The sequence below is a fragment of the Platalea leucorodia genome, assembly GCF_965183815.1.
Source record: "Platalea leucorodia genome assembly, chromosome: 11".
NCBI classification, from domain to species: Eukaryota; Metazoa; Chordata; class Aves; order Pelecaniformes; family Threskiornithidae; genus Platalea; species Platalea leucorodia.
In genome coordinates this window covers 5,219,056-5,507,413 of record NC_138833.1, presented here as the reverse complement: position 1 = coordinate 5,507,413, position 288,358 = coordinate 5,219,056, and the positions used below count along the sequence as shown (strand labels likewise).

Sequence of the window (288,358 nt, the reverse complement as noted above, 5' to 3'; positions counted from 1 at the left end):
AATGTGCATCTTTAATAAAATTCACTATACATGCAAAGCTGGATTTGACAGACTTTATGATAAATTACATTAACTCTCTATTACATTCATATAGACTCCTTTACCCAAGCAGAAAATTATTTGATTGATCCTTTTCCACTGTAAACAACCAAAACACCAGCTCTCATGATTTCACCACTTATATCAACAGGGTCTACTCAGCAGCAGCTGTTCAAACATTTGTTAAATCAATTCACAGCAAATAACAACATGGCACAGCATGCCTGTTCCTCATTTCAGCTTAACCATAGCAATATTTAACATGTACTAAAAAACATATGCTTCACACACAAGTATTCACAAAAAAATATTTCATCTTAATCAACAACATCCTGCAAGTCTCAGAAGTACTGGAAAATTCCATAGGTAAGTAGCGTCTAAAAGGCTGTGAGAGATGAATAGACTCATTCATCCTGAAACCTAATTCCTGCACACAGGAGTCCAAACAATCTGACTTTACACTTTAGCGCCCAAAGGCTGGGCCTGATTCTGTATTTATTAATCTATTTTGTATATATTGTAGCAGAACCCACTAACCATCAAAAATACCAGGATCCTGTTGCCATAAGAACAGTGAAGAGAATGCCCAGCTCTAACAATTTAATGTGAGAAACCAGAGACATGAAGTGACTTGCTGAAAGAAAAACATCTATGAAGTCAGGGAGCAAAAGTCAAACTTTCTGACTTTTCTGTTAATGCCCACAACACCTGGGACCCTTCTGGCTTCCCAAATGTGTCCTGATCACCTGGAATTTCTTAGTACTGCACCCCTGAAATTTAGACAAGCAAATTTGAAAATTTTGTCTTAACTACTGAGCTCTGAGTAAGGAAATCTCTCTTTTCCTGCATCTCTCCCTTTCCTACAGGAAGATTAGCAAGAACTTTATTAATTAAACAAGAAACGAGATCATCACCTTAACTTGCTGATGCCTATTTCTGTGCTCCTGCTCCAGGACTCCAGAGCCATACTATACCTCCTGGAAGTTGCTAAGAGTCAGCAGCCAACCCTACTCAAAGCTGAGACTGCAAACACACATTGTTCCTTCTAGACACAGTTTTCAGATGGGCTGCTGCTTGGCGAAAGGTCAGGAACCACGTTACAATTTTACACGCAGGTGAAAGCTGAAGAATCCACACAGCCTGTTTTCTTGCAACGCTGTGTTCAGTCTCATTGATAAAGACCTAATGCAACCTGTTACCAATATAAGGAAAAAGTATAGATGCCTTCACCCAGTAGCACGGGACTACAGCTCCTTTCTCAGGCCTGCTTTGGCTGCCCACCTGGTGTCTTTGGAGAGTCCATCCCTACTTGTTTCCCCCTTTGGAGAACTCTGTCTTCTTATACCCTTACTATCAAATGATAGAAATTTCCAAATCTTTCCACCTTTCTGTTTTCCTCTCTGAGAAAAGCACAATGCACTGTACTAATAAATTTTAACACTGCAATAAATGCCCTAATACAAGGCTTTATTTACTACTTACATCAAATGTATTTGTTTTCATCAGTGGCTCTCTTTCAGCTACTATGGCTTACAACCATCAAACAAAACTGTCACTTAGGCAGTAATAAAATAATAAGAACCACCTCTAAAACAAGAAACCAAATTCCCATAATTCACCTAAGCCCCCTCCTCTCAAAAAGTCTTTAACTGGCATGGAATCAGCAGCCAGTTGTTTTATTTTAGTATGATGCATAGTGACATAAAACATGTTATGTCAGTATTGGTGCAGACACAATAATGTGTGCCTTGTGTTCTACGCGTTCTCATATGACAAGATATAGAAACCAAAAGTATTAATAAAATATAAGTATTGTTAATATTTTCTTTTTTATAAAGCATTTGCAAAAAAGCGTACATCTTGCAAGACAACTTAGTGTTCCGAATCATAGGACCTGTCTTATTTTTTTTGGACGTCCCACTGAACACAGGGAGATCCCTCTTTTAAGTGAGATTGCTCCATAGAGCAAGGGCTGGAGGAACAAGCCCCTTGAGGTATCATAAAAATGTATGAAAATTAATATATAACAATTAAAAAAAGCAATACCCTTAAGTGTTTTAAACAGTGACTTGGACAATACAAATATCACACATTTATTAATAAAGTTGCTCTTCTACAAGATCAGACCATAATAAAGGAGATTTTCTACAGCTTGTCCTCCTTCAAAAAAACCCACACAGAACACACAGCTGGAAAACTAGGCCTCACTGGACTGTAAGATTACCCAGGAATTGGTTGCAAAAATACAGAGCGCGCTAACTTGAGTTTGAAAGGCTGAACCCCCACTCCAAGCAGTTTGAACGAATAGCTTCTTTATAAAGTTCTAGGTCTTACGCCACTGAGGCACCAGGCAGGCCCTGTAAAGTGACTGGAGGAATATTCCCTTTGGTCAGAATGAAGACTTAGGATTAAGTTTTGACCTCTGCTGCTAAATCTCAGGGAAATGTTAAATGATGTACAATAACCAGTCCTGCAACTAGAGAGGCCCTATGAAAAATTTTACTGATTCTAGTGGGATTAGGGTGCAACCATCAAGCTCTCTGTTTCAGTGCTAAATTGAGATATTAACAGTCTAGGGGGAAAAAAAAAATTAAGATCTTCAAGTAACAGATTGTGTTGAATCCTAACGCACTATTAATGCACCAGTCCAAAAGGAAAAATTACATGTGAGAGGAGAGTTTTCAGCAGCTTAATCATGACTTTGAATCCCAGTGAAGGAAAAAATAGTTTAAGTGCTACTGACAAATGGATGACAGAAAACCATATTCGTACGTAAGTTACCTTCTCAACATTTAATAGCTCTTTAACATTGCTGATTGATTGGTAACTCTTGCTCTCAAAATCTGCAAGAAAAGTAGATGACAAGAAAAGCCAAGCATCCAGAGCAGACTTGACTCAGAGAAGACAAGGAAGCCCAGGAAGCCAGCCTAGCTGTTACGTAAACTTGGGTTCAATTTGGCTTCCGCGGCTTTACATAGAATCTATAAACTAACAAAACCCCTAAAATCAAAAGGAGCTCAAGCCCATGTGGTTTATATCAGGGTTTACTCATTGTATGCTTTCTGGCTGCTTCACCATACCCATCTTGATCGTCCAAGTGCCGATGTCATGGAACCTTGGAGATTTTTTTCAGCCTTTCTCATAAAAAGATGACTTCTGTAAAATCTCTTGAGGTTAAATCATGTTCAAAGATAAACGGCAAAAGTATAAACGAAAGCATCAACCCCACTAAGCCAAGCATCATTCTCGCAGGTATCTGTGCTGTGTTTACAGACATGATATTGGAAAGTTCTTAGCAAAGCTTGCTGGCACTTTCAGGAGAAAAGCAGTTGTACCTGTTCTGCATGCTACAACCATATTTAGTGAGCCAAATGCCACAGGAGTTCCTTTCCTTTTTTTTTCTTAGTCTAATTAGATATACCTATGCTGGCTTTTCCTGTCATAACGTTCTATCCTTGAGCTGAAAAATTCAGCGCATTGTTCAGCACTCCCTGGATAGTATCATTACTGTCTCAACTTGTGCAAAAACTTACGGCTTTTGCAGAGGTTTTCTGATGAAAGCACAGTATTCCTAAAGCGTAGGCTTCTCAAAATAGATAGCACAACTATTGTATATGCAACCAGAAATCATATATAAGACAATGCAAACAGGGGGTTAACAGCCTTTGAAACGCACTCATTCCCTGAGAGATGGACATGACAAGGAAGTAGAATTACTGGGTTAATTAGAGGCTTTCAGGAAGTAGATCTGCTAAACTAGGAGCTCTGTCCAAAACAAAACAATACAAAAACCCTCAGAGAAATAGAGGTGGCGAAGAGGTTAGTGAAAAGTCTGTGTGTCAGCAAAGGGAAGCTTTCCCAAGCAGGCTTGTGGGAATAACTCGCTGAAAGTCTGAACGTGTTGGGTTTGTTTTGTGCTCTAAAACAGGAGATATTAATGTAATAGTAAGAGAGTATTTTATACTGTGTTGAAAGAGGGCTATGCCAATCAAATAATTGCTCCTTTGTTTTGCTGAGCTAATGCTTTACAAACAGTCACTCTCCAACACTTGTAGTTGTAGTTCTAGTCTAACAGTTATTAAGAATAAAAAAAGAGAGCACTTTGATTTTTTTTTTTTTTGTTGTTAAATATGTAGTGGTTCTACCAAGGAGTGGTAAGAGTCCCTTCTCTTGAGGAGTACTCTGAGAATATCTGCTTATGAGAATGGAGGCTGATATCAAAGAAAAGACTAATCTTTTAACTGGAATGTTTTTTAACCAGCAGTGAATGTATGAATTATTCTGTTCAGCACTCCGAGTGTCTTTAATCTAAAAGCATGTTTCAAATTTTGTCCACAAAAATTTAGACTATTTCAATAAGGTTATGTACTGGTTTATTTTTCAGTTGAAGACCAAGAATCAGATTTTAAAGGTATTCTGTTTTCACCAATTGCTATGGGTTTTAAATGCTTAATGTATCTAAAAATCCCAGTTTGGCAAATCAGTTACAGCCTTAGTTCAGAAAATGAAGAATGCAGCCATAGCACAGGGACTAACTTGATTTAGGCATACAAAAGAGCAGGATTTATTTGGCTATAGGGTTAAAAGAATAGTCTTTTTATTAAAATAATTGGGTTTGTACCTGTAGTTAATGTTCCTATACAGATGCTAATTAACACATTGTTGAGTTTTAATAATTTTGTAATTTCAGTGCTTTTGTAACCGCAAATATTTAAGGAAATAGGGGAGATGAGGTTGGCAGTAGGAGGGCAGATTGCTTATTAGATTTAAATGTGTAGGTGGGGAGACATAAACAAGCCAAACAAGGCTTTAGACACATAGGTTCAACTTGTTGCTGTATTTTCCCTCTTTTAATTTTCTCTTTATGCTACTTTTCCTAATAGAAAGTCACAGCATTTTTCAAGTATCAAATTTAATTTTAGAAGTCTGTTTGTAGGACTGGATTCCAACATGAACACATTACAGAGACTTCCAGCACAATTGTTACAAATAGCACTGCAGGGGAAAAATGTAACTGTGTGGAATGGGTATTTTTAAGCATTTAGGCTGTTATCTCTCACTGGAATTCGCTGTGACTAAATTCTTTTGAACCGTCTTGAAATTATAAACTGTAGACGATAGTATTTATCTATTAAAATAAAAAAGTGTAGACATGGCCCCTTTTAAGACCACAGTGCCATCTGTGACCACTTACAGTTTGTTATAGAGCTATTTATTCAGTTTACAGTGTGTATTTTTAGTGTATACATAACATAAGAGCTAGATCTCATGAGTGATACAAGTTCGTTTCTGAGGACTAAGGGAATGTAATACTGGAAGTTCCCTATGAACTGTCTGAAAAGGTTTTCTGAAGGGATTACAAAAGCTTGGGGGGGGAAGCTAAACAGAGACATGTGCAAATGCAATTTGGATGTCAGCAAAGACCAAGTCTATATCACCTTTTATATTTCAAGATCTCTATCTATTTAGAAACTTTATTTCTCAACCTCTAGTTTGCATGTCTTTGACAACCTTCATTCAAATCTTATGCAAATACTAAATGTGTTACTGTTAGGGGTAACATGAGATAATTTCTTATTCATTTGATCAGATTAATCTGTTAATTCCAGAAGACTGTAGTTTTGAATTATATCAATATTTGCATTACCAGGAAATGGGAGTCAGCTAAGCATGTGGTCCATTCAGCTTTATTATTAAAACCCCTATTAGAGGGGCTTGAGTATTTTGCATATTGAATGTAGACTCCTTTAGGATATCTAAGGAGACTGCTGACTTTCTACTCTTCCCTCGGCCGCTTATAGCCACTGTTAAAGGCAGGATACTGAGCTAGATGGACCACCAGTCTGAGTCAGTGTAACTTATTATACATGTATTTCATGGATAAAGACCATATATAGTATTTACACTCTGTAGTAACAGGTCTCTGCTTCACACTGAATATCCTCCATTCACAAAAAGACGACTGGATTCATACAAGTATTGTTAAGTAGCTAAGTTAGTTGAAAATATGAAGTGAATCACTGTTGCTTCTCCAAGCACAGCACTTTTATGCTGGCTTACAAGTATCTTTTACTTATTTGTTTGATAAACTCACAAAAGCATGAAGTAGTTCTAGCCAAGATAATCCCATAAAAAGTACTCTCGGATCAGGCGGAGAGTGTGTACAAGGAGCTGCACAGCTGTTACAAAGCTTGGAGTAATGCTGGTTGCAGCATATTCACAACCTGAGAAGATGGGCTACACCCCTGAATGCGCCACTGCATTTCCATAACCATTCATTGTGTTCTTTCAATTAACAATGTATTTTAAAGTTGAAAACCATGAACATGTATGCTTGGAACATTCAATTTGGGAAATTGGGAAAGTGTGTTCATCTCCCGTGGCTCCTTTTTCTCTATGTTCTTCCTTATTAAGGCCTCACCGTTTCACGGCCACTGAAGAATTCAAAGAATGCCATTAACCAAGATACCACCCTGCTAATTAAAACTAAATACTTGTTCTGAAAGAATTCCACAGCAAATCTCAAGTCTTACACACAGAAACTCCTTTTAAAGCCATAATATTAAAGCTTTCTCTTTTCCAGGTGATGTCTTGGCCTTTCTTTTGCCTTTGCATTCTTTTTCCAATAATTACTCCATCACAATCATGAAAGTGCAGTCTCCTGTCTTATTATTCTTTCATAACTTAAAAACCCCACTTTTCAAGTTTTGGTCTCAAGAGTTTGTTCTCTGCTTGCTTTTAGAGCGTGGCTATACCTGTCTTTATCACAGGGGAGAGAAAAGGAGAAGGGAAGAAAGGATTAAAGGGCACGGGGGATGAAATAAATTGCTGGAACTTACATTCACTTGGGGCAAGGAAAGATGTGTTAATGGCTGAAAAAGAGGAAAAACCATCAAGAGTAGCCCCCAAATGCTTCACCTTCTTGAAATTTACATATTTTCTATAATCTTCTATTTTTCTGGACAGACAGATGAAAACTGCAGCTCAGATTTGTTTTCTGTGAGTTGTCATACGTAAAGACTCTGAACTGGAAGTCTGCTTAGAGCCCCAGGACTGGCAGGAAATCTAAAAAGTCTTTTGGCTACCAGCAGTGAAAATGCTGCTGCATTTGCCCTGAGAAACAAACGTGGGCACAACATCTGCATGCAAATATTTCAGGAACCCTGTCTCCTCACTTCAAAAATCTAAGCCATGCCTTATTGTTAACTTTAGGAGGAAAAACTTACTATACATATCATAAAACCCCATTTCCCTGAATACAGGAGAACCAAAGAACTCAGAAGTTGAGCACGAGCTGCTCGGCAGCAGTTGCTTTTCTCACAGTCTACTGTTTCTTCCATCACAGACAGATGTAGCTATAAGCAGTAAAATTCAAGGCAACCCCTCGAGATCAAGCAAATTTCTTGCAGAGTTTTGCCATGCACCTCTGTGCTTTTGGACAGCAGTGTCTCATTATCTCCATAACACTTCTTCAAAATACTATTTAATGACTCTTGCTTTTACACCTAAAGGAAAGGAGCTCACCACCCTGAGCAGCTGTAACTTGGTTTGTAATTGAAAAAGCCTACTTCACAGCAGCTGTGAACATGCATAGCCTGCTCTGCCTCTGTTCAGCATTATGGCAGCGACGTTACATGCCCGGTCTCTGAATGCAGGGAGGTTGGCAGAAGAGGTAGGTATGACTTGACGTACATAAAACATTTTCATGTCACTTCCAATATGCATGCACATTCCACTTTCCCTCATCTCCCCACCCAAATGAGATTAAATCACTATTACAGTCGTTGATCTCTATTTACATGAAACAAATGTATCCTATGGTATTGTTTGATATATATATCACGGCTTTTTGGCACAATGCACAAATTTTATGCCTATCTGAATATAAAGGGTGACTTGTAGAGAAAAATAACTTGATAAATACAGCCATATTTGAATTCTTCAGTTCTGTGGATTGCCACAGAAGTTCCAGTTCTCAAGGCTTCTCCAAGCTTGTTTAGCTTTAAGACTTTAGAGAAGGAAAAGAGTTTGTGAAATAACTAAGCCTGGAGCTCAGAAACTGCACCTCATTTCAAAAATGTTCGAAATGTTCTCATTTAGCAGTTTCTGAAATGAAATATAGCAGACTTCCAGGTCTGCAACATCTTGTCCTAATTTGCAATGCAAAGTTTTACAAAAGCTTAATGGAATTTAAAGGTTTGGGGTTTTTTTTTTTGGTTTTTTTGTTTTGTTTTGTTTTTTTAAAAATATCCAGAGAATCATCCTTCCAGAGTCTCAGAGACTGGACCCAGCAACAAATAAGGATGCTGAAGTACTTCATTCATGTTAGATACCATATCTCGGGGCAGTTTAAGACACAGAGGAACACATTGATACTTGCTGCTTATTGTCACAGTAGAAAATGATTTGCAGCACTGCCCTTATACAAACACTGACATGATCCTTCATATATAACAAATCGCTCTACACTGCGGTAACATGGCATTTCAAAACATGTCACTTTGGTTTCTTGCATCAAAATGAGAAATGTCTAGTGTACCATACTAAACTTTATGCCTTTCTAGTAGGTATATTAAGATCTAATCACATAGCTGAGATAATGACTCTTATTTGCATGATAGCAATTAATGTTGAAACAGGCAAACTATACAAAAGAGGGAAATATGGCTTATTTTTTCCATATTATGAAATACAGAACTCTCTCTTCCAATCTTACCCTTACCACAGTGCTGTAGGTGACACTGCTGTAAAATATGAGGAATTAGGGGGGGGCGGGTGTTTGGGGTTTTTTTGTTCTGTTTTGTTTTTTTCCAGGGCAGCAAACATTCCTTACTAATATCTACAGTGTTTCAAAGTCCTTAGGTGCAGTCAGATAACCAACACCAAGTTTTCAAAATGGCTGGCTTGCGCAAACTGAGAGCCCTGGATTCCTGTATAACAAGGGTTCAATTATTTCTGGTTCCTCAGCCTTGCGAGCTGTCTCTGCAGCCTATGAAGCTGGTTGATACCGTCACAAGATTTTCAATCTAAATTCAAACCAGGAGCTCTAAAAAGCAGAGATACGCAGTCGCTGCACTTTTGTTTAAAAAGAATTTAACAGCAGTAACTGCACTTGAAAAGCACTACTCAACTCCACTTAAACCCTATTAGAGTAAAGCCCAGGTTTTGCTCACATTTGCTCTATGAAAGTGAGCAGTGAATAATCCAAATGTTTCATTAATTTTGTAGGAGCAGCACAATGTTAAAACGGTGCAAGTCTATACCCCAGAGCGGACGATGCAGGCGCAGGACTGAGGCTTGCCCGAGGTTGAAATCGGCCTCTTGGGAGCAGGGGAGCGCTGAGGTGCCAGCGGAGGGGCCTGTGAGGGGAGCGGGGCAGCGCCTGGGGGAAGCTTCCCCCACCTGGGAGGAAACAACTGCAGCGACGGCGCGGCTTAGGGATATTCAGAACAATCTGCCCAGTGTTGTCCCACTCATCACCCAGCCAGCGGCACAAATTTCTTCTTTTCCCCTCTCCAACTTGCTCTTTTTCCCCTCCAGCCAGGAACTGCCACATTAAATAACCGCGCTATTGTTTGAGACATTCTACGCACAAGGTGTGTTTTTAGAGGTGGAGGTTTCAGGGGCACTACAAGGCTCCCCCGGTGAAAGGCAGGGCTGGCTCTGTACCTCAGTACGCGCAGGTGGGCTCGGAGAATTAGAGCCGGTTCCTCTCTGCTGCAAAACCGGGGCCGGGGGCGCTGGGGGCCGGGGGCGCTGGGGGCCGGGGGCGCTGGGGGCGCGGCGGCAGCTGCCCGCCTTGCTGACAGGAACCGCCGCAGGCCGGCAGCGGGGGCGAGGGGACGCCGGGAGGGGGCGCGCGGCGGCCTTTGGCGGGAAGGCAGGGCGCGGGCGGCAGGCGGCCCGGGCTGAGCGGAGCCGGGGGCCGAGGCCGATGGCGGCTGTGGTGAGGGCCCGGCCAGGCGCACGGCTGGCACCCCTGTGCCGCGGGGCATTAGCAATCGCCTGTTCGTTTTCCTCGGAAGCCTCCTGTGGCTGCGGGGGCCGCGGGGGACGGGACCCGAGACCCCCCTCGGGGGCACCAGTAAACCTCCACAGCTCAGGGCGGCACTGACAGTACCCGTGTCCCTGCTAACAGCGCTGGGTCTAACTTTTCTTTGAAACTACAGTGACAGAGATACCAGAACCTTCCTGGCAATCTATTCCAGGTGCTTGCTACTCTCGTTATTTTATTTTTATATATATATGAGGGGAGGCATGGGTTATATATATTCTGAGTGTTCAGCATCTCTTTAACACTGCTCTCTGCAGAATAATGCCTAAATATTGACACTGTTTCAGGTGAGATCTTACCTCTCTGCCCTCATTTCCATCTGGCCAAGTTTGAAGTCCGTCTCCCAAAGGACCTGTAGTCCCCAAGCCTTGCTGCAGTCCAGTTCTGGGACAGTTACTGCTGTTTCTGTTACGATGGTAGTGGTGCCCTGTCAAAAAGAAGGCAGTTAGACTGGTTTGGCATGACTTTTTTTCCTGACAATTCAGGTTAGCTGCTACTTTTGCTTTAAAGTTTGTTGGCATTTGAAAGAGATGTATTTGCTAGCATGGTCAAAGGATTTTTCTTGGAATTCAGTTTAGCTGGCTGACTTATGAAAGATTTCTTCTTTCCCTCTCTTAAAAAAAAGGAAAAAAGTGTGTATTTTCCAGCCTTTGCAATGCTTCAGCCATTTTCTGTCATAACCTAGAATGAATTGTGTCAGGCTTTATTAATTTAATAATCCGTCTTAGTACAACCTAAGTTGCTCTTTCTTCAGTTTAGCCAGAGTTTTCGTATTTGATCTTCATATTTTCTACTGATAAAAAATTGCTAAGCTTTTGATAACGAAACATAAGATAACCAAAGGCCAGATTGGAAGGCTTTGAAGAAGAGAACCTCTTCCAAGGTGATAATTTTTTCCTGTGTGAGGAAGAGTTTCTTACAGCTGCAATCTGTGGTAAACCATAGCAACTCCCATAACCTTCAAGTCTTAGTCTTACACTGCCATTGTCATGGCATCCATTTCATAAATAAATGCCCACTAATTTTGTCATCCCAATGTTCTTTACCACAACCTCAGCATTTTGGCTTCATGCAAACAAAAGTAACTAACTCAGCAGCTGTAATCCAGCTTGCTGGAAGAGGGCTGTAGTCAAAATACTGACTGGAGAACCAACTGGTTAAAAATGAATCAGGGATCCTAATGGAAAAGTGAGGTTTGCAAGGGAGGATACTGTGAAGGACATAAACTGTGATCTAGGCTAGAAAGGAGGGACTGGACTTTCTTCATCACATAATGTCAGATGCAGAAAAATACTTTATAAGCAGACTCAAAACGTAAAATTATGTGAACTGTTTGCAGTATTGAAATGAAGGAAATCTGAGTTGCTGGAAAAAATGGTGTTGTGGAGACTCTGAAAGTGGAGGCTGGGTAGGCTGAATCAATTCCTAGACCAGAGCTGTTTGGAAACAGGGGAAAAGTTGAAATTTTACTTCTATTCGCATATAGTGATTATATTCAAAAACATGATTTGCGAGAACGCTTCAGTATTTACTGCCTATCTCCAACTGAGCTTTACAGATCCTGTTCAGAATATCATAATATGTAACATTTTGCTCCTGTACAATAAACACTAAGTAGGGAGCAATTTTAATTTAAAGCCAGCTCCAGTCTTGCTGGTTTTAATAGTTAACAGACAATGACTGAGTATACAGTATCTGTGAATGAGAAATTAAAAATAATAATAATGAAGCATTAATAAAAAGATTGCTTTTCATTACATCACAGACTCAGCGTGAATGAACACATCCTTATATAGGTTTTACTGGTTTAACTACGTATTTCAGTTCCTAAGCGAGCACTTAGCACTTGAAGTGACATATAAAAATATAAGAAATAAGATTTGTGTGTGTTTAAAAGCAAGTCAGCTTAGATCTTCCACAAATTTGCACATCTTTTGATTTTGAAGTGATGTCAGTGCATAGGAGACTAGCAGGACTGATGAAAATACTTATAACTATCTGCACAAGAAATACAGATTACATCTAGAAAAAACATTTGCACTCTTGGAATTCCAGTGTCTATGCATATACAAACCAATTATGATTGACTGGAATTTTCAGGATCTGATTTTCCTCAAAAATAACAAGTGTTTCATTTCCCGGCTATATCAGTAACAGAATTTATGATCTTCTTATAAGATCACTCCCTTACTTACGTGCATATGCTTGATGTCGGCCCCCTTCTGCCCTGTGTTGTTGATTACAAGGTCTCTCCTATCCACATCACCCTGCATCCTTTGCTTGCCACCCCAGTCCATCACCTCATCACTTGATTTTTGGTCATTATCTTGCTCCCCTGTCATTCCTAGTTTATTTAATTTTATGAATTTTTTTTTAAACTATGGGGCATAACATATCTATTCTCTACTGAAGACCTGATGACAATCTATTGCAAGCTTACAGGTGTCTTGAATAAGAACCTATTGTTGAAATATTACTATTTCTAATACTTTATTGTCCTTACCCCACTGCTCTCTGTAAATGATCCAAACTCATTACTGAGGCAAAGTCAGTTTTTGAGGTCTCATGAGTTGTTCCTGTGCATGGCAGAAAGAAGAAAAGCTTATTTTGTAGTAATCTGGCTAAAAGAAGATTAAAGGTGGCATCTCTTTGTAATAACTCCCTGGATATGTTTCCATCAAAGTCATATGTAGAAAAGACAGAAAGGAGAGACTCTGTGTTGGGTTGGTTCTAGCTTACGGTTCCAGATTTGTGATGCAGATTTGTCTTCTGAGTATGTGGTTTGCCTCAGTGTGGAAGTGTAGCAATCTACTTTCAAATCTTCAGAATGGGAAGTGGGGAATCTCCTTTGTTCAGGAGACAACTGTATTTTGTTTATGGACTGATAATATCAGTAGTAGAATTATAAACACGGAATATAACCTATTTTTGAAGGGAGAAATGAGAGTTAAAATAAAAATAGCAAGACACTTGAGTTTATAGCATAGCAGTGGAAAGGGTCAGGAGGAAGTCACCAACTAGTAATTTTTCTTCTTATGCCTGGTTTGCAGCAGCCTCACCATCTGTTGTTTAGGTCTAAACAGTTCAAAGTCAGACTTGTACTTTTCCTGAAATACCGATTTATTTATCTTTTAAATGAATGTCTTCCTTCAGGTTTCCCACATAGAACTCAAACATTTGCAGAGAGACAAACCTGTCTCTGCCCTAAGTTGAATAATGTATTAGAAAAAAATAACTGCTTTCAGTTTAGCAGTTGCCGACATGTATGTCATTTCTATGGTGCAGTAAAATTTGTATTGACTTTAGCTTTAGGTTTGTCGCTCTGTGCCTTGCTGTAACTGGTGGTGGAGGAAAGGGAGTTCCAAAGACTGGCTGGGCTAAAACAAATTGGAGGGGAGTCATCAATACTTTGGAAACTTGGACTTGTATTGAGCCAGTTTTGATTTGCCTTGAAGAAGTCAGCACTACAGCCACACAGTACATCAACTACAAAACTGTGCGTGCTGAACAAGAGCAGAAAAATCAATCCTACAAACAAAACCCCAATAAAAAAAAGCACTTGTCGTTTCACTTAAGACTTAATTTTATGGTATGGAACTGACATCATGACCTCATTTTAAGTAAAGCCACTGCCTTAGACAATGAGCCTCCCAAACTTGTTTGTAAATACAATTCATGACCCGTTTCTCCACTTTAGTCCTGGTTTTGAGTAAAGGTTCCTTCTGGTACTATTGGAAAAAAAGCTTTCAGAGCTAAAGATGGTGTGTCCTTTATGTTGCTACATCTAGGATGTCAGCCATACCAGGTAAAAAAAAAAACCAAACCAACCACCACCAACAACAAAACCACCAAAAAAACCCCACCCCAAACCCAACCAAAAAAACCCTTGAAGTTTTACCACAGAATAAAATTGTCTCTTGCTTTATAGGACACGAATGTACCTTGTTGTATGGGCACCATGTATCTTAGATACATAATGACTCAAGTAGCTCCTTTTTTATAGCAGTGAAGACAGGCTTGCGGTGCCTCATGCAACAAATTACTATTTTGGTTAAGGCCTAGATTACCTTGGCCTGTCTGATAACTTCTACCAAAGGGCTAATTTTCACAATAAATATGGGCTTTTAATCAGAAGTTTTCTACAGCCCCTACAAAAACTTCTCATACAAGCTTTACGAGGCTCGACCAGCTGCCTCCTCCTGTGTGCAGGGTAAGGCCGTAAGCCACTTTGATCGGCACAGGAAGGAAGTCCACTCTGCAGAAAGGATGCAACTTCATAGTTCTCTGTTGTCGTCCTGTCCCCTAGTGACATTTTGTCATTTCCTTACAGCTTGCTGTGTAGCAAAATTGATACCTGACCAACACCAATCTCAAAATTCATAGCAGAAAGACAGCCTTCTCTCTAGTAAAGACAAACTCAGACTGCTGAGAGCCTGTCAAGCTTTCACAAACTGGCTTTCAAGGAATTAACATTCATTTGACTCAGTTTCCTCTGGACCAGATGAGCCATATCAAGAACAACTTCCTGACTGCCAGTAAATCTTTAATTTAAATTTCATTATCAAACTCACTAGCTGTGACTGGAAGAGGCAACTGGAAACATTATCTATTACATTTAAAAATGCACTTCGAGGATGCTATGTGTAGTATAAATTGTGTTTCACGTTTATTGAATGACCTGAAACAACTTTCCAGAAAAGTATGAGAAACACAGAACCTTCTACGACCTTCACCTCTTTATATTGCTTGGGAGATCCCAGAGAGAGTATCTGCTAGATTAGAGTAGCACGCCTGAAGAGGCTTACCCTCTCCACACTACTGGAAAGTGGCACAAAGAAGTCACCGACAGTAGCGAGACCCTGGAGGAAGGCATATGGGACAAATGTTGTTCTGCATTGACACTGTGGCAGCAGGCTGTGCCAGCGCCATGCAGCTCTCCTGAATAGGAGTTCCCATGGCGATGATTTGGGCAAGCTCAGATTTCTGCTTTACTCGTTCACTTGGCTTTGATCTACGCCTAGTCAACAGTCTGTTTATATATGTGAACTTTAGCTTTGACTGGAACTTCACCTTGCATTGCCTCTAGGTAGTTTAGACAAATTAACTTTCTCCTGTGCCGGCTGGTTTCTCTAAAACCAATGCTATCTCACTGGAGCTCTGTGTGCTATAACATTACAATGCCCTAAGGCAGGATTAGGCCATTTGTTTACATATAAACATGTGGCACGCTCCACCTGTACAAGTGTTTGTTTTTGCATACCTGGCAGATAACAGGGCTGTAAATTTTATTGCTGAATATTATAAACATAGATCTATGAATTTTTTCACCCAAGAATTGTGGTTTGGGCCTGATTCTGATCTCACTTTTACCAATTTTAGGTGGATATAGCAGGAACCTGTGACTTACACGTGCATGAAGTTAGGGTAAAACGCTGTCTTGCTTTTCAATAGCACCGATACTACTTGTGGGCGTTGTTTTTCATATAATATAAACAATTTAAAAAAAAATTATTAGGTCATTTTTCAGCAAGATGCAAATGTAAACAATTAACATTTTTCTGACAGTGTTACAAGAATGACTATTTCTGTTTTTCTCTATTCTGTACATTACTGGGTTGTGTCTTTCTCCTGAAAACGTCTCTCTCTGAATGACTATTAACACAGATATTTTTCCTCATTGTTTTTCCTTCTACAGATTCAGAATCGTCACCACAGAGAGCTGCTATTGCTGCATGGGTCCTTCTCCACATTGTCTCAAACTGCCCAGGATTTTACAAGGTAATTTCAGTACTGTCACTTCACACTCGAAACAGAATATCTAAAATACGTGATTGTGTTTTCTTATTCATAGCATTAACATTTTGTACTATTTACATAATTTCCTAGGTTCCTGTCAAATTAAATAAATCATACACTAGCAGCTCTTTTTTTGCAAGGATACTCAAAAGTCTTGGGGGAAAAATCTGAACTACTTATTCCTAGAAAACACACATCTATTTTAACGTAACATTTGTTGATTTAGTTGCTCCAAAAACTTCAATTGGAATGTCTTTGTGGGCTTCCTACAGGGAAAAAAGCATATGCAGACAAATGAGAAAGGCAAGTTTATGAGACATATTTGCATTTGATTTCAACCTTAAATTGCACAAGAATCAGAATCATTACTGCACTGTTGAGTTTCCTCTCTGTCCTGAGTGGCTTTCAAATTTTGTTTCCAGTTTAGCTGCAAAAGCTAACAGCAGTATTGCAGTTGCAGTGGTGTGCAAGGGTTTGCTCTTCTGTTTGTATCTCTGGACACTACGAAACCCCTTTTCAGACATGTTTCCTTTTCATTAACAGTACATAGGGGGATGGGATATCATGTGCTTCTTTGCATACTATTATAAGTAGAAGGTCAAAGGCCTTCAGTAATTACCTACAGTAATTTTAATTCAAATATGTATTCTGAAGAATCCATTTCAAGAAAGGAAACAAAAAGTAAAAGTGAATGCAACAAATATTAACTTCATAATGGTTTTAGGTTGTTCAGTCAATATTAAACTGATAAAAACAATCTAAACAGAAGTAAATTACTTCAGAACACAACTTTACAGATTTATAAAGAGATTTTCATGATGAAAATAATGCATAACTAAAGTAGTGTTTATTCTTGCATGCTTCACTGTAATTCTCTACATTCTAAGATGATTAATATGCATGATCATATCTTTTTGTGCTTGGCTTCTTAGGTTTCATGTGCTGTTTATGTTTGTAGTGGCGTAAAAGGTTATTTTATTTGAATGTACAGTGTCTTCACTTGTTATTACTTAAGTGATCTTCTACTACAGAAGTGCTGCAAATCGCATGGTAACAGGATTAATGCAGTCACAAACTATGTGCCATAGACACTGGGAAATTGCAAATGCAGTTATGTTTGTATCGTCAACTCAGCCAGTGGAAAGCCTCTTTATAAATGTGCCTCATCAACATGTGAGGAATGTCCTAACAGGATTCAGCTATTCTATAGCCCTTCTGCTTTTATCTTACAACTATTATGTGAAAGATGTTGCATTACGGACTATGTGTCTTGCAAAGTGCACCTGTTATACCATGGTAGGTGTAGGGTGCACCTGTTTACCAGCACAAATCAGAAGTAACTGCAGAATGATCAGTGCTATTTAAATTCTGGTCCATTATAAGACTGCTTTCTAACTAAATAACGACAGATGCCAAAGGTGGTAAAGAAGATGGCTCCTGCTGAATCTAAAAATCTGTATAATGAGGTTAAAATATATATATATATATATAGTAATTAAAAGTCTGATGATGGAATTCTTTAAAGAGCCATTACAATTCAGTTTAAGTAGGTCTGTTCACTGGAAATGCATGTTAACTACTTTCTGCAGAAAAGGTAAGGAGGGGATTATTGTTTCTTTAGGGAGCTGCACCAAGGATATAATTAGATGCTGTAAGATATAATCACACAGATACAATAAGGAATCTAGGGCCAAGCGGGATGATGATGTTCCTACTAGTACCTTTGATTGCAGTATAGGGAACTGCATTGTGTTACAATTTTTAACCAAGCACATAATAACCCAGGTATGCTATGTCCTTCTTGTCCTCTCTGTTACTGTCAGCTGTCATGGTAACAACATTGCTGTACAGACTAAAAAGGAAGGGGTTTTAAAGACTCTTAAATGGGAGAAATAAACGGGCAAGCCTTGGGGAATATGTTTTGGGATAATGGGGCCCCACAATCCGAAGTGGGCATGGCAATTTTGAAATTTTTTCAAGATTTCTAGCACAGCCTTGATAATTGGAAAAGTCATTGAGAATTGTTCTTACTTTTAGATTGTTGGTCTGCAAAGCATTTAGATACTGGGTTCATAATAAAGTTAAAAGGCTTAAATGAATTAATGAATTTTGAATTTTTCAGAAGAATGGTATTGTATAAGTGAACATGTACCCACTCTTAAGCAGAACCCATAGCATTAGTGAATGGTTTTTTTGTGATATCTTTTGAAATTGAGGTAATCCTTCAGAGGAGCGTTAGTCAAATCATAAAGTCTTTGCCTTTCCCAGAAGGAACACTTACTGTTCAGAATGACTGCTAGCATTACATGTCAAATTGAGAGATCTCAGCTGTAAATTTCTTTCAGTCTCATTTCTATTTAACAACATACATAGAGTCAAATAACGAGTGAAGCAGACACAGTACTTTAATATTAGCAGATCATTCTCTTGCAATCCTGCTACTCCCAGTGATGCCATATAAACCCTGATGTACCAAACTTATGGACCACACTGTTATGTCCTGCTAATAGAAAGTTAATCTGACCCAGAACTATTCTGTTTAATTCTGAGAAATTCAGAACACAATCTCGCTCCTCTAAGTTTTTTATTGTATCTAGTTGAACACTACTGTGAAGTGCAATGGTTCCTACAACTCAGGCTGATGGCTGGAAAACCTTAGTCTTCTGCTGTTGATGACCCTGAATCCTTCTAGACAGTAAGCAGCAGAAAATTGATGGATTTCCCTGTACTTTCCCAAGCTGCTCTACTGAACAGGCAAGAGAAGCCCAATCTGGGCCTTTAAAAAGACGCCCTGTTAAATCTTACATTAAATGTCAAACTTCATTCATGCAGGCTGTGCCAACCTACTGCCTCACCTCAGATAAGTCCATTCATTCTAACCTCAGTTTTCAAATCAACAAAATGCAAATAAATGCATAATTTGCAGGAAACTGATATTTTACAGGGAAGCCTAACGAAGACAATTTTATAAAGCATTTTCCTTTCCTTGGAAGCAAAACATACACTGGACACAAAAGAAAATATTAGACTGCATTTAATACAGACACAATTATTCTCTGTCACATATTAGCAGTGTTCAAATGTAGGTATAAAGCAGACAAAGCACCAGGTTTGTAAAGCCAATCCACGTAATTATGTAATTGCTGTGAGAGATTAATTGTTCTCACTGCAGTTTACCGGGCAAATGGACTTTTGTGGATCCCTTTACCTTAATTGAGCTGTGCTGCCAAGTTCAGGCCATCTCTTGCTTCAGTCCCCTTCAATAGAAGCCAGGCAGGTTCCTCTAAAGAAAGAAATACAAATAATTTTGTAAGAAAGATATTCGTGAAAAGCTTGTGTATCCGGGTAAAAGACTGGACTGTTGGGCTTTATTAAAAGGACTTTTTTTTTTTTTCACAGTATGGGGAACACTGATTCAGTCTTCCCCTCAAGTTACTGGCGTTTGTTTACTCATTGATTCAAATTGATTCCATAAGCTTTTAAACTTGGGCAAGACAGGTAGGATGCATAAAGCGTCTCTCTTCTGTTGTGGTCGGGATGGCCAAGTTGGTGTTTTCAATTTCTAATGAAAGATTTCATGGGAATAGTTGTACTGCCTAGCAACTAGCTGCCTGCATGAACCAGGAAAGCTCACTGAACTATCAACATAGAGTTCTGTTTGGGCATTGTGTGAGCATGGTGAATGGTCGTAATGGTTTCATGATACCTCCTGCCTACTCTCTTCTAACAAAAAAACTACAGACTCACAATAGATTTCAGAGGTGAATAGTGGCTTTTTTAGAAATGAAATAGACTCTAAAACCTGGAACTTCTGGCAGATTTTTCAGTAGGTCACTCTCTACAGTATCAGACAAATTACTCCTATGACTCTAAGTGCGGACAAATTTGGGAAAAGTAGTCCAAAAGCTCTGCGGGCAAAACCTGTTTGGTTTCCAGGTGCATTTTCTTTTTAGGGAGTAATTTAAAGGAGGATTTTTTTTTTTTCTTTTCAACTGTGGAAGTAAATGAACCATGTTATTGACTGAAGAGGGTGACTTCAATTAGGTGCTGTAGTTACTACAATGAATCTCCATCTGGAGACACATCTGAGTGCCGTTTGAACTGGAATCCATAGTATTATTGCAGCAGGAGCAGACCTAGTCCACCTAGATTTAGTCTACAACAAATATCAATTAGTGAAATACTGCAGGTTCCCAGGCTCTAGAACTCTGCAGGAACTCTAGGCAACAGAAGCAGATGTCAATGTATTTCACTGTGTGGAGTACAAGCAGATACACTCACTTTAGTTCACAAGTCTACCTTAAATTTGTAATTCAGCTTCAGCTACACTGAGAGATAATAACCAGCGATTGGCAAAAGCCTGCTTCCAGGAGTAACTTCTGGCCCTTTTCACCAACTCTGATGCAGTTTTATAAGCAAGCTTTAAAACTAGGCTGTTCCGTTATTTGTATTTAATTACGCATGTATTTAATTTTCATTTTTAATTTGTACGTGGTTCATTTTCTCTATTCTATCAATGTAATTATCCCATTCTCTTAAAAATAACTGCAAGTCCAAACTGCCAGCAACTCCTTTTCAACCCAAGTGTGCATCTACATTACATGGTTAAAGCTTGCAAAAGACCCAGAGGACAGAGTGAATCTAGAGTACAGGCTGTTCTGATATCACGTAAGAATCCTGATTCAGTGTAAATCGCAATCCTTTGTTCGTCAGCTTTGGGAAAAAGTAGTGAGCAAGGTAGACCATGTTGAAAGTTATATAATGCAGCCCTTCTCCCTCGCCCCAAAACACATCTATTTTTAAAACATTTGAGAATTTGAAACAGCTTAAAATTTTCATATATTCTGTCTTAGAATATATGATGAAAATGTACCATAGAGCAGTTTAGCTAAATACAGAATTTGCCTGGAATTATGTGAGACCATGGATGAAACTTTGTGACTTGGTGGCAATGTTAGTTTAAGGAGTTCCTGAGTTATTTCGCAGCCCCTGCCTATTCAGTCTCACCCTTGCTCCACAAAGCACTGCTCCTGCCATTAAATCCTCCAGCTTATTACAGGAATGTGCAAAACAGTGAATGGAGACAGGGTAAAATACATACCACTCTTGTTTTTTGTTTTGGGTTGGTTTTTTTCCTTAGCAGGAAACCACTAAGTTCAACAAGCACAACTTGGAGACAGTATACTGGGGCTTAAACTTAATTTTCATAGAACTTCAAGAGTACTTAAAGCTTAGCACTTGCTTAACTGCTTTACTTGATATGATTCAAATCCAGCCTGCACATATTTGCACAATTCTTTGCACACAGTACACAGACCTGTGTGTTTTGTACATATAACTGTCCACTGAAATCTGATATCAAACCTTTTCATAAATTTTAGGTTAAAAATGTCCTTTCCAAATATAATCTGCAAACCCAAACTAGTTAGCGGATGAATAATCTCAATAAATATATCGTAAAAATGTAGTAATACAGTGGACAACTTTACTATTGGATCACACAGATAAGAATAATGACACCCCAGCCACCCAAGGAACTCTCAAAGAAGTCATGCAGAAACCACTGTAACATTCATGTTCACAGATTACAGGAGGTAGTTGTATACTTCTGCTGTCACTCATGTCTAAAACAAAAACTTGGGAAATTATCAAGTTACAGACTTTTTGTTTGGTCACTGGTACTCTAAATTCACACTCCAGGGTTTAGGTTAGCCCTTTCTCTGTCATGTTTATTGATGTTATTCCCTCTCTAAGCGGTTATTTGGGATAACAGGCATTCCAGCCATCACCTGTCCCACATGGCAACAAGGAAATAACAGCAGTATTAAAGGATTAATCTGACCCCAACTGATGGCTTCTGTTTCACTCCTGTTCCAGAATTTTCATGTTTCTATCGCTGCATTTCTAGCTTCACTTTTGTTTAAGTAGTCCTGGCCTATGCTATCCACAGCCTGCTTGACTGCTTCATTTTCATATTATTAGTTATCATCAACAGGTTTTTCCACAGCTATGAACTTATTTTTCCCCTTCTGTGCAGAGTTAGGAATGTTAAATACACTTCGATGGAGGAATAAAAAAAAGTCCCAATTGACAGTAGTCTGAGGGCTTTCAACATTGAAGGGCTACCTGACTAACTTGCCAGGGGATAAAAGGTCATGCCTCTTTGCATGCTTATTTGCATAAATACTAACATCCAAAATTGCATAAATTCACAGTATTTGCTTTAAATAAAATTCTATACGGAGACAAGAAACAACATATTGCAAGCGAACCTGCAGGTGACTTACATTGTCCTGTCCTTGCTTGTGGGGAGAAGATTACAGGTTGTCATGTTCTTTGGCTGCATCCATTTTATACCAAAGTGGCTTAAAAATACTGAAGGATACACACAGTATACCAGGAAAACAATGACTGCTCTGCATGCTTGCTTATCACGTATCTTCTTAAGGTGCATGGAGACAGGATTAGATAAATCCAGATTTGAAGAGTATCTTGCTCCATAACTAGCCAGAGTTAGCTCCTACTTGCCACCTCCAAGCAGAACAGGAGATGATTTTGTGGCCCTGGAAAAACGTTCAGGTTTTGTAAGCTTTGCATTTTTCCTTAGAGCAAACCTGGAACCAATAAAACTTAATGCTTAGACCAAATAAGTGAACGTCACCTCTTTACTAATGAGGGTGTATGTGAGATGACATATAAGTGAAAATAGTCTGAGTATGTAACATCTTTTAGAGCTGTAACTCTGTACGCTGGCTGCCAGGGTACTATGAATGAGATGGCTTTCGGTGCAAAGTGAGACACCGTTTCAGAGAAACAATGAAATAGGCATGCTAGTCTTATCAAAGAACCTGGGATTTTGGAACACACAAGACTAAACCTGTGGCAACCCAGTAAGTTTTCTATAGGTGACAAGAAAAGCATATCAGATAAATTTTGCTCTAAAGTTTTCCTGTTATAAAGAGGCAGAGAGATTAAATATTTGATGGAAAATAGTAAGAATCATGTAGCATCCCAGGAACTGGTAGTTTTCAATATTTGCATTTGCGTGGAGGATGCATGTTTGTTCACCATCTTTTATAAGTGTGATTCAGTCCACATAAAGAGACACATTTCTCATTTAGCATGCATGTTTGTATTGTCAACCTGATAGAATTGCATAGGAATTAACCCAATAAAGTGAAATGAAAAATAATGCTTATTTTCTTGCTCATTAAAGTAGGTCTACCCAATTTAACTCAAAGTAAGATCTGTGATAAAGCCAGCCTATTAGTATTAATTTTAACTCATCCTGTAGCATTTTGTAGTTATATGATTTTCTATTAAATTATGTAATATAATCTAAACAAAAAAAAAGATCCTAAAAACCTTGCGTTTGTGGAAATGTTACCTATTTCACTACATGAGGGAAATCATCATGCAAGTTCAAGGGTCATCCCGAAGACGTCGCCAGTCTGGCCTAGGAACACTTGGTTCCAGTGCCAAAATTAAAGAGCAGGTCCAGGGAATTCCTCAGACCTGGGCTAAACAGGGCTGCTCACAGTTGTGGTAGGGTCTAGGGTAGGGAAGGATCTCAGAATACCCTCATTTGCCACTGAAGCCACACTGTCCCCTACAGAAGCCTGCAAAGCAACAGACAGGGAGACTGAGTAAATATCAAACCCTGCATCCTTTCTCCTTCCATGCAAGAATTGTGCTAAACTTTTATTTTTTTTAAATAAGAGTAAGATCTGTAACTAGAGATCTGCCCACCGGTGATACAGTGAAATGCAGGTATGTCTTACGGGCGTGATGGTTTAAGTCAAGTTAGATGATGGCATTATCAGCGTTAAATAACCAGGTTCCCAGCTGACAAGGAAAAAAAAAGATACCTCTCCACCTTCTTTGAACTTCTGGCATTCTTAGCATTCTTTCCATAAATCATTTAATGGCATCCCTATTCATAGGAAAATGTTTTGCTGAAGCTGAAAGGTGTTTGTTTTATTCCCTCTGCTCTCATTGGAGGGAAACATAATAAATTAAGCCTGATTTGCATGCAAGTTTGCATACACAAAACTTGTCATGAACTAGCAAACAATAGGCTGCTCATGTCAGAAGACATTGTTCGAACAACAGCATAAAAAATAGCTACTGAGCTGTAAGGCACATCAGTATTACCTTACTGATCTCTATTACTGATACTTTGCCACAACAAATCTACGCCTCTAGAAAGGCAACAAAAAGAAATAAACTCGGCAGCTTTGTCTCTCTCATTGTGCTGCAGTCTAAATAACCACCATTGCTTTGTGGGACGTCCTGACAAGAGGGAAATTTTGAGTCCTAGATGAACCTGTATGCAGAATATATAGAAAGCTTTCCCTGATGACACGAATGTTATCCCTCGCAGTCTGCTGCCTGGAAGCATATATCAGTTCATTTATTGGGCAATGTATAATTCGCTACTCTCTGTGTAATGTTGCCATGAAACTTTTGGCATTCCATTGTTGAGCAGATTGCTTCTGCAACTGGTGGCATTGCAGGAGTAAAAGCATGTTACTAGTCCAGCTGGACATGCTGATACCAGAGGTCACCTACACAATTTCAAACATGGGGAAAAACTTTCCTGACATGGCATGTACTTACATCAGAGCTTCTGACAGCTCTTCATGGAAAGTATTGGCATGCCAAGGTTTAGCTCTGTTTACCTCTTGGAACTACACATACAGAGTTTGATGCTAACTCCCGCGTAGTGCCTGCTTACCTTACTTATCTTCTGGAATCTGTCAGAAGAACAGAAGCAAGGGGAAGCTATTACTGTAACTCATTACTAGTAACTAGGAGGCATCGGGAGATTTTTGGCTGGAGAGGATTGAATGAGAGCAGTAGTAACAGTTCACGGCAGTTACCTAACCAAAGCATGCCTAATATTTGAAGAATATTGCTGGTAGTCTGTGTCACATAGTAAAAGAATATTAAAAAAATTAAAAAGACATTAAGTGCAGAAAGCTTCTGTCCTCCTAGGGGTAGGGTGCTCCCTTTAGATTGGCTCTGAAACGTTTAGCAGAAATGAAGGACCACTTCCAACATTAAGAAACTGTGCAGCAGACAGACTTCACTATTTGTTTTGGCAATGATTTCCATTTAAAATGCACTCAGCTTGCACTGCATAACCTGTTCATTTTCCTATGAGCAAAATGCACGCATACAGAATTTCCTAGCCTCCTGGTTCTATGATTGTATGAACTGAGGTAGCAGATTTTGCACTGCCTCCTGTACTTGCCCTTGTGGCTTTTGACTCTGGCTGTTGTGGGAATGTGCTGCCCTATGAACTATAGGTCTGATCTGTTTCCGTCTACTATGACAATCCTACATGCCCACTATAATTTTTAAATCATTTACATTCCCTACTTCATCTGCCACTGAACTACGGTTGCAGCTGGTATGAAATGGACATTTAATAGGTGAAAGCAATGGCATGTTACATTTTAAGGACATGATGTTAATAAGCACAGCTCCTAAACTTGAATCTGGAAACCCATCCAGGGAGCTAGAACACTGTTAGGTAGGTTATGGCAAGGACAGTATAGGCAATTCAATTATATGGATCACAAACTTTTAACTGGGACCAAAGCGATTAGGAGCTGAGTTACATGGTATTCTGTTAGTTTTGGATTGCATCACTACCTGTTCACATCATTGATTTTTTTGACTCAGAGAAGAATATATACCTATAATACCTCCTTTTCTATGGTTGTCAGAGATGTGATTCCATGGGATTACAAGTAACATGGGTACATCTGTTCACTGCAAAAAGGTTATAGTTGTGCAGCATAGAAAGCACTCATTTCCTAAGCACCACCTAAGAGCCTATGTACTAGCAACTGCTTTGCTGCTTTGAATTAAGAGGAGCAGGTTACCAACTGTCATCCATCCTATGCTAAACCTGAGACTAAAAATCAACAGTAAGAGAATGAGAACAATTAGAGGGACAGATGGGAGGCAGATAGATAGAAATAATTTCAGAAAAATGTAAGGATCGTGGCATGAACCAAAAAGATTCTGGTGTAATTTAGCATGTCCTCAACAATTTTTTTTTTCCTTGGCCTGTTTATGTTTACTCATATGCTGATCTTAAAAATTGACTCAGGCTTGTGCTATTCAGCTGTTCTGTTGATTGTTCCAGTGATGATAATAGGTTAAAAAAAATGGAGTTTATTAAGTTAAAAAAGGAATAAAAGATCAGATCAACTCTGGCTTGTTTTTTGTGCTACTAATTTAAATCAAAGCAGTCAGATGGCCTGCTTGATTCGTGGGCATGCTAAGAATATCAGATGCCTAACGTCAACTGGAGACAAAATTGTAAATTAAAAAGCTGGTGGCTGTAAAATTGCTGGAACAAGAACAGAAGAAGGAAGAGCAAAAGAAGTTGAAAATAAGATCTTATTAATGTAAAACAGGATTATGAATATGCTCTCCTACACACACCCACACCCTACAAGTGCTTTAGAGACCTGTAAAGATTCTTCAGCTCTCCATTCATTTAGTTTCTGCTACTGCAAATAGAAGATTAAGTAAGTATCTGATTTCCATGTACCATTTCCAACACGAGATTCTGGTAAGGACTTAGCAGGCAAAAGGTCCAGTTTTTTCTCATCTCATGGTCATTTCTGACAAAAGACAGCAGTTATCTCTCTGAACAGAGAAAAAATTCACTGAGTGGGGAAGCATTTTAGAGTGGTATATACAAATACCATTGTAAAAGAAAAATCAGGAAAAACAATCCATCAGTTAATCACTGCCTTAGGCCCCAATCCAGCAAACTACTGTGTACTTGCAGAGGCCTTCTGAGGCCGAAGAGTGTTAGGAGGGGTTCTGATGCCCACATGGTGGTGGTGTACTTTGCAGGGTGAGATGCATCAGTCAGTCAGCGTTGGCTTAACCAGGCAAGGAGCTGAGCTTTCCAGTTTCAGTTTAAATAGAGAGGAGTTGGGGTTCTTGGTGCTTTGCAAGACTACACTATGAGAGAAGATTTTTATCAGGAATCTTTGTCAAAGGAACAATTAATAGTTTTTTACTAATTAAATTAAATAGAAAATGAGTAGCATGCAGGTTAGAAATTAGGATTAGCTACTTCTAAAGTTGGCTGGACTTGCCGCCTTGCTTCTTAAAGAGCAATGGATATCATATGCCACACAAGACTAAAACCATAGTTTGCTGCAGAGAGATTTGGAGAGGGATGCTTTTAAGGTTTAAAAAGAATCAAAACCAAGCTAAGGTAAGGCATAATTTGTATAGCAATTTATCCAGCACACGACACACAAAAAGTAGTTTGAGAGAGGTGTTCTGCAAATCAATTTGCACAGGATATCAGGAGGCAGAATACTGTGCCAAGTCCACTCAGGAAGGGTTGTTTGGGTAGATGAAAGTCCTCACCACCTTACGACTAGATCTGCAACGTAAATAAGAAAAACTTAAGTGTCTTTCTGTCCAGGTACCGACAGCCCTGCAGGTTTCTAGCACGTGGCAGGTACCAACTAAAATGTACTTAACAGCAATACCTCCAGGACAGCAATACAGATTCTTGCAGCTGTCAGCACTTAAAGCAGGGAAAGCTAGAGGTTACAAGAAGTGTACAGCAGGCTCTTGGTTCATAATTTACAGATCTTGAAGTGTGGGTACTTAGGCAAAAAAAAAAAAAAAAAAATCACATAGGTCTGGGTCAGCTGTTTCCAAGATCCATTGTAAGGATTGCTGTAATGTGCCATAAATTGGCAATTATGAATTGGCAAACCTACTGGGAAGAAGTTCATTATTTTCTTCACCTGGGAATGTTTTCACATGAAGCAACAAAGAAACTATTGACACTACTAAACAGTGAAGAATTTCATAATGCATCCCATCCTGAGAGAAAGGTTAGTGCATTGTAATTCAGAATGCATCTGGCAAAGTCCCCGTTGCTATTTGCTGGAGAAGTAAATACTGGCAGGACTGGAATGTGATTTTCCTCTACAGATACCTGCACCACGCCTCTTGGTGTCATCTTTGAACAAGGAGTACATTTAAGCTCTCATCAGTTTATCATCTGGAAGGTCAGGCATTCCAGAATCTTACAGTTAAATTCAAATCTTTAAGCCTTGCAGTCTAGCTTTACTCTTCTTCCACTTTGTAAGAATATTACAGTCTTAGAGGTTTGCTTTATAAAGCAGGTATGAATGAAACCTAAGGTAGTTGCAGACTCTTTTTACGATATTTTGCACAGTGTCCTGCAGTTTCTTTTTCTGATATTTTTTCATACATGATCAAAGAACTAAGAAGGTCATGCTACATTTGGAAAACTAGGTAAACAATAACCAGACATTTATATCGCTAATTGCTCACTGAGCATTGAAAGAGTATTCATGACTGCATCAAGAGGCAACAGCATTTTACATTTTTTTGGTGTGTGATTTAGAAGTCTCCCATTGTTTACAGAAAGCAACCATGGTTTGCAGTAGCCACACCAAATTTTTCCTGTCTCTTACAAAATGGTTTCACAGGGCGGTGTGTGCCGGCTGTCACTTGCCACTGATGAAATGGGGAAGGTTCTGTCCCCAGCCCTGCAGTCTGTCACAAAGTATGATGCATCTGCACACTGAAGTCTCTCATCATAATCACCCTCACCCCAAAACTGATTCAGCACAAACTATTTAGGTTAATGCTAGCAAGTCTTAGTATCATTTTTCTTGAGCCTCATTCACTCTGACTGAATCAAAGTAAGAAATGATTACTTAAGTGTTTGTGCAGGTAGAGTTATCAGGATGCGAAAGGCACTTACCAGCTACAGGAGGGGATGATGAGTGGCAGAAAGTTCACATGCAGCCAGAACAGTCAAACAGCAGCTTCAAAGTGAATATTAAACCCTACGTTCATAATCTATGCAAACCATTACCATTGATAAAATAAATACCAACACAGAATGATCTTTGACTACTTTGCCTAATCCAGTAAAAAGCTCCACAACAAGCTTGGCCCTTAAAATCAATATGAAGCACAGAGTAAATTGCCATGCAGATTAATTACATTTCCCGCATATTGACTGTAACAAGAGATTTAGCAGATCTTACTGCTAATAGCTCTCCGTTGTATCCTCATCATCAGTGCAAACTTTGTATCTAATGATATCACTCCTCTGTACTCTTCTCCTAAGCTGCCTGCAATTATCTGGTCAACGAAGTGGTTTGGATTTGGCGGATGAGCGAGTCTCACAGTTCTGTTCCCTTGTTGTGGCTTCATTTTTCTTAAATCTAGTGGATTTTTGTGGTTGGTTGGTTTTCCTTGTAAATAAAGATTGTTGATTACAAAACATTTTGTTCACAGCGTAACAGCTATAGCAAAATTTCTTGAGTTGTAGGTGGGGCTCTACCTGGACTGCTGGGGCACAAAGGACCCTGAAAGCTCCTTGTTCTCAGCTAAAGCAGCACCTTGTATGGCAGGACTCCAGGGCTTGCGACTGATCCCAAGACTAACTAGGTGGAACAACCCTGAGGCTGTAGAACAAGGGATCCCAGGCTGCCCAGATCTCTGCTGTGAACCCCCAAATTGCTAACATGATTTGGGTTTCAACACCCTCCCTGGTACTAGAGCCAGGGCTGAAGAGTCACAGACTCCACGGCTGCAGACCCAGGACACCGTAGAATAAGAACCCAGGGAAGGTGTTTCTAACGAGGTCCATGTCAGTGAAGCTGCCCCAGTGATTCAGCAGCAGTATACCTCAGAAATATGTAGGAACTCATTTATCATTTATCATTTATCATTTATCATTAGTCAAGACACACTGCCTGCCAATGAAGGCTTCTAATATTTGCAGTTTTACTATGGCAGAAGGAAAGCAGGTAGTAACCTATTCTGACCACTTCAGGGCTGGATGTGTTTGTGGTAAGATGGGAGCAACCTTTAAGAGTTAACTCGACATTTAAACCAGGAACAAATACTTGCAGAGTCATGGAACACAGTGTCCACAGCGGTATGTGAAGATAGCTGCATCTCAACACAAAGCACACTCCAAGAAAGAAATAATCAATCAAGAATCTTTACAGACAAAACTACTCAGAGTTCTTGTAGCCCAAATTCTTTTCAAGCAGTATCAATCAGTAAATATGTTTGTAACTCAGAGTATAGGTCAGTAAAGATCAGCAGCATTTTAAATATATTTTAGTTACAGGTCCTAGTTTAATGGCTTCTTTAATAGCATACTTTAAAACAACAACAAAAGCCAAAAAAACACCTGTAAAAACCAGATGCTTTTCCCTCCAAAAGCCATCTGTTTCCTATATTGGTAAAATACACGAACAGGAGCATTACCTTCGACAGAGCAGTGCTGCTGCTCATATAAGAACAGTAGTTAAGTTTCCCTGCAGGTGCTGGACTGATGTGCAGTAGCTCCAGGAACGTATCAATATGGCTGGTTATCAAAGGCAATTCTCTCTGAAAAAACACATAAATAGAGATGAAGAAGAGTGCTCCTAACTTTTTTTGTTACAAAGTAGTTCTAGTTAGAGGAGAAATACGATTACCTCCCATGCAAACATCTTTCCACTCCTCCTTGCAGAGCAGCTTCAACTAAGCCGATGTGTCAAGCCAGCTGAGTGGTCGCAGGGGACCTAATTAATCTCTGTGGTCAGGGGACCCACTGCAAAACGTACCTTTGGCTGGGAAGAACTGGCGAGTCGGCAGCACTTCCTCGTCCCGCCTAAGCCAAAAGTGTTATTTGGTTGACAGCATCTGGGAAGCAATGAGGCACAAACTCTTGTCCTTCTGCATACCTATATGGATTTCCTTTTATTATTTGGGACTGGGAACTAGGAGAGTCAAACAAAATGCTGAGTGACAAAGGAGTTGCTTTTTGCTGTCTGCTGTTGTTTAGCAACATCGTCATTCTTAGTATAATTTGCACCTTATTTTTCCCCACACTTTTGCTCTGTAAGTCCATAAAAGAACATTTTCCATTTCAGCACTAAAGGAATCAATTTCCTCTCAGTTTTGTGCACTATATACTCCACAAGAACTGTATTTCTGAGCAATTTGTTGTATGCTGACTCCAAGACATAACACCGACTGACTGAATGCATTTTTCGGTTGTCACATTAGCAAGTCTCTCTGTAACAAATGCTGCCAGCTGCTGAGTTGCAGGGTATGCTATGGCCCACCTCCTGGGCTGAGATTCTTGGAAGGGCTGTAAAATTCTGAGGGCGGGAGTTACAGCTCAGGCCTCAGCCCACGCCTGACTTCAGAGAAACTTATAGCCATGGCAGAAGGACACCACCAGAAGGGCAGTTTATTTTTTCTGAAGCAACAGTGTTAGCAGCGTAGGTAAGTTTCAACTTCCAAGTGGGAACTTACCATAGCAGGTACAAAACTATGAATAGTCAGGGCAGCCTTGATAGTGAAAAAATAAAATAATAAATAAGAATGCAGAAAAGATTGCAGTCACATTGGCCAATGACTGAATTAGCATGTGAAAATATAGTCTGGTTTCTGAAATTTTAAATGATCGGCACCACTTAGCTCCAGCAGGGAAACTCTAAGGATAGTTTTTATTTAGTGATAGTATTTTGCATAATAGCAGCCAATTATATTCCTCAGGCATGCAAATTTTGATTGCCTAGACATACGCATTCTCAGTCTCTTACCTTCTGTGACTATTATGCTGCTCTTTCCTCAGGCAAATTACTCAAGTCAAACTATTAAGGAGACTTTTAAAGACATAAGTAGTATAGTACACACACACGCAGGTACACACTCTTCTATACAAATGCTTTATTAAAAATGCTTCTGGGGTGACCCATAACAAAACTATACCCATGTAGAGTTAAAAAAAAAAAAATCAGGACAAAATGATATCTATTACAATGCATTAATATGTTTGCTATCATTCCAAAAGTCTGGTCAGTGCCTAGATGTGAACAGTTAAACTTGCTGTCTATGTGTGCTGCAGGCTATCCCGTTTGAGATATTACTCTACATAAACATGGAGCTTGATTCAAGTCTTGCTTTGAAAAAACTTCATATATATTTTGAAATTTTGTTTGTGGCTACAGTAGACTGTAGGAAAAATAAGCATTATTTCTAATATTTACACAAGGACAAACGGCATGGACTTTTACAAAATGAAAAAAAAATACAGTACAGGGACTTTTTACAATATCTGCAATTGATGCTTTGAAAGATCCAGCCTTTGGAATTGAAACTCAGAGGCAGTTAAACTTTCTACCTCCCCGTTCTTCCCCTCCCACACTCCTCAGTACTCAAATTCTTTACTCAGTAGAAACGATTCATGTAGGATGTTAAGATAGAACAAGTGTATTTGCTTTTTAGAAAACACATGTATTAAATATATATATATATATTCAGGACAGATCCTGTTTTCCTTACGTGAACAGATTTGCATGTGTAAGGCAAAAAAAAAAAAAAAAATGACCCTTGAATTATAATTGAAAACATTAAGATCTAACTGCACCATCAGAAGGCAATTCCATTATATTTTCTTTTGCTTCCCTGCAGTTTCAAAATGACTGTTGTGTCCATGATGATGCCAGCTTGCTTCACAGCCGTATTTCCCTTGGGGTTGAAAGGGGATCAAATTTAGACAATGCATGCACTAGTATTAGAGAAAACCGAAGACAGCACTCACCATTCAAATGTTGGTTGTTACTCACTATACAGTAGTTTTTATTATAGATCCTTCAATGTCTCAGAATAGTTTTGGCCATAAAAGAGCTTGCTAAGCATGTCTAGTACAGGCAGCCTATATCAGCAAGAGAGGGTATTTAGAGATAGAACCACATTTCTATTAGCACTTTATAAGCATAGCAACGTTAATACCATGCCAGAAAAAGCTTCATGCCTAAGGCAAACAGTAACTTCTCAAGGATGTCTGTAGAGAACCGTGGTTGGCAGCAATACAAGCACAGTGTCTCAGGAGAACTCTTCACTACTCTTGCTGGTACGATTCCTGATTTTTTACGTGGAGCTGCCAAATGTGGAGTATTTGTGATTTCAATAAGTATAATGGGTAACAAGTTTGCGGCTGTCAGAAGGTAGGATGCACTGTGGGTCCCAGAGACAACAGGCTAATGCTAATCATCTGCCCACAGATCCTTTCCTCTCATAAACAGCTATACTTTGGTGTCTTAGAATCCTTCATTTAAACTTCCGTTCCTTCCCTGGAATATGGAGTGTTATTTGTGCTGATACTGCTGTAAAAATGGGTGTTAAACTGGTTGAGCACAGAGTTGCTGTAGCCAAGGTGGCTAGAAGGCATAGAATTGGACCACTCTCCCACACCATGACTGGGGATATTAGAGAGTGGAGAGTAGGAATTAAAGCCTACCATATTCTGTCCCATTTTGTCAATGGGTTCAGAATTGAGTCCCAAAGGCACTGAGCGGCTCACTGAGTTGGAGCCGTTAACGTATGCAGTCATACTGGAGAGGAAATTACTGAGGCAAGGGCTACTGGAAGATGGAGGTGGAGACCCTTTCTCAGGTGAGTTGTCAGTCCCAGGTGACGAGCTTTCCAAGATATCCTGATGCTCTGCAGCTTTGGGGCTGCCAGTCAGGGCACTGTCCTCTGATTTCTCAGAGGCGAGAGTGGCAGCACTGCCCCCCATGTCAGACTTCCTTTTCCTCTTCCTGCGAAAGTTTCCGTTGTCAAACATCTTCTCACAGTTCGGGTCCAGAGTCCAGTAATTCCCTTTTCCTGTCAAAGGGGACAAAAGCACATTTTTAGTTTAAAAATATGCACACAGACAGCAGTCTTCTAGGGCTTCACAATGTTTCTCTCATTTCACAGAAACAGAACAATTGCATGAGCAAAAACCATATGTATTTTTTAATCACACAAAAGTAGAAGTCTGTCGAATTCAGAAAAAAGTGTAGAGTTTTTGGCTGTATCCTTTAGCCCTGACTCTTCACACAGGTAACACTGCAAGTAGAGCCACTGGGAGAGCTTTTTGGTTTTGGCCTTTTTGGGTTTTGTTTTGTTTTCTTGGTGAGGGAAGAGGGTTTTCAGTATATAGCCGGTCCCCCAAATTTACAGCAGAGAGTAATCAAATCCCATACTGGGCTGCTCCCCCAGGTTCAGTGGAGCAGGATAGGTTTCTAACAAGAGAGAACCAGATTTTTGGCCCTCTGTGGCAGCATAATTGAATGGCTTTTAAATGTTCCCAATGGTTCTCAACAGCTATTGATAGAAAACAATAAATAAAGGAACAATCTGACAACGTATCAGCCAGGGGGTTGGAAAGAGCCGAGGTGTGATTCCAAGCAAAACGCTATTTGAAACAAACAAAATAAAAGCAGCCTGCTCTCCTCTGGACAATTACTGTTGACTCCCTAAAGCTACCGGATTTCTTTGACAAATCTGAGTTTGCCTTATCCCCTTTCCATTAATTCCCAGTTAAGTTTGACATAAATCGTATGCATTACACCAAATGGGTTTTGAATGTGACTTGCTCTGCTAGACTGCTCCCGTGCTCGCTGAGCCTCATGCTCAGCACATTGATCAGTTCTCAGGAAGACCTAGAGCAGTCAAGAATCCCCTTCCCCGCAGGGATTTAATAGCAACACTGATTCAGACCTCAACTATGCATAGTTGCCTTCTAGCTCAGACCTAGGAAAACAGAAGAGCTACTGTGTGTATGTCCTGGATCTGGGCTATCATGTCTCTTTACAATGTATTAGGCATTTTTAAATTAATCAAGTTTAATTAGAGGGGGGAAAAAAGAGGGGGAGAGTGCTATACCTGGATCATCTTCGTCTCGGGGCACCTTCTTGAAGCAGTCGTTGAGAGACAAGTTGTGCCGGATGGAGTTCTGCCAGCCAGCTTTGCTTTTGTTATAAAATGGGAAGTTGTCAGCCACATACTGGTAGATCTGACTGAGAGTCAGCCTCTTTTCGGGCGCTCCATGGATAGCCATGGCAATAAGTGCAGAGTAGGAGTAAGGCGGTCTAACCAACTTCATAAGCTCTTCTTGGGATGGCAGAGGAAGCCAGCCAAGGTCAGTTCCTCCCAAGCCGTGCATGTTAGGCAAGAGCTGCCTTTGCATCCCGTAAGACTGAGGAATGAAGGGACTGGCATTGGATCCTGGGAGATACGGTGGTGGGGTAATGGAAGGTCCATTGAGCCAGAGGTAAGGATTGGGAGTGGCGTTGTAATCCGTCGTCTCAAAGGTGCTTGGTCGCTGTGGACTAGGGATGTTCTGTGGATGGAAAAAGTTCTCGTAATAGATACTCATCTCTGGAGGTTCTTGACCAATATTTGGAAATTGTGGGCTGCAGCGTGGTGGAGAGTGCGTTTGTGGGTCAAAGGAGCTCATGCTCTAACGCAGGCAGCTGATAAGTCGTGACACACCTGTGCTAGTGCTCCTTTCCCGAGACAGGTGCATCACCTGTGCCCTTCCCTACCTACTTATGCACCTGTAAGTGTTTCAGCTTGTGCTGCAGGCTCCACCCCACAGCCCTGAGTGGCTGCAGATGAGGACGATATCCTTTTCGGAATGCTGGCAGTCCCGGCCAGTCACTGATGTCACATCAACCAAACCTGAAAGTTACAACTGTTTATCTTCTTAAATGAATGAAGGAATTTTCCACTAATGTGATGCACATAAAGAAAGCCTAAGGTGCCTTGAAGTTAAAACCCCTCATCAGAGATCCTCCTCTTTCCACTTTTCATAATGAAACTTTAGCATTTAGTATTTCTTTCTTTTTAAGGAAAAGCCATTTTGTGCTGCCACTAGTAACACCTCAGCATGCAAAAGCCATTGTCGCTTGTCAATGAAAAAGTAGGTGCATATATATACTTTAAAAAAAAAAAAAAAAAAAGAAGAAAGAAAAGGTCAGACCTCCTTTTCTTTCTGTTATTTTAATTGCAGAGTTGCTTGTACTTCCCCCTAGGCAATCACAGTACTACAGGCAAATTCTGTAGCTGGTTACTCACGTGAGTAATCTTACTGATAGAAATGGAATTACTCCCTAAAGTAAGGATTAATCTTGTGAGAAAAAAATTTCAAGCTTAATCATCAAACCTTTCTTTAGAGCTCAAATTGGTGAACTGAGATGGGAAATCATTATTTGCTGCTTCCTCTTTCTGCAGGATTGGTGCAGAGAGCTCATAAAGCTCCTTAGCAGGATTTCCAAACAGGAAAGAGGCAGTGTTCAGCACAGCTCTTTTCAGCTAAGTTCCAATAACTTCATTTGTATATATACAGACAAAAGTTGATTCCTGAAAATTAAGTAACAAGAAAAAACCTCTAGCCCCTTTATGACTTGGAAAGACACTTACTGCCTTGCATGGCACCCTGCACTTTTGAAGGAGGAAAAGGCAGAGCTGCAATCTCACCAACACCTGTCTCAGAATGAGGACAGCTCTTACAGCTGTGTCACTGCATGAAGGACTGCACTGCAGTTAAAAGCGGAGTTGCAGTTCCCTTCAGAAGCAATATTTGCATTTTTTTTATGTTTAAGGCACATACGTACACTTGGAACTTGACTAAGCCTTAATAACCCATGCAATTAAAGAAAGTCCTGGTATGACAAGGCCTTTACGATGGCTCTAGTCCTATAATTTCTGCAGAAACACGAGTTTTGGCCTGTAGATTTGAATTCCTGGCTGTACCAAAGACTTTTTTGCTTTGTCACACATCCATCAATTCACTTAATCTTTTGTGCAGCAGCAGCACCAAGATTTGCCCCCCTGCTACGCATTAGTGATTCACCAATGGGATGTTCAGATTGTTGTTGCTTTGAAAGGTACGAAAAACATTTCACTGGAAATACAACTGAAATATTGAGTACAGCGTGACAAAGCTAGCCAATTTGCCAGCTCAGAAATGCGTCTCTACAGCTGTTACTTAAAAAAATATGTGCTTTCACTGCACATAAAATCATTTGTACTGCAACTATGGACAAACAAGCTGCTATTTTAATTTGAATGAGGGAGAGTTCAGAGTTTGTAAATGCTAACTAGCCTATGCAGAGATACACATTAAACAGACAAAAGTTAAGTGGAACATAGTGGGGCTGGCTTATTTTCTAAGTGACAACTGCTGTGCAAAAGGTGACCTGGACAAAAAAAAGAATGGTGATTCATTTTTCAGGAAATAATAATGCAAGTACTTCCCTCCTCAAGATAGCTATCTGAAATAATTCTTTTCTCCATAAGAATCTGGGTTACAAACATGCAAAAAGCTGTTTGAGCAACATGGCCTACACCTTCCTAATTAACTTACTAGCATATAGATATATTTTTAAATTATATCTGTAGTCCTGCAAATATTAATGTTACAAATATTGCTAATAAAACCCCCCATTATTTACAGAAGAGTCAATGGAACAAAATGCTTAAGAGATGCTCAAATGAGTAAAAACAGTTTTACAATGAACTAAGACCCAGAATATAGCGTGAAAAGTAAACATAATGAATTTTTGATCCTCCCGCCAAATGACATTTTTGCCAAAAAACACCCCTTGAAAACAAGAAAAACTTGCAAATTCATTACTGCTCAGGGATCGTTTATTCCAAGAAGTAAAAATTCACCTAACTGCATCAGGGACTTTCATGAGTGGCATCTAAATACTTATTCCCCGAGGTGCTCTGCATGCATAATTACAGTTAAAATACACTGAAGTGGGTGCTGAGTGAATACATGCTTTGAAAATATGCCAGGCTTTACAGAGGAAGAAAAAAATTACTTCTGCAATCAGAGACTGATGAAGGTTGTAAAACTTCCTCCACAAATTAATCTTTATGAAGTTTTGGTGCAGTGCATTTTAGCAAGGTCAGCCCCTAGCTGTGCTCTGCAGCTGCCTGGGAATGCGTGTTACTACCAGACCTGCCTTGGCGTGACATCCGAGCAAGGTATCACACAGGACTAAGTAAAGCAAGGACTGAGGTGAAGAACGGCAAGTACTGCTTTTAGGGCAATGAAGTACAAAGACAACTGTAACCTTCTGCCTATGGAGCTCTGAAAGAGTGCAAAGGTCTGATCCCGCCCTGGCACGTGTGTGCTGGCACAGCTTCTAGCATAGACACGATCCGATCACCAGCATTTTTCTTCCAACTGACTGTGCCCGATTTACTCAGATCGGAGTATAAACAATGCCAGTAAAAACGGTACTTCGTCAGTACTCTGGGCACACCTTACTGCTCCAGAATCACTGCAATACATGTTCCTGTGGAGCACTCCGGGTGCAGATGCTCACATGCAGACAAAAGGCAGCAAGGAAAGAATAAACTTTGCTCAAGCTGTGATTGCTGAGCAGGGCTGGTCAGGACTGGAGTTAATTGAGTCTAGCCAGGAATAGTGCCCGGGGTCCTCACCACTGGGACTCCTGTTCTTGGCAGGATTGGAAGGAGAAGGTGGCAATCCCAGAAGTGGAGAAAGCAGAAGAAAAAATGGTGAGGCTTCCATATGAAGAGGCTGGGAAAAGGTGATATGCTGACCAAGCTATGCTAACAGATCATGGTTAGGGCTGAAAAACTCTAGAAATAAAACGGAGGCTGATGCTGGAGTCATAGTTTAGCGATCATTACTTCCAAGTGCATTGGGTTTGGTGAGGTCTTTGTAGGCAGGATGCATCATGTTTTTAGGATTTCTTTTTACTCCAGCACTGTACAGCCCTGAGTGCCCATCTCTACCAGTTGGAAGCCTGATCAACCACAGATTGTTATCAAAGATTGTTGTCAACTCTCATGTTACGTGAAGGTTTGCTCCCCTCAATTTCTTAAGCGAAGCTCCAAAATCTGCAAGGTTGGAGCCGAGCCTCTGCAGAACTGTCGTTCTCCATAGGTTCTTTAGGTCGGCTCCTATGTACCCCTCTACTCCTGCCAACGCTAATATTTCTTCACACTGATTGCCCTTTTACAAGGGAAACCATAATTGTCTGAAATCTTGGGTTATGAAAAGTTCAAACTAATTTCATTAAAACAAGGATTCCTTAGCGTTTTCACTTATCCTCCAGAGTAACCTATACATTCACTGTTGCTGAAACGCAGTGACTTGGGAGAAGTGCGTACACACCAGCACGCAGTAAGAAGCAAAAGCACAGGGGTCAAAAGGCAGAGAATAATATGGGGAACTCTTTGTACACTTTTGTAATGTTTTGGCTGAGGGATTTCTAGTTATCTTCTTAACTGGATCTTTTGCAACGATAAAGCAAAATGAAGCATCATACCTGCTAGTCTCACAAGCACCTTTAGGTCATCGTGCTGTTCAGTGTGACAGTTTTAGAGAACTTGGATCAAAAGCACCATGTCTGCATGATGCAAAATACAACATAGTGCAAACCCACTCTAACCACTCAGACAGGTTCAAAATCTTGTAGTAGTAACTTCATCCTGGCAAACCTTATAACATACTGCGTATCATTTGTCCCTCATATAGCCAACATAAAGCACTCTGCATTGTGTATTTTAGCTAATTAGGCAGAAATCAAATTGATTGTTTACACTTGATCCAGATCATGATACATATTGCCAGCCAATCCCATGGTGCAGAGATCTGTTTTTAAGGAACACACAGCTTCAGGCTGTACTGTTAACTTTGTGTATAACCCCAAACCTGGTGTATTAGCACAATTTAATACCTTGCTGAAGAAAAGTTCATACAAGCTATTCATGTGGTCACAAAGAAGAGGGAAAAATTGTTTTTAAAAGGAAAGAGTTCATCTACAATTCAGTATACCAAGCAACCCACCTTGTTTCAAACAATTCACACACTGAATTCAGAAACAATTCAGTATCCATTGATAAGACATTTTCACATCATGACAAATTATCTGTGTTCACGGTTGTCTACAGATTGTAACTGTAGAATTCTAATTGCAGAAGTCTTCAAGCCTTACTCCAATAATCATCTGCCCAGTGTATGCACAAAATAAACCACACCATCGGAAGAAACAAGGTGTAGCAGGCAGGACAAGGTCATCTCAAGGTCATTACAAAAGCATAGGAAATGTAAAATACAGTATTGCAAAACAAGGGAACTGAGCTTTATTTCTAGAAATGCAGGTTGAACATTAAATTAATGGAAAAGGCAATATCATTTGGATCTGTGCCATAAACACTGCAACGCTAGAATGCCCTTAGACTTTTTAAGTCTTTCAGAACAAAACCCCTGTGGATTTTTAAAGCAACTTTATAACTGGGGTTTTAGAAGACTGTAAAACCTTATAAGGGCTAGTAGCTGCTTTCTGACCATCAGAACTATGATAATAAAAGTAGTCACAACTCCTGCTTCAACAAAGGCCTTCCACCATCTTGCCAACATATAATATGGGAGAGGGGATTAGGTGTCCCCCGACTCCTGTATTAGTCATGACAGGCTGTAGGCAGGCAAGAAATCTATAGCTTCCATTTGGCTGCCTATGGCTCCCGTGGGACCTGCGGCATTTAGATACCCAGACGTGCTCAGCCCTGCAACGGAGGGACACCTCAAGTCTAAACCAGACGTGGAGAGATTCTGCAACAAATTCCTCTCATGTTAGAATCTGAGGAATCTCTGAATTATGGGAAATTAGTCCAAATATAGATACTTCAATCAATCATACTTTGGCAACCTCACTGCTGCTACCGGCTTCCGAACAGCTGAAATGCTTGCCTCTTCCAGATTATCTGCTTATTCTTATATGCCTGCCACTAAATGTGTGTTTATACTAGAAATAAACAGTGCTAAAATCAAATGAGGTGTTGTATGAACATCAGTTGTGTTTACCAAGGAAATTAATCTATACACCTCTCCAAAACCCTTCAGAGTTTCGATTCTTGTGCATTTCAATGAGAGGCACAACAGGATTTATACAAAGAAAAAACAGTAACATGCTGATAGTTCTGTTTCAGTCAGATTTCAGCATCAAGGTGTTTGCTTGTATGGATAAATCAGCTCCTCCCACTCCACAATTTAAATGGAAATCTCATTGAAAAGACTTTTTAGAACCAAGGATTTTTCAGAAAACATAACTTCCTTTTTTTTTTTTTTTTTTTTATGCGTTGTTCACAGTGTTCTACACCCTTTGGTACTTGCACAAGACAAACACTTGGGGAAAATTAATTAGCAACTAAAACTGATAAGTGAATCGGTACAATTGTAAGTGCAGTGAACTACTCTATGGACACACCCAGGCATAGATAAACTTAAGGTTGTTTTAATGGAACCAGGGTTTAACTGCAGTAAACTAAGATCATCCAACTTGTGAGTACGATGATTTACAGTGTTAATAATCCTTGAGCTTCCAGTTGCTCCACTTTGGTTTTCCCCGTATCTGGGTAGACAGATCAGTAGTTTGAGTTCTGTTACATGGGCAAAGTATTGCAACTACTTATCTCCCCCTGGTGACAATTTTTGAAAATGTATCGAATTAGTCGGGATCTGCCCTAGAGAGAACTTAGTAACAAGTTTTTGTACTGGCGTGATCGCTGTCCCCTTAAGCAATAGTATATAGCTCTAGATTGGTAATTCGGGGATCTCTAAAAATAACCAATGGTATATGCAAACATTTTTAATTTTTTCATATTAGAATCCTTTGTTTGCTTTGAAATTCTGTGCAGAAATTCTGGTAAGTTTAGAGACTTAAGTCTTTCTTTTAGGTTTGTTTCTTTTTCTCCTTTCTTTTCCAGTACTGCTCTCCAATAGTACTGTTTTCCTGTCTTGTGAAAGAAGTCTAAATGCAGTTGTTAAGAAAGATTCTACAAATTCAGGCCTTGTGCATTAGTACTATCGAGCGTGTCAAAGCACTACTGAAGCATTGCTGAGTGCATCAAAGCAACTGAAGTCATGTAGTAAAGACTTCACGTTGCTCAGTATTTGTAGAATCCAGGTATCCGACCATAACATGCTTTTTGTATGATAAAATACAATATTCCTGGCTAAAAGAGCTGCATCTAAAGCAATCCAGGGCTGTTTTCTTATGTATAAAAACGTATGAGCAAACATTCAGGGGAAAAATCTTCCCTCAAAATATTAGTCAAACATGGAATTTTTTTATACTTTGTCTAGTTACAACAGCAGTGCAAGATTCCTGCTACTTCACCTAGATAAGTCTTTTTTTTTTTGCTGCTGGCCTGCCAACTCAGGGCACAGGTACCTTAAATGACTGTTTTCTGCTCCTTATCACCTTTCCTCTGCCTTTTGAATCAATCACCACTTAAACCCATTGTAACACCATCAACAGCCACCCACCACCAGCTGAACTAATTCAAGTTAATGGGAAGGCCTATGAAGTGTTAACTGTGCATGAGAGATCGTTCATGCTCTCACATTAACCTGTTAGTAAACGCAGGCTGAATACCCACATGCATAATGGGGCAGATGGAGCTGCAGCACAGGCTAATACTCATGAAAAAATCATTAACACAGCAACTATATTTGTTGAAGCACAGACAGAGTGGCTGTCTAATTCTAGGGTCAGCCATATGAAAGATCACTCATGGCACAGTGGAGTTTTCTGCTATCCTGAAAGACAAAAAACTCCATTGAAAAAGGGATAATTCTATCCAAAACCCAATCAGATCAAAGTGTCCTCACTCTAAAACCATGATTAAATTTATCTAACATTTTAAAGTTTATGAAATCCATGGCCTACCTGAGGTTTGTTTGCAGAGCAATTATTCGTTTACAGTGTTAATCTTTAGCACACACTGCATCATGATAGCAAATCAGAATAGAAAATTACAGACTGAGTCAATAGAGAGCAACTACTGTCCTCACCCCATAGCAGTAAATATTGCCAATGCTGAAGTCCTTACAACTGAGGGCAGCCCCTGGAATGTTGCTCAATGTTCCCTCTCAAAAGGACCTTGAATGCCAAACAGCAAGCAGGGACTCAGTTCTGGGAGGGAAATACAAGTAAATACTATAATGCTAGTGACTACTCCAAGGCATCCAGGATAGGAGGTGGCTGCAAGCTTTTTCTATGGAGGCTTCCATATTCCTCGGAAAAAAAGATTTATGTAACAAGATGGACATATCCGCCTCCAAAAATTAATGAGGGAAAGGATCCTTAAATTGTTTATTTTCCCTCCCTCCTCAGAAATGGTTTTAAAAAAAAGAGATGATGCAAATGACAATTTGGCTTTAAATTGGCTGAATTCTCTTGATTTCTACATGAGAAGGATCCTGTGTTTGGCTAAGTTATTCCTTTTATTTTCCTAAACTCCAGAGAATTGACCTGTGCTATTGTTTTAAACAGAATGCCCTAGGTCTAGATGATTCCCATTGAGGTCTGCATATACAGAACCAGGTTCTGGGATCAATGTTTCACCTGTTAAATAGTGTTGCGCTGAAGCTGGAACAAAAAGGGGTCTTTTGGTCTCTTCATGATAGTTAAGCTAAAATCCTTTAAAATGGAAAAGCAAGTTAGCATAGAGAATTATGCGATTAGATGGCTTTAAACACAACTCCTGGACCTCAGCTGACTTAAACAGAAACCAGATTTAGTAACAAACAAAACCACCTTCTTCTGTCCTAAGTTGCTATTTTAAAAACACATTTAAGAGGTTTTCTTGTTTAAAAGTGCCCTCATCCCATGACCAGGGTGGAGCAGACCTACTTGGGAGCTTGACTAGCTTTTAGTGATTTAAGTTATATCATTATTTCAAAGATGCTTCCATTGCTTTTACTTGGGTTGAAATAAAAATCCCTTGATAACCAGCCAGACATGATACAGCTGCTGCAATATTGTGACATTAGTCAGCAGCTTTGATTCAGAATCTGTACAGATGTAAGCACAATAAAATACCTATGCATTTATCCTAGTTGAAAGCAGAAATCTATGCTCATTAGTGCAATCAATGTAAAATCTCATTATGGCTCTGGGTATAGATTTTACTGTGTGATTTACCAGCCATCAGTTGTTGAATTACTAAGAGACTTCATATTCAACCTGATCAAGTCAAATCATCTAATTCCACTTCACTTCCTCAGCAGTTTCCCATCATCATTCCAGTTTTTTTTCTTGCAGGATTCCTTGCACATACCTTCAACTCATTTTGAATGAAAGAGTCTGCTCCATCGTTGCCACTAGCAATGAAGCAAGCAGCAAAACAGCCAAACAACAAAAGCTGTGAATATCAAATGGGTGAGAGGGAGCAACTTAACCTCTGAATCCATTTTGTCGTTGACATTTCAGCAACTTTAGTCACATGACACAAAAGCATTAACCTGTCTGCCCATTCCCTGCTCTTCTAAGAACTGCGAACAAGTGCCTGGCACAGGGTTACGGCTTTTTGCCAGTTGGGGTTAGGAACTGCTCTTCAGCCAGTTTTTACAGTAAAAGAGCTGCTGCCTGAAAACACCGAGTAGAATGTAGTAGCTGGTGCTAAAAACTCCTCATCACCACTCTGGCTACTTGATGTCCTCCAAACTGAGGAAAATTTTCCATTGTTATTCCATTGCAGCTTCCTTGTATCAGCAATTGTGGGAGTAAACTGCCTCTGCATCTCAGATCTCACCTGGAAAGCAGAATAGTCCACCACGTCGATTATATGCATTGTTTTCTTCACAGACCAGGGTGGCACAAGGTTCCTTCAATTTAAACGCGATGAAATTGGACACATTCCAGACTCTCAGAATCTTACACCACTAAGGCTATCGTTCACGTGATGCACTAGTAACACATCCAGGAAAATCTACTTACACAGTGTTGTACTGCCTTTACTTTAACATATTGGTCTGAGTTAATTTGTTTGTTGCGACCGTCCATTAACTACGAACAGGCTAGAAAAGGAGAAAATTGTTAAGTTAAAATTCTGCATGTTTGAAATTATGAGGAAATCCAATCCTCTTTCTCTCCCATACAAGACTGAGGTGTCCCAAGCCAGCGATTGAGAATCCTGCCTTAATAAGCCTTTAAAGAAAGGTCAGAGACTTGATGAAGCAAATTTGAGAACTAGAGAAAGTCAAAAGCCAGACCAAGCAATATCAACATGGAAAATGAAAGCAGAGATCCAGTAATCATAGGATCATAGAATCGTTAAGGTTGGAAAGGACCTCTGAGATCATCAAGCCCAACCTATTAACCTAACTGCCCGGTCCACCTCTAAACCATGTCCCTAAGCACCACATCCACACATTTTTTGAACGCTTCCAGGGACTGTGATTGCACCACTTCCCTGGACAGGCTGTTCCAATGCCTGACCACTCTCTCCGTGAAGAAATTTTTCCTAATATCTAATCTAAATCTCCCCTGGCACAACTTGAGGCCATTATGATGCCTGGGGTGTCTGTAGCCTGCATACAGAATAACCAGTATGGCACCCATTACCCGCATTGGGGGCTGGAACTAGATGATCTTTAAGGTCTCTTCCAACCAAACCATTCTATGATTCTACTCACCCAAAATTTCCATTGTCTAATAAAAAAAGATTACAGACTGCATGTGATACAGATAAAAAGTTCAATGTCAAGCAGTACCTGCAACAAATGCACAGGTCTATCACACGTAATTCTCAGTTCAAGAACACAATGCGTTCCTGAGGTCTGTAAAATCTTTAATAGAACTCTTCTTCCTGCTCAGAAACTTGATCCTTACTGACTTACACTCTGAACACCTTCCTATAGCTCACCCCAACTAATTTTTATTGACATTTTAAGAGCATTAAATTCCTCCCCCGCAAATGAATAATTAAGCCGTAATTTCATAATGAGGACTTGGACAGTATCATCATAGCACAAACAAGGGCAGGCTGGGTACCCAAGTTAGTTAAAGAATACTTGAGAATAACTTGATGTAACAGAATGCTAACATTTGCTATCTGTGATCAGACCTTACGCTGCACGGATGCAGCAGCTCTTCTAGAGCTAGACCATTACTACTAATGTAGCATTGCACTCCATGAGAGAGAAAGCCCAGGTGCCTGTGTCTAAAATTCAGACACCTAGCTAACTGAACATACACGGCACGCAGCTTAAATGCATCTTACATTGTTGCAGTGTAACAGCTTTCTACAGGTCAGCGCATAAAACCTTAGCTGCACAGGCAGTCTTCCCTACCCCACGCTAGACACCATTTATTACAGACTCACACTACCCAATCATTATCTTAGTGCCACGCAATCCAGAAAGCCAGACTGTTACTGTCCAGGCTACCTGAAATGTCCGAGAGAAGTGAAATAAACTCTGATACAGAAAGCACATGAAAACACTGTTGTGTCCAGAAATGCTTTTCTGACCTTGCATGGCGAGAGGTGGTAGGGCTATACAGATTACAGCTGAAGCTACCCCTGCTTCGTTAATTCCCTGGGACAGCAGCCAAAGCCTCACCCTGTCCCGGAGTAAATTTCTGCCGCCCTCTGTGCTTCACCTCAACGAATGTCAAATATGTAGGCTCTGTGCTGCCTGAGTAGATCTTCCTCCACGTACGTGAACTAAAGGCCTAATGAGCTTGTGACAGAAATGACAGTAATCACTGCTGATTTACATTCTTAAACAGATGTTGCCAGGTTGCCATACTTGCACTTTATTATCCCAGGGCATCACTTGTTGTTCATGCTCTGTGATTCATTTGGACTAAATGTTGGTGTCCACAGTTTCTGGAAACTTGTGAATGGCTGGAGCTTGTAGCCCAAACATCCTTAAAATTCCAGTTCCATGTATGCCCTGTTCTTGGCAGTTATTTTTTCTTAGTTAATTTTGCTTTTCTGCTCAGAGTTGATTTACATGATTTCAGGCTTGAAACAGATCCAAAACTGGGCTGGCAAGAAGAGGACAATCTGTGATGTGGGACAACTAATACAATTTTTGCTGATACTTGGTTAATGAAGTGTGAATCTAAACTCTTCATCAAAAATTATACTAAAACCTGAGAAAAACACAAGCATGAATCTTGAACCACTAGCTAAACACTCAACACCAAACTTCCTTTCGACATTGTGCTCCTGCCTTCCTGGTATTGGTTTCTGGGCTCTTCCTTCCCTTCTATTCTTTGTACTTTTTTTTATTTTGAATCACAGTACTTACTTAAATTATAATTTATAACAACAGCTTGAGCTAAAACTCTTTTATTCCACTCTCACATGAAAACATAACTGCAAGATACAATAAGCAAAAGATAACCTTTAACAGGTATCTTTACAAAGATTAAACAGCTGATAAATCATCCTTTTCTTACTCGTTCCCAGTAGAATCAAGCCTTTTCTTTTAACATACTTTTTATTTTGTGATATCAATGTTTCTTCAATGTATCTGCAAATAATATTGAAGGACAACCTGGGTACTCCCTCTTCTCCCCCCAGGTTAGCAAGATGTAAAACATGCACCCCTCAACCTTTCCCTTTCCCCCACTCACAGATACCCTACTCTATTAAACTGAGGGTTTTTTTCTAGAAAAGCCTTGTTCTTCCTCTGTGCTTCCTCCGAAGGAGTATCATTGGCAGTGAAAAGCAAACGAAACAAAAAGTCTATCAGTATCCATACCAACAAACACTGTAGTTAGTGTTAAAACTGGACCCATTTTGTTTTGCTGTCTATGGTTATTCTACTGAAAAGTATTTCTTGGCGCAGGATTAGTTCCAATGGTAAATATTTCAAACTTCTCACAGAAAACAATCGCTAATTATTTCTGTAGAAAACAGCTTCACACTGACAACTTGCAAAGAGAGTCTAAATTCATTAAATAAACTATTCATGCTGAACGTGAAAGTGCTTACAGAAATAGTTAGGCTTCGAACAAACTGAAGATGTCTTTCCATTGATTCAGCCACTCAGCAAGGAATAATTTTAACCTCGGTCTTTCTCATATCCATATAAGCGGCAACAAGGCCAGTCTCTCCCATCCACAACGCTATACACAGTTGTATTTTATTTAATGAATATAAACCTATCTAGGTGTCTGAAACACAAAGGGATGAGTGAAGGAAATCAATTATTCGCCTTTTAGAAACCTTTATATTTGGATAACATACTTGCCTTTAGAAAGAACTGACAGGTTATAAACCACACCCCCCCGCCCCCGATGCTGACCTGCCGTGCTGTCCAGCTTCATGCCAATAAGGCATTATCTTCCAACTCAGACACAGAAAATCAATTTGGAAAGCAGAAGCCTTGGACTTGTAGAATTCCATTTGCCATCAGTAAGAAACTATTACCTGATATACAATGATACCTAGAGATTTCAGAGAAAAAGGTTCAAAGCAAATAAAATAAATTTTTGACATTTATTGATGAACAACAGAAAATGCAACTTTTGTTTATCATATTGTGGGATGTAATATCAATTTGTACATGTGTAAATAAACTTTTGCACATGTTTTCAACATAACGGCCGCTGTTCTGAGAATGACTGAGGCGTATGGTGTCACAGTCATGGACATCACCCTGAGAAAGACTGAGGACACAGAGCAGTGAGGTGGGAGCAGCCGAGGGATCCGCGGACTGTAAATCCAACTACAGCCACAGAGTAAATGGTCAGTGGCTATTTTATGCTGAGCCATCTGTTGCCTTGACTACACTGCCAGCACTAGTTTAAAGAAAGCTGGAGTGCATCTATACAAGCTACACAAAATGATAACTTCTATGGCCTTTGAAAAGGACAGAACTCGACTTACGTTATATAGTAAGCATTGCAGATGGCCTTTTAATACATCTTTCTTCCCAGGAACAAGTTTTGTCACCAGGGAACACACAATGCCACCTGTATAACCAGAGGCTCAATAAACTTCTGTTCCATATCCTGGCGGGCACGTCCTGCAGTATTTTCTTGAAATGGTATTCCTATGTCTGTACTGCAGGTAACTTATCAGAGCACATGAATATTGTTGTTCACATTCTCTATGAGCCATCTATGTTATCAGAGACTTTCTTTAGAGTAGATGGTGCTCTAAAATAGGATATATATGTATATATAATTATTTTCGGTTGAGAGGTGGTCTTCTAACGGAATGAATTACAAATCTGTTGATGAAGATTTTAAATGGTGCTCCACAGACTGCTTTCCATCTTCTAGAACTTTGGAAATGCGCTGCAAAAAAAGAGGAACAGAGCGCCATATGTTAAAGTGACTACTGCATTGGATTCAGTAATATGTATATTCATTACTAGCTTGTGGCCTTAAGCTGTTGCTAGAGAAAAAAGACGTCGACCAAATCCTGGGTATTTTTAATTAATTTATCTGTCCTGCAAAACCAGAAACCTGCATTCAAACCTGTCCACATGATTCCAGTCATGCTGTGAAGCACTATACAAGTGGATTTTTAGCTTTATTCAGTCCTTTTTCAGACTTGTAAAAAGTGACATTTTGTCCTCTTTATTTTATATGCTATTTATGTTTAAATGCGAGTGGATGAGATCATGCTGAAAAGCTGTTACTCCCGGGTCTGAAAAGAACAAGTATGTGATTAACTGAATATAAGTGAAATCCTACAGACTCCAAATTAATAGGTTGTTATTGTTCCTACCAGAAAAATATGATTATGAACACATCGAAATGCAGATTTTCCTAAATGTTGCTTTATGGTCCCTGAAGGCACTAGCTATATTTTTTTAAAAGACTGCAGAAACTAACGGATGAAAATGAAACCTATTCACCAGAAAAAAAAATATTTTTTTTTTAAAAAATCAACCTTTGTTTTGAAAGATCAGCAAAGAGTTGACATCTAAAATATTACGTGTGTCACAGAATGCTTATGCAGTATGCATAAGTAGCTACCGGCATCTGCATTAAATGTCACCCTCCCACTGCCTGGAAAAAGAGGAAAACTTTAAAACTTTTGAATCTTAATATCTGCACTGAATATACATTTTTTTTCTTTCAAACACTACATTAAATTCATCAGGTTTAATTTTGTGAAATCTCCACAGAAATCGGTGAAAGGTTTCCTACTTTAAAGGAAGGCAACCTGTTTTAAGCAACATTCATGGCTCCAGTGGAAGCCCATTTCTACTTTCAAATAAGCATCTTTGACATCAGAAACTGACTCACACGGTGAGTTTTGCCCTATATGCTATGCTTCCCTTCCTCTGATGCTAGTGCTAACTGCCCCATGTAATTGTAATCGAACACCAAAGAATTGCTTCCCTCTTTTGCTAAAGTTACAGAAAGCCAGAGAAAATCAGTGGGTCGAATGAGACCTCTCGTGGTACGGATGCAGAACTGCGCATCTGAGCCTGCCTTTCAAACACACCCAAAGATGTACACCATCCTCCAGAAAGCGCAGCCGGAGGCCAGTTTTTGCTTCCCCATAGAGCTTCCACTCCTCTCTCTGACGAGAGAAGCAAATAAAAAACGAAGTAAGAGCTTGACTTATGATCTTATTGTATTTTAAAATTACTTAATTTTCAGAGCATAGAATTTTTGAAGAGGTAACGTTTTCTTTTTTCCCCATAAACACACAGAACTTACCATTGTTTTAAACAACTGGTTCACTTTCTTTTTCTTGAAGGTTTTCTTGTCACCATCGGAGGTGGAAGGAAACACTGGCTGACTCAGCCTATGTGATGCAATGGTTTCATCAGGTGCCACAGGGCTGACGGACAGAGTTAATCCTTAGAAGAGAAACATATTGGTTGCACAAAACAAAACCAAAAAAGGAGAGTCGGAGTGTAAGATAAAGCAGAATTCAAAATATTGAACTACTGCAATTACTAGAAAGAAATGAGACATTTTTTAATCTAACTATATCCTTAGAATACAAAAATAAGTAATGGGGAAGCACTAAACTTCATTACATTGGAACTGTATAGTGAAAAAAATGAACCAATCTGGTCAAAGAAGAAAAAATAAGTAAGTACGTGAAAAAAGCGGCCCATGACAGTCTGTTGTGTTGGGCTAAACACAACTGTTACAGGCACCTGGAAAGGCAGGGACAATGAGAGGGACAGATGAAGTGCAGGCTAAGAAATGGGATGTGCTGTGGAAGAAGTAGGGGGTAAAGGATATTGAAATAGGGCACATTTTCTCTGTACACCCTGGCCTAGAAATTAGTTCCACCTTCGCAGTTACACTTTCCCTTCTCTATCGTGCGCCGGTCAGTCTTTCTAGTAGGCAGTTATGTTATCTTGTTTCCCCTTCCTCTTGCTGTGAGGGAGGCTTATGAGATTCCTCTCTAACGTCAAAAGCAGAAGCTGAAACCCTGCTATGGGGCAACCTTTGGGGATATTCATCTGCCAAAGCAAAGTACAGAGCAGTCCTTCCTCTTTCTGACGCTGCCCTCAGCTGTGAGGGCAGACTGCAGAAGCCCTTGCTTCTGCAAGTGAGACCCTACAAAGCAAGGAAAATGAATAAATCTTGCCTCTTTCAAGGCAGGGGGAATGCCCACACCATGCAAGGCAGCAACATTCGGAGCTCCAGAAGTAACACTTTCAGGATGTGTGTGTTAGCACTAGGCAGCACAGTGTTACCAAGCAGTAGTAGCAGTCCAGCCTCACAAGCACAATACATACTTAAAATGTAATCTTTGTCTCAGAGACCTAGAGAGAGCTACCTGCTCTGCTTGGAGCAAACCCTTTATTGCTATGCTTTCTTAACATCGCAATACAGAAGTGCAGAACTCTCATCTTACTGTAAGCAGCTTACCAGGGATGGTTGGCATAGAACGACTGACAGAACTCATCTGCTTGAGGACAGACGTTTTCTGAGGTGCCACTACATGTTCTGAGAGGTTGGTGTCACTCATGAACTCGTATTTCCTTGACAGCTGTTTAATTTAAAAAAAAAAAAAACATTAATGATGAACTGAGATATGAGCAAAAAAGATCTAAGCAAAATAGTATTTTGTGAAAAGCATAAAAGAAAATAATTAATAAACAAACTATCATGCCTAACCCAAGTTCTTTATGGGATTGTTTGCTGAGTAAACAATAAAAGTAGCTAGAAGCAGTAGAATTGGGTCCACATATAATATTATACACTAGCTAAAAACGTGTAACATTTTGCAGATGATTTATAGTTAGATAAATACTTCTCATTCCACATAGAAAAAACATTACACTAAAAAAGCTAGCTAGAAGCGATTCTGCAATCTGGAACTGTAGGATGGTACTCCTACCCTATCTTTGGAATAATACCATCAGCCAGCTCTGACTGTGAGCTGCAAAGTAAAATGAAGTTTTGAAAACATTTTTTCCTATTGCATTAACATAGCCAGCGAGGCTTGTCACTGTTTTATGAAGCAAAAGAAAATCCCGTAACTCAATACGTAGTGAGATGCCCACAGTTAGGTGTATGTGTTACCTAGTTTCATCAAAAGACAAAACTGTTGCTTGTTTTTGTATATTAATGCTTCTCAAAGCATGACTGTGCTTTATATCTCTCTTTTGTATGAGGACATGTAGTGTAAGACAATCATAATCCTTCAGAAGTTTCTTGTTTCCCAAAAGAATCTTAGCTTTCTACTGAATTCACTTTGCTTTGATGATTCCTCCAAAAATTTTAGATCAAATGACTTATGCTCTCTCCATGTAATTCAACAATCCGTTAATGTGTATCAAGTGACATCTTTCAAATTTTTTAAAAAATTATTTCTTTTTATACTAAAAGAAGAAAAGTCTTCTGAGAATCAAACTACCCAAAAAAAAAAAAAAAAAAAGCACAATGTAAGTTATAGAAGTCATTCTAACGATCTAGCAGTGCAATAAAAGCACTCGGATGATCTATGGAGCGAGAGAAGCCAGTGCTTCCAAACTTCAGTCTGGCACCATTTAAGGAACACTGTTTGCAATCTTGCAATTTCCTAACAGCTGCATGCTCCATAACGAGGTACAAAACCTACAGGGCTCATCACTTTTGAAATAGCCCTGACTGCAAGGAGCTGCCACAAAATGTCAGCACAGCCAATTGCCTCTCCACAGGAAAGCTAGCTTAACCCTCCCAATATAGTACTCCATTTTAAGCTAACCAAGCTTCAGAATTTGCAACTTCAGGGCTATATTATCTGTCATCATAAGCAAGCAGAGATGGTCTGATTTTTCCATTGATTTGTTTCCTCAGCATCTTGCAGGTTTCATTCATGGCAGGGCAGATCATCTCTGCATCCTGCATATTTCCCTTTGGGACAGCTGGAGTTGTGTGTGATGTATCTTTCTTTTCCTAAGCAAAGGAATAATGTCCTCTTTTTTATGGATTATAAAATACTACTCTAGATCAGTAACGTACACATTTCGTGTCGGACATAGAAATATCAGGTGCTGTCTTCTCATCAGCAAACACCACACTGCTTCTTTTTGTTCTTTTTTTGGACCTTCTCATCTTTACTTCAGGGTGAGGATTAATTTGCAGAGCAGTCTCCTCTGATTCTGCTTTTACTTGCTTTGGTAGCACTACTTCCAGATCAAAGCTGCAGAAGCAAAAGAAAAAAGTACAAGTTGCTGAGTGATATTTTAAAAGCCACTGGTATTCTGATGTCATTTCCCCATGAAATATAAATGCAGGTCATCTTTTCCTTTGGCTTTCTAAGCAGCCTTGCAAACTGTTGGCAAAAAGTAAATCATGTGCTTCAGCTGGCAACTGCAGATACAAACAAGATGCCTTCAGGAAGCATGATGTCATCTTAGAATGTTGCAAAGAATGTAAAATATTAGCATGAGTGCAAATCCCTTTTTACAGACTTGTGCATTAGCTTAGCAGCTCCTAAACTAAACACAGTTAGAGCTCATATGGCAAGTTTGTGCACGGTGATGATGGTGCTGAAAGCAAGACACGCTGTTTTGGTTTTTGAAAACAGTGGAACAGAGTATTACTATTTATTGTCATGTTTTAAATGCATCCTCCTATTTATTTTACCATATTGGACAACAACGCACATAGCCAGTGATAAAAAAAAAAAAAATCTCCCTCCTCTCTTCCTCTAATTTTTCTAGTTTAAAAATTGGGCTATTTTTCATCTAAAAAAATGCAAATATGAAATTGGTGCTGGCTTTACTCCCTTCTCTGCTGATGTAATTTGCCTATTGAACATAGGGCTGAACTTATTTTACAACACAAAAATTGATAAATCGAGTAGTGTGGTGAATTTGTTGACCCATGCTTCCTAGAAACAAATTAGCAGCTTAAGAATTAAAAATAGGTGCACGATTCAGCTGCTTAAGTGTAGTTGTCTGGTTCCACAGGTGTCCTGCTTTATTAGAGACATGGGACTGGCAGATATGACACTAATCATGTTTGTGTGCTCCATCCTTCTTGACTGGGAGCTGAAGGGCAGGAAGAGCAGCCTGGGGCATCTCATAACGTATGATACGACACACCTTTGTTAGACAACCCAAAAAATTTAAGTAAGTAGTGTTTGACAATGAACCGGCAGTCAAACATGCAAGAATAGAGGCGTATCTTAAGAAGAAACACTTCCAAGTTAGGGTCATACACCTTTTTACTTTTTAAAAGTACACTACTCAAAAAGGGAGATCAGCTGTTTAAAAAAAAATCACAATCAAACACTGCTCAGCAAGATCAGTTGTATGTGTACTTTGTTTGGGAAGAAGTTCTGTGTGCCCAAAGGATAATTTATAAAGCGATCAAAACAATTTGTGGGCAAAAAACCTAATCAATACATCAATAACGCTTCTGTCAAAAGTCTTTATGTTTCCCAGTGCTTCAGTTAAGAAAGCATATTAGGTAAAGCATTTTACAGTACTACAGGCTTTACTAAAATGTTCCGCCTCCTTACTTGTAAGTTTGTAAAGGTTGTCCTCTTCCTTTTTACAAGCAAAAAGATGCTAATTAAATTAAAAACTGTATGAAGAGAAACTTGCAAAAACCCTGGATTTTTGTATTTTTTTGAAATGTCAGTTAAATTTTAAAATACTTGCTTCCTGAAAATGAAATGACACTTTTCTCAGTGAGAATTGAGTATACTTTGTCTGTTAAGGTTGAAATGCTGTAGCTTTAAGCCTGGAGGAAGCGATAGCAACAGTTACAAATAATTTTAGCATAGTCTGAAGAGACTGCTAGTGGTCTTTATCGTTGAATGCCTTTTTTTAAAATCTTCTACTTTCATCCCATAAAACTAATTAAAAAACAGGACTGAAAGAACATTTGTATTGTATTGATAACCAACCTTTCTGAAGCAATTTTGTTTGGAGTACTGCAGTCTGAATTCATGGAACTCAGTGAAATAACTGATAACTGACGATAGGATCTCAGCATTGATCTTGGCCGTCCTACTCTCTTGTCATCAAAATCTGGCTACAGGATGGAAAAGAGAAACATTTGTTATCAAGCAACTTTGTGTGAACCTCATTTCATCCCTTTTCACTAGGTCTTGAAGATAGCACAAGTGTTTTAACATTTGGCGTGAAAGAAGTTATTTGCTACCATCAGTTACTGTGATTGTTTCTTCTGTCTGGATACACTCTAAGACCTCTCAAACTCAATGACACAGTGAGTAGCTAAAGAAACTACAACTGACATAATGAACTGTATGTTTGAAAAAGAAATTAAGAGAGACAGTGTCCGCTGATCTTATTTTGAACAGACCTGGGGCACACCATCAAAGTACTTGCTTGGGCAAATAGATTTAGTTAGTCCTTGCTCCGAGACACTAATCATGCTCCGTTTTCAATACAACAGGTTCTGCCATCTCTATATGTTAATATAGCCTTTTTTAAGTATATGTTTGCAAATGTTGGACAAAATTAATCTTTCCCTAATAGCCAGACAGGAAGAACAGGAGGATTCTCCACGTCATCATATATCTATATTGCAAAAAGCCATATATGCTGCACCATCTCTCTCTGGAAAGCTTGAAGTTGGTATGTTCTGCAGTGGAAGGAGAAAAAGGAGATAGCACTCCAAATCTTCTTGAAGAAGATTTAGCTATCATATTGGAAATATTCAGCTTAATGCTGATGGTTATTTAGGCTTTGCAGCCTGGTACAAAGTTAACTGAAACAATTTGACTTATTTCTAAATGCTTTCCTGTTACTCTTGTTAAGAAGGTAGGGATGAGGATCACATTTCTTGGCTAATTCTAGAACCGTTTTCTTTCTTCAGGGGTGACTTCTGGGATCTAAAATTGTGGCGTGCACTCAGCTCTTCTCTCTTTTTCTGTTCAAGTTATTTCCTGGGATGAGCATGCCTTCCCCTAGTTAGCTCTCACAGTGTCATGAGATGAGGCAGGTTTTTGAGAATTTCCCAGTACGTGCATGCCATAAACTACTTTTCCAGCCTGCTTCAATTTCTATCCTATAAACAGGATATGAACAACTTTAAAAAATCATTTCGTATTAAAGCACAGGGTGTTGTTGTGATTATCCAGAAAATATTAAAAATGTATGCATAATTTCCTATGCCAAATTCCCAAATACTTTGCTTCTGATGTCATTTCTCATTTCTGATGTCTAGCAGAAGACTTGGAAACATTTGTACGTTCCAGAACTATTTTCAAGTGTTTCGCAGAGTTTACATGCTGCTCGTCCTTTGAACGGCCAGAATCTTGTGATAAAGGCACAACAGCTGCACAACTTTTTTCATTTCTTTTAATAAAAAAAGCTCAGGCCAGCCACCAGAGAGAGTCAGACGTGGTGAATTGGCAGTAGTGCCATTCACAAAGTACATTTTCTGCTCTTGCAAAATTTTAAATAGGTTGCTTTTTTAAGTGCTGATCTGTAAGAGTGCTGAGGGGTTCAAGCATTAGGCAAGATGGCTAAATGTGGATTACAGCCTCTTTATTATTGCAAGGATGGTGGCATGGGACTGAAAATAAGAAAAAGATACTGAGATAAATATATAGCATTTTCATCATACAGGTGTGTAACACAGCACAATATCCAAAATTTAGGTTAGAAACTTGCTACTTTTTCCCCTACAACAGAAGAAATAAAACCTTTTATAAAATCATCAAGGCTGAAAGCAACAACATAAAATAATTTCAAAAGCAACTGGTGTTTAATCAGAAAAACTAGCCAACATCATTCTTGCTAGCCTGCACAAGCTCAGACTATTTTATTCAAGAATTGTCTGGAGAGTTTGTGTTTAGAAGTTATCCTTCAATTCCCATATATTTCAGTTTGGTCTCAACTAGTATTTATAGTATTATACACATGATAGGTTTTACTTCACCACACAGCTGGAAGTGGCTAGCACAGAGAGACATCAATTGCAGATCAAAGCCCTAAACCACTACGAAACATTACAAAGTGGAGAAACATGAGAATTTGCTTTTACTTCCTTAATGAGGCAGAAAAGAATTGCAATTTTAATAGTCATAATAAAATACTCCAAATCTTCCAGAATGAGGGATATTTGACATGTCAGAAAATTGAATCAACTCTTTGACTATAAAACTCAGGTCCTACTACCTTTAGATCACAAGAAAACCCACAAGCAACAATAGCATGCGTTTTTGTTTGGAAGAACAAGATGTGTATTAAGTAACGAGAAATTGCAGGAGAGGTTAAAAGGAGAGCAATACCAATTCTCTGGCTCCATATTGTTTTTCCACTTTAACTTTTAAATGCTTGAAACATTCCTCCATACGGTCATGGAAAGGACGAAGATTATCAGAAACTCTTCTTTCATGAATTTTAATTCCAGCCCCAAGGAAAGGTATCTGGAAGAGGGGAAAAAAAAAGAAGAAAAAAGGTGAGAATATTAAACGGGGTCTGACAACCCCTCTAGCTCCATTTAAAGTGTCTGCTAAGTCAGCTGCAAAACTCTTACTGTGACTGGCAGATAGATTTGTCAGTTGATCTCAGCTTTTAGCAGCAACTACAAGATGAAAAGGGCTCTTGAAAACCGGGCTTGCTCAGTACAATTTTGAAGAATGTTGGCTGCCTCATAGTGACTATTTTCTCTCTTCTATGTATTTTAATGTTAATCCCTTATGAGATTAAACACACCATGTGAGAGTTTAAGAAAATCCTTAGACTACTAGCCCACCTGCTTATAAAGGTGCCTGCCATAGTTTACAAGAAAGAAGGCAGGGATGAAAAAATATCCAAGTGGATTCCAGGCAGGTCGTTTCAAACTCTTCTCTTTCAAACGGAGGATTAAGTGACTGGGAAAGGTTTAATCAATCTACTGGGGGCTTAATCATGTGATTACTTTGACAATTGCTGCAGCAATTCGATATGTTAATGCCTGGTTACTGAAGGTGACCTCTTCCTTTCTCCCTGATTTTACTCTGCAGACTTCCTCTGTACTCCCCACATCTCAAGACAAATTCAGTAAGATAATGCTTCAATACAAAAATGAACAACTCAGGCCATGAACAGAAGCAGCTTGCACTAACCAGGCTGACTTTGCTCAGTTTTACCCCTGTGCTTTTCTTTTTTGCTGCTCATCTTTTAGGCTGAGGTCAGTGACAAGTAAACAAAAGGGTTAAAATCTCCGATTCTTCCTGCTAGATTTGAAAGAAGGTACATAACAATAGCTTTTAAAAACTGGGGGGGAAGTACAGATACCTACTCCCTTAAAGTAGAACACCTGATAAAAAGGTTAGGAAAAGATCTATCCATTCATTAAATACCCCCCTCCACTTGAATTTCTTAAAAAAATCCTTCTCCTTTGTCAGAAGGAATGGCTTGCCTACCAAAAAAAAAAAAAAAATCTTATAATGAAGCAAATATGATAGTAATACTACCTTTCTAATGCCTCTTCCCTACAATGCCTTTGCTATTATATTGCTACTATCATCTTTGCTGTTGTAGTAGTGTAATAATATCCAGTTAAAAGCAAACAAAACAAATGTTATCTTCAAGGATAATGGACAGCACACTTTGGCATGCTGTTTAATTAATAATAAATGTATTCACAAGGAGAAAATTTGTAGTGCTTTTCTTTAAAATATAAAGACATTTCATTACTCTTCAGTCTTTGAAGATGGCGATTTATGAGATTTGTGCAACATACTTTTAGCTACCCTTCAGCCAGTAGCCTTTGCTAACTGCTTTACCATTGACTTTTAGCTATTTTGCATTAATGTTTGGGGCTTTTTTGTAAAATCCACTTAGATTCCACGCTTCCTTTTTGTGTTCTGACCCTATAAATAATATTAATATTGTATACATCGGTCCACCCATTGGCTTGATCATATTTTATGGAAGTTCAATTTCAATATAACTTTTAAAAACATGGTACCAAAGCCCATCTATTACAGACAGATCTGTTTGTCCTCTTTAGAGGGATTTACAGGGATAGATATAAATTACCACTTTATTTCCTAATGCCAGATGGTATTATGGTCGATTTATACCACGACATCCACTGAGTACTTCTGATGGTCAGAAAGCAACCATATACAGAGCCTGTGGTGGGCAACGATACAGGAGAAAGCTGTAAAGGTTGGTGACTCACACTAATAACCACAGAGATGAATCATAACGAAACAGGAAGAAACTTAAAAAGCATTAAGAAAATAGTACCAAAAAATCCATTAAAACTATTTGGAAGATTCATTTCAAGGCTGAGAGCGGAATAAATGGTTAATTCTTGCTGTTTCTCATCTACAAAACAGAGATAGGATCATAGAATCATCGAACAGTTTGGGTTGGAAGGTACCTTTAAAGGCCATCTGGTCCAACCTCCCCCTGCAATCGGCAGGGACATCTTCAACCAGATCAGGTTGCTCAGAGCCCCGTCCAACCTGACCTTGAGTGCTTCCAGGGATGGGGCATCTACCGCCTCTCTGGGCAACCTGTGCCAGTGCTTCACCACCCTCATCGTAAAAAATTTCTTCCTTATATCTAGTCTCAGTCTCCCATCTTTTAGTTTAAAACCATTCCCCCTTGTCCTATTGCAACAGGCCCTGCTAAAAAGTCCGTCCCCATCTTTCTTATAAGCCCTCTTTAAGAATTGAAAGGCCGCAATAAGGTCGCCCCGGAGCCTTCTCTTCTCCAGGCTGAACACCCCCAGCTCTCTCAGCCTGTCCTCACAGCAGAGGTCTTCCATCCCTCTGATCATTTTTGTGGCCCTCCTCTGGCCCCGCTCCAACAGCTCCATGTCTGTCTTGTGCTGAGGGCTCCAGAGCTGGAGGCAGGGCTCCAGGGGGTCTCCCCAGAGCGGAGCAGAGGGGCAGAATCCCCTCCCTCGACCTGCTGCCCGCGCTGCTTTTGATGCAGCCCAGAATACCCTAGCCCTCTCACAAGGATGGCATAAGATTAAATCAATGAGGAAGAATTTTTTAATGAGTTAGTACAAAAAATGAGACATGGAACATGATGAGAAATTGTCTTCAGCCAGTCACTTCTGATAGTAAAATTCCAGATTAACTCACACTATTTCATACCATCCCTCTTGAAAGGGGGATCACTAGGATGCCTTGATACAGCAATTACTATGCCCATTCATTTACAGAGCAAACAGTTCTTTCTCACTTAAATCATCTACATTTCGGAGGACTTAGTGGTTTCTCAACAAACTGCCTATGTGCAAAAACGTAAGTCCCTTCTCTCATAGTCATTCATTTTGCCATATATTGATGGCAATAATTTCTATTTGGACTAGGTAATGCAAACAGAACTGATAATTTCTGAGGTCATGTTTTTCTTCCCTCCATTATCATAACAAATGCTTAGGTTAATGAAAAGAGCCATCTTCCCTTGAATTTCAGCAAAAATAGAGTTTTTCAGCTACCACCTCCCATAGGTGCTTTTTCCTCTTTGAGGAAAAAAGGGTTCTGCACGTTGGTTGGCTTATCATATGTATACCATATATAAAATAATAATAAATAAAACCCCAGATAACCTCAGTGCTGCTACTAGAGGCAGAATATTCGGTTTTCCTCTGGAGATACAGCTTCAAAATATTTACTAACCGTCTTCCATGCTATGTGTCACACAAAAGACATGTAGCAGCAATCTTGAAGGGTCATTGATGTGAAAATAACTCCTGCGAGTAACTAGCATGCCATTAAGGTTTCTAATGCAAAAAACCTCCCCACAAACAAACAGCAACAAGGAACACCCACCTCTAGGAAAGAGTTATTTCCCAAGAGAATCTGACATTTGCAAATGCTTGTTTTCCCAGCAATTTGTGAACTCCTTATGACTTTTGTCATGCCCTCAGTTTTATCTCCAGGAATACAACCTGAGTTTGAAATCCTGGCCCTTTTTAACCATACATGGAGCCCACTACATGTGGATTTTGAATAAACCATTCCAAATGATGTGTTCTGCAAAGTACTTTTCTGGCCTACTGCTTTCCCTAGGACATCAGGATATATATGGGTAATTCCCCTGATTCTGGTAGCATTTCATCTAACTCTTAATGGACACTATAATGATGATACTCCTCAGGAAATATGATGTAGTTTTTGTAATTAAGCCATTTCTCCAGTTTAGGCACAGATTTTAAAAAACGTGAAGGACAGGATTGCTTAGATCCCCAAGAACGTTCTATCAATCGCATGCCACATCAGAGGGTAAGGAATTATTGCTATGCTGTCTCGTCAGTGATCTTAGTGGGTTAGTAATGAATACATCCTTCCTGTTAGGGCCATTAAAATGGAAGGAGTTGAAGTCCTTTTTCCTACTTAAGGGAAACTATTAATATCTAAATAGGATAATAAATAGATAGTCCTTTTACAGCTATGCATACTCTGAAACAGAAGGTTTAGTCTAAGAGAGAATATTTTACTATGAGTCCCTTTTCAAAAAAATACTACGAATTCGTCACAGAACTAGGCAGGACGTTTGTAACAAGAATCTTCTCATTCTTCTACCACTCCCTGCTTTGGGGAAATAGTAAAAAAAACCCAAAAAACCAAAACAAACTGGTAAAAATGACACAATCATCTAAATGCTATGTTCTCCTGCTAGGAAGGAATAGAAAAAAGAAATAGCTGATGAAGCCTCAGATGACTGCTGTCTATAAGAAGTTACCTGCCAAGCAATTAGATCTTTGAGTCTATTCAGCTTTTCTTGATCCTCTGGATGGTCTCTGATATATTCTTCTGTAAAGAAAGCCTTAAACAAAAAAAAAAAGTTCAGCCATCATTTCCACAGGTAAAGAAATCAGTGATTACTCCATTGACTCCAGCTGGTGACCATAATATTGGTCATCAAATACACATGCTCCTTAACCAATGCTGCTAGTGATAATTCCTCATTGTATCAGTTGAGAACTGAGGTGCTTTTTTTATTTATTTTTTTTTTTAAATGTATTCAGTCTTTATCCAACGCTTCTGAGTTTGAGACCCCTACTATGAAACCCAATTATTGTTTGTTTTATTAAGCTTGGACTGAAACTAAAAGGCACAAATTTGGAGTATCATGATACTTACATTGATAAATGATCATTTTATTCAAGTACCCTACTTACTGGCATTAGCCAGTGTTATACAATAAAGAAATCGAACGCTTTCATAGATAAGCAGAGCCAGATACTGCACACACACTGCCTTTTGCCGCCCAAAGGTTTGATCCCCCAGATACACAAGAAGATTGTAGCTATTTATCCATGACTGCCAAGTATCTAAACAAATTATACATTAGGCCTAACGTAGCATAAGTCATACTCCACCAGAATATGCCACGCTTACCGCATGCAGCCTATGTCTATACATATATCCACATATGGCATCTCTTCAGCACTATCCGAGTCTGTCCGACATGCTGAGCCTACTGAGCATGGCGCATGCTTTTTGTCAGGAAATGGCAGGCGCAAATAATAGAGCTCTACGGATGTGGGGTAACCCCACATTCATTTTTATCCAAAACTTTAATAATTAATAATTTAGAATTTAAATTTATATGAGTTTTTAACATTCCTGTTTTCTCTCCTGCCCCGCCATCACAAGGTGGCCTTAGGGACAAGTTTTCTACAGTTCAGTTCCTCCAGACATTCCATTTTCCGTGCATTGCCAGAACAGCTTTTATTTGTATTCCCGTTTTTTAACAACAAAACCTCCTATGCAGAATGGCTGCAGTTACTGAGAAAACCTGATGACAGTTTAATTGATAACCTACACCTAAATACTCCAGACCTACTGCAGGATAAACTTGATTCATTTACTCCAGACCGAATCTTTTGATGTGTGAGAGCCTATTTCATTACAAAAGGGGTACCTCGTCTCACATGTACATGAAAACCCTCTGAGCTTCAGTTACTCTAGTTTGCTAGTTTCTGCTTTCAAATACAGATGTGATCAGGATATGAGGATCTCAATCGGTGGAGTTAGGGCTTTCCTATTCCCAGCCCACATTCTACTGCCACTTTGAACAAAGGACGTAGGAGGAATATGTTCTTTGCATTGACTTAAAAGCTCTTACCTTCTCGTATTTAGCAAAGCCACCCATAACAGCTGGATCAACAATTCCATTCAGGAGCATAGAAAGTGGGTTAATGGGAAGGTTCTCATCACTCTGGTATTGGTTAATCATCATCAAAATTTTTTCGTTTGTCGTGGACATAGTCTCAATAGCGTTCTCTAAAGGACTAATTGTAGTCTATAAAGAAACAAAAGACTTCTAAGGTTTATAAAGCGATAAAAAGGTCTTTCTGGTTTTATAAAACATCACGTATACGAACAACGTTCTTACAGTTCAGCATACCAACACAGATCTGTTCAATTCTCTCAGGACTTGGTCCTGAAACTATAAATCGGATGCAAGATATATTGATCCCAGCAGGAGAAAGATAAAACATAGGTAATAACAGTTTTGTATGTATAAAAATAAGTAAATAACAACAGCCTTCTGTGATAAATTTGCAAACTATTTTGTACATGAGGATTCATATAGATGCATGTTTTATGGGTTCTTAGCATATTAATACACACCTGTGACATGGAGACAACCTCAAACCATCGTAAAATTCCAGGCAGTTTGTATGCTGTAACAAATGATGTTCTCTCAATCCACATAGACTATGAGAAAAACATAGCAGGGAGAAAATGATACTTCAGGATTTAAACTTTAATCTTTTTCTGCCTTCTGAAATGTCAGAGTGAAAAGACTTTAGATGGAAAACACATGCACATTTTTGCATAAAAGGACACTGCAAAATGAATCTAGCACAGCAATTTGCACAGATCATTTTTCTGATTTCAGATTAGGTCATCTTCAGGCACTAAGCCTGCACAAAGCAGAGGAAAAAGAAAATTACCCTTGAATCTTTTAGTATCTATTCCCATTTTTGCCATTACCGATCGAATGACTGTGACTAAATGACCTGCTCTCACCTCTACCCAGATTATACCTCCTCCCTCCACTTTCAACATGTATTTCTGCAATTAAAAGCAGTAATAGCCCCATAACAGCTTTCCAGCATTCTTACCTGGTTTTTTTGCCTTTCATTTTTCCTCTTCTGAACAAGACTAGCTGTTGCTATTTTAAAACGCCACTAGTTCATTTACCCTGCTGCTCCGTATTTTACCAATATCAGCTTATCTAAACTGCCAGTACTGGGAAACATAATAATGAATGCAATGAAGACATACTGCAACTATCCCAATTTTCACCTATCTGAAGTACTCGTATTATCTACTGTCAAACATTAATGATTTCATTTTTGTAAAACCGTTTCAAGGGATACTCATAAATGGTTTCACAACTCTCCAGTTTGCAAAGGAAGCCAACGTGCATCAGGAAGCTTGATAATAGAGTGCAAAGCTGGGATGTCAAGGGAGACTTTGCATCTGAAGCATTTAATTTGAAGGCAGGTAAGACGCTCCTTACAAGAAACTGTTGGCAGTACTAATCAGCACGCACATAACTGAAATTGTACATTTTTGAAATAAATGGCTTTTCCCATCAGTATCCCAAGAGCAGAGCTTTAGCTATAAATATTGGATGGTATGGTTTTCACGACAAACTATAAAACATCAGATATCTGTAAAATTAAAATATAGAAACTTAACAAATTTTTATGCATGACACTGAAAAATAATTTATGGTGTTGCAGATCTCCTAGAATATTTGAACAACGAAGCCTATTTCTTAGCATTGCTCCATTATGCATGGGAATAAAAATGACATAGGTAGTACTCCAGTCTGTCAAGATTTCACAGGACTGATGAAAGCAGACAACAGACACCTCTCATTGCCCAGCTGGCAGCTGACAAAAGTGTTGCAAACTACAAGAGGCAAACCATTTGATATTTACATGGCATCTTGTTTCATAATGCAAATCTATACCAGAAAATGTTACTGCTTAACACAAATGTGTTGAACATACTTAACGACATGTTTACCTGCAATTGAAACAGTGATGTATCATTGAGTAAGTACACAGGAGCAGCGCTGAAATCAAGAAATCTTGCGTTTATTTTTTTGAAGCAGATCCTAAAGTTAGGGTGTCTGTAACGAGTAATCTGAGACTAAGAAAGGATCTAGAGCAAAATTCAGTCACAGCTACCAGAACTGCATCCATCACCCTGTCGTTCATTTACTTACAGCAAATTCATTTTCGGGGTCAACAGATCCTTTTCTGACTGGTCTTGAATAGTGGAATCGGTGCACGTTGTTGGACTTATAAAAACTGAAAGATTTAAAATAGACTATTGTAAAATACAGAATTCAGAAACTTATAGATCTTGCAGTCACAGTGAAATATGTCATTTTGAGTCAGTGGAGTTTTTAATTAAAAGCAAATTTACTGCTCAGAAAAAAAAGCACTTTACTGAAAACTCAGGAGACAACTACTTTATCTATAAATCAGGGTCAACACACAATGTTTTACAAGCAGTAAGCTTCAGCTTGTGACTGGGTGTAATTTCCAGGTATAAAAATTCCAGAACTTCCAGATTAATGTTAAAACCTACAGAAGAAGGTCTAGAAAAGATTTTTCCTTTCCTGTATTCTTGCTGTGGCACACACACTGCTTGCCTGCTTTATAATGGCATACAAAAGGAGTATATTTTGTTAAAACTAACTGACTGAACAGAGCGGATATATTCACCTGGACTGAAATACACGTGTTTTTTCATCCACAGCACATGCCAAATCAGTTTAATCACATCTAACAATTTTGCTCACAATGCAGAACAATAGTTATTCAATAAACTAAACATTTGAAGCCATTAATAACAATTGCTTTTGATAGATAAGAAAATGTATACGCATATTTGTAGAAGGGTACATCAGTGTAAAGAATCTGTTGCAAATTCACGTTATGGTCTATTCTATTGAGCTAATTAGTTGTTCTCAATCACTCTGAGCACATATTGCCACCAAACTCGTAACCACGCGGCTTTTAGCACTGGCTAATTTGAAAGAACAGAGATTGCACAGTTCTGGCAAAATATTTTGCTGTCCACAGAAAAAATCTCTCCTTTTGATTTGTAGTTTTTGTTTTAATGATTAATTCAATTTAAAGCCATGTTAAGTAAAAGCTAATTTTGCGGAGAGAGAAAAAAAAAAATCTCAGAAATATCTTACAGTAAAACCAAGCCATGTTTTGGAAGCCTAGAGAAACAAATAAATCTACAGACCCCAACCAGTTGAGCTAAGCAAACTTCTGGTATGTTAGTTCATAGCAACATATGACTTCTGATCCAAACTACTAAGATTATCTTCATCAATAAAGAAAAGAAAGTGCAAAATACTGCCATACCGAGTCAGATCGCTTTATACCGTTCCATCTGAAAGGACAGATATTTTGAAGCTCTTTAATAGAATAAATGCATTGCCGTCAACTAATGTTACTAACAATTAAATGCCCAATAAAGTACGCTCATAAAAATAAATCTCTAAGACCAGATGAAATTAGCAGTTTGGTTGAATTCTGCAGCTGAGACAAACAATTACAAAATCTCCCATATGACAAGAGATTGTACTTTATGTGGAGCACTTCGCTAAATAAAACTGTTACAAGTTCAAAACGTGGCTGGCACTACACCGAAATCTAGTCAAACAGGACCAGACTTATAAGATGTCTTTAGTTACTGATTTTAAAATGTATTCAAGTTGAAACTGGAACCACGGTTAATTTTTTTAATTTTTTTTTTTTTTAATCTTGTAGTAGAAGACCTGTGCTTGTATCTGCTTTACGTATTTTGGTGTATGTGGGGAGGTGATTCTTATTTTTCCACTCTGAATCAATTGCAATTTCGGTAAAGATTCTATAGAGAAGGCTGCAGATGAAGGCGACATCTGGTTTGAATCCAGCTGCGGAACAGTTAGAAATTAACTCAGCTGATAAAAAGAAGCCTTCTACCTTCAGTCTCTTTTTGCGAAGTCATAATACAAGTGGTAGTAAAGGGTTTAGTTTGAGGGTTTTGTTTGTTTAAGTGTGGAGGCATTGCAAAGCCTCTCGTGCATTAAAAATGCAGGTGCCTCAGTTTACCTGGAGAAATTCTAGCTTAAGATGCCTGTTTTAACCAGTTTCAATTAGGCAGATACAGTCATACCTTCTGCTTTCACAAGGCGTTGACAACAATAGGGAGAAAATATGGCCTGCCTTAACTGACAGTGCTTGTACTTTTTGCTGTCCTTCCGTTACAAGCTAACAAATACTATCTTGAAATTTTTCATTCAGGTGTTAGTGATAAGCAACAGCTTTTATTGAGCATGTTTGCAACCATATAAATCATAGAACGGTTTGAGTTGGAAGGGACCTTAAAGATCATCTGGTTCCAACCCCGCTGCCGTGGGCAGAGACACCTTCCACTAGACCAGGTTGCTCAAAGCCCCGTCCAGCCTGGCCTTGAACACTGCCAGGGATGGGGCAGCCATAGCTTCTCTGGGCAACCTGCCCCAGTGCCTCACCACCCTCAGAGTGAAGAGCTTCTTCCATTATACCCTACATCTAAATCTAGCCTCTTTCAGTTTAAAACCATTGCCCCCCATCCTGTCACTACAGGCCTTGGTAAAAAGTCTCTCTCCATCTTTCTTATAATCCCCCCTTATATATTGATGGATTTGGAGCCAAAAATCGCACAAGCCTGAAAGTCAGCCAATATTTCAATAGGTACTGTATGCAGTTTTGGTATCAGCTGTTAGAATGAACCATCGCTTTTCACGCAGGTAGTCAGAACACTTAATTAGGAGCATGTAATAAGTTCAACCTGTTCTACATTGGGTCAGGAGTTTGGAAACATTAGCCAGTCTGTTCTCAAAATACTTTGGACAATTCATTTCCTCTATTCCTTTACAAAATCTTGACCATAGTACCAATGGAAACCATTTTGCCACCGTGTCTTTTGCACTTGGCAAGATAAGTCATACCAAGATTGTGTTGCACAAGAGCCTCCAACTCAACCATTCTCATACTGCCAGTCACCTCTAAGATCCCTCTCTCCATCACTTGTCTAAGAACCTGTGTTGAAAACTCAATAACTTGGACCCAAAGCATGGATTCCACCTCCCCACCCTGTAACCATATGCTGTTCCTTAAGTGGTAGATGGGTAGATGTTCTTCCGTGAAGTTCCCCGGGAATACATAAGTAAGTGAACTAAGATAATAAAAGCTCTATGATTCTTTGGCAAATGACTGAGTTCACAAAATAATGGCTGTCAGTTTGGGAATATGGACTGACTTTCATTATATTATCTATTACAGAAATTCACTTACTTTATAATTTGATCAGGTACTGCCTTATTTTTGAATCTAGGTTGTTCCTCCAGGACTGGTTGCACTGTAAAACACTGGATATCTGAAATCGTGAAAGTTAAGGGCATGGCATTAACTACCAGTATGAAATACTGTAGGCTGTGGGGGAAATAAGAATGATAATAATAAAAAAGACATTTTCTGATGAAAAATCTGCAGGGTTCAGGCTTTCAGTTGTGGAGCTTTCTTGGCCAAAAAAGGAAATATCTGCCAGTAGCAGCCAGTGAATATATATTAATATTAATTTTGAACTGCATATTTTTATTATTTACTGAGCTTGAATATCTGTAGCTGAATTTATCACACTGAATCATTCATTAAATTTTAAAGCCCAACCAACTTGCAAAAATAACATCAACAACACCTGATGTTAACAGTTTCACTATTTAGCTTTAGGTATGCATAAATGTCATGATGTTTAGCATTTCATCTGTGAAATCTGTAACTGAGCAGCCCTTTTACTTGAGATTTCCTTTTTTCCATGGAAGTGTTATTTTTTAATCTGAATATGGTATTTGTAGGTAAATATATCATATTCTTACATATTTCAGTATATTTGAAACTCACACCCTCTGGTTAGATTCCGTAGCTTTTTCTTAAGTGCTTAACTAGTGCGTAGCTCCTGTTAGTTGCAAATAGACTTGAGCAAATTCGACTTTAAGAAGGGACTGAAGCATCTGATCTCAAAAAAAAAAAAAAAAAAGTTAAGACACAAGACAGACTGAGGAGAGCTTGGCTCTCAAGCTTAATGTACTATTTTAGACAAGCCTGTAATACTCTCTGCTTCAGTCCCAACAGTGTGAAAAGAAAGCAGTATTCCTTTTCTCCTCCAGCAGGTTCCACCAGAATAGACTCAAGAGAGCATGTGAAGGGTTACAACATTACCTTGAAAATTAATAAAGGATAATCAACACGTTAAAAAAAATGTCTGATACGATGAGGTGACCTCATATCTGCTCAGCCAGTAATGATTTAAATCAGAACATGAAGAAAAAGATAATGTGTGCAAGCAACTGTTAGAGTACTTCTAAACAAGAATAATTTAGGGTATTCTAAAAGGTGGTAAACGATGTTTATGAGTTCATTTTCCTAGGAAAATTTCTGAGAGCGACATAAGGTGTATTTGCGTTGCCAAGAAATACAGGGGATACCCAAGTGCAGTGCCAGTCAGAACAATGTTCAAGGAAGACACGAATTTAATATTAAGACACAACAGCTAGGAATGTGAGGTAATAGACAATTTGCTGCTTTAAACTTGGCCAATTCAAGTGTTTATCACTGTTTCTGCCATTTGAAGAAACTAAAGGTAAATCATGTATGAACTTGAATGAATTTTCTTCACTGAAATGGCTATCCAGCACGGACCAGGTTGCCCAGGGAAGTGGCCAAGTCCCCACCCCTGGAGGTATTTAAAAGACATGCAGACGTGGCACTTAGGGACATGGTTTAGGGGTGGACTAGGTTTATGGTTGGACTCTATCTTAAGGGTCTTTCCCAACCTAAGCGATTCTATGATTCTGTGATGACTGAAAGGGACAGACTCCTTAGAATTGTGAGAAAAACAGGAGCAAACACCTTAGGAACAAACTGTGAAAGACATGCAGGACATATAAGTAAAACTGCAAACTGAGATGCCGTATTAATAAACTTCCTTCCTTTTTAGGAAATGATTGTTCCACACAGATAAAATCTTGCTAAAAACAAGGTTTCCCCAACCCGCCTTCGTTCTGTAATCTCCCACGTGTTCAAGGATACATTGACCAGGAGAGTTTTTCACATCCTCTCCAGGTGCTGAGGTGGTGTTCATCTTCTCTGCATTGGGAAACTGGCTCATCAGCTGTGCCTGGAAATCCTCCCTCCTCTCGTATTCCTTCCCGCGATAGATGAATACTTTGTTCTGCAAGGAATAAATAGCTGATTTCTTGGTCTATATGATGCCGAGGCAGAAGTTATAGATGCATGTTTATCAGTAGAAAGGCACATTAGCATCTCCAAATTTTGGAATAAATGTTACTGTTTTCTGAATATTAACTAACTATAAAACAAGACACCGTTTTGACCAGGTGCTGGAGTGCAGCACTGACTCTCCAGAAACTCGACTCTGTGCTGTTAGACAGAATGAAGATAAACTGGCCTCACTGAGGATGCTCCTTTAGAGCAGAATAAAATCAGAATAGGAGGCGAGAAAAGTACTGACATTCCTTTTCTTCTTGTCTGTCAAGTAGAAGGATTTGCTTTCAAATGCATCCTGGCTCCAGGTTTCACAGCTTTCTAAGACCAATAGATAGGTTTCCTCTGCCTGCTCCTTCTCCTTGGTATGACAAACTGTCCTCATTTACAATACAGTCTAACCCCAAATGTGCTCGTTTGTGGTTCAGTTTGCTTCATTTAACAGGATACTTCTGGAATACCAGAAACAAAAGGTGCCTGCTTCCTTTGGTGTAATCTTAGCATATCATTTCACTATTTTTCCAATGTTTTCATGGCACCTTTGGCTTTAAAGCTAGGAAAAAGAGGTCTTTCATTGCTTTTCAAGTGTGAGGAAAGCTACCGCATTCATTGTAGTATGTAAGAAAAGACTTTTTTTTTCTACAAGAAAACATCAATATTCAGGTTAGTTTTATGCTCTGAAGGCATGCACTACTGTGGTGAAAAGAAAGCAATGATCTTTTAAAAAACTAAAGGAAAAGCCAGTTGTGCATGACTTCCTGTGTTTGGCAGGTTTGTTGGAAAAACAGACCCTTTGGATTCTTGATTTCTCACATGGTAGTCAAAAATGGAGAAAAGTAATGAAAACAGAGAGCAGATTCAGTGTATCAAGGTCTGTTTAATAAAAACAGTTCAAACTCACCATAATTGTCCTAAGATACCACCTAGCTGTTACCATTCAGGAAAAAACTTAAGAGTAATACAAGACAGTTGCTATGAACATGTCGGCTCAATGCATGTTAGAGATCCAAAAAGCAACCTGAACTTCAGTCATTACAAGGAAAACAAAAGAAGAAACCTCAGTATCGCACTGAACAAATTCACAGTGTATCCACATTTCAAATACTATGTACACTTCTTGTCCTACCATCTCACGAACTAGAAAATGGACAGCAAGGGAAGCAGGATCTTAAAACATATGGAATGGCTGCTGTGGAAGCAATGTTTAAATAAACCAAGACTATAAGGAACAACATGTCATGAACGGCACGAGGAAGGTGATTAAAGAACAACCGCTCAGTCTCTCTGTAAGAACTAGTGTAGCGAAATCATCTGATGACAACAAAAAGGCAACAGGTAACCTCCAACACGCACAGTTGTGTGCTGTGAGGCCACAGCATGTTCTGGAAGGCATCAGTTCAGAAGGCAACTGGGCAAATTCACCACATAACAATCCATGAAGGGCTAGAAAACAAAACTGTCACCTCCAACCCAGGAGGCTGTTTATCAGGTACGTAGGGAATACACACCAGGCCAATATCACTACGCACCTGCTCTATATTATACTCTTCCCTACCCTACTTATCTACTACTTCCCACTGTTAAAGACACAATATTTGGCTATAGAGTGCACTGGTCTGAAAAATACGCTGTTTCTACATTCGTCATGTATTTCCGTTGTAGCTGAGAGGCAATATAAATCTGAAACGCTTGTCAGTTCATTATAAGGTCCACTAAAAACCAACCTCATGCGAAACAGAATTTTGGATTTAATTCGAACACAAGTTAGTTAATGACATTCTGCTAGTTATCAATAACCTGTGTGGGGACTCGTCTGAGAAATATGTACCATAAGAGCTGCCCATACCGAATTACATCAGATTGCTGCATTTAGCTCTCATGTATCACCTTCACTACCTGATGTATCTTCTAGTTCCCACAATCAATCTAAGAGAAAGAACCAACTTAAACGCATCTGAAAACATTTCATGCATATTCTTACAAGTAATAATGCAGATTTTGACTACAGTCCTGCATCCAAGCAAAACTAAATCCATGGCAAATATCCCCAGAGACTCTCTTGCATTGGCAGAGTACACTCGTGTTTTTAGAAGCGTATGAAAATAGATGAAAAATGTAAGAATTTAAACAGGTTTACCCTTAGAAATGTGGGGAATCCTTGGCCATAATACCCAACAGCAAAATAGTCTGGTTTAGGTCTCAGAATTTTCATGATGTTTTCATAGAACTTTGCTTGTTGAATCTGAAAGCAAAACCAACCACAATTACTTCTGTTTGCTTTTTTTTCCATTTATTTTTTAACCTCTACAGTAGTACTACAGCTATCGGTAGGTATGCAAGAGCTATCAGTTATCAGTTGGTAAGCTGTAGCAATAATCAGCATGCAGATGCACATGACACTGCTGTGGTACGTTAAATATTGTTTACATTTATATGCAAATATAATACATAGCTAAATGTGTATGGCTTCAACTTTAATTATTTGACCTCAGAATCAGGCTTACCCTTAATTTACTAGCGTGAAAAGAAAAAAGCAAACACATAAGTCATACTTGGCACTTCACACTTTAAACACTGAACTGATAACATTACTGAAATTATCCATTTGGACAAACTCCCTGCCTCAAATGTTTTCTGAGGTATGGATCAACTCAAACTTCGGCCCTAGCACCATGCTAAGGACACACACGCATAAAGGGCTTCGAACCATGTCTTCCATAAAACACTAGGTGTCATTTGGATTTACTGTTTTTATTTCCTGCGCTGTATCTATGAGCCGTGCAACACTGCAACTTAAAGGGAATTGGAAAAAAATATTGTCTTTATCTTTTAGTTTACGATAAAAGCAGAATTGATTGGGAGGAAAAGACGCTTTCTTTATACACAAGGCTGTTCAAGAACATCAGGTTTTGATTCCCATGGTTTCTTTGTGGGAGATTCAGGCATATCTATTGAATGAGCCCTAAACATTTGTTAAAGACCATGCAAGTGTGGAATTTTGGGGGTGGAAAAAAAGAAGGTATGTGGGGTAGGGGATTCTTTTTAGATTAATTCAGTTCTAATGAAAACAAATAATTGAACATTTAATCTTCCTTTAAAATCTTCCTTCTAGCCTTTGGACCTAGTTCTAATTCCTTGTGATGTATTAGTCCCCAGTCCCTGATTAGGACAGAATTCTTTAGGCTTGTCAAGATTCGACTTCCTAAAGCTTAAAGCAAAATTTCATGGAAAAAATGCATCGAGCTGCTGCTTCTACCCTAAAGCAGTACAAAGGCCTCAAAACCCTGTTACCTCTCGTTTATACATGGCCTTTAAATTGCGCTAAGTGAGAACACATTTATTTCATCTACAGAAGTTTCAAAATATCTCAAGAAGCAGATGTCCGTGCAACTTTAATTTAATCAACAGTTCTTTATGAATCTCTACTTTACCACTGGATTGTTACAATAAAACATAGCGACTCTTTGACAAATGAATTAAAAATCAGCTGTAGACAACAAGCTCATAAGCAGCTCTATCATTTGATAGCTCAAAAGTACTAATTTCTGTGACTGAAATAATTTGAAGACCTGCATATAATCTTACCAGGTTTTGACTTAGAAGTTCATAGTCAAAAACTTCCTTTTCATATTGCTCTGCAAGTTCTTTGCATAAAGATATGGCTTCTTCCCACATCTGCAACGCAACCACATAGTCAAAAAGTAAATCCAGTATCAACAAACAAGTTTTTAGTGCATCGCTGTTTAACTACAGTTTTATTGATTATGCTGTCTTTAAACTGCAGTCATTTATGAACTGCACATTTAGAATGGAAGACTCAAGGCAATCATAAACTTTAGGAAAGCAGATTAATGTAAGAAATAAAAGCGGTTTATAGTTCCTTAAAGGAAGGAATAAGTAAACCTACTTTATTCTTACAATAAGATAATAAAAAAATCATCTAACCTCTCAGATACATTAAAAAAAAAAAGAAGAGTAAATCACTAAGGTGCATAACATCCAGAATACAGGCCAAGCATAGGAGCAGTGTGCAAGGGGGCTGACACCTGCCTCTCCTTAAAGCAAACACACGTATTTCACAAGAAATTCTGAAGCATCCGTAATCATAGGTAGCCTCGCACATGACGGCTCTCCTAGTCGGCTAAAAAATTACAAGACTTAAATTGCCCCTTGCCTGGAATAGCAGCTTGTTTCTTTGCACACAACTGAATAGCTACCTCTGAAAATGACGGTGAGGAATTACAGAGCTGCGCTGGAAAGACTGGGACAGTTTTTCTCATCTGCTATAGGCACTTAATGTACACAGCACAAAAGTGGGCTTAAAGCAGATAGAAACTCCCTCCCCCTCTGGAGGATATTTCTCAAATTCTGTCAGTCTTCTCATCTATTCAGAATGAAGGAGACAAAAGGGCTTTTCTGAGCATAATTCTCTGCTGATGCAAGGACACTGGCGGCCACAGGCATTGCGACCATTTTTACACGGTGCCCCGTACTCCTAGGCTTGGTGGCCCCGAACCTGGCAGCTGCATTCAGCTGCCTGCAAACCCCCTCCGATGTATCGAGGGGAACCTGAATGCCAGGGAGGTCAGAACTCGTGAGGATTTCGTTATTCTGATACAGTGGGAGGGGACTGCTACACCGGAGTTATTTCAGATGCCAACAAAAACCCAGAGAAGTTATAAATAGCACTGCATTTTCCTGCACAGTGCTGAAGCACCAAGAACTTTCTACCTTCTGAATTACAGGAGGGAGTTTCCTGGGGGAGTTATGCCTTTATTTTGCAAGAAGCAGAAATGAAATGCCTTCCCCCTTCCTACCTTTGGCTACAGCTGAACAAGAAATAATGACTTAAAGGCCTTATTGGGTCATGAGATTCATTAGCCGGCACTGCAGAATTTTCCCCTGCTTTCTAGTCCTTTGCTTTATTTCCAAAAATCTCAGCTCTACTGTCATTGTATTGACAATTTTATTAACAGATTTTTTTTTTTCTAAAGCTGAACTCAACCCAGGTACTGAACATCAAACTACTACATTTTAAGTCTAGGATACAATTCTCAGACTTTTTCTGAAACAAATACGTCCATTTTGAACTGTCTGGTTTTTTGGGAGATAACGACCGAATGGTTTAGAAATGCAATCTGCGTAGTCCGCATTCTTTTCCTAGCAAAGGAAAGTACATTCAACATTTTTTATTATTTTATTACTGCCTGACGGAGATGCTTGCGGCCAGTATAAACATTAGCCCTCTTTCTTTGTGAATGTGGTTACCGAAAGGATATGTTCACACAGAGCAGGTATACTCTGCGAATAAGCCTTCAGGACACATTTTTCACTTGACCCACATTTCAGAGAGGATTTCCTACACAAACGCTTTACAGAGAGCATATTCATTAAATACTACTATACAAAGGAACACAGTAAAGAGAGATGCGGCAGGGGGAAGAACTCTACAGACCTACCTTTCCTTTGTCAAAGTATTCTATGATCTTCTCGTACAGATTCTCTTTCAAGTGTCGATAGGTCTGTGAACACTGGAACTCTGTTGACATGACTTGGGGTGCACACTGTTCATCTGACCACTGAGAATAACACCACATCAAAAAAAACCCACATGATTTTAGAGTTCAATATTTCACACACACGTCAGTCCGTCCCTCCCCCGGTCTCGTCCCTTGGCTCTTCTACGTGGATTTTTCCCAGTCTTTTTTACCCTTTCACAAAGAAACCGGGAAAGGCACTGGGAATGTTGTCATTACCTCTTCAAGTGCTGGATTTCCTGTGATAACCAGGATCAGACATAACATTTTAAAAACCTGTGTTCCTTCCTGCCCCCCACCCAAAAATTTAGGATAAAAATCTATGTGAGAAAATGAGTTCATTTTATTTCAGTGGTGCCATCTTGACTGATTTGGTTTTGATTTTTTTGTATTAAAATATTTGCATATAATATTATCTTTGTCTATTCCGATACATAAAATATACCTCATATTTTTGTATGATCAGAAAAGTCAAAATGAAGTTTAAGCAAAATAGCACTGTGAAAAGCCAGATTTATATGGTTCTACACTAAAATAAATTCCATAAGAAATCTCAAATTTTTGCTGAAGAATATTTAACTTTTGAATTTTTCCTTGAAATGGAAATGCATCTTACTGATCATTTCTATTGATAACATCAGTCACAATGAGAAGAAAAATAATTACCAGCTACAAAAGAAAGCAAACATAATTTGGCAGAGTGATCCATATTATTTAAAATGAAAAGTCAGATGTCCCTCTGTGATAGCTGGAAAAAATTACATTTAATTTTCATCATCGTTATGTTTGGGATAGTAAGAAATTAGCAAAATGAAAACCACATGGGAGTTAAATGGCTTCAGAATTTGCACACAATGTTCTCACTATAAAATGAAACTATTTTTGCTACAATATTTTATTTTACCAATATGTGGCTTTTAATCCCCTATTGAAAATAAAATTTCAGCAATTAATATTAATTTTGTATGAACTACTGCAGTATTTTTAAGTAGAAACTCGAATACCCCTACAGAAAATAACTAATACGCAGTAAATCCGAGATTAAGACAATCGCTTTTTAATTTATAAATTTGAAAATTGCAAAAGCTTATTTATATATTGCGTTTAGAAAATCTAACCTTCAAGAGCCACGTATGGAGTAGAAGGGTATACGCTGCTTCCGTGTAATTCTCGCAATCTAAATGAAGATCTCGCAATTTATACAAGTATCTGTTAGAGGAGAGAACAAGAATTAGACCAGATATTGACGTGACTGGAATACTACGTGTCAAACAAGTTCTAGGTAAACTCTGTGATGGAAACTTCATAGATGCCTCGCAGTCACTACCCAAAGAGTCTTTAAGGACTCTCTGAGAAGGGTTAAAGCTCTGTGCGTTTCTTCAGACTTTTCTGTGTTCTCTTTGTACGCTGAAACATTGTGCACAAAGGGAGGAGAGCGCTAACCTCCTCCTGTGAGCTGCTGTCAGCTCCACCTCGAAGAGGAAGAGGAAGAACGATGAGACTCAAGGTCTAAGTCAGGCCTCCGAGGCCATTATTTCTGGACCGTTACTAAAGACAGCTGCCTTTCTCTGTAGCACTTTGCAATTGCATGTAGACATTTTCCATGCAAATACATGCAAGCACAACAGATAACACAAGGTAAAGGAAAAAACAGAAGACACCATCCCAGAAAGACAAAGCAAGTCCCTGTACAACTTGGAAGGTGGCAGGGGCAGAAGAGGTGTTCTATGTTGCCAGTGTTCTCCTTGGTTCCCAGGGCAGCACTGCTGCTACCAGCACAACCGTTGCCCATCGTGTGACTTAAGCCACATCTTTTCCAGCAGCCAAAAAGACAAAATGAATCCCATCTTACACACAACAGGAGTTTTGACACAGGAACTCTGACTCCTTGCTGGAGCAGTTCAAGGCATTTCAGCAGGGCCAGCAGCGATAAGACAAGGGGGAATGGTTTTAAACTGAAAGAGGGGAGATTCAGACTGGATATAAGGAAGAAATTTTTTACAATGAGGGTAGTGAAACACTGGCACAGGTTGCCCAGAGAGGCGGTAGATGCCTCATCCTTGGAAACATTCAAGGCCAGGCTGGACGGGGCTCTGAGCAACCTGATCTGGTTGAAGATGTCCCTGCCCATTGCAAGGAGGATGGACTGGATGGCCTTTAAAGGTCCCTTCTGTCCCAAAGCATTCCATGATTCTATGATTACCATTCCCAGCTGTCAACCCAACCGAAAACGTGTCCCCCTCAGCAATGCCCACAGAGGGAGCCTTGTTCTCCCTGGCCACTCCAGCTCATCGTTCCAGGTTTCGCTCTGAATCACCTTCAGCGCTCATTTCAGCTGAGATTCTGGGCTTTGTACTGCCGTGGCTGAGGCACAGGTTGTTCTGCAGATTTTGCAGAATGAGAGGAGAGGCAGGAATTAGTGATCTTTTCAACAGCAAGATTTGCTGCAGCTCATAGGCAAAACCGGTGGACACGGTAAGAGGCCATGTCACATCTGGAAGAATTTGCCAGTACAGCTGTAGCTCTTACAGAGAAACGCTGTACTGGTAATTCTGCGTTGCATGTAGTGTTGCATATTTAAAGAGACTTGGCAGACTGCACAATTCTACAAAAGCTGAATGTTTCTTCTGCCATTCTAAATGTACGACACACCTTCCATCAAACCTCAAATCTAGCTGCATTTTCTTTATTTAAAACAATAGACAACGAATGTTGAGTGATTTGATCTTCGTCTAAGTTGATTCTTCGGGGAAAAAAGTGCTGCTGCTGAATACGTACGATAGATTCCAAATTGCTGAAAGCTAAGCAAACAACGGAGTAAGGATATAAAGGAGGCCAAGGTTACAACAGAGTCATTCTGGACGATAAACTAACATTAAGTAACAGAAATTCAAGTACAATGATAAAAACAGAATTCGTAAGAGAATATTATTGCCCCTCCAAACCGGATCCAACAGAACAACTGCCATACCTGATATACATCTCTTCACGGTTAATGTCCTTGTAGAAATTCTAGGGACAAAAACATTTAAAAGTTATCTCCTAATGTCTTTTAGTAAAACACAAGATAAAAATATATATGCTGAAGTTTTGTTTTTCTTGCTAGTTGGACAGCACAAGAAATACATTATTTACAGACTTTCTTAAGTTTAAACCTGGCACTACTGCTTCAATTAATATTTTAATTAGTGATTAGTATATGTTATTATTATACATACACGTGTATACTTCTCCTAGTTCACTAATAAAATCATTAGTGAAAGTTCTTCTTTTGCGGAAGAGGAAAATAGGGTTATCCAAATGCATTAACATAGTAAACTACATGCTCTGGCTACACTTGATGGCCAGAGAAGCTGGTATTTATTGAAGTTGAGATGTAACGCTGTGGATATGCAACACTGCTGTGCGATACCTCTACAGAGGCTAATCCCAGGACTAAAGCCCATTTTTGTCACCCTAACATTTTTGCAGATATATGAGTTGCTAGGGCTGTGCAAAATGTATGACAAGAATTGCCTCCTGAGGAGCTGCAGAAATTGCACATTGCACAGTGATTGTGGAGAAACAGAGTATGTGAGTGCAACCCATATTAACCGTGTTCTCTTTCCAGCCTTCAAAGTTGATGAAGGTTCCTCTTCAGCTTAGAGGCACGTCCTGGTGGAGCAATCTCTATATGCGATATCCTCATTACACAATAGGAATAGCAAAAAAGACAGGGTGGCCTAGAACCAGATCAGAGACTCAAACCTTCTCGGCACCCTACTGCAAGCATATCTTGCAGCTTTCTTCCCCAGATTTAAAAATGATAGTTGTTGAGTTGCCAAAGCAGCAAGTGGGTTAGTTCCTCATGCAAAACTTGACTGGCAAAAGCCCACTGCTACATTAAGCCTATCAAAAGGTCAAGGTATCTGAAGAGTAGACTTCCTTATTGACCCACTGAATTGAAGTGGATAAAACATACAAGCAAAACCAAAGAACTGAGTGGATGTTGCTTTCAGGTTTGTGCGTACATCCATGCAAATAGCTATAAAAATCTTTTGATTCAGATTTTAAATCACTACTGAGCATTGTCAACCACTCCTATCCCCAGGAAGCTTTACCTTCATGTTAAGTAAATGGATTCTAAAGCTCTTCCCCATTCTCACACAAGAATTACAGGAGAGAACATACCAGCAAGTTCACAGTGCAGCTCATGCGATTGTCCTTGCTTTCATCGTTCATCACAGTTCGGTAATCCAGCAGTTTCTCCAAGAGGCCTTTAACTAGGCTGACAAAACTTTCAACCATGTTAAAAATGCCGGGATACTGACACGCACACTCTGTAAGACTGCAAACAAAAAAAACCAACACGTTTTTACAATTCTGTGAAAATTAGTGGCCCATCAGCTGAAAACCTGTTTGGACCTGAAGGCAAATACTGAACTAGGGCAAAAGCAACTGCAGAATGCACTGGAAATTCTCTTTGTGCGTTGGTAACTTAGATTTCTAGAAGACAGATGGGATATAAATCAAAAGAAAAAAAAACGAAACCTTTTACTTTTCCTGTCTGAAAATGACTTCAAATTCAAGGGTATACCCACAATTTCAGCACGGAGCAACCTTGCTCTGCGGTATAACAAACTCAAGTCTCTGGAATGCCACACTATTGCAATAGACGTTAGACCTTCCTTTCCTCTGTTATCGTGCAACATAAAACACAACAATTATTTTCTTCTCTTTGTACAGTTATGTGTGAGTAGAAACTTCAAACTAACATAAATTACAATTTTAAGTCAAAAAAGACATTCACTAACAAGACCTCACCAGAGCAATTTCCCCTTGAGAAATAAGCAAAACCAAACAATAAACTTTCTGCAGATTAAAAAAAGCAATTAGTTCTCTTTTGATAAAAATTTAGGAAAGTGAGTTTTATACATCATCATCATCAGATTCCAATTTACATTAACAAAATATTAGCATATGCTCTTTCGATAAAGTGCTGAAGTGACTTAGGAGTAGATATTTCACATTACTATCATAGCTTTGTTTTCAAAGCTTAACTGTTTGAACATTACGAAATGATTACCAGCACGTCAGTAAAGATTTTTTTCTTTTGTTGCTTAAGAGCTTGTTTCCCGCATTTTTAAAAATATATATATGTATTCATATATATATATTCATATATGCATGCATTGGGTTTGGCTGAGGTGGAGTTAACTTTCCCCAAACTAGCAATTGCAAAATTGTCCCTGAAACTACGCTGGGTGCTTAAGCTGAGCAGTTGCAATGACATTTTATTATTGATTTCCGACCTCTTAGTCTTTCACTAACAGCGCTAAATTTATAGGCAAATACATTTAATAATTTATTATTAATCTTTAAGTACACCATTATTTTTTAAACTTTCATTATAAAGCATTACCTTTTAATTAATTGTGAAAATCATTTTTTACTCCTCAGAATTATTTAAACTTCCTTCAGAAAATACCTATTCATATTAACTTCAACTGCAAAGACATCCTTGAAGCTTTGGCCTAGAGTGGGACCTCAGCAAAGTACCCAGTCACAAAGCTCTAACTCAAGCAAAGCAAACCCAGCACCTAATGTTTATTCCTTTGATTGTACAGCTCCAGCGGAGTCATTTTGCCGAGCCAGAGGGAGCGCGTACACGCACGTCTGAAAGAACGGCTATATTGTACAAGATGTGACAGACAGAGGCTAATAGGTAAACCCAGAATACTTTAAATGCTGTTCTCTGACTCGTCTGAAACAATAACTGAAATATTTAAATAAATTATTGAAACATAGCTTATGATATTAAACATATTACAAATGGAATGTTAAATACTAAAGGTCTGAAGAGTTGACAACTGACAGAACAGGCTGAAGCACGTTAGATGATATTTGTGGAAAAGAAAGAAAGAAAGCCTCAGGATCATACAGGAGACTGGAATACTACACAGGGAAAATGGGGTTATTTTACATATGCAAGTATCAGAAACAGGATACGATGCTAACAAAGGAAAGTACAGTCACCATTTAAGTGACTACTATGAATTTTTGCCATACGTTCACCTGGAGCGACAGCAAACAAGGCCAACCTAGGAACGTTACTTGACTCTGAAACGAACATGAGTCACCAAGGCATCACATTTCTTTCCAACACAAGGAGAAAAACATTGACATAAAACACAAGCTATTGCTAGATCTCACCCAGGACATAGTACCTAACTCCAGGTGCTACAGAAAGATGAACTGGAGTACACATAGAGGAGAACTACAAAGGGAACAGGAGAGAGGAATACCTGTCTCATGAGGGAAGATTTAAAAAGCTGTCTTGCTCAGCTTTATAAAATAATCCCAATAAAAAGGACCCATACAATTTTAGAAGATTTTTTTTCTCCCCAGTAGGGAGCAAGCAGCCTTTCAATTTTTAAACAGAGCTTGAAAAAAAAAAAATAGAAGTTTTAAAATAAAAAATATTTTCAATAAAGCTCGAGAAAACAACCGCATAACACGGGCCACTACAATGATGGGGAACTGGAATGCTTCCAAATGCTCTTTTCTGTTGTGCCTGTATTAGTAACTAAAACATGCCAGAATACATTTTCTGAGCCTGAGGAAAAGTGGCATAGCACAACTTTTATTCATATAGCTAGATTCAACTCCATTTCCCAAAACACGGTAGCCTTGTCTATTCCGCCTATTGAGAACAGCCTCCCATCTGCTCCGTGTTATCCCAGCGCTTCCTTGGCGCTGGCTGGGACAGTGCTCATTAGCGCAGGTCATAACCCCACCACGGCGCATGCTAACATTTAGGGCTGTGGACAACTGCAAGGCAGTGATTAAACTTCTGCGGATCCTATTTAGTTACTGGGCACGGGGAAGTTCCCAGCAACCAACCAGTGTCGGTTACAGAGGTGAGCATCAACACACAAAACAGTCATTGCCTACTGCTAAATATCTGCATTCAAGCAGCAACTGGAACTGTGCAGGGATGCAGACAGTTACAGTACATTAGTTGACAGAACTATGACCAAATGAATAAATCTGGAGCCCACTTTAACTAGGTCTCTATCCAGCTGGAACAGGGAGCTGTGGATAGAGGCTTGAAATCCCTGCTTTGAAAGGTGTGAAGGTAGGAAGACTTAAAACAAACCAAACAAATAAAAACAGCAGAGAGAAGAGAACAGGGTCCTACCACAGACAAGTCACCAGCCTCTGCTTCAACTGTCCTCTACAGGCATCATTAAACAACTTCAAGGATGGAACAGAAAATGTTATCTGGAGGCAATATGAAGTGACATCTTTAGAAATATGGAAACCTTGAACTTGAAGTCTTGTGGAACACAGGGGAGTATCAAGGGGAAAAAAACAGATACATCGAAGAAAGAAGGGCACCTTGGAAAGGCAGGAAGATCAAATGCTATGTAGTATGTTTGATAAGACTACTGAACCACACTACTGAAAGATGGGGTTTAACTGGGTAGGTACCAGTTCCCCAGCAAAGTATTTGAATGCAAGAGTAAACTGCAAACAAGACAAGCGAACAATGTTACACAGATCAGAAAAAGTAAACCTCGAAGAGTCTCATACACAAGATCTGAAGGAAGGTGAAGGAATGCCCAGAAAACAATGCATATCATCAGCTGAAATATTGGGGTTGTTTACGCTAAAGAGAAGACCAAAGGAAACTTGACAGCAACTTTCAAATTTGTTTAAAGCTGCTGCAAAGAGAAACAGAATAAATGATTCTTTATGTCCCCTGGGGGTAAAACAAGAAATAAGTGGCTTAAACTGAGGCAAGGAAGATTTAGTATGGATATTTGGAAAAAAAAACTTACTAGCAGCAAGGAAAGTTTAGCACTGCAATAAAAGTCCACTGTGTCAGCTGAATCCCCAGTACTGGAGATGATGAACTGTAGCGACAGTGCAGGCAGGCATCGTGGCCCAGGCTTTGCAGCAGGGTGATTAAGAAAACCGTGTGCTTGCAGGCCTGGTTTCGGTCACAGCAAGAGCTAGTCTGAACGGCTCTGCATCACCTCTTAGCTATCCTACGCTTGAAGTCAAACAGTAAACATTCAAAATTGAAAAATTACTTTATTGCGCTCAGTTTACACAGACATTGCATGGTAGGAAGCGACAGAGACTTTATTAAAACTTCATCTGTCCTTGGCAGTGTATCAGTTTGAAAGAATAGCTTTCTATTGCTTAAAAAGTGTCAGTACTTTTACTTCTTTCAAGTCTGCCTCTATATTTGATCTGCCTCCTCACAGGACAGAAATTAAACTAACATCGCAAACATTTAAATTAGGTTTGATTTAAATGGTGTTTCTTTTAAATTGTACTACTTCATTAGAATAGAAGTACATATTGTTTACATAAGATAACATTTACGTATTACTATTTAATTGTATAATTCAGTATTTTTTACAAAATTATGTTTTCACTGAAAGTAGACTTTTTTTCCACTGTGGTATACACAAAGATTTCATGCTTCGTCTGGAGTGCATCTTTGCAAAGATTGCTACTCCCTACACAAAAATACAATATATACCAGGTCCCAGGCTTTGACAAAGTGAAAACACACACTCAACGTCACAACACGTATATTAATTTTGTCACGTAGCCAAAATGCTACATCATTTTTCTGCTTAATAACTACGAGGTTATCAATGCTTGAGAAAGCGTATGATGAGTGATGTACTTTCTCCCCGTGACAGTCTAAGGCACAAAGCTAGGAACAAATTCTCAGAGGTAGGCGCGAGGATTCCACCGCTCCCAATACATCACACGCGCAACCTGCCACAAGTGAAGACACAGCGATTAAAGCTGAGAATAAAGCTGAATGTGGGCAGTCACGAAGAGAAGGAGATGCTATATCAGGCTTTGGGCTTGTTAGAAACATAGAAATAGAAATATTTTTATTAAGCTGTAGGACTTTACAATATTCTCATTCCAGGAGAGTCACTTTATGTAAATTCAGAGAATAATCTCTTGGATTCCAATCTAGACATTGAGAAAAGCAAGTAAGACATTTTAAAATAACTCCTCCTTATTAGTGTGAAGTAAAAACAAGGAAGGTTATAAGGAAAAATGGGGAAAGACTAAAGAGTGGGGTGAATATTTGATTATCTTGGCTTGGAAGTTGGATAGAGGGTTAGGTATCATTTCTTCAGGTTAGGTATAATTTCTTAAGTTAGCTGGAGCACAGAATACTGAGAAGCAACCAGGAAAACAGTTTCAATGAGCAAAACTACAATTCAAACCAGGTTTACTGAAACAGTATGCTATTTCCAGTCCCGTCATAAAAAAAGCTGCTAAGATTCCATTTTAGTTTTAAGTGAGGTTACCAACTTGAGAAGTGGGAACAGTAAGATAAAAACACATCCTGAAGGCATTTATTCTCATACACCACTTACATGGACTCAAACAACTGCATGTAGTGTTCATCCCCACGTCCTCCTTCCACTTCATGGTCCAACTTCAAAATGATTTCATTTTCAAACTAATAAAGAAAGAAAAATCCAAACACTGAGCAGGTATCCAGAGGTCAAACACATTTCAATATGGCATTAAAGAAGAAAAAAAAAAAAAAATCTTTGTATAGTTATATCACATATTCCCTAGGGTTAAATGCTTGAATACATTCCAGTTGCAGAACGCACATCTGCTGATCTCCAGATACCTGTTTCTTAGTACAAACTGATAAAATAACCTGAGGAGCCAGGCTTACAGTGTCTGTGTTACGAGTTTTCATAGAACATCTCTGATTTGAAATGCAAGATTTCAGAGTAAGTAAAATCACTTCCACCCAGATAAAATATGAACAATCCTACAGTATGCAACACCTTATTTAATTGCTATTTGTTAAGTCTAGACCCTAATTAGAAAACAGTGACATACAAAGACAGCAAACAAGCCATTTTTGTAGTTAAACACAATTATTTCCCCTCTACCGCATCATTGTTTTCAGTTTTACTTTACAGTTATGACACCGCTTCATTTGGAGCCATCAGCAGCCTTCTTTCTCTACTTGTAAGGTCAAAAAGTACCTTTGTCCCCTCTCTGAATTGAAAAAGCAGCTATGCAGCCTGTGTGCATACACAGAGAGAAAACCTGTTAATATTTCTCCACCGGTCACACCTTGTTAGCTATTGCTCATCAGCCAACTCTTAAAACTCCAAGGCTTCTAGAAGCAGCCTTTTATCCCAAATTCAGCTTACAGAGAAGCACTACATCCCAGTCTGCACAGTTGCCCTTGAAACTTCAACCTAACTACTGGGCTCAGCCATTCCTATAATAAATTTTTTGACGCTGGGTACCTGAAGATGTTACCTATATTACTCACTTGCCGTTCCTGTTACACCCTGTAACAATCTCTTATATACTCGTCAGGTAGTTTTACATAATTAAGCAAGGGAACAATATCTCACAATATTCAGAAAAAGATAAAACCTATTTTCAAAGTTTGTCGCACAGGTAAAGAAAAAGTTACCTGGGAAACTAATGCTAACCCACGAAACTGTTGTTACCAATATGCACGCCAATTGCCGATGACGACAGCTTGACATCTCTAACGTGGCAGAAAGTCTGGCAACATCTCTGGAGAATTCCTAGGTAACATACCGTAGTAATATAGCATTGCTTTTAAAGAAATAGTAGTATATGTTGGATTATATTTTAACCCAGCACTTTGCAGGATCATACCTTAATTATATAAAGCCTCTTTAAAATGTTATTGTGTTATTGCCATATAAATATACAATTGTAATTTGTCGTTTCAAAGCCTTTGCAATCTAACATGTTTAGATCAGAATTTGTAATTAGTTTGCAATGCCTTTACCATATACCGTGCAAACTGCATTCAGGTCTGGGAAATTAAAACCGTGGAAACTACAATACATGCATACGGTTTGGTTGGGGTTCCCCCCTGCTTCCGAGCACCTTAAAGCATTAAGATTTGCATGTTCAAAAAATATCCTCAAGTAGTTAATATTTATGTATCATACTCATAACAGTAACACTAACAAAAGGTGAGGGGTTTTCTTTGTGGGTTTTTTTGGTCAATAAAAAAAATGAAAACTAGCAGTGGAAAATTAAAAAAAAAAAAAAAAAAAGTAACTTAAGTCAGTTGGAAATTTACTGGGAGAAGGTTCCACAGAAAATATACCCCCATTAATACTGTCCAGTGTAGACCCAGGCATTTTGAACCAAATTACTGGGTGTACTAGCCTATTGTTTTCCCTCAGACTTGATCTGAGACAATTAATAAAAAATAAAGTGTTCAAAAAATACAGTGGTTTAAAATAACCTAACTGATATATCAAACTTGGAAAACAGAAAACTAATTAATATTAATGTAATATAAAAATACTGCATGGCAGAAAATAATTTAATTCAATAAGCTTAGCAGAAATAAATATTAAAATGCTGCAGGTTTTAAGATGTTAAAAAAAAAAAAAAAAATCACTAAAAGGCAGCCAGTCCATTAGCATAATTTTTCCCAAGCTTCTCATATTATGCTGTGAAGAAGCAGGTATCTTTTTGCGCCTGCAGGTTGGAAACTCGGCACAAACAGAAGTCCACCACCAATGGAAATCCTCTCCAAGGCAGAGTCATTCTTTTGTGAACCGGCCTCTCGCTCCGACTGCAGTGGGAATACTGTTTATGCTCTCTGGTTACCTACGTCAGTTTGACCCTGCTCTGTGCTTAGCCTTTCCTCAGTACCTTCATTGCTTCTAAGCCTCTTGCCTGATAATTTTCTTTGATTCTTCATTCTTTGACATCTCTTTTTGGCTTGTTGTAGGAAAACCCTAGAATTTATAAAAGCATTCCAAGAGTCATTCCAAGCTGGATTCACAGCCTGGGCTTTTAGCACTGCTGAAAGCCTGGACACCCACGTTCACTAAGCTTCCGTTTCATTTGGGTATGCCCTCTGAAAGGACGTGCGAGACATGAATCTCAACGTCTTAATGCAGCTAGAGTCATCCTTTGTTCTAACAATCCAACTAATTGTATCATCTTCAGATATCACCATATGAGAAAACAACTTGATATAGCTTTGTAAAGAATCTGCACAGTTAGAGAATTACAAGTTTTTAATGCCAACACTTTTTTAAACTTTTCTAATGTGGCTGTCAATGTTCTCTTTATGCAGTCACAACACGTCTCAATCCTCTCATCCCAAGATTTCCACTAAAATCTTTGAGTATCATATGAATAAATTACCCAGGTGTGGCAAAATTTGTATTCAGGTTTTGTTTCTAATATTTCATTTAGGTACTGAATGTTTCACATTGTTCCGTACAGCGTGGCGAGGCAGCAGAAAGGAAAGACTGCTTCTTTGTCTTTGTTGCCCTACGAGTCAACTGGAGACACACTACAAATGGTAGATTGTGCGTGCTCTGAGAGTAAGCACAAACCTAGTGAGAGAAGCATGCAGAAGAGTGCGGATAAGAAGGCATTTGAGAAGAGCAGGAAGCAAGTCTAGAAGGGTCTTTGCCAGGTAGTAAAGAAAAATGTGTGTCCTAGTAAGATCTAGCTTCAAGACAGAAGAAACCTTCGGCATAGTAATTTCAAGAAGAGGTGGGAAAGATCTGCCACAAGGTTCTAGACAAGCCATTAACCTGTCAAGAGGCACACAGAAAGCATTAGAAAACTAGGAGATCTACACTGAAATAAAGATCTATTACATCGATATAATAAAGCTTTACACAGATATAATTATTAAAAGCACCATAAAAATGTCAGAGAATTCACCACTGTACTAACTCAGAAAATGTTCATGTTTTTCTTTCACACAAAATTTCACACAACTTTCAGCATATGAATAATTCTGTTTTCTCCCTGGAGTGTTTCTGTGCAATTGAGAGCTTTGGCAGACTGGGATCCAGATCATCCCCTCGGAGAACTGGAAGCCTCTCTTGACAGAAGGAATTACTATAGTATTTTACACGCGGTACTATCAGATAACTGCAATGCAAGATATTTTTCCTTACTTAAAATATATCCTCATCCAAAATTTCAGTCCTGAGCTGAAGAAGCCAAGCCCAAGGCTACGTATAACAAAAGAGTTCTTCCCCTTCGGAACACCAGGCAGGTCATGCGTAGCCTCAGACTTAGGTCTGGGAAGGGACAACTCCTTCAGTCGCAGAGAACATGACATTCCAACCGAAAACATGTTACTACCTGTACTTCCTTCAAGCAGCTCATGATTAAAACTCTCCACCCAGAAAAATTACTCAGTGTTTTTTAAGATCAAAGGCCAAGCATTTCCTATTTTTCTCCAGAATATTTGATATCCTTCATTTTTGTCCTGAGATTCAGCGAAACGGGACCAGCAAATCTCAAAGATCAAATTTATTCCAGAATATAAGCCAATCAAATGATTTTGCCCCTAAAATCAAGAAGTGCAATTATGTTAGAACAGCTTCTTGAAGAAACAGATTTATAAGTTACATAACACATAAAAATCTCTATTTAAACATCCTTAGATCTATCCCAGAGAGCAACCTAAAAAAAGAAATCCACATTCTATTCAAATTTAGAGTATGAAGATAACTGACAGGTGTTACGTGCTCGCTACTCATTCGCTGTAGAATTTCTCAGGTTTCACCTTCTCACAGCAACGAGTCCAATGCCACACGGAGACAGAAGAACTAGCAGGGTGTCGTGGTTTCACCCCAGCCAGCAACTCGGCCCCACCCAGCCGCTCGCTCACTCCCCCCCACCAGTGGGATGAGGGAGAGAATCGGAAAGGTAAAAGGGAGAAAACTCGTGGGTTGAGATAAGAACAGTTTAATAATTGAAGTAAAATAAAATAGAATAGTAGTGATAGTAGTAGTAATAATTACTCAACCAGTATTCAGCAAAGACAGCAGGACGCCATGCATCCAACCCCAGATCTACTGGGTCATCCCGATGCTGCAAACTGCTTTTCAGCAGAAGACTGAAGTGGGCTGTTGCTTCTTTCAAGCAGCTTTGAAACACTGTCTTGAGTGGCCTAACTTCTACACTCATCACATAAAAAGCAAAAAACTAGGTGCAAAAACTTAGGCAATACAGAGACTCCTCTTTTCTCCAGAAGGGGCAGGGAGGAAGGAGCGATTTCAAACACTTCATGGTTCTCAGACCAAGTCAAAACAACAAAATCACAGCTGTAAATGTGAGAAACCAAAATTGTTCATATGATTATAATGCAGCACCAGACAGATGTGCTTCAAACGGAAATATTTAAACACATCACAGGGGGTTGATGTGATACACAAGAACTTGGATGCGAGTTGTGTACACACTATCCAACGGCATAGACAGGCGGATTGTTCAGCTCAGCACCAGGTGTATTTTAAGATGACTGAGTAGGAAAGTCATCCTCATGAAAACATGAATAGCAGTGTTTTAAATGGACATAGAATGGTTAAAATATTCTGCTGTCTGGACGAAGGGGAAAATTGAGAAAGTACGTTGCTATTTATCATCAGTGAGATGCCCGCATATGAAAGGCCACTGCGGAATGTGAATTTGCAAACCTGTACAGTGTCCGTATGAGAAACGTGACTAGCAGTATGGGACTAACCCCAGCAGAACTGAGCAGCGCATCGTCATCCAGCATTTCAACAGAAGCTGGCAGTAAACGTTTCACCTCTGGCCGTACTGAATAGGCTCTACACTGCTCCTCAAAGTACTGAATGACTTCAGATCTCAGTCTTCATTTGAGACACTTCCCATAATGTTCTCAGAGAAAACTGTGAATTGTTCAGTAGAAACAGCAATCCCATCTTCTGAGTTGAGTAGAAGGAAAGGACTACTACATTAGTACTATTTCTTAATTATTTTTAAATAGGTGTGTCAAATAAGAGGGAACCTTATTTTTTGTTAGAGGCCACAAAGAATTTTGGTTTGTTAGGAGCACCAATACTCTGTGATCCAGAACAATTCTTTGTCCTGTTACTTGCAGGTATTGCTGCACTAATATTAGCTCTTTCTCTGTAATTAGAATACAAATTAAAGATTGCCAGTGGAACAGTACATACCATACCAATACTAGAGAATAAAGAGCTATCGTTGAAAACCAGAGAAACAGGAAAAAAAAATTCTCTGGCTGGTCCAGGCTGAAAAGGAAGTTTAAAGGGCTCAGAATTAATTTCTATCTGTAAGTAGTATGTCTATTAGTGTATATGTGTGTATTAGTAACATGGGTAACGTAGGTACACGGCAGTTTCAGGACAGGGCAGACTTACAGGACTGCAGTAAGACAGAAATCTGTGAATACAGTGCAAGCCAAGCACCAGTTCAAAATCATCCACCTCTTAAATCCTTCCTAGCACTTATTCAGCAGGTAGAGAATTGATTACTTCTCTAAGAGGCAATAATTTCACAGATGCTGGATCTGAACAAAAAACCTCTTCCTAAGCATCTTTCCTGCAGTTTCTCAACAAGCTGGAAAAAAAAAAAAAAAAGCCAGTTCCTTGAACCAAAATAAATAAGAAAGCTGGCAGAAATATAGAAAAAAGTTTTAATGTGTCTGTGCCAAAATTAAGGCCTGGACAGGGTATTCCTCCTCTAACTTAAACAGAGTGTGCCTAATTGTCATTGGAGACTGAGAGTAAGAAATACAGGTATTTATAGCAATCATAAATCACATGCGCCAGAGGAGCTTGCTGAGAGCACCTATATTCACTTGTTTAGTAACCTTTTACAGCTGTTAGCTCAGAAAGATATGAGACTCCGATAGGTTCACTAAGAATAAACATCTATCCTCTAACTCTATCAATAACTATGTAAGCCCAAGAACATACCAGAAATGTAGAAAACATGTTAGGAATGTCAGTTCTTCACAGTGGTTATTTTTCTCACAATAAATATTTAGAAAAGTTAGAGTTTCCTGAGAAATCTGATAATATATAATTAACTATTCACTGCTACTTCTGTCAGATATTCTGTATCAAAAATTGGTAGTTTTGGCTTATCACCGTCTGTGTCACAAGGAAGGGGTATAATGAAAACTTCAGATTGGCAAGGACCCCAAGAATTCATTTAATTCTACCTCCCACTTAACTGAGGGCTGACTTCAATGTCATGTCTTGTTGCTCAGAACCTTTTTCAGTAAAATTTTGAAAATTTTGCTAAAGATCCTGCAACCTCTCTGGGCCCCTATTCCAGCGCTGTACTGCTGTCACTGTGACAAAAGTTTTACTTAAGTCCAACTAAATCACTCTGGAGAGCCTGTACTCACTCGCACAAGAGCTATTCCTTTTGTTCTTAATATTTTGGATATTACTTTCTGCAATTAGAAAAGCCCACACAACACACATTTACCAGAAATAAACTGACCACATTACATTTTAATGAATTTTCACACAGAGTGTTTTTAATTACCTTTTTGAATTCTCCTGTCCTTTGATATTCACACAGCATCATGTCAAAGAAAATTGGGATCGTGGCTTTTCGTAGTTCAACTTCTGGAATAAGAGTCATTTCCAAGATGGGTCCAACCATCCCCGGAATAAAGCAAATTTTATTCTGGCCTGAAACAGAAGCACAAATTGGGTATTTCAGAGGAGTGGAAAAAAATTTTCTTTTTAAGGAAAACATTTAGGACATGCAATCATTTAAAGCAGTGTTTTAAACTATCTATGTTGGTAAAGTCTTACAACTTGGTCACTCATCTCTATTCCTTCTCAAAAGCTGAAAGCATATTGATGGATATAGTCTTATTCTAAGATGCCAGAATTCCATGCCAGAAATAAGCATGTACACTAGCTGAGTTGACATTTTCAGTGAACATTTCAGTTTTTCAGCTTTTGACATCTCCTTTTAAATACTCAGAGTAGAAAGTAATAAAACCCCCTAAGAATCCCGCAAATTCTATCAGTAGGAAAGTGCCACATGATAGTGCCACATGGTGTAACCTTTCTAGCTTACGAAGGAGAAAAACATTACTTGCTTTCATTTCTGAATAACATCAAACATTGCAACCCATAAATCAAACCAACTAATGTATCAAACATTGCAAGCAATAATAGGAACACTATCTACCCAACTCAACTCCTAAAATCAAAAAAATATTGATACTACTGGAAAAAAAAAGCTCTTTTATTGCAGGTACTGAGAAGATTCCACACCATTCTTAAAATACAACCTTCTGATACATCAGATTACACAATTGTTCCTGCTGAAATGACTGCGTTTTAGCTGAGCCAGAACAATGAGGACCTCAGGAAAAAAGGAAAAATGCTACTAGCTTATGCTCAGCACTCCGCTGAAGTGGCACATAGGAACAAAAGACCAGAACTGGCTCGTGGCCGAGAGATCTCAGACAGACAGAATGGTTGTAAAGCCTTTTCCTCTGTCTTCTCTCTGTTAATAAACTGATGAAATTTAGTCTTTTTATGATTAACTGCCTGAAATTTGACATTCAGCTAGCATTTCAAAGTATAATCATAGGTATCATCATAATTGTCATCATTGCATGTTTCAAAAAACCTCTATAATACATATTTTCATGGAACAATACATTGTTGTTCCCTTTATTATGAACTCTCAAAGGAGCAGTAACAGAACATGGCTGTACAACAAACATAAAAACATTTTGGAATTTTAATCCAAACAGGCTCCACATCTGAGCCTACTGATTTCTGGAACTGTAGATTCAGACTGAGCAGTAACCTTCTCAGGGAAAATATGTATCTGGTTCTCAGTTTCAGCAAACTAAGGTTTCTGAAATCTTCTGATTTCAGCCATCTTTCAAATCTGAGAGAAGGTTGAGAGTTCTTTTAGGAATAAAAAAACAGGCAGTAGTCAAACAGTATCTCATGTCAGTTCCAAGCTTAATCACAGGATTGAAAACATGTTTTTAAGTTCAAATAGCAGAAATATTTAGAAAAGCACTTCAGGTCAGACATTTTTCAATGAAACAAGCAATATGCTATGGATTTAGTTGCGATTAAGTTCATTTGCCTGCTCACCAAGTTTGTACCACATGTCACGGATAGCAAAGCCAATTAAACGTCTCATATCTCCATATCTAGAAAAAAAAAAAGAAATATGAAAGGTATTTTTGTCATTATTGTAATTTTACTACAAAACTAAAGACATAAGCTAAAGTATACATTTTTGCTTACTTGTTCTGGATTTTGTTGTATTTTGCATGGGAAAAGTTTTCTAGCTGTAGTGAATCTTGGGTAATAAAAGCCACGGCCAAATGAAAATAGTTGTTCCACAGCTGTAAATTGAATATAAGGAAATTGTAATAGTTTTGACAAAAGCAGGAATAACATTAAACTATGCATAATGCTGAATAATTTATGAAACCAAATGATGCAAGCAATATGAGATTTTCATGTTACACAAAGATGTACATCATTAGTATTATGCAATTAGCAGAAAAGCAAGAAAGATTAATTTTAACAACCACTACTACACATTTGCTCTTAATAACACAGTAGCTGAATAAATACTGCTAAAAAAAGATTCATGTGAGACTCATTAGCTAACAACATTAAACCAGGAACCATCGCAGGACCAGTGAAATACATCACATGCCAGTGAATCTTAACAACTCGGAGCTAAAGGCATCCAGTGTAATTACACTGTATTTGAGAACTACTCCAAAAGGCATCTACTGTCTTCTCTTTGGATTCTAATTCAACAAGGATCAGTGTGAAATTCCAATATATTTTGTTAAGAGCTCTCTACACAAAACAAGGACAAAATACATCCCCAAGTAACTACTAATAGTAGAGTCACGCACTTGAACTAGAAGAAAACCTCTCCAGTGCACAACCCTTTGTTTCCGAAAGCAAATTACTCCTTCTCCAGACAATCAAAATGAAGTACTTCTCTCACGTGCTAGAGATGGAAAGGGAAAAAAGAAACTTCACCAGCAAACACAAATTCAAGGAGGTAAATACTATTTTCAGAAGCTTCTAAGCAGTCAGCAATGGCTTTAGACACTTCGTTTAAAAACACAGCTACATCTAAAACCATACGTGGTAGGGATCAGTGAGACACTAAGAAAGGCACTGGTAAGTGTATTCAGTGGTGATTTAAAGGATGGAAACAAAACATATAACATTATTACAGAGCTCTTAATTTTGTATGGTGAAATACAACCCTAGGTTGGGAACCCACACTAAATAGCCTAGAAATATCATGTTTCATCAAAAACTTAAGTGACTTCTGTCCTTTATGACCTGGAAAACTCTCTTGTGCACAAATAACCAGGAAAAATAGATACCAACACACAAAAACACACAGAAAAATGCAGACATTTCCTACAAGAAATAAAATTCTCAAACGTCCTCTATAACGTGAAGAAGATCCTGCATTTAATTTATTCCTCCCTTCGAAGCACAACTAAAGCTCTCCTTAGCAGACTTGTTTATTTAAAAGCCCTTAGGAGGGCTGCTTCTGTCTAAGTATTTACAGCCCAGAGAGCATCCTTATCCCTGGTGCAGATACACAGACTCGAGCGGCGTTTCGCTGCAGACAGTTATTGATCTGTTACACATGGCACCATTCAAAGATGCTCTGAATTCACCCAAACCAATCACAGCCTTATTAAAAACTACATTTGAATACGAGCACTAGTAAGGCAGCAGCTTTTTTTTTCCCTTAATACAAATATTTGAATTATGTTCATATCTAATTTTTCACAGTATACTAACAGTACATACTATTTCAGAGCCTTTTTCCCCAGGATAAAAGTTATTTATGCCCCGAAAGGCCTGTTTTCCCCCCTTATCAAAGATTTTAAAAGATTAATTTGACCAATGTAGAGTTTTCAGTCCCTTGAGAAGCTGTATTTATTGATGTGTAGGGAATACACTTTGCATATGTCAATTACACCAGTAAAATGGAAAATTTCTCCAATCCTTCTAGATTATGGGGAGAAAAATGAAGCCTTATTACTACAGTTAATGGTCTATTTATTCACGTAATAGCTCCAAGTTCAATGCCACCTTTGTCAGAGACACACTCTAAAGACTCAGTATCCTTATTTATAAAATACATTACCTTTCGTCCTCAGAGTACCCTATGATGGCTGAAAAAATACGATCCTTTGCATTTTAGTAGCATATTCAAGTTAGGGACTTGCAAGCTTTTAAGTACCAAAACTAACTTTAAAACCCTGTGAGGCAAAGTAGTCTCTCAAAAGTAAAAAATGGCAAAAGCCAATAGAAACAGATTTTAAAAGCGCAAAAAAAATATGCTGATGAGACCTGTTTTGTTTTCTCTTAAGCCCACAATAGCATTCCAAGATGTTTTGCTTCTGAACACTCAATTATCTAGCATGTGGTAGGGCTGAAGGGAAGCAGCACAGCGACAGGAGAGGACCAGAGCTCTCGTGCTCCGCTTTGTGCGATACTCACGCTTTGCTGCTTACTGAAGTGAAATCCAGTCCCGAGTTGTCAGCTCGGGACAGAGTACTGGGGGACAAAGCTAGAGCTGAGAAGTGACCCTTCTCTGTAATCCATTCTCAGTTCTTCATTGCAAACTCCTACTGAGATGCAGCATCTGACAGCGACAGCCCTTTCCCTGAAAGTCACCCTGGTTTCTTGGGTTTAATTACAACAAAAACTTTGTGTGGTCTGTACTTACGCAATATATACATTGTCCAAGACAAATTCTACAATTAGCAATATTTGTATAGGTTTGTTAAGTCTCTTCTGAAGAGCCCATCTCAACTCATACATCCTAAATCCAGAATTTACACATGATTATGGTGCGTCTGTTCTGCTATCCTGCAAAAGCCCAGCTGCAAAGCAGCGATCTGGACAGGCTGGCTGATCTCCGCATGCAAAATTGGCAAATCCTTAAAAAATTGTTACTTGATACAAAACAGCAAAAATGTCAACATTGTAATCTCCTTTAAAATTGTATGTTGAAGACATCTGAAATCACCTGCAATGGCTGTGTTTCCAAAGCAAAATTGCCTTTACTAGTGGAAGCTGGTAATGAAAAAGAGCCAGCCCTACCCTACGCCACCCCACACCCCGCAAAAAAAAACCCCAAAAAACCCAACAAACTCCAAAGCCAACCCACAACCAGAGACACAACTCCTCCTACAACTACATAACAATAATCCTGACTAGTGACCACCAATATGTGGCAAGTAGTGTGGCTACTGGCTGGCTGATGAGACAGTTCTGCAACCAATTAAGAGAATCCTTAGGAATATTATTAAAAATAAGTATAATATTGAGAGCAAACACAAAAAAATAAGAGGGAAAAGAGGAAATATAAGCAATTTACAATCACACAGATAAGACTTTTTATTGACACAAAATGCAACGAGTCAAATAAAAAACTAAACACCATGAAGACATATATCATCATGGTCTTCAGAAAAAATTCTAACCTCAGAGCTGCTTTCCTAACTTATTTTTTATATTTTTCTTGTATACCATCAATATATCTCCTTACATTATATTACTATGCTCATTCTGAATAAAGATTCTTCAACTGTTATACTTTCCACAGTTGCAAACCTTCAATGACATGATTTACACTTCAGTGAACTTTTTCCAGTTGTAACCATAGAACATATATCTGGAAGGACACCGGAGAGGTCAGCTAATCCAGCTGCAGATCCCAAGGCAAGATCTGCTAAACTGCTTCAGACAGATGTCTGTTGAATCCATTCTTTAGAATCTTTAAGTGAGAAATATATCCTAGCCTTTCCAGATAATGTGTTTCAATACACAACTGTGTTTCTATCTAACATAAATGCAAGTCAATAACCTATTCCAAATACAGAGACAGGAATAGACTATAAACTGCTAAATATTGGAAGTTTTTTAGCTATTCCAATAATTCCTACTGAAACTCCAGACTTTAAGTCTTCGTGTTCCAGTTTAATTTCAGTATCAAAGAACGCACATTAATATATTATGCAAGATTCTCTCCCTGTTGGTCCTGTATCCATTCACAAGCTTAAGGTACCATGAATATTGTGAGCCCTCGTTCATTCTTGCTTCATGGTTTATTTTCGGTCAGTCACTTAATGAAAATTCACTCTCCTCTCCAACTTTGTCTTATCAGCACAATAGTAAATATTCCGTAACAAATGCCTTTCAGCTAGTCCTTTTTTTATTGTTCTAGGCTTTGCTGTACTATGACGGCGGAGAACACCTGCTGCACGCAACCTCTAATTGTGGTTTGTGATCTGAGAGTGACTGGCGTACACCTGAATACACGCAGCACGTAATCTCTGCATGCAAAACTCAAAAAAAAAAACCCCAAAGAAACCCACCCTCTCACCCAGCAGGCATATAATCTCAGGCATCAGAGGACTATTTAATTGCCTCTAAGAATAACGATTGCCAGCCCAAACAGCAGCTCTGGCACTCCCTGCCTGGCCACTGCAATGACAATCTCAGTGTCAAAGCACTGGCATTTAAAAAAGGGCTCTCTACATAAATGGACTCAGCGAACCAAACTTAGCACATACTAAATGTAACGGCACATCACTGCTGTGGTGTGCGTAGTTTTGGTATTTGTCTCTGAGGTATAGAACAGCTTCATCATTGAACCTATGGCTTTAAGTTTATGCATAGTTTTAAACGTAAAGATTATAACCACTGTTCATCAGATATACCATATCCTTTCGCAGGTCCTAAATAATACCAATTCTTTCCTTTCTGCCTGAATCACATAATGAGTAAAAAAAGCCATTTTGCTTTGGAAACAAGAAAAAGGCCAGGAAACTTTTTTCCTCCATTTAACAAGCTTCAACAGAGCAGCAAAAATTTCTTCATTGCTTTTGTCTAGATTTAAAAGACCCTTTTTTAGTTGCTCAATTACTTCACAGTCTACTTGGTTTGTTTGGTTAGGTTTTCTGCTATATATTGTCATGTAATCACTCAGCCAAGTGAAAAATCCTCCGATCTACTTCACTGTGCTTTAAATTGCTTTTTTAAATTTATTTTTTCAATTAAGAGTTTTCTTCAACAATTTGTTAATAATCAGATTTGGAACCACCATCCTACAAACGTGCTGGTTTTCACTGGGATGGAGTTCATTTTCTTCATAGTAGCCAGCGTGGGGCTGTGTTCTGGATCTGTGCTGGAAGCAGCGTTGCTAACCCAGGGATGGTTTGGTTCCCGCTGAGCAGCGCTCACCCAGAGGCGAGGCCTTTTCTGCTCCTCACCCCGCCCCAGCAGCGAGCAGGCGGGGGGCACAAGGGGCCGGGAGGGGACGCGGCCGGGACGGCCGCCCCCCCTGCCCCAAGGGACACCCCACACCCCAGGGCGCCGTGCTCGGCAGAGAGAGCTGGGTAGGAGGAGGAAGGGGGGGCGTTGGGAGCGATGGCCTTGGCCTGCCCCAGGGACCGTTACGCGTGCTGGAGCCCTGCTTTCCTGGGGATGGCCGAGCGCCTGCCTGCCCCTGGGAAGGAGGGAATGAATTCCTTGCTTGGCTTTGCTTGCGTGCGCGCCTTCTGCTTTACCTACGAAACTGTCTTTATCTCAGCCCGCGAGTTTTCTCCCTTTTACCCTTCCGATTCTCTCCCCCATCCCATCGGGGGGGAGTGAGCGAGTGGCTACGTGGGGCTTAGTTGTCAACTAGGGTTAAACCATGACAAAACAGTATAAATCATTCACTCGTTTACAAAGACCTTAAAGATGTAACTTTTTTTTTTTAAGTCTTCACCAATATGCATCTCTATTTTCTCCATCCCAATATATTCTATTTCTATAGTTTAAATTACCCTTACTCAGGAATATTAAAAGAGTTGCCTCTGTTTTACCTTCCAAATTCTTGAGATGTTGTTCTTGCTGCATGTGTTCAGTGATGATCTGAACTTTACTCATCCTTTTTTCCTTCAAACCAGAAAATCAACAGTACACATACCCCTAACAGGACACTAGACTGCCTGAAGGCTGCTGCATACTAAATAACTGACCCTTGAATAACCAGTTCTTGTTTTGGACTATTTTTTTTTTAATGAAAATCCATTTGTTTCACAGAAACTCTATATGCAATAATTCGCTTAAGTTTTTATATCTGTAGTAGTCACTTATGTAACACAGGCATACAGCATCTCTCAAAAGTTAGATTAAATTTAGATGCACAACTCCTATTCATAGCAAGTGAAACAGCTGGACATTATTTGTAAAACAGAACGAATGAGCTCACTAAGATCTCTGTCAGGTTTGGCAATAGCAGAAGCACATTTCAAGGTCGCATTTTTTTCTGAAATTTGAAAAAAGAGCCCAATGTAAGGAGTTGAGGTCAAGTTCCACTCCATGGTATGCGGTTGCCTCAGTTCTGGTTTTAGGAAGCGTATCCTAGATTTACTGCAATCAATATCTGCCCCACTGTTTACAGCCACAAGGGACCCACCGGTGCGTACCGTGGCCCTTTTTCCTGCGTGCTCAGCTCCTCCTGTGGCAGACTCGGGGACCTGACCACAGAGCACCTGAGGCCAGGACTGCGTGGTGGGCTGCCAGGCTCCATGGGGCTGAGCAGGGAAACGAACAGGCCACGTGGTTATCAGGCTGTCGCTCTTAACAAAACCAGAAGTTATGCTACTTACAAATTTTCTCCCGGATCAAAATAACAAAAGCAAGGCTTTGTGTTCCAATTAATAATTTTTCTATATGCATACGAGTGAAAATAGAAATACAGCTACACAGAGAGATCCCAAACTGGTTAGAAGTTTTGAATGCATCTCAATGACGTTGAGCATCCATCAATTGCCAGTTTTCCCCCACTGATACTTCTGTTGTACTGTAACATTTATTATCAAATAGTCTGAAGCGAATACTAAAGAAATAACATACCAGCATTTGTTTCCATCTGCAGACTTATTGTATTGTTTTGGGCAATGACTACATTCCCTGTGGAACATGAATATATTGCTTATTTTCATTAAAGCAAATGTTTCTCTAAAACTAAAAAATTTCTTTTAAATACAAACACCTCAAAGAAATCCCAAAGATTTGCTCGCCTTTGAAGGAAACTGCATCTCCAAGTTTTGCTTCAGTTTCTCATCACTATTCTGTATGCAAAAAGCCTAACAATGAAGCAATGGATAAATCATAATGGAAGTAAGCTTGATTCAGATTTTTATTTTGCAAAGCAGCTGCTACAACAAAAGCTACTTTACGAGATTAGCCTGTTGGTACCTTAATTGCTACAATAAAAACATAAAAGCACTGCAACAGCTACGCAAAGAAGGATTGCTTGTTTGTTTATTAACTAAAAATACTCCAAAACAACTGAGGAAAACCAAATATTAAATTTAAAAAGAATAAGAGTCTCAGAGGCTGAAACTGTAAAGCGAACTATTTTATAAAGTATGGAAGTTTCTCATTTTGAGTTAACCACTGCTCATGTTTGCTTACAGCCAAGATATATTGACAAAAAAAAAAAAAAAAAAGTATATATATATATATAATCTCTCTCTTTTTTGTCATTTGCTCATTTTCTAGTGATGCAGAAAAATTTTCTTAGACTATAGCAAATGGCTTTGGCATCCATACTATTGGAGAACAACTCAGGTAAGTGCAATCCACATGAAAAATTACACCTCCAAGACCAAACTTTCCACAGCCAGAAAGGACAGGACAGAGAGACGTGGATTTATACTGCAGAGTAGGAAGATTGAAGCTATGACTTCAAAAGACAAAGTTTTTATTAAAAAATTAGTTGAAGTTATTCCTCCTTCCACCCCTTACTATTTGTCCCTGCCCATTATGCCTCAGTGCTTTAGAGAATTTTAAGAAAATTTTGTACCTTTAAGGAAAATACAGTATGATTAAGAAAGACATAGGCTACTCTCTTACCATAAAAGGCTCTAGAATAGTTAGGCAAAGTTCTTGTTTGAAATTATTTGGATAAAGTTGATCCTCAGAAAACGAAGAATCATGGAACGGTTTGGGTTGGAAGGGACCTTAAAGATCATCTAGTTGCAACCCCCCTGCCATGGGCAGGGACACCTTCCCCCAGACCAGGTTGCTCCAAGCCCCAGCCAGCCTGGCCGAGCCCCAGCCAACACAGCTAGTTTAACAAAAATTAGGTAGCAGCATGTAAGTCTACCTGCACCTGGTACCATACATTGGCCAACCGAGAAGGTCCACTAAAGGACCTCTCCGGTTTCTCATTTCAATTAATAACATTTTTAGTTTTAAGTGCTTCTCTATATTCAAGTTTTCACAGTCTGAATAGTTGCAAGACACTGATTAATAGGTTGGTTTTTTTAAATGTAAATATGAACAACAGTAAAAGAACCTTTAAAACATTGAAATCTTCAGCTATCAATTCTCTGAATATGTATAGATAATAGTGGGAAATCAAATTTTAATTTTCAATTAAGAAAATTAGGCAGTGTGCTTTGCATTATTCAGACCTTCTTTAGTCCAGCAGCAGCTTTTGAAATAGGTATATTTAGGGTACTGTTAGAAGGTTTTCAAAGCTTTTATTCATGGAAGAAAAGTCCCTGACCTGTACTTTTAACTCTGTTGCGAAAACTATAAGGGTACTACAATTCTTTAGATGAAACTACTTATTTACTATAACATTGTTTAGCTTACTCAAAGCCTCCAGATACTTGACGAGTCATGAATAAAAGAGCAAGCATTAATACATTCCCTTGAACTACAAGGTTCAGTGTTGAACTACAACGTCCCTGGTTGTTTGATACCACTCTGGAGTGCACCGAATTGCCCCAGGAAACTTCTCTGAAATACAAGTGCCAGGTTCAGGCCGCTGCTTTAACATTTGAAAGAGGCAGTGAACACCTTAATAAAATTTTGACAGATACACAGTCCTTGTAGCAGTCTGCGTGTTTTTGGCAGCCTACACGTACTGGTGTCCATCAGACCTGTTTCATTTGCTTTTAAAAATTACTGACACATTGTGCAGTAAAAATGATCAAGTGTTATAGAAATGATAGGTTACGAATTGGTTGTTAATAAATTGAAATAGCCTAAGGAGACACTATATCATAAATATATCAAGGATTTCAGAGTTTCCAGCAGGGATATTTTCTAAAAAGAAATTTTGTCATGAGAAACATCTTTCCCTATGATTCAAAAATCTTAATTAATGTTATACATATATACATTTGTAAAGTCACACCTTTTGAAGGTACAAAATTTTTAATGTGCGAAATGAGGAAAAAGCTCTACATTTCATACTTGGGGGCCACCCTAACCGAGTATGAACTGAATGTTTTACCTTTTTTTTACTATTGTCTTTTGAACTCTTACTGTGTAACCACTTAAATGACAGCTCTGTAGCTATTTGTGACCAAGGTATTTTATGTTAAGGACCGAGACACCAATACCCAAGCAGTTTTTAGCGTAGTAAGAGTAAATATTCACATGTAGTAGAGTAGAATCACTTAAACCAGATTGCAAGTTGCAAGATTAACCACAAACTATAAAACCTAAGAAATCAAGAAGGCAGAGCCCTGAACTTTCTCTGAACTTCACCGTTAGGATAAGTTATTATCTACTGAACAGATTCGATTTTTGTAATCAGGAAGCACTTCTGAACTTAAAACATTTAACTACAGTTAATATAAAGAGTGAAATGGAATAATTTTTCATACTATACTTTGTTAGTGTGTTTTGTATCTATAGCACATACCATAATCAGGCAGCATTTAGTGACAAATCCTGATTCTAAAACTGTATTTACATTTTAATAACAATTTAATGAACGTGAAAACTACAGACATTTTCATTTTTATCTGAAGCAAGCCAAACATAGTAAAATGCATGACCAATCAGTTAAGTTATAAAGAATGATATTGAGCAAACTAAAAAATAAACCCTAATTTTAAATTATTTCAGAAAGAACTACTAAAAAATAAAGGAAAATAAATAAAGAAATAAAGATGGACTTATCAGGGAAGACTGCAAGTTAAAAATAAAAATAAATTCTAAGTGCTAAATACTCTAGGAATCAAACAAAGTTAAGCTCCTTCTGCCCTACATACATAGGAGTGACATTGTAAAGGCTACGTGCATTACATCAACGATTGCCTTTCTGAATACACTTGGCTGGCTAAGAAAAAAATTAATTTTCTGCTTGCCAGCTCTGAGAGAGTCACAGTACAAAATACTCTGTTTGCGTGCCTTATCGTAAATAATCAAAGTACAATTTTCATGTCATATCAAAGACAGCCTAATCCTGCCAAACCCAAATCAACAGCCGTTTTGATACTGATGTAAAGTACCAGAAGGGGCTCTGACAGACCAGAATCATCGTACCTGCACATACTACCTTGACTCAGCTAAAAAGCCTAAACACTTACTTGGACTTCAAAATTCATGTTCTCCAGAAATTTCTGGTTCATTGTCTCTGCAAATTTGTTGATGGCTCTCAAGAACACCCTAAAAAAGAAAAGCAATGATACAGATAAATGAATGTAATCTCTAGGAATCTATTCCAACCATGAGTGATACTGATGGAAACACATTTAAAGACTGAGCACACCAGAAGAAGCAAAGTTCACACATACATGAACACAGCAGATGACATTCGGCGCAACGGTACGTTATTTATAGTCTGTTGTACATAAAAAAAATTAAGCACATGATTGTCAAAAAGTTTCTTGATCTCCATTGAAAAATTCAGACAACAGAGTTTCTTTGCCTCTGCTGCACACTGCATTGCATTTTTGAGAAAACAGAGCAATTCTTTCAAACACAATTTTACCTTCTGTGTGACAAAACCGAATCATTTACAAGAGTGTTATTGCCTCCTCCTCATGGGTTTGACAGCTAAAAGCGTTCCTTGTACTTACATTATTAGTTAGGAGCTGCCGCTGCATTTTCCCAATTAAAAGATATTAAGCACAGCTTTTCAGTTTTCTCAGAGGTGGTGAGGGGAGGATGACACCTCTGCCCATCTTCTTCCTCAGGTTGATTATAAAAACACATTCAAACCTGAGTCAACATACAGTTATTTCTTTCAAGAGGAAGAGTGTGAACATTATCCCTCTAGCTTGAAAAGCAGCACCTATTTATGCATGTTATTAATGCAGCAAGATTAAGTCACATTTGTAAAGCTAATTTCTTTGTCTAACTTTCCAGCACAGCACATTTGTAAACAAGAATCAATTGTATCTCTAAATATTTATAAAGTTTATTTAAATAATTCAATTTCATTCAATCTACGATTGTTAAAACAAGCGACCCATTTTCCTGTGCTTCCTAGGGAAAATTTTAAAAAGTTTTAAGTTGAAATATTTCTATGGGAATATTTCTATTTGAAAACATATTTCTATGGGAAACACATACTGCAACCTGAAAGAGGGGAACACAAGATAAAAACAATCCTAACTGTTCAAATACAATGACTGACTGTCAACTAGCTGTTACCGATCAGGAAAAAGATCTAACAGTTACAACAGACAAGTCCACAAACCCCCCACCATCTCAGTGTTTAGTAGCATCAGAAAAAGCCATAACTCAATAATTAGAATTATTAGCAAAAGATTAAGAGACCACAGGATATCCATATGTTACTGTCAAAGGAATGTTGGATTCTGTGTGGTGTTCTGGTCTCCCATCTCAAAAAGATAAACAAAAAGTAAAAAAGAGAAAAGAAAACAAGCAAATAAATGTGACAAAGAAATGATCAAACACATTTAATGGATTGTGCCTGAGACCTGGAGTCCTTAATCAGAGGATACTACGTGACTGAGGAGGGATATGGTAGAATCTATAAAATTAAAAGCACCATGGAGATGAGAGACTTATGTTCACTGTTAATCACATACGCATTGGAGAGCACTGAAAAAAATCAGAGTGTGCATTCACAATAAGCAAAAAGAGGGAGTTTTTATACTAGTCTTGCTTGGCTACGCAACTCATTTCTACAGGATGCTGGGAATGCCTGAATTTTATACTGGCTCAAAAGTGAGGAGACACATCAAAGACAAAAATGAAAAATGAAGGGAGGACTACGAAATGTCACGGGCGGCTGGGAGAACACAGCAAACAGGGTTACTTCGCAGCCCTGTTCGCTAGGCAGCTGTTTACGAGCCACTACCAGAAACAGAAGAGTCAGTGACATGAATTTTAGTCTCACCACCAAAAAAAAAAAAATTGGCAGGGGCTAAAGTCAGTTTCTTAATGAGGGAGGTAAAGCAAAAGTTCAGCTTTTGGCAGGCTTATGACAGGGAATCCTACTCAACCACTACGCAATAGTCCAAAGCAGCACACTGCTTCATTAGGGCACCAACCTGACTGGCTAGACTGAAACCCTTCCTTATGATTACCGTTTTCCATGAGGAAAAAATTCTTTGTGAAAACCTAAAGAATATTTTCTTTCCATCCACATAACATTCCTCTGTAATGTTGATGTGATCAAAGAAATAAAGTCATTTACACATGGTGTGACATCTTGCCAAGTCCTTTTTTTCAATGTGATCAGAGGGGCACTACAGTTTTAACTGCTACAGTAACTGTGGCACTGGAAGGTTACGGACTTCTAAGGGTGCTGTGCTGCTCTGCTGCATCATCCCACACGTTCAGATGAGCTTCGTTCCAATGGTCTAGGGCACAGTCCGATCTAATCTTCTAACGCTAGCTCAGCTAATCTTGCCAGCTGAATTAAGGGCCTGATCTGTGAAATGCTGAGTGTCATCAAATCATCTCAAGTTCAAGAAACCTAATTTTGCTCAATACTGTTCTTGCAGGCTATCACCGCTCTCCTAAACAACCTCTGTGTCATCACAGAATCGCCCTGTGTATCCACTGCAATTTTCGCCTAAGTTGGTCTGAACAGGCTGTTGTACTTTCTTTTCAGCCTTTTATGTGATCAACTCTTATTCTGGAAAATGCAATTTCCTCTGCAAGCTGCCCCACGCTACCCAGAAGAAAATAAACACATTCTTCCCTAACGCTTCACTCGCATGGGTACATTTATCTCTACAAAACTGCCTGATGCTTGACACAAGCAGTTTACGATTTGGAAAAAAAAAGGGGATTCTAAAAGGAATGGTCTACTTTAGACAGCACAAAAAAACTACACAGCTAGGCAGAATCACGGACACCCACGTGCTGTTCTGTCTGTCAGCATCCCCATTACTCTTCCGAGTAGGAGTTTTGGGTCAAGGCCTTTTTAGCATCATGTCTTTTGTGTAGAACTATATTGCTCTAGATTCTCCTTTGATTTACAAAGTATATTTCTTGCCAACTCATGTAATCAAGTTCTTCAGCTCCAGCTGCTCAGAGAGCAGCGTTTCCCTTCCCTCGGAAAGTCTTTTGTTGGGGTAGGAGGGGGTGTCCTCCGTTTTTGAGACTTCTATTTCCCAACTTCTGCATATTTACACGCTACTCCAGGACCTATGGTGAAACACGCCACCTAAATATCCTGTTCGGGAAGAATCTGGTATGGTGCCGATAACTTGTCTTACGTTAGAAAACTCCCACGCTTTCAGGTACTTTGTCTTTTAGCACAGAAACATGCAAGATACAGCAGAAATAACCATAACTTAAACACACGTGAAATTTTTTAGTGCAAATCTATTTCATAATGTGGACATATTTCCTGTGTGTCATATTTTAAAATTTTTGTGAAAAGCTTGTGGTTTAATGTTAGCCATACATAAAAAGTCCCAAAGACACCTGAGAAATACTGAGGTACTTAATGTCCAGTAAAAATTACTGATAGTATTAAAAATATTTACAGGATTCTATACAATATAATGATATGTAAGCTATCTTCTGCGAATATCCCTTTCATTCTCACAGATATTTTTATCTGACATACTGGAATGACACATTTGCGGGAAGCACACAATACTCGGAGGCTGTCAAGTTCCAAATATTTTCATGCATTTCTATTTTGCCTAAAGGGTGTATCTATTTCTGTCATTGGAAGCCACTTAGGCAGTAGGTTTGAATTCTATTCCTGGCTCCTGCCAATGCCATACCGTCCTACCTCAATGATTTCATTTCTATATGCCTCAGTCTCCCCTTTCACCAAAAAGGGGTATTAATTAACTAGCCACGTGTATAAAGCTAAACAGATATTTATAAAACACTTTGACATTTTGATGAAAATAAGAGGAAAATATAATTTTAACGATTACTGAGAGCATATTCCTGTTTAAAGAACTAAACATGTCTCCAAGAGGAGTTAAAGTCATTTGATTGGAGAAGTCGTCATTCCTTACATGATTATTCGTAACATCAGTCATCAATTTTAAGTTAGCTAATGGAAAAGATGGAGCTAGAAAAGAGATGGTACCAAGCGTGCCCCAGAACGGCTCAGAAAACCCCAGTATGTACTGGCTGACTTCAGAAGACATTATCGAGAAAAATTACTGAAAGGTATTACCATGTCACGGTGTAATATAACTTAATTTCCCTTGTTTCTATAACAGATCATTGGAGCTTACCTTTTCTCTGAACCTGGGGAGTGCTGCTCAGTTTTGCTTTGCAAGTTTAGACTGATCTAGGCTGACCAAAGGACAGGATCCCGAGTTCTCATACAGATAATGCCATTAGGTGTTTTTTTCTGTTTCATTTTATCCTCTTGTCATATTTTCCTTTAATTTTAATCAGCACACAGGGCTACAAATATGTTCTTTCAGGTGTTTAATTATGATAACTTTTCTACAGTTACTTAACATGGAATTAGTTTCTCAGCAGTTTAAATAATTATGTTCTAAAATAGCTGAAATTCCTTTACCCACAATAATTTCTGTTACATTTCCCAAGTTTATGGGGATTGATGCTTCTAATTTACAGTTCATACCAATATCTTGGGCCTGAAAATTTATGAATGATCTTCAAAGGCCAAAGTCTCTGGGCTTAATCTGGGTATAAAAAGACAAGCGTTTGGCTTAGGACAGCAACCCTGGTTCAACCGCTGCTCTCTCTTTTACCTTTCTAAACTTCCTGCTGCTTCTGCTTTGCTTTATTGTATTGTCGGAGAAATTTCTTTCAAGTTTTCGCTTGAAAGAAAGCCCAGTGAACAGAAGCCTATGCACCTGTACTTAGTTTCAAATACTTCGATGTATGTTCTAAACAGGGACAGAACAGTACTGTAAGTAACATATATAAGTAATTTAAGACAGACAATGCTGAAAATTTATAAATCATCCTAAGATAAAAATTTTATTTCAAACTGATTCTCCCTCAAACAAAATACAACAGAGGGGCTGAGATGGAGCAAAGAGACAACTTTGTATTCATTAACAACATGTTGTTAATCAAAGTAGGATTTCAAGGCTATTCCTTAGAAGCCAATGACTCTCTATTAAACAGTAAAATAGGTCTGCACGTTGTCCTTGCTTTTGAAGTGCAAATAGGTGATAAACCTAAAATATAGATCTGGAACTCCAAGTTATTTTTAGCAAACAAGTTAGAATTAGTGCATCAGCTCCTTGTAGCATAAAACAAAGAGATGATTACAGGGAAAAAAAACAAACCAAAACAACAATAAAAAAAACAAACAAGAAACTTAAATTGGCATTGCCTGTTCTTAGGTGGCTTTGCAAAAGCTGGCTTATTTCTGCACCTAGTTTCAGACATAGAACACTTCTGGGTCCACAAAATTATGTTGGGAAAGTGGCCTAAGTCAGGTACAGAATTATAAATCTTCCCAAAATCATGAACTGACCTTTCCTCACTCTTACACGTGAATTCTTTTAAAGCAGTGGTCCAACAGCAGTGAGATGCTCTTCAATGTCTTTTCAAGTTCACAAGACTCTAAAATTTGGGAGTTCACTGCTTCAACTTTGAGATGAGTAATCCAGATACTGAGTAGTCCAGATACTGAGGTGAAGGCTGAATTAGTTCTCTTAGGTATTTATGAGCATCAACTCTAACTCATGTTTGCTATGTCTTCTAAAGCTATGATTACATTGATGTAATGTCAGGTGGAAGAAATTAATCAAGTACAAACTTCTAGTTGATAATCAGACACAGAAAAATAGAGATAAGCTTTAAAAGAACATTATTTCCTGTGTCATCGTGAAAGCTCTTACTGAAGGAACCATTAAAATGCTGGAATATACTTTTGTTTAAATCATGTCTGAAAACCAATGAAGACATGGAGACTTTTTAGAACTCAGAACTTCTTCCCACAAACCCTAAGTGCTTTTCCTTCAGAGAATTTGGTCCACAAATTAAAGTCAGGAGGAGTTACACTAACTTCAGTTTGGCAGGTGTTTTTTTTTGTAGTCCCCAAAGGCTGGTCAATCAGCACTTTCACCACTGAATCCTCTACTTGAGCAGATGAGGAGTATGAGGGGAGCTCTTTCAAAGCCTAGGAGAAGCACTGACTATTGTTTTGGAGATCTTTTCTGAGTTCTGATAGACATGGTCTTGCCAGTACGCCAATTATATGAAATGTGGAGTAGGGAATAGCAGAGCTGAAATAATACTCCTACATAATTTATGTTGCCTTGATAGCAGCATCTGCATAAAATGCTTTGCGGAAGACACCTGATAGGTATTTTAACATGAAACAAGCACAAAGGAAAAGCAGCTGAAGTCAACTGATTCTCTTGTAGGCTTCTGTCATCTTTCCGCTTCCTTCTTGTGGCAAAGCTAGAAGAAGGCACGTTAAATAAAGAGGAGACTAGTGAAGTGGGTCAGACCCAATCCCGAATGCTGATCATTGTCAATGACTGAAACAGCAATCAGCAATTATAAACTAAACCTGGAAGATATAAAATACACAGAAGAGAGATCAGACAAGCAATCAGTGAGACTTGCGAGATTAAAAATACACATTTACTATTTCAGTGACCAACACAGAACAGCAGGAGAAAGCCTGAGAAAACAGGTGAAAAGATAATAACAAAAATCTTTACAAGGCAACAGCAGAAATTGTCTCCTAATAACGAGGCAAGTTATCATTGATTTAGAAATGAAGGGCAATGCAAGATGGAAACGCTATTTAAAAACCTTGTAGCTATGTGAAACCTAGTTATTAAGAGCACAATAATGGCAACACTTAGGAAGCAATCCACTTCCATGGTAACTGGAAAAATATGGCCAGTGGAGCAAAGAAAGTAGTATAATTTAATCATATTTCTCCCCTATGTCAACTCAGTATCACTACAGACTGAAGAATCATTTTTTTGTACCATTGATATCGAATTCTAATGATAAAGCAATTGTCGTTTTCCTAAATTCTTTTTCAATGTACAGCCAGAGAGTCTATCCAAATAACATGGTCAGAAAATAACTGCTTAAAAATAACTGCTATCCAGCTTCTCTTGTCTCAATTGTCAATTGTTTGTTATGTACAATTAATTTTCTTTATTAGTATTATTTGAAAATTTACCTTGAATAGCTACGCCAAGCATACAAAAATAAAACGTGCTATAATGTACCAGAGTTAATCTGGCAGCAGTACAAAAGCAACACCTAGAGAAAGACAAGAATGAGCAATTGCTTTGGTGCTACACAACCGAGGTTTCCATCTGTGGTCTCTGGACTTTGCCGAGTCTCTTTGTATGTAGCTTTTCCTTCAGCATCTACCTAAAGCATGTTTTAAAGACTGCTTATCCCCCCATTAGGAACCAAAATACATTTTCAAAACTGCATATTAGGTACACATTCATGCCAACCTGTTTTGAAAATGTGATGTTTAGCATGCTTTAAGAAATGCTGAAAACTAAGCGTACAAAATGCTGGACTCTAAGTAACTTAGTTTGAAAGGTATCTTCAGTAATTTTCCTTATGTTGTGAGTATCTCCTCACTTTAGCCTACTCTGCTTTTTTGTACGTTCCAGCTAATTGTTTGCAGAGTAGAAATACTCTGAATTAAAAAAAAAAAAAAAAAAATAAAATCACATGGTGTCTTTGGTGCTAGATCAAGTTTGGGAATAAGACACAAAGCTGAAACCCAGTTAGTATACACAAATGTAACGACCTACCACGGTTATATCAGGATGTCACAGGCTAATAAAAGCTCTCATGGCCTTCACTTTTGAAGGAAGTTTGAACTGATAATGTGAAATTACTTCTCCGTTCTTCCACTGATTTTTGTTTTCACCTGTTGACACTAATTTACCTGTACTGTAATATTTGTACATATAATTTAGTCTTCATTTCTATATATGTAAGAATGGTGCAAAGGTAAACATATTTTCATGGATGTTTCTAGGGCCTATTTCTAGAAATACTTTTATTATTTCACACATCAAAGGATTAAAATTGGAGAATTACATGAAACTAATGGATGATACTGCGGATAATGCTGTCTCTGGGGTTTTGGTTTTTTGTTTTGTTTTGTTCTTTATAAAGTAGCTCTGTATTTTATTCATAATCTCACCATAAAACTTTAAAGATAAAATGTAGGGTTTGAGCTTTGCTTTTTCTTTCCCGTTACATACGCTTTCTGTATTTGAAATCCCTTCTCTATACCTGCATTATATTTTAACATAGTGCATGTACTTTTGATTTTTCAGGTATTCTTGTTGAAAATACTTAGCAAGTGAATACCTTTTATCTAGAATACATAATTTCTTTACTTTTAGGGAAGCATAGCTTTTTCTGAAGCTAAAAATATGATCTGTAATTACAGGTACTATGCATCTGCCTCTTGTCTAATTGCTGCTCACTTGAGCTTACTACTTTACAGCCAAAACTGTATCAATACAGAAGAAGTTGCATTGAATCAGCAGATTATGACTTTAAAAAAAGATCATTATGCAGCAAATGCATAATACACCAGCAGGGCTATTTTGTGATGTTGCTGTTTAAAAATATGAAAATTACTATTCAAAATAATGTTAAATATGAGAAAATTGTATATATTTAATTTCCTGAAAATCTCTTAAGATATGAAGTGCTGGCCAAAGTTACTCATCAGAAAGGGTAACACAGAAAGATTGCTCAATAGCATTTACAAAACCTGATGCAAATTATGAACACTGAATTTGTATTTTCAGTCTTTTCTGTAGTGACATATTTAGAACAGTTTATGTGGGTAATCTCTTCATTTTTTTTTTTACTCGTTTGCACGTATGTTCTAGAGTGGAAAATACTACTCATTGTCTTAATCCCCAAATGTTTTACTAACATTAAAATACCTGAAAACATACAAAAAATATTTTATAATAGACCACACAGCAAAGAACCTTAGAGATTTCTTTATACAAGTCCAAGATGTATCTGGAAAAATAAGTTTATCGTACTGACTTTCTGAAAACATCAAACTAACAAGTTGGTTTTCCGTGTTGAGTTGTTCTCTCTGCTGAAGACTTTGGTTTTAGTTCAGGAGACCTCCTACTCTAGAAGCAGGAGCATCCTCACAGTCAATACCAAGAAAGATGAGACACTGTGCAGTGGGAGTGGGAAAGGGATATCTCACAGCATGTTTTCTCTCTGCATTTTAGATAAAGGACTAAAAGACTGCAGTCAAAAAGTAATAGGCACCCATTGTGTACCACGACCGCGATATGCAATAGCCTATCTCGCTGAGCGGATGATCTGCTGCAGTCACCACATAATTAAGTGTTTAGATTCTTGGTAAGCAGATAATTCCGCAACACGGGTACCAACAAGCAACATGCAGAGTCAGTGCAGAATAAGCATCGTGTAGTATTTGGTGCTAGAAAGATGCAAGTGATTGAAAAGCAGGGTTACATCAGGCGCCAGACTCAAAACACCTACAGATGGAAGAGATGTTCTCTGCTAGGCTTTTAACTGACATCACAGCACTGAATGACTCAGCCAGCCAGACCACCCACAGCTGGAAGCGTAACTCTCCGTGGAAGTAAATTTACAACCCACAGTGAAACAACTGCCTCTTCTCTTTATCTATCATCTGTCTTATTCCATTTTCCCAGGACTAACCTTATGCCATTTGCCCTATTACACTGACTTTTGTAGGGACCGAGAAAGACAACTAGGAAACGAGTTACCTAGATTTAACGGAAAGGAGGCAGAAATCTGAGAACACTGAGACACGGCGTACGAAATACCCCAGCAAGACAAACAAACAATAAATAAGATGTCCTTTGCCTCTGAAAGGGACTTTATATTAACAAGGAAATTGCATTTCAGCAAGGACATTTTTTAGTCTCATAGCAAAAACAAACTGTCCAAGGACACATCTTATTACTACACATGATTAAAGCAATGACTGAACAGTACAAACTGTTTGAACTTGTTGTAATACTTCATTTACCCTTTTGTGCACATGTGCATACAAGAATATTCTCATTAGACATTTATACTTGTTGCTTAAAACACTTTTTCATATATTAAAATTAAAGTTCTGCAATATGCTATAAGCCTATGCGTAAATGCATTCTGACCCCCTGAAAATTCAAGCCCTTAAGAAAAACAACTGCATTTCTGGCAAGTATGCCTAGGCCAGTCAAAGGTCGCCAGAGGAAAATGAGATCAAAGGAAGGAGTTACTGGGATACAACAGATCAGCCTTCCAAATTCTGCCTTATTTGTGCAAAATAAACTGCAACACTGTCATCCGACCTTAGTTACATAAATGAATCTTAACTCCCAATACATCTTTGAAAAACAAGAGTTAAAGTTACCTAAACTACTTGTAATTTTTTTCCTCTTAGGAATAAATAAATAAATAAATGCCCCTTTTTATTCTTTGCAAGACAAATAATGAGCCAGGCAATGCTTTAAGCAAACTGTTAAAGCATAGCTTGATAGAATAAATCTGAGTTTTCTTCTACATTTCTTATGAGAGCAGAACGACTTCATATTAATAATCAAAGTTGAGGAGGATTTTTTTTTTTTCCTATTTTCGTAATTAAAATAGTATTCCTGATTTTAAAATCTCACCACAGTTGTTATAAATTGAACGCAACATTACAGCACCAGCTGGAGTAAAGGATAACACGTACTCTTATCAAGTGAATTTGTGTACCTTGTCTATAGTCAGATCCATTAGTGTCTGTGAATAGTCACGATACCCACCGACACCAATACATATATCACAGCATCAATTATTTCCAGAACATGAAAATATGACAAGCTTTCACTTCCACCAGCAGAGATGGAAAACGGAGAAGCAGTTCTAATATTTGAATTAATTTGGGGGTTTTCTCCTTCCAACTTGAGATATTCTATGATTCTATGAAATCCAGCGAGTTGGTAGTAGCAATACAGTTTGTAGCATCTCTCCCATAAATACTTAAGCTTCTTGCTTGAAAAAGGCACGTTTCCCTACTTCCTGCCAACTGTTTGGTTTGCCTTCTCTCCCAAACTATTATAGATACCGTTCTTGAATAATACACTTAAATTGTGACTACCAGCTGTTCAGGTTTTCTCTTCAGAAAATTTAAAAGAAAAAGCAGTCCAACAGCCACTGAATTTGTTAGGTGTGCTTGTTACTTAAAGACTGAGACTGCAACTTGAAAAATTCCATCTCCTCATAATGCACAAAGCAACATTTTGTTGAGTTTCACAGCACAATAGTATCAGCAGCTAGTTCTTCTGAAAAGACTTTTTCCACTCAAAGGTAGAGTTGTTCAGAAACATGCAGATGTATTGTGTGGAAAACATGTTTTTCAGAAGTCATGTTTAACAGAGCCATTCACAGATGATCTATGAAAAAACCCAGGTCTGGAATCCCTACTGTCGCTTTCTTAAAAAGAAATCCCTACAGTCCCTTGCTAGGTGACAAGTAGGAACCCATTCTGCCTCATTCTGCTGGTTGGCCAGGACCTAATGATACCGGCAGAACCCACAGTTCCTGGCAGTCTGAGAAATGGTGAGGTACCCGGGGATGCAGGTGGCACGGATCTGAAGCCATAATGAGATTTTGCCAAATTAATAATGCTGCTACAACATGTGAGCTACATGAGAACCAGGTCTTGAGGGTGTTACAAAGCAGTTCATCAGCAAATAAGCAGCTATTTTTAGTATGTATAATGAAAGAAAATTGGCAACATTTCCAGCTGTTTTGCCAAATACCTGCGGCGCTAAACCTTTCAAGTTAGACTTAAAAGGGGCTGGGGAACACTTGACTCCGACAGATGTCTGAAAACACTCAGATATACAGGTAATGAAAACATATTTTAGAAAAAGCCTAACTACCGGTGTTCGAAAACACCCTACTGTGTTATCTCACACGAGTTTTTCAGCAAATAGGATCTGACCTCGAAATGTACTAGTGAAAAACTGTTTCCTTTTATTTTTCATATCTAAATATAATGTCAACAAGGTTCAAAAAACAACTCAAATGGACACACAAACAATGAAAGTGCTTACTAAGCCACTTTAGACTGGACACCAACTAAAACTGATTCCAGGTACTAATTATGATAATATCAAGTGCTTTCACACTCTGTCTGGGCAGTTACCATTTCAAAGCCCAGAGGAACGGAAGGAAGGGATGTGAATACTTCCCTTCAGTTGCTAACCCCCCTAACCATTTCTTTTATTCAGTGAATCTGACTCCCTATGCACTTCACGTTGACAATAAGGTATGGGAATTTCCTGGGAGGAATTACGTGCCTCTAAATTGAAATTATAAGCAGCTGAGAGATAAGCAGACTACATGGTATTACCTAAACCAACAAAGCATTTCCCCACAAATGCCATGTACCCAGGAATTACTGCTTTTAATAAACTAATAGCCAATAGTCTAAGTACCATAAGTGGAATAAAGTGCACATACAAGCAGTAGCAACCAGTAAGAAGTGTGCAGTAAGCAACATTCATTAGAACAAAAGTTAATTAAATCTACCTGGAGGATCACAAAAATAACTCAGATATTATATCCTCATGACCTCAATGAGGATTTTACTATTTCCCAAAGTGTTCTGCCCCATCTAGCATGCCACAAAAGTGTTCTTTCCATCTTGCTGTTAATGGAACAAGGGAAAAAAACAGGAGGAAAAAAAAAAAAAAAGTAGTTCATTCCACTTTTTGATTCTCAGTTGCTAATAGAATACTCCCAGTCCAGTGAGACTAGTACACACAGCCTTCGCCTCCTTCAAATGGGCTCTGGGAATCAGAACATGCTTTGGGAGCAAACAGCACATTACTTATAATAGTCACTTAAAGTACCTTGAGTTAAATCATTCCATCTTGATACAGACAAAGCTTGACTAAGTTTAGTCAGTTAAGCTTCTACTCTCATTCTTTCAACTCTCCTACCACAGTTTCTCCTGGACATCAATGTGTCCATTCTCCCTTCCTTTGGACAGATGTATCCCCCTTCCCAGATGGTCTGCACACTCTCTCTCTAATTAAAAAAAAAAAAAAAAAAGTCCCCAGGACCTTATAAGAAGTCATTTTCTCATTCTTTTCCCCTTACCCATGCCAGACATCTAACATTTAGTAGAAATACCCGATATCATATACGCACTGTCTGTTTTTATTTATGTATAAGAGTAGTTAGTGTCCTGCTCATTAGGAACACCTTTTACCCACAAACAGGATCAAACTTGCAGTACTAGTTAAGCTCTTCCCTTTCCTCTGCCTCTAAGTAAATGTACTCTGATTGTACGTTTCTGTACTGCAGTATAGCCTAGCAAAATTCCTCCAATGCCCACTTTCCCTGTGTCCTGGTTTCGGCTGGAATAGTTAATTTTCTTCCTAGTAGCTGGTATAGTGCTGTGTTTTGGATTTGGGATGTTGATAACACAGATGTTTTAGTTGGTGCTGAGCAGTGCTTACACTAAGTCAAGGACTTCTCAGCTTCTCATACTGCCCTGCCAGCGAGGAGGCTGGAGGTGCACAAGAAGCTGGGAGGGGACACAGCAATTGCATTGTGCATCACTTGTTTTGTCCTTTTCTGTCCTAGTAAATTGTCTTTATCTCAACCCACAAGTTTTACCTTTTTTTCTGATTCTCTCCCCCATCCCAGTGCGGGGGCAGGGTGGAAGGGGGGTGAGCGAACGGCTGTGTGGTGTTCAGCTGCCTGCTGGGTTAAACCACGCCTGACAGGAGTCACCTCCAGAGGCTGAGGGCTTGTGCCCCTTTTCCAATCACTTTGTCAGCGCCCCCTTCCCTAGACAGGGATCCCGGCTGCTGATGAAAGAATACACAAAACAAGTGATGTGCAATGCAATTGCTCACCACCCACTGACCGATGCCCAGCGAGGCCAGCCCTCCCAGTTTTTGTTCAGCATGATGTCATATGGTATGGAATATCCCTTTGCCCGGTTGGGGCAGCTGTCCTGGCTGTGTCCCCTCCCAGCTTCTTGTGCGCCTCCAGCCTCCTCGCTGGCAGGGCAGTATGAGAAGCTGAAAAGTCCTTGACTTAGCGTAAGCACTACTTAGCAACAACTAAAACATCAGTGTGTTATGAACATTACTCTCATCCTAAATCCAAAACACAGCATTATACCAGCTACTAGGAAGAAAATTAACTCTATCCCAGCTGAAACCAGGACACCCTGCAAGCTACAAATACAAGAGATCATCTGGGGGAGACTGTCAGGCTTTGTTGAATGCCCGTGGGGAAGAAGTGCCAACTACATTCTGCCATTGGCTAGGTTACACAATAGACATGCCTTACAGCCTGTAACTAATATTTTTGCAAATTCAGAAAGAGAGACTCTTAAGGTAAAATACGTCCTTCAGGGCATAAAAAGGTCTGCATGCAGCCTCCTACTCAGAACAGGTGAATTAAGAATGCAAAACCTTAGCTGTGCTAACACTTTTTATGGTTTGTGTGTTTTGTTTTGGTTTTTTTATTTTCTTCTCTCATTGTTATTATAAGAGACATCAGCCTGACCTCTTGTGACTTTTTCTTTGCTGCTTCTCTGGTTTGGAGTAAAGCATGTTAATATGTCAAATCTAGAAATCTAAATTATTCTTCAATTTATTTCATAGAACACCCGCCCGCTCAAAAAAAATCCAAACAAAAAAAAACCAAACCACATTTCTATAAAGACTGACAACAAAAAATCACCCCTCCTAGTTGTTGATGTAACATAGAATTAAGACATGGAAGTAAGATCAGTAACTCATTTCCTTACATAATCTTGGGAACAGCAACACAATCAGAGTATAAACAGTGCCAAATCAATTTAGGTAAGCAATGTGTTTACAGAAGCACTGTTAAATAGCTTCTAAACATTTTTTTTTAATGCTGACTTTCTTTCTTTAAATATTTTCATTTGACTTGTCCAATGCAGGATAAGGTTTAGAGCAACAAAGGCTGCCTGGGCCAAATTGTCCCCCGAAGTTCCGAGTCATTAGGAGGCATTATCAACAAATGTACAGTACCACAAATGAATTTCCATCGTCAGGAACTGAGGCAATAGAGATACCATCAGGTGAACCCCCAAGCCCCAAAGGCACTTTCTTTCAACAAGGATTGACACTTCCCCACTCCCACCGAATAAAAAAAAAAAATCCTATACTTGTGGATAATGCAGATGTTAACAGCATTTTCTAGATAAGAGTTTTAGATATGAAAGGTTTGCTATGTTTACATACAAGAGAAGACTGTTAGGTTACTTTAGTACTGAGCTGATACTTTTTAAGAGTAATCCTTGCTACATTAAAAATAACTGCAAATTGCAGCAGCAGCAACATAAGAATGTGCACTGAATCAGATTTTACCTTTATAGGCCAAAGACTTGCTCAGACAGAGAAACGAGTGGGATGAAACTACTATCATTTACAAAATCTCACCTGGAATGAACACATCCAGCAGCATATACGTATCTGCCCACCTCAGAAGAGGGGTTAGCGATCTCTCTGCATGAACGTTAGTGTACATGAGTGACAGAAAGTGAGGCTTCGGCACCTGAGCCCTCACTGCCATCGCCACTACCCACTAGAACCATAATCCCCTCTTTGAATCATGGAACAGATGAAAGAAAAACTTCTCATTTAACATCATTCCATTTAAATCATAGATGAAAGTGTATCCAATATCAAAATCTGATATGACAGTGTTGTAAATGTTCTTAGAAAAATCTTTTCCTCAAGACCAAACACTCCCAGGCGATTATCAACTTTATTAAGTATCTTCTGTTCTCTCCTTTTCAATATTATAAAACTGGAAGAGTAAAATCACATAACTGTGACATTTCAAATAAACAGCATCTGTGGACTTTAAGTTAATTGGAACCTATGCATCTTTGAGACCTAATTCTTAGACTAATCTCCCTGTGACTTCCAGAAAACTCAGTGTAACTGCCATTTCTACAAAACTAGAATAATGATAGTACAGGTGATCAAAATCCACCTCGCCAACAGAAATCTTGCTCAAAAAAAAAAGAAAGCATATTCACTTCACAATCCAGCATATAAACTCAAAGTGTTTCTTTGAGAACAAGAAACAAGAAGTTCAGCCCTGAAGGTAACACCCAAATAAATAAAAAATGCAAATGAAGTGAGGTTTTTTCCCCAAATCCAGATCCCTTTCAGTAAGATTTTTAGCCATGATTTCCACTAAGTATGAAGAGGAGGAAATCCAGCAAATAAAAAAAAAAATCCACAAGGTAAGGTGGTCACATGCTCACAGCTACATTTTTGTTCAATTTCTTCTACACATGCAGATACTTGTAAAACCTCTATGTGTTCAAATTTTGAGGAAACTCTTCCTCACCTACAAGTTCCACAAATAAACAAATTGAACCAACTAACTTTGTTTAGAGCAGCCATGTGTTTTACTCTGCATTCTCAGTCCAACTCTCCCTTGCTTTCCTCTGTTACAGACTAGAGACACAAAAAGAAAAAAGTCAGTACCTCAGAATGGCTAGGAACAATTATTAGGAAATAAATCCTCACATAGCCCATCCTGTATACCCTATATACTGGCCTTTCCTTGTTGCCAAAAACATTCATTTCTAACTGATGCCCATAATAAACAACAAAACTGACAACTCAAGGGAAGAACATTTCCTTCCTCTTCAAACAAGCAATATTTCCAAGATACTTTGAAGGAATCCATCTGTGATATGCTTGCCCAAGCCAGCTGTCTAAACCCATTACCAGTGGGGAAGGTGCAGAAAGATCACTTCTCTTTTCTTTCCAATTCAGTATCACATGATATGGAAGTGATAAATTGAAAAAAGCTCATGGGGCAGCAAAATCTGCACGACGTGAAATTTCACTTATGCTACTTGCAATCCTAACGCCAAGACAACAGCGGTCCTGTGGCTTAACAGAGATCAAGCAATGCTTTGCTTATCCCACCACCATTTCTGGTGGCACCAAAACAGACAGATTATAGCTGTGGGTAAAGGTGTACAATCTGCACAGTTTATGTCCACAAGATATTTCCTTCAGTCAGTTTTGTAATATAAGAGTACTCAAAGATCTCTTATTAATAGCAAGCTCTCATAGAGCAAACAATAGGGAGCATGATAAAGTTGATCATACAAACTTTGGCTTAGATGCCACCTTGATCTACGGAGGCAATATACCTGAGTTTGAAGTAATCAATCATGACGAAACCCCAAATGATCTATAGTATAGCAATACATTTCCTCAATGATATGAGCTACAGTAAGCACTGTGGATCCAACCTCCTCCTACAAATAGTGTGTTGCGCTCAAAGATCTGGCCTTTATCATCAAACCTTTTAACACTCCAAGCAACCACATCATTTCTGAAAGAAATTGCATCACAATGAACTTGCTGACGTATCAGTGAGGACATTCTAACCCTGTGCAGAAATGGTACATTTAAGATTCAACTGGCCTTTTACAGTTTGCCTTCTATGGACTGTCAACATGGAGACCAACTATGTACTTCCACTTTGCTGCTAAATACATTTTTTTTCACTCTTTTCATTGTAAGCAGATTGAAAGCACAGGCAGCTAGCTATTTAATGTATTGTCAGTAAATCATTTCAGATTACGACCTTCTTGGCATTCACCAACCTGGATTGATATAATCATCTTAGACTGCACAGCAAAACTTTTTGTAACATATGACACGAGCTCACTTTTCACAAGTACATGGAACATGAGCACTGATCCTCCAGCCCCATTTTACCTGTTCTGCACCATGCTCATGGCCATCCAGTCTGAAGGGTAAACATTCTTCCCAATGAGATCTTTGAACATTATGAATGTTTCCATCAAGAAGTCCTAGAACAACAAAATACAGTAAATCTGTGACTCTGTAACACAGTTTAAGTGTTCCTGCTGTGATTAAAGAACCGAGATGGAGGGCTCCACTTTGCTCCCAGTGAAGTCAATGGAAAAATTCCTGGTGGTATCAGTAAGCCCAAGATTGGAACCGAAGTCCTGTAAAACAGCAGTCTCGGATTCCAAATGAAAGCTAAAAGTCATTACATTGAGCTCTTAAGAAAAGATAAACCATAAATGAATGGAAAGAAAAAGCTATAGTACTTTGGAGGAAAGCTGTTGAATTTTTTATTAATTAGCAAAACTGTGTCATTATGCATAACGAATTAATAGATTTGAAAAAAATAGTATTTTTTATTTAGTCCAAATTTAGTATTCTACTTTAAAAATTGAAGGCACTCAGAGAAAGTTTTCAAACAAAGCAAACACTATTTCTTTTCCTGGAAGTATTTAGAGATCACAGTATAATGAACTTAAAATAAACAAACATAATCATTTCAGGTCTATTTCATGTATAGCACATACATGGAGTTTTACCCTTGAACTTCCAAGCCAGTCACCTAGAAGTCTGCATGACCAGCCAGCTGAAATGTCATCACCTATTACCAAAACCCCACAAGAGGTTTTTCTATTACCAAAAACTCTCTGCGAAGTTTGTACTCTTTCTTGTCATATTACTTACAGAGAACCAAGTGAACAATAGCTCTCAACAGCATTATTTGAAAACAAATCTTTGTCCTCTTCACTGACATGTAGTTATGGCATGGAAAAAAAAAAGAGAAGACAACAAACCAAAGCCTTTACAAACAGCAAAACCCATTGAATATATTGATGTCTTGTCTTTTTAATTTTTTTTTTCCTCTGCAGAACTGTTGAAGTAATTTAAGGATTACTAAAAGTTCTAGGACCAAGTATCCAATCTGCTTGGAGCTGAAATTATGTTAAAATACTGTTACGTTTTCAAGTAAACTAAAGCACATGAAGAATTGCAAAAGCTACTCAAGATTTAATCTGTTAGGATTTCAGTTATGGCACCACTCTGACTTTAAGAAAGAAAGAAAAATGGACAAATATTACCAGCTGAAAATATTACCTCCATGGACAAACTGTATACGGTGTAATCAAAACGTTTGCCAATACCCAGACTTATTTCAGAGTTATGTCAGGAGTATAAAAGGAGAGACATAGGACTACTGAAACCTTCTAGAACACAGCGACCACTGGTACAAACTAGCATAGACCCCAAGCATCATTAAATTATGCCAGAAACAACTGGCATAAATTGATGTGTTGCAATAATAAGGCATTTACTGCATTTAGCATACAACATTACCTGGACCAGGAGTAGAGTCAATAGTGAAAATGAAAAGTGGAAATGGATCACGTTGTGCAAAGTGGGGAGGGAGGGTTCAGTTGGTTGAGGGTTTGTTTTGTTGTTGTTTTGTTGTGGGTTTTTTGTCTCATCAGAACAGTATAACACAAAGATCCCATTACTTATTCTTGATTATTATATTAACACCTCGGTGCTAGGGTCAACAACAGTGATATTTATATCTTTCCAAATTTCTGATTACAGTATTGTCTAAGGTCACCATTAGAAGAGGGAGGCAACACAATGACATAGAGGCAGAAAACATACAGAAACAGACTTCATTCTAGGAAGAATCAGACAAGACACTCCAAAACAATACTACTGACTTTTCACAGGAAATAAAATACTTAGAATTATTTATCACCTCCGTGATTATTTTGTACTCACCACTAGTTCTGAACTTGTCTGAAAAGTTTCAATGTAAACTGAATAATGCTGGTTGTTCATCTGGTTTAAGATCGCTGTCATGCATGCCACAAAATGACTCTGAAAGAAAACCAGACAGAAATCAACACATGCAGATTACTTAAGATATTGGATTGTATTCTTTCTAAAGTTGGACTACTCTAAATGCCTAATAAATCCTTTTATGTCTGTAAAAATAAAATAATATTCAAGCTTTGGCAAGACCAGAGGAAAGAAACAAACTAAGAAATCGAAAAGGATAATTCAAAAGCTACCCTGACATGGGGCAGGCTCTGGTGAGAAAGCTGCATCATTTATGAAACGCTGCATGAAAACACACATTGTGACATGAAAACTTTTATATATAAAGTACAACTCAATATTACCTTACGACTCCTAAAAGGCATGTGATATTGCCCAGGTTTCTTTCATTAGGAATTCATAGGAAGAAAATCTATTAGCATCAATATTTTCTAATAATTCCAGAAACATAGGTTATTCACAGGAAGAAATATTGCAAGAAAGGCTATTTTTTACGTTCTGCAGGCATTTAAGTAGCTATTACAGAAATCCATAAAACTTCTAGAGAATACTATTACTTTAATCTCTCAAAACTTTTTAAACTTCCTCAAAAGGAAATATTTTATTTTTCTCAATTCCCAAAGCAGAAATCCTGAAAGATATAAAATTATTTATAATCCTAGGTTTTCACTGTAATTTACTGAAAGTCCCAAAGACATTTATCTCTCAAGCACTAATAGTGAGCTTAATGATTTGCAGTTTTCCTTTAAGACAGTAAGAATCCTCCTTATTGATGCCTTACAATTTGCTGAAGTTTTAATTATTGTTTTAAAAGGGAACCTGCTTTAAATGCTTTGATTATATTCAAATAAGAGACTCTGAAGTAGGTGAGCATGCAAAATCATTTTCTCGATTTACTCGGATCTTTCCATCATACTGCTTTAGAATTGCTAAGAGGGACTCCCCAGCCCCTCTGACCAGAATTTCATTTCCACCTGGTACTGCTCAGATTCTCTGTTGAGCTCTGATTCACTTTATACTTCTCTTACATCAGCAAGGCAACAAAGGCACACATCACCAAAGTACCAGCTGCAGTTTGTCGTACCCAACCATTTTGTCTTCCACAAAGGGAAGCCTTCTTTAACTTCAGGTTATGGCCACTAGAGGTCTTTTACTTTCGTATGTTAGCTGCTGTTCAGTTTGTACTGCCTTTTTTTTATTTATTTATTCCTACGCGAGCAGACCCAGCACACTTCTTGCATATAAACAGTGAAAATTACAATATAAAGGACCTATTATACCTTCTTTTGGAGTAACATTAGTGCTAGTGAGAGGCTTGCCTACTTTTTAAGACTAAGAAGACACATTTTCTGCAGGTAAACCAAAAGCTTTCAGGTAAGGAATTGTGTGTTCTCGGGTACTGATGCTCTTCTAAAAAGAAATGCTGGTTTTCCTCCTGTAGTAGTTCACTTTTACAGTTATGGATCTGATAAATCTTTTCTGTGATGTTAAATGTACAGCTGAAAGTAATAATGAATTGCAAATGATTCAGTAATGAAATAGTGTGGGGTTTTTCTTCTGATGTCTTGATTTTGGAAAAAAAAATTACTGACAGAAGTTAGAGAATTGTACCTGAAAAACAGCTTGTATTTTTAGTAGTTAAACATTTGCCACAGAATGCCTTTCTGTACTCATGTTAAATAATCACTTCTGGAAATAAGCAGCATTTCTTCACAAGCATTGAATAGATGGATTCTGTTGCTTAAAGGCATAAAGACCTTAAGAAGGTTATTTCTTTTGTTGAAACCAACTTCTAAAATGTGTCTAGCTATACCTGTGATTATGGTACAGCATGAATGCTTATTCTTAGTAACTATATGGTGATTTTAAAATTAACAGATAATATGCCTTGATTGCTGAAAAGAGCCATATGCAAAGATCACATATTGCTGGCCAGTACCTCGCACCAAACCTGTCCAATTCACACCAGTGGGACTGAATGATACGTAAAAAAGAAGGTGACAGTAAAGCTGGTTTGTTACAAAAACTTCCTCCATCATCTCCATGTAACTGTAAAGCAGGAAAATACACAGTTTGATCTTTAATAATTTTCTTGCTGGCGATCTCAACTATTAGAAATTAACTGCTAGCTTCTTTATAGGTTAAAAGCTTGCCCCTCCCTCCTAATCCCCAAACGCCAGCAATAAAGATTCACTTCTCAGATGCAGCCTCGGATCTTTGAAGTACTCATGTGCTCTCGGCATCGCCATTCTCACTGGTAGAACTTCAGTGTAATACAGGACTGTAAAGAGCTGTGATCAAATCTGCAAATATCTCTATGTATTCACTTAAATTCTCCTGTGCTGTTTCAGTACCTCTTCCTAGAACGTGCAAACAGCATGAACTGCTTGAAAAGACAGTAAGTTCTGCACAAGAATGATCTATTGCTCTTTGAATGCAGACGGCATGCTCACTAGATGGACAGAAGGAATTCAGAATTAAGCACTGCCTACAAACATAATAGTCTAATACTTAGAATTCAAAAATTTATTTCATTAAGTCAAGCACTGTACGTAGGGATTGAATAGTATAAGAAAAGGTTGTGCCAGAGAAGGTGAAGTTCTTCAGATAGAATCCTAACAAGTTATTTCAGCTGTGCTTAGGCTTGTTAGGATTTACCCTGTGAATTGCAGCAGAAAAGGTTGATTAGAACTAGGTCAAATATATAAAAAATAAATGTATCATAGTAAACACTTGACCGATGAGAGAATACTAACAGAAAAATTAACAGAAATAACTCTGAATACACTGTACTATGACGAGATCTAATAAAATGTTTTCCAAGTTAAAAAGATTACTTTCCATTTAAATGCAAAAGAACCCAGAACAGAAACAGCACTGAAATCTAATTTTTTATTAACCAATTGGCTGGCAGCCTTTCAAAAAATGGCTAAAAAAATATGAAATTGATAGTATGAACATTGCACTTCTATCGGGAGCAGGAACAAGAGTAAACAGGCAGTCAACTGAAAATGAGACAGAGGAGAAAACGGCTCAGGAAACATTCAAACTCCCTGCCCACTTAAAAAAAAGCATAACTAATATCAAATTTAAATGAACTATAATGCTGGCTGGCTTTTGTATAAACACTGCAAAATAGTGGCTAAGGTAAACGAAGTGCTGTTTTGGTTGAGTATATACAAAGTACACCAAAAGGGATCAGGGGTGCATTCTGTAAAACAAACAGGGCTTTCTGAGGTCAAGGGGAAAGAAGGCGGAATCTTTTCCACTGTTGTCAAAGCGCGGATCAGCTGTGGATGCAACATGTACAGGAAAAGAAACAGCTGAAAAACATGCGGGTCATATGAGTAAGATGACAAACTTCAACACCTAGCAACTAAATCCCGGCATACTTTATCATAGCAGATGGTGACAGGTTGCCGTAGTAACTTCAAATAACACTAGCACCACGAGAATAAATAAAGCAAAGGCACTGGAAAAACAAACAGCAACAGAAAAAAACATAGAATGAAGCTACACTTTGATTCTAATCTAGTAGCATTAGATTTCAGTGGCGGTAGGGTGGGTCACCTTCCTGCAGGTGTACTGGAAGGATTAAGGAGGATATTTATTTCATGTAGGCACTTCATAACATTTATCCTCATTAATAGCGCACTTGACCAACACAGAGCCCGAGTGTAAACATATAACCACATCATTAAAAAGCAGACAAAACAGAAACATGAATAATTCCTAATAATTCAAAGACTTCTGAAGGCCAAAGATGATGTAATTACTTTTATATCCCCTTTTTTAGCAGAATGCAGGATGTTTTAAACGCTCACTTTACTTACCCTCACAATTAACGTAAGGTAAGAGATACCTTTACATATCACCATCCTCACAATCTGCAACCCTAAATTCGCTAATGATGGTTTACATTTGATGAATGCACAGTTTTCTGTATTGGGCAATCAATCTTATCCAGAAGATCCAACAATTTTGTGGTGTATGAAGCTGCCATACTCCATAGATTGGATTTAATCCTGAACTCCCTTTCAGGTTAAGCTAGAAGTTTCAAAACTCATCGTATGTTAGTGGCAGTAATTGTAAAAAAGGTGCACATAAAAAGGGTGACCAAGACTTTCTACAGGCCAAACAGTTCTTTCCTTTTTTGTTCTGAAACAAGTGCAAAGATCTTTCTGGAGGAAAAGTCAGAAGTATGTTATCTTTAATGTCATTAAAGAAAAACTAACCAATCACTGTTTCAATCTAATGTTTCAAATCATCAGTATTTATGTTGTAGCACAAGCACGTAATTGAGCAGGCCTCCCAATACACTGTTCTCACAGAATTATTGAGTCATCAGACGTGTTTAGTGTCATGAGCTAAGGAGCAACGTAATTACCAGAAAAGTATGGGAGATGCTCAGTGAGGCCATGAAGAACCACAGTGATTTGAAGTCACAGTTCCTCAGAAACCCACAGTACACCTTGAGAACTGTGGCATATGTAGAGGGTAGCACAAACATCTTTTCCATATTATGCAAATACTAAACAATAACACTCTGAAATGAAAAAATAACCAGAATTTGAAGGGACCTGCTAATGTGGTTTCTTCTCCAGAAACAGATGTCACTGCCAATGCGTGTGCTGCCCTAAACTGTACTGTTTCTAGCTGTAAAAGTGCAAACGTAAACATTGGAATAGGCTGCTACGCAACAACCTAGAGTGTTCATCAGATGCGTACAGTACATCTGAAATGGGAAACAGCTCCTAACCCACACAGACTTCTTGTAGCTTGCCAATGAGTGCGTGTCACTAATAATTAATTTACAATAACAGATTCATCTACTCTTAGTAGGTCTGAGTTTTTAATTTGCCATTTATGCATTCATATTGTTCATTGGTTCTGTCGTCTTGTCTTTTATAGCTGACTGAACAGAAGCTTAGGCATCCTGGTTCTGCATCTTACTGACAGCTTTTGATTTCTGACTGAAAACATGCCGGGCTCTTTTAGCTTGTGCTACTCTTTTCTTTACATTCACATGATTTAGCCAAAAGGATCTATAACTACAAAACCAGCAGACTACCAGATGGAAAAAATATAGGACAATTTTATAACACAATGGAATAGTAATAGCAGCTGCTCTGTAAGATTTAAAGATATGTTACAAGTTAGACAATCAAGGAAATTTCAAAATTATTTCATTGAAGACTTTTTCAGACATAAAGGCAGTAAGACAATGGTTTATGGTATGACAAAAGTAGAATGATTTTTTTTAGACTATATCCTTTGCCATCTATTTTTATTTATTTATTTTTAACTTTGGCTTGATTTCCCAGCAATATTCCAAAAAGAAGATTTTTCATTCTTTGCAATGTTTTTGCTGCTGCTGGGTTTTGTCGTTTGATTGGTTTTGTGCCATAAATCCACTCCAGATCTTCCACTACAGTCTCTGGCTAGGATGAACACTCTACTGTAATTGATTTAACTTGTGCTTAAGTCTGTGCTCAAACACAGTCGTGTAATTTACTACTTTTCCCAGAAGATTAACATTGTGTTCGTCTTCAAGGCGTATGTACAAATAAATTATGGATAACATTATCTAGTATGAAGTGAGAAGGCAATAATTTGGAACGAGCAATCATTGTCTGAAAACTGAACTATCTTATCCAGAGCACAGTTACCAAAAAAATCAGCTGTTTCACCTCCTCACGTAACCACTGCTGTCCACACCCCCAGTCTCAGCTCTGCTGTATCAGATGAAATCTTCCATCCTTGCCTTCCGGGATCTACGCACCTTCATGCTGCATCTCTTTCCTCCTCCTCTGCAATCCACAAATTGCTTCACCACAATTACTTTAGCCAGTTTCCAGACTGGTCTCACAGGCCAGATGAAACTTCCTGCCCTGGTACGTAAGATCTCCACTGAGAATCCCAATATCCCAGTGCTGTCAGGCTGCTTATTTCACTAATTCCTTATTCAAAGTGCTATGCCATTTCCCTGTTGCCACTGAACCAGATGGTCAGCCAAGTTGGCAAAGCGTGGCTTGTCCTGCCAAGTGTCCCAGTGCACTCATTCCCATGTTGAAGATGATGCAGTCAGTATTCCATAGAAACAACAACAGCACACACACAAAATACAAGCAAAGAATAAGATTAAAGATATTTCCCCCGGTTCATTTACTGTAGTAAAGCTTGGCCAGCCTCTTGCATTTATAAAAGGACTGGAAACCAAACTGGGAACTTGAAGGAAGTGATACAATGGCTGGGATGAGCTGGAGCTAGTCCCCTGCCCAGAGGTATGATACTTCACAGTACCATAAAAATGCAAATCAAAAAAGGGGATTGCCACCTATATAGGACTACAAAGCAAAACACACTGGCTGCAAGGGAGAGCAACGACTGAGTCGAAGAGAAAAGGGTAGAACTGAGCAATTTAAGTTCATTAAAGTGCAGTAACATCTTTTATTTCTAAGCCAGGTATTTTGAATTTACACATATTGTGAAGATGAATGTCTTGGATGCTGATTCACTTCCTTAAAACTAAGCAGAGCCACCTCCTGTATTCCCAGAACTAAGTCACTCTTTAATTGATTTTGTTCTTTTTCAGCTGCACTCACTGAAGACAGAAAAATTAAATTAAACTTCAACCACATGATCAGAGATGAGACTAATATAATATATTTGTGAATGGTTAAAACAAAGCTTTATCATAATACTTCTGCTTAAAACTGCTGAAAGCCATATAGCTCCAGAAACTTTCCTCTAGCTTTTAAATTGATCTTACAAAGAAAATAAGGACTAATAAAAATAATTTTCCGACAACTCGCATCCATTACACTAACAAATGTACCAACTGCATATGTTTAGGATTAATTAATAGCAATCTCCAAGGAATCCACCAATACATTTTATTGTAAATTATGTAAGATTTTCTTTTATTTCTTTTTGAGTAATGGCACAGCTGCACTTGAGCTGCCAAGTCCCCAGGCCATCAAAAATTCACCAAATCCTGAAGATATTAATGGAAAAACCTTTAACTCTGTCTAATACCAGACATTCCTGCTAAAGAATAAATATTGATTTTGTCAAAGTACATGCAATCCAGTATTGAAGCATTTGCAAATGCCAATATGCAGCCATCTCTTAGGCTGAGGTTAAAATCAGTAATGCCTTGCCTGGTTGATAACCCTTCTACTAGGTCAGAGTCTGCCCTTTTACTTAGCCATAGCTAAGCCAGCCATAAGATCAAAGTTGCTGAGAAATTAAAATTAAATGTATTTAAAATCAGTATTCCTTTTTTAGAAGCTGTAACAACCCGATCAACTTTTATGTGAAGAGCCTGGTACTTTTTCCTGATATTTTAAATGTATACTAATGCCAAGATGCTTTTAATTTGGCAGTTCCAGTTGCCATTTGTCCCCTTCCACATTAAGAGCATTGTATTGGTACTGTGGTAATTTGTTTAATTTTGTAAAAAGAACAATAAACCCAGACTGGAAATGATAAGAGTTAATAAGCTACTATTGTATTTATAGCTTCTTTTAAAGAATAATAATTTATCTTCACCTCCATATTTTAAAATTGTTTTGACTACTGTTCTCGTGGGTTGAAAACTAACTATGGTCTATTCCGGTCCATGGAGGTGGTGAAGGGCAAACAAAAGACATATTCAGCATACCCTGCAAATACACATTGACTAAAGCCAAGAATGTTTTCCTTTTAAGCAATCTTTCACCCTCAGTCTGCCTTAAAGAAGACGTTAACTTGCCACTTTGTTCTTCAGGAAATTACACAAATGTTTATAAAAACAATGAATATATGAAGGGGCACTAAAAAAATGCCAAAACAGCCTGACCCTTTCACAAGGATCCTCAAGATCCTGATAACAAAACAGTTGAAATAAAGGGAGATGCAGAGGTAATTGCCCTGAAGCTGCCCTGTTACCTCCATTGCTTACCAACACTATCATGGCAAAGGGACTCTCACTAGAATTATGTTGCTCGCTACTTTTTCAGAGCTACAGTAGGGGAAAAGAGAAGAATTGAAATAGATTCAAGCATGTGTATGCACAGGAGCTCCAATATAGATATGAATTTACCCACAGTTTAAAAAGAATTCATACTACATCAACAGACAATGATGTCCAGTCTGCAGAAACGGGGACTTTTCCATCATGGAAGGAATATGTACTGACATAAATCTTGGTTAGTGTAACACAGCATGCATGCAATTTCATATAATTTTCTAACTATATAACTCCTACACAGGACAAAATACTATACAGCTTTTAAAGGCAGCTAGGCTGTGGAAAGGTGTTATACGAACTTCTTCATACCGTTCTGTCAAGCTGCTACTCTGTGCCACAGATGAAAACAGGGGTAAAGTGCAGAGAGATCATATTTTCATTTTAAAGTAAAACCAAAGGAGTAACTAGCAACTATTGGAACAGTTTTATTTTGTATCTGAAATATGAAAAATATTTAAATTATATCCAAGATGGGTCTATATTAGGTTTCTAATTTTTATCTAATAGTGGGCTCCACTTTTAAACGTGAAAAAAATCTTGGAGTGTGGTTAGCAGAATAACTGGCTAAAAAAGAAAGTTCATAGTAAAAAAAAAAAAGAAAAATCTTTCTAAGAACGAGAGCTTTTCATATTGAATCTTGGGTAAGTTGGTTAATAGAAACCATAGGGAATACTCAGTGAAAGGAGAAAACCCCATGGGAACACATGTATAAACACGGAAGGATAAAACTTCAAAAATTACATATTGACCTTCTCGTGGGTATTCTGCAAACTACTGCCAAATAAGCATCCTTCTCAGGTGTGGCTCTTTTTAAGGAATGCCACTTCCAAGATGTCCTAGTTGGTTTAGTTTCAGTTATAATATCACAGGAACAAAGAATCCTAAAACTGTGATAACAGAGAGAAAATTACCAAAATAGCATTGTCTGCACCACTAATTTGTGCACACGCTGATCTCTTCTGCAGGGGTTGTGTCATACTACCACATTATACCTGGGCTCTGGCGGAATAGGAAATATTCCTCTAATAACTCTTTGCACCAGCCCGATGAGAGCTGAATTTATTATCTACTTACTAAAAAACTAGGATGAAGATGGGAGTAGAAATTTCTTTGAATAATTAAATCAGGGAATATGCTTATGCTCCATCCGTAGTGTGACTGTCCCTTAGTTGCTCAATGACTGCAACCTAGGAGCCTCCAAATCCTAAAACTGCAACAGGACAAGACTGAACTCCTGTTCCACGTGGGCCACTCGAGAGTTCATGTGCATTTTTTCCATCCCTCTTCTCCCCTCATTCCCACTAAGCAAGGCAGAAGAAAACGTCACACAAGTGTATGACAAAACACTGGCCTTACTTCCCATATGTGGAAGTGGTTGAGTCCCCATCCCTGGAGGTATTTAAAAGACGGGTAGACGTGGTCCTTGAGGACATGGTTTAGTGGTGGACTTGGATCACTGGATAGGTTAACGGTTGGACTCGATGATCTTAAGGGCCTTTTCCAACCTTAACGATGATATTGGTGCTTTTTTTTTTTTTTTTTGTAACACACCTAAGCATGCTCAAAGAGGAGCTCTGCCACCTTGGCATTAAATCCTTCTGACAACAAATGACATCCTCATTCTGAAATTCATCTCACACAAAACCCAAACCCAAACATAAATCCTCCTCAGAATAAATGGTGAATATAGATACAACAGCACTATGTTACAACAGGTCTTCCCAAACACAAACTGATTTTCAATATTTTTCCACATTTTAGCAAACATGAGTATCAAAATATTTTGTGGTGCCATGTTATCCGACCATCTGAAGTGCTTCAGAGGATGACAACTATACGCCAAAGAGAGAGACACTTCTTTCTTTGTGTTGCTTTACTGCCAAAATATTCAGGACTATTTGCAGTGATTTTATTATTTTTCCTAATCACTAAACTGGGATTTCATCTAAATAGATTGTCTTGCTAACAAACCAGGGTATTAACACCTTCTCCTGAACCTAGCAAACAGAGAAATAATGAAATGTTTGGGAATTGCATTCCTAGCAGAAAACAAACAAAATCAGAATCACACTCATATATAAGCAGACTTGATCAATGAGTCGGAGTGCCAGAGAAATGCATATATGAAAAATATCATTTGTTATGCCTCTGATATTTAGTATATGTATCTCCTAAACAGTCTTATTAGGCTCTTATTTCTGTGATTAGTCGCTGCAATATAGAATGTGTGGGAGCATCAGTATATATCTAACGACACATACAGAAAAAAAGATTACGATTAGAAGTACTGCAACCTACACATCCACTGACTACATTTCTATGTTAATGCTATTAGATTTAATAGCAGTTTCAGAACTATACTACTGAAGCAGTTCATAAAAACTTATTAGGTCATGGTATGTAGAAGCATCCTTATTATACCACTCCATTGAAATGATACAAAAGGACCTGTTTATGAAGCAAGTAATTTTTTGTCATTTTAATTTAGTAGTGAAAATACTATACAATCACCTCTATAGAACTGAAGGAGAGAACAAGCATCTGGTAGATGCTATACCATCACATATTCAAAAGAATTTTCAAGATATTATAAGAGAACTAACCTCTTGACAACATCATTATGGTATGTTTTATAAACAAATTCTTTTCTCATTTAAGTCGATTGAACCCATTGAGCTGAATGTTACATTACAGCTTCCTAAACCTGTGTCTTGTGATCTGTTGTGGTCTTGTGATCTATTGTGCAGTTCCTATTCACACAAAGCCCTCTCAGAATCATGGTTGCAGCCTTACAATATTAAGAAAAGAGTTTGGAAAACTAGGGGTGATTCTCATGCTCTTATTTAACTTCCAAGCGGAGTGGAATCAAATTTCCCATACAGATCGCTATCAGTTTTCAAGGCATGTTTTATTAAGAAGAAAAAAAGTAACTTGTTCTGCTCAGTTTTTATTTTAAAGGATACTGCTAATATTTTATAGCTTAAAACAGAACTTACTAGACTGCAGAACTTAATGCCAGGAATCCAGCAGCATAGAGTATTTTTTCTTAAAAATAAAAGGAAGACAGCACAAGATGCTACACCGTCCTCCCCACAGAATTTCTTATATTTAGAAAACATTTTGCAAAAAAGCATTTACTACTACAGCAAGGCCATTTATCTTTTTTTTAAAATGCTACTGTAGTCACGTAAGATAAAAGTGACTTTATTTGATCTCCCCTGGGTACAATGCCCTGATCTCTGAGATTGCTAAATACAATAAACATTTAAATATTTAAATAATTTTAGCAACTAATTACAAATCATTTGTAAAAAATGCAAAGACAAAAAGGAGTTTATAACCAAATGAAAGGAGAAAGAATATCATATATATGGCATCAATACGATGCCAAATGAATGAGGTAATAGAGAAGGAGCAAATTTGAAATCCAGGAACAGTAGTGGAGCTCCCTTACCCCTTCCAGATTATCATAAAAATCTAAATGACAGTGCTGCAATTAGAGAGTTCCAGGACATTAGGTTGGACTTAGCAGGTTGTACAGCTCAAGTCGCAGATGCTCTGGAAGAACAGAGTAATCAAGCATGAAAACAGGAAACCAATAAAATAGTCCCCAGGATTCTGGAGGAGAGAGAAAAAGAACTTGCATTCTAGTGAATTCAAGAACGTATTATTCAGGATTTCACAGCACTGCGTAGGGAAGAGGTTCTTTGGTGGCAAAGAAACTGAAGGAAATACATGTGTAGGATATGGACAGTAGGCTGGCAAAGTAGTTTAGCCTGGCCGCTGTTAGCAGCTGAAAAAAACCCCAAACCTAGCCCTTGTTCAAATGCAGTTCTCTGTTGCTGGCTCTTCTTCCTTTATCGCTGCTGCTCCCCCACATGTCTGGGGCACATCAGCGTTTCAAGACAAGCTAAAGGAGGAAACAACCTAACGTACAAGCCTATGTAGTATCATGGGGACATGCAAAGTGTACGAAAATAAGCCTTCACAGTCTGATAACAGATAGAGAAATCCTAATTATTGCACCAGACATAACTATGTGAATCCTATGGATTTCTGAAAGCTATGCATGAAACAAATAATACTAGGAACACACACATCTCTATCAACATATGAAATTTAGGAAAAAAAAAAAAAAGAGAGAGAGAACACGTTCCAGGTGAACTAGGTCATCCCTCTTCTACAAGGACATACACACCTTTAGGCTGCCAGTTAGCCTTATATTCCTGCCTTTTAGGGCTTTTTCTGCGCTTACAGTTAGGAGAATAACATAGCAATATTGACAGATTACACACAGCAACATTTTTGTGGGTTCTATTTTTTAAAGTGTTATGGTTGGGTTTTTTTACTTTTACAAGACAAAAAAAAAAAAAACAAAAACAAAGAACAAAAGAAACTGAAATGCATAGCTAATTATTTTTGCTAACACAATGTAAGATAACCCAAGCTTCTCTAACATATTCTAGGTTGCCTGCCTTGCTCAACTTTGTGGCAAGGTAGTCATTTGGTTTCTTGTTCAACTTTATCTGGAAAACATTGGAAAAACTGCGCGCTCAGTCGTGTCTGAAGTGAGATAAAGAAACCACACCTGCATGCTTTAAGTTTTATCTGTCTTGTTAATGATGCAGGAATACATTTCGAAATTTTCATTGACTCAGACTGCTACTTACCCAAGTTAAACCTGAAGCTATTCCCAAGGAGACCTTTTACAATGAAATTATTGTTTAAAATAAAAACCAGTACAATGTTGTGACCATAACCTCACTGCAGAGCCACTAAGGCAACGTACTGCTGTATGGCATAACGAGGAAAGGAAATAACTCCTATAAAATTCCGGACATCACAGTAAAAGCCCCAGGAGAACATCCCAGGGATACAAAAAAAGAAGCAAGCTGTTCTTTCTTCCAGAGACACTGAAGCAGGGCGGGCCATATTACATATTATGTAGCCACTTAAGAGCAGAGATTGCTGTTTTCTTCTCCAACTCACTAGAGAGGCTACAATCATGTAGAATACTCAATTACATTCTGCATTCTTATGCTTAAAGCAGCACCAGAAAGCAGAGGGAAAGTGATTTTAAGGAAATATGCATTTACTTATGTGGTTAACTTACATATTCCTTTTAAAGGATTTCACATATTTCACAACACATAAGGAACAGAACTTCCTATTGATTTGTAGAGTATACTACATGTATTCTATCTTCCCGTCTCCTGTGAAGTTTACTGCCTTCACTTGTGGAAAACTAATTTCAGAATACAAGATTTTTTTGAGGATACTTATTTCCATGCAGTTTTTGAGTTACGCTTATTTCAATTCCCACATATAACTTCTGGACTGCTTCAAAATGCCAGCCTGAGTAAAGACTGGATAATAAAAAACTCAACACTGAATGACAGGCAAGTGCCGCACAGCTCAGGACAGTGCAGATTTATTAGAGATGTCTACCAACGATTAACTTCTCTGACTACCTAATAATAACTTTGCTAGCTAAAAATAAAATCTGAATTTATACGTGTTATAAAATCAGTTACAAGATACAGACTGGGACATTTGCTTATGTTGCCCAGAGAAGTGACATGCTGTTAATGTCTTCAGCAGGGTTCAGAGCCCTGGGTGTGTTCACAGATCTTAATCTTTCCTTTAGTGACCACACCAGTAGATCATTAAAGGATGACCTACCATCCTTTGTGTTCTGTCATCTAAAAAACTCAACAAGGTTAAGCATCGCCTTTCCCAAGATACAGTGAAATGCTTATCTAAGTGCCTCCACAGCAGGACATATATAAATAAATATATATGAGATACTTCAGTATGCTTTGAGATCTCTCTCTCTCTCCCTACCCCCCCATCTCAACACATACTGAAGAAGTATCACCTCATTTTTTCCTGCCATTGTACCGGCTTCCTTTTAAATATCATTGATTTTATTATCTCACAACATGCACTAAAGCCACTTCATGATCTTACTGTATTTTATCCTTCTAAGATGATGCAATTGCACAGAATTTGCTTCATCCTCTCTTTCTATATGCGTAGTTATGCAATGTGCCAAAAGACCCACAGCTACTGAATCTCAGCCCTTAACTCTAGAACATTGTGACATCTCAATAATAACCCTTAACCACAGTCTCATCTTCTTTATGTAGGCGTTTAAAACTAATATTGAAGAGATAGCGCATATTATCAAGATTAGGAGCTGAATATGCCAAAGCAATTAGTTCCCAGAGGTACAAGGTTGACAGAAAAACTGTAAATTGATCCTCCTAGTTTTTGTTTGTTTTTAACATGTCACGCTTAGCACTTCACTTATCAAGCGCATTTGGGTTCCAGCTGAGTGTCCAGTCCCTATGTAACTCAGACCTTTTCCAGCTTACTGCACTCCATATTCCTACATTACTCAGTACCTGTTAGTACCGAGACAAGTTTAAACTGTCGTAACCTGTCCTAAGTCAGCAATAACAATCAAAAAAAAATTAAAAAAAAAGTATTTGAATAAAGTGTGAAGAACAAATTATCCAGTTGTTTGTCTTACCCCAGTGGGACCAGATTTGACTGATTTGTCATTCTATTGCTTTGAAGTACGAACAATATTTAGCCATAAATATATTTAAATAATGCTACACATGGCAATAAAGCTGTAACTTAGAATTGGGATCTCTGTCAAAGAATGAGCTGCAGAGAAGCTTACATCCAATGCCTGGGGCTCCTAACATTGGGTCTGGTGCAATGCTTAGAGAGCAATTGTAAGGCTACGTTATTTTTCAGGCTGCAAATAATTAACTGAAGTGGGCTTTTTTCAAATCCTCTCCTCACAAACAGCAAGGCTTTTGAAAAGCAGCTTCTCTCTACCTTTAGAAAAGGTAGTCAGGCAATAATGATACCACAATTCAATTTTAAAGGCACCTGTCCTGCATAATAATCTGTGCACCTCACAAACAACGCTGAACCACAAAGCTTTAAAATATACAGGACAGAAGCGGTCTATAAAATGACAGAATCAAGTCACAGAGAATTACGGGTAAGTTGGTACACCAGACTGAAAACAGTTGCCTTCAGAATGCTCATGAAAGAAACCAAACCTGCAGCCCTTCCCAGGGATTGAAAGAGAAGTAGTGCACAACAGATCAGATGCAAGCACAGCAAAATATACCTGTGTTGTCGCTTCCCATTATTTGTTAGCGACACCAAGCTGTTGGGTTGTTAAATACCCGGTCAGGATACTAAGTGTTCTGTTTTTAACAAATTCTTGTAAGCCTTATAAATCTGAACTTTGAGTTTCCCTAATGCCTACACTACAGACAATAGGAAGTAGACCTAAAATTTGCAAATGCAAAGCCAAAGTTAGAGAACAATCATGCTCAAAGACTTTTCTATCATGTAATTCTCAGGTATTTAATTGTAATCCCCCAAAATACATGTCATTGAACTCTCCAACATCATCAGGTTGGCGTACTTTGAAGTAAAATGACTTATAGCAGGAACTCATAATAAACAGATGTTTCTCTCTTGCGCTACTCTTCTCACCAGTCCCCCGCAAGAATGGATAATTCTTGCTCATGGCAGGTTGAGGACAGAATGAAACAGAGTTCGTACAAGAACCCAAAGTTCCAACTTTATTGACAATTATATCACTGCTTCATTTTGCAAACATTCAAAGAAAAGACATGCCAATACATTAGACTGTCTTAGCAGACTACGCTGCAGAATGATAAAAACTGAGAAAAGATTCCTCTGATATTGAAAAGTAGCCATGATCACAATTGATACCAGATTTTCTCAGAGGAGTCCCCAGCTCATTATATCTCAACCTACGTTCTTCCTCCACCTGCAGCTTTTCACACCAGAAGTAGGGAGCTTATGGGAAATGTCATTCTCTGCATATATCCTGCCAAAGCCAATAAGCATAATTTCAGTCTCTCCAGCGGTTACTGTCAGCCAGTTTCTTGTAACCCAGTCTCTAAACTGCCATAATTCAATTCCCTCACACTGAAAATGTTTTTCAAAACCAGCAGTTGGAAACAGATACAGCAAAGTATATTCAGCTAAGTACAGAAAATACATCTCATGAGGACGAAATATACTGCCACTTGCACTGCTGATGTCATTCAGTGGCCTGAAGGAATACAGGTAAAAAAGCCTCAAGATGCAGATTTTAAATTCCAGCCCTGTTACCACGATGAGATCTGGCACAATGTTTCCACACAGGTTTCAATATTTCCGTAGGAAACCCAGAAGCCATGGGAGAATGTATTTCAGCAGGAACCTGACATGGTTTCTTCTCTCACTGTCTCCCAAGGTATCCAGAAAGTTTGTGATATAAGTGAGACTAACAGTTGACTCCTTACATTTACCGACTACTCCCATGTACCGAAGTGGGAGGGGAAAAAGAAAAAAAAAAAAAAAATTAAGTTATGGAGATCCTGAAGAATCACAACTGAAAATGCGATGCTTACAAGGCATTACGTACAGCTGCAGCACACCAGACTGCTAAATAGTTTTGGACTCAGCTTTGCCATGTCATTCTTCTTGCTCTGAAGTGATAAATTAATTGAAAAAATCAGAAAATAGAAACCAACGAAAAGCAAAGGGGCTGCAGCAAGTACACACAAAAGTTGTTTTTTGAAAGTAAATAAATACTGTAATGATGAAAAGTGTAGAAGTCAGTCTTCAGCAAGTGCTTTATTCTGGTTTTAAATAGTTTAGGATAGAAAGAGTCTTTTTTCCTGGAATTCAAATCTCTTAAGATACATCCCATGTATCTATAGTTCAAAAGGGAAACAGCTCTTAATGTACAAAAACAGTATTACCCCCATAGTCTTCCTTTCATAGTCACCCAACAACTCTAATACGAAGAACGTACCATGCACCCTGCAAGAGGCCAGGAACAGAAGAAACACTCCATCAAATGCTAAGACATGCATGGATACAAAGTAAATATAGCTATACTTTTAAAAACACCTAATACAGTAACTTCTTGTGGAATTCAGAACAAATCTGCCCAGAAAATTACACTATATAAGCCTAAACACAAAAGACATAATACTCTCTTTTGAATAACATTGTCCACTCTAGTTACAGTTTGCATATCCATTTTAACAAGACGACTAATAGCAGAGTCATGGAACAAAGACATTTATTTTCCCCCAGTTGCCCATACAGGCCTAATGCCAGACTCCTCTCTTAGGCCCTGTTATCCTCTGCGCCTTCTCACTGGACGCGAGAAGACAAATCACAGTCATTCTTGTCATATTCTCAACAGGGACATTGAGAGCCAATTCTGACCTATAAATCATACTTTCAGGTCAGCTGGGAGCTCTGCAGGAAGAAATAACGCTATGCCTCTCACTCAGGCTTAAACAGCAGTGTTAATGCAGTGCCCCACCTATTTTAAATGGAATTACAGTGTCCAGTATTAGGACTCTATCCAAGATTCCTATATTCCCACCTAGAGCGCACTGCTGTACTGAACAACCTATTTAGAAAAAGCAAAATTCAATAATCAAGCAATATGTTATATTGACCAACAATTATTCCTAAATACGCACAATGAAAAATTATACAACTTGGAGCAGATGGTGTCATATGACTAGGCATTCCCAATATAGAGAGTTACTGTAGGAAAATATATGGATTTTATTGCGATATTTTCAAAATCCAGAAGCACAGCAGTGAAAACAGAGGTGTTCTGTGAAACTTGAGAACATTTTTAGAGAAGATGGCAAAATTTTTCCTGTTACATACTTAAAGTCTTCCTGCACACTGCATGGATATCTTGCTCACAGGCACACAACCATCCTCATAACTTTTCATTAACAACTGAAACTTAACCAGGCATGCAGTATCATGTGTTTGAATTTCAGTTTGAGAGGAGCATATACATTAAAATAAAAGAGTTCTGCAGCTCACAAATGAAGGCAGCAGAATCGTGTTCATTGCACAAAAGTCTAGGCAGAGATTATGCTTCTTTTTCCTAGAAGGAGCTTTAGTTACAGGAAGATAAAATAATTCCAATAAGAAATAAATGGTTTCTATTTGTCTGAATCAGTGTAACTGAAACGAAAGATATCTTTTTTCCATATGCAATGGAATGGAATTCAAATTTGACTAATACATTGCCAAAGTTAAAACAAATGGAAATATTTCACAACCACAGCCTGGGCCCTTATCGTTTATCCCTCTCTATGCAGGGGATTGCTTCAGTTGGATACTTACTTAACTGCAGTGTTGCATTTTAAAAGGTGCAAGTTATCACTGCGTGTTACAGCCAACATATGAATGTAAAGAATACTACAGATCTGTGCATAACAAAAGGCGCCCATGTTGAAAGGATTCCTGAAAATACTAGTGTGAGCCAAGCACTGAAAAGTGAATTCTGTAATGGAACTACTTCTGTCCCATAACAACAAAGTGCATCAATTTTTGTTGTTCTGCAGATAGCAAGCAAGATCCAGTGGGATGATGGGAAGGGATTTTGCTACAGAATCACCACGAGACACTGCAGACAGTATTTTGCCTCTTCATCTTCTGTCTAGAAAAGGTGCAGACTACCTATGTTGAGAAATAAACAGGACTGGTAAACACTGTAAAGGAAGAAGAAATTCGGCATGTATATTATGAAGGAAGGTTAACCTTCTGGAAGTCCAAGGGAGTAAAAACACACTTGTGATCTTTTTCCTCACCTGCACTAAGATTTTGAGTAAACAAGCCCAAAAATTTAGACAATGAACATATGAGATGGGCAGATGTTGCTAGCTTTAGTTATTGTTGATACTCTACTGGACAAAACAACATGCAGGATAAAATAGGACTGAAATATCAAGGAGGATAAGGGACTAGCAGGAAGAAAAAAAATATAAAGCAACTCCCCTCTCTCACCACGCACCCCCGCCCTGATATATGGAGAAGAATCTTTTGTTAATATAGGAGCAGTTGATATCTGAAGAATAGCCCGAGCTCAAAAGCGTCAGGTAAGGTAGGGGATAATAGGACAAAGGTGCCAAAACCCAGATATTAAATACATGGCATGCATTTCCTATAGCAGTCTTCTCAACAAAGACGCACAGAAGAAGGGTGGTGGGGAGTGGCACACTGTCACCACAGGAACGAGGTAAATGTCGCTTTTAAGTTTGCTACTCAGGAAAAATATTAAGTTTGGGTGTTATAACAGGCATAGTTGTTACAACTAGACAACCAAAGAGAAAGTTCAAAGGTAAGTTTCACGAACAAATACATCTCTCGTCAAAGACCTGCAAAGCAGCATGCTCTCTCTCATACACACACAGATGTGCGTATATGCCTAGGCACAGGCTACCTATGTAACTATATCTACATGTAGATATAGATATAGTAACATTTTTAAAAGCCTGGATATAAATTAACAGTAATCTAAGGTGTAATAGGCGTGCATATATTTACACAAACATCAAGTACTTCCCAGTATTTTTTCAACTACCAAGAAGGGTAGAATACCAGATTTGTACGAGAAAGAGCACTGAAATTTTATGTTATGAACCAGCTATTTGGACACATTCCAGCTCACCAACCTGCCACACTGGATAACTGCCATCTCCCTGTAGGCACTCAAGCATTTCTTCAAGAGAAATTTCTCAGTTTTAAGTACACTTGTCTTTGCAAACTAACACTGAAAAAAAAAAAAGAAATCCAACTTGTGTACTCTCTCTCTCTCTCTCTCTGACTGAATTTATTCACTTAAGAGAAAAGTATGTGCTGTATCTTATCTCCTGACAGTAAACCTTGTATTAACAACTTCCATTATATGCTCCAAAAGAAATATTGAGATAGAAACGTTTTCTAATCCATGATGTCTTTTGTTCTGAAACAGCCAATGGAATGTATCATCTCTTCAACGGAGATGGTTGAACTTTTATTTTTATTAGAGTAGAATAAAGGCATTTCAAGTAGCATAGTTCTGAAAATTATATTCAGAAATAATATCATCATGATTTTATCTCTCAGTGCATTTTCAGAACTTCATGTGGAATGGCATTGCATCATCTCAATCAAAGTATAGCCAAACCACACTCAGTTTTCATTCCTAAAACTTGCTTAGCTAAGTCCATTTTTCTGCTGCACTAAATATCACAGCATCTGCTCTACCCAGTCTCACCAACCTGAAGTAATTTTCAAATCTTGCTGTAATATTAGTCAGAGATAAAATCCTATAATCTCTTCCATCACTGAAACATTCCCTTTCTGAATTCAGAAGCTTTCATCCTACCCTGTATTTACTTATCTGTGTTAGATCCTCCTCTCCATTCACATTCATCGCACCTTCAGGTGGTTCCCAAAACCTGCTAGGAAGATTTGTAGAAAAGTTCATGCCTTCTTCTTAGGTCCTTGTTTCTTAGGTGCTCAAGCAAGGTTCACTCTGCATTACCAAAACCACCACAGTAGGGAACATTTGAGCACATACAGAAACACACAGGACTCTGTGTGCGCTGCCACGGAAATCGCAGCGGGATATTCTGTGTACCGGCCGAGGAGAGTAAGTAACAGAAGAATACTACACCGCAGAACCTGGGCACTGGAGAAAACTCCAGATACCAAACTATGCTACACAAATTTTTCCATCTCTTATAATAAACACGTTTACCTTCATAAATAACTTTTTGCTTTATTCTGTGGAACCCAAAGCAATAAGATCCTTGTTGTGATCAGTGATTGGCCCCTGTGCACAGGGGCCATATAAAAATCTCTCCTGGCAGCTTCATCTTTCCTTTTCTCTGCCAGCTTTTCCCTGTGTATCACAATAAGCTGCAAATTTGCACTTTTGGGGGATTGTTTTAACTTTATAGGCTCTGCATCTTTGACCCATTTTTGTCTGAAAATATTCCCTTCAGAATCCTCCTTGCAGTTCATCTATAACTTTCAGTACATTTCCATCCATTTCCTTCTGCAAGAAACACTATCTAAAATCTGTTTGCTAAAACTTCTTCCTTCCAGTCTTAAAGGTTTTTTTTCAAAAGAGAAAACCTTTTTGTTTCAGGGCCAATGAAATTCTGGAAGAAAATTTTGTGAAATCATCAAGATTTGCATACCAAGTCACTCACTGCATGACAGACTGCCCTTGCCTTATGTTTTTTGCTAGCAACAAATACCTGTGATCGCCATGTGCTGCCTCTGAATGTCAGCTTCATAAAAGGAAGAACTCGAGTCTCATCTGAGTCTCTGACATCCTCAACAAGTTTTGGACATTTGCAAGTTGAAGAAAAGTCATGATTGGAAAATGATTAGACTACGGTGTTTTGTGTTAACATTAGCGCATAAAGCAGGTGCCTGCCTCTGTTCAGTAGATACTTCTTATATTGTATGTTCAAAAGGCAAGGAAAAAGCGATATAGTTTAGAGTGTCTAACTAAGCTGTCAGAAAGATACTACATAAGTCTCCTGAACATTAAAACCTAGAATTTTGCCATTCTGAAATTAAGCCTGAAGCTCTAACTGCATAAATATACCCACCTTTTTAGAGATTAAATTAGCTGAGGTGTTGTGAATAAAATCACTATAGATACATAAAACTTCACACTATATTTGAAGAGGCCACATCAGGAAAATAAAGCTGTACTTGGCTGGATTTGCAGGGCTTGAGAGCGTGCACTATTTTTCCTGTAAAGGCAGATGTACTGGCTTTTTATGCAAGGTTTTTAAAAAGGGAAGCTTTCATGTACAGCAATACAAAAGGAAGCCAAAAAAGTTCTCTCTGACTTTGCCTTTTATTCCTTTTCATACTTCCTTTATGTTTTTTTAAAAGCTCCAAGAAACTCACCCAGTTTCTATTTATGTTAGAAAGATACCTCTTGACAACAGAGGTTTTTTCACCAGTCCATCTGTCCTGACCAGGGAGAAATAAGTTTGAATTAGCAGAAATCTGTGGCTGCATCAGTAGCGCTTGACTGGACCCTCAACGATCCAGCGGGAGCTCACCACAGCTACCTCTTTGCCAAGGCGCTAGGCATAAAATCAGGGTACACAGAAGGAAACGGAGGACTAAGATTGTGCCAAGATGTGGGCCAGGAACGTAGAGGATATTTGGCAGCACAGATGCAAATAGTGAAATAAAACAAACTAAAAGAATTCGTTTGAGGACTTTCACAATCCGTCCTTACAGCAACATTATTAGTGGGGCAAGTACTACACAAGTCAATTGTAATAGTTAAATCCAAGAAATAAAGCATATGAACAGGCTGCCCAGGGCAGTGGTTGAGTCTCCGTCCCTGGAGGTGTTTAAAAGACGGGTAGACGCAGTGGTTGAGGACACGGTATAGTGATGGACTTGGCAGTGGTAGGTTAACGGTTGGACTCGATGATCTTAAGGGTCTTTTCCAACCTTAGCGATTCTATGATAGAAATAGCTGTACTTCAGTAACATCATAATGAATAAAATAATAAAGGAAATCTTGAAAGAGAAAAGAAACGAGACATCTATGGAATTTTCAAGACAGTCCTTTGCAGACCCTAAAAAAAATTTGGGGGCCAAAGTTCAGTTTGTTACTATTAATGACTATCAAAGTAATTCAACTGCTAATTATGTCTGTGTCTTAAAGCACATAACTGGTACATCAGGAAACTGCAAAGTGGGATATGTTTTTGTCTGTACTTTGTCACAAACCCTTTTGACAACCAGTAAAAATTTTCTCAGATATGACAAAAACTAATAGTACCATCCTAGCAAATCCTGGAGTAAAGCTTTCCAACAGAATTGTTACGCTGACCTGAACAGCATGCTACATACCCCAGTGGCTAATAACATGTATATGAAGAGATGTTCAGTGGTCTGGGCCCAAGATATCCAGTCATTACATATGATTATGACCATAGTTCACAACTTCATTTCTCACGTGCAGTTCAGCACTTCATGGCGGTACTTTTAAGACTGACTTGGACTCTTAAAGGACTGCCACAAACATTATTCATTTCAGTTACCTCCAACCTGGAAACTGTAATACTGTGAAACTAATTGGTGAAAGTGCCAGATGAAAGATAGCACCTAATTGCAGTGTCCATATTACAGCTGTTGATCAAATATTAGAATTAAATACCACCTTTTTCAAATGCAGACATGGCACCGACTCCAGACCTAAAGATTTGTGGTGAAAGCAACAGCAGCAATTTGCCAACTCCATAGTCTGGAAACGTTCCATCACTAGTTCAGACTGGGGAAGCCTGGGGAGTTGTCAGGACACTCCTGAAAAGAGTGGAGCAGAACCATGCTACAAATGCTGTAAAAACACGTGATTGGATGTGGACTGGTTCAGATAGCAAGAACAGCTGAGATGTTATTCTAACTTAACCTGACAAATATCCAAATCTAGCGCCAATCCAAAATAAGTCTACAATAATATTAGAAAACACCCTGCAACCTGAGACAATGCAGGGCAATATGCAGAGGAAAAACCTATTTAGAAGCAATTTGATGTTTTTTTCCCCCTCATAAAATGAAGTTTAATTACAGTATTTATTTTTGTCCAAAACATTAACCAAGCAGTATGTACTGATAATGTTACAAACAGCATTTAAAAAAAAAAAAAAAAAAAATCTATCACTGATTAATTCAATAGTGAAAATGAATAATGTTTCAATTAGACATGTCAATAGACATTTTAGGACGAGAATAACATAGGAATGCTTTCATGATGCAAAACGGTAGGAAGTTTTCGATGAAATACAAGCCTTATTTATTCTATCTTTAAGGCTACTCACATCAAGAGAACGCTACAGTTGCTTATTGTTATGGTATGGTATTCTATTATTCTATTATCTATTATTATTATCTATTATTATTATTCTATTATCTTTTATTAAATCTATTAATAATTCTATTATCTTTTATTAATATCATCTATTATTATTGTTCTATTATTCTATTATCATTCTACTCCGGACTCTCAAAATCCTCCAATAACCTGATGCTACTATGCAAGAGCCTGCTATAAACATAAAGGTTACCTTAAATTAAAGATGAAACTATTAGAAACCATTCTGCCATCCACCAGACTGTGATGAATTCCTTTCTGGCCTTACTGAACTCAGAAGTTTGCAGAAAATAGGCCCGTAAACGCCACTGAGATTTCTTAGGTTATAAAAATGTAAGATGTTCATTATAATCCATCCTAGAATGACTTACTGTGATTGTTGCTTTAGAGGTTACCTTTGAGAGAATAATGAACAAAGAAAAATTTGGATAATAACATTAAGAATTCTGACAGTTACAGAATGACTGAATTATTGAATTGCTTTATACTTTTAGATTTTAAAGATTGCTACCACCTTGGATAGAGTATTTTTCATCCCAGCTGTAAGTTTTACATCTCAAAAGAAAAACATGTAGCAATCTGTCTCATCATATTTTTGCCAACATGCATGTTTTAAAACTTGCACTGCACTGAAAAGAAGAAAGAAGGCAAAGCATCTAAACTTGACTCAGGTCTATGGATGGAGGGAGAACAAAGAGAGTCAGCTTCAAACTATTGATTACATTTAGGCATGGGGATGAGGGGAACCCAATGCAGTTCAGCTAAGGTTGTATTATTGTGACAAAAGGGCAGGAAAAGGGGAAAGGAGAGAATTTTTAGCATCATCTGATTCCAATAGTTTTAAATCCATCTCTAGCTCTTCATGCTATCTGGTGATGTGTGTTTCACTTTAGTCTGCAGGGATTTCAGAAGCATATCTAAACTTATCCTCAACATGTCTCATTATTTTGAGGAAAAAAGCCAACACAAGTTTCATAAAAAGCAGAGATATGGCTAAATTAAACAGCTTGGCCAGCATCTATTGTCAAAGCTCCTGACAGAAACAGAAAACGAACATGAAGACAACTAACATCCAAACCAATGCACTTAAAGCATGAAATTCATACTTGTTAGTCAAAAAAGTTTCATTTCAGACACTCATTTTTCTTTTTAAAAGGCTGGGGTGAACCTGCATATGGAATGAGTCCTCCGAGTGTTTAGTCTGTCATCCAGCCATTAACAAGCACGCAGTTCAGAATGGCCGCAACACACGCAGCCTCTCCTCCCGCCAACAGGTTAGGAATATCGGGGAGATTTGTAACATGAAGGGAAAGTGACAGTCCCACTCAGTTTCTTAGAAACTGAGGATCGTGATTCTCCCACCTAGGAAACGGCTTATTATCAAACACAAACCATAATTAAATAAAGCAACATCACTCTCTAAAATGAAAATGTCCATCTAGCTGCATATCATAGAAAGTCTCTGTTATACAGGATAAAACACAAATCAGACATGACAGAAAACTACTCAGTCTGAATATGTTACCTTACAGTTATTACAGCTCTGTCAGCTGTCATTTTATCTCTAATGCTTGAATTCATCTGCTGTTTAATCTTTGGTAGATAGATCACGGGGGAGTGGCAAAAATTCGGAGGGAATCAGGAGGTTTAAAGTGCTGATGCTCAAAAGTACAAGGTAAATTACACTGATCATCTTCCCGTTGAGAGCCCTCACAAAAGGCTTTTAGCCTACTAACTTTATTTATTTATTGACGAGGGTCTGTCCAAACTTGTTTTTCAATAAATACTGGCTTTAACACATGCGTAAAAGGAAGGCAAAATCCTACAAACAAATGTCACACTTTCACTACAAGAAAAACACTACTCATTTTGTGAGCAAACTAGTAAAATGGAAAATTAAGGTGTTAAACTGCAACTGAATGAGTTTGAAAACCATGTCAAATATTTAACTTTTTCCACAAACTGCAGAAAACCCCCAGAACCACCACACTCGCACATCTGCACTCTTCCAAGATCCCTACTGCCCTTTGCTACGTGCCTTTTCACTTCATGAAGTTTCCCATAGTCTCCACTTATCCTTACCAGCTGCACTCCTCTACCCACAGCTTCAGTCATTAAACTGAAATATGAACCAAAAAATGTGTTTGACTCTCTTCAAGAAATCAGGAAGGCAGAGGCAGGAAAGATGGAAGAATAATTGCAAAAAAATATAACCATCTCTTGTGGTCAAATTTCCTCTGCCTGGCTGGCTAACTAAACTGTGTGTGCATTTCTAAGAACTCAAAAACACAAGCTTGAGGTTGGAAAACCAGTTCCATTGCTGTTTCAGGTGGCAGGCTTAGCACCTTAGTCTCTTCCAGGCAATTCACTTATTACACCCTGGAATACAATTACACTGGAGCTAAAATAAATTTACACCGGAGAGTAACAATCAGCATTAAGAAGTGTGTGCGCAACACATGTAAACATCAACATTTGCTTTAACAGTATAAGCCAAGTATAAAAGAAAAAAATGCAATGATATCTATCAGTCAGATTCACATACTCAAAACATCGAAAAGAGGAGCACGAAACATGCACCATTTAAAAATAACATTAACTATCAAGTACCTAATCGGCCACTTGCTTCAGCACCCAGTGAATGAAGAGATTGGAACAAATCCACGGCGCTAATTAAGCACAACCACCACGGCACAAGGCATTTCCTCAGGACTGATGAGCAGCTGCCCGCGGAAGGGACGGGAGGAAGAGGCTGGATAGTGGGATGCGAGGTCATGGAACCCTGGCAGACATTAAATCCCAGTAAATTTCTCCTACCAAAACTGTTATAATTATTACAAGACATGAATTTAAAACTGACATATGCTTTTTGTTACGAGTGGCATAAATTAATACATTGAAAGCATTTTTATAAAATAGATCCTTAGAATTTTTCATGCTTCAGTCAATGTGAAATAACGAGCAAAACAAGACCTGTAAATTGCTGTGCCAGAAAAGAATAAGGAATTATATCCTGGGCAAGGGAAAATGTTATTTCAACTCAGCAATTGGCAATGTTACACTGATTTGTTAATCTAAACACAGACACCTATAGCTCACTGAAATTCACTAGTTTGGGTTTTCAATCCAAATATTTGAGCATTCCTATCTATATATTTTTATTTCAGTTTGATTTAATATAAATAACAGCATCGAAACTTTCATTACAACAATTCATATGAACCCCTGACTAGTGGATGCCAAGATAGCTAAAAACCACATGGAATTAAAATAGCAATTTGCAAATTAAGAATGCATGAATCTAGCTCACATGCCTCTATAGCCAAAGTAGAGAGCTCTCCTAAAACCCTTAAGGGCTTTTTACTTGTATTTGAAACACAAAGGATTAGATTTCTAAAGCTTCTTTCTGAATTTAATTGGGCAAGTATAACTTCTAAAGTAGTCCGTCTGCCTGGAGCACAGCAGCTGTGATGGGAAGTGGAGAATGCTACTGCAATATTTGGATAAATTCTCAAACAAAACTGTAAAAAGCCTCCAGTAATTAGTGGACAACATGAGAATTCAGAACTTGGCACTGGAACTTTATTTGCAGAAACTGTTTGACTTGTTTATTGTGTATACTTGTTGCCAGTGAACAAGCAGTACAGTGATTTAAGTGACTTAATGCTAGCATATAATGAAAGTAGAATTTGGTATTAATGTACATATCTGTTTCCTCAATATCTTATGCAACATTTCTCTCCGCAGTGAAATCATCCAACACTCATTTTCTTCTAAAACTTAATAATAGAAAAATATCACATTATTACTTTGCATAAATTATACTACATTGCCTAAATGTTACATAAGGCTACATAACAGTTTGCTGTATTCTATAACAAGATCTTTCCCACTGCACCCATGCCGTCAATTCTTGTAAATTAAATATGGAAAAGTTTGTGCAATGCTTGAATAAAAGGTACACTAAGCTAATGGAAGTAGTAAGGCTAATGAAACTACCAGTGAATTAACAGGGAACAGGGAATTTAGCCCCAGTCTTAAAACATCACTGTAATCCTAAAAGCAAACTATGTAGGATTATTAAAAATCCCATAGAATATTTCCCATGTTTTGCATAAATTCCTCCTCTTATCCATATTCTGTTCCATTCTACCAGCTGGTTTCAGATTTAGCATAACTTATTAAAAATACAGGAAAGATTGCCTATATACAGGTACATCTCATGAGTGAGTTTTGAAATTCATGACAAAATCTGCTACTAGTCCAGCACTGCTCATCGTATATACTGAATTTTGGCTCAAACTATTCTGGAATGACTTGGGTAAGAGAATTCAAATTTATGAGGAAGACTATCACACAGATTATTTGTGTAAGAAACAGCAAAACATCCTTAACACTGTAGAAACCTTGAGTGAGAGGTCCTGGCTAAAATGCACAGAAGTTAAATGTACATAATGTGAACAAAGTACGTATGGCATACACTGACCTGTACGTCCTATCTCAGGAAGCCATAACGAATCTAAATTTGTGACAGAGAGGTTGCCAACAAAATTCTATCAAAGTAACTTACATTTTGACATAAACGTACCGAAGCAACAAGATTAGCCTTGTGCTATGTGATTGCTAGTCATATGTGAAGCTGTCTGCTCACATGGGTGAAGTGCAAGACTTAGTTTTCACTTTTACCGCGTTTATATTTTGTTACGGCAGCTCTAGTACCACACACGCTCGTTGGCAATGCATTGTTACGTGGCTTTCCCGTAGCCTGTTGTGCCACTGGGCAACACATCACAGCACAGGGGTTCCTATTCCAGGAAAGAGGAAACCATACACTGCACAACCCTTCAGTCAGGAAAACCCACCGTTACACAGCCCGCGTGACTGCCTAGCTTAAAGGAATCCTCCTCGTGTACACTTGAGCACAAACTTACGAACGACCCATCCTGGTACTCAATGCAGGGGATGCATCACTGTATTTGGAGCGACAATTCAATAGCACTTCAAATGTCACTAATGATAGGGTTTTTATAGAATAAATACAGAGAACTTGAAAGTGGTCAATGCTCATTACACCTTAACCTATGAAGAAAATGTCTCCATGGCAAACATTCTCATAACTGAAGTGCCAGCTGGGACAAATGGGTCAAAGCTTTATTTTTTTTTTTTTGAGGTACAAAAAAGATTAGTGGTTATATTACACTTGAAAAAGACTAAAATACTTGCAAGTAAAATTTTGATAACGGTTGGCTCCATAATAAAATATGTTCTCTTACTTTCCTCCAGTCTTCCTAGTGTAATACACGGTCATTATGACTGTACTATTGTCCTGACTCTTTTTCAGAAATGTAAGTTTTAGTGGTCACTCAAAGTGTTTAATATTTGTTTTGTCCTCACGAGCTCTGGACAACCGTGACAAACCACAGCTTTACAGGCCAGTCTCCTGCACGCAGGCTGAGTAGAACACGTTACACACATGTGCAGCCAGTTTCAGTCTTGATTCCCAAATAATTGATACTGCATGGGAAAGAGAATTCATCTCCCCATAAAAGGTTCCATTTGCATTAATCACATTTTAAAATAAATTTATTCTCCCTTGACCAAGAGTTGTACTCAAATAATTTCAAAACTCTGAAATGAGCAACTCAAAAAAAAAAAATTTAGTTTTGTTCAAGCCTCAACTTGCCTTCACATTAAGAACGCACATTTGTATTGTTCAGTTTTTTGATATTTCATCCATAACAAGATTTAATAACCATTTTCAAATCCAAAGACTTAAGTTTTAAGATCTATATTTGGGACCAGATTCAGGCCTGCACGTGAGTACTGATGACAAAGAGAAAACTACTACTCTGAATATTTTAAATCCATTTTTGGTGTTTTGTATTTCCTATGAAGAAAACTTTAGGCACTTCAGAATTAAAAAGCATTTTTCAGTTTCTATACAAGTATCTCACTGCCAAAGTTACAAAACCACTGGAGATGAAAACTTGTTAGGAGACAGCAGAAGAAAGTTACAGTGCTTGGCAGTTTGTTCATCTACAACTGTTGTCTTTTTCCTTTCAGGAAACAATTCCTGTTATTCTGCATTTGCTGGTTATTCAGTCTGGACCACGCTTCTGATGCCAATGCATTCACAGAACTTCCCCAAGTGAAACAGTCCCTTGGATATGGTTGGCCTTGTATTTGCATGAACTGAAGTAACAGCTACACATCCATAACTTCTCTCACTGAAACCCACTGGATACTGCATTTTTGCCTGGTCAGAAGCAGGTACATTTTGCTTAACTGTTTGGGAAGATCAGTTTCATTTGCAACATTAAAAAGATGGCTGAAGATAAACTCTCTCTAAGGAAAGCAATTCAGTTTGGTATTAACGGATATATTCCATCAGTAAAACTATGCATGAGAAATGAAAATGTCCCCAAAAGTTATTATGGCTGTTGTTTAGACAACATGCAAATAAAACATATGTGACTGGTCCATCATAAAAAAAGCTGGATCGCTAATGGAGAGCTGACTGTCAAATAAGAGCCATCAGCAAAGCCATAGACTCAATCTTACCTTTAAATTAGTGAACTGTAAACATAACGGCCTGTTGAGATGCGAAGATCATGTCAGCTTCAGAACACAAGGATGCCTGCATTCCTTAGCTGCAAGAAATCTTTCCTTAAATTTGATATTTAGTTTCTTTATGTCAGTGTTTGGTCTAATCAGCAATCAAATTTGAAAGAGCATCCCTAAAGAGAGCATGTCAGTTAAAAGTATACATGATAACAGCAAGAATGAAAAGCTTAGCTTCTTCAGGAATAAGGTATTCATTTGCATCTTAGGAACAATCTTAATACACAGTTCAAATGACAAATGAAATGGGTCGCAAAGAAACACGTTACTTACAGACTTTAAATTGTGATTCAATGGCCCAGCAAACCATGAAAATGCGCCCAGTGCTATTGAAAAGGAACAGCCTGGATTCAGCTGATTTCATGAGACAGCCGCAGCACCGCAGGACCAAATCGCAGCAAGTTCGATTCAAGGATGATGGTGTGAACACAAAGACAGAACTGGATACTAATCCTGCCCAAGATATAGCAGTCACGACTGGAAAACCAGAAATATTTAGGGATCACAGTTTTTTGCTACATCAATCTCCATCTTTTCCAAGGGCTCAGAAGGGGCTTCGGAATATTGCCATACAAACATCTCCTAGCCTCAGGAAACACTTCCCCGTTTTTAAAAAGAAAAAGCTGACAGTAAGCAAATCGTTAACAGAAATGCCAACTGAGCCTGCAAATTCTAGCCAAGTAAATGGCAATCTTTCTGAACAAGACATTGTGTCTTCAGATCTCTGTTACTTAAGAATAACTAATCATTTGGAAGATGGATTTAGGAATAACGAGGCGGACGGCCAGTTAAGTCAAAGACCATCAAAAGCACAAAGCAATGGACCTATCCACTCAGCTGATTTCTCAGTGTCAGAGAAGACAACTGTTTCTACGCAGGTGCCTGAATACATACATGTGAGTTTTCCACAGGACAGCAATGTTTCCATGGATGCACCAGACACAACCATGAATTTAAGTAATTCACTGCATTCTTCTACTGTCTTAAATAGCAATGAAAATAATGAAAACTGCACGTTGTCATCCAATTCTGAAAAAGCATGCCCTTGCCTAAGCAATTCTACTAACTGCAGCGAACCTAATCCTCATTCTCACTCTTGTGAAGCGGACAAAAGTGATTCTGAGTCGCTCGTAGCCAGCAAAGATGCAAGCAGTAAGGAAACTACTCCATTATCACCTCCATCAAATCACAGTTCATCTCCTTGTTTCCTCAGAGACTATCAACAGGGAGGAGAGCACAAAACAGATTCCAGCTGTGTGACGTTAACAAATGACAATCACACAATAATGTCACTGACCAGCAGTAACGCGTCAAAAGCTATTCTGTCATGTAATGCCGAAATCGAGAAAAATTCTACCCAGTCAGATGTTTCCCAGTGTAACAGCTGTTTAGAAGGATTTCACATAAAGTCTTATCTATCAAGGAATGAAATAAAACCACAAACCAACAAAGAGATTAGCGAAATAAATCAAATTCATTTGGCACATGGCGAACTCTGTGCCCTGCAAGGCAGGCTGCAGTCTGTAGAGGAATCCTTGCAGTTGAACCAGGAGAAGATTAAAGTCCTTTTGAATGTAATCCAAGACCTGGAAAAATCCAGAGCCCTCAGTGAAGGGTATGGTGCATTTTAATATTAGTAATTAATCAGAAATGTAAAGTAGACGTTAGCATTCTTTTAACATTTGCTACTGAAAAAATCTTTCCTGTGATATTTAAAGATGAGTTTGCAAAAAGGGTATCTTATGCCTTTTTTCTGGTATTTGGGCCTCGGTAAAGAAGCAAGTCTCTTTATAGTTTGGCTTTAGCTGACCCTGCCTTTACTAAACCCAGTGTGAGACATAGTTTATTAATTCCCTTTTTATTTAGATTTATGATGTCAGATACAAAGCCACTGACACCTGAGAACTGGCAGTCTCCATCTAGCCAAAATCTGTATGCAGTAAAACAACAAAACCCAACAGTCTAATGTACTAATGTAGTATAATAGAAACCTATGGCAAGCCAACTATCTCTTACTAGCAGGGTCAGATATGCATTTAGTGCCAAAGCAGTCCTTTACTGAAACAGTTTATATCAGCAAAAACATGCTTCTGTTCAATAAATTATTACTGCCTTCATAAGCCAGCAAAAGTATCAGTGGCTAAAGCACAGCATCTGCAGACGTTTGGGGAGCACATTGCTGGTTACACGTCAGGATGCCACAAGCACCACAGCTGCTTAAAGGGACTGCCTTAAGGGTAGGAAAAGGCACAATGCCAGGCAAACGTCAAGGGCTTCAATATGTCAGGAAGATTTCATGGGAGGTGGAGGTAGGTGCTTAAAAGGGGTGAAAACTATGAACATACAGCATGTGAAGATTGTTAGCAAGAACTCGCTTCGGAATCTCAGATTTTAGAAATACCGCTTTCTGCATTATCATAAGAACGCATGACCTGTATTTGGCTTTAGTATGCTCCCATAGTGACTATTAGCCAAGGCTGCAAACATTATTTATGTAACTTATTTACAGAACTCATTTATGCATTATACATAATAATAACTATAAACGCAACTAAATGTCTAAAGATTGGACACCTTTGTAGGACAAAGTTAAAATAGAATTTTAAATATTTCTGTGCTCAAAACAGGTTTTAGAATATCCTAATAACGCTTTCCAAACCACTAACAGCAGCTCCTACTTACAGTAAATGCATCTAGGATACATTTTAAAGTTCTGTTTCATGATAATGTAGTACATCCATCAAATAATTTTTGTCTTCAAAAACACACAAATAAATCTTCCAAAGTATCACGAGAATAAAGGTTCCATTTTACTTTATTTTTTAAAGATAAAACAACATGAAGTCTATGTTATCATACCTTTACTTTTATGCCTAGCACAGCTAGCTTAAGCATCTAGAATAAACATTTATGCGCAACTGGTTTGTGCGTAAAACTGCATCCTTAATTTTAAAATCAGATCATGTGCATCAATAGTATTTGCTGACCACAATTAAGGAATAAATCTGATAATCTTCCACATTTCCACAAACTCTGCAAACATCACAAACAAAAGGCTGCATTGAGATTTTTCTGTAGGTTCAAGTGCACAGAAATAGCACAGAACCTGACACCGACTTCCCGATGTGACCCAGCACCGGGTCTTTGCTCTTCTTCCCATGCGGACAGAACAGGTTTGTGTGGCTGGGCAAAAACTGTCAGGATATAACTAACTGAAGCCACAATTTTATATGCCTCGATTTTCTTACAACTTCAAGACAAATAAAACTATTTGGAAGAATTCTTTCTTTCTCAAAGTAGTTTATCTGGGAATTGAAATTACCTTCTTGCATTTCTGATAAATAATTCTCCAACTCACACTCCAAATATTGATATACATACATTTAAAAAATTACAATCGTGATAAATCAAGTTAACATGTAATTTTACTCTGTACGGATTACCTTTTTTATCTGGAAACATTAACCAGTAACGTCCATCTGGCTGTTAGCATGAAAATACTTCTGTTAGTTTTTCTTCCATATAACACCTTTCCCATATAAGTCAGCTCCAACCATCCTCTTTAAGAGGGCTGTTCTTAGTCATTTTTTCTATTGGAAAAGCCTATACCATTTTCTAGCACCAACTTTGTAATAGCCTAGACACAACAGACAAAATCCACACAGACATACTGATAACAAAAATGCAGAAATATTTATAAAACACCAAAACCCAAACATTCGGTTTAGAAGCAAGATCCAAGGTGGGGAGGGGTGGGAAAAACCCAACTACGTGTCAAGCTTAAGCAATCACTTGTCTATACTATATTTCATAAAACTACCATCCGACTATGGTTCTTCAGGAAGTTACACAAAAAAATACCCATTCCTTCTCCCCTGCGTGTAGTTATGTATGGCAGAGGGGACAAGTTTCACTTATGTTTGCAAATCTGACCATTACAAAGACTCACTTGCAGTGAAGCACAGTCAGATTATTCAGCAATATTCATAGTCCATTTCTGTTCAGTCACCGCACAGTCAAAACCAAAAGTTTTGCCAAATACCTTTAAGTTTCACACGGAGATTCAATGATAAGTATCAATCCACCTTGCTAGAATCATCTAACAGTAAAACTGAACGTTCCAAGTACTTGTGGAGGTAGTACGACAATGCATGTGAAGAACTTGCACTTTAATTACAAAAGCAATCAGAAAATTATTTTGGTACCAACTGAACTCCCCTAATTCAAATAAAACTCGGTAAATATAAGTGTTATGCATCCTTCAGATGTAATGAGCCACTGACCTCAAACTGTTTCTAATGCAGATATCTCCATTATAAAAATAATCCGACTCTCATTGGTGTTAAGTATGAAAGTCACTTTTCTTGTTTTCTCAACACTCCGAATTTGTATACCATCAGCAGTAAAAATCTGACTTGTTTAGACTCAAGTGAGGAAACATGAAAAGGGGAAAAAGAATGGAAAGCATAAGGGTAGAGATCAGATTGATTCACCAAAAGCATGGATATTCAAATACTTTAAAATGTGTTTATAAGAAGCAGTCACATGTCTAAGTGTTTTCATAACAAGTATTCAAGCAAGAACCAACAACCAGAATCTAAAGAGCATGAGGCCAGAACGATGCAAGACAAACATAAATCAACATAGGGTTTGGGTTTTTTAAAGCAACCTTCTAATTTAGAATGTGACACTAGAATTTTTAGTAAGGATAATAGAAGCAGTGAACAGAATTACTTTTATTCAGGAAAGATTCAGAGATCTGTCAATGTATCTACAAATATACATTATATGAACTACTCTCTGTTACAGGCGTAACTTCTATCACACTGGTCAAGACCTCAACAACTGCAGCACCTGCCAGAACACCGCATGTATCATTTACAGGTACTTCACTCCTACACGCTATTGTCATTTGTCTGTATCTCTCTCACAAACGTACAATACAACGTTTTGCTCACAGTTATAGGCGGTCTCAATTATTATTAATCCTGTTATTAACAAAAGACAAAGTGGTATGTGTGAGGTGGTTTGTTTTCCCAAGTAGAAAAGAATTAATATTTGTGTTATCTGAAAGAGGTACTGTACTTCTGAGAATTCAAACAGAAATTTCCCACTAATGTTTCACAGCATTATTATTACTAGCATGCTTTGAAAACCTTTGATGCGGTTCCTGATGATGAAATCCCCTTTGTGTGTTACATTTTTAAAGCTAGGATTTCTGTAATAAATTTAGATCTTGGAAAAGATAAACACTCAGTTCTCCAAATGCCAGTAAGCTATAGCTACAGTGCATGTTTATGTGCAAAACAAAAACAAAACTCCCACACTTCCCACTTCAGTAAATGTTTATTTGTTATTATTTTGAGAGAGTGCAATTTGAGTGTAAATTACTCCAAATTTAAACTGCAGTTTATGTTAAACTTTTATGATCAAAAAACTTTGTAGTACTGTGTTCCAGAAGCTGTACATGTTTCAAGTATCTGTATAAACACACTGGAAGAGTCTTCAGCTTGCCAGCCATTAAGCACAAAGCTAGCAGGTACAAAGTCTTGGCTATACTGCACACGGAGCTTGTCCACTCAGCAAGGGATTTTATAGGGCTTTCACCAATTTATGAACACATTATCCAATCTCTGCAACCTCAGTTATGAGGCAGAAAACACACATCTTCAGTTACTGGATTCTATAAGATTCACTGGGCTCTTCACACAACATTAAGTAACATATTGCACAACAGCAGCATAGTCAGAGCTGGTGCTCACACTTGGCCAGTTCAGATCCTCCTCTTCAGTACCACCATACACTGCAGACTTTAGAGGATGAAGAGGAAGATGAATGCATGGTCGAAACGTACATATGATATCTTCAGCCTCATTTGGAGAGGTAGAGAATATCTTATCTCAGCATATAAGGGACAGTACTAAACGAAGACTGAATTGACCTCTTGCCTCTAGACATGATCTCTCCAACATTAAATTAGAAACTTTGAAGGAGGGAGGAAAAAAGGAACATGAGCAGATGCTCTCCTTACGTATGGTATAAATTGAACATTTCATTCTCCAGCACTTGTGATATGTGATTACTGAAAAGTATTAAGTTGCAGTTTTAGCAATAAGCTGATAAAATTGAAGAGGCACTGATCAAATTTGTCATTTATATCACTTTCTTCTACTTCTTTTATATTTATTATGTATTGCTCCCTGTCCAGAGATAACTCTCCAGTTCTTCTAAATTAGAATAAACCTATTGCTTCCTTTTTGCCAGCTGAATTACTTTATTTCATTAAAAATCCAAAACATATTAATTATAAGGGAAACAAGCTTCTAGTTAATTTTAACATATTATTCAACAATGTTTATGGATTTCTATATACATACAAATACTCACAATTAATACTGGTTAAAGATATGCATATTTACTAATTTTACAGATTTCTTCTACTCAGTGCCCAAATCAGGTTCAGGGCCTTAATGCGACATCCTAACTTCCCTCCGATGATGCCTTTTTCCTCCCAAAGAGGCTGCATTATGGAAAATACAACTCCCACTCTCCTGCCCAGAAAAGATGGTTGAAATAAAGAAAAACTGTACAGCACTGCACCTTTTCAATTTTTTTTTTCTTTCTTTGTTTTTGTTTAACTGTACTGGTTTCATCAGACTGCTCCATCACCGTCCACATCGATTCTTTTGAACCTTACATTTATTTCTGTGCACATATCTGCTCTTACCTAATTAACAGCTCGGCTCTCATCTGACATCAATAACAATTATGGGTTTCAATGGAGAAAATGAGTTACATTCTACTTTCCTGTTAACTAATACCACTTATCTCAAAGACTTACAAATTTGCTTAATTTCATATATTTTTGGTCCTAGCAGGTCTCCTAGCGGGAGGCGTTCACATTTAACAAAGTTAAGCATGCGAGAGTTTTGAATTCATGCCAAGCATATGACCGAGATTACCGTATCAAAATCTGACTATTGAATAAAATGCATTGCAAGGTCATCCTAGTACACTTTTATTTTTTCTCCCTTAATTTACGTCCCATTGTTTTGGGCACAATGCTGGAGTTCCAAACTCATATAAAGAAATAGGGTTCCCTCAGAAAAGATTAAGAGATTAACTTATTTTTAAAGCAGCAACCTATACAGCCTTGTGTTTTAACCAGGCTCTAATACTGAATAATGCCAAATTATTCCAATGAGGTAAGCACATCCTTTGCACATGTTTTTTAAAAAGGGCATTTCTCACTTACTAGCTTAAATCTCCTCGTTTTTCCATAGTGTAGAGTATGACTTCAGACAACAAGAAGGAAGATTTCATCAGATTTTGAAAACGCTGGATCATGCTGAGCAAAATCCAGCTTCAGCTTCACCTCAGAAGCTACCATCTGATCATCCAGCTCCCGAGAAAAAGGAGTTAAGAAGAAAAACAAAAAAGGCGAAAAGAAAATGCTTCTGGTGGATTTGACTTCCTTATGGATCCTTTTACGTTTCAAAAGACAGTAGAACAGAAAGCGGTTTGAGAGCACACACCGGAAAATGTGCTATTATGAAATCACAAAGCTAAAGAATGTTTAATTAGAGTATCTGAAAAAAAAAAAATATCAAAAGAAGTGAATTTACCTAAATCATCTCACTGAATAAAGGTGCATGAAGATACTATTTTCAAAAAGAAATTGTTTCTTTCTAAAGGAAGCTTTCTCATTTTTTCCAAGGACACTTTCATATGCTTTGTAAAGACTTTTTTTTCAACTTTCCAAAAATAAGAAGGTTTAAATCTCTACTTTAAAAAACAATATTAGACAAAGCTAAGGGTGTGACACAGTCTTCATTTCCTATTTACAAGCAACATGGACTAAAATGAAAGAACTTCATTGATCTTTGAACAAACCACATAATCAAGAACAAATTCAGGGCTATTTACATTGTTCAAACAAATGTCTCCTCAAAGGAGAGAATCACAATTATTTCACGTCCCCACTGAAATATTTTTTTTGCTGTCATCTAATATTTAACAACAACAACAAAAAAAGAATTTCAGGTTAAGTTTTACACTGTCCTTTTATTGGTTCAATTTAAAAAGCAACCATTTATAAGTTTCAGCCATTTAACAGACTTCTCTGAAAAGAAACACAGAATCATAAAACGAGACTATATCTCGGTAATTCTAGCCTTAACCCCCTACTCAAGCAAGGTCCAGTTAGGTGAATTGGAGTTTTGAGTATCTCCAGAGACAAGAATCCATAACCCCTTGGGGAAAGCTGTTCAATTTTTTTTTCCTAACATCTAATCTGAATTTCCTACTTTCTAACTTGTGTCCATTGCATCTTGCCCGATCCAAATACACCTTCAGGAAGAATTAGACAGTTAATAACACCGCGTTCCTAAGTCTTCACTTCTTAAAGACTGAACAAATCCAATTTCAACTGTCTCTCTTCACATGTTATGTGCTGCAGGCCACAGTCATCCTGGTGGTCTCCCTCTGGTAAGCTGATGCCTTTCATCTACCTGGAAGCCTAAAACTGGACACAACGCCTCAGGTGTCATCATGCAATTGCTGAATAGAGGGGAATAACCACTGTGGCTACTGTCTTGCTAAACCACTTGCTCAATTTGTCCATTCAAGACCTGTATCACTACACCAAAATATCCCAACATGTGGTTTTTTGGCCTTAAGATATAAGTCGCTACATGATACAAAATTGATCATAAAAATAATATTTAATGAACTTACCTGTATTATATCAAAAATACTATATATGCTGAAAAGATTTTACCAGATGTCAGTGCAGCTATTTCTTTCCTTCAAAAACAGTCGAGTTACCAGCTAGCCCGAGGTATGCCAATGTAACCTCATTTAGGGTTGATGATACTATTATTTCGCTCATGAAAACACGGTCACCTTTCATATGGGAGGCAGAGAGGAAAAGGTTTTCCGAAGCCAGTTTAAAGGGCACACTGTAAAGCCCAAATAACGTATTTTGTGTTTAGTGGAAAGTACTGCAGACCTTTTCTTAGAAGTGAGTCTGGTTAATTAGTTCAAATGGTGCCAGGGTATTCAATAGCTTAAGCCCTGGATCCTATTTTTCTAAATCATATTGTATTAATTGTGCAATGTTAGTTAAAAATGTCTGTACACTTTTTGTACACTTCTGCGTTCCTTGAATTCTTAGGGTTAATTACGCATTTGAAAACACATTAAAAAATTTTGCACAGAAGAATTTTGTCTGGAAGAACTCAGTTTTTTGATAAAAGTAGTCTTCATTTAGAAGAGAGTATGCTACGTGACACGGCTTAATTTATCAAAATTCTAAAGGACTGACAGTTTTAAAAGACATTTCCATGTTAAGTTCAGCCAGTACAGAAATGACAGGCACAAAATTATCATTATTTTAGTGGTTTTTCAGAAGAAAAGCCTTATACGAGTTTTTACTAGCAAAAAGGACACCTTTAGTGAGACAGAAAAGCTCTTCAATAATAATTTGTGGGTATAAGAAAGGTAAAAATTAGATTATTACATCAGAACATGTCATTACCTTACACTCAAAGACATGTACTGCTTATGCTAGTATGCCAACAGCATTCCTATTTTGCATTAGTCTCTAACTGATATAATGAAGGATTTATTACTGTGTAGATGTTTCTTGTGCATTAAAATAACATTTTAAGACCAATATCCTCTGTGGTAAAGGTATAATAATACACAATACCAACAAGCGTAACAGTAGCAAAACCAGTAAGTTTTTTTTCTGTAGTGAACTGATTTTCAATAATTTGTTATTATATGAAAGCAATCTTTCTGACTTTCCTTTTGTTAATAAGCACAAAAAAGCTCATTTTAAGCTGGTTTTAGTTTTACATACATAATGAATATGATGCCTTTAATATATTTTCAAAGGATCCAGATTGTTCAATTTAAACACACCACAGTATTTCAAGTTCACCACGTAGCACCAATCAATTCCTGGGGTCAGTAAAACTATGCAAGAATAGAAATACTCTATTTAGTTTAAGAAAGTACAACCAAAGATAGTTGTAAGTAAGGCTCTAAGTCTTTTTTACGACCTGAATAAACATCAATACTTCTGAAAACCTGAGATATACTGATTTAAATGGTTACAGGTTTTATATTTCAATGTCTGGTCTTGATGGAATTCAGAACTGTAGATAATTTTTAATCCTTAATCTCCCAGTCAAAATTAGCCTTTGTTTTCCATATTCCTCAGTCAGTTGTTTTTCAGTAAAGTATGGATTATCCGTACATGGATATGAAATTCTCTTTTTAACATATGCACGCACAGCAGTAGGGAAACACTTCAGGTATCTAGGCCAGCCGACTGTCAGCTCCCAATGCTGCAATTTAAGAACATTCACTTGTCTTTCAGCCTACCCCCTGTTCAGTGTTTTCAAATTCACCCCCTTCAAGACATCTGCTTTTCTTGAAATAAAATATGAAGTTACAGTGCTACTAAAGCACTGTCCTTCAGAAAGGTTGCTGCTAGAGTTCTCTACTTCAGGACTTCAGTACAACAAAGGAGATGGTAGTCAGAGCCTCTGCAAGAAGAATAAGGGACTTCTGTCTGTATTTCAGATAAGCCTTTTGTTTGGATCTTAAATATATATTTTAGAACTTGGCTGGCTGTTGCTACTACTGCTGACTCAAAAACAAAAACATGTAATAATTTAACTGAAAATTAAGTAAAAGTAGGCCAGAAGTAAATTATTCCTACAAAAGAATAAGCATCATGGTTTCACAATAAAACTACACCTACTAAATGCAAGAAGTTATTATACCCAGTCTTCTCCACGGTACATCACACGCAATAAGCTTTCTACATAAAATTTTAAAGACAACGTTGGAGCAAAAGGCTATTTGTTACATTAAAAAGGTAACAGTGGGAAAGTGTCGGTCATGGTATGCACCAGCCACAGCAAGAGGCTGAGACTGCTTAGTTGCTATACATTTTGTTTAGATTTCACATAGGAATTTGTATATCGTAGAAACACAAAATACCTAAAAATTAATAGCTTTCTAACACACAATTGGAGAATCTAAACTATGTGAAAAAATAATGTGTAAGCATTGCTTTTTGTTTCACTGTTTAATATTTTAAAACTATTTTAGTAATTAATTATTAATTCATATAGGAAATCAAAAAATTACCAAATACACCCTAGGCAATTCATTATGTCAAGATTGGAAAAGCAATAGAAATTGGTAGATTAGTAGAAGATAACAGTACTGGCTATAAAAATTATTCTGATTTAGAAAATTACGGTGTAATGCCTAAAACCAGGTCCCAGAGTAGGAAATAAATGTTAGAAATACATACAAACACGCTCTTAAATAAAATTAAAAAAAAAAAAACCACACACACACACAAAAACCCCACAAACAACAAAAAAACCCAAAGCCACAGCTACTTGAGAGCACTTTCATACAAAACATCATAGGCTTCTCTGAAAGACATGTTTAAATGACAACTACAATATGCTATTTGTAAAACATTACACAGAACATGGCATATTCCAAAATTACTGTATTTGAAATTGCTGTTTTATGGACTCAACCTAACTTTCTTTAAAAATTCAGAGTGTATGAATAAAATACTGATTTCTCTCTGTCATGTAACAGCAGTTCATGTAGGGCTTTTTATGGTTTTGTGCACTATAGCTCTTTCGAAAAAGCCACAATACTTAGTAATTACACTAGCTTAGATACAAAACATCTTAATGAAATGTATTATTTTGTGTATGTTTTGTAAATTTCTAGGTTCTTTAAATGTGATGTTATGTTTTGCAATCAAATGAGATTTTTTTTTAGTTTTCAGGAGTTGATAACAATATTTAGATTACAAAGGAAGTGAACAATTGTTCTTTGGAACAGGAAAATTAATGGGAAATGAATAAATAGGTCTTTCATGGAATCATTCTGCAGCTTTTCGAGGTAGAGAAAGGATTTCAGTTTGAATACTGAACAATAAAGCTGTAACTTCTAGTTAGACCATGTGTATATTTGAATATATCGTATTCTCCAACCACGGCAGCTCTGCAGCACGGTTTCTCTGGTCATTATTTGAAGAGTATTATTATTCATTATTGAAGAGTATTGGTTTTTTGCAAGAGTATGCTATCTAGAGTAGCTTTGGTTAACAGAGCACACTGTTTTCTTTTCAGCAAAGTCTCTATTTGTAGAGGACCTTATAGGAATATTGTCTAAAAACTTCTCTATGTAGCATAACTACACTCTTTTCATCATGCTAAACGGATATTGTGAACAAAATCAAGTTTGGGAGTACCAAAGGAAAACTTTAAAAAGTATATGGTGGATTTATGGTATTTTTGTTTACCTTAACCAAGCCAATACCAAAACCAAGCACTGCTGTATTCTAAATGCTTCTACAATTACTGTAGTAGGACTTCACTGCATCACGACGCCCTTTAACTAAAAGCCTAAATTTCATAAAGGATTTAAGATAAAGCTTGAACAGCCAATTTCAGACAATAAACTTGTCCCTCTTTATTACAAGTTTAGAAGCACTTCTACAACTACAGTCAAGGCTTTTTTTTTTTTTTTTTTAATAGCGGAAATAACCAAGCAGCTGTTAAAGCCTTCAACTGCCAAAACATCACAATGAAGGCAAGACTGGCATTTAAGTAAGTCTTTTCTGCCGTAGTTGCAGAAAGCCAAATTACTTTTCCATCACCACTACTTTCTCAGCCTGACGCTTTCCAGTAATTACATGAACAAAGCTCACAGCGTGCTGTTACCAGCTGAGCAGGAGGCAGCACGCTCCCTTAGGTTCAACTGGTACTGTAGCAAGAAAAGATAAGGGCAACTGTAACCCCAAATCCTTTTAACTCCTTCTCTGCCAACAAGATAGGAGATTGTTAAAAGGACACCTGAATATGAAAATTAACCTGCTTATCCCTGCCAGAAAGCAAAAAAACCTCAGGTAAATAAAATCCAGTACTCTGTCAGGTGCAAGACATTTAAACTTGCAAGGAATTACAGGTGTGGTAGATTGTAACCATTGTTTTTATTTCATATAACATAGTATTAGCATTTTTCTTACACACCATTTTCAAATTCTAGAAAATTACACAGCAGAGGATAGTAAAAATACTTGCAATATTCAGAAAAGTAGTAACATATTTAAGAATCTAATGAGTAACCTTCTATTCTCATGGAAGTAAATAACAGATGTAGCCCAATTTGAAATGTCACTCATATCCATACAACATCAGCTACGTAGTCTGACTGCAGCTATTCCATACGTCCCACCTGTACTAGCAGAGTTCACCATATTTTTAGCAATTTTATCTCACCTAAGCATTCTGCAGAAGGCCGTAATTCCTGACTACCTGCTTCATTTTTAAAAGATTAAGCATTCAGGCTTTCAGCAACCTTGGCTCTCTCAAGAGCTTTTAAAGCAAACCTGCAAATTAACTGAGTGAACTAAAGGTAGTACGCAGAGCATGAAACGAGCTGATTTTGCTAGTTCTTCCTGAATGCAAAAGACTATTTTGTTCATTACAATTTCTTCACATGTCACATGTAAAAGACTACTCTGTTGAGAGATCTTGCCTCAGCTCTAGAAAACTCTTTGTAACCCATTGGAATTCTGCTTTGAAAAGCCTCCAAAATGCCCAATATACACATACGCATAGGTGCTTAGGAGCATTATTAGCATTCAGACATCTGCATTTCAAAATGCACACTGCATTTGATCTTTTTAGGTAATAACAGCTGAACAAATTACAGTAAATGAGAGAAAAAAAAGAAAAACATACAGATTTCCCAAGCCATTTCAATTGACTGTAACCAGCTTGTTTCATAATGATTTCCTAATGTTTCCTAATGATAAGGATCCTTTTTGCAGGATTACTAGAGTCTCATTTTGCTTCTTCATTTACTGTTTATGGTATCCAGAAATACTCCTTAATAGATTGATTACATCATCCATGAGACTCTCATGATGCTTTCTTTCCAAGTACAGGAAACATTTTCGAACACTGTAAAGAACCGAAAGGTTCACTGGGTCTTCATTCAAAACCTCTTGCTGTTATGACCACGCATACACACCCGAGGGTTACACACAGAATAACAGACTAGAGTTCTGACCCACAGTTAATGAGATGAGTTCTGAAACTTGCAGACCTACCACCAGTTGGAAGCAACCATTGGCAAATATCTCCTCTGAAGAACTCAGTTATTAGGAGACTCATCATTAGGAGACACACATGCTCTGACCGGCAATGATGTAAAACTTGTTTTGGTTTTCCAACAGAAATGAACAAGGAAACAACGTACATTTTAAAAGACACACAATGTACCTCTTGTGGCCAAAACAATCAAGCAAATGCTGCTCGTGATTTTGCAGAATAGTGTAAATCTCTAAAGACTAAAAATTAATATACAACTTCTCTTAAGCGCACAGTCTGAAGGGCAAGTTCCATAATTCCCACTGAATACTGAACACAGCTGGCTTGCATTCTCACAAATAGTCTAAATCAAGAGGAGTACTCATGAGATACGTACTTAAATCTGACTAAATGGCAGAATCTGTCCTTGAATATAGCTCTCAAACCATGGAATCTCCACAAAAATCTCAGGTGAGTGCTCTGTGCCAGCACCTCCCCAGATATTTTTGCTGTGTGCATAGGGCACCATCTTCCCCCTCCAGGAACGGCAGCTGTTCCATAGCAACTCTAACCCACCAGAAAAGTAAAGCATGTGGAGAAACAGAGCATCCACCAGTTGTTTACATCAGCTAGGCAGAATAGCTTTTTTTTTTTTTTTTTAGTTTTACTCAGACACTTCCACTTTAGATTAGTAGAAACACTATTTTCAGTGTGCCCTTTATGCAGGTTTATAAAACATTCTTCTTTTTGCAAGCTGCAATTAACTTTAGATTTAGTGCTTGGTTTTTTTTTAAAGAATGCACAAATCTTGCAGTCTTCAACTACATTTCAAAAGACACTACAGGCACAGTTGAATGAAAAAAAGAGTAAAGTTTTAGACCTTTTATTTTAAATCTAAAGTAGTCCACAAACAAGGACTCCGCAAATACTATATTTGCATTTTTTTCAGGATAACTATAAAATGACTTTCAAAGCATTAAAAATACATTAAAATATTACTCACAATTAAGGGATCATCTCGTCCCATTGTAATAACACTTCTGTTCACTGTGCGTAATAACTGTACCATTATTTCTTGAATATGGTGATAAGTTGATGCCTGTAAACAAAAAAAAACAGTTTTGCTATTAAATCCATATCTCTTGTAAAAGAAAGAAGAAACCAATTATTTCCACGTTGACAGTTCAAATTGTATAATATAACCACCCTATTGAAAGACACTAATTATTCTTGCTAACACTGCTCCTTAGTTGAGCAATTTCAGTGGAATACTCATTTCAAGTGGCACAGTCCAATTTTAGCCCTCTCTATCCCATAACTGGTTTTTGTTTCCAATAGTCACTTCCCACCCCTCGCTCAAGGGACTCGTGTTTTCCCAGTAACTGAGTAGAGTATAACTTAATAGCAAGACCCTGGTAACAGATAATTGAGGCAAATTGTATCACAGGTCTCCACATCTGTCAATGGCCCTCAGGGTAGTCTGGAGATCAGTAATATTCTTAGCTTGCAGTCGCAAAGTATATAATTATTAAAGGAGAAAGTTATCCTCATTTCGCTTTGCAGCTCTGTGAGGGCACCAGCTGAAGATGGTCTGCTCTTTGGCCCCATTGCCCAAGTGCGGGTCAATCTGGCTGACTGAGACTGCACTAGAGACCCACCACCTGTCAGCACCGAGTTTTGAGTGATCTTTGCAGCCCAATGCCAAATATTCACCAACTCACATCAAATGATAGGTGCCTCTGGCATGTTGCCTGCCAAAGGACATCTGATTGCTTATTTTAAAACACTGAGCAGAGAGGTATAACCTTATGTTCACCAATTTCATTGACCTTACTCTGATCACTAGACAACTTTGGAAACTAGCATGCCACAACCAAAGAAAGAAAAAGTCTAAATGAATTTCTAACAGGAAAAAAAAAAAAACACCAACATTGGCTTACACCAAACAAGGCACCTCCTCAACGTCACATGTAGCATGGAAAGAACACCACAATCACAGAAGCCTTGGTGATTTCTTAACAATATTTTAGGTGGCTGAGCTCCAGTACCACCCCAGGAGAAACTGCTTCTGACTGTTCTTCCTCCGAGACATCCAACATTGTCTCCTTTCTTTCTTCTCTTTTGATTAACCTGGATCAGGCCAGCATCCTTTGCAACAGAGACCTTCCTCATATCTAGCCATTTATTTACTATTACCATTTAGTCCTATTGCCTCCTTCAACTACAACACATGCAAGCTTAAATGATCTCACCTGTCACGGCATTTCAAAAGTTACTATGTGCTGTAAACACATAATGTATTCACAGAATAATTTGTTTGTAGTTTGTGTTTTCTTTGTTTAATTTCAATTTCTCTGGTACAGTCCCATATTTATAAAAAGACTACACCTGACAGTTGCTGCACAGAAGACACATTTGTTGGAGTGCTTTCACAAAGCCACTTTCTCTTCCATCTCCTCCACTTCCCAATATGCATACTGTGAGCTTTAAGCTTTATGCCAATCAAATAATACAAAAACCATACAGTGCATTGGCTCTTTGTATTTTAAATGCACTGGAAATAACAATGAAATTAAAAATAAAAACCTACAGTGCATCTCTCCCCATATCAGCTGTAATAATTAACCAAATACTCTTCTTGTCCTTATCTTTTTCTCCCCCCTTTTTTTTCTTTTTAATCACCTGAAAAACCTCCGAGATAAAATTGCACTTTCTTTCACAGTAGAACATAACCACTTTTTGTCACACAACAAAGCAAACTATTCAGGCTTATGCAAAGCTGTAATCAGAAAGTCACTTTTCAAAGAGCAACAACCAGCACCTGTTGACCTCTGTGTTGCAGAAGTGGCAAATCTTTGTCCTCCTAATGCATCTATGGGCACAGTCAACCTCACAGTAGAAAAAAGAAAATCTAGCCTTGCCACTGGATTGTTGAACAGTGGCAGCCCTTGGCACCAGAGTACCTTCACAAGGTTTTAATTTATGGGGTGTTTTATTACACAGCTAGAAAGCAAGACATCATTTGAAACATTCTTTGTAAAACAGTATACATATGTATACATACATACATATGTATGATTGGACTAAGAGGCTATACAAGCCACTCTTACAGTCTCAAGTATTTCTCTTTCCGAGACTGTACTAATGCATTACAGGTGTATTTAACTGGATCACAGATTCTTCACTACTGTTTTACCAAACGATATAATAGTTACTGCACCCTGCTTGAAACCGAGAACAAGAGGCAGAGCATAATAGGAAAGAAATACAGAGAGGGATTGCATCTCACAAGAAGCCAGAAAAACGAAAACAAGCAGACAGATGTTGACAGCACAAGGAAGAGGGGACAAAGGATGTCAAAAAAAAGATGAACCAACCATAGGGAAGAAAAATGCCACCAAGTTGCTTGAAATAGCATAATTTCTTGGACTAGAAAACATACAGGAGAGCACTCTCTTATCCACTGCCTTCAGGACCTACAATGCAATACATTTTCAAATCCTACTCTTCTACTGGAAACACTAGTGAAAATTACTGAAAAAAAAAAATTCTATTCAAATATTGTCTTTATCAGAGTTTAGACATTCTCTACTTAAATACGGCTTACACAGTGAAAAATGGAGAAAACAGCAATATAAGTACACAGACATGGAATAGAGTGAAACCCATCTGCCTGCTACAGATGCTTGCTTTTATCAGCAGGATTTTGTGCTTCCGTGAAAGGCATCCCATTTGTTCTTTGAACTCGAATGCTTTCCATATTCACTAGCATTACTGTAATGTCAAACGTAACTTTCAGGAAATAATTAGCTTTAGATAAACTACACTCTGGGTAAGTTTTTGATACGTCTTCAAAGTATACTCTTCATGAATGTTGTTTTATTTAGAGGTCTATGCAGCTTTTCTGTTTTGTTTTCAAACCTTTTTTGTATATTCTTCTTGAACTTTGGCTATAGCAATATATTTTATGATTGTGCACTTCTGTCCAAAAGCAGTTGACCATCTCTTATCCAGAGTATTGCATTTATTAAATAATTTTAAGGTTTGCTTTGAAGTGTAGAACATTTGTTACCCCTGTGCATACCAGGCAAAATTTAGCATTTTGTTTCAAACAAGCATTCTTGACTGTTGAAAGAATGCATCCGAGGACAGCAGAGGACCTATGGCAAGCCACCTGCCATAAAATATGTAATTTTATCAAGCTGCCAGTTAACACAGCAGCAGAGGAAGGGTGGAGCAACTTAGAGTACAACACATATATACAATTATACACCCTGCCCCCAAATTCTTCATTTCTTATTTACATCAATTGGAAAATACAAACATCACATTGAGAAACTGCATTACTTGTATAACTTCCTCCCCATAACTACAAAAGTTAAATACAGCAATTATGTATACCTTCATCTTAAGCAGAAATCAAGCCCCTTAAAGTTACATGGCTATGCCTACATCAGCAATTTGGTTCAGAACAATTTTTAGGCAAATCCCGTGACCACTTCCATTTACCATGTACCGCTTCTGAGTGGTTTTGTTGCACACAAACTAGATTAATTCCAGATAGAAATAAACGAGAAGCTCCTTGACAGTGCTAGAAATGAAGGCATTAGGTTCTTGATCAATGTTTCAGTCACACCAATATAAGGTCCCCCCAGTTTCTAAACTGTTTGCCTTCAGAAAGCTGAGCCATATGCATAATGGAGATGTTTGAACCACAGTATCAGACCGTATCTTACTCAATGTAAACTCTCCAAGCCACATACAACAGATTCCATCAGGAGCCCCACAACGAACCACATGAATGTAGTGGTACACTCGTGTTGTGACACATTTCTTGCTAATGCAGACATTACCAAAACATCCTACACAGCCAAGGCAAAAAAAGCATCATTAAAGGGGAAGCCACGTTAAACCAAGTAAACACGGTAGAGATTTTTTTGCCGATACTTCTTAATATTCATTTGAAGGTACGCAAAGCTACCTGCTACAATAGTGGCTACCTTCTGACAATAGTCTCTAAAAGCACTAAAAGTCACAGCATATAGTTTACAGAGAGTATTTTCTTTTCACCCAGGAAAGATACTATGTCTCACTGCAAGAACTGCAACACTTAAATTGCTTTCTGGTTAGAAGTGTGTCCATGGAGCTACCATGCCAAAGGTAGAGATAAAAACTGGCATCTCAGCTGGAATTGTTATCTGCAGTGCTGCAAGAAATATTCTATGATTTGGCCTCTGCTACAATTCAAGATGTTTTCATGAATCATAACTGTTCTTATAATATTGATTACCACTATAATTAAAAAAAAAAAAAAAAAATCAACAGCCAAAAATTGTAAACTACGCAGTAGCACTTCACGCACTTTCCTTGGGCACAGTGAAGTCACTTGTTCATTAGTTTGCTTTTTTTTTTTTTTTTAAATTCAAAGATGAAGGCTCTTATAACCTAGCTTTACTTCCTTCCACATTTCAGTACATGCTATACCATTATTAGTAACAGTTCAGAACATGACATAATGGTTTTAATGTTTAGCCATAACTCTGTTAAATATGAGCTGTTCTGAATTCACAAGTAGCACATAATATACCTTCCCTGGAAAAAATGTAACATATGCTCAAGCATGCAAAGGTTATTTTCTGCTAAGCCTTTGAATTTTCAGAGAAATGAATTAAAATGGTTTCTTTATGAAACAGACTACTTTTCTTCTTGATAATCTATGAAACAATCAGGCATTCAATAGCGACATCGCTAACTTAAGAAAAATAGTGTTTTCATACATTGCCTATACACAAGATTCCAGCTTTTATTTTAACTAACAGTTTCTAGCTTCACAAGACAACCTAGCAACCCACTGTAACATGCATTTTCTTAGATCAGATTTCCCTTTACAAGGATGACACATGTTTTTTAGTGAAACCTGGAAAACTCACTGTTGCAGTCTGTTTGGTTAAGCATAAGACTTTTCAGAAGCTAAATTAACAACTTGTACCATATATAAATGCTCCCCTGGAAAATGTGACTTGTATTATTCCATTTAATGGTCATCAAAAATGTATGCTTGTCTTCACTGCTGAAATGGATTTGCTAGGTAATCAAGGCATGAAGCAATCGGAGCTCCTATGTGGTATGCAGGTCAGCAGTAGGAAAGTCTCTCTCAGAACGCAAATGCCTTCAGATTCATTGATGAGATGAATGGCACACACTGGTACACACAGATTAGTTAATAGAAAATCCAAACCAAACAAAATTTCACTGTCTTGAAAAATACCTGTGCAAGGTAATAGCAGTTAGTGTTTGATTTAGTTTCCATGTTCTATTTAAACTCCTACAGGGTTGGGAGAAAAATTAGAGTAATTCCATTGTCTCGGAGTCAGCCACGGACTTCAGAATATGATGGAGTGCTCATTTATTTGGACAGTGACAAACATGCACTAAACGAATGGCTCCTTCAGAATTATAATATTACACAACGTGTACTTGAGATATCCACTTGGAGATACCTCTTCAGTCAATACGGTTCAGCTGTCCCAGCTGTGTCCCCTCCCAAACTCTTGCCCAACTCTAGCCTACTCCCTGGCGTGGGGCAGAGTGAGAAACAGAGAAGGCCTTGACACTGTGCAAGCACTGTTCCGCAATAACACATCAATGAAAATTTTAGTTATCCACACTGTTTTGGTCACAAATCTAAAACACGGCACCATACGGGCTGCCACAGAGAAAATGGACTCTATACCAACCAGATCCAGTATGTTCACTCTCTTATACATCCAGTTCTATAACTTTGTGTTCCCCCTCTGACACACACACGCACAAAGCACACAGAAAAGGATATAGATTTTTTTTTAAAATCATATAGTTCATAATCATGCATTGTTCTGACTGAAAATTGTCTGCAGAAGAACTTAAGGTAGCTGGCCCCAAAAGAACATGCAGGATCCCTGACTAAATTCTTTTGAAATTCTCTTTTCCTAAAGTCTTAAGATCTGCCATAAGTTAGGCAAATCCTTTAAAAATTTCTGTACAATTCTAAAACGCTTCCACAGGCTTGGTTGCAAATATAATCAACAGCTTAAAATGCAGCTGCTGCGAATTACCGACTTTGTGCACACAACAGGAAGAGATTATACGTCTCACTTCCACTTGTAGACTCAACCAAGATTTTTTTAGATTCCAAGAGAAAGAGTTTACCATTACATTTAATCGTGTAAGCACTATAAAAACTTGTTCTGATACAGTAAATATTAAACTATAAGATATACCTCAGATTAGAGACAAAGTCACCTTACGAAGGGCTGTCAGACTGCACGCATCAAAGTTGTTGTAAAGGGAGAAAAGGGAAGTGTTTTTAATTAAAATAGAAAGAAAAAGTCACGGATTTCACCACGACCTTCATCAATGACTTAATTGCAGTTCTGAGCCTTAACTGTATTTCACAGGTGCTGAAAGCACAGTCTCAAGCAATGAAGCTAATTTTAGACATAATTCAGTCAGAACAATGTCATCTATGTCTAAAAGTTGTTTGCTGTAGAGACAATTTAAAAATCAAACAGAAGCGTCTCGGTCAGATGCCTAACAATGACTGCCTATTCATAAAAATAAAGTCCTTACCATAAATGAGTGTTCTTAACAATGTACTTGCTACCTGCATAACTGAGCAGCTAGACAGCAGCTGAAGAGAACAGTGTTTGAACACAAAGATCTGATGATTCACATGTTCCCACTCACCAAACAACGTAGGGCAAAGCAATAGAGCAGAGCTGATAATATCACAATATCTTATTCTTTGACAAAAAAAAAAAAAAATACATCCTTCAAAAACTCTGTAACAACTTCAAAGATCATCTCACAATATAAATTTTGACCACACAAAACATAGAACTACTACTTCTTTTCTGTCCTTTGTGTATATTGTACTTCTGGTGATTTTCACAGAACAAATCCAATGCAAAAATATCAAAGTTAAGGTTACAAAAAGTTTTAAATACTAATCCAAAACCAGATTTCTCTAATGAGACGGAAAAATAGAAGAAATATGGACAAGATGTTGGTGTTTTCAAGAGAGAGTTAAGCTTACAATTAATATTGTAAAGTGAGTCTGCCACTAATGTCTGACATTTTCTCCCCCAGCAGGTCAAATCATCTGTTTTTTTAGAAAGGTGCTACGAGATACAGGAAATGAATTGCTCAATAGAAAATTGCATTAACCTTAAGGTTCAAGTGCAATCCCATAAGAAATAATCTGGTTAATTACCAAAACAAGTGTCTATATCTAGATCACACTGAATAAAGGCATTCTGAAGGAGACCACCTAAATACTACTAGCATAATAATCTGGCCATATAGTGAACCTTTTTCCGTCTGCCTGTATGAGTACGGGGTACAAAGTATTTCCCATTGCAAGTCAAAACTGTATATCCTTGAAACAAGATTTTTCACTTTAGCTGGGAGGTAAACATCCATGTTGCACTCAGGAGAAATCTGCACTGTCTCTTAAAGACAAATTACTGTCTGATGCCCTAGATATTGCTGTATTGAAGGTGTTCTCTTCCTTTGGTCTTTATTTCTTCTGCAGAGAAGTCATCTCAAAAGTAGATTTTTAGTACTAAAGCATCTGGTTCTTTTGTTGATGTCCCAACTATTCTACAATGTTTCTTATACTCGTGAACACGATGCTTCCAGAGGGGTCATCATACGCTGATACCACTACTGGATTTAAATCAAGGGACTTTTCTCCTCATATTAGAAATTCATCAGTATTTATTGCAAATGCAATCTGTAGATAACTGCCACCCAAACATCTCACAGAGAATCTCCAGTTTACAGGTTACTTTCCTTAAAAGAAGCTATTGAAGAAATGCCACTTGTTTTAAATAAACGTGAATGTGTTTGGGTTTTTTTAAATGCATGTTTTAAATTCTCAGCAATTTTCATGACATAATGGGTTACATGTTGCCTAAAAAGCCATTGTTTTATCATAATGAAAAAAGGTTTGCCTGGCTACCTCCTTCAATAGAAGTAAAAGCACAGAATGCATTACATGCTTTTAAACAACACCATTCTATACAAATTACATAATTTTAATTGGATTGTTAAAAGACTTAAGTCCAAACCTGTGAAGAGTACAATCACCCATTAAACCTCTGGTCTCCAGCTGTGTTTAAACATACACATCATACTGACAGGTTAAAAAAAAAAAAAACACCAACCAAAAAACAAACAAAGTCCTGTTATTAAAGATAACATTCTCTTTAATGTTAAAATGCATTTGATTTTAAATACAGCTAAGCATTTGCCTAATATCAAGGGAGAACATCTGAAGGAAAAAAATTAAAGGCTTTTCAAAACCTCTCAGCAGCATCACACTAACCTAGTAGTTTTCAACTAAAATGTTCCCAAATGAAACCTGAAGTATTTGTCTATTTTTTTTTAAGTCCTTGAGGCATATGTACATTAACTCATTTGCAGAACAGCAGTTACAAACCTCTCAAACATGGAATTTATTGAAACAAACACTTGCTTTTCTTCAATCATCTTTGCACTTCATTTACACCTTATTTCTATAGGAGATGTATCAGTTCAGATATAGGTCATCTTCCATCCCCCAAGCTTTACGTTTTTACTAATATTGAGGAATAAAGGGAAGAAAAAGAAAGGGAGAAGAAAAAAAAAAAAAAATCTATCTACACTTTTAAATGTTTTTCCCCCCAAGACAGAAACTTACCAGCATTTCCAAAAATGAAGAAAAATATTTATTAGCAAGAATTCTACTTAGTAACCGGTTTTGTGCCAACAGTCACACTTAAAATATGAAGATGATACAGGTGGAAAGGGGTGTTTTTCCTTAGAAACAGTAGTTTGAGAAATAAATAAAATGAGATGCCTTTTAAAAAAAACCCTACATTTTCAAATATTTCTTCTCTGGTAAACAGCCCATCGTGTTTCTACATCGTTCTGGATATATCAGTTCCTACTCTTGGAAACCAGACAAGTTAGAATCTACAAAATAGTCTTCAGACTGCATAGGGCTACATATATGCATACCAAGCAACAAGAATTTGACTTCTTCATGCTGTTCTGCTTACAGCAATGTTCTCACTCATGCAAACATGAGCTACAAACCCGTATTTTCAGTAGGCATTAACAAGTCTTTAACATATCAGCTACTGTTACTATGGACAGCAACTATTAAGTTTGAAAATCAACTTAGTTTATGTGGTACACATGCAAAAAGTATTAATCTATCTTGGTTTATGACTGTGTTTCACCCTTTAAGGTATACAGTAATGAAACTGGTTACTTTATATTAGAGCCTTATAAACTTATAACTTCACTCTTTGCCCTACCATGCTTTCACCATTTCTCTTATGAATTCCATTTGAAATTCAAATGTTCCAATACCTCTTAAGTATCACCTTGTATCAATCCCTCCTGAAGTGCGCTACATCTGTAACAACGAGGAAAATAGCTCATAAGACACATGGAAATACTGCCCTGCGCAAACAGACAAGCCTCTTCAGTTTCAAACTCAAAGATTTTTGTGAAACCAAGCAACATGCTGTAATGATTCCATTACTAGAAAGTGATCCAAGGATCCATAGTTAAAAATGACTAAAATGACAACTTACCTTTATCCAAGGCCTGCAAAGTTGGAACACACGTATTGGAAAACTACAGCCCAGGAGAAATCGGCCCAACTTTCCTAATGTAATTAATTATGAGGTTTCTTTAGAATAAATTCCTCATTATTATGAAACTTCATCGAATAACCTACTGCTCATTAAAAAGTGAGGGACAAAAAAGTCAGTTCAATAGTCTCTCAAATGAGAAAAGCAACCACCCAGATCACAAGTTCTACAGTGCTCCAAAACTACAGGAGCCTGAGAGAGAAACTACAGACTCAAAATGAAGTAAAGAGTGATGACATTGCTGAAAGCAGAAATCATAAGCTACAACATTTGTACACTGAAAAACATTTATTTCGGAAAGGACAAAGTTTTTTATAAAAGAAACAAGATTAAATTTGAAAATTATTCCGAATACTTTGAATAATCATAGAATCATTGAACAGTTTGGGTTGGAAGGGACTTTTAAAGGTCATCCAGTCCAACCCCTCTGCAATGAGCAGGGACATCTTCAACTAGATCAGGTTGCTCAGAGCCCCATCCAACCTGACCTTGAACGTTTCCAGGGATGAGGCATCTACCGCCTCTCTGGGCAACCCATTCCAGCATCTCACCACCCTCCCAGTAAAGAATTTCTTCTTCATACCTAGTCTGAATCTACCCTCTTTTAGTTTAAAACCATTATCCCTTGTCCTATTTCTACATGCCCTACTAAAAGTTTGTCCCTATCTGTCTTATAAGCTCCCTTTAAGAATTGAAAGGCCTCAATAAGGTCGCCCCGGAGCCTGCTCTTCTCCAGGCTGAACAACCCCAGCTCTCTCAGCCTTTCCTTGCAGAAGAGGTCTTCCATCCCTCTGATCATTTTTGTGGCCCTCCTCTGGACCTGCTCCAACAGCTCCATGTCTGTCCTGTGCCGAGGGCTCCAGAGCTGGAGGCAGGGCTCCAGGTGGGGTCTCACCAGAGCAGAGTAGAGGGGCAGAATCCCCTCCCTCGACCTGCTGGCCACGCTGCTTTGATGCGGCTCAGGATATGGTTGGCCATCTGGGCTGCAAGAGCACATTGCCGGCTCATGCCCAGCTCTTCATCCACCAGTACCCCAAGCCCTTCCCTGCCCTCAATGCCTTCATCACCCAGTCTGTATTGATACTGGGGGTTGCCCCGACCCAGGTGCAGGACCTTGCACTTGGCCTTGTTAAACCTCACGAGGTTCACATGGGCCCACTTCTTGAATTTGTCCAGGTCCCTCTCAACGGCACCCTGTCCCTCAGGCATGTCAACCGCACCACTCAGGTTGGTATCATCGATATCATCAATACTCAGCTTGGTGTCATCATATTCTAATTCGTTTCAGTATTTATTCCATTGAAGTTTACCAGTTAAAAGAAAAAAAGTGCCTAAACCTCTGCTAAGGAAAAACAAAGCAGCCCCACTGCTTTCAGTAATACTATGGTGATTTACAGCTGCTGACTATTTAAAGAATATAAAATTGAGAAATAAAAAAAGATAGCATAGATTTCAGTACTTCACCTTTAATACCTCAACTGCCCTTTAACTTAAATTTATGAAAAATAGGAGAAAAGTTCTATTTGCCACTGACTTGTATTAAAAATTTAAATGAGATTCATCAGCATTAATAATTTACTACCTAATCAGCTCAGGCTTACTACAGACTTGGGCCATCTACATCATCATCAATACTTACAGGGTCTTGACAGCTCAGAACCTCCAGGATGCTATTGAGTAATTCAACACAGTACTTCTTCTCTTGGACCTGGAGCTGCTGATCATCCTTCTGTTCCAGTAACTCTTTCAGCTCTTTTGTAATCACAGGAAGCAGAATGTCCCTGCATTCTGAAAGAAAGCAATTTATCTTAAGAACGAATATAAATCAAATACCACTTGCAAATAAATCCTCCTCCAAACAGTGCAACACAATGTGCTTTAACAGCTACAGTCCCTTCCAACGTGGAATTTCTGATTTTCCAATCATGCCTCAGGGATACAAAAATATCACACAAGTTTAAGAGTAAGTCAACAGTATTTCTCATATATGAAAAACATGACTTTCTGATAAAAATAATTTGTTTCAGTTAAATTCTGGAGGCTAAAGCTAAAGCTTGTCCCAAACATTTAGGGACAAATCATTCACTTTACATACAAAGCACCTAAAAATAAGCTATGTTTAAGTAGTGACAGGATTTTAATATGAGAAAAATACTATACTTATTAAATTATTCTTTCTGAAAATAACACACAAACAGCAACAGAATTGTTCCATGTGTCTAATTTTGAAACATACCTTCTAAGAACACATAAAAGAATGCAGACAAGGAAAAGACTCTAAGGAAAGCCCTATCAAGCCTGTGAGAGCAAGAGCTATGCATACATTCATCCTTATTTAAATCTAAGGAAGCTGACACAAATAATAAGTTACATTTCCACCTCACATGTACATTGACTTTTTAAGACAGAGGTGCTTATGGGAAACGTCGTGAGGACAAGATGCACAGATTTGAAATAACTTCAATGAAGGCACTACCTAGGAATACCCAGGAATAAAAGATAGAGATTTTTTTTTTTCTAATTTAGTTGATACATGCCACTGAGTGATTTAAGTAGCAACTTACTTGCACAGTGCTATGTAATTAAACAGAGTACAGCACAACAGCGTGAATAATGCTGAGCAGATGCTTCAAAGATTTGTTGCATTTATGAAAATAACTTGGGAAGTAAACAGAGCTAAATGTAGCTTCAAAGGTTCCACCTCCAAATGAAAGTTGCATAGAACTACAGAAGAACTCTAGTCGCAGTGAGCTGAAGCTCTTACTCATTTCCACTCAACTGATTTCTTATTGCTTAAAATCCTTGTCTGTTTTAACCCTTTGGAAAAATATTACTATCACCAATTGGATAAGATTTTCTATCAATACCACATATTCTGAAAGAATAATAGAACAAAACTAGAAAACTTCTTAATTACTGCAAATAAAAATGAAAATGTGGCTTTTGATATTTTCTTTTAAGACTGATTTAGAACAGCTTTACCCAGACATACAGCGTACGCACTGATAAACAAGTGGAGTGTGAGCCGCGGTGAAACTGTAACCAGTGCGATTTAAAACAAGCCAGGGGCTCAGAATCCCCCCAAAATAAGGGTGCTAGCACAGGAACACAGGAAGTGAGAAAGAAAGAGAGGAAAAGAATGGCAAGTAGATTATAAATTTCTGAATTTTGCAGAGGAAGCAACAGAGGCTAACCATGCAGATTATTCTTATTTCAAGTAACAGCTCCAAGCTATATAAAGCCAGGAGGTTTGAATCATGTCTAAGGTGCAGCATAATTTCTTGCCTCAGAAAGTATCTCTACTCTTGGTAATGCCACAACATGAATAAAGAGCTATTTATCTGATTTTCTATAAGCCTAATTCCATGCTACAAGAGATATCTTACTCAATGACTAAATTACAAACTCACCAGTAAAACAGCAGTTAAAGAACACATATCAACACAAGACCTATTCAAAGAGCAGCATAAAAAGGAATTTCACACAGCTTGCAGTTCGTTTATGTGACCAACTCTGCACACAGGCAAGCTTCCTGCATTTAATGCAGGCCATAAACTACCCCTCTGATTCAGAAACCAAATAGCTGCACTTAGAAAGCTCCTAGTAGAGCATACTAGCAGGGCACACAGACTCCTAAAGCACTTCAGTGTGGATTTGTGTCTATGGAGACAGAGGGAAAAACTCTCCTCCAAAAGTCATCAGTACTGAGAGATTCACAGTCACCAGCTGTAGACATCAAACATTATACAGTTTTCTGAAACTGAGATGTAACTTCATAATTATCAAATTCTTTCTTGATTTGCTCATATGAACCACTTCTAATAACTAATAATAAATGCAAATGCAGTGCCATTAGCTTCTTGACCAAAAAGTAAACCAAAGAAACATCATTAGCAACGTTGAAAGTTATATGCAATACCTTCAAAACTTGCTGAAATGCGATAGTACTTTTTTTTTTTTTTTAATGAAGAAAGGGCTTATATATTCAGTCAACAAATAAGTACAAGTTGCAAATGAGATTATTACTGACCTACTTTTGAAAAACCTAGAAAACAAACTTTAATTCTGTTTTCACTGCAAACTGTGGAAACTGTCCTTCAATAGTCTAGGGTTATTCGGGGGGAAACAGTTCATAGCATGATCAGTTCAGGATTCGTTCATCAAGCTTCTGACCACTCCAAAAAATATTTAAGATATTTTTTCCTTTGGACATAACATTTATTGCTGACCAAGTTCCATTTCACAATGGTTATGAAAAAGACCATAAGCATATTAGCGTAAACACCTGCTGCACCTACTAGTGTAAACACCCACTTCTCTAAAACAGCAATGACTGTTTCATTCCCACTGCAGAGTTGGGCTGTAGGCGTTATTTGCCAGACTTTTAACTTCTCCATACAGTTCATATGCTGCTGAGACAGAAGCTGAATGTCACCTCAGCGAGATACATGCAAGAAACCTAAAGTGGATCAGAAAAACAAAAAACAAACAAACAAACTGACTCACAACTGAAACAAGTAGTTCAGACTGGATATAAGGAAAAAGTTCTTCCTCATGAAGACAGTCAAGCAGTGGAACGAACAGGATGCCCAGTCTCTCCTTGGAGGTTTTCAAGACCCAACTGGAGCAAGCCCGGAGCAACCTGGTCTGACCTCACAGCTGACCCCATTTTCAGTGGGAGGTTGGACTAGAGACATTCTCAGGTTCCGTCCAACTTCAACTATTCTATGATCCTTTAATGCAAAAATTGCTATTTAATGATAGTGTAGCGGTAGCTTGGTGCACTGCAAATGACCAGTTGGCTAATCCTCAGAAACAGAAGATAGTAGCCGGCTACTGGTAACAAGTAAGTGCCAGCACACAGCAAGAAATTTACAGGAGACTACTAGATCTTGCATCTTTGGAACATGAATGGAAACACAGGAACACAGATACATCTCTACATTTATACATATATATGCAAATATATATGCAAATCATGACATTTTTAGGGCTTGTCTTTTTTTTAATCCATAGACTCAAACATCAAGGTTTCCTATACCAGAGCAGACGACGTCAAAATCATGACTCTAAAGAAAAATGGAGAAACCTATTTCTTGTCAATTCAGTCCATAGCAGTTGCACAGCATCTGCAGAGAGGCAAAAAAATTTGCTTCACATATATTTAACCTGTATGAAAATACACATGCAGTAAGCACTGAGGGACATCAAAAATTCAGTTTATCTTTTCTGATACCCTCTCTGCCTCATCCCTGTCTTCCTTTTCAGATTCTCTAACTGCATGCAAGATACGTTGAAGGAATGATTCATCACAAGCTAACCTCCCATCTTTCCCATAGTATTGTGGATCCAGTACACTAGCCCAAATGACAGGCAATAAAGCTCATCTGCATACAGTATCACTGTACATACTTGTCTGCAGTTATACGTACATCTACACATTGCAATATTTTGTGCTGCAAGTTCTCTGCCCTAAACCTGCTGTCTACAAACTCTACTTTTTATAAGGATGCATAGCTATTACTCCAACATCCTGCAATAGACACAGTAACAGCTATAATTAATACAAGATGAAAAGGGACATACTTAGACAAACACATCCAACCTTTAACTAATCTCCAATCACTTGTCATAGGAATACAGATACCAAATCAACAGTATGTAAGAAATTTAACTGGCAACTGTTTTCTCATAGCTACCGTTCTTAAAAATAGTGCTTTAAAACATTTCCACTTCAAAAAAAAATCAGTAGAGGCTGCTAGGCTAAACAGGCCTGTTCATAACAACGAAGTTCAAAGTCACCTCAAATTACATGATATCTAAGCCACTTTTCAGCATTCACAAAGAGGACGGAATGTTATATGCACAAACCAGTTTCATATCTGCCAGGATAAACATACTTATTGCCCCCACTCCTCCAAAACAATATCCAGCTCAATTTCTAAGCCATTAAGATCCCCCTTGAAATGTCTTACAGCTAGCAAATACAAAAATTCTCTTTGGGTAGCTTTCAAACTTACAAGAAGCAACTGGATAATAAATCATAATAAAAATCTATACTTAATGAGCTTTATTTCAGAAGTAAAGTAAGAGACTAGACTGGTCATTGATCAAGGGAAATCCTGCATTTTAGCTAAAGCACATTTTAAGTACTCACACAGAAAAAAGTTAGGACTTCAAGGTAGGTATTATGTGTATATTAGTCACTGAATTACATCTGACTTCACGTGCCAGCGATATCCATTTGACCAATAATCAGGAAGCGTACAGGAGATCAGTTACAAGTTGCACTGGACACCTTAAAGAGGAGTGGAAGTAAACTTCATTAAATTTAACACTCCTCCATACCAGGGTTTTAAAATGCCCACTGCTGTCTGTAACTCATTCAAAAGCCACACACACACACACAGGTATTATGGTAAAAGAAATAAGTCTTTGACATAATTCTGCTTCTGCATAAAGCCATTTCATACTTCTTAAACATTAAGAAAGCAGGGCTTCTTGTGTAGACAAAATTTTCCTATTGTACTGAGAGGACAGCTGAGGCAGAAGGTACAATTGATTTCCTCCAGTTTTAAGAGCTAATTACTCTGCAAGCTTCATTGCTCCCAGTTGTACTTTGCATTATAAATTAAAATTTGATCCATATTTGATACATACAGAATCTATTAAAAGGACTTAACATACGCAGCTGATCAATTACTTACAGTGCATTTTCAGATGTGAACAATGTTGAAGTGTCAAGCTACATGGAAATTCAAAGGTCATTATACTAGCCTTAGCTATATTATTGCTTTTTTAAAAAAAAAAAAAACAAAAAAAACAAAAAAAAAACACCACCAAAAAAACCCACCTGCAATTGTAATTAATGGAAAAATTGATCATTATAATTTTATAAGCAAATTGTATTTTTTTGTGTTAATTATTTTGGTTTAGATTAAGGCTATATGCCTGTATTTTGTGACTGGCTGCTAGATAAACTCAGCTTGTTAATTAAGGGAATACCAGAGAATTACTTCATTTTCCATATAGTAAACAATTCAGATAATGTACTTCTAGGACATTATTCATAAACAAAAGACAATAGTCTTAGAAAAGGAAAATGAACTAGATTTTATAAGATCCCTACCTGTTAAAGTCATCCCATATGAGGATGCAATTCCAAGATGTTCTGATGAACGCATACAATCAGAGTAACTGAAAAGACTAGCATTTGTAGCAAACAAGCCCTGGTCTCAGCCTGAGCCTGCAGGTGGACTAGTATTACTGTACAACTGTAGTCATGCCTTCTCATCTTTAAAAAACCTGTTAAAACCATTTCACTAGAACATTATACAAAATATGAAATCCCCCTATTATCTTGGGACGAAGGAAAGTTTATTGAATAGGTATATAAATTCCAGGTTATAATATTAAGGTATCATTGCACAAGTTAAGTAAGTAAAATGAGCAAAGTGCTCATTTGAGCATCTACAACTCGCTGGCTAGGAAAAAGGAGAAAAAAAAAAATCATGCAAGACAGTAATCAAGAAAAGAAATAGCCAAAGTAAAATTTTCTGTTGTAGTATTTGATGATCTGGATGCATTACTGAGTGCACCCTCAGTAAGTTTGCAGATGACAGCAAGTTGGGCGGGAGTGTTGATCTGCTGAAGGGTAGGAAGGCCCTACAGAGGGATCTGGCCAGGCTGGATCAATGGGCCCGGGCCACTGTATGGGGCTCAACAAGGCTCAGTGCCAGGTCCTGCACTTGGGTCACAACAACCCCAGGCAAGGCTACAGGCTGGGGGAGGAGTGGCTGGAGAGCTGCCTGGCGGAAAAGGACCTGGGGGTGTTGGTCAACAGCCAGCTGAACATGAGCCAGCAGTGTGCCCAGGTGGCCAAGAGGGCCAATGGCACCCTGGCTCCTATCAGGAACAGTGTGGCCAGCAGGACCACAGCAGGGATCATCCCCCTGTACTGGGCACTGGTGAGGCCGCACCTCGAATCCTGTGTTCAGTTTTGGGGCCCTCACTCCCAGGACATCGAGGTGCTGGAGCGTGGCCAGAGAAGGGCAGCGAAGCTGGTGAAGGGTCTGGAGTCTTATGGGGAGCGGCTGAGGGAGCTGGGGTTGCTTAATCTGGAGAAAAGGAGGCTGAGGGGAGACCTTATCGTTCTCTACAGCTACCTGAAAGGAGGCCATAATGAGGTGGGGGTCAGTCTCTTCTCCCAAGTAACAAGTGATAGGAGGAGAAGAAACTGCCTCAAGGGTTTTCAAGCAGTGGAACAGGCTGCCCAGGGAAGTGGTTGAGTCCCCATCCCTGGAAGTATTTAAAAGACGGGTAGATGTCGTGCTTAGGGACATGGTTTGGTGGTGGACTTGGCAGTGATAGGTTTACAGTTGGATTCGATCTTAAGGGTCTTTTCCACCCTAAATTATTCTATCATTAAGCAATCCACATACACACATCTTGTTCCTGCCCCAAGAAAGCCCAAGACAGATGAGGGAGAGATATGGGGGGGCACAGATGCCTATTTAAGTACTAGCTGCTTTTTTGCTTGATAAATGATAAGATTGCCAGCAAAGACAGATACACTCTTTCTTAATTTTCAAACCCATGAAAAAACAAATGTTCTGACTGGCTTTTTGTCTAGAAGCCAGAATAAAACATGTACTGCCCCAAACTGTATTTGAACACATGAAACATCAACATACAGTTTGAGCATCTTGCATTTATTTCATCAAGGTCTGTCAAAAGACATATTGTTCTCTGTATTTATCAGCCCCAAATTCCACCACACTTCTCAGAGAAGTTCCCTGGTTACATCTTCCTGCATAAGGACACGTAGATTCATTCTGGTAAAAGATTAAGCATAGTCACATGTTTTGGGGTTTAGGTTTGGGGTGGGTTTTTTTTTGGTTTTTTTTTTTTAACCCCTCAATTCACCTTAGTCTCCTTCAGAAGATATCTAATGATTTCTTCTGTACCAGGTAAGTGAAATTCACACTCTAAGTCATTAATGCAATAATGTCATTAAAAAAAGACATTTGGGTCTCCTTCAGCAAAAATCACAGATGGGCTTCATTGCTGACTGCCTCATATGTGCAGCCAAAATGGTAATAAAGATTTAACACCACTTTTGTCTCCCCTAGGAAACACTACTCTTGATTCCCTGGCATGCCTGTAGTCATATCCATCTGTTAGGATGGCTTCATGCCCACTTAAAAACTGGCATGCCAATTTAATAAGGACATAGGTGTCATCTGAATACAGATTTAGAGCAAAGCCTTAAAAATAAAATCAGTGAACAACATTCTTTCAACAAGGAGAGACTTCTGATGGCAGTCAGTGCTCAATTAAAGTGCCCTGCTTCTTCACAAAGGACATCTGCTCACAACTGCAGGCATCTTTCTATTAAAAGTCTTCCCTCTTCATTATTTGCCATTTAACTCTCTGTTGGGAGCCCAAAAGTCATGAATTTAAAATTGTATATATTTTATTCATTGCTAAATCTAAATTCAAATTTCACAGTTTAGATAAGCACCACAGAAAGGGGAGGTGCCATAGGTCACCTACAGACTCTGACAGCACTGTAAGAGCAAATTCTTTTTGTCTCCTGGAATCTAGTACTAACATAGGAAGCAGAAACACAGTGGCCGATCCTGTGAAGCCAGCACCCAACACTTGCTGACCATTCAAAGCAGATGTCAGCAAATAAGGTTAGATACAGAACAGGTACAGCGTTAACAGTCACAGCACACCACTGCAGAATACCTCCCTTCCCAACTTCAAGGCGTATGTTCGAGTTTCTCCACTCCTCATGGGAGCTGAGTAATACCACGTATTCGAAGGCAGCCAGAGCAACATCGAACACTATCATTGCTGTAGCCAAAACAACACTTTAAGTGTTCAGTGCCTTTTCCAGCTTGCAACCGGTACAGTCTGCCAGCCTGCCACGAATGCTTGTCAGCATACCGTCTCTGGCAGATTTTAAAGTTTGCCTTGTGTTTGCATTATGGGATATTGATGAATTTCAACTCGCATGCTTCCACATTTCATTTAACTGACACACAAAATTTTGCTAAACCAACAGCTTCATATCAACCTCTGTAATGTCTTTGTTCTCTCTTTTCTACTTGAAGTAGCTGTAAATAGTTTTTACACACACATTTAGAAGATAATTGTTAAAACTAGTTCACCTAACTTGGTTTAGATTTCCCTCCATATATCAAGATTTTTATAAAAATATAACTAAAAAAGCTGCCATAATGGGTCAAGTCTAACAAAAAGTTACCAGTAGCAATAGCGAGCGTGTCACCTCCTCCTTCATAAACAGAAGAAAGTAATGGCTTTAATCTACATGTGTTCAGCATAAATGTATGCAGATAAATACCTACAGATATGCATATGCCATCCTTATCCATATCAAAATATTGCAGGAATAGAACTGGCAAAAAATTAATACAGGATTTGAAGTGATGCTTTAAAGGTAATGTGCCCCTAAAAACACTACTGCATATTACAAAAGGAGGAAGGGGAAAAAACCCTACTCTGAGTGTGTTTCTTAAATGCATCTTTTCAAAGCTAAATACAAAATTCAAGAATGAATCCACAGGAAAGATTCTGTGTTTCAATAGAGAACCAGTTTAAAGGATTTTATGAACAGTCAGTATTTTCAATTTTTTTCCCAGTAGCTAAAAATGGGAGAGTCAAATGCATTAATCATCTCCTATGTTCAAACATTTTAAAATGGTGAGAAGTTGTGTTGAAAACAGTGCAGGAAACCAATCACAGAAAATGAAAAACAAAATTTTGGCTTAAGAACTCATATTAGTAGGAATACAACCTAAGATTACAAGAAGAGTCAAAAAATCAATATCTATAACTCAGTTCCGGTAACAATAATTAAACTGAAAGATGTTTCATTGGAAAGTATTAGTGTTCCTTCTATATTTTTTTCAATTTTTTTCTTAACAGTCCTGAAGCTAAAAACAATACACTATTTCCTAAATCTTTAATTGGATTACACAGAGGACAGAACACAGACTTGATGCTGATTATAAGCCACCAATTCTAAAATTTTTCTTAGTTAACCCTGACTCTCACATATCTGAAATCACAACATGGCCTTACAGCTGGATCTTTAAAAGAAAAAAAAAGTTACATTCCTTGTGAAACGTAGGCATTATACAACTCAAACTTCCATTTCCTGGCAGATCATAGCCCACGTAACAAGTACAAGTCATTATCTTCCTGTTTTTTTCAGACAGAAAAGTTCATTAAAGAGTCTAAGCAGGACAATCTTAGATTGCTGACGCTCTACTGTACAAAAACGTAGCATTACCAAACCCATTTGCAATCAATTCATGCTATACTACACATGCTATATTACAGTTCACCTATTTTATTTTACCAGTTTCTGCTTAAAATTAATGTTACAGTATTTAAGATCATAATCTAATTGAAAAGATGCCTTACTTAATGTTACAGTATTTAAGATCACAATCTAATTGAAAAGATGCCATAGTTTAACCTGTATATAATTCATAACACACACACACACAAAATATTCATAGCACAGGACCGACCTATTGACAGTTGTCCTCAGCTGCACTTCAGAAATATAGGACACATTTATATGTGCATTACTTATTAAAGAACAAATCTCAGATCTGACTTAAATCTTTGCTCTTCTAGATCACCAACACACGAACTACCAATACTTTTCAAGCAATGAAATGAAAGAATCAGACTATTTCACAGATAAAACTCAGTCATGTACACATGAATGTTAGGAAACCAGTCTAACTACGGGTGTGTGCAAGCACCTGTCTTGTTTAAACAACAGTACAACTGAAAGAGTTCTTCAGTTAGAAAAAAAAAAAATTACTGTAGTCTCAGCATTTCTCCTGGCATCTGGCAAATTAACCCCTACTGCTAACATATGTCTCTTGCTGCTGTTCTTCCAAAACCAGCAAGTGGTTTGCATATGCTGAACATGCAGTAGCTATGTCTGCAGCCACAGTGAGCAGAGGACCTGGCTTTTGAGCCAAGAGACTGAAACTCTATTCCCTCCCCTGCCAGTGACCATCTGTGTGACCTACTTAGAGTTTATATTCTTTGGAGTAGATCTCAGTGTTGTGCTACAGCACAAATTCCTAATCAGGAGTGGACCTCTAGAGAATACAAAGTCAAAAGCAGCAGTATGTGTACATCCACATTTTATTATATGTTCAAGCATTTTATATTCATTTCACACCATTAAAAACCAATTCTCCCAAGGGTGACCGATTTACAAATTTCAGCATAATGTCAATGAATATTCCATGGTCAGCTCAGAATAAAAATCCAGCTCCAAATACTATAAGCTCAGAAACACCAACTACAATAAAAATTGCATGTAAACAGCTATGTCTTAATCTGGTGATCTCTCAAAAATGGAGAGACAGTCAGGGAACTCTGGCAATAGGTTTCCTAAAAAAACCAGTGATGCATCAAAAGTAGTTTTACATAGAAATGAAGCAATTCCTACAAAACTTTTCTTTAGCAGGTCGAATAGAGAATTTCACAAGAGGAAGAGAATAATATACCTCAGTATACAAAGGATAAGATAAATGACAGGAGACATTATATCATAAATGAGACTTATCAATCCCATTAGCAGTGCTTATACAGGACATGACAACCATTTCTTTCCCTCTGCTATTTTTAAATAATGAATTATTGAGCTATCTAAAAGGAAAGTTTTAAAAATTAAGATAAATTCTTGTCCTCTGATCAAGAAGGACATAATATTGTCTGAAGACAAAAGTGGACAAATGCCTGTGCATGTGCCCACACATCCTGTAAGAATGTTCCTAAACGTTGTAGTGAAGCGCACAAGCAGTTGAAAGCATCGGTCTTCCTACATTCAGCCACTCGAACACCTGAACCACCATAACCCCTCTAAGCTGTATTATAGTTACACAGTACAGTTACAGAGTGGAACCAAGAAATCGATGCCTCTACAAAAAAAAAAATCTGTCAATGTAATTTAAGGGCTTGTAAAAGTACTGTAGCAGTGTGGGGCTTCTGAAGATCAATTACAGTAGCAGTCAACAGAACTGGGCATCCTATCTGACGAAAGCCCTCTATTCCAGGACAGTGTCAGAGAAAACTTTTGAATGCCTAGGAATACATACCAATAAATTCAGCTTAACCTCAAGGCTGCCAATTTCAGGTTCATTATTTATTTATTTTATTTATTTAGTTAGTTATTATTTTATTTATATATATATTATTTATATTTATTTTATTTATATATATTTATATTTATTTTATTTATATATTTTTATTTATATATATTATTTATTTGTTTGTTTGTTTTATTTAATAAAAAATTTAATCGGCACTTTGTTTTATATTTTTTGAAAACGTATTTTAATGTTTTCAGAATTCTGCTTCCTTAGGAAATGCTGTGAACATCAATGGGTAAAGGAAAAAGAAATGCTAATATATGAAATCCAATTAAATTATAAAGACAACACCATTGGGAATGGAAGTAAATGAACTGAACTGGAACTGTACTGAACTACATGGAAAGAGACTAAATACTAAAGCTTGGAGGAAAAAACAGGTAATCTGAAACACACCCAAATTAATAGACTTCATTGTAATTAGCAATGTAGTTAAATATATTCCATACTCATGGCAGAAAAAAATACTACCTGTTGTGGATATATGTGAACTTTAGTTAATGATACTGTTGGCAATCTTACCTCAGTTATCATGCTGCATCCTATTTTGCAATACACTACATACGCTTTCATTCTTGTAAATTCCCTTCCACCTCATTGCTTGGAGCAATGAATCAGGCATTGTCTGCACCCTGCAAATACAGTTGGTTCTCTACCCAATTGCTCTTAGAATCAATTGTATTTAGTGTAGAGCAATAAAAGCGTCTTTGGAATTTTCTATTTTAAACCACAGCACTGTACAAGAAAAAGGACTTGTTTGCTCTTCACTGTGCACAATATTACAATAGCACAGTACAGAAACTTTTTCATACTACTGTATTATCAGAGACACTTCATTGTGTATTGGTCTTTTCCCATTCTTCAGCGCCTGCACTTAAAGCATGTTGTGGGCTTTCCCCTATGGTAATTACAATTGGAAGGTTAAATCCAAGCAATATGAAAACAAAACATAAATGCAAATAATCATAAAATATCAGTTAGATATAAAACACCCTGCGATTATTCCAAGGCTCATTTTCTGCCTTTAGCAATGTAGGGGCAGGCTGGGTGAAAGGAAAGCTATAAAGATCATCAGCCAAAAGAGAAACTCTGTGATTAAACGGCCTAACAGATACTTGGGTAACACCATGGAGGCAACAGGAACATTGTTCGCTGGCCATACTAAGTGTCAGAGGAATGACAACTTCGTCATGGAATGGTCTCATGAAAATGAAAATATACTTGCAAGTCTATTTGATCTTGACTGGGTTGCATTGAGGGTGGTGAAAATGAATGCCTGCCCGCTCCTCGCCCCACAAGAAGAAAAAAAACAAAAACAAACAAACAAAAAAATAAAAGGAAATTGTCAGGTTCAGGTACATATAAATTTTAAACTCTACACCAACAGCAAGAAGCAGTTTTATTCTGTCACTTCATCAAGATACTGAAGTACAAAATCTTTAAATGAATATTCTCTAGTTAGCAAGAATATTCTCCGGTTAGCAATATCATGACATAAGTGTCATGATAAAGCTAAAACAAACTGGGCATGTTTTAGCTTTATTTTAAAATGACATCCACTTGATTTCTCTATTTTGAGAAACTGCTTCTTCAGAGGACTGTCTCTTATTCTGAACTAATATTTAAAAAAAATCAGTCTATTTTCCCAGGCTCCTCTAAAAAGAACAGCATCTAAGTATTATTATATAATTATATACCAAGTATTACAGTAAAAACATTTTAAGGTGTATCTTGCACATGTAATCACCATATGCATATAAGCAAGCTGTTAATTTGTATGTACTACCAAATACATACACTTTAACTGGCAACTACTAGTGCAAGTTTGGATCACAATGACCTATTCAGACATACAGGATCCAGTGTAAAGCAGCTAGGCTGGCAAATGGTTTAATTATTATACGCTGCCTTTATGGTCTTAGCTGCTTGGTTTTGCAGTTAAGTGTTTGATATTAGCAAGAAGTAGCACAGGGAGGTTTTGGTCATTATTTTTTTTTTTTTTTTAATTTATAAATTTAAGACTAAATTAATCCACTAACTACCTGTCTGGGAAAAATTAAAATGTATTGATTATCTGGTCAGCAGTATACAAAAAGCACCATTTATTGTTTTTATAAAAGCTCCTCAGAATTAGAAATCCTCTTAGCAAAATTTCTTATTCATTATTACCTTAAAAATAAAGAAACAGAAAACATATACCCTTCTTAGCATTCACAACGTATTCTGAGGTAGACATTTTCCATGATATACCAGCAATATATTTCAAGACATCAGACAAGCTGCATTTACAAGCAAGCAGCAATCTATTATTATTATTTATCTGCAAGCAATAAAAGAACATTTTGCATTAACAGACAGTAGCTAAAGCAAAGGCCTGATAAACACATGAAACGAGAACCACGCTAAGCAGACTATGATGGTAGCTTCTTTGGAATCCAAAACCCCACTCTTTTTTCCTCTGGAGCATACATTGATACGGAAGACAGGAGCAGTGGTATGTACACTAAAGGGAGTAAGATGCAAGTCAATAGAACTGTGAAGCACACAGGTTATTGTACGCTCAACTATTTTCCTCCTGGATCTTTATTGGGGCTTTATTCTTTATTATATGAGCATGGGATCTATTGTCCTGACCAACACTCCTGATATATGAACCCATAACAAATGTATTTCTATGAGGCAAGTTTCTTTAAATAAAAATTAATCGAACTATTGTTATTCCACAGCAGTGCCTGCTCTTATTCTCTGTCTTCTACATTTCTGAGACAGAATGATAAAGAGTTGAGTTTTCCTTCCAGAAAAATAGTATTTGACTGGAGACTAACATATCACACTAAAAGCATAAAAGTTAGCAAAAGGCAGATTAAAACAAGAAATATCTTTAGTATTATTACAACTAGAATTACTCAGCTGCTTTAAGTGTCTAACTGTTCTTGCAGAGAGCAAAGCAGTGGGTTTACTGGAGATGAACCAAAACTTTCATAACCTCAGAGTTTAGGTTGGTGTTTTCTATACCTACAGGTTGCACAAAAGATCATTACAAATGCACACATACACACACACAAAAAAAAAAAAAAAGATTATAGCTTACACTTAATTTCTCAGTATTAAACACAGCCAAGGTAACTGACTGAATTCCAGTAAGATCAAGCGTTCAAGAGAGTGCGTTATTTTAACCCAGAAGTCTTTCAGTTTTGTGAGAGGATGTTTTTCTTTCTGGTCTAAATGCTACCCTCTCCAAGAAGCAAGAGATAAAATTAAGACTGGCACTTCTGATCTTAGAAGCGGCAGTAGTAAAAGTAACTGGTAATGCAATGACATATCAGGCTGTACTTGTAAAATAGAAATAAACTACCAGAAAAATTTGTGAATACACAATTAGATCCGTTTGAAAATCAACTGGTTGGATCTGCTCCTAATAGCTTGCAACAGTGTCTGCAGATACCCAAGCTATAGCTACTTAAGTTCCACTGATATAAGCAACCTTGAGTCTTACACATAGTTAAAAAAGTCACAGCTGATGACCATGAAGACATTAACATATAGGTTAAAATACTATCTAATTTAATCTAAACAATAAAACCAACAACATTATTTTCTTAATTTTGTCCAGGAAATCAATAACGGTCTCAAAACAAAACAGACAAAGCTAATTGTTGTTATAGCTTACAATATATAATTCCATCTCAATAGAATGCAACACAACTCTTAAAATAAGCTTGATTTTCTTATCTGTCCTAGCTAGTTAGAACTGCATCAGTCTTGTGGCAACACAGAGGGATGAGATGAGCAGAGCGATCCTACTCATGCTCAGTACTATTTGCTACCACTGCTGTACTGTCAAGTTCCTAGAATCATTATCTATAAGTTGTCAGAAACTGAAAATCTGACAAAATAGTCATCCATTCGAGTAGCTCGCGTGCCTTTCAAAGTTCTGGAGGTCCTCTACACAGCAGTAAGACGCTGAGAGAGAAGCAAGCCATCTGGTCCACAAAAGAGGAGACCAAACATTTAGCAGTGAAGAAGATCAAGTCAACCATGTGAAACTGGGCTTCTCTGCTAGGGATCCTTCAGCAAAAATTCCCTTTCTGTGGTAATATGAAGGAAAACTAAGCACAAGACCGATAAAGACATTTCAGTACACTTATTGCTCCTGTTCTGAGAGTGGATAAAGACACTAAGTTCTGATAAAGGTTAAGAAACAACGTCATTCCTATAAACAGAGATGCTGCATTGCAGCTGAGCTATACTACAGCACAATCAGCCTGTTTTCTCTGCCCAGGCAGAGGCCTTATATAACATAAGTTGTGTTCACAAGGTTTCACTCCATGTTCCTATTTCACTATAGAGCTTACAAATGGGTTGAAAGGATATATATATATATATATATAGCTCTACCTCTCTAACCATTATATCATGGGAAAAACACACAAACCTGTTCCTCTGAGACCCACCTGTTCCTTGTTCTAGGCTAGCAATCACGCTTTGCACAATAGCCATCTTGTAGAAAGAGGTGAATCCTCTCCAGAGGTCAGACTTCTGGCATTCACACTCTCAATATGTTTCACTCAATTTCAAACATGAATAGCACAAAAAAAGTCAGTCAACATTTTCACACCTATTTATTTTAAGCCTTAAAGGCATTTTAAATTTACCTTGTTTTTTAAAAAGGTTGCTGCGTACTATTTCCTTCATGGACTGCACTTTCTGCTTCTGCAGTTTCACTGGTGGAATGCAAGTGTAAAATTCATACAGTAGTTGGCTGCATGTAAAGGAAAAGTGTCGTAAATACTGTACAGATGAATTCATCATGTGTTAATAAAGACAGAAAAAAAGAGCAAAAGATCATATATTTCTAAACATTTATTTATTTTTAAGACTTAGATTTACTTACCATCTCACAAACATTGACAAGAGATCAGTAGCAGGTTAGAAAGAAAACTTTCAAGAGAAACAAGATGAGGATGAACTAGATTTTCGCCATGTTTACAAATATTTATTACTTTTCCATTGTTTTCAATGGAATAAAGATATTTTTGTGTGTGGTGAAAGCGATTTATCTTTGTCTGACAAATAAAGATACTTATTTCAAACTGCTAACATCAGATTTCGTTTTCTGGAATAGGGCTTATTCAGGGAGAGGCAGGGAGAGAGTAAGTGAAAAGAAAAAAAAGATAGGTTGTTCCACTTGCTCATTCTGTTCACCAAGTTACTGCTTAAGTATTGGGCCTCCATAATGAATTCTGTCATTGCATAAGTCGAACGAGAACTCCCTGTTAAAAATGTATGCCCAGAGTTCCGCCACTCTTTATCAGTACAAACTGGCATAGCTTTGTTGACTTAAACTGATCAATAATAATTTATTGTTTACAGCAGCGTTACATTTTACACACCACGTGATACATCTACCAAAGGTTCAAAAGCAGCTCACCTCAGTAACTTGGCATCAAAGACCATTTCAACATCATGAAGAACTGATGGTATGTACTTCAAGGCAGCAACCTGTATTGATGAACAGATTGTGTTAATTTTGTATGTTTTTCTGCATGTACAGAATACAAACAGTACAGAGCACACCACGGAAACAGATGCACACAAAATGAACAATAAGTTTGGACTTCTTTTCACAGACTGAAATTTCACATGATATTTGAATATTAATTTCACCACAGACTACTAGTCACACCAGTGCTCTTCTGCTGAGGATATGCAGAGGAACTTAAATACAATAGTACCGAGTGAATCATGGGCCACTGTCCACTCATTTCTCTACTTAGGCTTTAGATAAAGAGCTCCCTGCAATGATTTTTACATTTACAAAATGACCTGTGACTTATCTTCCCACTAACAAGCCTGTATTTCTCAAATACTTTACATATGCAAAAGGATATGTCGTACTTCTTGGCTGACAGCTGTAATAAATTCTGAGCAAAAATAGGCTCTGTGGTTTTAAAAGTATTTTTGGTAAAGTGCTACATAATTTGTCAAAAAAGAGAACCTGGGCACATTGATATAGGTCTGAAGCAGGACATCAGTCTCTTCCTTCCCTCCCATCTTCCTATTTCAACAGGTCACCTACAGTAGGTCCTTTTCATGGAAGTTCAAATCCGCATAAAGATGCTGTGCAATCACTGACTGCCAAAAGAAACAACATCTCGGGATAGTTATATATCAAAAACAAATTAGCCGTTTTCTCTGAAGACATCGTCCTGCCAAAAACATTTTTGCCTATCTAAAAATCTGACCACAGCATCAATTTTTGGTTATTGTGTGAAAATTCTTAGCAAAAACCTATAGTTAATCTCAGCTGCCATTGTGAACCTACAACTGAGGAAAACAGAAATAATCATATCTATTACATTTGCATGCTGCTATAAATCCAACCATAGTAAAGAAAATCAATTTACAATGTTTTAGTTTGACTAACCTCTTCTTGGTCCAGATTATGAGAATTGCAAAGGTAATAACAGCTTTACTTCATTGTGCAATTTTAGAGTGTAAATTTCTACTAACATTTTGCTGAAAAGCCGTCTTGAATCACAAGACCCAAATCTTCGTCCTACATAAACCTACACAACAACAACAAAATAAAGTCTAGAGAACCACCTGGAGTCCACAAAAACCCCACAGGACCAATTCTCTCAACAGCGGAAGCCCTACCAACTGAATCACAAAACGGGAACTGGCAAAAAGTGCTGATACTCCATGGGAAGGCTACCTCAACTGAGTGCTCCGTCTGATGCAAAGCCACACTGGTCTGGATTTTTATATAATGGAATGAACAGGGTAAGAAATCATACTACCATATGCCTGCTATCCTTTTAAAACAGACCAATTGTAATTTTTTGTACCACTTTCATCCCTTTCCTAACTGAAGAAAAAAAAAGAGTAAACAACAATGGAATGATACTAGACCAGAAATAATACCTAATTTTGGGCTACTGTGCAGTAAATTCTAACTCAATGTATAGATATCTATCAGAACCATGTTGCATGCAGTCAACGAGTCACTAAATCGCAGCCACAAAACATGCTAAAACATCTAAAAAAATATTAGAATTTGCATTTCCTGAGATTTTATAACTTGGTTTCAAACAACAGGAAAATCATTTGAACTATCATACAAAGATTAGTCTAAACAAAAGCTTTATGAATGGGCATTGCAAATGCATGAGTCGAACATTTGAAATACACACTCGTTGCCCCAGACCATCAATATTTCAGCTTGTTCAAGACAATAAATTCATGCACACAAGTGATATACGACAACAGTTATGACAGATGCATTAAGACATACAACATAAAAGTAGAGCCTACTCAAATATTTCTAGTGAGGGGGAGTGTAAGGAACACAGCAAGGCCAACAGGAAACTGAGAAGCACATCAAAACTGCAGCCAGCAGTGGAGAATGTCAGTATGAATACACAGTTGAAATGACCAAGACCAAGGAAGAAGTGTTTTTCTTTCCAGTTACCCATCTGAAATTTTCATGTGTTGACGGTTTGACAAGCTTTTGGTTTTGTCATTAAACAAGCAGCTGTCTACTGTTTCCTCAATAGCTATTAACATCACAGTGCTTCTATATCAAAACTTACAGCAAAGATGAAACAGCCACTCAGGGAGAGGCTTAGAATGAAGCCTATCCAGGCTCAATACATCTCTGTCTCTTAGTCTCCTTCCCTGGGGCTAGGGCGGTTAGAATAAAGACAATCAAAGCACAGCTTTCTTTGGCTCTCATTTAGACCTTTTAAACACCATAAAGCTATCATTTTATTTCTATGAGCTTCCACTGTAGTAGCCAGCTTGCTTTTTTTTTTTTTCCCTCCTTTAAAACAAACAAACAAACAACAACGATGACTATTTAGGTCTTGATTCAAAAAGAAAGAATTTAGTCTGCAGCAAGGGTGTATACAGTATTTCAAACTAGCTCAATGCTGGCTTAAGTTGCCTTCAGATAAAATCATTCCTCTGCAGATCTCATCCCCACATTCATACACAATCCTGGGAAGGTCAAAGGAGTGTTTAAAAGCTGCTGCCACTTCAACAAAAAGACTGTATGTTCTCCTGATCTTAGCCATTATTAGCTCCTTGAAATAGGTTGGAGAAAAAAGTTGTTTTATTTTTATTTTTAAAACACAAGACTGTGAAAAACTGGGGCTATTTAAAACACCCATAAAGATACTTGTGGTGAGCTAGAAACTCATCCTAGCCCCAGTTTTACTTCAGCAATGTGTTGTTTCTCACTGTTCATGCAACAAATACTGTATGAAGATACTGTACAATAGCAGCATCTGAATTTCATTTTACACCAATTCACCGTAACTGAGAAAGAAGTTTGATAAAGGACAGGGCCACCAGTGGCCACAAAATATTTCAAGCAGTACTCCACTGACACTGGGTCTATTGTGCTGTCTGCCTTCCCACATATTCCCTGTTCTGCACTTGTATGAGGAGGGAAGGCTATAGCTACCATTTCTCTGCAGATCTGGAGTACCAACCGAAGCACAATAACAAGTATATCCCCTGCATTCTTCTAAACTCCCAAGTTTCATTTGCAATAATTGCTTCAAATGATGCACCATGGGCACAACTGAGCACTGCCCTTAATGAAGTCATAAAAGTCTTCTAGTAAGCAGTACAAGATGTTCTGCATTCTTCTGACCTTAGAGATTAATTTTTTAAGCAGAATACAGATAAACCCACAGCACTGCAGGAAATTATTTCATACATATACAATATACTGTTAAATTTATTTTAACCTTTACTCCTGACCAAGCTTATTTTCTTAGTTGCCCTCTTTTGCAACATTACGTTACGCATATTCATGAACTTCAAGTACCCGTTAGATGAAAAGAACATTCCAAGAGATCATCGGTGCTCTGCTTCTTAGCCTAATTTTATTTGCTATCAAGGCAACTTTAACAAGTTATATGCCATCCCCTGTTGTACACCACAATCAAAGCATCACTGTCAGTACCTTTCTAGCCTTATTCTCTCAGAAGTAATCTACGCATGTCTGCACAGTTTTAAGTTCTTAGAATCTACTGCAGCACTAGGGATGGGTCAAAAATGTGTGGGGAAGAATGAGAGGAGAAAGGTAGCATCTTCATATTACATTATTTTCATACTTTTCAATGCCACAGACAATTTCGTATTCCTGTGTTTCCATGACCTTAAGAATGTGTCATATAAGGTTTCAGAAAGCACGCATAGAATTGGGAGTACTATTTTCTAAAAATCAGTGCCTAAGAGCAAGCTATAGCTGACATTTGCAACAGACAAGACCATCTGTAGGTCAAATGTGATGTGTCAATTGGGAGACAGAGCAGTTTTTGGAAGAGAAGCTGGGGCTTGATTTGTAATTTAAGATGGAGAGGACAAGCTTGTCGATGAAAGGGCACATGCACAGACTACAAATCAGACATCAACAGTATGACCTCATGAAAACACACAGACTGAAATTGAAAAATTATTCATCATTTAAAAATAACTCATCATTTAAAAATAATTAATCAGATTTTATTCCCCAGAAATATATGTTGATTTACACAGACACAAAACACATCTGCAGAAAACATCACTCTCCAATTCATATGGTTGCTTTCAAACATCAGGGAATGCTTTACATCAGCAAAGTTAGCATATTGAAATTATAAACCTAACTGTAGTAAAATGACTTCGTGCGATGCTGAAGTTGAGAAGCATTCTGTCTGTATCTTTAAACAAAAGAGGTAACTTCACCAATTCCAGAATTTAAAAAAAAAAAAAAAAAAAGGAGGGGGGGAGGCTAACTTGGATTTACATGTAAATTGACCGTTTACCAACAACAAATTAACAATTCAGTCTTCAGCTGTTCAAAACTTATATAAACAGTACTGCAAAACAGAATCAGATATCTACCCTTCTCAAAGCTCAGGAAGTAAAATAAGTCAAAGCATCTATCCACTTCAGCCAACTTTAGAACAAGAGATTAAAAAGCTAGATTTTTAACTTTTTGTAAACTTATACAGCATGTAACAGATTAGGAAGGAAGATATCACTCAGAAGATAAAGTTAATTTGAAACAATGAAGTGGTTCTGGCACTAACTAGGCTGTTTCATATGACATGTAATTTTATAAACAATCTTTTCCTGACTCAATTAATATTCCATACAAGTCTGAGTATGATTGCTATCAGTAAAAGTGAGTGGGAAATTGCTACTGACTAAAATAGCGAGTTCCAAGTTTGGGAAAAAAAAAAAAAAAATCATTAGCAGAGACCAACAGACATTTCAGGTTTCAAAATAATTCTTTAAATCTTCTAAAGCTAAACCTCATGTGTATTTAGACAACCAAGGGTGAAATAAGAGTTAAGAATTCACACTCCAAGACTCTGCAAACTAGTTCATTTTAAGTTTCAATATCCTGAGAAACCCAATTACTTGAACTTTCTTCAGGGCTCCTAAAATTTTCTTCTCCGATATCTTCAGAGTGTAATCCACTTGAAGTCATTCAATTGATCCTACCAATGTTCCACTTTAATTCATATCAATGATAATTTCCAATGTGACAGTTTTAAGGCTGTTTTGATATTCTGATTATTTGTCTAGTTTTCCAATAGACTCTGTGAACTTTCCTCTCTGGGTATGCGAGGTACAACGCCTATGGAGTCCTGTGCATTTCTAATAAATACCTCTGAGTAACCACCTGTCCCTTACCCTGCAAAGTTAACTTTATACTACTACATCTATCATTGTCATTCCAAAACTTAATATGGGGGCTGGGGGGAGGGAAATCAGTGTTAGTTTTAGGCAGAGAGGCAGACTTAGGAACTTATTTCTACCCCTTTCTGCCCCATCTCACCCAGTGCAGAAATTATCTCCATTTTTCTGGCCTCTTACGGACAACTCGCATCCACCTACCAGAGCAGGAGTCTCAAGTATCATAACAGAAGTCTCCTCCAAATAGGCAGAGAAAAACATATTGTCCATTGTGAAAGCTACTATGACTAACACGCCTACGGAGTTTATGATGGAGTGGGTTTTTTTATTATTATTATTTTATTTTATTTTCCCCCCAAAACTTATTTCCAGCTGCCAGAACTGAACTACAGCGGGACACCTCTCATTCCATGCCTTTCCTACTGGCATTTTGTAACATTAACGCAGTAGTTTTTATTTACTGTCTGTAAAGCAACCTTTTGGTAGGTTTCTTTCAGAAACATGTCTGCATGAGTTATCAGTAGTGGGGACAACTGCACAGTTATGATATAAACCAGTATCTCAGATCTGCTATGAAATGTTTCAGCTAAAAAGAAAACTTACAGTAGCTGGTGCAGATTTAGACACTTAAAAGCCCACTACATATTAATACAGTACAAGTACCACAAGAACAATCGTTATTATATAAACTATCTCTCTCAGCATTACTTTATAGTAAAGACTTATTTTTCTTCTTCCAAAGTTTCTCCTGCTTTTGATGCAGTGTCTTGCAGATGTATAAACTATTCCCAGGAAGGCCTCTACAGACTTGTCAAATAACGACAGAGAGTATCTATCTGAATGATTTTCAAATGCATTTAGAACATTACTATAACCATGATATTCTACAATTAAAGTAGTAGTTACTTTTTCAGCTCTTTTGCAGTTGCACATTAACACTCCATGCAGTATCAGATAATACAAACCTTAAGATCAGCCACCTGAGGATTTAGTCAAGACAAAGACTTTTTCACTGACTTATATGAGAAGTCATAGCAAAAGGAAGCAAAACACAAAACCAGAGGAAAAGTCAAGCCCAATAAATACAGTGAGTTCATAATAAAGAATATATGAAGCATCAATATTGCAGTTGTCCAATAAAATCTTTGGCTTCTGACTTTATAGGAAGCCTTGATAGTTTCCTATTTTAATACAGAACTACAGAGCAATAATTTAGTATTAATGATCTTAATAGCTCCTTCTTTTCTAGTTTTCTTAAAACATCAGATTTTACAGTGTTAGAATAACTAAAATTGACATGAATGGGAAACCTTGATCCTATTTTCAGTTGTTTAAATAACGCACCTCCAAAAGGCTGATACTATAAAGTTTACTTTTTGAACTAAGATGGTGGAATACCTGTTTAGGATTATCTGAAGAAACTCAAGGATTAAACATTCAGCTCCCACTGGAGGCTTCACTTCATTAGATTCCTTGAAAGAATCCAGCATCTGTGTTCTGGTTCTTTTACTCACTACATTCATAAAGTTATATAAATGTATCTTCTCCTGACCTTTTCAACCTAGGCTTCAAACTTCATAAAACAACTTGGTCTTCCAATAAAGGGGAATTATAAAAGGGACACAAAGGATAAATTTCCTAAGAGTGTCTTTTCCTCAATTTAGAAAGAACGAAAACAAAAAACCCACAAACTAAAACGATATAAAAAAGCAAAATTAATTTGTTTCCAAGTACACACCAACCTGCAACAAAATGGCAGTTTTATGTTGGCTTTTCATCAGGTTGTTGATGGATTCAAAGAGCCTCCTCATAGATTCTTCAAATTCTGTTTGTTCTTTGCCTTCATATAATCTGTTGAGACATGCATTGGGTTATCCTTTCAGAATCAGAAAGTTTCATAGTCCTAAATGTGCCAGATTTAACATTACCTTAAAAATATATTTTATAAGTTGATCCAATATTACATACACAGATATTTCACCAGTGGGTTACATCTGCTATTCACTGTATTGTGTAGAAATTCTTCAGCTTGAACACAACATAAACATTTTCAATTTTTTTTTAAAAGCCTCTAAAGAATGACACCTCACAGATGTGAGCTTATAAAAAACGTCATTTCACTTTCAAAGTCACTTATATGCAAAAAAAATTGATTTTTTTTTTCCACTACAACTGAGCTACTCTAGAATATTTTTCACATATCACTGTTTCTTTCTTCTGCTGTTACAGCCACTTTTTCAAATAGATATTTTTTACTATCCCCATTAACCAGTCTGCTTTTTAAAAAAAGTCTCTACTTGATGCTTAGAAGTTAAAAAAGTGCATTTAAATTAAGCTCACTCCATTATTTCTTCATTCCCTGTCCTAAAGTTTGAATCTTTCATATTCTCTCTCCTGTATTGTTCATACTAGCTATTAATGCTAAATACCGCTTACATAAACAGTAAAACACACTGGTGACATGTTAAATTAGTTACCTGAAACAGCTGTCAGAAGCTAAACAAAAACAAGGTAAGAAAAAAGCCAAGGCAACAAGAGAAGCCTGAGATGTGTGTAGGATGCTGTGAGCTAAAGGTTGCACCTCTAATGTAGTGCCTTCTATATCAGAAGAGAAAAAAATCCCTCTTTTTAGTCATGTATTCCAGTGTCATGTGCTTTTCTTTGCAACTCGAAACTGAAGTCCTTAAGAGAACTAAAGGCAAATTAAGAGCGTTTGTCTACAGCAAGTTAAAAATCAAAACTACTATTCATGCAGTGACTGGCAAGAAGCTTTGAGGAAAGGAAAAATACTGAGATATACACTATCCAGGCCCATGGCCTCTGTATTGTTTAGGTCAATGCTTGTCAATGAGATTTAAGCCAGTTATTGGAAAGGAACCCCAAGATCTAAAACATTATCTGGAGAGGAAAAAAATTATATATACGTGCATACAACATACATGATGCACACTACTTGAGGTACGTCCCTGCTGAGGTGTGATAGCTGTATAAAAAATGCATACCAGAAAAACTTAGACATGAAAGGCATCTTGAAATGATTAAGTTTTAAGTACAAGCACACTTACATAGAAAAGACGTCTTATTTGTTATCAAGTAGTATTTTAGGAGCTTGGTTTTTGCTTAAATGATTTAATTTTTTTTGACATACTGAGATTGTGGCATGTGGGGGCTATTTAAAATTATTTTTTCAATGGGAATGAAGTACATGTAAGTTGTAACAATGTGGCTGTCTCAGTCTAAGTGTTCATTAAAGTTTCTTGGCTAATGCACTGATACAGCTTTTATTGACTATACAACATTACTGCAAAAGTAAATGAAGTTTCTTAAACCTATTTTTTTATGCAAGTGGAAATTTGAAGCTTTCTTGACTAAAACTGAGGGGCGAGGAGGGAGGCAAAAGCATCATACATCATGTATTAAACATGCTTTTAAAATTTGCAGCAGGACTGATTTAAGCCAGGTAGAATGATAATTCTATTTCCTGACTCATCATCCAGCTTCCATTTAGACACACTTTTCTGTGTTAAATTACAATTAAAATCACTTGTTCTGAAAGCAAATTTTAAGAGAGGACTGATTATTTGCTTGGAAACAACTTCATCACAACTGTGTACATGAAGTTCACCACCAAAAACAACCTTAGGCCAATGACAGCAGGAAAGCAAACATTTCATGTTTTCAAAGTCTGCATTATGTAAACTGCATGACCTTTCTACAAAACATAGTCACTGAACAAACAGCTGCAAGACATAACCTTAGTTCAGCTCACTGGAGTAAAAAAATTTTTGCTTTTGTTACATCTCTATAGCCTCAATAGGACTGAAAGAACACAAATTAAAGCGGAACTTGGTTATCTTCAAAGTATCTGCCTGACGACGAGATAAAAAAAAGTCTCCCATTTTATGTCTAACATTAGAAGTCATTATTCATCTCTTTCCTACACATTTTTCACTTTGTAATGTCTCTTACCTTCCAACAAGGCATCTTAGTTTCTTAAGCAGCTCACCAAATTAATGAGAGAATCGTCTAAAGATCTTTCTCAGCTCTATTAGCTCAAAATATTTATCTCCAAGAAGGCTAATCTCAACCATTGAAAGTGAAGTACTTTAATTGTAAATTCTAACTTTTCTCATGGGAAGAAAATACATTAGTCCATTTTTTCTGTTTTTTCTTCTTTTTCATGACCAGTCTGACAGTAGGAAATAAAATTACATCACAACAGCTATAGATTAATACACAGTGTCAGATGATACTGTTCAATGTTTGGTTATTTTTGCCAGAGGCTACCATTTGCAAGAGCTATTACTGCCTATAATAATAATAATTGTCCAACTGAATTTAGAGTTTCAGACCTTCAGTTAAGGCATTGATACGGAAAACTAAAAGGAGTAGATATGTATAGCTAATCACTTGAATATGCAACATATTGCAATAACCCAGTTTACCACAGACTCTCCAATACACACTTTTTGCTGCCAGCTAGTACTAGGCATTAAAATGGAGACCAAAGTTCTCCCTGCAACAAAACCCTGCCTTCTGACCTTCACCCATACAAGAAATTTTCCTTAATCCTCTACACAATGCTTCCTTCCCCAAAACTCTAGAAGTCCCCTTTTGCCATGACACCTACTAAAAAAAAAAAAAAAAAAGCAAAACAAAGCTTTTGAACTACTAGCTATATTCTATTCTCATGAGCACCATCTCCTTCCTTATACAGCTTTTCACCTTCTTTATCTGTATCCATTTATAAATAGTAAGTTCCTGGAAACAAGAATATTTCCCAGGGACTATCTACCAGCAGCAAATAACTCCTGAGTCTACTCCTACTTCAGCCAAAATTTCATAATTCAAATATAGTTAATTTTACATAACTACAAGCCTAAGTGGATTTTTTGAAAAAAAATGGAATAACAGAGAAAAATTTATTAGAGCTCCCACTGAGCAAAAGACAGATAAAACAGAAGACCCTTCTGTTCTGTTGACTGCCAACTACAAACATAACATCCAACTACTCAGTCTACCTATAATCCCAAGTTTGCCATGGCGTATCTTCTGCCACTGCCTATCTTCAGTTATGTAGCAGAGGGACAACAGAAGGAGTATTAGGGGGAAACCAGCTAAGGATAAGCAGAAAAAGACGAAGCAGAAGAGAAGAGAGGAAACAGAGGATGTGGATGGGATCTGTGGGATATGGTGAGAGTCCTTAAGGGCTAGGGGAGGAAGTGGGGGACTCAGTTACTGTAGCGTAGTTTTTCTCCTTCCAGCTTTCATCTCCTTCATTCTCCTCATCTCCTCTTTCCCTAAACCTGAATACTCCTTGTAAATATTACACCTCATCTGTTTGGTTGAGCTATATGTATCTAGACCGTTGAGTTTTCCCTATAAATTCCTTAACTGGAGATCTGAAACTCTAAATTCAGTTGGACAATGATTACTAAAAATTACATTGTTCCATGCACAGTCTGAGCTGCTGAACACCGTGATCTCAAGCACAAGCATCCAGCTTCAAGCCATCTGTCACAACGTTTGGCCATCCATTGGTCTTAGGCCAAGCCACCTGACGCAAAGGATAATCTTTGAAATCAGCTGCTATTACTAAATACATCTCTGGAACTTCCACTGTGAATCAGAAAAAAGATTTTTGAAGATTCCCTCTCAAAAAATATCTCGGCAATGTCTATATTTTAGGCCAGTTGCCAGCTTTTATGTTTTATTTGTAAAAAACCAAAAAATACAGTTCTGTTCTGGAATCAATTTTTTCTGTTTCTCAGGTCTACTTCTGTTTCTGACATTGGACTGCAATAGCCTGGGTACTTACTGTGAAAATAATGTCCTTGATCTAACAATGAACTTGAAAACATATTCCAGTGCTTTCAGAGTTCTTAGGATAGGTTCACATTGCTCCCCACGGCTGGAGGTATCCAAGTAAGTCTTCAGAACGGTCATTAATTTCCTGAAGTTAAAAAACATTTTTAAAATAATCTTTTTTTAAAATTAATTTCTCTAACTTCTTTGGCTACTCTAAGTAAATGTTTATGCTTAGTCAAGCACATACAACAAAGAGTACTGCATATATTTTTGTTTATGTTGCACAAATTCTTTCAGCATAAACCAATGAGGAGCAAATTCTTCACTGCGCAAGCAAGAAAGCAATCTGAAATCTCAAAACAGCAGCATAACTTTACACAATCCTGGAAGTACTTTTATGGAAGCTTATAGTATACATGCACAAGGTAACAAAATGTTATTTCTGCCTGCCTACATTAAGCAGTGATTAAACACCACTACATCCTCTAAATTACCTGCATGTAAATAGTACAATATTCTAGTACACAGCAATGCCTTGTATCCAACAGCAATTTTTTGCTAACACACAACCTGCTAACAGAGTGCAAAAGCTCATCTAAAAATAAGTCCCTTAATGTATAGTTACAGTTTCAGCTTAAACAATTAAACTAATATTAATGATGTAAATATGACCGTAACGCAGCCATAAGACCACCTAAAATAAGGGTGTTTGGGTTTTTTTTCTTACATCGCTACAAAAACAGAAACCTACTATCCCCATCACTAAACAAACAAAACCAACCAACCAAAACAAACCAATAGAACAAAACCCAAGCACTTGCACATTGATGAAACTTAACAGTTCACTAAGTGGACTGATGAAACATTAAGAAGTGATCACTATGGTATTTGGAACATACTTGCATGCAAATAATAGGTTCAAGAACTGCTCACTACTGCACAGAATATATACACAGACACACATATATATACACGTATATGTATGTGTTTATGTATGTATCTCTCTGTGTAACAAATAGACACATCCTCAGCCCCACTGCACTTGCCTAACTCACATTTCCGGACCAAAATATCAGGCTTTCAGCTTCTCAGCCTTGTGGGCACTACATCCATTCTGTGTTTCCTTTTACTCCTTTTTACAGCTTCTTTGAATTCACAGCTTTATACCGAGTTGGAACAAAATTTATCCAGCTTGTATGCAGGGGCAGTCCACTCCAGGTCCCTCAACTGTCAATGTTATGTCCTCTCCGGACTCTATAACAGCTAGGTACAAATAGAGGACTAAATAGGAACTGAATACGTATCTAACAGTTTGGCCAAAATACCATATCATAATATGCTCATAATATGTCTGGGACACAGTATCGCCTTCCTAACTATGAGTTAGGCCACATATAGCTATTTGTTTATTTCATAAATGATTGATGGAACAGTGTGTATCTTCCATGATGTGCATGGAACCAATGATGCCAAGAAAACTCACGATTTGGGGAACAATCAAACATTATTTTGCCTCCGATTTGATTAAATCATCAGAAAAACTCTCAGCCAGGTAAGTCTTAGAAATATTTTAAGCAAATAAAGCTGTCCTGAGAGGTTCTGTACCCCACCTTCTCTTCTTTCACAATAATATAAAGCATTACATTACATGTGCTTATTACATATGGAGTGAAGGAGGATTAAAGAAGAGCACGTAGCTTGCACTTGAGCTTTCTGAGCCCAATAATGCTAACGTCAACTTTCCTACAATGTGAGAAAGGACTGATTGTGCCCTACTGCCTTTCATTTCTAGCAAACTCACGTTCTAATGCACGATCTGCGTGACATTTCCTGTTGAGTTGGAATTGATGCATATTCAGCACAGGACACTACAAGATATCCCCAACTATTCCAAACAGCTAAGGTCTTCCATCTATTATTCATATGCCAAATTAAAGTTCTGCTTCGATCTGCCACTCCATTAAGCTGCCAGAACAAGACATCAGGCAGATAAAAAAAAAAATACATCTACCCTGTTATAGCACTTCCCCAAGATCAGCACTACCTGAAGATGTTATCTTTCTTCATAATTCAAAGCGATTTTATCCTACCATCATCTGCAAAAACCTTTTTTAAAAAAAGGAGGAATCCAGTATTAAATTTACTGTATAACATGTCTCCACAGTTTTTATTCTCTTCTATGAATCCATGTCTTCTCATCTGGGCATTATCTGGAAGCTCCAAAAATAATAATAAAAAAACCCCAAAATAATAAAAAGAAACAAACAGACAAACAAAACCCCCAAACGTCTGTCCACCTGCCCACTGCCATGACCATGCAACAAATACTAATACTCCAGTTCACAGCAGACCACATAACAAAGACCCAAATTCCAGTTCACTGCATCGAAACCCTCCTGATGCAACATCAGACTTTGCACTGCTTATGAAGACCTGACAGTTCCCAAACAATTTTTTTCCCCCATGAGTTCATTTGCTGTAAAAGAATATGCGGAAATCTATATAAACGGGTTAAGGACATCCTCAAGTCCTCACTTTAGAGCATTTCAGGTTAAGGCCAGGAATGTGAAGGGAGAGGCTTTACAGCTAAGTATGTTTTGACAAATATGATGGGATACAGGTGAAGGGCTCAGAGATAGCAAAATCCAGACAAGAGAAAAATGAATGCCAAAGAATTATTTAACGCCAAATCAATTACTCTTTGTCAATTAACTCTATTTATAATCATATGTGTTTCTCACAGGCAGGCTTGTTTCCAGATAAGCAAACAGCAGCATCAAAACAACAGTCATCATTAATTAAATCAGAAAAGTCACAAACAGGATTTGCTTTCTTTAATGCGATGGTAGAGGTTTAGGAAAAAAAAAAAAAAAGAAAAAAAAAAAAAAAGGAGAAAACTTACTTGTATGCCAATGTTGCACTAAAATGCTGTTGGATATACGCTTCCAAAACAGTGTTAAAGTGTTGAAACTTCCGGTCTGCAATGAGCCCTATGATATATATCTAAACAGACATGGACATAATTAGCATTTTTCATAAAGTTACATTTTAAATTCAAATATTAGTCTTTTGAAATATTTTTTATGATCCACTATTTAAAAGTTTTTCAAGAAATTTGCTTTTCAGTCAACTAGTAATATTGCATCTGTTCTGTAGAGATTTTAAAAGTAATTCCCCGAAATAAACAACTTGATAGCTCATTCAAAATTCCACAGTTCTTGACTTTGACAAATAAAATCTTCTCGTACTGATTCTTACCAGTGCATCAAAGACAAGGATGTCATACTCATTACTGTGGGAATGTTCCATCATGATGTTAAACAGGGCATCCAGCGTATCTTGGAGAAACTATACAACAACATGAAATGACAAATTGGCAACCAATTCAACTTGAAAGATCTCACAAGTCAGTTTTCAGATAGTAGACTTGGTTTCCCCCAAGTTAGAATTTTAAAGGCCTTTGCTGAAACTTCACTTAAATTCAGAAAACACTTCCAAGGACTCAGGCTCTAGTTTCTTTAATTTTAAGAACCTACATCCTCAGACACATGAGCAATCAATAATATATGTTTAGCTCAAAGCTTACGGAAAAGCTAAAAATATATCAACGACGGAACTATCTAAAACTGCATTCCCACTTCCTTAGTGATACAGATTAATAGTTGCTGTTTTCACATATACATGACAATTAAAAAAACACTTCATATTTCTGTGGTCTGATTCAAATCCCACCTTAAATCAAACGAAAGCATCCCAGTGACATGGGAACCAAATCTTTGTTTGATTAAAAAAAAAAACCCACAATTTTTTTTTTTAAGTTCTCCTTCCTCCTTCTCTCAAGAGAGGCATCTAATGCTTATACTTAAAGAGTAACACAAATGTAATAAACTCCTAATCTGAATGCTAGAGTCTACCACTTTCCGAAATATTAACAAGTTTTTTTTCATATTACACTCATTCAATTAACAGAACACTTCGCTGGGTACGCAATACACTTTTTTTTTTATACCAACATGTAAATTAATGTTAAGAACTATAAAGAAAGCAGGAGGAATTATTTGTAATGTTTCAGATAGACAAAAGCAAAGAGTTGAACAGAGATTGTGGAAAATATTTTACCATTGCTGCCTTCATATCCTATCAAGTTTTTAAAATAAAATTTTCTGTGCATGCGCAAAATTAAAGCTTCCCTGTGACACATATGTAAGCACCTGACCAAAGCAGCAATGACTCCAAATAACACCCTTGGTACTGAATTCTCGATTCATGCACAAAATTTCCAGCGAAATAAAATAACAGAAAGCAGAAAAGGACTCTAATAAATTACTTACCAGTGAAAGCAGGGAAATTTGACCAGTAACCTTGCAAACCTCCACAGCCTAACGGTAGCCAATACCGGAGATGTTTGGGAGTAACAAGTAGAAAAAAAATAGCTAACACTATGAAGAATGCTGTGCAGGTGCTTGCTTCCTTGCTCCCTCTAATGAAGAGCTTTGCTCATGTCTTTTGCAAACTATCCCTAACAGAGGCATTACACTGAATGACAGTCATGAAAGAAAGTATAATTGATAGGCTTCTTTAAGTTTCTATGTTTACTGTAATTTACCCTCCGGTTTCTTTTTCTTTTTGAAACCATGTGTCCTGGTTTCAGCTGGGATAGAGTTAATTTTCTTCCCAGTAGCGGGTATAGCACTGTATTTTAGATTTAGTATGAGAAGAATGTTGATAACACACTGATGTTTTAGTTGTTGCTAAGTAGTGTTTATATTAGTCAAGGACTTTTCAGCTTCCCGTGCTCTGCCAGGTGCACAAGGAGCTGGGAGGGAACACAGCCAGGACAACTGACCCAAACTGGCCAAATGGCTATTCCACACCATAGGACGTCATGCTCAGTATATAAATTGAGGCAAGTTTGCCAGGGGCAGCGATCGCTGCTCGGGGACGGGCTGGGCATCGGTCAGCAGGTGGTGAGCAATTGCATTGTACATCACTTGTTTTGTGTATTCTTTTATCATTATTATTATTTTCTCTTCCTCTGCTGTCCTGCTAAACTGTCTTTATCTCAACCCACGGGTTTTACCTGCCCCCGATTCTCTCCCTGATCTCACTGGGGGTGTGTGGAGGGTGAGTGAGCAGCTGTGTGGTGCTTAGTTGCCAACTGTGGTTAAACCATGACAATATGTAGCATTTTTGCTGCCATAGCATGAAGGGACATGAAGAACAACTATTATTAGAATAACTTTAAAGACATACCTTCACAACTTCCTCTCCATCCACAATCTTCAGTTTTTCCAGGTTTTCCTGAAGCAGCTCTGGCTTCATACGCCACTTCAAGAGACCTAGTAAGCCCACTAATAGAAAATAAATGGAGAGACATTAAAATTTAAAACATGATTTATCATTTGTGCAAATGTTGTCTTTCTAAAACATCTACCTGTTTAGAAGATACATACCATTCTGAGTTAACTTTGTAGAACAAACAAGAGTTGAAATATAAAATGCATCTCGCGAGCTTGCTGAAAGCCCCCCTACAATACTTGAGTTCCTGACTATGGTTGCTCCTTTATTTTCTATGTGTTGACGCGTAGAAGGTAACATCAAATAAGCACTAGCATCCTCCATTTTTTTACTGTCCCCCTGAAAAACAACATACCATTTATGACACATTTCGCACCACCGGATTTAAAAACAAACCTATTTTGTACTTTGTACAAAAGTAAACAAAAAGCTATGTTTCTATAGACTTAAACGCATGCACTAAAGGATAAAGAATACCCAAGTCCCAGCGTGGCTCATACAGGTAAACCAAGAGTCCGTGTTACTTAGCAAGAAAGACTGCAATGAACATGGAGGGAAAATACTACACTGCAATTATAAAGGTATGTGTTTTAAGGTGCAGTAAGGAATTATGAGGGCTGACATCACTGGCAGAGTAAAAGCAAGAGCAGGTTTCTCAATAAAATGTCTATAGCTAAAGAACACAATAGACTATTGAGCATCACCCTGAAGATTGTACACAGGATACAGACAACACGGTTACAATGTCTACACACAATTTAAGAACAGAAAACAGGATTGAATAAGACAAGAATGGCAGCGCTATTTTGGTATGCCCATTATAACTTAATATTTGGACCTTTAATATAAAAAAATCAGGACATGTTAAGATTATATTTTAAATTAAACAATATGCTGCCGTGACTAAGCGACACAGATATCACAGAATTTATGCTTCTCGGTAGAATGGACAGAATGAAAAACAGAGAGCCAACAGGTATTTTTCCTTCCTGTATTTCATCAAGTTGCATGCCACAACCCTCAAAGATTTTTTTTGTCTCTCAACTTTTGATTCATACCCCAGACAGGAAAGCAGTTTTTAGACAAAAACAATAAAAATCATATTCCTAACTGTTTAGAGAATATCTTTTTTCTTGAACAAAACTACTTAAGAAAATGTCGCCAATGAGTTTATGAGCTCTGTCACTTAAAGCTACAACACCATGACAGGTCTGACTCAATTGCAGACCCTTAGTCTACAATTGTGCCTACACAAGGAGTCGCAAAAGCCATAATCTAAATTTTTGCATTTGTATCCGATTCAATGACTGTCGGTGTGCAGCCTCTACTTCCTATCAAACAAGAAATAAGGTTAAAAGTTGACTATAAAGAGACCTAGACAGGCAAAAGGCAAAATCCGTATGCAGCAAAACAGACAGCATTAACAACTTTTATGATTGTATCAAGCTTGCCAAATAATTACTTCTCAGAATTTCTGGAATCAAAAGAGAATCTTGACTTCCTCTTTGAGACAAGTTAGACAGACAATGGGGACAGGACTTGAAATTTTGATCCAAGTGTCTCTCAAAAGGATTCAATGCCTGAAGGCAGTGAAAATAAAGTACACTGATTAAACTTCGTGGTTTACAAATGAGTTATTTTGAGAGGCCAGAGGTACCGCTGTTTAACACACTCACAGTTTAGAATTACTGTGTTAATACTAGAATAGGAAAACATATGTCAGAAAATCTGCCTATTTCTCCCAAACAAACTAGGTCAACTCAGTTTAGCATTTCTCATCTATGCTGTCACTTAAGGAAAAATTACCAGGTTGATCCAGGAATGAATAAGATGGAATTTCATAACCAACATTAACCACACAGTCATACAACGTGATCATTATTTTCCTTCTGATCTAAGTATTTACCAATGTTGGTATCAATGAAGGGAAGATAAAGCACTATACACTGCCATTAATCTTTGTTGGACTACCTAAACAACTTGATTTAGTTGTATGCGTCTCACTTGCCATTAATGTTACGGCAAACTAGTTACTGAAAGGAGCACTAAGAAATACCCAAAGTAAAATTTCTTCTGTATTGGAAGTGATTTCTGGTTCTTAGTTGCTGCTAAACAGTATTCTCCAAGGGGAAAAAAAAACCAGCAACAACAACAACAAAAACCCCAAACAATCTTGAAACATCTGTTCCCTGCTTCAGTTCTAAGTCAAAAATGCTATCTGTGTCCAGTCAGGGCTAGCCAAAACTATTCTTCACATCCAAAATCAAATTCCTGAAACTTTCACTTTTGTATCTGAGTAACTACACAGAGCAGTTTCAAACAACCAATTCCCTAAGATTACATTCCCTGATTATTCATACGACTAAGATTCTAAATGAATCAAAAGAACACTTTTCGCCCCTTCAGCAAAGAATAATAGTACACATCCAGGTACTGAGCTTTAGCATGGCTTTAGCATGTTACAGAAGGCCAAAAGCACAAACTTCAGTAAAAATAGTAGGAATAATAACCGTCTCTCATTGTGCTTAGATAACATCTCTCTCTAACAAAAATTTAGAGAAATCTTTACTGACCATAGAACAAGTTACAGGGTTTTTTTTGTTCAGATAAAAACCATAATATTTATCTTCGATAGAATAATAAAATTAATCTAGCACTAAGAAAATAAACAACGCAGTCAAAGACAGTGTGAAAAGTGTCTCGTGGGGGAAAGAAAGGAAAAAAATGGATCCAATACCTTTAGGACTAACAAATCATGGATGCCATCCTGAAGAGTTGTTCCATCCTCCTTCATTAGTCTTATGTAGGCCATTGCAAAATTCTTCTCTCCTTTATCTTTAGCTGCAAAGCAAAGTATTTTCAGTTGACTATCCATCAGTGAATTAAAATTTGCTAAGGTAAAAATTCCCTACTTACACTCTTGAGATGACCTGTGTCTGAACATGAAGCGCAGATGTATCCTTTGCATTTCTTCAATAGGGACTGCTACCTTTTGTAAAATCAGAAAACAACGAAGAGTTATGGCGGGGGGGAGGTTGTTTCACCTGTAACGAACTCTTGTTTTCAAATAACTAAGCATCACTTCTGCTGGCTCCATAATGCCTTTCACAGACCATTTAAACCTATTGAGCCTGACCACAGTAGCAGAAGTAGTGCCTGATAAGCAATTATCTGTTAGACTTTGCTCAAAGTCTAGCACCACCAAAGAAATGAAGTACTGAACCTCATGAGTTAAAGCACATAGGTGCTTGTATGCTAGAAAATAAGTATACTGCAGTCTTATTACTTACCCTATTAACCATAAGAATTATGCAACACCTCTGCACTATGAAACTTCCACATTTCATACACATAACTTAATGACCAATTTAATAAACAGGTGGAAAAGGTAAGAAAATTCTAGCAAAATAAATTAAGTATGTTTTTGTGATTAAATTCAGTTTCAAAGCCTTGAGTAGTATCCCAGGAACTTGTGACTGCTTTATTCTTAAAGTAGCATACCTACTTATAACAAATATGCAAAAGGCCAACAGCATAAGAAAAAGCACAAGTTTTTATATTATCAAGTTTATAGTTCTAAAATTGTAAAGACCTGTACTCCTTTGAGTTCATTCACAACTTATCTTTACAGATCTTACTGCATAACATTCCTTCACATTAACTACACTTTTCAAAAGGATCTACTGTTAATAATTCTGTATAAAAGTCTGAATTACAGAATATTTTTTTTTAAAAGCTAGTATATTAAGCAAAAAACAGAACAGGTCAATGTTTTCAAAACAACAAATAAGCATCTGTTTCAAATCACACTGCCATTCCCTCCCTGTCCCACACAATGTCAGCAACACACCTTAGCGCAGTAATTGCAGGCATATTGTCTTCAATTGCAATTGTCTGTAGCAATTGCAGCAATATTGTCTTCAATAGTCACCTTCAAAAAAAGCATGATTGCTAGCAAGCCTGAGACATGCTTTATAAGAACTACTTCTGGAAGCTTCTGGGCATTTCCCCATCAAAAACATTAAAGCTAGATTAGATAATTATTGGTGTGTCTCTAAAGAAATTTTTTCTATCTAAAATTGTAATATCTGGGGAGGGGGTGTGTGGGTTGATTTAGTTTGGTTTGGCGGGTTTTTGTTGCTTTTTTTGTTTTGTTTTGTTTTTAAATCATATACTTGAAGCTCCTCATCTCCATTGTTTTACCACAACAGAACAAATGCAATATTTCAGTTTTGATGAGCCATATTAGGACATAAGGTTATCATTTAAGATGCCCTCATTTGTTTTGCTAAACAAAATCTTAACATCATTTTCTAGGCCAAATTTTAAGCCTCAGCAATCATAGATCTCTACTACCTGATGTGTGACTAAGGCTCCATCCTTCTAGCTGTATTCAGGACCAAGTTTTTTTAGAAAAAGCTGATGCTGTGCAACTTTTCTGTGTGAGGTACCAAGAAACGAAGAGGGAAAAAAAAAAAGCAAGTGAAAAGTTATCATCTCCACCATACCTTTAACGTTTCCATCCAACGTGGCTGTTTGACCTGATAGTAAAGGACTGATCTATATTCACTCACGGGTTTGTCCCCCGCTCCCAAGCAAACAGCATTCTTAAAAAAAGAAAGGAAGAAAGAGTGCTTAGGGGGTCATTAATTGCTGTAAATTGTGACTGGAGCAAAACCAGAGCCAGAAGCAAGCCACCGACCGAGGGGCTCCCCCGGGAATCCCGCCCCCGGCTGCGGCAGCGGCTTTACCTCAGCGCCCCGCCGAGCCCCGCGCGAGCCCCGCCCGCCGTGCCCCTGGGGGGCGGCGCTCGCTGAGGCACGAGGCCACGGCGGCAGCCGCGGGCGCCCCCGGCCTTCGCTTCCCGCCCTCAGCCGCGCAGCCACGGCGCCTCCGGGCACCGCAGCGCCTTCACTGCGCCGGCCGGGTAAGGGCGCTGCGCCGCGCCTCTGCGTCCTCCGAAAGCCTCCGTGGCGGCTGGGAGCAGTGCCCAGGGCACCGCTGCTGCCTGTGAGGCAGCGAGGCCCCGGCTCAGGCCTGGGGGCTGAGGCAAACCTTTCCCCGGTTAACAGGCCCCACCGCTTGGGCCAGGCTGCCCCCAGGGCCCCGCAGCTTGGAGCCTTCGGAGACTGGAGACGCTCCAGGAAAGCCACAGGTTCAGGAGCAGCATCTATCGTGCAGCAGCAAGACCTGTCTTTAACAAGCAGTTTTGAATCTGGGTATGGTGTCATTCAGAATTAAATAATAATGAAAGTACTAACAGAGAGGAAGCGTTAATATGAAGATACTGCTTTTTCCAAGTCTCCAAACATAATGAAAATAAGCATTTTCCATAATTACACTGGACCCACCCATAGATTGCGTTTTACAGGGGTTACACAGTGGGATCTAAGAAGAGCTAGGTGATGAACATACGTAGACTTGATTTCTCAAACTGACTAACTTAAGTAACCAAGGCATCATCTCAGTGGAAGAAACACACAAAGTAAAAATAATCTAGCTTCATTATTCCATTTATTTCTCCATTTACTTTAAAATACTCTATTCCAGCAGAATCTCAGAAGTGTTTGGCTTCATACCTGAGGTGACTTCCAAACTAAACATCATAGAGGCAGCACCAGCAGTATGCCCTCCTGCATGTTTTCAACATTAAGAATTTCCCATTCTCTAACAATTATCAGAACTGCTACAGATCCAACTTAAAGTTTTGATCAAGCTCAAAATTTGTTATAACCTAGCAATTCAGTTTGCTTAGTGAGTCTGTGAATGGCCTACGTCCATCTTCCCTGGCTGATGGTGGTTGAGGATTGTGCATGCAGAGTAACTGCTAATGCTGATACTTGAAGCAGCAAGATCACTGACACCAGGCCTCAGACATGAAACTGAAGTGCATGAAAGAAGCAAACATTAAATTCTCTATTGAAAGCCCAGATGAAACTAACCCTATATAGGCTACTGCAAAGGTGCAATTTTCCTGCTGAAAATCCAGTGAATCTGAGAAGCCTGCTTCAAACACCAGGATGGCTTGTGACAAGAAGGGTGTGATGCCGATACCGAAGGCGATTTGTAAGGTCTGGTCAGAGTGATGTAACTGCGGAAAGGTATGTCTCATCTGCCTGAATGGAGCTTTTTCAAGGTTTACGCACCAACTTGTTTGAATGTACTCTGTAACGTTCACTTGCAACAAAAGGCTTTTTACTTGTAACAGTAAATCTAGTGCTAGCTCTTCAGCTGAAACTAGTTTGATACCTAAACAGAGCCAACCAGTGTCCAGTTTAGTGAATATATACCTGTTTTGATTCATGGATAATTAGAAACATTGAAATTAATATAAATTCATGGGTTTGAAAGTTTATTGGTATTCATTTGGAGGTTCTAGCAGGGGAGCGCAGCTACCGTATACCCTTGCCCCATGAACAGTATGGCTCTATCAGGGACTCCGCTACACTGGACAGGTTTAAGACTCAGCGGGACAGGGTGCTGGGCCATCTCGTCTAGACTGTGCTCTTGCCTAGAAAGGCTGGACCAGATGATCCTTGAGGTGCCTTCCAACCTGGTATTCTATGATTATGATTCATTTATTTTTTTGGAGGCTAAAAGGGAAAACCAGTTACTTTTGTTATTACTTGCATTCAACAGCATTTCAATTAACCCCTCAAAATTGTTGCTTAAACATGTCTAAGGCATATTACCCACAGAAAGCAGGCATGATTTGACCATATGTTTCAGATCAGACAAACTGACAAATCCACTTTCTCCTAGTATTTGGAGAAAGGATGCATCTGCAGAACTGAACATACATAATATCAGAATGCAAGGTTTAATGCATTGCAATAGGTTAATTTCTTTAAGGAATACCTTTGTGTATGTATTTTAAGCATGTTATCTGTGAATAGACACAATAGAGGTTGCTGAAGTTGATTTCACGACTGAGTTAACTTCTGTACATGCAAGTCATGTGATTAGGTGTTTTCATATATATATATGAAATATATTTTGTAATCAGGGTTACAATTTGTTGTGTGAACCCTAAGCATTACATGGGTTTAGAATTTTCTTCATTCAAGCTATAAAGTTGAATTTTAGGTCAAGCATTTAATGGTAGCTCATAAACATACTTCGGCAAGTCATGAACCACAATGAGTTACTCCATCTTTATTTTATCTCAAGAAGCGGCATTATGATTTCACCCTCACGATCACGGTACTGATGTAGTGAGCAGTATAAAGCTCAGAAAAGGAAAGGCCAAAAATCCCCCTGAATACTGAACTGGTGTTAAAAAGCCCTAAGGAAAAGACAAAAATTCCTCAAAACAGAAACAGACAAGCAAAAAGACACTGTAAAAATTTATGCTGCATATGTACAGTGTCCACACTCCTCCACTGTCACTAATTTATATGTTTGCCATGTACTCCATTCAAGGGACAATGACACAGTCTTCCTGGCACAAATCAAGGGTTTGTTGTGTAATTGAAATGGTATTTCTAACATTTTAATGTACAAATTGCATTCCTCTGGGAATTTCCACAAGAAAAACCCTAGAATAAGAATGCAGTAATTGTCAGAAACAGCATTTGTTCCTTGGCACAGCTAAAATAGGTCATTCAGTGTTATTTCTTGTTACAGTTTTATGCAAGACATTTATAGGATTTTAATAGATATGTCACTTTAAACATCATAAAACTAATCAGTCACAAGATGTCAAGATGACACAAGTAAGGGAACTGCAAGTTTTTGCACAATGGTATTTTATAGAAATTTATAAGTTTAAGGCTTAGTTCTATAATGTAACTCATTTTTCTAAGTTCATCATACAAAAAAAAAAAAAAAAAAGAAAAAACTTACTGGCATCACTTTTCCTTCTTCATCACAGACACACATTATCACTTCCACATTTCTCTGAGTTGTTTTATTGTATTTATCAAAATCTCCATACAGCAATGTAATATAAATGTCATTTCTTATATCTCCTGAAAAAGAAATAGGAAGGTTAAAAATCAAATTTAAATGCTGTGAGAGCACAGGGTCAACTGAACTTCACAAGAGTACCTCTTTTTCTGCAGTGCAACAGATAAAAATGTCTTACTTGCCATCTGAACTTAAGTTTTCATCTGTTATTCTTAGCTAAGAAGATACTACAATGTGATGTGAAGCGAGGCAAAAGGGAGTCCTCAAAGTGACTTAAAGCAATTCTCGTCCTGCACTGACACCTGCTGGTGAGGTGACGGATGATGCCATTACTGAATTTTCCCCAAATACACAGCGCTCTCGAGGGAGCCTAATATTCCAGTTTTCTCCCGTGAACAAACTATTGACTTCTTTTAAAGGAAGTATCGAGATTTGAATTGAAGCAGTTGGGGGAGGAGGGTGGGTGCGTGTTTGTTTTTAAAAAAGAAGTACTGCAGACAGTGAGTGACCTTAATTGGAAAATACCTTACCATAAATCCCCCAAAAAAACCCAAATAAAGACAGTGTAAACTCATATGTTTATTATTATTAAAGGACAGTGATAAGTTAGAATAAAAATAAGGTTAATTTACAATTTAACTAAGCATCCACCGTAATCTACTTAGAAGATAAGAAAGCTATGTACAAGGAGCTGGGATTATCCCTCTGTCTTGATTTTATTTTTTTCCATTTAAGTACTGGAAAATACTTTCCAAGGATTTCAGTATTTTATATAAGCCTCTAATACTGGAAGAAAATTTACCATAAAGAGTAAATTCTAAAGAACCTCTGAGTTACCCATTACAGAAGTAAGTAAATAAGGCTACAGCTAATGCTCATTAACCTAGGAAATGAAAAAAAATCCATTCTTATTACAGAACAAAGCGCCTCCTACCTGGCATGATTATTTCAGGAAATCCTAGCTTTCTAGCAACAACTGTGGTTCTGTCTACAAGATGTGGGTAGTCCTTCCTAGTTTGAATCACATCTCCAACAAGCATTTTCACAGTTACCCAGAGACCTATTAAGAGGAAGAAAGAAAAAAAAAAAAAAAAAAAGATTACATTATTACATTTATGGTAAGGGGGGGAATCTCTTTTCAGATGATTGTCTCTTCTACCCACCAAAATAGTGGTAAGAATTCAGTTCCCCCACTCCCTTTAACTCTATAATCCAAAACTGTAGCTACTAATTTAAATATCCTCCAAGATTCTGCAACAAACTCATGATTCTTCACTTCCAGCTTTAAAGTGGACCCACCTCCATGGTGGTGGCTAGAGCTCTAACAAAAGCCTTTCTCTAAAAAGTAAACAATATCAAATCAAGTTCCACAAAAATACCTTGTTACTTTACCAAAACAAAAAAAAAAAAAAAAAATTCTACTTTACCTTGTCCACCACTGTCTCCTTTTGATGCAGTGACTTTGCTTAGGAGACTGTGTAAAAAGTCATTCTCTGCCACTACCCTGCAGGATAAAAAACAATGATGTCTACTAGGAATTAAGTGCTAAATATATCAAACAACATTCAGAACATAGATGACAGACAGCCTCAGTCATCTTTGCCGTACTTGACCTTATTATGATACATTCTGTAATTTCATTATCTCTCACTCCGAGTTGCAAACCACTCACAATTAAGCTTATGTGTACACTGAAGTGAAAAAGATTAAATTAGAAAAAAATTCTCACGTAACAAAAGATGTTGGATCAAATTGTAAACAAGTGAAATAATAAACCAGTGTGTCATACTTGGGTCTTTCAGAATGAAATTTATTCTCCATAGTACATAGCAGCAGTGCTATGTAGAATGCACAAACACGTTTCCAGTGAATACTGGCATCTATGCATTTGATCTGCGAGTATCGCATTTTTAGGCAGCTGGACTGGCATTTCTTTTGAAAATAGTTAATGTAAGACAACTGAACTACTTTTTAACTGAAACCCAATTTTTACTCAGATTTTTCTCAAATTCAAAACAGAATCAAGCATGTAAATTAGTAGTTAACCATACTTGTAAAAGTTACTGTTGCATACGTATAACTATAAGTTGGGTTTTGTTAAATAGGACATGGTACCAGCTGTCTGAAGGAGGACATTCATAGAAATATATGTTTGTTTCACATTCTATGTAACCCCTGTCAAGTCTTAAATGCCTTTTAAAGTGATACTTAAATAATTAGCACTATTACAACACAAAATTATTAAAAGGAAAAGGTATTTTTTCTTGAAACACTTCACAGATTGTTACAGCCAAGTAGATATAGAAATATTTTTGTGCATATTAAAAAAAAAAAAAAACAAAAAACAAACAAAAAAAAAAACCAGAAGACATCTATGACCGTCTTACGGGTGAAAGGGAATGAAATGCTGCTTTTCTTCATCACTTTCAGCTTTTCCTTTTATGATATCTGTAATATCCATAACTAGAAGAGTAAAGAAAAAGTCATCAAAACATACAATAGCGTTGCAAAATATCTCCTTATCTATGAATAATGCACATTAATGTTTTTGTGCCTCAAGGTAAACATAGATTTTTCACTAGCAACTGGCGTAGCCCGATAGGGGTAGATTTGTGGGGCAGACCATTTAGTGCAAAGTCCACACTACAAACATGACGTTGTGTTAACGGAGATTACTTCAGACTAGTTTTGGTCTAATCCTGTGGACACAGATATGAGTGCATTGGTGGTGCCCTTGGGACATAATTGTCGGTTTTATTTCACCTGCAAGGAATTCTGTTATTATACTCTGGTACTGTGCTTCAGTTTGCACTGTGTAGCAGTAAGTATTAATTATTAGGAAATTAAATTCTAAAGCACATTTCTGACCTGAACTAAAATGCTAATGTAGGTGCAGTCTTTACGGACTTAAAAAATTAAATACGGAAGACAGTTGATATAGCTATTTTGTATTCCGTCATGTCTTGGTAGACATTCTGTGGTCCAGGGTTGGCAAGGATCACTTGTGTCCTGCTTCAGATATAGCACAGGAGACATCAGTTACCTGCCACTCCAAAAGGCCGCCTTAGTCCTTGTGTGTATTTCTTTGAGTTACTGTCTTTGAGATCCATCCTTCCAACTCGGACTATTTGACAAACTAAATAAATTTTGTCTCTGCCAAGGTCTTTATTTCCAAGATCCTAAGATATGAACAAAAAAAGAATTGAAATATTACTTGGGGAAGAATGCAGTTCTGAAATTTAAACAGGACCTCCAGTAATAACTTGAGCCTCAGCAATCAATGGGAAAAACAAACAAGCAAACATAAACCCCCACACCCACCCCAAACTAAGCCCACAAAAAGGATGAAAAACCTGACAGTTTAAAGTTTGAAGAAAATACAAGGTAAGATAAATACAGAACATAGTAGCAATCAAGAGGTACAGCAGATAAAAAGAAAAAATCAAGTCATCAGTAAATTTATGAGGCAGCAAATTAATTTGAAGAAGGATATTGAAGCACTGTCACTGCCTTAAAGCACTCAATGACTGGTCATCTTACTCTTTTTCTAAGATTACTTCTGCTTCCTTCTTCATCTTGCTCAATCTTGAGGAATTCTGATAGTGACCACAGAGGAGAGACAATCTGATTTGCAAATGCAAAGTAAGGAAAACGGGAAAACACTTACTGTGAATACTACTTTAAGGTTGTTGAGCATATCAATTTCCTTTGGAAAGCCTCTGCTCCCCCATCTCACCAAGTAGTTCTCACTGTTTTGAAGATAAAAATCTTATTGTCATGTGATTTAAAAATTCTTCCTTTTCACAGTACATTTAAAACCACAGTACTTAACAAAGGTTGTGTAACAGACAATAGTCTGTGGTGATTGTTTAAATCTAATACCAGGCTAAAAAGACAAGGAGAATGCTATACAAAACTTCATCAGTAAGTTTTGAAAAATAACTTGAACACAAGACAGAATGGAACCCTTTTGGGGGGAAACATTAACATCATCATAGTCTGTTTGACAAGAATAATCAACAGAATCTTAATCTATTTTTGAATTTATAAGTTACTCCCATTTTGTTCTTTTCCCCCCCATTTCAGCACTTTACTCCAAACACCACAACATTCCCCATCAAGAATAATCTCTTAACTTTGAAGCGTTCTCAGGCTTCTACAAAATTCTGAAATGTTCATTCCAGGAATTACCTACCAAAATATTGGGCATCCCTTACCCTAGAATTCTTCAGTAGCAGCCAACAACTAGATCTGTCCACACTTCCCTTTCCTTTTGGTTTTCTTCCTTTTATTTATATATTCTCTGCATTACTGGCACGTTGGCAACTATTTTACTTAATTTTGCCTAGCTCCTTTTGCTACTTTTTGGCAATTAAAAAAAAAAAAAAAAAACAAGCTTACCTTATAATTGTTAATTTCTGTGGATCATATAGTGACATAAAGAGTTCTGCATCCTCTCCAATTCGGCAAACAAAATTCCGCACAAAGACATATAGGCTGTGGGTGGGGGATGAAGACATTCGGGAGTACGATGCATAATCTGGTTGATCCTTTGACTACTCAAAAGGAGGAAAAATCATTAGCTAGATCCATGAATTAAAATGGTGGGATACAAGCAGTTTAAATTTTTGTCATATGTAACAGTTAATCTTGAAAAATCATAGAAAATTTGGATAAAAATACTTGTTCCTGGCAAATAAGCATCACCCTGTGTATTCCTCTGAAAGACATTGCTTAATAACACAAGCATGACTAGCAAATAAGTTTCTGACCCTCCGCAATGCTTCACCAGTGTATCGATGTCCTTTTCTACTATGAAGCTAGAAAGTTACCAGGTTGGAAGGTACAGAAGAGACATAGGTATGAAAGAGCCCACCTTCCTCTCCAGAGCCCTTACTGTATGCAAGGAGATAAAAAGCTTGGGCTGGGTTCTTCAAAACACTGCACCCAGACTAGGGAGCTACCTCCGTGTGCACATGATGAAAAAGCTGATGACAGAGATGCCTTAAATCAATCTTCTGCAGTACTTAAGGGATGTACTCAGTATGAACAAGAGCTTCCTTTCTATGGGGTTCTAAGCATATTATCCTTTCCAGGTAGGTGTCTCCTTTTAGAAATGGAACAGGGATGACTTTACTTCATTAATATCTCCAAGGAACACAATAGTTAAGCTGTTCCTCTTCCTTTCTCCCTTCACTTACAGAAACCTTCCTTTACATCTGACATTTACTTTCATTCAGGAGAAAAGAGCCAGGTTAAGTTTCCCTCCTGTATATGAATGTATTCAAAACTTACCTCCCAAGAAAATCAGGCTGCTTTCAATGGAACTCTTCTGAAGTCCCTTACTAAAATTTTGGTAAAAGAGTGTGCCTAAAACATTTGACAATGTTTTTACTATGCTGTAAGAACTTAAACCCCTTTATGACAAGAGAGCAGGGAGTTGGACTCAATGATCCTTACGGGTCCCTTGCAACTTGAGATATTCTATGATTCTATGACTTACGTATCTTAGGCCAGTTCTTCTGCCACTGGGCAATTATATAAAGGGTGAAACATTATCACCACTTTCAAAGAGAAGAGAAAGTGTCAGGCTGTCACTACAGAGGCAAGCCTACAGGTCTGAAAGAGGTGATTTTTGAACACAGTAGGGTATAGCAGAAGGCCTACTATCCGCATCGTAATGGGGTTTCAGTATGCTAGGAACACTAGCGAAACAAAATACACCTCTTTGAAGAGCAGATTAATACCACACTGAGATCAGGACACAGCTGAGCAGGTTCACTGACTCAAAAATAAGGCTCCTAATTTCTACCTACATCCCATTTTAACCACCTAGAAACAGCTACTTAACATTTGATGGCCTAAAACTCTTTTTATCCATTGTTTGCCTCTATTTTTAAAACAAGTCAACACAGTCTGTTGCAGACTACCAACTTTAATTTTCCTTATGTTTTCAGTTAATTACATTTTGATGTCTGGGAAGCACGATTTATTTAGTGACACTGATGAGAACAACTCATAAGGTGTTTTCCAGTGAGTTCTCATGGGCTTTATTGAAGCGTCAGAATGGCCAGACTTTTTTGTCAAGTCTTTTACTTGCTTTATTACTGTTTATTTTCTCATGAAGGAAGAAAAGAACCCAGGTATCTTACAAGTCCCTGAACAGATTGAATATAGAAAAAGGTCAAGGAAGTGTAGTCACCTGCTTTGCATTCTAAAAGATGAAATTTATGCACTCATCAGCTTTGCTTAGGTGTGCTAACTTCTGGTGTCCACAAGATTATGCTGAGTTCACCTGAGTTCCTCTTTAGTGAGCTTGAATTCAACTCCACCAGACTAACTAAGAAACAGCAACGCATAGCAAACAACTAGTGTTGTCACAAGATATTCTAAAAAAGAGCTTTGGTTAGTCATAGCTTGCAGCCTGAACGCCAAGTATTTAACTATTCACTACACAAACCAGCCTATTGAATAGCCTACAGATGGAATGAGGAGACATATTTCTATTTAAGAATCCAAGAATAGATTTAGAACCAGCTTTAGACACAGGCTTTCAGCCTAGCCCACAGCCTGAATCCAGGGCACAAATGCAACTAACGCAATTTGAGGCTTAGCCAGATTTATAGCACAGGAATGTGAATCTACTCTTAGTTCAGTCAGAGGCAAAAGTTTCCACCAACTCCTATGGTAGAAGGTGACCTCCTTCGAGCCTTGGTCTGGTTTTTCCTTTTGATTTTAGCAAAGGAAGCATTAAGTTTGGCCAGTCATTCCTACCATTTCCTCCTTAATTCGCTCAGTGATTTTGTTAGTTGCTTCTTCATGTGCATGAAATAGGCTGATGACGCTGGTTTTATCTGGATCCAAGATATTTCCATCTTCATCTCTAACTATTAGATCTAGCTCAAGTATCCTGTGAAAACACAAAGAGCATAATGGCACAGTTATTTCCTTCTATAAAAATAAAGCTTAGAAATGTAACATACAAGGAGCTGCTTCAAGTTTTAAAGCAATAAAGTAAGTTTAAATACACGCAACAGTATTTGATTGAAGAATTTAACCAAACCCCACGATTTTCTTTTCAAGCTGTTGTACAGTATTTATCCATTTTCGGAATTTCTAGTAACGTCACCAAAGCATTTAAATGCCTATCACATAAAATAGATTCACCACGTTCAATGACTTCAAGTGATCTTCATCTCTTTTGCTTTTTAACGTATAACCGTTGTAGTCAAGATGCGTGGGTTTTTCCTGTTACCTTCTGCTTTTATGTGGCTCTCTTACTCTCCCAGTCCCGTTACTTTAACTACTGTGCTCTGTTCTCCTTTTCTCTCATATAAATCATGCCTTTTTTCCTTCTGCTATTTTTTTTTTTTTGCCTCAACATTCAAAACTCAAGCCTTACCTCCATACATCCTACATATTCTTGCCCACAGTGTCTTGGTGTCACCTCAGCCAAGAGATACTCTTTCCTGCCTATCCAGGATCTCACTCCTCCATCCCCCTCTAAAATTGATCTACTTTGTGCCAGACTGTACCTTTCACAGTTTCTAAGACGTACTGGCTGCCCTTATGGCACTGTTACTGTTGTTTGAAGCAGTCTGTGTCAGACTGCAAGCCGTCTTCATCACTTTACATGATTATCCGCAACCTCTCTTCATTTGGGGTTCAGTCTCCTCTCCCACAATGACCCACTCTGCCTCCATTGTCATTCCCCTTTATTCCTTCTCCACACTTTGGCAAGTTTCCTTCACACATCACAACTCAACCCCGCACTTTCAGGCACTTAGAAATACTATCCAATTTGCACTTTTCCTCTACACAGTCCCAAACCATTTTAAACATCCTCTCCACCCCTGCTCTGCTAAAGGAAGAAGCTTACTGTCTCATAATTTGGAAAGAAGAGCGTGAAAGCAAAAGTCTGAAGGCAAAGAAACATTAGTGTTTTCTTCATCAGAGCTAGGCTTCTTTGGTTGGAGCATTTCAAAGTAAAATCTGTCTTGGAGAGACAATTCAGCTCCCCATAGCGTAGCAGGATACGTGTATTCCCATAGTGTGTTCTGTAAGAATATAATTTATCAGAAATCTGTGCATCCAAGTCACAGGGAACAAGTTAAGAGTTTCGTAACACCTCGTGGTCATTGTTTACGTCTAGCCACAGCTAACTGAAGACTTTCAGCTGCATATAGGCCTTCACGCCACAATAACCACAGTCACTTGCAATGGCTAAATACAGTTTATAAGCAGATTCCAATGCCTATAAAACGAACACCACGAAGATTTGTTTACCAAGCTTGCTCTCCCCCTTTCTCAGATGGTGGGACACCACTCGACCCCACATAACCCCAAATTTTGCCAAAAATGTGTCGTATTGCAGGGACTTTTCATTAGCAAGAAGCAGACAAGGCCTTTTGTTGAATAACTATTCTATCCCTGGTAGTTTCACTTCTATTTCCAGAACCAGAGTTCTGCCTGGAAATTCCCGAGTAAATTGGGGCGGGGTTTGGAGGGGTCGGGTGGTGGCGCGGCGCCTTTAGCAAAGGCTCTGTACGCTGCAGACTTTTGCTATTTATCCACCACACTAAGGTCTCTCAGCACCATTTTTGAAGCGGCAGCATAACACTACTAGAGGTAGGCTGTGTTTGTGAAGGTTAGACAAGTATTGGGTCCCGAGCACACTGATGTTAGATGTATATAAAGGCCAGTTATCTGACCTCAAATCTTTACAATTGACAAACTCGTATATCTATAATTAACAAAAAAATTAATATTCTGAAAAAACGATTTGCTATGCGAAGCCTCAACATGATATCTGCTATTATCACAGGAATAACAGGGAGAAGTTTGAAAAGATTCAATATGTCTACATCTCACATTAATGAGTTACAAAACTGCAAACAGGAAAACTTTATCATCACCTCTGTTCTACCTGGGTGCTTTAAAATAAATCATGTTTTCCAGAAGCAACAGAGGCCACTTACTTGTTACCGTAGTCAATTTTGGAAGTGACTTTCTGTTTAAGTTCTTTGAGCTCGTCTTTTGGCAAAGTCCCGGACAGAAGCTGTGACCGCCACTCCATTAAGTCATACATCATAGACTGCACCTGCTGGAACTGCTCTTTCTTATTTGTCTAAGATATAAAAGAAAACAATAGGCTTCAAGCCTCAGGTTGAAGTGAAACATTGGTCTTGACAATTAAAGGATGTGTCATATTTAATGCTAAATAATTGCAGGAGCAAGAATTAGGCAAAGTACTGGGCCTGGCTTCCTTCTTCCTCTCATCCCACAAATTGTTAAGGACAGAATCTCCCATGCAACCATAAAGAAGTGACATGAAATTTAAGCAGTTTGTACAGGGATAGGAAATTACTTTGTTTTTGTTTTATTTAATTGTGCTGCTTTAAAATTTGTTAACTAAGTCTCATCAGGAGAAAACATTATAGAAGCAACTTACTTCTGTATGACATACTGGTAAGAGCATGCTGGGAACAAGAACATTTGATTGTTGCATTAATACATTTAAAAGAAAAGTGAGAGAATGCATAGAAGTCACTAAAGCAGCTCCAGTGTCATTCACTGAAATAACAAAAGTTTGTTGTTGTTTTTTTGTTGTTGTTGACTTTAACAAGAGGAAGACCAAGAAATGACGTGTTTCAGACAATATATTAATGAGGAAAAACTACACCATATTCAAGACTTCTTTGCTCCAACAGAGAAAAAGCAAAATCCAAAGGCTGGGATCCTGGAGCAGTCAGTGCAAGTTGTTGAAACAGGTTATCCATTAGAAGAGACTACTAGAGAATTCACCATCTTCTGATGTTTTTCAAGCCAACACTCTAACCTAAGTCTGACGGCCAGAAATTCGTAAACAAGTCAGTAGAATCAGCAGGGATTAATGTAGGGTTACAACATGCAAAATACCTATGATAATGCAAATGTAAAAATTAGCCTTCTATCCTTCATATTCAAATTTTATCTCTCGGAGTCTTGTAGTCCAAGGACAGGTATAATGTTATAAGAAAGGTTTGGTCTCTGATAAAGGATAGTTGAGGTCTGCAAAAATATTTCAGGCCCAATAAGAATAAAAAGATAATTTAAAAAATAAAAATCATTAATCACTTCTACAGTTCTGTACTACGCTGTGGGCATTATGCATATGCAAAAGACCACCACCACTACAGGTTGCTTACTTACAAGGAACACAGGTGCTGATGCAGTGGCCATTTTGACTAATACCTCCGAATTCATTGCACTTTTATGTATTGGTAAAAGTGCTCACAGGAAAAAATGTTTTTCTCCAAGATGAAAAAAAAATATGTTTTTTTTTTTTATGAAATACAAAATTAAGCTATTGAAAGTAAAAAGACTAACTTCTTGAAATTGCCAATTGTTAATCGCTACGTGCTCCCAGTAACCCTTGAACAACTGTTATTCTAGCATCCCAAGAATGTGGCGACTCTTTCAAATGCATCTTAGTTATGTTTGATACTCCTATCTTGCAATTTGTCAACTCTACAAAGAATAATTATGAAAAACTTGTCATGTACAGGATACCCAAGGCTGAAACTTAAGATATGAAGTTACACCACTCTTCAGCAGTAAGTCAGCCTTTTAATTTAAAGCCATTGAAGAAAATGGTAATTGTCTAAGCAATGCTGATGAAGTAATTTCTTAAATCCTCACAGATCCTGCCCTGCATCTAAGAAAAGACACTAATTTGAACAAGGCCTCAATATGCATAAACAGGATTAATTAACAGGCCACACACAGCATGCAAAAGTGTCATACCACATAGAGCTGTTTCCAGATGCTTCCCCATTCCCAGAGAGTAGTGGTAACTTCTTGAACTAAAGGAATTTCAGCAGGTATTATATTTTCTGTATGTCTAGGAAAAAGAAGAAAATTTAACACAATGAAAATAAAGAATATCTGAGTTTCATGGGTTTCTATTGTAGTTACTGTGTTTAAGGCATAGAAATGCCTTAAAACTCATTCTTTAGCAGACAAGATCCTTAACGTAGTAAAACAGTTAAATTCAATACCTTTTCTTTTCAACAGTAACTTCCTTGATGTGGATGAAAGATTTAGGAAATATTCCCTGTTGAAGGAGAGAAAAAAAAAAATACAATCCATTCTTATTCTCCAAGAACATTTAAGTAAGAAATGAGAGCTTTCCAAAACCCCCTTCTTCTAAATTTTCTTCATAAAACTATGACTATGAACATAAATTCTAATCTCTAAATTAACTACTGCCTATCTCATTTTCCGTCCAGCTAGATGCATTTCTGTTAGACAGACAAATAATACAAGTTTTGTCATTCACATCCATTTCTGCAAACATAGAATGCATAGAATTACATTTCTTCTTGGGAAACACCATTTTCCACCCCCATCCCCCCATCTACTCCCCCAGAAAACAGTACGTACAGTGTAAATACAGTAAAGAAACATTTTCTCTGTGCATCAGCCCATACATTTCTCGTTCTTGGAAAAAAATGCAGTCTAATTTAGAGATCAGCTTGATTATTAAACCAAAGGAGAGATGCTGATACAGGATCATTGCATCTAGTGAAAGAAATATTGATAGACAGAGGAAATCACTCGGGATGAATAGCAAAATGGCCACTGACATGAAGGATAGTAAACTCAAAGTTTACTTTGAAGCATAAGAGCCAAGAACACTGTGCATAAGATAAAATTGCTTTAAGGAAAAAGAACAACCTTTCGTTTGCAATGCACAAAGAAGGGAGACACTTAGTAAAGCCATAAGCTCTCAGCCCTCCTAGGTATATGTGGCACCACTGCAACTGAGATTATGTTCTCATTTTGTACTACCTAGGGCCATGCAATAAGATGCCCAGCAAGATGTAGCAAAGGAGGCACCAGATTTCATGACATTCTCAACATTTATTTTTAATTGACCTGTGCAGGAAAAAAAAAAAAACTGTCACCAGACAAAATGATCTAATCTGATGTGTCCTTGCTCTACAACAGCTGCAATGTTTTAAGTAATCCTAAAAGAATGTTTGACCATCAATCTATCCATTACAATCCTCACCAAGACTAGATTTGCTAGTTAATGTAACTCGGCTAGGTTCTTCTTGGATTCTTCTCTGCTCAATAACTGGCATCCGTACGTGGTACTTTACAAAGTCTTTCTCTCAATTAGATATCAGCTTTTATAGCCATTTTCTTTTAGCACTGGATCTTAATCAAAACACAATCATGTCTTATCACTTCCACAGTTTTTCATTAAGATTTAAGTTCAAAAAAGCCCATGAAGAAGCAAAGTAAGAAAAAAGGTCCCACTAATAGTAAGTTTAGTGAAATCTCAGTATATGAAATTATTAATAATACTTCTTAAAACATGTTATGCATGTTGACCTTGAAGAAACCCTTTAGCAATATTAAGAATTAGTTAAAAGGAAGTGGTTAGTTCTGGTAATATTTTCCCTTTTTAGTTTTAAACTAAATAAATTAAAATGAAAAAAAAATTAATTAGAATGAACAGCAATAGCATTTTGAGCCAAAGGAAATGTCAAAGGAGTATATAAAACACAGTTATAGTATTGGACAGGATGGGAGGATGGTTAGCCATTCTCTCATATCCACCCTCAATTACTGCAGATCAACCAGCCGATAGTAACTACTCTGGATAGCTTCCACCGAAATACTATCCTGTATCAAGAGCTCAGGATGAACTACCTTTTCACTAGCCTGGCTTCCACCTCATCTGTGACGAGCTAGAAATGGAAGTGGGTAAATAAGGTGTACTATGCATTTGTGTCGGAGCTCGTAGAACATGAGAAACAACAGGTAGAAGTCTAGAGGAAATGATTATGCATAATTATCACAAATAATTATTCATTCCTCTGTCTTTTAGGATGTGCAGTCATTGAGCAATGAAGTGAAATAGTAAATCAAGCATCTAATACTTCCAAAAGGAAACTAAAATATTTTACTATCGCATACAGTTTGAAAACAGACACAAATTAGTTGCTCTAAGTTAATGCAAGTTATTGCTAACACCTACAAGCCATTGAATACAAAATAAGAAAAAGGAGAAACAGACAACTTGGGACTGTTCTGATTTTTTTCTGATGGCATATTCTCTGCTAACAATTGTCCCTCTGCTCCCCAGGTATCCCTTTTTAAGTGGCTGTGAGGTTTTATACATCCTTTTTCCAAGCTGCAGAGAAGCAACTTCCACCAAACATTTTTACTGTAATATAGGCATGAGTCTCTAACTTCAAATGCCTTTGCATTGCTGCTCCCTAAAAAAACCCTGATACTAAGAGCAAATTTCAAAAAATGCTTTTCTGCTAGAAAAGTGCATTTGAAACTAAAAAGTAATTTTCTTGCTACCTAGCTCAGGAGTCATCATACCCAGGGTAAAAACTATTCATTTGTGGCTTTCCATCTTTAGGTATAAGAATACTGACTTTTTTTTTTTTTTTTTTTATTAACATGATTGTTGTACATGAGAGATATTTAAGAATTTAAGCCTGATGGGAGTTGTTTAGATTGAACGTAGCCTAAAGAATCCTTAGGAAAAAAGTGCAGAAACAAATTAACTCAAAAAGTTATTTCAAATGATGCCTTGATCCATCTGTTAACCTGAAGGCACAGTAACTTTTTCTTCATTGACCTGCTTCTCCCAGTCCTCACTTCTAGTATTTACCAACATTGTCCAGGACAAATGCTGATCATTTTATTCATCTTGAAATGAAAGAGAACGGAGATAGTGGACTTCAGAGATCAGAATGGGACTATCCGATAAGAAATACTAAAAAACCCACTTCATGGGTTCATTTCTTAAAAATAGTCTTATAGGTATGAAGAGCATGATCTTACCTCTGATCCTTTATGTCTTACTAGATAACCCTTGTACCAATCTAAAAGGAAGAAAGAGTGCACTCAGTATGACAGAACATACGCATGAAAAAGCATATAATAAAGTCATGGGGTTTGTTTCTTGTAGAACTATCTAGCATAGGTTGTTTAAAAATTAATAGTTATTTCAAAAATACATAGATGAATGTAAAGTGAATATCAAGAAGCATATTTAGCATGACTTGCACATTAGCAAGTATGATTATATGGTCTACTTTCAAGTCTTGCATAGTAAGTACCGATTATCTTACACAGAATTTAACACCCCCACACTTGCATAAAAAAGGTAGGATAAGCTGTTTTGCAATGTAATATATAGCACACACATATATAGCTCTCTCCATCAAGATCACTCACGATACTGAATAGCCGATGAAGCGCTTTCAATTATGTTCTAGGTGTAGTATTAATCCAATACAGTACATGGTTGTTATATACCAGCTTCCTTGAACGTAAGCAGAGTCAGCCATCCTTCTGCATGAGGAACTATAGCTTTTGGACCCAGCTGAAATAAGCAGTTTCCAAGCGTAAAGTTCAAGTTAGAACCTCAAGAAAATGAAGGGCTATTATGGGGCTCCTGCTCCATTCATAACTAGAAACCCTTTCTGAAAAGAAAGAGTGCAGTAGTGCAGCAGTGGCAATTAAAATACTAACTCAGACTTTGTTCCATCTATGCCCTGGCTAAGTCACGATAAACTTCTACAAAGAACATAAAATGAAGAGTTCAACTTTACTAAATTACAGCAGAAGCCACATCCACTGTGCACGCATTCCATCATGAAACATTACTACCACACTACCTACTTCTAATACACCCCAAAGAAAGCATTTTATAACTAAAAGTGTACATTTTCTGACTCTAATTTCATGAACAGATATCATCTCTTCCCTACTGTCTTTTCTCTCTCACCATTTCTAACACAGCACAGGTATTTCAGCCATGCAATGAAAGCATAAAAAAAAAAAATCCCAAGCCCCAAACAGTACTGTGAGAAAGGCAATGTTAAAAGTCACAGGAGAATCACTGACCTCAAAGAAATACTCGGGACATATTTTTTTCAGGTTTTTCAGCAGTGGGATTTTTTTTCCCCGTATCTTCTCAACAATACAATTCCAACTCACTTCTAAAATTGAATTATTTACACATATTCTCCCATTTACAACCAAGTGTGTAAAATCTATTTCACGCCATTTGCCATGACTGCACGTGTATGTTCTGTGCACATATTTTGTGCATGCAAAGCAAACTAAAATAGCACATAAAATGAGCTCAGGAAAAAAAACTGTTACTGTTGGTTACTCTTCAGCTGCAGCTGGCAGCGTATTTTTAAGATATCTGATAAAAGATTAACTTCCTCACTTGCACAATACAAAAGATTCCACTTCTTCATTGACAAACGTATTTCATAAAGCAAGCTATGACATAGCAAGTTAAGGACAGAGGATTCAAAAAAGGCTTTTAGATAAAAAATGACCCCATAAGATCACCACTCAACTTGCCAGGCTGGGCTGACAATCTGACAACAAATGTACCACAGGAGTCAGAAACCTGAGATGCTGTTTCTGCAGTTAACAGAGACTATATAGGGATGAGGAGGTTTCTGGTTTGCCAATGTATTTTTTCTTAGCCAAAACGTTTAGAATGGAGGCTTAAAGAATTATGCAGACCTTTCATTTTCTAGGAGAGGACACAAATCATTATTCATGACAGATGCATCTGTTGACTAAGAGTTTAACGAGTGAATCAGTATTTTCACTGATGCTTAGAGACATTGAATTTCTCTTACAAACAGAAGAAGAAAAAAATATGCTTCCGTGCTCCAAAACATTGGAGGTATGGTTTCTCAGATGCTCTTCTCTCAAATACTTTGTTGTTTCCATGCAAAGCAACCTAGAGCTCCATGAAGTGGAATGGGCTGGGCTCAAACAGCTTCAGATTCTTTGCAGCCTTACGATTACAGCACACGAAGTGTCTTTCAACACTGAGCTGTCTCGATAACTGCATAATGCAGCAGTTGGCCTTTCTCTTTAACGTAACCACACTTATTAAGATACAACTGACAGACAGTAGAAGTAGGTTGAAGAAGATAATTTTACTATACATTTTGAAAAGCTTGAAAATAAATTACTATTACAATGACATTTGCAGATACCTAATTGTTGAGTTAGTAATAATAATTGCACCCTTGTTGCTTAATAGTAATAAAAACTTAAGTAGCTCTTGCAGACTTGGGAGAGAATTCAGTCAGATTGTGAAGGTACAGATCAAATCAATATGGAGAAAGACACTATCACTACAGTATCAACAATGAATGCAGCTTCACAAATGTACAAAATTTTATGTTCGTTTATTCTTTCACTGCTTGTATTTATTTTACACATATGCCAGTTAGTCAGATATCTCCGCATACCAACTACAGAAGTTTGGATCAACTTATTGACTATCTATCATGCATGACTTGACTTGGACTTCCGTTGTTTAGCATGTTCAGTCAGTTGGATGGTTTTCAGAAATATTTCTATCACGCTGACCAACAAGCTACTTTAACATACTAGATCTCCATCTTACATTATAGGACAACTAGAGTGCTGAATATCTCCTAGCAACAAATATTTAGTTTAGAGGCAAAAATGTACTCCATTAAAACTTCAATCAAATCTAATGTACAGGTACATTACAAGCTAGCATGAACTTCACAAACTCTACATTCACCTTGATGACATCATTTGGTAATGGCTTCCCAAAAAAACCACATGTACTGTAACATTTCTGACTTTGGCTCTCCAAAAATGAATAGGTTCTTCCTCAAAATAGAACACCACCACCAATACAAATAAGAGCATTAGACAACTACTTATGTAACACAGGGAAATGCTGTGAAGTAAAAGCATTAAGTTATTCACACAGAGAAACTTATAGCCTGAAGGCAACTGACTTACCTTCACAGGCCTCCAAGATATGGACCACATCACCAATCTGTAGAGGTAGCTGTGAGATTCCTGTGCCTTTGAAATTGTATATAGCTGAAAAATTAAAGGACGAAAATACTGTTTTTCAATACAGCCGTACACTACAGTTAAACTGAAAAATACACATTATTAAGTTTCTGATACTAGGATAAATACACTAGAATAAACAAACAGAACCATAATTCTATCAAGAAGCTTCATCTGTTACCGTAATCTCTTTTCTTGTGAAAATGCAAAGGTGTTGAAAATGGCCAGCGCTGAAAACAAAAACAAGCCAGCACATGCATGAAATCAAGCTATTCATAACAACTGCTCTGCACAGGATTTAAGAGCACCTATTTAGATGCAGATCTTCGATATGTACATGTTCCTTATGCTGGACAATTGTTAGTCTACTGGTCTGACTAAGAATTTAAGTGCACATTTTACAGAAATTTATGGCGGAACTGGTAAGAAGGGGCACAGAGACACATATGAAAACTGAATTTACCGAATTTTTTCCTGGGTTTAGATGCTTCATCTTAACGTGAAACTGTTTTATATGGATACAGTGGAACGTTTTGTTATTTTCTGTATTGAATCACTCTGAAAAGAGCACAGGAGCAGCGGATTTTAAAAGCGTTCTAATCAGGAGCTCATCTATATGTGGTTAAGAAACAGCTAAGTTTCAGAGAGAATTCAAGAAAATAAGCTTCTTTACTAGCTCTTACATTCTAGGGCTACAGGATGTGGGCTGCTACGGTAAGCATTAGTTTCTGTATTTTTCCTTCATGGGCTTGGTTATAGACTTATACAATAGCATTACAGAGTAGAAGTGGTTATTGAAGCTAGTATCACAGAGGGAAATCGATTAAAATATGTAAGCCTGAAACCACAATTAAACTCTACAAGTAGGAACAGTACACTAGCTACTAACCATGACCTCTGCTGTGCAGTAAAGATACCAGTTGGCAGGGTTTTCCTCCTTTTCTCATGAGAGTGTCCCAATCCATCCACACATCCAGAGCATCCAAACTTGCAGTATTTTGGACTAGGGGAAAACTGATCTAGAAAGCTGAACCTACCTTCAGTATATTCCTGCATTCCTTTGCTCCCCCCTCCAGGCTTCTAAAGCAGAATATTCATTTCTGCTAGGCCAAAATGTATGCTATTGACACATTTTACTTAAACATTTTACTTAAAATTATGTTTAAAGTCTCAAATTAAATTGCCTTTCATGAAAACACCTAAGGTAGGAGTGTAGAGCTAAACAGATTGATCCTCCTCACTTTTTCAAGCGTTCCATAAATTGTGTTTCTTGTTTCTTTTGCCATCATTATATTCATTATATTTCTGGAACAGGAATTGGAAGGAATTACAGATTTAATTAAGAGGCTTATTGGACCAAAAGTAAGTTCTTATTTTTGTTGACATGAAGAGGCCTTCCCACCGGTTCCTCATCCTGGTTGGGTAGAGCAGGACTTGCATCATTAAATGTAAGGGGGGAGGGGAAAAAAAAAAAAAAACAACAACCCAAACCAAAACCAAACAGACTTTGAAGTGAGTCTCTGCTGTCCAGATTCAGCCATTTATTCAAGAGAATCTTGAAGACACTTCCTCAGTGACCCTCAGAGAACTGCCTTAGCTCAACAAAAAATTGAATTTGCGTAGTAGATGTGTATAGTAGATGTGTAGTTATGTTCTGACTGGCTTCCTTTCATTAGTCTCAACACAGATTTCAAGAAAAGGAAGATGGCGAACAACCCTCCTAAGTTATCATGACATTGAAAGAGATGTTTCCACCAGAGCGTTTGGGGGGGGCAGGGGTGTGTGTGCACTCTTACTGTTTTCCTGAAATGTCCGTACAGATTAAGATTACTGTTGACTAGCATATACTTTATATTTCAAAATATGCACTGCTTTAGAGTTGTATTTGTCTCGAAATATAGATGCAAATTACTGAGTCATATATTCACATTGCATATTGGTGTGCTCTCTTAAAAACTTCATTTAACAGCAATTAATATATTGAAAAGTGCAGTAACAAACTGACAAAGGAAGTGGCTATATCAGCCAAGACTTTTCTAAATGAGTAAGTGGAAACTTAATGAGACAGATTTTACTGTAGAATTCAGATTGTTTGGTACAATGAGTTTGACAAATTCCTTTACAAAGTTTTAAGCTATAGACCTAACCAGACATTTTATGATAAGACATTATCTCCCATATACCATTGCAAAAAACTCTATAAACAATCAAATAACTTAATACCATCGGCTACATCCAGATATATTATCTACAGCACCAGACAGCTTAATTATCACATCTGCTATTTTTTGAATTAACTGTGAATGAAAATTTGACTAATTATATCTAATTATATTTTCTGTCAGCTGTAACTGATATCATTCCCCTTACAAACTGTGACCCTCTTATGTTGAGAGTATCGCCTCAGAGTTCACCAGCCAGGAGGAGGGCTCCCTTTCCTCCACCCTCTGTTGAGATCTTTGGGGTTGTGTGTGCACAAACACGTTTCATTTATTTTGCTTTTCAAAAATAGTGTATGAAAAACCTGTATGGACTGAAATGTTTTTTGGTAGGATACTTAAAACAGGGATTTTTTTTTTTTTTTTTTTTAATAAACTCTCTGACCAGTAGAAATAAAGGCCCCTTCAAATCACTCTGAAGAACTTTCTACCACTCCACTCCCTGGCATCCTCTTTCCCAGCCATAAACACAAAAGGAGACAGTATCCTCAAGGCACAGAAGGTGGCCTGCTTGAAGACCCCAGCATTCACTCTAAATCCCAATAGCAATTACTGACCTTGAGAGCAACTGATGTCACAGCAATAAGATCAGTGGGAGAGATTTGCACAGCATGTGCCCTCCCCAGCAGCCAACATCAGGCTAAGGTGTTCCCATCAATAGCGTATCAGTACACAGATGCTGTCAGTCTCCCAGAATGGCACAGAGAACGCCCAGGAACTCGTGTCTTAAGACACTGTTCCTAAATATGGACTTTACAGTTCATTGAGAATACAGTTAGCAAATTTCCCCCTGGATCAGCAAAGAATAAAACCTATCTTTTTAGAGCTCACCATAACCTCAGTGGTAATTTTATAGCAGGACACAGACACACACGACACAGAAAACAAACAAGAAAACCGATGCAAAACCCTCTTAGATTCCAGGTGTTTGTTTTAACTCCCTCGGGAGATGAGCTGAAAGCCAGCACACCACAGTATTGCTTCAGAAAGCAAGCCTAAGAAACACCAGGTCAAACTAGTAATATAAAAGATTTCCCAAAGCAAACTCTGCTTCAACACAAGTGGGCTTTGAATTGTACCTCAGGAAGATGGAAGTGATTCCCATCGTTCCCATGAAGTATGCCCAAAGAATCCTTTTTTGGTCAGCCAAACAATACATGCTGTAAAGACAGTTACTCTAAGAAGCTTCCGTGTCTCATTCTGCCATCACTCACACCTTCAGCCACCCAGAGCATAAGGGAAGACATCTACCAGCATCCATCCCAGTAGCAAAAAGTAAGTATGAAGGCTGAAGAAAATTCCTATATTTCCATTTAATTCCTACGTTTCTATTAAAGCCAGAGCTATCAGATATGATACGCGCGTTCCCCCCACTAGAGATATATGTGTGTAGGCTGTTGAATATATGCACGGCTATGAAGCCTGTTTCATTAAGCCACACAGGCATGTGCATTTTTCCAAAGTAGAGTAATGAAAGTCTATGGAGAACATTTCTCTTGACATTGCAAGACAGTAAATGAAACAGTCCCTCTTTGTTCAGAGTAGGATTCCTGTTGAAATATAAATTCAAACAACCACAGATTGAGACAGAAGCACAGTTAACATTTTATAATTTAAATTATATGTTCTCAATTTAGAAGATGACAAGCAGAAAAAAAAAAAAATCATACTTTGTTCCTTGTTGTTGTACACTCACACACAAAACACTCTGGAAAACTCACAGTAATCCAGGTAACAGAATCTCTTCTTCAACAAGCTAGATTTCCCCAGTATTTACGTACTTTTAAAAACCCAGATTCTTGCTATTCACATGATTAGCCTGTAAGCTAATGCAAGATGGGAATGGTGAGCAAGGAGAATCCCACAGACCTGCAACACTGAAGCCGTTCATTATCCTAAACTTCCTACCTGTCTTTCCTGCCTGTTTTCCTTCACGTGAAGTCCCTGCCCTGTTCTTCATAACAAATAAAATTACATTGTTTCATTTTTGAGACTCACCATTCAGTAATAACTCATGGTTCAAGTTAGTTTCCTTGGCTACTTGCCACCCTTCCACTTAAATAAAATTTGAAAAAAAATTTCCAAGGTGTAGCTTTGCTGAACCAGCTCTTAATTTCACTTTACCATAACAGGAGGACTATCTGGAATGATTTCTATGTAATAACTCATGAAGTGTTTTGCATATGCAAACAATTTCTAATTAATAGCCTCAACAAGAATCCCATTCCATTTTATTTTTTAAATATTACAGCTCTCCTTTTATGAGTCGTACCGTAAAAGTAGTACCCTCTCTGCTTACAGATCAATTCTTTGTGTTCAGTTACCATTTTCTTCTCATGAAAACACCGTGAAATTACTCAGCAAGGACACTGACAGACGTCGTGTGAAAATATTACACAGTCCTAACAGGATTTCTTGCCTTCTGGAAAGAAACCTGTAAAATTTGTGTTCCAGCATTCCGGGTTAAGGATCTCCCCTTAAATCTCACAGAGCAAGTGTGCTATAATGAACATGGCATGGATGCAGTTCTAATGAATATCTCACAGGTCAGAGACATGTACCAAACCTCAAGGTGGGTTAGGGGCCAATTTAATTTATCGCAAATCATGCTCAGCAAAGGGTAATTCTTCAGTTCTCAGGTAACAAACTCATCTCAGATAACGCTTGAATACAGATTTCTACATGTGCTTAACCCTGGGGTCAGATGGAGGTTTTAGCTGACTTGAGCTCCTTATTTTCCTTCTTAAACACAATAAAGCCAGTATAAGAACCAGGACGTTCTAACATACCCAACTAGTTATATGAAGGTATTGTTTCTGACTCTTTACCTTTTCATAGAAAATAGTAGCATGGTCATTTTTCTTAGAAGTCTTTATGAAGAACAGAGTATTTAACTGTGGTTTTTTCCTTCTCATGAAAGACTGTGGATAGAGATTCCTTTCCCAGCTTTGTCTTCGTCTTTCTTTAGTTTGCCTCTTGCAGTGAGCATACTTCACAAAACTGTTGTTGTTTCCCACGCAGCTAGAACAGTCTGTCGGGTTTAGGGGCTGCATTTCATGAAGTAGGCAACCTACCTGGAACAAAGCTCTCCCTCCTTTACAGCTCAATCTACATCGATTTCACATAGATGTAAAATACTTTTCACAGGTCTTCAGCAGATGAAATCGGAGGAGCCGCTCACAGCCCTTTGCACTCAGGCTGAGCATATGCTTTTACACAGTTTCAAAGAAGTCGCCCAGTCCTCTCCTCCCCCCAACTTATCCTTCAAAACGACAAAAACCATTGTCAGATTCAGCAGTTCAGGAGTAAATCTGACACTTGAATTTCACACGCCAACATAATATTTCACCAGCTCGTAACTTTTCCACAAATGTGATAGTTTCCTCAAGGTCTGAGCAGATTTCAAACACTTTTCATCTCACACATTACTAGGAAACTGTCATCCAAAACCACTAGCCTACCATGACTTTTCTGTCTTGTACTGTCCATAGAAGTAGCATACATTTATGCTGGGAACGCTTCAAGACTAAGAACAAGCTTCATGTGTAAAATCAGGAATATGGTTTCCAAGTGCAAAACTGAATATCAGCTATCTGGAGTATCCTATTTAAGTAACATACAAAAGTGGGCCCATGGCCTGCATTCTAGCATAACCAAGAATCCCAGTTGGGATTGCGTGGTCTTCCAAGTCTACTCAGCATACTACTGCTCATCCAAAGGTTGGGCCAAACATTCTCAAGCTGAAACTCTGCCTGTCGGTGGAGACTGAAGGTGTCAGGCATGCTTCTAATAAGAGACTTAAAAATTCAACGTGAGAATCAGTGAGACTTGAATCATCAGAGAATCATTAGAGACTTGAAAACAAAGATTTCTGAAAACATAGAAGACAAAATAGCCCTATATGGCCAAAAAGCTTCCAGTCTGTATTATTCCAACAGCTTGTCAACTTTCAGAGACTTTGTCTCAGTAGACCCAGTTTGCCCATATTTCTTGATTTTCCTGAGACACAAGAGGCACACTTACAAGAGACCTTAAATTAAAAAAGGCACTTTGTGACTGTAGTTGTCAATACTCCGTATTCCAGGCCTCATTACTCTATGAGTTTCCTATAGTTAAAATTTAGCCATTATACTATTTTCCCCTCCAATTTTTAAGAGCATACATTTATTTAATTTCCAAAAATCTCTTCAAACACCCTTCCAAAACTAAATCCTCAGTGTGACTATTTCCCTGCTTGATTTTGTTGTTGTTTTTTTTTTGGGGGGGGGGGGCGGGGACAACACACAACACAGGGCAGGGCACAGGTACAGGTACAGGACAGGACCACTGGGGATGGTGGGGGTAGTGGGGGGTGGGGGTGTGTTTTCTTCGGAATTTTTTGTTTTGTTTTTCTAAATTATTCTGGGCAAAAGATTCTCCCACTATTCCTGCCAATGTATATAACGAAAGAACAAATATATTTAGTTTCCAAGATAAATAAAGGAACATAAAACAGACTGTGAGCCAACAGCTTCGTTAAGAAAAGGTCCTCCTGAGTATAAGCTAAAGCTTATTGAATTTGTAGTTATTTATTGGCTTAAAGCAATTATGCAAAAGCAGAAATGGAACGCTCCCTACTGGAGACGACCTACAAGAAAGTTACATGTATGAGTACTTATATACCCTAGTATTCTGTTATTGTTGGAAAGTCTGTTTGATTATTGTTCTCATTTTCCCCGTTCTACTTTCCAACAGAATAAACCACAGACATTACTATGATTGTGATTTTTTTTTTTTTTTTAACATACAAGTATAAAAAGTCTTATAATACAATGTTTAACAGAAACACCTTCTTTAACCCAGGAAACAGACTCACTTGGGGCGAGCGGAGAAACAGCTAGTGGTAATACTGTTACCACACACGATGACACAGCTTGCACAGATTCTCTTTTACCTCAAAATCACATATGTGCTTGTAGCCTGTAACAGCAGGGGAGCAAGCACGGGGTAAAGGAGATACCACCAGGTCTGCAGTGTCCGTTCTCCCCAGTGACCTACTCTAGATCTTAAATTATCATATTCCGGTTTGGACTTCCCATTGGAAAGCACAATCATACCTGCCCTTCTTCAACAAGCAGTTCGATACGCATGGAGGACACATCTAAAAATAATTTGTAGGGCAGTGCAATAATCAGTTATGGCTACGGTAACTACAGTAGAGGGGGTGTATGTTCAAAGTACACATCACAGTGTTACAGAGCTACTGTTATTTTCCAGGTTTGAAATGCTTTGTGCCATGGATTCCTTAAGATCTGGTATCTGCCAGGTACGAATTTTACCAACTAAATATATTTACCCTAAGCCTCACAGCCATAAAACTTAAGACATTTTTTCTATAAAAAGAGTAGGCCTGATCTCATTTGGCCTGTTATTAGTCCTGCACAGGCAAGGTCGTACAGTCTTTGTTCTTGAGCAAGTTACTTTGTGGCTAACCAGGTTTACTTTTTTTTATGCATACAAAGGAAAAGTTATCATCTTTGAGAACTATCAGAGCGTAAAGCAGAAGTCCATCCGCTGCTTCATAAACTGGATATATCGCTTCCTTTACCTAGTTAAAGGAAATTTATCAAAGCTTTGATAAATTTGTTGTCTGCTTTTAAACACTAGCAAAGTTCCTTAAAGATCCAGATAATCAATTGCACCATTTCCTATTTGGTGCAATCCTATTTGGATTTGATAATCCCTTCTCATTATTCATGCTCTCTGCAGGTTTCTTTTAGTCAAACAGTGGCTCTTTGCTTCTTTGAGCTAATCTCAACAGTAGGTCGAGTGCTAACTGGCTTTTTCTTAATTTACAACAGGAAATTAATTTTTAAAACTTGCAAATAAAAAGAAAAGTTTTATTTTGCCCTTGTCTTCACTCTTCCTGACACAAAACTACCACTGATGTCCTAAATGCTTGTACGACAGCAAGTTAGTCTTTCAGTTAGTTCTAACCCCTAGTCCACAAGTTACAGGTCACTGCATTGGCACCTGGAAACTTCCCAAGTTTCATCCACATGATGCAACAGATGGCAGAGTATTCACTGAAGTGACCAACACGAGTCATCCAAATGTGTCTTTAGCACATAAGCTGTTGTAACAACCAGACTTCTGATGCTAACAGGCCTTTTTCAGGAATTCCAGTCTCTGTTGTAAACCCAAATAACCAGACTGAAGGAGGCAACAGTCTTATAAGGGAGATGGACGAGAGAAGAAGGAACATTCCGAGCAGACCACGTTTCAGAGAGCAGTACCGGTACATCGCAGTGATTGCACTGGTATCACCCTAGGAGCTACACCTAGTACGTACTCACTCTAAAATGAGAGTACCAGAGTTGTTCGAGCTGACAATATTTGAAGAGCAAGAGCACTGGTCCACTGCCACATCAAGTAAAACTTAGTCCTGAGTTTTTAAAAATTCCTGAATTTGTGTTGTCTTTATGGCAGTTTAAACTTAACAGTATTAAAATACTGTCATTAAATATTATTTTCTATTATTTGCTTTCTTTTTATGCACTAAAAGCGTTCATGATAAGCGATTCAGTTAAAAGCTTACTATTTTGAAATAAATGTTCTTAGTTCAGAGGTAGAAGAGACTGCTATACAAAACTGCATATTCTGAATATCATATTTTAGGTCAAAGAGTGCAGTGAATTGTTCAATCAAAATGCATTGCAGTCTTCATGAAAAAAACTTCACTGGATTGTCATTGGTTTATGAAACAATATATATTTCACAAGATGGTTTTATTACGTGCAGTTTGCTGTACCTTTCAAACACCATAGACACTATTATATCCTTCTAGCTTTTTGTATACTCGGTGATCATATTGGCCACGAAGTTAGAAACCTGCCTGGAAACAAAGCATGGCAGACAGGTCACAACTGAGGGCCTTTCCAGGGGACGTGCATCGATCAAGCCCAGTAGGTACAAAAAAGACAAAAAAACCCAAACCCAAACAAAACCTCACTAGCCTATGTCACGCTTCACATCAAGTCAGGTTCTGTGGCCCTCGTGGTGTTAAACATTATAGTGCAAGAGCAGCGAACCTCTTTTTGTAGTTACATGAAACTCACCCCGACCCAAAATGCTCCCTGTAAAAAGCTGCTACCAGTGAGGCTTGTTTCATATTATTCCTGTGAATAACTGATTAGTATCTAGGACTTTTATCCGTATGCGAGATAACAGCCGTCACTAGCACAGGGATACAGAGAGCACACCCAACAAATCCAGTCATACTCTCCCAAATCAATAGCTTTCAGAAAAACAAGTGCAAAAATTAAGTATTTTCTACCACTTGTAGAACTGAAACAGAAAATATTTACACCCTTTATTTTGTAATATAAACTGCCACCAGAGCAGGCTACTTCCATTTCACAATTCTGCCGCTGCTGCACATGGAAGTTGAACAGGAAGACCTTCTCCTCCTCATGTTAATTCCTTGACGATTAATTTTATTTCATGAAGCCAGCTGGGTGGGGTGTTTTGTTTTTAATGCATATCACAAAATATTACAGCCTTCTTAAAATAAAAAATGTCTTTTCGAAGAATTTGGGGATTGCAGATTGATAACTATGTACTAGTAGGTGAAATTAAACATAAGAATACAAGATTAACTGTCTTCCATACCGAGAACCTGCAGTTAACTTCAGCAGGACATTTCTTTCAAGTGCTTCAGCTTTGAGTCCTGATTTTAAGGCTTTTTTTTTTTTTTTTAAACAGCAATTCAGTCCTTTATGCAAGTTAACATCATTCATTTTAAGAAAAACTGATGTCAAAAGACGACTTTCCTTCCAAAAAGTATTACTTACCAACTCAAATACAAGATTTTCTGTAGCGCTAACCTCAAGTGACAGTCTCAGAAGCAACTGTAGGATTCCCCTTCCCCTACATTTGTTCCCCATAACTTCCAGCTGCTACTTACAATACACCATACTACTTACTTACTAATCTGTTTCTAAAACACTGAGGTGGGAAAAGCTGCATTGCTGGGAGAGTTCAAGATTGGAGGGGGGGCGGTGGTGGAAGGGCTACATCTCCCAAGCTGACACTCGTGGTGTTCGTGTCATTCTGTTGGAAAGATTAAAGCTTTGTACAAAATTGATCATTTCAATTAAGCCACCATGGTAAAGCGGAGGGTGTTAACTTATCACACTACAGAAAACACCTGCCCACATCCTGTTCAGAAGGTCTGAAGGCAAAACTCAAATGGCAGTTTACTAAAGTTACATACCCACGCCACTCTTCTTCTCTGTCTTCTGCCATCTCGCCATCGTACATGAATCCGCGAGGCTCTGGAGGAAGCCCACCACAAGGAAACCAAGATTTCTAGGACGCAGACTGGAAGATGGGTAACAAACAGAGGCACTGGCAGCAAGATCCTTTTGCCAGCCGCTCTCGCGCAGGACTAGCAGGCAGGCTGAGGCAGCTGCGAGGCTTCTGCGAGATTTGCTGCTGTTCTGAGCTTCCTTCCTCTTTTCTCAACTCAAGATACTGTACCCCAGTGCCATGGGGGAGGGGAATCCCAAACTGGGTGTTTCTGTTGCACGATACTGGCTCTAACACATAAGCAGGCAAAAAGGAGAAAAACCACCCCCGTCCTCTCCTGCACCACCCCTAGCCGTGAGACCGAAGCTGGAACGCTGCTGTGTGCAAAGCCCAGCTCCAGGAACAATCTCTGAACATCGGTTAGCTCAGCTCTGAAGCGTCAAGGGGGCCTTACTGCTTAAATGGCACCAAACCCACATTTTAGAGATTTGACTCCACAAGACACTACATCTTAAAAACGACTTTCTTCTAACCTGTCCTGGAATGGGCATTTGTTTTCATAATAGACTGCCCCAATAAGAGAAATGAAGACAAAGCCACAACATTTCAAACCACACCCAGTCCTTTTTATTTCTGTCATTTTACCTTTGGAGGAAAAAGTAGGAGAGTCTCTCTTTAGTCTCTAAATAAAGCAGCACTTTCTTACAGGCTTATTGCCAAGACAAAACTTCAAAAAGTAATTTATTGTACATTTATAGCCTTTGCTTTCACACAGGCTGCTGTGTGAGCTAACTTACACACTGACATTTTGGATGTGTAAAGATCAAGCCACATTGTTTGTAGTTTGGATTAAGGACAACATACTGAATTGAAGACAAGTATGTCACCTTCGTTCACGTTCTTTACTTATAGTTTGAAATTAAAAAAGCAAAAACAAAAAACCCACACACAAACAAACAGAAAATGCTTTAAAAGATGTACTGTTTCTTTATCTCCTGCTGGGTACAAAGTCATACGGCAACCCTGTCCTCTGGCTATTACATTGCAACTTAGCAATCATTGGTTATCAAAGCTGGTTAACAGCGCTGTGCTACATCCGTCAGGACATTTTTGATAACACACGATATGTCAGCTCGTGATTTAACCAGCGATCACGAGAAGCACAGGCTGCCAGTCTGTCTCATTGCACATGGCATTCCGATAGCTATTTCTGGAGGAAAACCACCTTAAACTTTACCGCATATGTGCTTGGATGGCCCTAATCTGAACCATGTCTACATACTAGCTTAGCAAAAGGATTCAGCTAGTTATTTTTTTCCGCTATTTTCCCCCCTAAAACAACATTGAAATTCATGTTTTGTTTATTAAAGTGAGCTAGGTTCTGAGCAACTCAGATTATCTCCGTCTACAGACAGTCAGCTTCATCCGAGTCCTAAATCTTTCTTTTCCATGGAACATCCAATTTATATTGTTTATCTATCAAAACAAGATTTTGAGGCAGAACCATTTCATCTTTTATTTTACTACGTATTTTAAGTTCCTAACCAGCAGTAACTATCTTCCTTACTCCTCTGAATCCCCGCTGCAGCACGTCACCGCTTCCCATATGCTATTTGGCCTAGAGATCATGACTTGCATTAGTTTTCTTGTTCTACATTGCTGTCCCTCCTTATGTTTCCCTGTAATACAAAAGTCCTGGGGAAAATTGTTCCTTTCTAGCACTCATTTAAAAACATCCTTCATCACGTAGGTCTCATAAACCTAATTAATACAATACTACTGTATTTTAAAAAGAAATGATCCAAAGAACCAGTACACAGAAATTTCACCTCCAAACTGGGATCCAGTTTGCAATACTTTTCTGACGCCCCGAATCCCTTCCAGCTCAGAGATCCGATTCTGCAAAGAGCACAAAACATCTAAACACCACCGCACGTTTGAGCACAGCTCTGTCCCACCTCGGAGCTCGTGCCCCCCTTCTTGCCATCCCAACTCGCCACACAGGCTCTGACTTGAGAGCCCAAGCTTCGGAAGCCGCTGCCGCTTCCCACCTGCCGCCCCCTTCCCCACCCCCAGCTCTCGGCATTGCGCGCGGCTGCTGCTGCCTCCTCCCGTCATACTTTCAGGATGATGCTTTTGCAACCCGGCTACTAGCACCTACTACCACTTTCCCATAAGTCAGCTAAGACAATCTCCTCCTCTGACTGTGCCTGAAAAAGTCCTAGCTATAATTTCTAACAAATGGATTGAGCAACCAACAAAGAAAAAAAAAAAATCTTTTTTTCAGCTGCCAGAGGAAAATGCATCTAGAAAGTAAAGCATGCACGGTAACCCTAAAATCCTATGTTCCTACAGCAGAGGACAAACCCCAACAAGGGCCTAGAGAATTAAGGCATATAATAGTTATGCCCTTTGTCAGTGGAGGTTTTTATTCCAAGTATTTGTTGGTTTATTTGTGTAATTGCCACTCCACATTACTATGCCACAGAAAATGGCGGACAGAATCATCCATCACCCTCCTGTACCTTACCGTCTATCTCCTGAAGTCTTTTTCCAGGCAGAAGGTCTTTACAGGCAAGTAAAAAATTCCTTGCTTCCCCAAAAGGTAAAAATCTTTCTGCCTCGGGAATTCACGGTTCGAACTTACCTTTTGAGGGGTTGGGGGGCAGGCAGAGGAAGAAAGGAGGGAGTTCTTGCTTCCTTTAATACTGCTATCAATTCCAGAAAACAAGATCTTGTGAAGTGCTGACAATCCAATTATCATTTTTTAGCTATGCTAACTTCCATTACACAGAAGAATTTAAGCAGAAAACAACGGCTGCATTTAGCTGGCTCTAAATTCTATTATGTGCCAAGATCCGTGAGCGCAGTTGCAGGAAAGCAACTGATGCAACAAAACAGAAGGAAAAAAAAAAAAAGTAAAGTATTTTCAGGCAATAAAAGGACAATACCTTAAGTATGTTATGGCACCACAAAAGCCTCAATTCCAGATGTTTTCCCCCACCTGCCAGTTGTAATTCTGCACGAGATTTGTAAGCATGCACGCATTACCGAGATGATAAAGACTACGTGCTTTAAGTGAACTACAGCAGTACAGGTAAAGCAGTAGTTTTGGGAGATAGATAATCCTCATCAGTTTTATTCATTTGTTGAAATGACATCCTACTTTTGTTCGTAGCATTAATTAACAAGTTATTTCAATTAAAAAAAACATTTAGAAATTTCATTTGCCAAATAGCTGAACATCAATAATTACAATCTACAGTTCAGTACTCCCATTTAAAGTACGTGCATCCAATGTCAAGTTACTGAAGGTTTTCCTCTAATTAAAACAATTATGTACTTTAGTTGTTCCATGCTATTTGCATCGCAGCGTACAGCGACAGTAAACAAAGCCAACCTTCACCACTTGCATAAAAAAAGGTTTTCTTTGAACATTCCCTAGCATGACCAGCACAATTTCTTCAATGTAGTATTACTTAAGTCCACTTGCGGGGTCAAAGTCAAGACGAGTAAGAACTATTTCATGGATCTGCGTTAGCTTCCTGTAACGCCATGGAATATCTTAAAAGTTAACAAGAAATAAGAATAAATCTCCGTTTATGTAGACTTCATCAATAAGAGACTGAAGGATTTGGATAGATGGTAGATTTCTCACACTGATGAAGTGCTACCATTAGCTTCTGTGAGACATGGGTTTACAGTTACTTTGTTCAACAAGAGCCGGGAGAGCCAGCAGGCTGTGCCTACGCCGACCTGTGTAGAAATGGATGGATAACACGTTCCAACTGCACCGGCAAGCGACAAGCCACAGCTGCTCATGTAAGGTTACTTCACCACATCTTTAGTCACTTCTCTCGTCACTCAAAATGTTACGGTTCAATATTTGTTGAGGTGAGTGACTGACGAGCTGAAGCCACCCATGTGCACGGTCAGAGTTAACAAAATTCCAGGCATCACGACTGCAAACAAGCATATCCGAACAGCTGGCTTACACAAGTACATTCAACAGATTCATAAAGGCACACACAGCGATTCTCCAAAAGCCGCCTACAACATTTTATGCAAGAGATTGTCTCCCCCCGCACTGCAAACCTGTAACAAACCCCATTATCTTTCTTCAAAAGGCGACTTACCTCGAGACACTGTATTTGTAAGGTACATTTGTACGTGATCTAGAAGCGTGCTGCTGGTGGTGCTGGGAAAATTACAGTCAGCATCACTACTACAGTGCAAGCTACCAAATGGAACAGTGATTTGACCAAAACTAGAATACAACAAAAAAAAATTCTTCGTATAGTATGTTCACTTTTACTATCTCTTGGTGCTGACTAGCAGTATCTGACATGAGTTGAAGTTGCATCCGTTTCAATACAGAGGCATGTGAGGAGTCTGCGATTCCAAAGTACCAACGGAAGCTAACAGACAGCAGATCAAGCTGTCAAATCTAAAACCCACTGGGTTGTAAGATTCTTCCTCAAGATTTTTTTTTCATAATGGATTTAAAAGGAAGAGTCTTAAAGAGCTTTCATCTTCGCTACTAAGTCTTCTACGTAGAAAGTGGCTAACTCATTCACTAGAGGGAGCTTAAACCATAGTATAATGAGTCAAATGAAGTAGTCTTAAACTTCCATATAAATGCTAAAAAAAAAAAAAAAATAATCAATGGAACTAGCTTAAGTGTTCTCAGAATTATTCTGTATGAATCGTTATCAGAAAGTTACAGAAAGTTAAGATTTGTCTCCTCGAAACACGACGATACACAGCACGTGCATTACAATTGCTTTTATTGAGCAGTACTTCTTTTTAAAACAATATCCTTTCTACAAAATACCTCACCTCTCAATGAAAAAAACCTGGCAGCTTTAGATAAATGTTTTTGTCTCAAATGCAATATAGACTACATTTTAGGAAGGAAGAGAAGGAAAGGTTTATTTTAATTATTAGTACAAATACAAGAATTTATAGAGTTTCAAAAGAATACTGTCCCACCAAATGCACAGAAAGATTCACATGCACCTTTGCAATCAGGTCAGTCTGAAAGTTGAACAATTACACATTAGGGGGGAAAAAAGCATTAAAAATTCTGAATCCAGGAACTGGAAGAAATTCAGGAGCACATGGCTTAACTAAGTTCTGTGTCAACGTTGTCTAGTCTGGCTCGCTCAGGGTGGACCCCTGTCTTATTGTATAAGAAAACTTCTGTAGCAAGTACTTATCTTTCAGAATAGCACCGTGCCTCAAACAAATAGCAGTTAACACGTGTTCGGAGACTTGGCCAAGATTCAAGACAAGGCAACGCTTCAGGCCACATCGCCAGGGAACCGAACAGGTGCCCTCTGGCAAGTTAAGATATCAAAAGTGCAACTCATTAATGCGATCATACTCCTCATAGCACAAGGTAGATCGATATCGAAGTTGGGAACCTGTACATTTGTACGTGACATAAGTTTACTCAGTATTCCCTGCTGAAGCAGGACTCCAAAGTTGTTCCTTCCAGAAATGTAAATGTTATTGCTGAGCACATTGGGTTTCAGAAGTTGGCTTAGAAGATACATACAACGTTGTATAGTTTTTCTTTTGTGTTTTCTTCTCAGTCGTGATTTTATTTTCTTTCTTACCATCTTCTTCCGTGGTTTCAAATCTGGATTCAGCTGTTAACCTATAGGCAAAGCAACCATTCTAAATACATATTTAGTTAATAAAAAACAGGGCTAAAATAAGAGTTGTAAGCAAAAGCAACAAGCCAACTGGCATACAAGACCATCCATATGCAAAGACAGAGCAAACAGTATTTAATAATAAAATGAGACTAAAATAAAGCATTTCTATATCAGTCCTATTCACATTTCATCACTTAAAGTACAGCCCCACCACCACCTTATCTACTGAAATGTTTGGTATAAAAGGTTACTGGATGTGTTAACTGGTTGGGATCAGCCTTTAAAAAAAAGTGACTGTGCCATGCACATAAAGGAGATCAAGTCCACAAAAGCACAACTCCAAGTGAAAAGTCTCAGCAACGTAATGCAAGTGTGAGGTCAAGCATCTTGCTTTAACACCACCAAAAAAAGGACTACACTTAAAGCAATATAAAAAAATATAAAGTTTCCAACCTAGTTCTGCACTACCCTGCCTTTATCTTAAGGCCTGAATATCTGAAAAGAAATTGTTGGGAAAAAAAAAAATATTTTCAGGCTCTAAATTACATCATCTGTCCACTGACGTGTTTTAATTCTGCTATGAATGTAAATGGGAATACAGCTGCCACATTGCTGTTAAAGAGGTAAGTTAACAACAAGATTTAGACATCTGAACACAATCGGATGTTTTGATTATTTAAGAATTACTTAATAAATATACAAATGTGTCAGGAGAACAAATTGGTCAAGAGTGGTATTTACTCAACCAAATCACCCACAACCAACTGATTATTTCCATAGCAAAACAAATTATAGAAAACGAAGTTCCAAATTAAACATTGCTTCACACACCAACACAAATTCTAGGCTGAGTCATCACCACTTCTGTTACAGCAATTCTCCAGCGACCTTGTGGATTTCTACTGGTCTCAAGAGCCTCCAGTGAGCAACCCACAACGATTACAGATACTTTCAACGATGGTTTTCCAAACAAGAATAGCTGCTACCCGGTTGTTAGAGGTTTATTTGCAATAGAGAGAGACAGGCTGAAGATGAGGACTATGAAAGGAGCTGTAACAAAAAAGTTTGGGGAAATTTAGCTACAGATTCCCCCCCCTTTACACACAAATACATCAAATAAAGTTTTCTTATCCATTGCAAGCAACTGCATATTATTTCCTATAAGCACTGTCTCAATAGACTAAAGAGAAATATGCTTTGCTGTGCATCTCCCCTAGGTCAGCAATGTTTGCTCCACCATTTGCTTTGTAGTAAGTCCACACCTGTAATTCTGATGGCTGACCATTTGCTGTCCATAGTCAGCCTTCCCCCAGCTGCCCTCCATTTCAGGTGCGCTGCTGCTTATAAGTCGCCAAATAATTACGCGGTTACAACAAGAACCAATTATTCATGGCAGAAGAAAAAGTGCATTCTTCGTCATCATCTTCTGGTTAGCATTTAGTCTGCAGTTCAGTCTGTGCCTCCCTAGCAGCTGCCAGCGGGGATGGATAGCTCGTGTCGGTGCATCTGTTCTAGGGTAGATCCTCTGCCCCTCCACTCTTCTGCCTTAGCACGGCCTCTGTCCAAGGCCGCCAAAAACATTACTCTAGTGGCCAAAACTTCCAACAGGGATTCCCTATAAAACTACAGAACAAAGCAAGAACTCGAGCCAAAAGGCCAAATAAAGACTGAATTGACTTTAAATAGGTTCCAAAGCAGCACAATTGGATTTACACAAAATAATCCCCTTTTACAGTATTAGGTAATTCTGTTAGTGTATAGTGTAACAAGTCTGGAAATCACATTCACATCAGAAACATCACATTGTTTCATAAAAGTAAACAACTATTAGAATTGGTTATTTGAATAGAGAAAAAAATCATCTTTTTATGCTTCAATTGCACACCAAAATGTTTATGCAAGTCAGCATAAAGTAAGCTAACTTCCTCAGACTAGAGCTATGATAATAAATATCTCAAGTCATTTATCAGAGGACTGACATTGACTTATGAAGATGAAACAAATGAGCCATTTCATGTTAGTAAGCTACACTTACCAGCAATAGATTGCCATAACTTGCTTCACTTATGAAAACCTTAGCTTACGGCAGTGAGATACTCAGAAATGCCTGAAGATTCAAATAACTGCGTTTTAATGGGACAGCGAACAGACAATCCAAGCAAATACATTTTTCCTCTTTCATTCTTAGTATCTTACAGCTGGCCTGCAAATGCTTCAGGACTGATTATTCTACAGCCTACAAGTTGTTAAACCATACTTTCATACCAAATTCATTTTTTTTTCAAAAAATGTATGTATTACTAGTGTGTAATAGATCACGTCTACAGGCTGCTACATATAACAAGAGAAGGGACAAAATGAATGAGTTCAGTTAACAGATCCCAAAGTTCACAGCTGAGCATCATGTTATGAAATTAAGTTTCACAGAGTTCAAAAATCAGCCGGTCCCTTTCTTAATTCTCTTCTACCAACCCTCGTGATAATCAAGGAGCAGCAGAGAGGAAGTGCCATGAACTGCAACCCCCGTTCCCCATAGCCCCTGTGCCACTCGGTGAGGAGGAGGTAGAAGTTGGGAATGAAGGAGTGAAGTTGAGCCTGGGAAGAAGGGTTGGGCTGTAGGGGGAAAGTAGTTGTCCATCTTTCTTGCTGTTCCACTATTTTTAATTGCCAACGAATTAATCTTCCCATGACAGTTTCGCCTGTGACTAATTGATCCTTGTCTTTAACTCAACACACCAGCTTCTTCCACCTTGCTTTCTCCTCCATCCTGTTGAAGAGGGGGAGTGAGAGCAGCTGGGTGGGCATCTGGCAGCAAGCCAAAGCTAACCCACCACAGTCCTCATACCAAGCCAGCTCACAGACCACCCCTTGTAGCATTGTCATATTTTATGAACTGTTCACACAAGGAAATGGATGGATAAAGAAAAAATAAAAAGAGGAGTTAAACAATTCCACTTAAAAAAAAAAAAATGCTTGTGAAACTATGACATGATTCTATCAAGCTCTGACTTTGTAGACTCCAGAAACAAGACACAATCAGGGTTCCTTCTACCCATTCAAGGAAGATCAGCTAGTCTGAGGAGATGGAGCTTTACCTCCTGAGGATGAATGCCATGCCTAAAACCCCAAAGAGAATACTAGTTATCCAGATCTCCTGCTAGGCCAAAAGGCTATAGGCATTTCCTGTTTGAACAAATCCAAATGAGGTAGATTTGGTGTATGTAATCCAACTAAATAATTTAAAAGAGCAAATAAGCCCTTAGGCACACGAGCCCTTCTTTAGATCAAACTAAAGCAAACAACCTCAAATCTAAATGCAAACTAAGTTGGGCAGCAAGGGCTGGAATTTGCTATTTCAGTTTCAGGAGTGAAGAAAAGCATTTCAATACAGAAGCATACCTTTTTTTATAGACCCGTTGGCCTAACAGAAGATAGCACTACCTATAAGCTTGGCATTGCCTGAATTACAATAGCAATTAACAATTAAAGATAATCACTTCAATATTTACATCTTTAGTCTCAACTACTGTGTTCCCAACACTCACATACCATAACCTAATCCGTACCGTGACCTAATAAAGTATTCCAATGTTTACTTGCTTTAAACTTTTGTAAGTATATACACACGCACTGCAGATAGGTACGTATGCTGTTAGTTCAGAGTTACCTAGCTCTGCCTTGCTAAGTCACATCAGCGAGCAAGACTCTTCAAACAAGGAGACTGGTCACCCATACAGGTACACACAGAGCACTTCCAACCACCTCTTCATCGCCTCCTAAGCTAAGAGGACAAAGCTTTTCAAACACTGTTTTCTAGAAATGAAGTTTGCAATCCTTTCACAGTCACTCTGGCTCTTTTCATCGCCACGTTTCACGGACTAATAACGACAGAGCTAGAGTAATTATTGCACAAAATCTACTCCAGTTACAAAAATAACCCCAAATGACCACAATAAACTTTTCAGAGCATCACGTTTTACTTAAGACAAGGTGAAAAACACTAACAATTATCCACCACGCACATGCCAATTATTTGTTCCTCCCCCAACCTCTCCATTTTGAGATCCATATTCCTGCTCAAGTTGCCAATAGTTTTTGTGCCTTTGCATTTAGCTGTATTCCCACGTAGGGTTTGGGCACATCCATCACAGAACAGTCCAGAGAATCTTTTAGTGTTTAAAAACCCAGCCTCTCAAATACTCCTATTTTATCATGACTTCCTATTTCATAATAAATCAGTACAGATCAGGGTTAAGTAAATCCTCAATGTTATCTTCACAACATCATTAATTGGGGATTTAGTAGTTCCTTAACACAACTGGAAACATGAACAGAACCGTCTGCCTGGATTTACGTTTTCCAGGTTTATACCACCATTGAAACAATTTTAAAGCTTACAGGGAGTTTTGTAGCATTGTTGTTGTGTTGGTGGTGTTTATTTTTTAAAACCTACTGATTTATGTTTTATTCCTTATTTGAACCAACAGCAATGGGTGCAAGATTAGAACCCTCCCTCTGAACTTTGACTTCATCTTCCTCTTCCACTTTTTCCACCCGCTCTGTTTTCAAACATCAACCCCATAAAATCATTTCCTCTCCTCACCCCCTCCCTGGTAGATTTGTCCCTTCAGTTCGCATAAACTGTTTCCAACAACTTCCTGTTGGCAGACACTGTATCTTCCTTTCCAAAAGAAAGATGAGGAAATAAGTTAAACTTTTCACACCCAGGTTACATGCTATCTGTTCCTTTATGTGCACAGAACACTCAAAACACACAGCCATCGCTAAGTTATCCAATCGTTCCTCGCCACTTTCACCACCCATGTTTGACCTCCCTGATCTTTCCTCCTCAGCAACAGTCCCTGCAAATTTTGAGATAGCTACTTGAACTACTTCTGCTGTATTCTTTCCAGACTATTTCAGAAGACTGTACTGTTTGGTTACTTTAAACCTGTTAATTGCATCCAACGCAACCTTGAAGAACTGATCCAAGAATCAAAATATCAATCCAATTACTTCTGAATGCCATTAATTTCGGATATACTGTACAGATGGCCATGTGTTAGGCCCTCCTCCATCTTTGAAGCTGCTGTCGTTCTAGATTCAATAAATTATTTTTACTAGCAGACATTAGCAAGTTGCAAGCTCAAAACATCTAGGCTATCCCAGATTTCTTTTTCTTCCTCCCCCCAAACACTCCAACATCTGTTTACTAAGATTTTAAGTATGAACAGAATACAAAAGCATCAGCTGGAAAAAAAAAAAAAGTCAGTGTTCCTTTTACCAAGATAAAAAAGTTGGAGCTAATTCCTGTACTAAGTTACTTTACGATCTATCAAAAAGTAACTTAAACTCTCAGTTCAGGGGAAAGACTTGATCTTAGTTTAACAGTTGTGTTTCTAGTTATCATGCATCCAGATTATGGAAGTCAGTTGTCTGACAACGCAAATAGCATAATTAATTGTCTATTGTCTTGTACAACGCAAGTTCTGTTAACCCCATTCAGGTTAAGAATTACTTTATTAAATAATTTTTAGGCTTTTTAGCTAAATCTGAAAGTTGGTGAGGGCTGAAATTAGGTATGAAACTGAAGCATGATACTATTGCCTTTGCTGCTTTGATATGTAACACAGTTGTGTGGCAGCTTTGAAGGGACCAAGAAAACAGTTCTATTTCTGAAGCCAGAGCAAACCGAGTGAACTGTCATGCTATCCGCGCACCTCCAACATTTTCAAGTAATGGGAAAGTTATTTCAAAGACTGTTACAGTTTCAAGAGTCTTTTTCATTAGTCATCATTTTAGTCTTTCTAAAAGGTTTTGAGAGGTTCAACGTAGGCAGCCGGAGCTGAGGAATTACACTGCATGCAACACTGAGGAAATAGATAAAGAAGTGGATAGCACAGTTCATGCAGCGAAAGAAAAGAGATGCAGGTCTGTGATGATTGCCTTGACCATAGACAGAAGCTGACACTGACCTGGGGGCCGCTGAAGTCAAGGAATTACTTCCACTTCTGCTATACGAAGTAAAGGCGTCGGGATTCTCATCTTTAGTTTTAACTCTCTTTCTTTCTCTTTCAGGTTCAACAGCTTTTTGCGTTGCTTGAAGAGCTGTATTTATGGGTGGTGCTTCAAGAGCGTGTTTTTTCAGAGAAGCACTGCTTTGCTCCAAGTTCTTGGAAGTCACCTTTGTTTCTTCCTTACTTGGCAACTGAGTGAGAGCAGCTTCTTTTACTGAAGTATTTTTGCTGTCCAAGTATTCACAAGTACTGTCCACTGGAATCTTCTCCCTCTTCTTTTTAATTTTAGTGCCTTTAAGTAATTCTAAGAAAAAAGGAATATACTTTTTGTACACAAGTGAAGCTGGGGTTACCTTGTCCACCAACATGTTCATAATAAAACAAAGAATATTTTACATGACTAAAGACCTTGGAATAATTCTTAATAGACAATTTATATCCCTTAAAAAACATCCTTTCATATACTCTGCTGTCAGCAAGTAAGCATCCCCAATAGGAGAGAGCTTGAAGGAGAGAGGAAAAAAAAAACGACCAAAAAACCACCTTTCTCCCCATCCACTCCCCCTTTTTACCAAGGCTTTTAATTAGATGCTCAGAACTACATGAATATGCTCAATCACTTTATTTCCACTTTGGAGGCTGCTGAGGTAAGCTTCCACAACTAAAATTTTAAAATTAAATCCTTTGGGTATAGACAATACCAAAACCAATTCACCCATCTGGTTCCCCATTCATCTTCCTCCGCAGGCTACCGCTCCCATGTTTCTGCGCATACCCAGCTATCAGCTGTTTTTCAGGTGGGCCTCCGTTGTCAAAACTTAATCCTCATTAGCTTGAGCTACTAAAGTTTTTACTCTAAATGCTTTGCACTTACTACAAAGCTCGTATCAGCTGCCTGCATTCAGAAAGCTGATACTTCTCATCAACAGAGAGATACTGCTACTATTATAAAAAGCACCTCCTGAGAATTTGTTCGCCCCTACTTCACTACGGTTGTCAGCTATACTCTGAGCACTATAACCTGTACTCTTTAGTCTTCCAAAATTAATGTCAGTATACGTACTGAAGTAAAGGTCCTTGAGCAAGGTAGGGCTTTACTATTTCAGTTCAGCAGTTTTTGGACCAGGTTATTATCAAAAAGGCAGCCATTTAAACATAAGTTTATACTGAAATTAACCCAATATCTTCCTGCTTAATGTCGTTCAACTTGTGAAGGTTGAGACAACCAGATATTTTTTTTTTGTCCCTCCATACAGAAGAGTAGTATTTACCTTCAGGCTCGTATTTCATTTTTAGCTCATCCAGCATAACTCGCAAGTTCATATTCTCACTCTGACAAGCTTGCAAATGCCTCTCATTTGTGAAGAGTTTCCTTTCAACTTCCAGAACCCTTTGGCTCTCATACAGAGCTTTCATCCTCTGCAAGGATAGTTCATTTTTCAAGGTTTCGGTTTCCTTGCTAGGGTGGGAGGAAAAATCACACAGTCACTCAGACTTGATTGTTGGGGTTTTTGGTGGTGGTTGTTGTTCGGTTTTGTTTGGTTTTGTTTTTTTTTTAGTAAAGCAGCAGATACAACGTCAACTAACCATTCAGCGACTTCACATAAAATTCTTATTTATGCACTAGTCAGAAATGAGAGACACCTCTTTGGGTACAATGAAAGTTTTCACCTGAACTTGACATAGAGCAGTGAGTTTAACTACCAGAGATATAACACTTGTTAAAAACAAAGCTGTATGCGTGGGTGCATCATTCAGCATATGTAACTAGTTTGAGAAACTTTCCCTGACCTACAAATTCACTACTTCATCAGGGGTTTTTTAGCCTCCGTATAAATTAAGACAACTACTTCTATAACTGACAATAGAAGCTTTACAGAAAGGTGTTACTCTAAGTGACCAACATGAAAATAATCATGTTAATACTCTGTGCACATCCTTGCCTCTGTTTCAGAGGCCATTAACTTCCACATCGTAAGCACTGAATCACCACCACTCAGCAATCCCAAGGCACTCTGATCATGCCAGTTTCTCGTGACAGCAACAACAGTGAGGTGAAGGCTTCTCCGGCATTCCCACAGCAGACCATTGCCTCCTGCCCGAAGTGCAGTACTTTCATCTGGGGGCTTAAAAAACAACCTGGAGGCCAAACACTGTGGACTTTCTAATTAATAGACATGGAATTCACCAGCCAAAGAACACACCTCAACTAAATAGTCCAATAAAACATTTCAAGTGTTATTTGCTGGCTCTTATTAGAGCCTGTAAGTCCTCTTACAGGTTTGGGGTTTTTGGGGGCTTTCTTGGTTTGTTTGTTTTGTGTTGGGTTTGTTTGTTTGTTTTTTAAAGTTGTCAACTATCTTGTATCTCTGAGTATTAACACCATTTCTAGAAGAAAGCAACAATAATATAAAATAGTTCTGCTGCTATCTTTTGCAACAATAAGTAAAATGACAAACAAAACCAGTCTCAGTCCTATAACAAACATAGGCTGGTTCCACAGCATTAGAAAATGAGACGACGAGCATATTTGCACATACAGTCAGGGGACTACAAACAATAACAAAAAAAGGGAGAATAAAAACAAGTAGCTAGAAGATAACCAGACTACAACCAACTTCTAGGCCACAGACCATTAATTACTTACTTTGAGTTGTCAAGTTTCATTTGCAGTAAGTCTGCATAGTAACCATCTTCAGACTCTCCTCCTTTTGAGCTACTACTAGCTCTGGATTCTTCCATATTCTCATATAAAGTCTGATAAAGAAAAAATGTCAGGTTGTCAAATAGTGACCCTTCAGAAACACATTAGCTTTAGTCCTTAGGTGAATTCCTCCGTGCGTTTCTATAGAGAAGCCTCATGATAGGGGCATTTAAACATACAAGAGCTCAGAGTACTTCTTCCTCGTTTGTTATAAATGTCAAATATCACCGAAACTGACATTCTCTCATTCACAGAAAGAAATAAAAAAGCAAGTTCTCAACTCCAGAAGGTTTTCAAATAGCATTGCAGAATGGTTATCTTCCTTTTTACTTGAAAATACAGGATATTTAGTTAACCCACAAGGAATTTGTTTCAGCCTTTATTTCTAGGCTTCAGCAGCTGGAGCCCAAAGGTAAAGAATACAAGCCATGTTAATCAATAGCCAAAATCTCAAAATCAATTACATCTTTTAGATGAGAAAGTTGGTTCATACTAAAGATGCCATAAATGCAAGACGCTTTCTATAAACACTTTAGTAACACGTGACATTCTGGGGTTTTTGCTTTGTGGTTTTTTCTGAGCAAGCAGTACTAATACTGCCTCACAGACCTCACGGGCTTCTGTCAGTCACTGACTACAGGTACTTTTGATGGTTATTTGAAACAATCATTTGATTTCCTGACACTACTTATTTATGGCATGGAGACAAAAATAAATACTGATCAAGCTTAAACATGACAAAACTGGTAAAGCAATCAAGCCGTCTCAATTGCTTACTAAAATGGGTTAAGCCTAGCTTTATGCCACTTTGGTTAAACACAGAATGGAGGACGCTATCCTGGAAAGCATAATCCTAATGCATAAGCTAATACACCTAAGTTTACAGTCCAAAGCTGTGATAAGAAAGGGCAAATCGAGTCCACCAGTATGTAAGAAAGTAAGAAAGGCTACAGTTTTTCACTCTGCATACACACAAACATCGGTAACATTACAATAGTGCATACAGGTGTTCTCATGTATTTCTCACCTTCCAAAGTACTGACAAGACGCTATCAAGTTGCATAAGAGGACTGAAGAAATTGCTTTACAAGAATGATTAAGCAATTCAGTTTTTGTAGAAAAGAGCATGCTTCAACTGCAAAGTTAAGACACATTAAAGAAACAAATATCCAAGAAATCCAATATAGCTGAGAGACTAAGAAGTGATAAACCCTAAGTACACACAGTAAAAAAATCTGAAAGGGTTATGTCTTCCAAGATAACAATCAGATGGCAGAGCTCAGTGAACTTTGACCAAGTAATTGCATTTAAACACTACAGGTAACTATGTAAAATATGAAGGTGCTACACACAGGAACCCAGAAAAGTGTTTCTCCAAACTAGGGCCTGGGTGGTGTAGAATTTTCTGCTTCTCTGAACTTCAGAAGTATATGTTCGCCAGCTGTAAAATAGAACTTTGGTCAAATAAAGGTATGAGTAGCCTTTGGATCCCTTCTCAAACCTTAGCATGGACTACAAATAGTTTTCGCAATTCTTCTTATTCTCATGTTTTAGCTTCTGATTATGATTTTTCCACTTAATTACAGACCACATACCTTAAATTTTTCTAGCTGCCTCACTTTCATAAGAAGATCTTCTATCTCACCATTCTTTTGTTCTAACATTGACTGTAAGCGTTCCAGCTGCTCAAATTCTGCCTGAGAGCCTTTCATCTGTAGCAGCGTAGCCATTTGCAGCTGTAAAAAAGAAAAAAAAAAATTCCTTACAACAAATACTGGGTTAAATGACTGAAAATCTCAGCCTCTTACCCAGAACATTTAGGGTACTCAAGCCTTGTAATTCTAATCCTGAACGCAGAAGCCCACTGGATGCTTAAACGCAGTAGTCTTCACAACATAGTCTTCACAATTATCATCGTAGGTTGACACTAAAAATCTTTAGCACAGCTGAAAACCTACTGAACAGAGTAGTCCTGAGGTGTCATATCTTTCTCCGTATTGACTAAGGAACCTATAAATACACTGTCAAGGACACAGACAACATTTCACATTCAAACCATAAACACCAAGTCAGCTAGAACCAAAGTACAGCCCAGGCCTGTTTATCAGAGCTCAAAACACATCTATTGAGGACTTCACTTGGAAAAAAACACTCTAGTTCACCAAGTTTAAAACCCCTTTTTTGGCAGTTCTGGGGTATAGATAGCACTAAGTTTGCCTTCTGTAATATTAATGCAAGAATTTCAGCTGCGTCTGCTCCTTCAGTGGAACACACATCCTTTCAAGCAATGGAACACCCTTTGTCATTACAAAAGAAGTTCATCAAAAAGTCTTGCATTTATAGCAGATTTTTCTGATGCTGTTAACATAGTACGAGGGCCTTAACACATTCAGTTAGAAGCAAGACATCAGACATTTAAACAACAACTAGGGAAAAAATATGAAATGCAATAATGGAAAGACTTAACAGGGTGTTAGTGATAGCTGCAGCATTTTCACCAGTCTAGTCAGGATGGATAAGGTAGGACACTTGGAGAAATCCAAGGATCAACTGAAACAAGTTAAGACTACAGATTAACAGGGAAAGCAAGAGAAGAGCATTTACCCTACAGAACGTCAAGTAAAGGATATTGATGTTTCTGTACGCAAACTAGAGCTAAAGAAAGATTCAATCATCTCCTCATAGCTTCTACAGGACATAAGGGAGGCAAAATTTTAACCCCCACTGGCTGACTAAAACTATTCTTACGTTTCCCAACCATTTAGACACCTAACCTTCTCCCCTTTCACTTAAAAGCCCACTCGCTAACCGTCATGACTGCAAACTGCAGCTGATCTACATAAAAACAAAGAACAGAAACATTGAGAAACTGGAAGGGATACTGTGGGCTGTGGAAAATACACCAGACAGGTAAAACTTTACACAGGAGTACTGCTTACGTTCTGTTCAGGAGGCAGATGTTCAGAAGTCAGAAGTAAATACCCCATTCAGACATTCTGACAACTAAGGCTGCAACAACAGTTAACTGTACTGTTGGAATCAGCTGCTGAATGAAGAGATCAGTCAACTACAGACTGAGCTTTCACACGCAGCACCACAATGCAACACAAAGCAGCAAGGATCCTAACAAGGATCCAAGATGGCAGCTTAAGCAAAACAGCTGTCCTAACAAACCACTTATCTCCAATACTGATATTAGAAGAAATTTTATGGAAACAAATGAGTACAAATTGAAATTCCAAATAAAGACACTACGTAGTAGAACAGGGATACCAATCTGCCTCAGTTCTTGGTGAAAATCTTCAGTATTAGGCATGTTTGTTATACCATTCAATCAGTGTGACTGCCTTGCCCTCACCTTACAAGCAGAAAACTTGTGAAGAAACTGACCCTGTTCACTCATTTTACTCACTCAAATCTTTAGCTCTCAAGATCAGATTTTAGTTAAAGAGAATTCCTTTGCTGCATCAGTAGTTCTTTTCTTGTCCTTTAAGAATGTCGTTTCAATTATTTTCAACCTACTCCTCCACAAAAGCTAGGTAACACAAACATGTATCTTAAGTTTATTCATTATCATCACTCTTGATGTTTAAGCACTCTCCTCAAACCTCATGATGAAGCATTTGATCAAAATGAAAGGATCTACTCATGTTGGAAAATCAGAAGACCAACATGAAAACAGCTGGCAATTTTGCAGCATCCTCTCTACATTATCTTGTAAATCAGCTTCTGCTAAGTAATTCTCAACAGTATTAACCAACAGGCTCCCATCCTATGGGAATATAACTATCCTATATAACTAAATGAAATAGTTATAACAAAAGTTATGACTTACTCTTGCACTAAAGATAGGGAAAAGCAAGAAAAATACGGACAAACGTAAAAAACAAGAAACCAACCCAGAGGGGAAAACAACAAAACAGCATGATTAGAGGACAGACTACAAGCCTGCCCGTTTCTTTACATTCGTTCCTGACAATCACAGTTAATACACAAATAAGTGATTCATGTAGTACGAGAATTAGGTAAGAGAGGAAGAAGCAATTGTCAAGACAAACTGAATGCTAGTTCGGCTGACAGGAGTGGTGTTTTACTTTTATCCATTTAACCACTACTGCCAAAGTAAGCAAACATAGCGCCTTCAGAATAACTTCGAGTTCTAGGATAAAGTAGTAACACTAGTAGTGATAGAAAAATGCTGATGTACCATAAAAGTCAAATAGCACAATGACACCTCACTTGTTTTTCTCCCACTTCCCTCCCCCCAGACTACTGTATCGTATTTTAAAGATAATCAAACCCCCTAGCCTGTGTAGTAAAGCATTGCCTTATCAGACCCCAAGGAAACCCTGGAGTATCACAGTAACGGTCATACCTTCATTCTTTGCAATTGTTCTCTAGTGAATGCATGCTGTTTTTGTAGTGACTGATATTTTATTTTCACACTGATCAGCTGTCGTTCCATTTCTGCCCTACGGTCCTCCACCTACAGAACATTGTTAACAATTATTACTATGAAAATTAAAACACTTGTTGTCACTTGGATGATGAGTTTTACAAGATGTTACCTAGCAATTGATGTTGGTTCTGCAAATACTGCTTTTCCAGCAACAGTACTTGAAAATATGTGCTGTTATCATTACCTCCGAGATAAAAGTGAGTAGGCAGTGCTGTAGCAGCTGAAGCCCCATCAGTAAAGTGCAACAGATTTTTCTTTTGTTCTTTTGATATCAAAATAAAGTAACACTTCATATGCTTCAGCGTTGCTGTAGAACAGTTTTGTCCGTTGGCATCAGAACAAATAGTTTAAAAAAAATATGAACTGTGTACCAATTCAACCCATTCCCTGCACATCGTCAGAGAACAAAAATAGCTTCCTATGCATTTAACAGCAGCTGAACTCTTATTCAAAAACTAATTCAAAAACCCTCCCAAATGCTCAAATATCCAGCCATTTGCAGCATGTTTTTAAAAGACAGCATTTAACAACATCTTTTAGTATTTCACATACCATCTTCTGCATCAAAGAAGGCTTACCAGCTGAACAAAACCACTTAGAGCTAAGAGCTGCAGACAGAACTGTCATGAACCGTCAGTCCCATCTTCTACCGTGATAGCCAGCTAACTTTAAGTTATTCCATTAAGTTCACTAACTCCCCAACTTCAGAGTGTGCGTAACAGTTTCCACAGGTCAGTTCCTAGACGGTTCAACACTGAAGTAGATTCATGCTGGCCAGATCATGTACAGATACTCTAACATTTTCAATGCAATATAAGAAATAAAACTTATGAAGTATTTCTTCTCTCCTCTGTATATTCTCAGGTATCGGTGACAAAATTGTACCTCAGCAAAGAGAGAGTTGCCTTTACTTGTAGGGTCCAAAGATTGCTGCACTGCATGATCCAGCTGAACCTGAAGCTCTTGATTAGCTTCACGAGCTTTCTAGATTAAAGCAAAGAGGATATTAGTCATTTAAGCATCTGATGCACTGCATATATGAATTTAATCACATAGTTTTACTCTTTTTCATTTCCTATGCCTGTAGCACAGATTATCTTGTACTGCAGGACTGAACTGTGCATACAGTTCTAGTCAGTAAGAGACAATCAACTTTGTTTTACTAAAAGGCTTAATATTACACTTGCTCTTCAGGACAAGAGCATAACCAAAACCTTTAAAGGAAAACTTTTATGTTTACCAATTAGATTAACGGTATTGAGACTATTAGCCTTGCCATACTATTTAGTCCCAAATCCTATGCTCCTCAGTTCAAACTTTTCCAAGGCATTCAGTAGGAACTTGAAATAAAAATGAGAATTATATCAGCAACCTGTAAGAAGGTCCTGTTATGAGGCAGAATACTGCAATACAAAGGATCTCCACACACAGCCTTCAACAAAAGAAGGCCAATATAGAGAGTATTTAGCAACAAGCTAAACCTGACTAGCCAATATCACGTTTTTTTCCTCTGCCTTCTCTTTCTCCCTCCCTCCTCAGAACTCCTCTCTCAAAACTCCTCTGATCTTACTGAAAAGCTAGCGCCACAACTTGTGGAATTCAGGGATTATCTACCACTGTTAAATAAAATTAAGAGAATACCTCTAATGCATTACAGTAAGAAACAACTTCTTTTTCCCTCTCTTCCTTTTCTCCCTGTAGACGCTCCAGCTGATTGCGTAAGTTACTGTTTATGAGTTCTAATTGTTCTTTACTGTACTGCAGTTCATTCAGCTTTTCTTCAACATTGGCCTAAACAAAAACAAAACAAAAAAAAAACACCACACAACACCAAGTATGAAATAAAAAGTTTATAAAACAATTTGAAGAAAAGCAGGCCTCTGTGAACCAAACAGGTTTGTTAGTAGTAATTACTTTTAATACAAAATATTATCTGGAAGAAGAGTTTGTATTAAAGTCTAGTTATTAAGGCTATTATTTTTTTTTCCTGTACTTATTATCTTAATAGTAAGCCAATCATAAGGTAGGAATATACGCAAAGCATCTAAAAATGCAATGAGCAAAAGCACAGAATTTGATCTCCAACTAGCCTACATTCCTAATAATTAAGTACTAGTCACGCACCTTCACGCTTTCTAGTTCGGTGAGTTCTATCTGAAGATTGAGCATCTCTGAAGACATGGTCTCATGTACACGTTCAGACATCATATGTAGCTCTTCTGATTTGGCGGCAATTATTTCCTTCTGATGATCCACTTTGTGTCTTAGTTGCTTCTCCGAGAGTCGGGTTTCATCTAGTTCTGCTTTCAGGTTCTCCAACTTAAAGACAGTTGACAACTAAGTAATACTATTTTATAATAAATTCTTGAAAAACACAATAATTTTGACTCTGTTCTAATTACAGAAAATGTCTTAGAAATACAACTTAAGAGTAAACTTTTTAAAGTAAGCTTTAAAAGTTAATGTAATTCACAATGTAACTATGCAGATGTTTGTTGAAAACCAACCAAGCTCCTACATATTAAAACTATTTATTAGATTTCTTTTGGTAGTAAGTGTGCAATTATGAGTTAAATACACACTCTTTAAAATGCTATTAGCAACATTTTAGCTATATTAGTTGCCAAACCTTGTTTTTAAGGTCGCCGATTTCTTGTCCATAGACTCTGGCAAGCTGTTCTTTCTGTTTATCCAGTTGCATGTTTTGCTGTTGCTTAAGGGAATCGCATTCAAAACTCAAGCTTTCCAACATTCGATTCTTGAGTTCAATTTCTCTCTGAAGAGAGTACTTCTCTTGTTCAAATTTCTGAAAGAAGTAACACACTAATAAATCTAGATGTAATATTCATAAACGCTTGGGGAACAACGCACTAAATACAGGCTCAGGACCAAGACGCTAAATGCCTAAAACTTGTAGCTTATTCAACCTTTTGTTGAAGTCCCAATTAGGGAATTGTCACACCCATGTTTTAATAAAACAAACAAACCCAAACCTAAAAAACAGCAAAAAACCCAACACAAAAACTGCTCTGAAATTTTATGACTTATTTGGCTGTGTAATATTCTCTTCTTCATGGAAACCGTATATTTCTTCGCACCCAACATAAAGGGTGTAGGCATCTTTTCTGCAAATGTAACAAAAAAATTTAGTGAGAGCTTACATGTCCTTTCTACCACCATGGAACCCACCTGATCATGTTACAAATCGTTACAGTCCATCAGGTGTTCCCCTACTGCAGAACAGCTGGGTTCAATGTTTGGTAAAGACATCTAAATCATCTACCATCTTGCAATAAATCCTATCAACCCTTCCAGACTGAAGAAGGGCTTCTTAACCAGCTTCCCTCTATGCCCGATTGTATATATTTGCTAATTATAAAGGGCAGCTTCATTTCACTCTTCCATTCAGGTAACAATTAAGGAGAAGAAAAAAAATTAAAAAAGGAGAGTCTTGGAAGCAGAAAAGGTAAATACCAAAACCAAATCAGTCTAAAGATGCAGGATTTTTTTTTTTGTTTAATAAAATAACTCCTAACACACAAATCAGAATTAAAAAAGGAGCATAAAACTAAAAGCTGGCAGGTATGAAATCGACCTCTGTGGCCCAGACACCAGCTTATCAAGGACAGGCTTCTCTCTCAAATATACAGGACAAGAGTTTTAGCTCAAAGATACAGTGCACAGAAAAGGTTTGGGAGTGCACTGCTGACCAGACCCAAGAAAGGCAAAAATCTAGCACGATACGTCTACAGACTTTTACAGAAGCGTATGCAGATTTTTTCTGAAAGATGCTTGTGCCTACTGTTAAAACTTACACCTGTGTTCACGGCAATTGCTTTGGCTCTCAGATTCCAAAGAAGAGAGCCATAGATTCAAAAGCTCCAAAGAATCTGTTGGATAACCACAGTTCCCACACAAGACGTTAATCTGTTGTACGAAAGCACACAATTCCTTCCCTCTGCCCTCGGAATCTAAGTTACTAATTGCTGTGCTTCACACAAACTCAGCTCCTAACTTTGCTCCAGCCTGTAACACGGGATTACAACAGCCTCACAACACAGTAGCCCCCATCTCAGGCTGTCTGCAGAAAAGGATGATCCTGCCCTGCCTTCCTTATCACTTGTGCTTTCCAGCTGCCTCTCTTGCACTAAGCTTACTAATGGCAAACTGATCAAAGTTATTAGGGTTCATTCAGAATAGCAGGGTGCTACAACTCTCCAGCTAGTAAAAAAAACCAAAACCATACCAATAACTACACCAAAACCACTAACTTCTTAGCTCTGTCACAAGAGAAGGGATGGATACACAGCCAGAAACAGACTAAATGAAGAGAAATGGTTTATCAGAAGCATGGGCTGACTGAAAACAACCATCAAAATTAAAGTGTTTATGAAAAGCGGAAGAGGTTTTCCTGCTTGGAATTTTCTTGCACAATTACTAAGAAAACTAGCTGACTATATAATCTCTCTATATTTCTACACTACACTACTCTCTTTTCTGCGGTGTAAAGAAACGTACTAATAAATTCAGAATCCCTTGGTATGTAGAAAATTTGAAAACTTCGCTACAGAAGAAATCAGTTTTACAGTCTTGCTGCTAGCGTTCTTTTTACAGCTTTAAGTGGTGCAAAGCTTGCAGGGAGAGCATAACATGAATGAATTGCTAAACACACCCAAAACACATGCTCTAAAACAAATTTACTTTAGCACTTAGTATTCGTTTTACATTAAAGGCAATTAATCCTACACGGTACTGAACACTTGATGCATAATTAGATATAAAACCCTGTCCCAGTTAGATAAAATTATGCTCAATATCTTAGAGCAGAGATAAAAAGCCCTCTCTACAAACACTTAAACTAAAAAGGTTTATTAAAAATTAATCTAGACTCTAAAAGGCATTTAACACACCTGTGACATTCAGAAAATAGTTAAAATAAAACAAAGTTCTTGACTGCTTTTTTTACTCAAAGTTTAAAACATTACCTCAGTTTTCTCAGTCAATTCACGGCGTGTTTGATCCAACTGATTTTGAACTTCACTTTGGGACTCCAATAAATGCAAGCCATATTGTGCCGCCTTTCTTCGCTCATTCTCTGCTTCCTTGAGTTGCTGTTTGAGACTTAAAATGGTCTCTGTCTCCATTTTTCTTCCTTTTGTTACTTCAACATTGCAAACACAAAAAGATTAAAAAAATATATTGCAGTAAGTTACAGCAGTTAATCTGAAAGAAGTTATTGATTTCCTGTCTTAATCAGGACACAAGGATATATATTAATACAAGACACAAAAAAAGATCGCTCATGAACAAACAGTCCAGCGAGCAGTAAAATAATAGCTATTTCTCCCTAAGTTTGCTTAGCACCTTATTCCTGACTATGTCTTAAGCAATAGCACACAGCGAAACAACTCCTGTGTACCCAGCCCGGTTTCCTAGCACACTAGGACCAGAGTTCATCTAGTATACAGCATCTTGCCATATGCAAGAGAAGGCTAGGAAATAACCTTTGAAAAAACACCTGTATGCATATGGCTGACAATATTTTCTGTGGTATTACAAATAAAGCCACACTAACTATAGCATTACTTGTGTACACAAATAACACTTAAGATTCATGCAGGCAGCTGTATTAGCGGGATAGCTCACTCCTAATAACATTATGTGGGATATAAAAACAGATAAAAGCAGTTGAAGGAAAGAGCCAAAAATAGAAACCCTGTTAAAATACACGGACTTTTAACACAGGCATTTTTATTTATTTAAGTGCTTAATGGAGTCTTTCATGACTGTATTCCACTTCAAACTTAAGTCACTGCAGATAACCTATTTGTTAATAACCATGCCTTTGTCACATGTTTTGGAGAATTCATTCATTTCTATATTTGTATCACAACAGAATACACAAGTAAAGGTGAATTTTGCAAAAAGTTAGTCAAAATAAACCCTAACAAACAAAATATTTTAAAAAATAAAAATCAAGTCAAACTAAACACCATAAGCTTGTATGACTGCTTGCTCCCAAATCTACTAAATTGGCACACTGCAAAAAAAATCCTATTAAGACAGAAATTTCTAAGCAACTCAGGTTTCTGAACAACACAAGCCAAGAGTTCTCTCAGAAAGTATTCAGTAACAATGACATACAAACAAAAAAAAACACCCTGCAGTTGATTTTTCAAAGCCAGGGTTCATAATTTTAATGTAATTTCAAGATTAAAGTAATTGTTCCTTGAAGATCTTATTCTGTACTTTTTCTTTTTACTTAAACACTTTAGTTGTTGCCATTTCTTACTGGCACATATATTATTCTTATGAATGTTAGGACGATGCTGGTCTTTATCAAGAGCAAATTCCACAGCTTAGCACAGGAAAGTTTATTTTTAAGAGTCATTATTATTATTATGCCTTCACTTTTTTTTTTTGCTTTTATTCAACAGCTTCCTATAAAAGAAAAAAAAAATTAACGTGCAAAAGTGCATCATGCCAAAACTGTTCTAATTTCTTTCAGAGATACAAGATAAAAATTATCAAATTCTGTTTTCCACATTTTCCATCACTTGCTGTTATTCAAGTTTAACACATACAAAGAGACTTTATCCAGCCAGGCTCTGAAACTTCAGTTTTTCACATCTAACCATTGCAATGCTTGAAATACTAGTTTTGAACACCTGTGCTAAAATAAGGCAGTGAAAGACAGGAATTTTGCATGCCTATAACTAAGAATCAACAATCTTATTACTAGTGCGAGGACATGTACACTGTGCACAATTTAATAATACCATGTTTAACAGTAAGATGTAGCAATACAAGCATATAGGTAACCACTCCTGGCATGCCTTTGCATTAGTAAAAGGGATTAATGAATCCTTACTCATTTCATAAACAGAATTTTAAAAATAGCTTTATTTTCTGATCAAACAACAGCATAGAGGCAACATAGCAATTTGATTGCTCCTAGCTTAGTAAATTAAATTTGAGTAACATTTTTAACTCACCTTCAGAAGTCCATTTAAATCTTTCTTGACCTTATTCTCGTACTCCACCTTTAAAAGACAAAAAAAAAAAAAAAAAAGCAACAGTTGTCTAGTTCGGATGACTATAAGCTGCCATTATAGCACGGTCCTTCATAGCAGTCCTTTTCTGAAAAGGCTTAATGCCTGTGGCTGTCTCATGAAAATGCAGATCACAGACTAAAACCCCATAGAAATGCAAATCTTATTCAAATCTCAGTTGAGGCAGCTGTCAGATAGTTTAGAAACAGCCAGATCAGGCAACGTTGCCAAAGGATAGATGCTCTGCAATTGGCCTGTGGGGCAAGTAAACAGGCTACACCCAGGCTGACCTTCTTCTAGCACATAAGGGTTGTTTGGGGATTTTGTTTTGCTCCCTCCTACTCCTTCAATCTTTTTTGCACGCTCTCCTCCAGTTTCACATACAAGATCTTTGAGCTCTTAATAAATCATTTAATGGATAATATTTAAAAAAAGATCTTAGGCTTCGCTTTAATTTTATAGTTGAAGTACGGAGGAAAAAAGAAATTATTTCCCTAATCATACGTTCCTTGCCAACTATTAGGGAAAACAGCAAGTATGGCTTTCGGAGCACAGACATCCTCAACTTTTGTCAGTTTTGGATGAAGTTAATCAGACAAGACTGGGTAGCTTTGTTCATACACCTGTATTGTTATAAAGGGAAGTAATTGCCTGCAATTTAATATTATACATGAGGTTAAGTAAACTACCCTGAAAATAATGTTTTAAGAAATTAAGTAGGTAGTAAGGTGAGCAGGTAGGAAGTGAAATAATAGAAATCAGTCTTCATTTATTCTACTGAGAATTACAAGAAAGTTACTCACTTTTGGCTAATTATCTTCAAACATTTTCATGACAGATTCCATACCGAGGGCTGCAGACTTTGATTATTCAACCATTTAGGTACTCCTTGATAAAAACAACAGGGTAGGAGATAAAAAGGGCACTCTCCTGGCATGCAAACTTTCCTCTCCCACTCTATAACTGTCCTTCTAGTTAACCCGCTATTCCCAAGGGCCATACGCAACAGCCGTCTGCGTTCCGATCTATTCGGAAGTACCGACAGAGTTTTCTGATCGCTAACATCATTAGCAAGATAGTTTCTCTCCCTATTCCCCTTACAATTCACTTCAGTGACTTGAACAAGTCCATTTCTTCACCTACCAAGTTGCACACTCTAGCTGAAATATTTTCAGGGCTAATCGCCTTCCACAAAACACAGTCCTGCGTGGATAAGCATTACAGAGAAAAGAAAAAAAATAAAATCAGACTACAGCCTGATCTTCCAGTCACTACAAAGCACTCGGCAAACCAGCAGCTGGCTCTGCTAGCACCTTCTTAAACGCTGTCGTGCCATGTTGTGTCTATTCAGGACACGACCCCCGTGCCGTTCAGGCCGGCCGCTGCCAGGCGTTCTCCGCTGCCCGCCCCGCTTCAAAGGGACGCGGGCGGAGGGCTCGCCCCAGCACGGGGCTCCTGACCAGGGCGCCGGCAGCCCCTGCCCGCCTTGTAACCCCAACGGGCAGCCAGGGCGGCGGGGAGAGGCTGCCCCCCGCTCCACTTGAGGCAGCGTCTGCGGGGCCCTAGGGGAGAGCGGCCTGTCCCGGAGGCAAGGCGGGAGGGCACCGGCAGCGCGACCCCGGCGAGGGGAAGGGCCCGAAGGCCCGGGGCTGTCAGACACAGCGGCGCGAAAGGCTGGGGGGGAGGCAGGGGCTCTCCTCCGCCCTCCCCGAGCCCCTCGGCCCCGCCGCTTGACAGCCCCCTTCTGCAGAGGAGCAGCAGCAAAGCAGCAGCCCCACAGAGCGGAGAGCCGCCCTGACGGCCCGCTCCTCGCTCCCTCACGGCGCCCGCGCCCCGCTGCGCGCTACCTCGGCCCAGCGGCCGCCCCGCTCCGCGCCGGCGCCGCTCCCGCCGTTCAAACTCGCCTCCGCCCCAAATCTCGCGAGAGCTGGCGCTGCCCGCCTCCCGCTCCGCGCCTCCCCCGCGCACGCGCCGGGGCGGGCGGGCGCCGTGAGGAGAGGCGGGGAGCGGGTGCGCCCCGGCGCTGCGGGGCGGCGGCAGCGGCGAGGGGAGGGCAGATAAAGTTCGCGGATCAGCAGTAGCTCCCCGGCCGTACCTAGCCGGAGCTGCAACGGATATGCTTGGCTCCAGAGCCACCTCGCCCAAAGAAAGCGCGCAGAGTAAGTGATGGGAGTCAGCGTACAGGGTAGCACGTATTACCTCAGAAACCTGCAAAGCAGAGGGGCAACCCGCGCCTCCCACGCACTGTTCTACAGGAGAGTTCTTGGTTTTGGCGGCCATGAGTGTCTGGTTTGTCCCACTGCCCGCTGTCCTCATGGAGGAAATCCCCTTCTTCAGCAGGGGCTGCTGGGGCTGCCTGCCCCTGAGGAAATGTCACCATTTTCCTATTCAAACAAACCTTTCCTTACGTTGTAGGGAGCTTACCGTCCAAACTTCAAGAGCTACACAGCAAGTTACAGTGCTCCTAGCGCAGCTGTGAGCTGAACTTCAAACTTCCCATTTTCCGCCCTAGCTTGCTCTAGTTTCTACTCATCTTCCCTTCCTGCACCAGGGAGGAGTCCCAGGGAGGGATTTCATAGCGTTACATCGTCCAGAATTCATAGATTTCCTAAGCCAGCGAAGATCTGAATAATATCCACACAGAAGAGCAAAATTCATCAGCTGGACTGCTTCACCATGCAGTTCTGATGGTTATTTGAGAGTCCAAGCACAGTTATCTATGTGCCATTTTCTCTGCCCCAGAAGAAAACCTGAGTAATTTTTAATTTTTAAGCAGTAGTTAAATTTTTAATCTGTTCTGCAAGATTCACATATTTTTGCACTTTCTCTACCCACATCAGTGAGAATGGAAAGTTTATTCTCATATCTAATATGCCATCTGTAACAAAAGCCATTGCGTAGAAGCACACTAAAGCAAATTCTGCCTTTAAAGAACCATGCTTCAAGTAATGTAAGGTTAAATTCAAGCAACAGGCTGTAAGTAGATGCAAGGATAACAATCCTATTTGGAGCAACCAGGACAGAAATAGGTGTCTTAAGATAAAAAGGGCTTGGAAAATAAGCACATGGTGTAAAATTCTACAGAAGCAGCCAACAAAACTACTACTGCTTCTGTCAAAATGATACTACTTCTACTCGTCTATCAAAATGTGTGGGTTTAGCTTATGTCAATAGAAATGGGATTAAAAATTAAATACAGAATGGTCTAGACAGGCAAGAATGCCAGGTTAATTAAAACAGGGACAGGAAACAAGAGACTCCTGTTCTAATCCTGATTCTGCTGCAATCACTGTGCGATTAACCACTCCAAATACCCACAGCTAACCCCACTTGTTTTAAAACAAGGATAACAGTGACTTAATTAACAAATCCGTGTAATGCTCCTGACAGTTAGCTGGGTACATCTTGGAAAAATATAAAATACATAGTAAATTCTAAGTATTAACATGATTACTCCATCAGATCAATTATCTGCCATAACAAGTTAAATCATAGAACAGTTAAAATAGCTGCTGCTGCTTCCCCTCACCTTCAGTTCCACAGTCATATATAACAGCTGTTGTTTAATGCATGAAATATATTAGCAAACTCCACAATATTTTCCTCAGCTTAGAATTTCCATTTATGCCTTTAAAACAGAGTTAGGAGCTTAGGTACAAAGTAATGGATTCATTATTTAAAACATGCCATTATCTTCAGAACTGTTCTCTTTTCCTTACTGAATTGGCACTAACTAGGATACTCCTTCACATACTACATCTACTTCTTCTGAATATAAAATACACGCATCAGTTGCTAAGAAGTTAATTTGTAACACAGATTTGTCAAGTGGAGTGACCATCTTGTCAGAACGCTACAAGATTATTCACCGCCGTTATAAAATATTTAATAGTTACCCAATACCACTCTTTACAGTTTGGCTGTATACCAGGATTCCTTGAGTTGTACTTAGCTTTGAAGCTAGGTTTTACTTTAAGAGGTTGCGAAAGAGCATAGAACAACAAGGTCATTAAGTCCATCATTTGTAATAAATTTAGCTTTATGGAGACAAACACTTTTGTCCCATTTAGCTATGAGAAGACTCACTTTTCATGTTTCTTTTCAGCTTAGTCCCTAGCTTGCCAATATAACTATATATTTGCTCTTAGAAACTCTTCTCCTGCTCATGACCTCAATAACAGCTATTTTCCTATAGAGATTCTACAAATCCAGTAGTTGCTGGAGCATAAGTGTTTCCTAAGTGTGTAGTTTGTATTCTTTTGCTTATTGACATTTTGGATCGCTAAACTTAACTAAATCTGTGCACTGCTGACCCTCTATAAAAAGTAAATGCATGTTTTCTGAGTCTTATCTATGCTAGCAGGCAAGCACTCCGTACAAGTAATGGAGTAATTACAGCAAGTACATGTGTTGGGGGTTTTTTGCCCCTGAAGAGAGGGCTTGTTGCCTTTATCTACATAAAACCAAATGATATTGAAAAGCCCTCTTAGTCTTTCCTTGCTAATTGCTCAGTGTAACATACGAGCTGACAAATGTTTTACTAACTGCGCTTAGAATCCCAAATGCCATAGGAAGCAAGCAAGTAATACCAGCCTATTGAGAAGCAACTGATAACTAGCTATGTGATTCATTTTGGCACAACAGATCCAAGGTTCATTATAATGAAAATTTGTTGGAGCATTAGGGGTCTTTTTTGTTTGGTTGTGGTTCCCCCCCCCCCCCCCCCCACGTTCTTGCTCTTCATTATTTAAGACGACTTAATTTTGCACAATTGAAATCCACGTTACTTTATTTCCTAGTGCAACTTCATAGAAGCCCAGGTTCAACCACTTCCACATTTTTCAGTTGGTAAACATTAAATTGTTCTGCTGTTTTTGAAATGAGTCACTTTCAATTAAATAAAATTCACAAGTCCATATGTTTTAATTTATTACTATGAATTCCAAGAGCAGTAATACTAATACTTAAGTTCTTTTGCAAGGAACTCAAGTAGCTCAATAATTACAGCAACAGATTGAGGGCCAGTAACATACTGTTTGTAATCCTCTCTAAACTATTAGTGACTGACCTCATCCCAATCGCTTCATCTTACTATTTCAGTCATCTTAGCTAAGCAAAGATGTGTTTTGCTTTTTTCTTACCACTCTAACCTTAACTAGCCTTCTGTGGCTTCACATGATTACTTGGCAAATCAAGTAGGTGTGAGAGTCTCTGTCAAATACAAACTTTCAGGTACTCCCTTATGAGAACTTCCCATTACTTTTATTTAGGTTTGTTACTTTTTTTTTTTTTTTTTTTACTACTTGCTTGAATAGGTCAGGAGCCTCCGAATAAGCTTCCTAGATTTATGTAATCGAGGGGTCCAATTATGAGAATGTATATTCCTCAGCGTATAAATTCAGAGCCAAGCTATGGTGGGAATTTACTATATTTTTCCGTTTCCTGATTTTCATCTTTTTTTTTTTTTTTTTTAAATATCAGGTCAAATTGGATGTGTCTTTCAAGTTTTCCAAATATCCATGGTTAAAGTCACAATTACAACATATTTCTAAAACCAACAAGACAACGATACAAGTTTTATGATACTAACTTCAGGGGGATGATTTTTTTGGTTTGTTTATACCTGGTAGCTCAAGAGCAGTCTATCTCATAACAAGTTTACCAAATCAACACATAATAGAACCTGGAGTATACTGTAATACAAATTAATTTTAATTTTTCCTTCTCTAAGCAGTACCTAGATGAGTCACTTTAACTTCACATCCAGTATAAATTCAGACACCCACTATTATCAGTCTGTAATTTAACGGTGGTCCAGAACCCCCACTGCTTTTTGCCATACATTATGAATTTAATTAGTTGACACTGGTTTTCATTCAACCTATTGCACTAATATGTAGTTAATCCAGTATTTAAACACTGCTCTTCTATAGGAAAGCATTTTGGTAACAGCATCAAATGAATATTTAAAAGCCACATTTTATGACATAGAAAAGTATATATAGACATCGTGATTAACACTTCTAATTGCACAACCATTAACTAACCCAAACAGTTTACTGTTCTCTGAAACTACATATAAATTATTCTAATTTATGGGGGTTTTTTATATACTCACTAACAGCAGAACTTCCCTAATGCAGTCATCTCCTTTTTACCTTCGCTGCTGTCATGGCAGTTAATATACCTGGCGTTCTCCCAGCCACGTAGCTTTTGCAACCCAGCTTCTCATTGTACCTCACCGCTCATGAGAACGGGTGCGGGGAGATGCGGGCCGGGGGGCTTGCCGCCCAGCTGCCGTGGATCGCCAGCACCACCGTCTGGGCAGCCCGCTCACTCACGGGTTCCCCGGAGAGCCTGCACTCTCCCTGCAGGTGGGACAGCGCTCCTTCGCCGCCTTTCCAGAAGTGTTCTTTGTGATAATCAAAGGCAAGTATTATGAGAAGCAGGTAGCAGCTATTAAATATCAATGAGAAAGTGTTATTTAATGAAGTCATATAACTTTATTGTGATAAAAGGTATGTTTCAAATTCATTTACATGGCTGCATTTTTTTCAATAAACAGACAGGGTAATTATCTTTAATTTTGATTAAATTTAATTTTCTACAGATCATCAGCTACATTCTGGACAATAATGTAGAGCTGTTACTATGTATTTCTAATCAAATGGAGTAAAAAGTTTAATCAGCTTTGCAAGCTGGAGGTCATTAGCTTTTTCACCATCAAAACCAATTTAGCTTTCACCTGGATCTCATTTCAGGCCTCCTATAAAATGTCTTCACTTTCCCAAAGATGCAGCAGTTTAGGTGTTCTCTGTAAGTGAATGCTAAAGAAATTTTTCTTTTTTTCTTTTACCTTTACTGTTAACAATTTGTAGTGTTTATTTGTGTGAAATATGTTAAGCTATAGGCTTTTTCTTGTTCTAGCTATTCTTATACAATGTTTTGAAATGTTGGACGGTGTGATCACGTTGGATTTCTTGTTAATCTATATTTCATCAATTTATTATCTACCAAGTAGTTTTGAAAAGGCTTATTAGGGATTATATAGCTTTGGCACGTATGACAATAAAGAAGAATAGAAACAAGAAGAAAAATAAAACATGGTAAGTTATAAGAACTGTATTTTAGTACATAAGTGTTGGGTGGTTTAAGGAGTGTATTTTACTTTTAAGGTCTGCTATTACTTAAAGATAACGTCATGAAATGGTTGAGTTAAGATTGTTCCTAAAGAGGCTAAATTAAGATATAAATGTGATCCTATGTTGTATATAAAACAGACATTGCAAACTATATGAGATGGATAATTTGTAGCAACCTTACATGGGAATGTGTGAAACATAATTAGTCATGTTTTCATTGATTGAGGTGTATTGCCCTATAACTAACTAAAAGCTTAAACTGTACCATACTCGGGACCAGGACTGTGAAGCATTACTTTTTTTTTTTTTTTTTTGAGCTTAGTTTAAGAGTAATGAATTGAGCAGTAGTTGTGTAGTTTTGTTTCAGTTCTAGATTTTCTGTTTTTAGGACTGCTTTTAACCATTTTTTTTCTTCATCAGAGTAAATACTTGTGATTTTACTTCTAATGCTAATCCCTGTTCCCCACCATCCCCCTTAAAAGGTGAACTCAAACACTTTATTAGGTAAAACTAATGGACGCTTTCTTGTTCTTAAGAAAACTTACATGATAGCGTTTGGGACGATGTTGTCCTGTTCTGATTGTAGAGATGTGTAACATGACATGGGGCAGCATGACTCGGACAGAAATTGATGTTTTAAAAGTTAACCAAGCTGACAGTATCTGATATCTGCCTGGTCATATGGAGAAGTAGCAGACTGAAAGTTTGTTGGGTTTGAGAGGTTCTTGGGTACTTTATGTACTATCTGATTTTTATTTTCAGCTGCCTGTTTGCCTACCAGTTTATAAGCGTATCATCAACTCCAGCAACTGAATAGCTTCATTCTGGGACTGGCAGGCTGAAAAGGACTTGACCTGTTGAAGTTTTGCCAGCAAGCAAATATGTTTTCTACAACTTCTGGAAAAGGTGGGTATAAAAAAAGTGGTGTTGCACCCCACCCACCCCACCCCCACCCCAGTATAATTCTTTTCCCTTTATACTTACTTTTGAAAAGAAAATGAAAAATAAAATCAATGAAGTGAGCAGTACTGAATAAAATGGGACAGTTTTGAAAGATGAAACAGAAGGGTCTAATCACTTGAGTATGTTCTTGGCGTATTTACCTAGCCTGGTAAAATATTCTGATGCTTTCAGTCCCAACTTCATTTGCTACATAATTATATTAATTAATAGCTTTACTGGCAGATGAACAGCTTAGAGCCTTGTTTTAATTTTAAACTTCTAAACACAATTGGCTTTTATTTCATTGTTAAATATCACACTGTATCTCAAAATATAGAACCATTTAATCTTGTAAGTTTAATCTTGAGTGCAAGATCTCGGTGAAGATGGCCTGTAACCACATTTCCTGCTTTGTGTTTATGATTATAGTGACTTTAATAACACAACCTTTTTCCATAGACAAATTATGTTACTGAATGGCCTGAAATGCGTGGTGCTCAAAGCTTTCTGACTGTGAAACTTACTATGCCATTTAGTGTGAAGGAGTGTATCAGCCTTTACAAAGTCTTACTTTAGCCAAACTTAGTCTAGGCAATCTACTCAGACTTAAGTGGATTCATCTTGGTATTTTAGGTTCAAATATACCTCTTCAGAAAACCAATATCACTCTATACCAATTGTGATGTCATCCTAAAATATCAAGTTACATATATTTTCTTGCCTAAGTCTTAAATTGAACAATGTTTACTAGAAAATACCAGCGTGTATTTGGGCAAATTGCCGTAGAATGTCTCAGCAGCAGTGACATGTAAATGCTTCCTTCTGTTCAAGTAGAAATGCAAGCAGTTCTGAGCACTGAAACACTCTTTTCTTAAAATATGTAGGCTTCACTCTAGGAAATAACTCAGAATTAAGAAAGCAGCAAAATGGTTAAGTTCAGCACTCAGGACCAATTTTTAGTGGACTGAGTTTGCCCCATTATAAAACGTCTTAAGATGCCCCTATTTAACACAAACTACTGGGGTGCTATTTTCTGCTAATTAGTTCAGTGCGAAGGGAAGCGGTAGCAGTACTTGAAAGTTTCTCACTAATGAAGAGTAAGGCGAAAGAGAAGTTAAAACATAAATGAATGTAATAGGAAAAAAAAACTGATTGAAGTTAAAATGTAGTGATTTACCTGGGCTCTCCTCTACTCCTTATCGTGATAGTGTACTTTGTGTAGCTGGGAAATAGTGCTATCAAAAGGTTGATTTCACCATTATTTCCTTGAGCTTTTATTGCTTTGAAATATTTGCTTATTGCTTTTCTTGTCTTTTCATCTTGGGTAGTACCAGATTCATAAAATACATTTTTATATGTTTTGAAGATACTTGTTAAACTTTTTCGTGATCTCGGTAAACCTTGCGAACATGGTAACAGTCCTGCGACCGAGGTATTGCACCCTTTCTCATGTGGTCAAAATGAAGCACTGAAGTTGCCTTTTTCAGTACAACTAAGCAGCACAGTGAAAAGCTTTTGGTTATTTGGTCTTTTTCTTTAGTGACAATTTATATAATCATATATTATTCCCATAATATATACATATATAAAACTTGAACTACAAATTAGCAGAAACTTTTATGCATGTGTTCACTAAATAACTGTTTAGTCTTGATGATAGCAATGATAACATAGCTAATTTCTGTTGAGCATTTGAGGTCAACTGCTCTTTATTTTATGTGCTAACAGATTTTTTTCACACTGATGATACCAAAGAATAGCAATACTAAGTTTGCAATAAGTCTACTTTTTTTTTTCCTGTGGTATGCAGAATGTCTTTGTAATGTCTTGGGATCTGTTTTAAATTAAATGTGTGCTGATGTGAGCAGCTGGGATTTGGCTGTGGTTTAAATGATCAGATTTAGATGAGTAATAGAAATATTTCTGAAAATAGGTTTTGTTTTTTTTTTTTTTAAAACACATCACTGACTAAGTAATGAACCACTGGATGTCACTGTCTTTCTCCAAGTGCAAAGCTCAAATTTTTTTTTTGATACTGTGATAAACTATTAAGGTAGGCAATTACTGGTTTTGACTTTTCTGACAGGCATGGCTTTACATACCAAGGGATTATGAAAAAAGCAATATGGTTAACAATGATGACAGAGAAGACATTTGAACTGGTAAAATGGTGAAGAAATGTTCATATTGTCTGACCTGACGTGCCCAATACAGGGAACTTGGTTAGGAAACTAGAGTCTGTATAGGAAGTAGCGGGACAGATTCCTACAGAAAGGCTGACTCCTGAACTGGACCTCGTACTTCTTCATTTCTTATATGAGTAATCTAAAATTAGAATACAAGTACTGCTCTATTTCAATCTCTCCTGATAACCTCTTGGTATTTTATCGTTAATGCTTTTTGCATATCTTCTGTTCATGAGGCTTGCATTCATGCTGTTCAGGGTTTTTTTGGATGCTTTTAAATGCTGACAGCTACAGAACCAAAGCAGTGTTGTTATCTTACTGGTCTGCCAGCTGAGGTTATAGTCAGTAGCCGAGGCAAGGAAGTAAAGATTCTGGTGGTATGGTTCTGTGAACAATTTAAGCTAGTGTAAACCTGTGCTGCTACTGAGACACTTGGTCATTTCTCTTTCCTGTTCCTGCCTGCTTGCTTCTTCAGCGGTATTAGTAAAAGACTTCTGTAGCTCCTCAGTGAAATGATTTACATTACCACTTCAGGCTGGGTTAGTTTTAATCATAATACAGTGTCAGGTTCTGTGTAACTGTAATGTTTCCTTACTGATTGTGAAGATAATAGTTTTTCTGGATCGTGCCTTTATAAGCTGTACCTTCACTGCTCTATCATTTAGACTTAATTAAATGACTTGTGGGAAATCAGAATACAGTTCAGGTGGTGGTGTTTTTATGTTAAACAATTAATAACATTAAAAGTCAAAGGAAAAATTTCTAATACATTTATCATTCTAATGATGTTTTAAGTGAATTCAGGCTTCAACAATGGAAGGTCAAAGCTCTTCCATACAGGATCTTTATTCTCTGTAAATCCAAGATGTGTAGAACAGTAAGTTCCCTGAACAGTACACTGGGGTGTTTTGTGAGTTGTGATATGTAAGTATTTTGTGTGAACTGAGCAATGTTTTGTTCAGTGTGGTGTAGCAGAAAATCACTACGTGCTGTGAAGTTAAAGCTTTTATATGAAAATCAAACTATCTTATCAGTTGAAGACATTTGTTTACAGTTAAGTTTTTGACATGCTAATATACTTGCTCACTCCTCCGAAGAGCAAACAGACGTGGAAGAGAGCTTTACTAAATCAAATTTGAACCAGATTTTTGTATGAGTGAATTTCTCCATAGATCAGACCCTCTGAGTTAAACTTGTTGAGCTGTATAGAACTGCACATTGCTCAGAGTTCTGGAAAGATAAGCCCTTCACTCTTTCCTATTAAGGTAGGAATGTGTAGAGCAAAAAACAGGACTTGGTCATGTTCTTACAGAATACTTAAACTGCTTATTCATTACCAGGTACTTCTCTTGGTAACGTACTTGCGTTACAACTAAAGTTCCATTTCAGATTTCACGGGCCCAGACAATCAAATAGGGTATAGTTTTATTGTAATGTAGACTGGCACCACTGGTCTAGCTTGCATGTTTGGTTCAGCTGATCAGTATAACATATTATCCAGTGAGGTTTTTTCCTTCTCTACTGGAAGCAGAAGAGTGTTAGACATCCAGTAAAGGGTGCTTGTCTGTGTCAAACCCATTGGAACCAGACTGATTTAAAGTATTGCTCTTGCTCCATCCAGCAGTTTATTATTATAATAGAGATGGATTCCGCAGAAGTGGAAATGACTGCTACAAACATTGTCAAAACAAGAAATGAAGAACACTACATTAGTTTTCCTCCAACATCTAGGATGACAGGCTCTGCAGTCTTCTCCTTTAAAGCATAGCATTATATTGTCTTGGGGCATTTACCTCATATCATGGAAGCTGATAGGTTTTTTGCTTTAAAACTTTCTGCAGGTATGATTAGCCTTAGAGCAAGTATTGAAGTATTTGATAGCTTACTTGCCATAAATGTATCTTTATTTATTACTTTCACTAAATTATTCATACTTGCAGCATACAATGGGGCTGGCTGCACCTTCCACCTTGTTGAGTGCAGCTTCCTCCAAGGTGTCAAATTTTGTTTTGACCACACTGGTGTGAAATTCAACAGCTTCTTTGTGTTTATTTAGGACTTTGAATTGCTGTTGACTTGGATAAGAAGCCAAATTACATTGCTAAGCTAACACTTGCATGCTGTAAAATATTGTAATGTTAGCTGTTCCCATATGCCCAGGATAGTAATTCTTGCAAGAGAAGACAATAATGGATCAACGGGGGTGTTTTACCTGAGTCTTAATTTTATAAAAGCTGCTCCTTCCCAAAGGTTTCCATAAATCTTTTTGGATATTACCAGTTGAATTAATATTTCTAATACCGTAACTACAGAAAGTTTTATCTCCAGCATTTTGTCGGTCTCTTCACTCTCAGCAAAAGCTACATTCCTATCAGTAATTGGTCATTTTTTTAAAATTGTAATCTACTTTCTCAGTTATGAATTCATCTATTCTGCTAAGTCTTTGCACGTAATCACTACTTGACTCTTGCTTATTCCCTGTCTAGAGATCTCTTGATTCTCTAAATTACATGTTGACGCAGAAGACTCCTATAATTGTAAATCTAGTGGAAACCTGTTATTCAGCCATAAAGCACTCGACATACGTGCACACTGTTCACAGTTTAGGTAGGTATTCAGACAGTAATTTATCTGCCACTGACTTGTTCCAAAATATGATCTTCATGGACTAATGTGATCTTTCTGACCTGTCTTTGGAACTGCAAAAGTGTATGGAAAAGAGGAGGAAGAGCAGAGGGGAAAAAAGTACATCTTGCATAAAACAAACAATTACTACTTTAATTAGTACATCATGTTACAAATAGTATTGCATAGCAAAGCTCAGTTCTGAGGGAAGTAAGGTGCTTCTGTTGCCTTGAGGTCTGTTCAGTGATGTGTAAAGTATTACTGTTTTCTTTTAGTTGAATGATGAATTAAAAGGCAAGGTTATCAAAATCAAAGATGTAAAGCTTTAATCTTTACAGACATCAAGCTGGGTCTTTAGTATCTGTCTCTTGTGGAATTTAAGCTCTAACATTTTTTTAGATGTTTACTCAGTCCTAAAATATTGTTCTCTGA

At 38.0% G+C, this 288,358-nt stretch overlaps 4 protein-coding genes across 6 annotated transcripts; 1 reads left to right on the top strand and 3 right to left on the bottom strand.

Moving 5' to 3' along the window:
• Positions 1–33,047: 33,047 nt before the first annotated feature.
• Positions 33,048–35,219, bottom strand: FOXI1 (forkhead box I1; the record flags this gene model as incomplete). Its single annotated transcript, XM_082324224.1, is given in 5 exon segments — positions 33,048–33,116; positions 33,118–33,147; positions 33,149–33,184; positions 33,186–33,601; positions 34,646–35,219. Coding segments are annotated over 5 exon segments (1,125 nt in total).
• A 13,014-nt stretch (positions 35,220–48,233) lies between these two features.
• On the bottom strand, positions 48,234–249,297 carry DOCK2 (dedicator of cytokinesis 2). Its single transcript, XM_082323800.1, has 52 exons — positions 249,102–249,297; positions 238,572–238,655; positions 235,593–235,633; positions 232,781–232,836; positions 232,527–232,623; positions 230,720–230,868; positions 228,516–228,651; positions 226,143–226,297; positions 225,409–225,490; positions 224,785–224,920; positions 224,129–224,204; positions 223,169–223,245; positions 222,676–222,801; positions 221,679–221,803; positions 218,342–218,440; positions 216,750–216,822; positions 216,571–216,674; positions 213,989–214,172; positions 213,789–213,886; positions 211,794–211,883; positions 211,438–211,538; positions 208,546–208,680; positions 204,470–204,578; positions 197,458–197,528; positions 196,682–196,788; positions 180,452–180,600; positions 169,131–169,226; positions 123,511–123,609; positions 121,657–121,751; positions 104,050–104,128; positions 93,905–94,005; positions 93,749–93,807; positions 92,160–92,308; positions 85,202–85,287; positions 79,971–80,127; positions 78,772–78,812; positions 76,919–77,009; positions 75,723–75,842; positions 73,849–73,938; positions 72,401–72,505; positions 70,069–70,210; positions 68,275–68,356; positions 65,157–65,241; positions 63,542–63,628; positions 63,033–63,209; positions 61,644–61,727; positions 57,236–57,373; positions 54,881–55,008; positions 52,984–53,164; positions 51,406–51,526; positions 50,233–50,375; positions 48,234–48,852 (listed from the first exon to the last, which is right to left on the bottom strand). The coding sequence occupies exons 1-52, from the start codon at positions 249,139–249,141 to the stop codon at positions 48,778–48,780; spliced, it is 5,511 nt and encodes a 1,836-aa protein (XP_082179926.1). The 5' UTR covers positions 249,142–249,297; the 3' UTR covers positions 48,234–48,777.
• Positions 154,214–161,450, top strand: INSYN2B (inhibitory synaptic factor family member 2B; the record flags this gene model as incomplete). Its single annotated transcript, XM_082323801.1, has 3 exons — positions 154,214–155,595; positions 158,790–158,864; positions 161,264–161,450. 3 exons carry the CDS (start codon positions 154,214–154,216, stop codon positions 161,448–161,450), a joined length of 1,644 nt encoding a protein of 547 aa, XP_082179927.1.
• A 4,684-nt stretch (positions 249,298–253,981) lies between the features above and the next one.
• Positions 253,982–276,909, bottom strand: SPDL1 (spindle apparatus coiled-coil protein 1; the record flags this gene model as incomplete). Of its 3 annotated transcripts, XM_082323693.1 has the most annotated exons (14): positions 276,175–276,304; positions 275,835–275,919; positions 274,975–275,022; positions 272,965–273,140; positions 270,609–270,785; positions 270,104–270,298; positions 269,621–269,770; positions 268,865–268,963; positions 267,896–268,006; positions 265,116–265,256; positions 263,464–263,573; positions 262,088–262,275; positions 260,775–261,120; positions 253,982–254,798 (listed from the first exon to the last, which is right to left on the bottom strand). In XM_082323693.1, exons 4-14 carry the CDS (start codon positions 273,121–273,123, stop codon positions 254,648–254,650), a joined length of 1,827 nt encoding a protein of 608 aa, XP_082179819.1. In that variant the 5' UTR covers positions 273,124–273,140; positions 274,975–275,022; positions 275,835–275,919; positions 276,175–276,304. The 3 variants fall into 3 exon arrangements, with proteins under 3 accessions (XP_082179819.1, XP_082179818.1, XP_082179817.1); XM_082323692.1 differs by lacking the exons at positions 253,982–254,798; positions 276,175–276,304 and adding an exon at positions 276,879–276,909 and having other exon boundaries at positions 260,570–261,120; XM_082323691.1 differs by lacking the exon at positions 253,982–254,798 and having other exon boundaries at positions 260,570–261,120.
• Positions 276,910–288,358: the final 11,449 nt, after the last annotated feature.

Coding starts and splice junctions, on each gene's coding strand:
- DOCK2 (XM_082323800.1), bottom strand. CDS start 249,141: ATGGCGAGATGGCAGAAGACAGAGAAGAAGAGTGGCGTGG. Junction 226,298..228,515: donor AGCGAATTAAGGAGGAAATG/GTAGGAATGACT, acceptor CCTTTTGAGTAG/TCAAAGGATCAACCAGATTA. Junction 68,357..70,068: donor GAAAAACTCTCCTGGTCAAT/GTATCCTTGAAC, acceptor TCACGATTTCAG/ATATCCAGTGTTTTACAGTG.